At 35.3% G+C, this 247,361-nt stretch overlaps 1 protein-coding gene and 9 long non-coding RNA genes across 17 annotated transcripts; 5 read left to right on the top strand and 5 right to left on the bottom strand.

The window, feature by feature from the left end:
- Positions 1-7,834: 7,834 nt before the first annotated feature.
- LOC138141323 (uncharacterized) lies at positions 7,835-9,081 on the top strand. Its single transcript, XR_011163081.1, has 2 exons — positions 7,835-8,385; positions 8,451-9,081. It is a non-coding gene; the product is annotated as an uncharacterized lncRNA (long non-coding RNA).
- Positions 8,401-218,960, bottom strand: LOC138141307 (inositol polyphosphate-4-phosphatase type I A). Of its 8 annotated transcripts, none has more exons than XR_011163071.1 (15): positions 218,706-218,959; positions 218,379-218,510; positions 188,960-189,031; positions 157,300-157,473; positions 157,040-157,240; positions 151,128-151,282; positions 150,765-151,076; positions 116,099-116,301; positions 115,697-116,041; positions 115,549-115,639; positions 76,745-77,878; positions 62,543-63,188; positions 24,249-24,384; positions 8,671-10,622; positions 8,401-8,617 (listed from the first exon to the last, which is right to left on the bottom strand). XR_011163071.1 is itself a non-coding variant. In XM_069062025.1 (14 exons), exons 2-14 carry the CDS (start codon positions 218,494-218,496, stop codon positions 10,511-10,513), a joined length of 3,699 nt encoding a protein of 1,232 aa, XP_068918126.1. In that variant the 5' UTR covers positions 218,497-218,510; positions 218,706-218,959; the 3' UTR covers positions 8,635-10,510. The 8 variants fall into 8 exon arrangements, 6 of the variants coding, with proteins under 6 accessions (XP_068918126.1, XP_068918125.1, XP_068918128.1 ...); XR_011163070.1 differs by lacking the exon at positions 8,401-8,617 and having other exon boundaries at positions 8,635-9,025; positions 9,083-10,622; XM_069062025.1 differs by lacking the exon at positions 8,401-8,617 and having other exon boundaries at positions 8,635-10,622.
- On the top strand, positions 79,889-81,048 carry LOC138141324 (uncharacterized). The gene is made up of 3 exons (XR_011163082.1): positions 79,889-80,387; positions 80,445-80,793; positions 80,847-81,048. It is a non-coding gene; the product is annotated as an uncharacterized lncRNA (long non-coding RNA).
- Positions 80,389-95,554, bottom strand: LOC138141319 (uncharacterized). The gene is made up of 5 exons (XR_011163075.1): positions 91,144-95,554; positions 90,821-91,085; positions 81,082-90,760; positions 80,675-81,016; positions 80,389-80,599 (listed from the first exon to the last, which is right to left on the bottom strand). It is a non-coding gene; the product is annotated as an uncharacterized lncRNA (long non-coding RNA).
- LOC138141328 (uncharacterized) lies at positions 105,244-106,071 on the top strand. The gene is made up of 4 exons (XR_011163088.1): positions 105,244-105,357; positions 105,440-105,620; positions 105,681-106,004; positions 106,057-106,071. It is a non-coding gene; the product is annotated as an uncharacterized lncRNA (long non-coding RNA).
- On the bottom strand, positions 105,397-113,839 carry LOC138141337 (uncharacterized). The gene is made up of 2 exons (XR_011163098.1): positions 106,302-113,839; positions 105,397-105,572 (listed from the first exon to the last, which is right to left on the bottom strand). It is a non-coding gene; the product is annotated as an uncharacterized lncRNA (long non-coding RNA).
- On the top strand, positions 114,213-115,028 carry LOC138141334 (uncharacterized). The gene is made up of 2 exons (XR_011163094.1): positions 114,213-114,352; positions 114,430-115,028. It is a non-coding gene; the product is annotated as an uncharacterized lncRNA (long non-coding RNA).
- Positions 196,156-196,677, top strand: LOC138141336 (uncharacterized). The gene is made up of 2 exons (XR_011163096.1): positions 196,156-196,310; positions 196,494-196,677. It is a non-coding gene; the product is annotated as an uncharacterized lncRNA (long non-coding RNA).
- LOC138141327 (uncharacterized) lies at positions 196,669-217,694 on the bottom strand. The gene is made up of 2 exons (XR_011163087.1): positions 196,911-217,694; positions 196,669-196,846 (listed from the first exon to the last, which is right to left on the bottom strand). It is a non-coding gene; the product is annotated as an uncharacterized lncRNA (long non-coding RNA).
- Positions 218,961-242,717: 23,757 nt separating the features above from the next.
- Positions 242,718-243,686, bottom strand: LOC138141609 (uncharacterized). The gene is made up of 2 exons (XR_011163209.1): positions 242,995-243,686; positions 242,718-242,935 (listed from the first exon to the last, which is right to left on the bottom strand). It is a non-coding gene; the product is annotated as an uncharacterized lncRNA (long non-coding RNA).
- Between the last annotated feature and the right edge of the window lie 3,675 nt (positions 243,687-247,361).

Genomic DNA, 247,361 nt, shown 5'->3' with positions numbered 1-247,361 from the left:
ATTCGCACTTAGTTTTTCGTGATCCTACACAGTTGCGAGCGAAAAAACGTATTTAGAGGAAAGTTAGCGTCTTGGAACCTGGAATTCTGTAGTTCTTGCGTCGTTTTACTTCGAAATGTACAAGTTCCACGACGAAATTCCGATTCGCACTTAGTTTTTCGTGATCCTACACAGTTGCGAGCGAAAAAACGTATTTAGAGGAAAGTTAGCGTCTTGGAACCTGGAATTCTGTAGTTCTTGCGTCGTTTTACATCGAAAAGTACAAGTTCCACGACGAAATTCCGATTCGCACTTAGTTTTTCGTGATCCTACACAGTTGCGAGCGAAAAAACGTATTTAGAGGAAAGTTAGCGTCTTGGAACCTGGAATTCTGTAGTTCTTGCGTCGTTTTACTTCGAAATGTACAAGTTCCACGACGAAATTCCGATTCGCACTTAGTTTTCGTGATCCTACACAGTTGCGAGCGAAAAAACGTATTTAGAGGAAGGTTAGCGTCTTGGAACCTGGAATTCTGTAATTCTTGCGTCGTTTTACTTCGAAATGTACAATTTCCACGACGAAATTCCGATTCGCACTTAGTTTTTCGTGATCCTACAGAGTTGCGAGCGAAAAAACGTATTTAGAAGAAAGTTAGCGTCTTGGAACCTGGAATTCTGTAATTCTTGCGTCGTTTTACTTCGAAATGTACAAGTTCCACGACGAAATTCCGATTCGCACTTAGTTTTTCGTGATCCTACACAGTTGCGAGCGAAAAACGTATTTAGAGGAAAGTTAGCGTCTTGGAACCTGGAATTCTGTAGTTCTTGCGTCGTTTTACTTCGAAATGTACAAGTTCCACGACGAAATTCTGATTCGCACTTAGTTTTTCGTGATCCTACACAGTTGCGAGCGAAAAACGTATTTAGAAGAAAGTTAGCGTCTTGGAACCTGGAATTTTGTAGTTCTTGCGTCGTTTTACTTCGAAATGTACAAGTTCCACGACGAAATTTGGATTCGCACTTAGTTTTTCGTGAACCTACACAGTTGCGAGCGAAAAAACGTATTTAGAGGAAGGTTAGCGTCTTGGAACCTGGAATTCTGTAATTCTTGCGTCGTTTTACTTCGAAATGTTCAAGTTCCACGACGAAATTCCGATTCGCGCTTAGTTTTTCGTGATCCTTCACACTTGCGTGCGAAAAAACGTATTTAGAGGAAAGTTAGCGTCTTGTAACCTCGAATTCTGTAATTCTTGCGTCGTTTTACTTCGAAATGTACAAGTTCCACGACGAAATTCCGATTCGCACTTAGTTTTTTGTGATCCTTCACACTTGGGTGCGAAAAAACGTATTTAGAGGAAAGTTAGCGTCTTGGAACCTGGAATTCTGTAATTCTTGCGTCGTTTTACTTCGAAATGTACAAGTTCCACGACGAAATTCCGATTCGCTCTTAGTTTTTCGTGATCCTTCACACTTGCGTGCGAAAAAACCTATTTAGAGGAAAGTTAGCGTCTTGGAACCTCGAATTCTGTAATTCTTGCGTCATTTTACTTCGAAATGTACAAGTTCCACGACGAAATTCCGATTCGCACTTAGTTTTTTGTGATCCTTCACACTTGGGTGCGAAAAAACGTATTTAGAGGAAAGTTAGCGTCTTGGAACCTGGAATTCTGTAATTCTTGCGTCGTTTTACTTCGAAATGTACAAGTTCCACGACGAAATTCCGATTCGCTCTTAGTTTTTCGTGATCCTTCACACTTGCGTGCGAAAAAACCTATTTAGAGGAAAGTTAGCGTCTTGGAACCTCGAATTCTGTAATTCTTGCGTCATTTTACTTCGAAATGTACAAGTTCCACGACGAAATTCCGATTCGCACTTAGTTTTCGTGATCCTGCACACTTGCGTGCGAAAAAACGTATTTAGAGGAAAGTTAGCGTCTTGGAACCTCGAATTCTGTAATTCTTGCGTCGTTTTACTTCGAAATTCTTGCGTCGTTTTACTTCGAAATGTACAAGTTCCACGACGAAATTCCGATTCGCACTTAGTTTTTCGTGATCCTTCACACTTGCGTGCGAAAAAACCTATTTAGAGGAAAGTTAGCGTCTTGGAACCTCGAATTCTGTAATTCTTGCGTCATTTTACTTCGAAATGTACAAGTTCCACGACGAAATTCCGATTCGCACTTAGTTTTCGTGATCCTGCACACTTGCGTGCGAAAAAACGTATTTAGAGGAAAGTTAGCGTCTTGGAACCTCGAATTCTGTAATTCTTGCGTCGTTTTACTTCGAAATTCTTGCGTCGTTTTACTTCGAAATGTACAAGTTCGACGACGAAATTCCGATTCGCACTTAGTTTTTCGTGATCCTTCACACTTGCGTGCGAAAAAACGTATTTAGAGGAAAGTTAGCGTCTTGTAACCTCGAATTCTGTAATTCTTGCGTCGTTTTACTTCGAAATGTACAAGTTCCACGACGAAATTCCGATTCGCACTTAGTTTTTTGTGATCCTTCACCCTTGCGTGCGAAAAAACGTATTTAGAGGAAAGTTAGCGTCTTGGAATCTCGAATTCTGTAATTCTTGCGTCGTTTTACTTCGAAATGTTCAAGTTCCACGACGAAATTCCGATTCGCACTTAGTTTTTCGTGATCCTTCACACTTGCGTGCGAAAAAACGTATTTAGAGGAAAGTTAGCGTCTTGTAACCTCGAATTCTGTAATTCTTGCGTCGTTTTACTTCGAAATGTACAAGTTCCACGAAGAAATTCCGATTCGCACTTAGTTTTTTGTGATCCTTCACACTTGGGTGCGAAAAAACGTATTTAGAGGAAAGTTAGCGTCTTGGAACCTGGAATTCTGTAATTCTTGCGTCGTTTTACTTCGAAATGTACAAGTTCCACGACGAAATTCCGATTCGCACTTAGTTTTTTGTGATCCTTCACACTTGCGTGCGACAAAACGTATTTAGAGGAAAGTTGGCGTCTTGGAACCTCGAATTCTGTAATTCTTGCGTCGTTTTACTTCGAAATGTACAAGTTCCACGACGAAATTCCGATTCGCCCTTAGTTTTTCGTGATCCTTCACACTTGCGTGCGAAAAAACTTATTTAGAGGAAAGTTAGCGTCTTGGAACCTCGAATTCTGTAATTCTTGCGTCGTTTTACTTCGAAATTCTTGCGTCGTTTTGCTTCGAAATGTACAAGTTCCACGACGAAATTCCGATTCGCACTTAGTTTTTCATGATCCTTCACACTTGCGTGCGAAAAAACGTATTTAGAGGAAAGTTAGCGTCTTGGAACCTCGAATTCTGTAATTCTTGCGTCGTTTTACTTCGAAATGTATAAGTTCCACGACGAAATTCCGATTCGAACTTAGTTTTTCGTGATCATAAAAAACGATGTGCATTTTATGTTGTTATTTTTGCGGCAAGTCGCCGGAAAATGAAAAAGATTAAAAAAGCGGCATCACCGCTACAAAAGCCGGCGCACGCTTATCGACATATTCAAAGAAGCTTCCCAACATTTCTAAGAACACCTTCGGCTGGCAAAACTGCCTTTCCTGAAACCGGGTATAATTTATCGATTTTGCTGTGTAAATAATTAAATATGCAACGAAATTATTATTAAAATAAGTATCTAAATATGAGTGGAACAAAAAAAAAATGGCAAACCTCCCTTTCCTGAAACTGAGTTTAATTTATCGATTTTGCGTAAATGACTTAAAATCACCAAGGTGGCAAATTTGCTTTTCCAGCAAATAAATTACAAAAATTACCATTTTATTGCACAAGTGAACATTAGTAAATACTAAAATTTATTTGTTTTAACTGTACATCATACAATATACTTCAAAAGTAAATAATATTTAGGTAATATTATTTCAAGATATATGTATGGAAAGTCATTTCGAGAACGCGTCCCAAGGATCGATCCTTAGAAACATACACCAGGAATTCCCATAAAATAAACGATATTTAACAGTTTCCACTACTTATCAGCGGCCAATTTTATTTAACATCTAAGTTTTTTAACTATTATTCAAAAAATCTAATTAATTTAAATAGAAAGATGCTTAAATATTTTGTCCGACAAAGTATGCATCATTTCAGTGAACGCAGTTGTAACTAGCTGAAAAGAATTTATAATGAACACAGCCTTTAGGTGCTAGGCGCAGTTTGTGGTAGGAGATGATATTATAACCGGCCGTCATAAGTGTTTTTCGCCAAATTAATTATAATTAAGTGATAAGTACCTCTCAATTCACTATTTACAGAGCGTACATCAATAGGTCATCATTCCGGGAATGCGTTTATAAGTTTGGAATATTGAAAAAAATCCTTTTACGTCATTTCGTGAACGGTCATTTTGGGAACGTTCCCGGACATGATGGCATGTTCTCAAAATGATAATGATGTTCCCAGGATGACTGTTTCATTCCTGGAGTGATATCTGCTATTGCAAATTCTCAATAAATTTATTGTTTATGTTGTGTTTACACAATTTTCAGCAAGATATTATAATATTATACTTGTTGTTTTTATCATAGCAATATGGCACCACGAGGCTGAAAATACCAAAAAAAGGCCGAAAAAGTTACTAAAAAAAGATAGTTCGTCTTATTTGCGCTAATTTGCGCCGAAGAAAAAAAGCTAATGCTAGAAAAAGAAAGTTCTCGAAATGACGATTTTTTGCGATGGCTTTTTTGAAAAACAAATTAGAAAAAAATTAATGTGTTTTGTGCTTGCCCAATTTAAATATTATTTATACACAAGTTTAGTGACGATTTAAGCTAATTTTCATAATCATAGCTTCCAAGTTTTTTCATCATAAAACCAAACTTGTAATTTGCCACCTTGGTGATTTTTACCCAAATATGCAACAAAATTATTAAAATAAGCACATAAAAAGTACCAAAAAAATAATATGCATAAAAATGAAAAATAAGCAAATAGCACATTTATTACAAATTATACAGGGTGTCCCAGAACTCGCGGATCAAATTTACAGTGCGTTTTCCTTGGTGATAACTGAAAGCAATAGCGTTTAAAAAAAAGGACAGGGTATAATCGATTTTTTGTAATGAATAATTGACCAATCAGAAGGACGCTGTTAATTTGAATTTCACGTAAATTTAACCAAAGGTTTGAATTGCCTAGCAATATAATTCTAGTAAGAATGGTATGGAATTTCAAGTAAATGTTTGGGCAACTGTGAAGATTTTGAGACAATGTCAAGTTATAATTTGATTCGAAATTGTCAAACTTCGTATTGAAATCATGTATACAGCTGCAGAGTATGCCGAAATGCTCATAATTTATGGAGAGTACCGGCGCAATGCACGTGAGGATGCAAGTTTTGTCTTCTTTCTTTCAGAACTGCCACTATGCTTGATGTGTTGTTCAAAACCTACGTGTAACTCCAGCTTTTTTTGCAATTCCAAGAATGTCCCTAAAAGTCTTTTCTTTCATTTGGACGATGACGAGTCCCACTCGTGTAGCTGCGCTAATACGTTGCAGATGCAGAGTGTATGCACAGGAGTCAGGATAAATTTCTTGTGATTCCGATTCACTTCAAAGGCCCTGTATATTTCACTTTTTACTAAGATTTTTAAGGTAGTAATATTACTCACTTGACGCTACTTCGCCATTTTACCTTCCATCAACAAAGGTTCAATTCATCATATCCCTCTCGTCAATTTCCCATACCCCTCAAGGTTACAATTGCTCTGGAAATTTTCACTCATAACAAACCATTTTTCATTCATTGCCGGAAGAAGAAACTTCTTGCGTTCCCTGATTTAGATTCTATACATTTGTTCACCTGCTTTTGGCGAAATTATCCAATTTTTGGTCGTTTTTTGACGTCTGTTTCGACAAGTTGACCAGATAAATATTGAAAATAATTTTATTATTCATCGAATTATACGTTGCTTGGCAATTGAGGGAAGGTACTCAATTTTCTCATAAAGGGAAAATTAGATCGAGCTCTATTGGTCAATTTGATTAATTCATAACTAAAAAGCTGTTGCACCCTGAATATTTTTCTCAACGTTTTTTACCTTCATTACCATCAAGGAATATACAGTTTCAATTTGATCCGCGGATCAAACTTAGAGTGCGTTTTCCTTGGTGATAACTGAAAGCAATAACGTTTAAATAAAAGTACAGGGTATAATAGATTATTTGTAATGAATAATTAAAGTTATCCAATCAGAAGGACGCTGTTAATTTGAATTTCAGGTAAATTTAACCAACAGTTTGAATTGCCTAGCAACATAATTCTAGTAAGAATGGTATGGAATTTCCGGTAAATGTTTGGGTAACTGTGAAGATTTTGACAACGTCAAGTTATAATTTAATTCGAAATTGTCAAACTTTGTATTGAAATCATGTATATAGCTGCAGAGTGTGCCGAAATGCTCATACTTCATGGAGAGTGCGGGCGCAATGCACGTGAAGATAGAAGAGAATCTGCAATACGTTTTCCAGGACGTTTGCCATAACGTATTTCTACAGTTGGTGATCCCCCGCGAGGAGTTAGAACGTCAGAGACTGAAGATGCTGTTCTTCAGTCCTTTGATGACGACGGTAGAAGAAGAATATTTGAAGAACTGTATTTACCGCGAACCTATCAATATTTTAGAAGAAATGAATGACCAAATTCACCAAGCACTGGCTGCTGTTATTCCTAATATGCTTAGACTGGCAAGGGAAAATTTAATAAAACGAGCTCGCCTATTGCTTCAGATGAAAAGTGGTCAATTTGAACATTTTATTCTTTTTATTTTGCATGTTTCTTATTTCATTTATTGCATTCCACATCGTTTAAGTTATAAAATATGATCCTAAATTTTTACTAATAATGATGCTAAAATAAATAGGTTAGTTCAATCCAGTTTTATCTTCTTTCTTTCAGAACTGCCACTGTGCTTGATCTGTTGTTCAAAACCTACGTGTAATTCCAGCTTTTTGCAATGTCAAGAATGTTCCTAAAAGTCTTTTCTTTCATTTCGACGATGATGCGTCCCGCTCGTGTAGCTGCGCTAATACGTTGCTGATGCAGTGTACAGGGATTCCGATTCATTTCAGAGGCCCTGCATATTTCACTTTTTACTAAGATTTTTAAGGTTGTAATATTACTCACTTGATGCTACGTCGCCATTTTACCATCCATCAACAAAGGTTTAATTCATATTCCTTCCGTCAATTTCCCATACCCTTCAAGGTTACAATTGCTTTGGAAATTTTCGCTCATAACAAACCGTATTCCATTTATTGCCGGAAGAAGAAACTTCTTGTGTTCCCTGATGAAGATTCTATACATTTGTTCGCCTGCCTTTGGCGAAATTATCCCATTTTTGGTAATTTCAAAAGTAGCTGTCACTTTTGACGACGTCTGTTCCGATAAGTCGACCAGATAAATATTGAAAATAATTTTATTATTCATTCGAATTACACGTTGCTTAGCAATTGAGGGAAGGTATAATACTGAATTTTCTCGTAAAGGGAAAATTAGATCGAGTTCTATTGGTCAATTTGATTAATTCATAACTAAAAAGCTGTTGCACCCTGAATATTTTTCTAAACATTTTTTACCTTCATTACCATCAAGGAAAACGCACCCCAAGTTTGATCCGCGAGTTCTGTATATGAACTTAAAATTACCCTGCTATTAAAAATCATGTATGGCATAATAGCTTGAAATCCGCGCTCTATTAATGTGTACTTGTCGCAATTGCATGTGACTCTTTCGCTGGTTGCCCAGATGATAAATTAAAATACTTTATCAAAATCATTTAAATTCCTTCACTACGATTAAAACATTAAAAAATGTTGTAATTTAATAAGTAAAGTGTATTTAAACATTTTTCGGCCTCCCAATCTGGGAAATATAGCGTTACCTTACACTTTAGGTCAAGGGAGGTGCGATTTCCCGTACAATGTCAAAAATTTCTAGTGGAATGTGGGAAAAATCTAGTGGAGTACGGGAAAAATGTGCGGACACCGTTGATTTATTCTTTTCACAGTTAATTTAAAATTAAAGTGTCCATACGTTACTTTAATTTGGTGTAAAAAAACACATTTCCCTGTATAATTTTTCCGATAAATGTGTTTGTTTAATTTATATCGACCAATAAATAATAATCATAATCGTAACAGGGAAAATACAACCTATTGGGTTGGCAGCTGTATATGTCAAAAAGTTTGACAATTGTCAGGTATTTCATAAATATCTGCAAAATTGCACAATAAAACTAAACCACAGAAGTTGATATATGGTTTTGTGTACCTACTTTATCCAGTACTAGCTGTTAGTGCTAAAGTGCAACTGGAAAATAAAAATAAACAAAACATTCTAACCCCAAAATCTTGTATTCACCTGAAGAAAGATGATTCGTTTTCACCAGGAAGTAGTGGTTAAGTACAAGACATTTTAATACTTTGCAACATTATTAACATAATTTATTTTGTAAAATTACAGCTGTAAACATTATTGTTACAATTCTCCACTTTAGAGAACAATGCAGAAACAATTTGGTAACTGTCAGCTTTATTACTTCTGGGTTGAATGTCAATATGTTGTGGTGCTTCTCTTACGGTACTGATGATGGAATTCTCAATGTTGGATGGTTACATTGGAAGCAACTGCTAAAAATTCAAGTAGATTAAAGCACTGTATCGAAGTTTGTGACACAACTCACCATTGTTTGAGCTATAGCTGCAACACAGTACATTTTCTTTTTGATGTTGAAGGAAGGCCATCAGTCATCACGAATCATTTTAGGAACTTCAATCTTGTGTCCATAGGGCAATCAAGGTTCAAATATTTGTCAATTTTATTTGAAATTGTTTTAATTGTATTAATACCAATTTAACCTGAATTCCATATATTTCTTCACAGTTTCAACCCAGTTTGGATTGGTAATGGCAAACGATCTACAAATATTGGTTTTTGTGTCGGTTATCAATATAATATCTTGTCTTGACATTTTTCATTTTCAGAGTATATAACTCCTTTCAGAGACAGGCACCACAAACACCTATTAATAAAACTGCCTGTAATAAAATATGGTTTATTAAAAATTTGTGAATTAAAGAATAGTTACTACATACTTTCGTGAAAAAAAATTGTCCTATGTAACGTTGTTTCGATTTTTGTGGTAATATTCAGAATTTAGTCCTGCCACTAGGTATACTGCCTCTGGTGTCACATTTAACTCACTCTATATTATATACTAGACATTTTTTTCACTCGATTAATACACCAAAATCAAATTTTGAAGCGACCGTGAAAATTTAGCCGGCAAATAATTTGTTAGGAAAAAAACAAATGAGCGGTCACGGTCGTCAAGGAATTGATTCCACAGCATTCGATTCTTTATTGACGATGTCAAATTCTACAATAAAATTAGTCTTGATTTTTAAAAGATTTAATATTTTGGTCAGCCGAAAAGTCTAATACAAATGTCGTACGGGACGTATTTTCCGGCCCTCCAACTAATCAGGCACTCGGCTGCGCCATCGTGCCCGAAACCAGTTGTCGTGCCGGAAAATTCACATCCCGTACTCTAATGTAAATAACTATTACACAATAGTGCAGTCTTAAACAAGCGTTGTGAGGGAGCGGCGGGTTTAAAGAAGTTTTGGTTTTGATATTTTGACACTAGGGCAACAGCTAGCGGCTTGATTTCTATTGGAAACAGTTCATTGTTCGTCGTTCGAATTAAAAATTCTTGTACAAAGGATGTAGTCAACCAGTAAGACGTTTTAGATGGTGGAGACATCTTATGTACGAAAGCCAATATAAAATTATAACAACGGTCGACTGCTGGCTCTTAGTGGAATGGAAAACTGAATACAGGTATCTATGTCGACAGCTACCGATTTCCGCACACAAAACTGAGTTGCGAACTAAGAGCATAAGAGACACCGGGCCATGATGACTCCGGCAGCCCGCAGTTGGTCCATTTCAAGGCTAAAATTAAGTCTTTACGGCGCTAAAGAAGCCGCTATAATAATAATAATAATATTATCTGACAATTAAGACAATTGAATAGCACCAACTCAAAAATCGTCGAAAAGTTATTTAGAAGTTCCACTGGTCTGTAATTTTCAATTGCAGATCGAACTCATTTTTTGAATACAGGAATAATTATCGCAATTTTCCAGGAATTGGGAAACGTATCGGATTTCAGCGCCAAGTTGAAGATGTAGAACAGAGATAACAAAAACTCCTGGACAAAATCCTTTAAAAAGAAGGATGGGATTTTATCGGGCCCATTAGTACTTTTTAAGTCTAAGGCTTTAATAGCATCTAATATTTCCTCTTTTGTAATATCTGTGATATTTACATTTACAGTCTGACCCGGTGATGCCAGCGGAGTGTTATTATTATTACTCACAGGATCATTGTAAACGGATTGGAAGTAATCTGCAAAACAGTTAAGTATTTGTACGCTTCGCTATCTAATTCAAATACTTATTTTCTAGGGGGGCGGTGGAGAGTGTGTCTGCAGCCGTCTTCGATTTGGACTCCCGCATTCACGTAACGTAAGTCGTAGGGAAACTGCAGAAAACCTTCGCCGGAGTCGGGCAGGTGGCAAGGGGGCGATGTGAGTGGTCCGGGTCCTGGTTGTGGTCCTGGGTCGGTGTCCTGAAAAAGATGTTGGTGGGGAAATGGCATAGGGCGGCTCGTCCTTGGGGAGTTGGGGGTGTTAACCGCTTCATCTCATCGAGAGAGGAATCTCATCGACGAGTAATTTGAAATCGGGTGGTAGATCGGGGTAGTGTGAGGGAAGTATGGCCGTGGGGAGGTGTTTGAGTTTGTCTCTAGGTCTTTTTGGTACGAGGTTTAAGAGTCCGGTTTTTGTTGGAAGTTTATGTGATGTGTGTAGTGTCTGTGTCGCTATAGTGTTTTACTGTTAAGTGTGCGTTCTACGTAGCGTGCTTGGTATTGCGTGAGGCGCTTGGCAATCGGGGTTGTTTTAATGACGTCGTATAGTGTGTTGGATGGGTGTTGCCGATCGAGTCTGAACATATCGCGGAGTATGTGTCGTTAGAATGAAGAAATTTTGAATGCTGCTCGTTTTGAAAGTGTTGAGTAAAGGAGGGCTCTGCATTCGATTACCGGTCGAATTATATGTATGGATGAGTGTTTGGGGGGCGCAGCTGCGCAGTCGGCCTCGGATTTTGTAGAGTAAATTTGCTCGATTTCGCGCTTTTTTGTGTGTGGCCTTGAAATCCGCGGATGGTCGTGGTTTCTGCATCATATTTATAGGCAGACTAGTTGGTAGCGTACTACGACTGGGGCCAAATAATGTATTGGTATCATCTAGTTCAGCTCCGTATGACTGTATAGCCCTGTCGGAGACTTGGCTGTCTGAATCTGTTTTGGATGGTGAGATACTAGACTTGGATGCATATAATCTATTTAGATGTGATAGAAATTTTTCTGCCTGCGGTAATAGAAGGGGAGGTGGTGTTTTGCTGGCAGTGAGAAGAACCATTAGGGCTGTTTGCCTTCACATTAATGAACTTGATGACTCTAGGATGCCTAAACATGTTGATATCTTGCTGGTCAGAATTTTCCTAGATAGCTGCTCCGTCATTATTTGCCTAGTGTACATTCCTCCGGCTTGTAGAATCGACGACTATATAGTTCTCTTTGACTCCCTTATGGCAACTGATATGTTATTTGATAATAATCTATTAATCATAGGTGACTTTAATATGCCTGATTTCCTAACTTTATCACAATCGCGGGGTTATGCAACAACATCCTCCATATATACACATTTTTCTCGCTTTTTAGATTTCTTTAATATGAGGCAGTTTAACGAAATTGTGAATAGTATTGGCAGGTTGCTAGACTTAGTTATGTGCAATAAGTCCTGCCGTGTTGCTAAAGCAGACGATGTCCTTGTTCCGGAAGACAACTACCACCCGGCACTGGAGATAACTACGAGCTGGACGGAAGACACTCATAGCTTTCCGACTTTCTCTTCTTTGAACTATAACTTTAGAAAAGCAGACTTTTATAGTCTATATATTGAGTTGTCTAGTATAGATTGGTCGTTTCTAGAACAAGCATATGAAACTGAGAGTGCTGTCGATTTGCTTTATCAAAGGTTATACTCAGTTTTTGATAAACATATTCCGAGGAGGGGTGGGTCTCTTGGCACGTATCCTGCTTGGTTTGACAGGGAACTGATATACTTAATAAGGAGGAAGTATAAGGCATGGCAAAGATATAAGCGTTCAGAACGAATTCATGCCTACAATATTTTTAAACAACTCAGAGCCGAGGTTAAGGTGAAAGAAAGACACGCATACAATAATTACGTGAATAGGATGAGCGCCAGTATCAAAGCTAATCCTAAATACTTTTGGAGTTTTGTGAACTCGATAAAAAAATCCACCTCAATTCCAGACGTCATGAATTATGATGGGTCTATATTAAAAGATCCTAAAGATATCGTAGATAAGTTTGCTGGGTACTTCTCGAAATCATTTATGGTAAATAATAAAAATCAACAATCTAATCAACGTCCTACTGAACTTGTGAACAAAAACGTGTTATACTTAAACGATATATCTGATGATGATGTACAAAAAGCTATAAAAAAGCTGAAAAATAGTCAAACGGCTGGCCCTGACCAGATACCCTCTTTTTTACTTTGTGACTGTAAAACAATTTTCTCAAGTCCCCTAAAAATAATCTTTAATCTTATTATTAAAACTTCCGTGTTTCCAGCTAAGTGGAAGGAATCTCGACTCTGCCCAATATTCAAAAATGGTGATAAATCTGATATAACCAACTATCGGCCAATAGCAATAATCAACAACTTTGCTAAAATTTTTGAATTTATTCTGTTTGAAAGAATATATCACCACATATCGTCAAAAATCTCTGTTAACCAGCATGGCTTTATGGCTCGAAGATCTACCGTCACTAATTTGGTTTCCACCACGCAATTTTTGTGTGAAAGTTTGGATGCGCACGGGCAGGTTGATGTTATATATATGGACCTGTCCAAAGCATTTGATCGCGTGAATCACAGGTTACTGCTTTATAAATTAGATGATTTCGGTTTGTCCGATGGGTTGATTTTGCTCATTGAGTCATATCTTCAGGAAAGGGTTCAGTTTGTTCAATATAGAGGCTTCAGATCGGAATCTTTCTCTCAAACTTCAGGGGTTCCTCAGGGTTCTGTCCTTGGACCCCTGTTTTTTAATATATTTATCAATGATCTGACCTCTTTATTAAATGAAAATTTTCAAATGTATGCTGATGATTTGAAGATTTATCGTACAGTTTCGACACTTGATGATTGTTCTAGGTTACAGAAAGATCTTGACATCATTCAAAAATGGTGCAATGACAATGATCAGCTAATCAATACTAAGAAGTGCTATGTGTTGACTTTCTCAAGGAAGTTAAACAAGATTATATGTGACTACTGGATAGGTGGGGTAAAGATACTGCGTGCTACTGAATTCAGGGATCTTGGAGTTGTGTTCGATTGTGGTCTCACTTTTCGCAATCATATTGAATATGTGACATCTGCTGCCTACAAATCTCTGGGTTTTGTTCTTCGTAACAGGAGATTATTCCATAGTGCTGAGGCAATTGTATCGCTTTATAAGGCTTATGTGCGATGCAAATTGGAGTATGCTGGTATTGTTTGGTCACCAATATACAATAACCACACCTGGGCCTTGGAGAAGATTCAAAGACATTTTGCTAAATTTTTGGTATTTAATGAAACTGGTCAATACCCACCTAGGGGACTTCAGCACGAAACCCTTTTAGAATATGTTCAGCTTCATTCATTGGCGAGTAGACGGGATTTTGCTAAAATCAAATTTCTGTCGGATGTCCTCAGCTTTTCTGTTGAATGCCCCTACCTTTTGTCAAAGCTTCTTATTAAGGTTCCTGCTTTTAATTGTAGAAGATGTGAAGTTTTTCAACTAAGATCTGCGAGGACAAATATTCTACTAATGTCACCGTTATACCAGATGGTTAACAGCTGTTCAACCAAAGCTGACTCCAATAACATCGACATATTCTTTACAAGACCCTCTGAACTCAGGTCTGTCCTGACATATGCCTCTTAATATAGCAAGAATATATATAAGCTGGCAGTAAGTGTGATTCCTAATGGGAGAGTAGTATCATGCTGCTACTCATTCCACTTACTGCCTAACTAATGATAGCTTGCCTGTAATTAGGTCATTACCTGTTGGCAAGCTTAACTAAATAATAATAATAATAATAATAATAATAAGTTTATTGATGGGCAACTCACAAAATTGCACTCGACGTAGAATGCTTCTGGTTTTAACGCTTGGACAGACTACATATGATACTGTTTCCGTTTCTAAGCTGCGATCACTTTGTGAGGGGCCGATATCACTAGCGGAGTCAACAGCAGGTCATTAAATAAAACAGCAATCATTTTATTAGATCTATTTACTACCTTATCAATACTGTCATGATTATAAAGAAAAAATTAATACATTTTGAATGTAGCATGAATTTGTGTATGTCGTTATCAATTCCCTAAATAAGTACAAGCATTATTTAATTTCTATTGTCACCACTAAAAATTGGATTATAAGTAAACACTAAATACAATACTAAATAAGGTAAAAATATATTAAATATTCATCCATAAAATAAATTAGTAAGTTTAACAATATTATATTTTAACAACATTTCCGCAATATTTGACTATCATTTTATTGGCACCTTGAATTAATCTTTACACAAGTTTCGGTAATTTTATGTTTGTGCTGAGCCATAGGTTCCTGCTGGTGGTCTGTAGAGTTTGGGCAAGGCTAATAATTGCAACGAATTAAATGCATATTTCCGCACATTTGTATTTTTTAAAGTATTCTCTCTTCTACATCCCTCACTAAAAATAGAGGTGTTTATATTATATAAAACAACTGTTGAACATTATTTAAGTAAAAATAAATTAAGTATACAGTGCATTCACTTTTGTTTTAGACCAGAGTAGGCTATGGAAATTTGGCGAGTTGTATGGTAAGACTGTGGCTGAATGACAATATACATCATGTATAATAAATATTTGAGGTTACACTTTCTTGTCAAAATTCATGACCATGTAGCCAAGCATTATCATTTCCCAATTAACTACATAGTTTCGAGGACTCAATAATGTGTGTATTTAGTGATAAATGTAAATATTGCACAAATTTAAAACTAATTTACCTTAATACTTAATAATAATGTCAAATTTGACACTCGATTTTGATTTTGTTATTTTGACATAGCCCCGATACCAACATTTAAAAAAATTAAAATAGCCTACTCTGGTCTAAAAGAAAAATGAATGTATTATACGAATATAACCAATATACAGGGTGTTTCACGTAACTTTCCGACCCTGACGAACTACAGCCAGTAATGCTTCGTAACGATAATTAATGATAATGATATTAATATACAAAATATACAATTAAATTGTATATTTTGGTATCTTGGTATCTAGCATTTTGTGACCACTGACTATTGAGTTCCATAAATTCGGCGGTTCGTTTTGTTAAAACGGCTTAAGGATGGTCAAATTTGAAAACCTGAATGTTATAGAAAACTACAGCCCTCTATAAATGATTGTCGGGTCCAGCCAGCCATGGAAACTTGTCAAATTTTGAATGTGCCGCTTTTGAACGTCACATTTTCAGGTTAGGTTGTTGGCTTTTAACCAAAGACAAGTTTCAGCTGTGCTCTACTCCTGCTAACATTAATGTTAATGTTTTTTTTTGTGCGGCGGGGCTCCGGGGTACTTTCCCCGGCCACCCACACCCACCCTCTTTTCTCCTTCTTTCTTTCTGGACAACACAACATGAAATACAGCACAAACATCCATGGGAGCCCATCCGGCCTGGGATTTGAACCCTGCTGACCTCGCGGTGGTGTCGGGAGAGTGTCGCTCTTCCTTCCACCACCCTACCGTCAGCCCCTACTAGACATACACACACATCCATGGCCCGGCGGAGTTTCCTTCCTTCGAAAAAATCCTCTACCTTCGGTGGGATTCGAACCCACTAGCGCCGGGACCGCGACCTCGGAGCACTGTCTCCGACAGCCATGCGGCCACCGAGCTACCCTAACTAACATTAATGTGTTTATTATTTAATTATCAACACCAACAGGGGAACAATTATTGCCCCCATCGTACCGCCACCCAGTGTACATGAATTGGTATGAGAACAAATCCAAACAGATAAATATTGAGAACACCTTGTCCCCGTATGCCACTATACAATACTGCCTTTTTGTCTACTTTCACATTTCTTCTTTTGTGCTAGTGATAAATACGACCTAGACTGAATTGTCGAATACGGTATTGACTCCCATTTTTTCTTCCAATATAAATAACAGCGTTTTTCTAGATAAATAAGTCTTACTGGTTTTTCAATAAAATCAAAATCAATCAAAAACAACATAATTTACAACAGTAAATAACGATAACAAATTGGTATTTTTTATAAAATATAAATAAAAATATTTTGCAGCATTTCTTGGTTAAGGGTACAGCAACACTGCTATCCACAGTTCCACACACCAATTTACAAAACATGTAAAGGAGTCTCTACAAATTGGTGTGGATTCTCAGCACTCCAAATTTTGAAATTGAGGTGATTTTGAAACTGATTACAATATTAAACACAACTTTGATAATCTGAAGGTTGGAGTTCTTGTACAACACTTATTTTATAAGGATGCAGTTGTAGCCTATTTTTAATGATTTTGTGACAAGTGCTTCGTGATACACAAGATTGTTGAAATAAACGGGTTATGGATATCTGTAGTCTTTTCCACCATTTCTTTCAAATCCTCGACTATTTCATCAGATACTGGTGGTCGTCCTGATGATTTACCCTTGCTAATTGTTCCGATTGTTAAAAATCTGTTCACAATTCGCTCAATGTGAGTTAACAAATAATCATCTTGAATGTTGTCCGGATATTTTGCTGGAATTCATTTTTACAAACAGATAATTCCCCATTAATAAACCTTCCATTTCGAAAGTAAAAAACAACAACGAACGTGTTTTGTTCAACAGAATAAACCATTGTGAAGAAAATAAAGCTAACATAAAACATTGAAACATAACCTCACAAATTTTGCCAGTCTGTTTACCTCTAAAAGCGGACGTACTTGCAATTTTTATTGAAAAATACAGATTTTTGGTGTTTATTGACTGTGATTAACTGCGATAAAACGAATATAAGGAACGAAAATTCCACTGACAAGCGCAAACAAAACGTCATTAATGTCAGAAGTGACCGTGAAAACGAACTAGAATTTGGCATCGGTTTCAAAAAAGCGGAACAGTAACAATTTTTTCCAAGGCTGGCTTGACCAGACAATCATTTATAGAGATCCTGTACGAGTATAATCGATTCACGATGAATGTAGATAAGGGATGGCTATGACATCTGGTAACATGGTTGGTAGTAGCTGCAGAACAAATATAATTCCCTAATAGAAATTGATAGCTTTCGTGTTAAAGTTAATTTTTTCTTTAAAACAATTGTCAAAGGATTGTCATGTTGGTATGAGCCCCTTGTTATTTGATGGCTATTAGGTTGGCAAAGTTAAATGTCAATTGTATGTCAGCCATTTTGATGTAAAGGCGCTTGCGCTACTGACTGAATATATTCAGTTGTATTTTTCTGTGTCAGTATCGTCTTTATTTCTTGTTTTTTGGTATTAAATTTGCTTACACCTGAAACTTTTCTGACTTTTGAAAATTATTGAGAAAACTTCAAACCTGATCTAGGGAGATTTTACGATACAGATATTCCGAAATGATAGATTTTAGAGTGTTACAGCCTGGTCTTCAAAGGAATTTTGACATTGACAATTGTTTAAAAAATTGACCTCTAGGCTAGGTTGATTTCACTTAAGTGACCGAAACGGTAACATCGTTGCCAGCTTGAACGTATTTCGAGTTGAATCATAATTTGAGTATAAATGTTTGTGAAATTCGAACTTGAATATTTATAAAAACAAATGTGCAAGGTTTATTAATGGTATATGTATCATGCGTTCAAATGAAATCCTGGGCTAAGTAGGTGTTAAAAAAAGTAAATCGTTTAAAACAGTGTAAAGTTTGAATTTCTCGCCGTTAGACACGAATGACATTTGTTTATGTTTAATCGGCACATAATTGAACATGTTTGTTTTCAGCAAGGGTGTCCTTAGATATTTGCTTCGAGAATAGGAATCGTTACCTAATTATTCTGTTTTTAATGTAAAACATTGCAAAGAAAGAAAAAGAAGAACAATGTTTGGTGTCTAAATTTTAGGTTGGCTGTCAACATTAATTTACGCTTTAAAAAAGCACAACAATTGACCATTTCCAATGCGTTCCCAGCCCAGGATTTCATTTGGACGCGCGATATAACATACCTAGGTACAGTTAATTTCAAAATTATCGAGTACACCTCAAAAATCAAGAAGTCGATTTATTACAGTTTTTTCCACATGTAAAGATACCTTTTTGAAATTTGAGTGTCATATTTTTTATACAGGGTGGTCCCGATATAACCTGCCACAAGAAATCCTGTAATAGGTGACGATGAGTAGAACTCATACACAAAACATGTTTCTAATAAAAGTCTTTTCGTTTTCGAGATAAAAATAATTGAAAATTTGGTCAAAATTTGCTGTACGCTAATGAGTTAATCGGTTTTAAAAAGGTAATTCTGGTTACTTGGCTGCAATTTCTTTAGCAACGGTACCTGTAACACCTATGACATTTGTCAAGTTTAATTTTAAATTTGCGAATCCTTCAAAAAGTTATGAAATTCACAAAACAAGAATACGCCGATTTGCATTTACTCTATGGCGAAACACGTGGTAATTCAAGACCGGCAAGGCGACCATACGGCGAGCGTTATCCTGAAGGAGTCCTTCCGTCCCGTTGTACTTTTGTGGAGCTACATCTGCATTTATGTGAGGTTGGTTCTGACTGATTCCAATACGATGGCGTCCCCGATCCTCTATTTAACCCCTCTGGATTTTAATTTTTGGGGCCACACGAAAGATTTGGTATACGAAGTTGAAATAAATACAAAAGGCCAACTCCAGGAACGCGTAACAGACGCCGCGAACCAGATTCGTAAAAACCCAGAAATGCTGAATTCTGTTTATGAAAATTGGTACCAACGGAAGGTACACAGAACATTTATTATAAAATAATTTTGTTAGTCTAGTTTACCTTTCATTAGTTAGTAGATATTCTCAGTTAGAGTTGAAAGTACGAATATGTAAAGTGTAAATAAATTTATTCAATACATTATTTTGGCTATTTAACCACAATTAAGACGATATTCTTATTATACAGTTCTTCCACAATTTTGCACACACTACCTCTACATTTATTTACACGTTGAGGAACACCACTGTATTTATTACTTACTCATTCATCTCAGTCAACAAAATCAGCTTTTTAGTGGAGTAACGATAGACAAAAATACGGCGTTATTTCGGAACCGGTAGCAAGAGTTCCGATTGTAATAATTTTTTTTTTTTTAATAATACTAAATACTAAAACCTTTATAGGTTAAAAATTGACGCTCATAGTGGGAAATACACTCACCGGCACAAAAAGCGACTCATTATGATTTCTTTAATAAATAATCTTGAAATAAATAAAAATTTATTTTTATTATATTTGTGCTTATTTTTTTTAATAATAGTTAAATTGGGATATTTTCAAAGATCGGGAGTGCTATGGTCACCATGGCAACCGAATTGTTTTGTTTAAATAAGTTATTGAAAAGTTTGCGCTACTTCCATGTTGTGTTTTTGTCCGTTGTTTTACGTGTTAAAATTTTTAATTTGACAATACGAGATATTAATTCAAAATACTGTTCAAATTTTGACAATTTTTTATAACATAATTTTTTTTTCTAAAAAATAACTTTTATCATTTTTCATTAAAATCTTATTTCCTGTGTTTAATGTTTTGTTTGTCGAATATTCTTTGGCAAAGAATAACTTAAATAGCACCTACCAATACATGATACCAAAAAAAAAAATTCTAAGACAATGACACTTAAGTAGTGAGTAGAACTCTTCAAACGATCATTGTGACGGGTATTAGTAAAAAAATATACAAGAGATGCTGAAAGTAAAAATTTATTAAGAGTGTATTATAAAAATTAAATATTTTCCCCGGTTTCATCCTCTTCTATGTCATTTTGATCTAAAATTGTTGATGGTGGGCAATTACAGTGGCCTATTTTTGAACACGTTGTTTTTCAGGAATGGAAAAACAAAATAATCAAGGCAAGTTGTTGGTACAGTTGGGAGTAAAAAAACGGACATCAAAATTGTGACATTTTCAAAAATTCAATATTACCCATTCTTTATTGTCAATGTCAGTTTATGACAACTGGAACATTTGAAGAATTGATCGGACGTACCTACTTTTAGAGAAATAACGTTTTTCATGTTGTGTAACTAGAATTTTCAGAAGTAATTTTGAATACCTAAGGTTGGTTACTATGAATTGAGGGATTAAGTTCAATTAAATATGCCGACAGAAACCACTTAGCGAGGCATTAGTCATTAATTTGCAACTGTGACAAGGAATTAGCCACAGCCTTACATTTTTGAGATATCTTTTGTCTGTCACCAGAAACCACATAGCCCCCCCCAACCTAACCAAATTTATGGCAACCTAGTATCGAATATCCCTAAATCCTAGAGAGTAATTTATTTTTGACACGATTGTAGCACAGTTATTAACTAAACTGTCACAATCAGTCTAAATAAGTTTAAATGTAGGAAGGGCGGTTTCACACTTATGACTGTTATGTTAAAAATTATGTCTGGTTTTTTTTACTCTTCACTGTAAGTGCCTTGAAAGTCCGGAAACTTTTGTTGAAATTCCTCGAAAACTAGAGGTTTCTGAAGTAACACTGCACAATGAAAATGTTTTGCTCTGAAGTGAACATATTGCAATAGCAATTTTAATAGTCAATAATTAATAATGACAGTTCTCCATTGTAATGACATCTGATGACATTTGAATTACATTTTTACGTGTTGCCAACCGAAGCGTATTACTTACGGACCTCTGGATTTTTTTTATTTTCGATCGCATGGTATTACTAAACACTTTTTTGTCAAAAACCATTAAAAATAATTATATATTTTCTTCAAAAAATGCTAACTATGCGACTCTAGAAGACAAATTGAACGTGTTTCTATCTGAGCCGGTCAACAACGGGCTACCGAACATCTGCCTATTGTTCTTCTTTTTCCACATACAATTAATTCCAAACAAGTTTCAATATAACAATATACGCTTCCCAAAGTCATTCTATATTGTTCTCTAGTATTTTTCTTGAGAAAATAACGATTTCTAACTGGAAAATTTCAGTTCATATAAATAAACAATAAATTAATGAAACAAACAATGAGTGGCAATTTTTAACCTATAAAGGTTTTAATATATTTTATTTATAACACATTAAAAAATTTCGTTCAAATCCGAGCTCTTGCTACCGGTTCCGAAATAAAAACCTAACGTTACTCCACTATTTGTACCTAAATAAGCTGGTGAATTAACGCACACAGTGTACAGCGTTTTCAATAAATGTCATTAATTTGATTTAGTTTGTCAGATTTATCATAAACGATTCAGGTACCTATGTTGCTTAGATACTGTCATCCTCACAAACACTAACAATTAATTCCTGAGTAGGTACATATTTTTGTGGTCACCAGCGTCGAATGCGTGTGGATAGGGGTTAATTTATCCTCATTATTTTGGACCTAATGAAAAGGGGTTTTTTGGACTTGTTAGATCCTTCTAATGACCCAGATTTTTTTTGACAGGTTATATCGGGACCACCCTGTATAGGTTAGGTAAGTTTGACAACATAAAATGTCGTTGATTTAAGAACACCATAATAATGTCTGTTTTATCCTCTGCACGGTGCTCTTGGCGATGTTATAATAGTGGGCTATCCTTCGGATCGACCACCTTTCTTCTAATTTGGAAAGAATCAGAACTTTCGCGTTTTCGGTTAGATTAGATATTTTGTTTGTCAAAATTGACATTGATCATTGACAAGAAATGCAAGTGCTTTTTACACTGTAGAAAATTAGGTGTACTCTATAATTTTGAAATTAACTGTAACTAAACCCATTGCAAAAAAAAATTTACGTTAAAAATTAAATTAAATTTTTTGAAGTAAAATTTGTCGTTTTCTCAAAAAAAAATGTTATGTAAGGTATCAATTTTTTTCATTGATCGTTTAGCTAGTATGAAGGCGTACCAGAAAAATAAGAAAAAAATGGGAGTTGTCATTTAAAAAAAAAGATTGATGACGTCATTATTAGGAGATGACAAGCTGTAAACATAAGTAAAGTGCTGAACAATATGCACTTTTTAAAAACAAAGTTGACCTGTTCGGGGATTTTTCTCAGAAATTAATTGCTTAGCAATCAAAAACAACAATGCCTCATGTCAGGTTTTATCGAGTACCTACTGTCACAATGACGTTTCGGTTTTAAATATTTCCTTTGGATAATAGATCATCAAAAACTACCAGGACTGCATTTTTTATTGATAAAGTCAATAACTATATTCGAAATAATTATCTAGATTCACCACAACCTTGAAGTAAGTCCCCTTTTATTGCTGCAATGAACTGAAATTATTTGTGCAGCTTCATTTCTGATACCACATCTCGATCAGCAGTGACCCTAATAAGATTCGTTAATTTCTGTGTAACTTTATTTATTTGTATTTGTATTGAAAACATTCATAATAAATGCTTAAAATTACTCATTACATAAGCATACCTTCGGACAGCAGCGTTGGCATTTCCGCTATATTCCCCATACTCCTCGATAGAATATTCTGGTGTTGTAAACTACGTATTGTTATCATTGCAGGCGACGGATAAAAGATAGATCAAGTCAAAGTGTAGACTTTGACAGTAGTAAATTTCAAATCGTTACCACGCAATCATTTTTAAATCGAAACATGCAAGATTTTTTCGTGTACAAAGCAATATTTCAGCAGTCCCAAAACAACAAGGAACAATTTTATTTTCAGAAAACGGTTCAATTTATCCAAAAGCGGTATAAAGGTTTTCGACCACATTTTCCCTGATAAACTCACTCTGAAATTCTTGGGAGACCATTCCCTAACACCCTGTATAGGTGCAGGAAGTCAATAATTTTCTTTTTGCTTTCTTTTCTTTTTCCTCCCTATTAATTATCTAATAATTATATTTGATGTATTATGCTTAGTTGAATTTTCTTTCAGTTGAATTTATAACAGTTGTTGACGTGAGCAAATGTTCTGTATCTTCGCACGAATAAACTTATTATTATTATTATACTGAATAATAAATCATTTAAAAAAAATCCGTTTTTGTACCTATGTCTCCAAAAGATAGAGTTGCAAAAGCTGGAAGAAAGAGATCATGTATCTAAGCACTCTATGTGTGTACCTTCGAGTATGTGTAATCACACTATTTTAAATGAGCAGATGCACATAACTGACATGTTCCATTAAAAAAAACTGTTTTCCTTCTTTTACAAGACTTTCGAAACGCTCCTTTTATTTATTTATTTTGTTAATTTACATTTGCCAACATCGATTTACCTTACACTTTGCAATGGCAACATTTGATCAAGTTATAATACAAAAATTTAGATCTCCGTCAAATCACACAGACGCTTAAAAAACGTTTGATTACGATTTCGCGTTGATGTTGATATGGAAAATTGCTGTGTAACATTTTTTGGCAATAGTTTTGGAACACCTGTATAATACTTACATTATGTATTAGTCGTAGATAAACACTTTTCATGTCATTCAATAATTTTGTTTATAATTGCAATTGTTTATGTAACAAGGCAAAACTCAGCCTACATGATTTTCACGAAATGGGTTTGAAATCAAAATGAATTGCGATAATAGGTGACAAAACAAAACGATTTCCTAATAAATCTAGGTAAATTTCGAGCTGGCAGCGGGAAAACCATAATAAGATAACATGAAATGTATCGACTATAACATTTCTTGGTAGGCAACAAGCCGCGGCTAAACTTTGGCTTGTACATGCCCACCTCAAATGTCTTTACATTCCTTATTACTTAAATAGTTACATATAATACAAATCAGTAGAGTAACTTTAAATTACTGTATTAAATACATAGAACAAAAAAAGTCACTAGCTAACCCAATAATAAACAATTAATCAAATTTACCTTCTCATGCAGTCCAGTGCTTTTTGAAATTCATGTTCTGCCAAATGATATTCATCTAGTAAAATCTGGCACTGTTCAAGTGTCACAGACATTCCCGTTCTATCTTTAGCACTTTTGCAGCTTGTAAAACGAAAACCTGAAAATAATAATAATAATAATAATAATTTCAACAAAACAAAAATAGTATATTAAGTATCAAGAACGGTAAGGATAAAGTTTCGATCGAAGACAATTGTTTGAAGGAGGAGCGCAGCGACGGCTCCAGTTATTGACTGAGATCGGTACATTGTCCTTAACGTTCGTGATGCTTATGACATTCGTTTTTTTTTTTGCGCAATTGAATATTTATTACAAAGCATTCATAGAATAGGCAATGCGGTATGTGCCATAATGTCCACTTTTGTATTGCGTTTATATAGCAACTTACCGGACTAGAACTATAAAATACTTTCTGTCGAGTTTATCGTTAGCAACTATCGCGCGTTTAAATGAAATCCTGGGCTGAGTAGGCGTTGGAAAAAGTAAACCGTTTAGAACAGTGTAAAGTTTGAATTTCCCGCGGTTTGACACGAATGACATTTGTTTATGTTTAATCGGGACATAATTGAATGTTTGTTTTCAGCAAATGGTGCCCTTAGATATTTGCTTCGAGAATAGGAATCGTTAAGTTATTCTCTTTTTAATATAAAACATTGCAAATAAAGAAAAAAATCTCAGACTCTAAATTTTAGGTTAGCCAGCCCAAGATTTCATTTGAACGCGCGATAGTAAACACAACGTACTGTCTTGGAAACAGACGTGGTGAACAAGCAAATAGAGTTCAATCGGGCAAAAAAGATATTTAAGAACACACCAAGAGATACAAGTCTTATTTTTACCGAGAATTACCGTTTGTATGCCAACCCGCAGGCGACTGTACTAAATTATTCGAGGTAAAAAAATAGTAATTTATTATACAAGTCTTATAAGACCATTTTGTCGCACACGTTTTTTAGAGCACGACAAGCCAACGAGGAGTGCTATAAGGCAAACAAGTGCGACAAAATGGCTTATAAAACGAGTGTCATACAATATTTTTTCAATTTTGCCCCTATTTTAAATTTTAAATTAAAAAAAAGTTCAAAACATGATGGTAGGAAAATTATACAGTGTGTCCCCGGATAGGTGAAACGACTCTTGTAAAAGATAAAAAAATTTCGATTTAAATTTTAATTTTTTGGGATTCTGCCCTGCTTGGTTAAAGACTAATTTTTAACATAGTTTTAGTTTTGAAAAGTCAAGTATGCCTTGGAAATTTTCAAAAAATCTATTTTTTTGTAGAGTAAAGTGCCTTTTATGTGGTAAATACGAGAAAAACTTATTAAGAAAAGTTGTTTAGAATCAACATCTAGGCCCCTACCCCCTAGATAAAATTTCAAAATCATTGGGCAACTATGACTTTTCATTTTTTTCCGTTTAATCCGAGGTTTTAATTTACTTTTAGGTATTTAATTATAACTTATTAGTGTTAAGCCAGTAATTTGTAGTAATAAGCTAAGTGTGAATTTTTGTTACTCATAATAAGAGAACTGTTAAAAATAAAATTCTTTGATATACAGGTGACTGACGAAAAACCTTTGACGCTTTATGTTTCTTATTCTTTATCCGATTTGAATATTTGATACATCAAATGAAATAGTTTGAAAAACACTTCATTATTATCCTATTCGATATTTTTTTCGATATCTATTTTTTGACAAACGATGGCCAACTTTGTTTTTTCAAATTATACTGTATGTATTTTTTTGATTTGTTCTTATAGAGAATTTTCTTCTGAATCTCCGTACATTAAAAGAAAGAATAAAAAATTTATTTTTTCCACTACTACTCTCAGAAGGCTTCATTATTGACTCTCGAACCGACCCCAGAAGTAGAATTTCTCTTCCAAGGTTAATAATAATTTTCATTATTAACATAAGTTAAAAATGAACAGCCGTCACCTAGCAACGAACGATTTTCGTTGATTTCATAGGTTAACGTAGACGATTTTCATAACAACCGTTGAAAAATGAGAACTCGGATCGTCGCATCGGACAAAATAATTTTATTAATAAATATAATCGGAAAGGGTTTTAAGGTATCTAGTAGTGGAAAAAATAGTATATAAACCACGGTGAAGAAGTCCCTTATAGCCTTCGCGCCTTAGAACCCTCGGCACGCCTCGGGCTCTAATCTTGGCGCTCTGGCTATAATCATGAACTTCTTCACCTTGGTGTATAATATACTATTAATTGAAAATCAAAAGTCAAGTAATCAAATTTGTAAATAATACAAAATATATTCTATATAGTTGCTTAAAATTGCCTCAATGCTGTTGCAGACACTGTGGATACCTTCTAGAAATGCCCACTTTGCATAGCACTATCCTTTTTCTTAACTGTTCTTGAGTACCCGGTGGGGTCAAATAAACATTGTCTCAAAAGTTTCGAATGAAGGTAAAGAAATCCAATGGATTCAAGTCTGAGGATCTAGCGGGCTATGGAATAGGTTCGTGAGTACCCATTCATCGATCACCAAAATGATTTAAATGCTTTTTTTCACTACTACTCTCAGAAGGCGTCATTATTGACTCTCGAACCGACCCCAGAAGTAGAATTTCTCTCCCTAGGTTAATAATAATTTTCATTATTAACCAAGGTCATTAATGAACAGCCGTCACTTAGCAACGAAAGATTTTCGTTCATTTCATTGGTTAACGTAGACGATTTTCATAGCAACCGTTGAAAAATGAGAACTCGGATCGTCGCATCAGACAAAATAATTTGATTAATAACACTACCCAACATTTTTGATTTTTTTTTTATAACTGCAGTGAAAACACCTAATTTGGGGTAACTAGGGTCTGCTGATTCTATAAACGTCAACAGATCTAGCACGTCTAGATTCCGAGTTATGAACAACATGTAACAACCCATTTGTATTAACGTTATTTTTATTAAAACAGCAAAAAAACTTAAAAACCAATAATAATTCTATTGCAAAATGTTAACACACAGAGGACGATTGGGATACCATCTCCTCTGGTACATATGCCAAACACAACTTAAGGCTACTTAATTTTACACCTTCTAGTGTACTCTTCATGCTTGTAAGAGAAATGAATTTACACTGAATACATATATATATATATATACACGAGTACGTAAAAAATGTCCATAGGTAGCTAGTTCGCAAACGTGACGTGATGGAATATGGAAATTGGGTATCATATACTCGTAGTTCTAATAAATGAAAAGAATAAGACATTTTCATAGTTGGGTCAGTTAGAAAAATCATGTCGGGTAGTGTAATTATTATCAGAAAGGGTTTTAACGTATCTAGTAGTGAAAAAAATAGTATACAGGGTCTACCAGAACTGGCGGACCAAAATAATACGGTGAATTCACCATCTTTTGGGAATAATAGGAAAAATGTTCAAAAAAATCTATCTTAAATAGTAATTAGGAAAGAAGCAATTTAAACTGACCAATCCTGTTGTTGATGTTAAATTACCTATAAATAACAATAAGCAAAATTATTTATTAAAATTTAACATAAAATAACATTTTTAATTTACAATGCGAAAATTTCCGATAATAATGCGGAATCTGGAAAAGTGCCCCGAATGCTTGCAGCGTTTCCACGTTGAATGGCAAGGGAAATCCTCTCAAAAAGGAATTTCTTAGATTTTGAATCCCCTGATTCCGCGATAAGTCGGTCTCCGATGACATTAATGAAATCTATTGTTTCTTTGCACCAAGGGCCTAAGGTTTCAAAGGCTAAACCTTTAAATATGTAGTTTGACGAAATAATTGAACGATATTTGTTATGTTTGCGTTTGCAAGCCATTTCAGCGGCAAAACCTGAGACTTCAGATGTTTTCAATACGTAACTGTCTGCAAGTGTATCTACGACAGTAACGTCCCAAACCAAAGGTTGACCTTTATTCCACGGTACTAAAGTCATCCCATCAGGGCGTTTTCCGTCATCACGAGATAGTCCGTTTGGTTCTAAAGTTGAATTAACATGAATAGAAGTCAAAGACCGGTTGATAATAGAATTAATTTCAGTGTGTCTTGAAAATCTACCACTGCTTTTGGAACAACTTAGACCGTGAATACCAATTTCATCAACTTTCGCATTGCATTTGCAAATATGAGGTGTACAAAGATTACAACCCAATCTTAAACCAATACAAACTTGGAAGGAAGTGTTATCTAAAAGAGTACCAATATTAGGAGAAGGTATTGCATGTAACCAAGATCCTGATTCTCTGCATTGCAAAGCCTTAAAACGAGCCAAGTCCCTAGATGAATTAAAGATTAAGTCATTGTCAATTATTCTTTTGATATTGATATTATCCCAATTCTTCTGAAATTGTGGAATTGTTGGTCTTTCGTTCTCATTTTCTACATCCCAGACTGCTAAAGCTTCATCATAATGGTGAATAATAAGCTCATTATCCTTTGAATTTAGTTTTCCTGCTTTATTTGTAACTATGGATGCATTTCAAATGATGCATATGCATTGTTGGGTATCTGCATTGTTTGTGCAATGACGGACGTTTTTAGGTTATAGTATTTTTCAGGTTATAGTATTTCTGCTAGGATGTCCTCTATTGGGAAAACGAACTGCGTACTCCTGAGCAGCAACTGTGGCACTCTTATCACACTGTCCATATAAGACAAGCATGTCAAAATATTCTGAAGAAGTAAACATTAAGCGTTTTTAATGACTTTTGTAATTGTCAGAAATAATTTATTATGACATAATATTCAATTATTATGTCTTTGCAACAATCAAATTTGTTTCGATAGTTACTAACATAATTTTTTAAGGTAATTTTATATCTACACGCGATTGGTCAATTAAAAACGTTCTTATTTTAAAATCCAATGAGGATGGATTTTTTTATGATGATTTCACCGTATTATTTTGGTCCGCCAGTTCTGATAGACCCTGTATTAACCACGATGAAGAAGTCCCTTATAGCCTTCGCGCCTCGGCCTCTAATCTTGGCGCTCTGGCTATAATCATGAACTTCTTCACCTTTGTGGCGTTATTTCGAAGGACCAGTAATAATGCAACTATTTCAGATGCAGACGTTTATTTTGGACTTATTATAAGCGACTCAAGCGACTGCTTGCAAGTTACAAGTCGGGGGTGAGATGGGGGTGAGCGATGAGGGTGGTTACCCCCCTCTCTCAATAGGCGTCAACAACCTTGGTGTATAATATACTATAAAATACAACATTAATACGTGCATTATGTGGTATGGCGCCGTTCTGATGAAACACAAGTCTGTTCAACACTGCTAATGGCATCTCATCCAGAAGGTTGCTTATTTCGTTTGATAATAAATAATAATGTGACATTTTGTTTGATTAAGACTGCTATCAATAAAAAAGGAACCCACTTGTCCAATCTATCTCCAAAAATGCCACACCACACGTTAACACTACATCGTCTTTGGATTTTTTTTTCCACAACATAATTATTATTATTATTTTATATTTAGAACATTTAGAACAAACTTTTCTCTTGTTTATTTTGGTCACTTGATTTTTAAATTTTGTATATTTACTCTTTAATTTCTTGACTTTTGTTTAATGAATGGGTATAGTTCTTCGCATTTTTATATTCAGAAAATAAATCTCTGCAATACAGAATTAAAAAAACTAGAGGTCGCCCAGCGGTCGAAATTCGACCGTTTTCATTAGTTTTAAGTTTGAACGTTACTGAGATTTTTTTTTATCAAAGAGTATACCTCTATAATTATCGCATATAATTTTTTTGAATTTTGTTCTGTTACGTCAGCTGCGAGCGTTTACAAATACCTCATTTCATTATGCACTAATTTTCGAGTTATTTGAAAAATACGAACGATAGGAAAAATGAGGTATAGTTTGGCTATGCCATATTTAAAAACAATAAATAACATGTGTTTCGTATTTTTAATACCTATATTTTTTATTGAAACAAAAAAACCAGGCGGTTAAAAAAATAAAATGTCTTGTTGAACTTAAAATAAAATTTCATCGTTTGCTAACTGCCCTTGGCCGTTATATTCAGATGTATAAAATCTCAAATCATTGAATGATCGAACTCTACTTGCTGCGACGTACAGTTGAAAACTGGCTGCCTCAATAAAATTGCAATTTTTTCGAATGTTTGTTTTTGAGACTTATTTATTGTCATCGCAAATACAGCTATAATTGTAAATTGACTTCTTGAATATGTTAAATTTATACGTGGAATCAACATTCTCTTTTTTGTTCGACACTGTCAGAATTTGAGAATTTTCTCCCATGTGAACGGATTTTGATAAATGTGACAAGTTGTCAAAATGAAATGTCAAGTTAATTTTAAAGATTTTAAGCGATTTGGAGCCTTTAAGGGGGTCGTCGAACAAAAAAACGTTGTATTCAACTCATTCTTGTGTAAATTGAACTCTTTTTGGCACTCGTGGGCCTTTAAAACGCTCGTTTCACTCGCGTTTTAATCTGGCCCACTCATACCAAAAAAGCCCAATTTACACACGAACTCGTTAAATAAATAACTACACTCACCGGCAAAAAAAAAAGGAACACTAATTAGTCAACAACAAATTATTCCCATAATACCTATTTTGATGTATTTTGACCAGGAGGCGATGATAGCAAACATAACCTTGAACATTAGCATAGGCTATTTTATTAGCAATTTCGCTTAAAAACAAATTTTTGGCTTAAAAACCTTCTTTTCTTAAATTTACCATTTTTATAATAATCAAGCAACCTGGTTAGATTTTTATAACTTTTGTAATGTTTTATTGTTGTTAACTTCGAATTTAAGTGCAGAAAGTAAAAAAATGTCTCTAGGTGGTGTAAATATTGCCAGAGTAGTAGCTTTGGTTGAAGACTCTTGTTGTTTCCGTTATGCAGCTAATGCTATTGAGGCTCCTCTTGCTAGTCGTCACCGAGCTGTTAGAAGGTTTCAAAAGACTGATTGAAAAAGAGCAACCACATACCGCGACGATAGATTTTTAAATAATAATGGTGTTCCGCTTTTTCTGCCGGTGAGTGTATATTGCGTTCCGTTCCAGTTAAAACTTCGCAATCGATAGCATTGCGATGTATAAACTTGATGCGTATTCTTGTTCCATAGACTAATGCTTCCTTTGTATTTAAGTTTCTGATCAGTAAAACGTGCAATTAACTTTCAATACTAACTTATGTGGTGGCAAATCACTAATAGTCAAAGAATTTTGTATTTCACTCCGAAGAGTTTTTTTTATGAATAATCTAAATAAACTCCCTCTTGGAGTGGATTTCAGTACGGGGGGATTAAATCAATTACAAATCATCCACACCGCATTCGCTCCAAATTACCAAATTTACTCCGCACTTACTCCGCAAAATTTTTACAGTGTATGAATGTTTTGATATTTATAACAACCAATTTAAACATTTATGCACCAAATTAAATGGCTCTAAATAGGCTACAAAAAGCCCTAAAAAATTCACATATAGGTCCAAGGGCTTCAGGGCTAAACTGTCAAAATATTTTTTTTTCAAATGCGAACACATAATTTTTTTAACACTTCTGATAAGAGATTTTTATTCTAAAAAGAACAGTGTATCACAAATGTACACTTACCTACCCAAAATACAAAAAAAAATAAAATAAAAAATGCTACTATCGTCGATGCTTAAACTGCGCTCTGTACATGCAATCCCAAATGTTATTACATATTTGTCATTTGTTTTTCCAACTAACTTAATTTGGTTAATTTATTACATTGTAACGCAATGAATTTTGATAGCTTCTCGTGCTCATCATTTGTTTCAAAATGTAGTTATTTTAAAAAAAAATGTCTTATACCTATGAGGTTACACATGTCATACATTGTTGTTTTCAGAATAAAAATCTCTATCAGAATTACTAAAAAAAAGTGTGTGTCGGTATTTGAAAAAAATATTTTGACAGTTTAACCTTGAAGCACTTTGGGTTTTACGTGAATTTAGTACGCCATTTTGTACCTTATTGACAACCATTTAATTTGGTGTATAGGTAATTAAAATCCTCCGATAAATAAGGGAGCTATGGATTTGTCTCTTTTTTTGGGGACGCCCTGTATATTATATGTATTTGTCAATTAATTGTCTGGTGTAAATTTCTACCAATTTACACCAACTTTTTCAATGCCTCATTTCAGCGAAATATGTAGATAAAGGTAGAATAGTCTCCCACTTAGAAAATGGTAGGACAATTATTAAAGTTTGAATGCAATATCTCTCTAATAGAGAGATATTGCATTCAAACTTTATTTAAGTAATACGTTAATAAATGCATGCGCTATGATATAACGCTACGCTTTAACGGCTTATGGCCGGTTGCACCAACGTGAGTTAAATTTAACTACAGATTAAAATATACAAAAACATTGTTATAACAATAGGTAACTAAAGTAACGAAGCATTTTAACCTACAGTTAACTTTAACTGGCGTTGGTGCAACCGGCCCATAGTGATTTAAAGTTATTGCAATTTATCAAGGCGTTAACGTTATTAAAAGACATTGCAAAGTTGACAAGTGTGTCAAAAATGGACGAAATGTTAGAAGCTGCAATTTTAGGTGGTGCAAATGATCATGATATTGAAGAAGCAGTTCATCACTTTATTTCTAACTTATTTCGGTCAAATCGCACTCAAACTTTTTTGAATTGTCAAACTGTTGCCATATGAGAAATGTCAAAAATAACGTTAACGTCTTGCGGTATATGTTCGCAATTTACGTAAAGGGCAATCGTTATTACCGTCTACGTGCTAAAAATTGACACTTAGATGTCAAAATAACGTCTTTCTAAATACTGCTAACCGTTATATGACACTGCAATATCTCTCTACTCAGTAGTAATACAAAGTGTCTATAAAAGAACATATATCAAGAGTCCTGTGGAATTGTGCGGCTCTATATTTTTTTTTGGCCGAACTATGTCAAGCCGTTGAAGCCGGCAAATTAAATGTCAAATAACAAATGTGAAATTATTAATTAAATGTTAGCGTCAATTGTGAGTTCGGCATCTTAGTTGTTTTGTTTGTGATTTTCTTCAACAGTCTTTATCAAAACTAAAACGTTTTTTCGCATAAGTGTGAACTGTGAATACCAAAAACAAGTTACGAAGTAGGAAGGTACGACATTTATTTTCGTACGTTTACAGTAAGTAATAAGCAATCTTTTCAGTAAACCGCAGTGGCGGCTCCTCCGAGGAGGCAACGGAGGCAGTGCCTCCCCAAATAAAATTAAATAAAAAGAAAATAAAAAATATAATACTTAATTAAATATTATTAAATCATATTATTTATGAAGATATTTGCTTATAAATGATAATTATTCTCGTAAAAATGTATTACAAGAAGATTTTAGCGGTTAGCATTTGTTGCTTTTGTCGGCCGGAGGCAGAGTTTAATTTAGCGCAGCACTGTACGCCGCTAAGCGGACGAAAATGCATGGAAATGCGCCTAACTAGCATCGATTCGCTCGGAGTAAATCGTTCTTTGCCCGAGAAATAACCTCGGCCGGCGGCAAGGCTCGATTTCAGACGTCACGATTCGTATATATGACCATCGCGGGAACGAACGCTGTTGGGTCTCTTATATGCGTAAGTGGAAAGCAGAAACGGTAATTCAACACTACGTGGTTACGTGGAATCAGAAATGCAAATGACTCGTCGGAAGTGTGAACAAAAATTTGTTGTTTTGTTGGCCTTGCATGCTATTTGTTGCTGAAACAGAAAACACGGTTTAGTCGCGTTTAAGATTTAATGATCTTAAAAATATTGCCCTTTGTATCGAACGACACCAAAAATCAAAAGAGCACATCAAGTCGGCCGTAAAATTTCATTACATACTGGGAAAACAGAACATTAAAAACAGAACAATAATATACTGTTTGTCAAAAAGCAATGTTAACTGTAATAAAATTTATATAATAAAATTTACTCCAAATTTTAACAGAAAATGTTAATCTAAGAATACAGTATATCAATACTGAGATTTTAATAATAGAAATGGGGGTTTTAAATGAACCAAAAAAATGTCATTCTTCTGAAGTTTTTGCGTAAAATAAAAAATACGTTGTGGATAAAATGTTGTACTGCTTTTGTTGATTACCAGTAAATAAAATTCTTGAAAACTTAAACACTCGGCCGTGCAGCCTCGTATCTAAACTTTCCGCGAGTTTTATTTTTTTCTCTTTTAAACTCAATCCGGGGACAAACTGTATATACCGGTGCCCCAAAATTCGTGGAACAACTCAGTTGAGCAATATCAACTCATGTTAAGAAATTATTGGAAAAGTAATTTAAAAATCCTATATCTTTTAGATTTGAAGATATGGGGGCTCAATAGGTGCAGCTTTGATCTCGTTTATTTTAAATATTAAAAAAGATTTTGACTACTTGTTTTTGACTAGCCAATGTTAAAATAATTCTGAATGATTGTGATCAGATTTGCTTTACTTTATTATTTACAGCATTTCCAAGAAGTGACTTTTGTCTGTTTTACCTCAAATAACTTATGGCAACGTGGCTTTGATTTTTCTTTCTTATTTCCATGGATACAACAAAATTGAAATATTTATAGTGTAACAAATATGTAGGTTCATATCTTCTACAAAAAAGAAGATTGAACATTTTTACCTGATATTTTTACTTAACAACGTACTGGTAAGCTGTTCCGCGAATTTTGGGGCACCCGGTATAGTATATTTAAACAAATTATTATTATGGTGTATTTATTATTACTATGTCTGTTCAAGTTTGCCTCCTCAACAATAAAACCCACGAGCCGCCACTGGTAAACCGCAATGGTTTTATCGCTAGAGCAAAACACCTTCATTGTGATGTCGTATTACCGAAATGGTACCCTGTAGAATGGAGAGTGAGTTTATTCCAATAAACGCTTGCAAGGAAGAATTTTTCGAAAAATTTCCAAATGATAATATGCGGAAGCAAATTTAATTCCACATGTTAGAAGGATTGTGGATAGATTTGTGGCAACTAGAAGTATCGAAAAAGGTAAAACTGTAGGAAGACCTATTTGGTACCACAATATGCGACAAAGCGGCAAAAATCAAATATATTCGAATTCCACAGGACTCTTGATATATGTTCTTTTATAGACACTCTGTATAACGAGTGACATGGACATTGCCGATTATATTTCGACTGAATTTTGGAAATATAAGAGTGCGAAGCGAAGCGTAGCACGAGTTGTATTTCCAAATATCATAGCAACGAGTTAAAATTCAGGAGAAATATATTCAGCACATGTCAATGTCAAGAGTTGTATTTTACATGAGAATTTAACAAACCAGAACCACAGACATTTACGAAACGGTATTTATTAATTAATTATATCAACAATGCTAATTTCTGCCACTGTAGTAGACCCCCATCTATTTGCTTGCATAATGACAAATTTAAACTACTGTCAAAAGCGAATTTGTTGATTTGGTGACAATTGAAGAGTTAGATGCAGAATAATCGCCATTTATTTTGTACCTACAAAATAATCAAAAGCTCGCTCGTAATTGGCTGTTATTCAGTCCAATTCTTAACATTCATTGGTTCTTTGACACGTGCGTTGAATTCTCGCAAAAATGTGATTTTGCACCCCTATTCTCCAATATGGCGGGGCGAGCGGCAACCCCCCAAGGTCTCAAACTCGACAATATTAATAATATGCCTGATAGAAGATACCTGCCAAGTATAAACTTTTCTGTACCTTTTGCAAGGTAAAACTTCCTATTGATTGGACTAGGCGTCTTCGGTAAGTATTTAGATGGAGTTTGGAGAAACCTTGCTGGAATTTAGTAAGGGGACATTCTTCCACAATGTGTTGGATGGTTTCTTTTTCTGTACCGCATTCACACGAAGGGTTTTCACGAATGTTCCAGTGAAACAGCATATTATTGCATTTGCCATGGCCGGTTCAAAAACGATTTAATTTACATCAGATTTTCTTGGGTAGGTCAAATTCTGGAATTTGTTTTGTAGGATCCGCAATTAGATTTTTATTGACTATTCCATTCACATGTCATTTGTTAAAAATGGACCAATAAAAACACAATTTTACACATTTGTTACCATGGTTTCAAAAAATTAGACCGAATATTTCCACTCGTGGAAATTGTATCGGTAATACCACTAGTGATCCCAGCGATAATTTTTAACAAATGAATGCAGCCTTGAGAATTGCTTCCAAATGGATTCACGTGTCTTTTTTGTGTTGTTGGAAACATTTTCTTCGATTTCTGTGTTAATTTCTTCTTCCGATTTGCTGCCAAATTGCCACAGTTGGTTCATGGAATAGTCCTCCGAATACAACTCGTAGTCCAAATTATGTAGACTATTTTTCAAACTGCTCCCACTCATTCAATTATGCTTGGGAATCTCACTCGTGCTGACGCACTCGTGGATTCATTCCCAAGCACAATTTATAATTCGTGACCAGTTTGAAAAATAATCGACGTAATTTGGACTACTCGTGGTTTTATATATGACTATTTCCTTCGAAAAATTTAAGCCAATCAAAAAGCTCGAATATTTGAATTTTAGCCAATAGCGATCGAATTACAGCGATAATACTGCACTAGTGCAATTATCGATAATTTGCACTAGTGCCAAATTTTCGCGTAGTCCTAATTAAAAAATCATTTGGTATTAATTTTATATTTTAAAAAGAATTACGTTTATTTGAACTTACTTATCATGTAAATTTTTCTCAGGAAATAGTCTGCCAAAATATCCTCTCGTGTATGTCAAATTGTCGATAATTTGACATGAACTCGGGATATTACTAGTGACTATATCATTCATTACTTTATAAACCAATAAGAATCTTTGATTTTCTTTAGTTACCATGTATTACAGCGGTTATTGTAGTAACCAGGGCGATTTCGATATACGAACCTTTGTATATTCGAATATACCAACCTTTGTATTTTCGCTCGCCGCCTTAACTTACAAATTTTTTTGCGCTAGTCGTCAAATCAACGTCACATCAAATCGCTCTGCTACTGAATGCGCCCAGTCGGCTTCGGGAACCTGTTTATTTGTTTATTTTTTTTTTATTCATGATATAGTTACCCGTATACAACTCGAGGATGGAAAATTCTCGATTATACTCGACGTGTTACGGGCAACACGTCTCGTATAATCGAGAATTTTCAATCCTCTAGTTGTATAATATATGAAAATATCTACGTCTTGCCAGGCTGCTTTCCATTAGTCAGATTTAGAAAATGGTTGCATTAGAAATTCTTCATTCCAAAGTGGTTTACGCGATTTTAATTTAAAGGGTGGTAAATTTGCCATGTCTAGTGTTATGGAGTAGGTACCTACATGTTCGGTGAATTTTGAAATTTATCCCAAATTCGTTTTGAGACGTATTTTCTTCTAATATTGTACGGAATAATGTGCGCTAAGACATGTAGCCATGGTGTTGGAGTAGATTTTAAAGTACCCGTTATTAGGTATTCGAAGTGTGGTATTCAATTGAGCATCTATTTTGTTCACGTGTGCACAGTTCTTCGGGCAAGAGGCGACGGGGGAGACTGCGGTCTTCTGCCCCCAGGTGCGGTTCTGGGTAAATGACAGACTACACTAGTTTACCCGTACGTCATTCGGAGGCTACTCTATCCCAGGCAATGTGGGCAACGGCCGGCCGAAGTTTCACCACATGTGTGGTACGGGGGGTTCCCTCCTATCGGGAACGGACTCTCAGGGGTATGTGTATACGCTAACCAGTCGGTAGCATCTTTATGACCTAAACCTTAGGGCAGGCAGGTCGGGCCAGGGCCCAGGACATACACATGTTCTTCCAGACAGGGCAACAATATTCTGCCGTAGAATACGCTAGAGCTAGTCCTGTGACACGTAAAGTGTGTGCATTCGCTCCCCAACTTGTGCCTGCGAATTTATGTATAATGTTGTTTCTCGTTTTCAGTTTCTGTCGTAACTTTTCGATGTGTAGTTCATTCTTTGATTTGTGAAAAAAGATGAAAAATCATAGTTAGCCGATGATTTTGAAATTTGGTATAGGGGCCTAGATGTTGATTCTAAACAACTTTTCTTAATAACTTTTTGTCGAAATTGTCACATAACAGGCACTTTACAGGCAAATAAGTTTTTTTTTTAAATTTCCAAGGCATACTTGATTTTTCAAAACAAAAATTATGTCATACTAGAGGTATTTTCATATTTGGTGGCGGAAACAAAAGACTGAGAAATGTCACAAAAATGTATTGTCAGTGTCAAATTTCTCATAAACGCCGTAAAAAGGAATGTCAGTGGTTCAAAAGGAAAAGTTATTCTCATATAATCAAACGTATTACAAATTTTGTCTCTAGGTCGACGATGAATAACTTTCTTATTGCCAATTTGCTGCATTTCTGTGGAAATCACGAACGTCTTTGAAAAATTTGACACTGACAATACAAATTTGTCACATTTCTCAGTCTTTTGTTTCCGCCATCAAATATGAAAATATCTCTACTACTATATGCTTTATTTGCCCTACGGGTTTTCGAATTCCTGATTACAATACAGGCTGATTCACGTAGCCCGTTCATTAGAAACTTCTAGATTTCCCAAAATCATATTAATATGAAAATTGGTAGTTGACTATAATAGACTACTCCAAGTTCAAATGAAATATTTTCAAAATGGCGGCACTTCCGGAAATACCGGAAATCGATACCATCTTTGTTTTTTTAAATAGAAAGGCCCCATTTTGACTTCAAATTTCAATTCTACGTTAACTTTTGAGTTTAATACGTCTTTTGGTCAATACTTATCTGTCATCGTTTTTGACCTGTCATCTTTTTTGCAAAAATTGAGGTTGCAGGGTTTCATTAAAAAAATTGTAATTCCTGAACCATCAGAAATGAATAATTTATTTTTACTTTACTGACTTGCCAAAGATTTGGCCGCTTTTTTGCGCTATCAACGACGTTTTTTTTATGTTTCATACGCCTACTGCAATTTTTTAAAATTGATAATCAAAAAATGTCGAAAACTTCATTTTTTTAAATGGTAACTACCGTTTCTGATACTAGATATAAATGTAAAATTAAATTTTAAGGCCACTTTTATTAACATTATGTATGCCTATTTGCAGCCGTTTAGGCGTAATTTCAATTTTTTTAATAAAATATTCTTTTTTATAAGCAATTGTTTTATTTGAATTTTTATTAAAAAATTGCGTTGCAATAAATATTAGATAACAACAAAACAATAAAAAACAAGCAAATTAACAAAAAAATATTTTATCCACAATTACCTTATAATTGAAGTTTTATCCACACTTATGAACCGTATAAAGTAACACTTTATCCACTAGTGGAATAATGAAATCACTTTATTCCACTAGTGGAATAATGAAAAAATACAATCTTAAATCAATCGAACAGGATCACTTTCTTCCATTTTCACCAACTTGCACAGCGTTTTGTACAAATGGAGTCGATAAACAATCCAAAATAAATAGCGACTATTCAACACCTCCCATGTTTTTTAGTTAATTTCAATGATTTTTGAGGTGACATCCGCTGTCAGAGTGTAATGTCAAATCATTTTTTGATGACATGAGATGAAATTTTGGCGATTCTGATTTTAAATCGCTGTAATTGTGGATAAAACGTTATATTGCATTCGTGTTTTAGTCGCATTTTATCCACTTAAGAATATTAAACGCTCGTGCGTTCGCACTCGCGGTTAAAAATTCTTGCGTGGATAAAATGCTATCTAAAACACTTATACAATAAATAACTATTAATGTAAATGATTTCATTGAAAATATTTTTTTGTTAATTTGCTTATTTTTTATTATTTCGTTGTTATCTACAGTTTATTGCATGTGATTGTTGAATAAAAATACAAATAAAACAATTGTTTGATAAAAAAAAAGAATATTTTACACAAAAAATTGAAATTACGCCAAAACGGCTGGGAATAGGCATACACAATGTTAATAAAAGTAGGCTTAGAATTAAATTTTACATTTATATCTAGTGTCACAAATGGTGGTTGCCATTTAAAAAAATTTTGAAAAATTTCAGTAGGCATATGATACATAAAAATTTTTTCACTAATGGCGGAAAAGATCGGCCAGGTCTTTAGGAATTCAACTAAAAAAAAAATCAATTACTTATTTCCGATGGTTCAAGAGTTATAAATTTGTTAATGAAGCCCTGCAATCTCGCTTTTTTGCAAAAAAGATGACAGATAAGTGTTGACGAAAAGACGTTCTAAACTAAAAATTTAACGTAGAATCGAAATGTGAAGTCAAAATGAGGCCTTTCCATTTTAAAAAATAAAGATGGCGTCGATTTCCGGTATTTCCGGAAGTGCCACCATTTTGAAAATATTTCATTTGAACTTGGAGTAGTCCATTATAGTCAACTACCAATTTTCATATTAATATGATTTGGGGAAATCAGAAAGTTTCTAATGAACGGGCTACGTGAATCAGCCTGTATAATTACATTTACAATTACAATATCAACATAAAAATAATTCCAAAAAATACCATTATACTCAATTTCATATAAATGTGCATCTAAGCAAGCCACGAAAATCTGATTTTCTGTTGGTATTAAAGCTAAAGCTAGTGACTTTTACTTTCAAAGTTGCTTGCTCCGCGCGAACCCGATTTGACTAATTTTTCAGTTTTTGTCCATTTTAACATTGCTGATTTCAAAAGCAATGTTACGTCTTTTTACTGATTAAATTAAAGTAATCCTTATTTGTTTTTGTCTTTGTATTTTTGGCCAAGTAAAGATTTATTGGACATGACCTTCATAAATGTGATACTTGATGAACATTTATATGAAATCAATTATAACCTAACTTTTTTTTTATATTCCACACCCCTCCCTCGCTATCCTTTCCCTCCTCTTCCATACCTCTTTCATCCATCCTATCTCTCTTCCGTCTTCGCTCAGTATTTCTCGCCGCTCCTTTCCCTCCCTCTCTCTCATTTCGTCACATCCGCTCCACATGTGCTCTACCGTTTCACTCTCCTGGCGGCACATCCTGCACCTTCTCTCCTCTCCTTCCGTCCAATACCTGTTCTCTCGCTCCTCGTTCCCGCATTTAAATCTTGCCATCATTTTCCTCTCTTTCGCGCTCTCTCTCCCCAGGTGCACCGGAACATTCTCTGTCATGCATTTCTCATAATTCTCTCCCTTCTCTCTTGCTTATCTGTATCTCTGTCCCTTTCGCTCAGCTCCGCACACATCCATCTTCCTTCCGCTCTCAATCTTTCCACTTCCTCACTGGCATATCCGTTCCTCCTGCAGTAATTCTCTCTCTCTTTCACATCTGCGCTCTTTTTCTTTTCTCTATAGCACTCAGACAGTATCCTACACTCTTCCGCTTTCACTCTCAACTTGCTCCTTTTTCACTCTTCCCTCACTATGTACCTTGGTGTTTCTCTGTCCACTCCTAGCACCCATCTCAAATATTTCTCTTGCACTCTCTCCACCTCCTCCTGTTCCTTCCATCCCCAGATCTCTGCTCCGTACATCAACACGCTCTCTACCATGCTCACTTGCGCCTTGTCCGTGGCTCTCTCGTTGAAGACGTAGCCCAGGTACTTGAACTCGCTCACTCTTTCTATCTTGCTTTCTTCCCACTTCCACTCGCTCTCCTCATTCTTCCTCTTTCTCTTGTTGAACACCATCATTTTCGTCTTCTCAACATTCACTTCCAGATTTTTCTTCCTCACATACTTTTCCAGGTTCCTCATCATTTCTTTCATCTCTCTTTCACTCTTTGCCACAATCACCATGTCGTCCGCCAAACGCCAAGCTCCAAACTTTCTCCCTGCCCACCACGACCCCTCCCCCCCGCTTGCGCTTTCCTCAACATTTCGTCCACGTCCGCTACGTATATCCTGAAGAGCAGGGGGCTGAGCGGGGGCACCCCTGTCTCACTCCCTTTGTCGTCTCAAACCATTCCCCCTCTTTCTCTCCCACCTTCACCTTTTTTCTTGTTCTCGCATATATCTCCTCGATCTTCCGCACCAGCCATTCACTTATTCCTGTCTCTCTCATACATTCAAACATTTTCACTCTGTCAACCTTGTCGAACGCCGCCCTGAAGTCTACGAAGAATGCGCACATCCTCCCCCTTTTCTTCCTCAATTCGTTCCTTGTTAAATGGTCCAGGATGTACACATTGTCCACAGTACCCCTTCCCTTTCTGAACCCTGCCTGACTATCCGGCAACACTCCCTTTTTCCTCGATATCTCTCTTCATCCTTTCGCTCAAAACAGATGCATACAACTTATACCCCGTGTTCAGGAGAGTTATTCCTCGGTAGTTTTCCGCTGTTCTTCTCGCCTTTTTTAAAAATTGGGCAGATTAACCCTTCTCTCCAGTCCACCGGGAATCCCTCTCCTCTCCATACCCCATTCATCAGTTCAACCATTCTCTCTACCATTCTTTTGGTCCCATACATCCACGCTTCATTTTGTACCCCGTCCCTGCCCGGTGCCTTTCACTTTTTCAAGTTCCCTATCTGTCTTTCCACCTCTTCCGATGTGATTTCTGTTTCCTCCGGCGCCGTCTGCTTCTCTTTCATTTGTGTTCCCACCTCTCCTTCTTCCTTTCTCCCTTCCAGCAGTTTCATGAAGTACTCTTCCCATTCTTGGGTGATTCCTTTTTCTTTCTCTCTCGGTTTATGTATTTCCACACCTCCCTCTCTGTTCTTATTTCTTTTATCTCTTTCTCCTCCCTCTCCCTCCTCTGCTTCTTCTTCTCTCTACATCTCTCTCTGTATCTTCTTTTCGCTTCAAGGAATCTGCTTCTGTCGATTTCTTTCCTCCTCCATTCTCTCAAGCCTTTACCACTTCCTTCTTCGATTACTCACATTCTCTGTCCCACCATCCATTTTTCTTTCCTGCCCCTTTTGATCTCCTTACTATCACCTCCTTTTTCTTCGTCGCTTTCTCGATCACTTCCTTCAGCTCTGCCACCATCTTCTCTATTTCCTGCTCCTTAAATGTTGCTTCTTCCAGTCTCCTCCTGTACTCTTTCACTCCTTGTTCATCCCACACTTTTACTGTCACCTTCTTCTCCTCCTCTCTTGTTCTTCCCTTTTCCTTTTCTTCTTGGTTCGTTCCCTCTATGGTAATTTCTAGCGGGAGATGGTCGGTGTCTACTCTTTCTCCCACTTTGAATTCTTTCACTCTCTCCCGTGCTGACTCATTTACTATTGCATAATCTATGACTGTTTCCCCCCTGCTGCCTACGTATGTCAATTCCCCTTCCTCATCTCCTCGTTTATTCCCGTTTCTTTCCATGCACCCTTCTTCTACTACCTTTTCTTTTCGTTTTTCTTCCATCCCCAACTTGACCCCGGTTAATATTCCCCCTGCAGCTCTTCCTCTTTTTTTTCTCTTTTTGCCCATTGTCCTTCCCATTTGTACTCTTTGGGTAGCTTTTTTTCAATTTTTTCCCAGTTCTTTTCCTCCACCCATGTTTCCACCAGCCCTCGAATTTTCGTACGTATTCTAAGAATTGTTCCCCTCTTTTGCTTAGTCCTGTTGCGTTCCAACATAGTACTTTTGCTCCTCCTACTTTTACTTTTTGACATTCTTCTATTAGTTCGTTCTCCTTCCCGCTTAGTGCTCTTATATTCCATGTTGCCAATCTTCAATCGTTCCTTGAGTTTTCTTTATTTCGTGTTCCATTTCCGTGCCGTGTCTTTTCCATTTTCTGATTTCCTTGTACCTATGTGTTTATCTAGTTTTTTTAATCTTGAGTTCTTTTAGTTTGTTCTTTTTATTCTTCCGTTTGATGTGTCTTGCTGTTCCATGTCCATATTTTTTCGTTTATTGTTAATTTCTTGTAGCCGATCCTTACTTTATTCCATCCTTGTATATCTCGTTCTTTTTTGGTGAGGTCGTTTGTTATAAAGATCCTTTTATTCTCAGTTTCCCGTAAGCACGATTTTTTCTTCATTATTTCTATCTTTTTCTCATATTTACTCACTTCTCCCACGTACATTTTATTGTTGATTTTATACACACTTTCAATCTCGACGTCTATTTCCAGGTTATTTTTAATCCACTTCTCTAGTTTTTTCTCCGGCGTTTCATTTTTTTTTCTTCAATTCCATTCCATAAATTACTATGCTGTTCTTTTTCTGGTGTCTTTCCATTTGCTCTAGTTTATCTTCCATGTATTGCATTTTGTTCTTCATTTCATTGTTTTCTCTCTTTATCTCTTTGTTTTCTTCCGCGAGCTTGCCTAGAATCTCATGATATTTATGGTTTTCTTTTCGGATCTCCTTCACTTCTTCCGTGAGTTTTTGGATCATGTTTTTCAGGTCTTCCATTTCCGTGTCGCTTCTCTTTTCCTTTGACGGCGTTTTGGCTGTCTTTTTGCTTTTCTTCTTTATGTCGTTGTTCTCTTCCTCCTCTCTTTGTCTTTTCCGGCTATCGTCTGTCGAATACCCAAGGGGTTTTCTTCCGATTTCTTTCTTCGTACGTGAAAAACTTATCTTCTTTTTTTTTGTTTCTTGCCTATCACTTTGCGATGCGGTTCTGCTACACCGATTTTAACCGTATATTTTACTCCAACTCGCTTGGTTCTTTGTCCTTTCTTCTGTTTTTTTTTTCACTTACACAATATTATTTTCTCTATCACCACTAACTTTGGATTTTCTTCCTGCTCACAACGGCCAAAATTTTGGGTTGATTGCGGAGCGAAGAATCACCGTGTTCACTCAACTCAACTCAATTCAGGAATCCAAAAAATTTTATGTTATCAATTAGTCTTTAACCAAGCAGGGCTGAACCCCAGAAAATAAAAATTTAAATCGAGAGTTTTTATCTTTTACAAGAGTCGTTTCACCTATCCGGGGACACGCTGTATATACAGGTGTTTTCGAAGCTGAGGCGTTCCTTTTAACATGTGAAAGTATGCGTTGTTCTAGAGTTTTAGCCAAAATCACCTTAGTAAAATGTGTACGGCAATGAAGATAAAATAAGTTCATTTTTTTGAAATTTTTGAAACCGGTACTGTTCAAGTTTGCGCTGATTTGTTAGAAATTTGAATTGGCAAAAACTCAAATGAGCATGGACGTTAATCAAAAATACTGTCAGAGTTGTCGTCTAATTAGTCGGAATCATTACGAAAATAATGAGCTCACAGATATGTTGCTAATGTATGGACAATGTCATCAGCATCACGTTATCAGAATGCAGCTGCGGCGTCCAGAGAGTACGCAGAGCGATTTCCAGAAATACACCATCCTGGGCCACGTCAGTTATTAATCTAGTACAGTGGAAAAATAGACAGGACCGGACTCAAAATTTTAGAAAACAATAAAAATATATAATCAATTATCTCCGTTAATACAAACATTTTACTAAGAAGATTTAAACTAAAATTCCTAAGAATAATGTATAGTACCTCGTGTTACAAGGAACGCCTCAACTTCGAAAACACCCTGTATTTGGCAAATAAGTTGGTAACACTGGTAACTAGACGAACAATTCAAGTTTTGAATTTAAAGTGTGAAATAATCACGTAGCCACTACTGACTACCCCTATCAGTCACTGCCAACATTACAAATTTAAGTAAATGTTCCTGAAACCGGTATCGAAAAGAACTCCTTTTCGAAACCCGTTTGATTGTTATAACTTATAATGAGTTTGTTAAAGGGGCAAAATAGAAAAAAAAAACACTACGTTCCGAGGTATACTTGCTGCAGACTTGCCCCAGGCAATGTTTTCTTTTTCTTTTATTGAAATTCGAGCTGCGATGCACGCGCCCGACCAAGGTAAACGGCCAATTATTTTAATTATTTTTTCAGCGGGGACATTTATTCTATTTACCTGGTTAATTTGGCAGTTGGATTTAAAACTGATATTGTTTTTTTGTCACGTACCATTCTCGCAGAGTCGGGAATAGAACTAGGCATTATATTTTTATTTTTATTCATTTGTGGTGGTGGTGGTTTGTGTATACCTACAGAGCGACTTTGAAAGTTGTGCAGTTGTGCGAGGTATGTAGTACGTGTTAAAAGAAGGCAAAATAACCCAACTTTCCTTATACAAATGTTAATGGTTTACAAGAAAATCAAAGGAACCACTTTATTTGGGAAACGCTGAAAAATTTCAAATTTGGTGGGCAGTTTTGACGAACGACCAACCTAAAATGTCAAGTTTCTATGTCATTCGAGATTATGTTTGGTTTTTATTGTTAAAGTTTTTTGAGTTTCATCGTGAATTTTGGCTGAAATTTGCAAACTGATGATAAAATAGTGCCTGCAACTTATTCAGAGAACAACAAAGGTTTAAACAGTAAAGTAAAACTACTTACTGTAATTGTGAATAAAAGGATAAAATAAAACATCAAAGAAGTTGCTCAAAATGCCTGCCATCATTTACAATGCAAGCTTCAGTACATGTCCAAGAAAGCGAAGATGCTGTTCAAGGTTCGTGCATTGCGAAGTATCCTTTGAGGCAACTTTTCATCGTAGATTTGCCATGCTAGCTCTGAATGTTCGCCATAAATCAAAGACCATATCGGTTTTCTCTAGGTTGGTGAAAGATATTTGTGAATTAAATTCAGGTTAAGATTCTTGTCAAAATAACTTAATTTTGAATTATTGTCTAAATAATGTAAGAAGTCCCATGTCAAACGTGACAGTGGCGCTGATGCATGTGTAATTTCATTAAAAATAAAAATTTTGAGCTAATAAAAGTTTCGATTTGCACAGAAATGAAAAGTGGATGTCAAAGCGGGCACAGTCTTTTTCCGACAGCCGCTTTCCCGACACCCATTCTACCGGCAACCTTTTTACCGGCAACCTTTTTACCGACAGGCTGTTTGACCGACAGCCCTTTGACCGACAAAATAGTTATTTAGACAACGAGTGTTAGAAGTGCAACTTTTTTTCATAAGTGTGGAAGTTTATTAAACGAGTCGTAGACGAGTTAAATAATCCACACGCATGCAAAAAAAGCACGCTAACACAAGTTGTCTATAAAAAAATTTTAAATTTCATAAATCAAAACCTAAATTAACTGTAATTTGTGCTTCCATTTTGGTCAAGTGCGGTGGCCGGTTGTAGTAACTAAGGAAACATTATATGTTTATTGTTGTAAAATTAATTTGTCAGTCTCAATAAAAGTCAAAATAAGTGATTCAGATGAAGATCCTGAAATTACTAGTGAACTAAAGAAAGGTGGGTTTAATGTTACTAATTGTTCTAATCGTTATTTCAATTTTCATTTTGATAAATCACTTCTCTGTAGAATACGTAGGTATATCGTTCATTCATGCATTAAAACCAAGCAGTTAAAAAAAGTTGCTGACGTCATAACTTTTTTTCACTAAGTGAAAAAAAGTGATACTTCTAACACTAAAATCAATGAAAAATAGTCAACTTTTTTTAATGAAATTTTAAAAATTAAAATAGTCTGTATAAAATACCGGGTGATAGAGAATGAATAAATCTGCTGGTAACTATGAAAATTTTAATGATTTTCGTTCCAATGTTATCTAAACGCATTTCTGGTTGTCAACTTTGACATTTACCATCAAAGGTTCATTTTTGTAATAGCATAAACATAACCGACATAACCTATTTTTTTAAATGTCGTGTCAGGTTAAAACATTCGGTCAGTGCCAATTACGAGACAAAAAACACCAACATATTTCATTTTTCAACCGATAATTGAATAATACATTTTAATATACAGGGCTGTTTTTGAAATGCGTGCACAAATTGTGCCGAAATTTTACCTACGAGGTTGTAGGACAACGTAGAAAACTAAAAGCAATTTAAAAAAATTGTAGCTCAAAAAATAAATGTCATTTTATTTTTTGACATAGAATTTTTTAAATATTTTTTCCGAGTTCTACATGAAGCCAGTAGCTCGTGATTAAAATTTGTGCACGCAATTCAAAAACACCCTGTATTTCACATTATTTGTCAAATATGTATACAGGTGTCCCAGAACTGGCTCCCCAGAGAAAAAAGGGAGCCTTAGGGCGAATATATTAACGTGTATTTTGAAGAAAAAAAATCCTATCTCAAATGATAACCGAGAAAAGACATTCTGAAGTTGACCAATTAGAGTTGAGCATCATTAAGGTGGAATAATCGCAATTTTGCGTTGCCTAGGTTTCCTTTTTATCCGTAAACCTCTATAATTCTGTCCATTACATTTGGTCCACTACATTTATTAGAATGATTGTTTACGTCAGTTTGACATTTGTTATACAATTTCGCTGCGATATTTATTTCAAGTGTATCATTTAACATGTATTCTTCCTCTGAGTACGTAGATATGATTCTTACTTTTGCGCGATGTGGGAACAATACACGTGAAGCAGTAAGGTTGTACCATGAACAATTTCCACAAAGACAAAGTCATCCGGATCATAAAACAATCCTGAAATTAATCGCTCGGGGTCGAGAAACGGGTCAGATGCAGCCAGTTCGAAGAAGAAATTGGGGGTGCTCCAAGAAATGTAAGGAATGTCGAACACGAGGAAGCCGTATTGAATGTCTTTGAGAAAGACGGCACCCGGAGTATTCGAACAGTTTCTCGTGAAATGGGTTTATCCAAGAGTTCGGTGCAGAGAGTTCTAGCTGATAATAGGAGGCATCCATACCACTATACACGAGTACATCTTCTGCCAGAGGATTATCCAATTAGGCGAGAGTTTTAGCTATGGTTAATAAACCAAAACGATGCTTCACACTTCTTGTCACGGATACTGTTTTCTGATGAGTCGCTATTTCGCCGGTAAGGTTGTTCCAATTATCACAACCTTCATATCTGGGCAGAGGAAAATCCAAGAGAATAATTTCCCAGAGGTTTTCAACATAGGTTTTATTTGGGCGATCGTTTGGCAAGTATAAGCGTGGTGGATCCTTCCAATTGTTAAAATTCCGAATCCCCGGCTCTAGATTGGACCGTTTGAATTCCCCGCAAGATTAACGGGGGCAAGATATGCTCAGTTCATTGGAACGGAGCTACCTGATTTACTTGAAATTGTACCTCTTGCTTATCGCATAAATGACTGGTTCCAACATTTTAGCAGAAACGTTCGGGAAATTTTGGATAATCAATATCCACAGCGCTGGATTGGTCGAGGAGGACCGCATCATTGGCCTGCCAGGTCTCCAGATCTGAATCATTTATAAGAGGCTGATCTGAGAGTTCAAATTCAGGAGGCTTTGTTTCAGTTACTGAAGAAATGATAACTAACGCTACTACAAAAAGTTTGTTACGTAGAGCACACACGTAGTGCATACAAATGAATGGTGGTCATTTCGAACATCTGCTTTAACATTGTTACCTATTTAAATAAATGGTTCTTTTTAAAATCGCCATTTTTATTGTTTTATTTCGAATTTTGCAATTGTCAAGTCTTGATGTTGATGACAGATAAACGTCAACGAATTTTTATATCGGAAAACGTCAAAATTCCAGTTGCCCAAACATTTTATTGATCTGTGCGATATCAGAGATTTTTTGTTGTTGTTTAGCAACCGATCGGATTTTTTAGTAATACCCGAGGACGAGCTTCCGGGATTGGTGAAATTAAAAACTTTATAACCTGGTAATTTGAGCTAGCAGAAAATTTATTTTAGTCAATTTAGAGTCGCTGGGGAGCCAGTTCTGGGACACCCTGTATATTTTTTTATTTATAAATACCCTGCATATTCATTTGGAGTGTCTATGTGTTTCGTTAATTTGTTCTGTAGTTGGCTAATGGTTTTTTCTTATTTTTAAGAATTAATTTATATCGCTACCTACATTAGTGTGTTCTTTATATCAATTATCTTAATTTTTGTATTTTTGTCGGTCAAAAGGTTGTCGGTAAAATGGATTGTCGGTAAAAAGACAGTCGGTAAAACGACCCACACCCAAATAAAGTAGTTTTGAATGTTCCTACTTTAAATTTTTTAAGTCGTTACCATAAACCTCCATTAGTTCATATTTTTGCCGTGGGACGTCTTACATTATGCAGAGTATAAATGACAACAAAAAAAGTCTACTATGATTTTTTTTTACCCATTTTTCCATAAAATTCAGTGACTCCCAAACTTTTTTTGAAAAACTTTGAGCCCCTTTTCTCGAATTTGTATAAGGCATCATTGGCTTAATTGTTACCTATTGTAGGGGTCTATCACAGGTTAAAATATTTGCACAACCTCTAAAGTCATTCTGTATGCTACCGCTAATATGCGAAATCTGGTTTGATGCACAATACCCAGAGATTTTAGTTAATATGCATATTAATTAACTAATACATCTCGATAATGTGCATAAACCCCAGAGATTTCAGTGCTTATCTTTAATCTTTTAGTTATTATGCGTAAAACACTAAATTCTTCAGTTATTTATAATCTTGTCAAAAATAAATTACTCCCTATGATTTAAGGATATTCGTTACTAGGTTGCCATAAATTTGGTTAGGTTGTGGTTTCTGGTGACTAATAAAAGATATCGTAATCGTAAGGCGGCGAATTCCTCGTAAAAGTTGCATATGGCTCTATTTCTCGCTAAGTGATGGATGTTTTTTTGTTTCACAAACAATTTTGGTTTTTGGCGGCATATTTAGTTGAACTTAATCTCTCAATTCATAGCAACCAACCTTAAGCATTCAAAATTACTTTTGAAAATTCTACCGAGTGACTATCAATGATTGAAAATTATTTTTTGGCCTCCTGTGATGGAAACTTTGCAAACACGCACTGTTCGCGTCACATGAAACTTTGTTTTTACAGTGACTGTGCGACGGTGAATTTTTCCCACATACTATGCGGCAAAGTAAATAATCCTTGTTTTTAACCTTTAAGAAACGTAGAAGAAATACACAATTTTAACTTAATGAAGCTGAGTTTCAGGAGAACAATATGTATACATTTTGAATTCAATTAGTTTAGAAAATAAAATCTAAAAGAAATGAAAATAGTAGCGCCATCTGTCGGTTCTGCCTTACATTTGACAATTCTTGGGTGCGGCAATGTACTTCGTGACAACGTAACCTAAATAGAAATGATTGACAGATGATGCACGAGAAGATTTGCACTACCAACTGCATCAGTGTTGCCAATCCACTATTTTGCTTCAACCATTTATAGTCACTCGGTAGTTACGCACAACATGAAAAACGTTATTTCCCTAAGAGTTCGAATTCTAGAGAGTAATTTATTTTTGGCACGAGAGTATCTAAATAACCGAGTTCAAAATGTCACAACAGGTCATCTTGTTCAAACAAATACATTTTCTTTATTTCTTTGTAATGTACTAATGTTAGATAATCTGGGTAACAAAGTGCCTCAGTTTATTTCATGTTAGATACTGTATTTTTGTACAGTGTGCCCACGAAAGTGGTGACAACTATTATTTTTAATACATTTTTGAATGTTTAGGTGTTCATTATTTTTGACTTTTGGTTAACCTAATTTACAGTGATACGGACAATGTTTTGTAATGTTGCCATATATCAAAAATATTTTCTCTTAATAGTTCCATCTAGTGGAACTAATTAGAAAACTTGCCACCACTTTCCTGGGCACAGTGTATTATTTTTCCGTTGTTCTTGTTTAAGTGTTTCATCAAATACATTTTTAGGGATATACTCGTATTCTCTTTTGCATTTTTGCAGTCGTCCCAGAACCCAGAATATTATATATTTTATTGTTACAGGGTTAATAAATAATAAACCTCTTCCGTGAATTAAAATTATAGATAGGTACAGTTGCGGCCACGGAAGAGTTTACATTATTTTTCTATTGTAATTTTCTAAAACATAATTGGCGTAGTGTTATCAATGAATCGAAGGTTGCAAAACGTTATTAATAAACAAGGGGTGTCCTACACCAAATATTAATTTCGTCGGCGACACAAGAAAACCTCGTAACTCCCGCACGCTAATTTTTGCAGGATACAACTTTCAGTCATTGATATCTTTATTATTAATACTCGGATGAAAGTAACAACTATTAAACCCGTTTATTTTATCAAAGATAGCGTAAGTAATTGATAATAAACTGATTTTCAAGTTTTGCTTAATAGAGAAAAAAGAGTAAAAGTGTAAACGTGTCATGTTTGGATTTTTTGGGAGTTACGAGGTTTTCTTGTGTCGTCGACGATTTGCAAAAAGTTATTCTTGTACCAATTTGTTAAACAGGTAAATAAAAACGCCTGCTCGTTAAACGTAGATGTAAACTGTTCTGTGGCCGCAACTGTACTTAATATCTACATTTTTCAGTGGTTATGCATAACAGGCATATAAATTCGGTTATTTAGATAAATAACTGAAGAATTAGTTTTAAGCATAATAACTAAAATTGTAAAGATATTATTCATAAGCACTGAAATCTCTCGGGTTTATGCATATTATCGAAAGATATTAGTTAATATGCATATTAACTAAAATCTCTGGGTATTGTGGATAAAACCAGATTTCGGATATCAGCGATAACACATCGGGTGTTTTCTAAATTTTCACCTCATAGTAGGCGTTAGAGAGTCGATTGTGAACGCACTATACGGGTTACGGATCACGGATCACGGATCGGCTGTTTAAATCTTACGTTTTTACAGGAGTGGTGCGTTCACAATCGACTTTTCAGCGCCTACTACGAGATGAAATTAAAAAAAACACCCGATATATTATTATTGTAGTCAACAATGAAGAGAGCGACAGTGATGAAGAATACAACAGTGAATATAAAAGCTGTCCCAGAACTCGCGAATCAAACTTAAGAGTGTATTTCCCTTGGTTATATTATAATCAATTCAAATTTGTTTCTGATCCTAGCTCAAACATACGTAAAGTTACTAGATAATGACGTCATCGCAAAAGGGTAAAAATTAAACTTTATGGAATTTCCAGTAAATGTTTTGGGCAACTGTGAAGATTTTGACGTCAAGTTATAATTTGATTCGAAATTGTCAAACTTCGTATTGAAATTATGCATACACCTGTAGAATATGCCAAAATCAAAATGTTTATACTTTATGGGAGTGCAAGCGCAATGCACGCGAGGATGCAAGAGAATATACAATACGTTTTCCACATCCAAACTCTAACGTATTTCTACGGTTGTTGAATCGTACTCGAGACATTGTGTACTTGGTGCCTACAAGATAAGAAATTGGTGGTCCTCCGCGAGAAGCTAGAACGCCAGAGACTGAAGATGCTGTTTTTCAGTCCTTTGATGACGACGGTAGAAGAAGTATATTTGAAGAATTATATTTACCGCGAACCTATCAATACTTTAGAAGAACTGAATGACCGAATTCACGACGCACTGGCTACTGTTATTCCTAATATGCTCAGACTGACAAGGAAAAATTTAATAAAACGAGCTCGCCTATTCCTTCAGATGGAAGGTGGTCATTTTGAGTACTTGTTATTAATTATTCTTTTTATTTTACATGTTTCTTATTTCATTTCTTCCATTCTACGTTTAAGTTATAAAATTTGATCTTAAATTTTTACTAATAATGATGCTAAAATAAATAGGTTAGTTCAATCCAGTTTTGTCTTCTGTCTTTCAAAACTGCCACTGTGCTTGATCTGTTGTTCAAAACCTACGTGTAATTCCAGCTTTTTGCAATGTCAAGAATGTTCCTAAAAGTCTTTTCTTTCATTTCGAACGATGACGCGTCCCGCTCGTGTAGCTGCGCTAATACGTTACGTATGGAGACTGTATGCACAGGAGTCAGGACAAATTTCTTGTGATTCCGATTCACTTCACAGGTGCATACACTCTGCATCTGCAAAGTATTAGCGCACCTACAGGAGCGGGACGCGTCGTCGTCGAAATGAAAGAAAAAATTTTTAGGAACATTCTTGACATTGCAAAAAGCTGGAGTTACACGTAGTTTTTGAACAACAGATCAAGCATAGTGGCAGTTCTGAAAGAAAGAAGACAAAACTGGATTGAACTAACCTATTTATTTTAGCATCATTTAAGATCAAATTTTATAACTTAAACGATGTAGAATGCAACAAATGAAATAAAAAAACATGCAAAATAAAAAGAATTCTAAATGACCACCTTTCATCTGAAGGAATAGGCGAGCTCGTTTTATTAAATTTTCCCTTGCCAGTCTAAGCATATTAGGAATAACACTAGCCAGTGCGTCGTGAATTCGGTCATTCAGTTCTTGTAAAATATTGATAGGTTCGCGGTAAATATAGTTCTTCAAATATACTTCTTCTACCCTCGTCATCAAAGGACTGAAGAACAGCATCTTCAGTCTCTGGCGTTCTAATTTCTCGCGAGGGACCACCAATTTCTTGTCATGTAGGCACCAAGGGCCCAGTGTCTCCAGCACGATCCACCAACCGTAGAAATACGTTATGGCAAATGTCGTGGAAAACGTATTGCATATTCTCTTGCATCCTCACGTGCACTGCGCCCGCACTCTCCATGAAGTATGAGCATTTCGGCACACTCTGCAGCTATATACATGATTTCAATACAAAGTTTGACAATTTCGAATTAAATTATAACTTGACGTCAAAATCTCCACAGTTGCCCAAACATTTACTGGAAATTCCATACCATTCTTACTAGAATTATGTTGCTAGCCAATTCAAACTGTTGGTTAAATTTACCTGAAATTCAAATTAACAGCGTCCTTCTGATTGGTTAACTTTAATTATTGATTACAAAATAATCGATTATATCCTGTACTTTTTTTAAACGCTATTGCTTTCAGTTATCATCAAGGAAAACGCACTCTAAGTTTGATCCGCGAGTTCTGGGACACCACAATCAACTAAACCAATTCTCCTTTCAGGTCAGTGTTGCAGCTGTTATTTTAGCGTATTTTGGTAGGTCATTACTCTAAAGAGAAGGACTTCTGTGTTGTTCCACTACTCAAAGAGGTCTTGGAAAAATTAAAACAGTAAAGAAACTTATAATTCACCTGTAAAATTTGTTAATAAAGGAGATACATCTCTTTGAAATTAGCATATTTAAGAGCACGTTGTACAAAATCTATTGTTCCGATCAAACTTTTGTATTGAGATTTACATTACCAGACCTCTATTCTTTAAGACCCTTAGAAGATTGGGCGCCATTTTTGAGACACGCTGTATTTTAATTTTTGGCGAGATGTGCTCATACCTCCACGTGGTTCTTGCTGGAGTTAACAGTTTAAATACGTACATACAAAATAATGTTTAAATTGTTACCTATTAGCTAAAGTTAGTATTTTTTAAAATTTGTCATTATCTACATCAGTTTACGTAATTCTTTGGTTATATGTTTTTTAGGTTCATAAGCTAAGGCTAATCAGTTGTTATATACTCGTAGGGCCGATTTCAGCAACGCCAGTTAACGTTAACCTTAGGTTAAAATGCTTCCTTGCTTTAGTTACCTATTGTTATAATATAACAATGTTTTCGTGTATTTTAATCTGTAGTTAAATTTAACTCACGTTGGTGAAACCCGCCCGTAGACTTCAGTTCATTATTAGTAACCAACATAATAAAATTTTAAAAGCATTAATTTTAATATGACAATACTCATACAATAATAATTATTATTCTGAGCGGGCCCTCCTCGCGTAGTTACAGTTAGTCAGTGATGGAATGATGTGGAAATGCGAGTTGACGTCCAGAAAACTGAATCGGTCGTGCATTAATTTTAACCAGTGACAGACTTCGTCAAGAACAACAAAATTGTTATGTACTATGGTGGCCAAAATTTTTTTTTTATTTTTTTTTTATTGCCATTCCCGTTTTTAGCCATACGGATTTTTACGGTACCTTTCGGTCGGCCGCTTTTTCCATTACAATTTCCTTTTTTTTGCCTTGCTCAGGTGATGCGACGGGGCTCCGGGGCACTTTCCCCGGCCACCCACGCCCATTCCACCTCACATTCACAGACATACACAACAACATTTATACACCCATTGGCGCCTTTTCCCGACGGGACTCGAACCCGTGCTGATCTCGCGGTGGTGGCCGAAAGAGTGTTGATCTTCCTTCCACCACCCTACCGTCAGCCCCGAGGAGACATACACACACATCCATGGCCCGGCGGAGGTTCCTTCCTTTGAAAAAATCCTCCCCCTTCGGTGGGATTCGAACCCACTAGCATCGGGACCGCGACCTCGGAGTACTTTCTCCGACAGCCATGCGGCCACCGAGCCACCGGCCAAAAATTTTTAGCCGTCACTATCTTGACATTCAGGTAAAGTGTAAATAAATCTTTAGGAACCGTAATCCCACTTTCGATTCTTGTCATTTTGACATGCATATTGTTATTCTGACAATCAATTTAAACTGTTTAAAGCTCAGATATTCCAAAAATTCCGACATGAATGAACAAAATTAGAGCAGTCGTACATAGATAACCTAAGGTAAACGTCTGTGTAGTAGAAAATGACAAAATAATTTCGAGTTTTAAAATTCACCACCCAAAAGTACCAATCATAATCATTGACGGCTAAAATTTTTTAGCCGCCATACCTAGTACCATTTTTTCGAAATATAATTTTAATTTCAATATTTTACCACCCCCCATAAATTAACGAGCTGTCTATTTTCTAGTTATTTGACCCAATGAAAGTGACCGTAAGATAATAGTTTTTGTAAAATCAGCAGAAAACATTGTGTATTTAAAATAAAGTTTTTTCGTTCTGCGGCCGAGGTAGAGACAAGAGGATTTAATTTTTAGTTAGTTATCCGACTCCAAAAGACGGGTGTTTACGTGTTGATTCTGTGATTTAAGCTAAAGTTTTGTGAAAATGTCACGTTTATTTTCGAATATTGAATACATAGATACTGTGTTGGGGTATGGTGAAGTGTGCGGGAGTGTTCCTCCAGCCCAGAGATACAACTGATACAATTGAAGTTTTAAGAGAACGGGTGGAAAATGCTGCCACTGGAACATTTTGCAATAACAGAGGAATGCTAAAGAGAGTGGAAGAATCATTTCGTCGCCGCCTTCATTATTGTTTTGACATTAACGGTGGTCACTTTGAAAATTTCTTGTAATGATTACTAGTGATTGATTACTTTGATTACTTCATGAGAATTTTTACGGATTAATACACTAATTTTAGGAGACATTCTGTCATTATTTTAAGTATGAGTGATTCATTAGGGTCAGTTTAAAATATTGATTATTAAAATTATTTTCATTTAATATCTACCAAATGATTCTTTTTTTTCTCCTCCACCCTTATCAATTATCATTATACAGGGTGTCAACTGTCAACATCCAGCAATATTTATTGGAGACTTCAACTGTCATAATAATCTATGGGGTTATGCAGAAAACGATGAAAACGGGGAATTGTTACTTAGATGAGCAGAATCACATAACTTACACCTTATCTTTCATGCTAAAGACAGGAAAAGCTTTCATTCTGCACGGTGGCAAAGGGACTACAACCCCGATTTGTGTTTTGTGACCACAAATAACAATGACGAATCTTTACAAACATCACGTTGTGTACTAAATGGTTTTCCCCATAGCCAGCATAGGCCAGTGTTAATAACTGTCGGTATACAGATCCCGTTATCCCACACTATCCAAAAACCACGTTGGAATTTTCAAAAAGCTAACTGGAAAAAATTTCAAAATCAAGTAGAACAAACCGCTCGATGGATCCCACCAACCTGCAACAATTATCAAAGATTCGTAGGAGCGATTAAAAGTGCTGCTGCTAAAAAGTCCATTCCAAGAAGCTTTCGGAAAGAATATACCACATGTTGGTCAAGTACTACTAATAATCTGTATGAAAAATATCAAATAAGCCCAAATCCAGACACAGCGGATGAATTATTAAAATCACTGAATAGTTCAAGAAGAACTAGGAGCGGCTAACACTACTAGATCCAAATCTACCATTAGTCCAAATTCGGTTGCTTCTCGTCTGGTTAACGTTTCAAATCCTATTAAATTACACAAAAGGGAAATTAGGAATATGAAACGGAAATTGCATAAACAAAGAAACTCAGCCTTAACATCGGAAATACTATCTCGTCCATTTAGTGTAGAAGAGATACAAGAAGTAATTAAAACACCGAAGAACAGAAAAGTTGCGGGTTTTGACGGCATCTATCCTGAATTCATTAAACACCTGGGACCAATTGGTTTAAACTCGCTTAGGTCTTTTTTTAATGACATTCTTTTGAGAGGTAAAATACCACCTGAATTCAAGAAAGCGAAAGTTATTGCCATACTGAAACCAGGAAAACCATCTAGTGTGTCATAAATTCTTGGAAAAGCTTATCTACAATAAAATTTCACCCATAATAGAAGAAAAACTTCCAATAGAGCAAGCAAGTTTTAGACCAAACAGAAATTGCTGTGACCAGGTGCTGGCCCTCACATCTTACATCGAATCTGGCTTTCAAAAACGCCTAAAGACCGGATTTGTTTTTGCTGATCTCCCCGCAGCCTATGACACTGTCTGGAAAGGTGGTCTAATACGTAAATTGTATAACGTAATACCTTGTGGAAAAATGGTCTCACTCTTAGAAGAAATGCTGTCGAACCGTCAATTTAGGGTTTTCGTTGAAGACAAAAGCAGAAACTTTCTATTTCTCAACAATGGTTTACCTCAAAGCTCAGTATTATCACCGATCTTATTTAATTTATATACAAGTGACTTACCCACAACAAATTTCCGAAATTTCTTCCATGCTGACGACCTGGCAATGGCTTACCAACATCAGAATTTTGAAAATGTAGAGAACGGAGTGTCAGACGATTTGATACCTTTCATTAAATATTTCACAAAATGGAGACTTTGCCCAAACCCTCAAAAGACAGTTTCCATCTCGTGAACAACCAGAAAAATAGAAAACTGAAAGTAGTCTTCAACGAAACTATAATTAAACATAATTATTCCCCGACGTATCTAGGAGTAACTCTGGATTCATCTCTAACTTTCAAACAACACATCGAAAAGATGAGCTTTCAAACGAAGTGTCACTTGGCGTACCATTTGAAAAAAAAAGTTAGGAGTGGATGCTCACTTCCGAGAGGAGATATGTAAAAACCATATGCGCCAAAATGTGGGCAAGGAAAAACACAAATCGACCTGTTTCGGGATTTTTTACAAAAACCGCCATGTCCAAGTTATGAATTTTATTCCAGTTAAAGTTTCCACACTGTATAAAGGAAATGTATGTAGCATTCGGGATGAAGTTCGCGAAATTCGTAGACTTAACAATCGTAGAAGCTGACCGATTATATTTGTAAAGTGTAACTTATTTTATTAAACATTTATTAGAAGTTTGACTTTTACTATCCTGACAAGTGTAAAAGAAGTGAAAAGCTACAACACAAAAATAAAATTCTTGAACAGTTTTAATAAGAAGTGGAACAAAAATAAAATTACCACATAATAATAATTTTGAAATATTTTAGGTATTGACTAAATATAACATTTTTTTTTAAACTTCTCCTTTTCTTGTTTAATAAAAATGTTTTTTGTTCGACACTGTCAGAATTTGAGAATTTTCTCCTGTGTGAACGAATTTTGATAAATGTCACAACTTTTTAAGCGATTTGGAGCCTTTAAGGGGCTCGTCGAACAAAAAAACCTTATTCAACTCGTTAGTGTCTAAATTGGGCCTTTATTGGCACTCGTCAGCATTTAAAACACTCGTTTCCCCAATTTACACATGAACTCCTTAAGTAAACTACTACTTAGTCCAGTCAAATAAGGCGCAAAAAGGGGTAAACCTCGAAATGAAAGATAAGCTACAAACTTGTATAAATCTTTGTTTCGACATTTAATAAGTTGGCTCAAAAGTCTCATAGAATCTCGTGTACGCGAGTCAAGATATTGAAGGTCAAATGTCGCAAAAATCGTTTTTTTTTTGTAAATATCTTGTTTCCCTTGCTCTAAATGACATTTGGAGTTTTTTTTTTTAATGCCATTCCCGTTTTTTGCCATACGGCTTTTACGGTACCTTTTCGGCCGGCCGTTTTTCACTTCCAATTCCTTTGCCTATCATATCCTTCCTTCAGGTGGTGCGACGGGGCTCCGGGGCACTTTCCCCGGCCACCCACGCCCATTCCACCTCACATTCTCAGACATACACAACACTTATACACCCATGGGCGCCTTTTCCCGACGGGACTCGAACCCGTGCTGACCTCGCGGTGGTGGTCGAAAGAGTGTTGATTCTTCCTTCCACCACCCTACCGTCAGCCCCGAGGAGACATACACACACATCCATGGCCCGGCGGAGGTTTCTCCCTTGGAAAAAATCCTCCCCCTTCGGTGAGATTCGAACTCACTAGCATCGGGACCGTGACCTCGGAGTACTTTCTCCGACAGCCATGCGGCCACCGAGCCACCATGACATTTGGAGTTATTACAAAAGTTGTAGAGCATAGAATTCTCTACAAATTTTGTCTTAAGAAATATTTGATACATTTAACCGTTCTTGAGATAGAGCGCCAAGAGTAAGCCGTATGATGATAACGCTAGGTCAACTATGGACTCCAATACATAGTACGATTTATAAAGTTAATTACTTACTAAAAATATTATAATATGAAGAAACCTTAATTATTTACTAATTAATATAGGTAGGTATTAATAGATAACTATGTATTATTCATAAAAATCAGGGACGCGAGGGTCGCGGGTTCGATTCCGACCCAGGGCGAAATTTAAATAATAATAAAAAAAAAAGGCCATATTCTGTCTCGTGATTCGGAAGTCACGTTAAGCCATTGGTCCCGGTCTATTGAGTTGGTCATCATGCCCCTCATAGATTTGTAAACCAGTCCTAGACTGTGTAACAAATTTTTAAATTTTTTAATTTTAGGTACTTAATTTATATTAATATGATATAGTTTAAATAGGTACATTTTAATTATATTTTTATCTATCATACTTATATTTTAAGTAGCAAAGAATTTAAGTATTTTTTCTTTGAAATGTGTAAACTCTTGAATACCTAGGGATATTACTGTCAATCATTAAAATGTTTGAAAAACATTCCAATTTGGATCAATCAGCTCAAGTATTTCAACAAGAAAACTGTCCTCTAGAAACATTTTTGAAAATAGGGTACGTATCTTTTTAGCAATGTATAATGCTCCAAAATCTGAACACAATATTGACAATTTTCTATATACGCAATTCATCAAATCAACAAGACTCAACAAACCGATGCAGTTATCATCTCTTCCACCTACAAGTGCAGCAGCTCAATCGTGTCTAGTACCAAATCCAAACTTGGTTAGGGAATAATTTAGAAGCCCAGGAATGGGGGTGGATATTGCAAAATGACATCCTGGAACCGACAACAACATTATTACCACCAGCACCAGAAGAACTGCTTTATAGGATATTTTGCAATTGCAAGAAAGGCTGTGGTTCGAGTTGCGGATGTAGAAAATTAGGCTTGCAATGCTCATCAGTTTGTGGTGAGTGTAATGGACAAGCATGCCTCAATGCTTCATCATATCCAGATGATCTTAAAGAAGAAAGTGAATATGCCAGAATATAACAAACAACGAGGATGATGATGATAATGAATTGGAAATTTAAGTTGAGCGACCAGAAGAAGAAGACGGTGACGAACAAGAGGAATATTAAGCTGCATGCTTGCTATTAATAATAAAATAACAGAAAAAATTCCCCTCACATTTAAACTTGAATCGGAATAGATTTACGCTAATCTGTTGGTAAATAACAAAACATATAATTAAAAACTATTTCATTGTAATATCTTATTATTATTATAAATGAAGTCAATATTGCTAAGCAGATTTATGAATAATATCATTAATATCTCTAAGTATGATATATTAATTAGTAAATAACTAAGGTTTCTTCATAATTATAATATTTTTAGTAAATAATTAGCTTTACAAATCGTAGTATCTAATATGTAATGAAGCCTAGCGTTATCAGTTATCACACATACGGGTAAATGCTCCCCACTCTTCGCGCTCTATCTCAAGAACGGTTAAATGTATAAAATATTGCTTAAGACCAAATTTGTAGACACGACACGAGATTCTATGAGACTTTTGAGCCAACTTATAAAATGTCAAAACAAAGGTTAAATTTGCAGCTTATTATCTTTCATTCCGAGGTTGAATCCCTATTTGACTGGACTATGCTGTATTATATCACATCTATGATAAAATTTTTGCAAAAAAAAAATCTGTGGGAAAAATAATTTTGTTACCATTTTGACGTTACTGATAAACATTAAAACTATATTTTATTAAATTACCTTTCATTTGCCGACAAATCTGGGAAGCCAAATGTAAAATCCCCACATTCTTCGATTTTCCATTATGGACTGACAACTTCAATTCATCTATCAGTTCTGACAAAGACTTCAACTGAGAAGAACATGTTGGAAATCGATCATTGGACAAATCTGATGTTTCCGGAATATTTAACTTTCGATATCGGAGGTAGTATTCGTTTAATCTAACAAAATTATCTATATTTGAAGCCTCTTGGGCTCGAGTGGCTCCTAAACTTTCAGCTAACGTCGCCATCTCATTAATCCCAATGTTGAAAAATACAGGAGTAACGTGGAAGGATAAAATCTGTCTACTTGGAATCATACTGTATAAAGAATCTGGTACCGGAAGAGAAACTGTAAGGGAATTCCTACTTCCTGTTACTTTAGGCATTGGTTGTGGTTCCAAAGAAACTGGACTTGGACAGCGAACAAGTGTAAACGTCACAGTTCGGAGATCTTCAATTGCAATTGACATATCTCCCCACATATCAATTTCATTGCCATGGTAACTTAGTAAACTTTCAAATGATGCTAATGGGCCTAGTGTACTTAAGATTGTGACAAACGCAGGATGAGGTTTGTGACACCAAAGCCTCGTCATTAATCCAGCCACCAAAGATGTTAGCTAAAAAAAAAAGAAATGCAAACACAATTATTATATTGCTATAATTCGTCCAGCGAGAGATTGGGAGATTTTAAATTGTATTAAATTAGTCCAACACTACAAAATGCACTAGAATACATTAATTATATTTCAAATTTTACGTGCGCTAGGTACTGCTTTCTCTATGTAGAATTTAGTGATTTTTTATGTCAACCAATCTCTCGCTGGACAAACTATACACTGCCTATTTTTTAACGCTGGCCATAGGGATTTACATGCTAAAAATTTAGGGTCTGTTAATGAGCTTTTTAATAGGAATTTTTAAGTGAAATTTGGTAGGATATTAGATTAGTATTTTATAAATCAATTTCAGTTCGGCCCATCGTACAAAACAAAATAATCACGGAATTAGAGCAAAAATAGGTTTATTAAATTTACCACGTGGCTTGCCAAGTAGGCTGACGTAATGTAAATCCAACAAACGTCAAACAGTAATAATTTTCAATGGACACCTTTTCAAATAAAGAAATTATTGAATGGGATAGACTGAAAAATGTGCAGTTTTATTTCATAAACATAAAACATAGGAAATCATAATTACATCAAAATAAATAAAATTCTACTTCAACAATATTAAACTATTTTAATTATTTTTGAATTTTCATTTCATAAATTGTTCAAACTGTCTTCCACAGGCTGTAAGACATTAACCAAGACGATAATAAAAATCATAAAAAACTGTCTAACGATTATAAAACCTTCTGGGCAAAAAATAATGTAACAAATTAAAAGTACTATTTTTTAAATTAATTCCGTAATTATTTTATTCTGTAGTATAAAATAAACTTAAATTGATTTATAAAATACTAATCCAATATTCTGTCAAATTTCACTTAAAAATTCCTTCAAAAAAGCTTATTAACACGATCCAAAGTTTTTGTCATGTAAATCCCTATGGCCGGCGTTAAAAAAAAGGCACTTTATATGAGGTTATTCACTAATGCTAACATTAGAAATGCATTTAAGCACAGACGTCAATATTGCAGTGAGGCAAATAATTTACATTTTGAACCTTTAATAAAGTAACGTTACATAAACAGTTATACAGGGTGTTAGGGAATGGTTTCCCAAGTATGTCAGGGTAGGTTTGTGAGGAAAAATGTGGTCGAAAACCTCAATACCATTGTTTCCCAACATAATGATTTTCTCAAAAATAAAAATGTTAAATGGTCCCCATTGTTTGGGAGCTTTTGCATCATTTTATTGTTGTAATAATCAAATAAATATTATATTTAAAGTTCTGTAATTAAAGTTAATTGCTCAGCAAAAAAAAAGACAACAATGCCTTGACGTCAGATTTTATCGAGTACCTACTGCCGCAATAACGTTTCGGTTTTAAATATGTAGTTTTCTTGGATAATATCTCATCAAAAACTACCAGGATTGTATTTTTTAATGTAATACATAGTTTTATCCAACACCTTCTTCTGTAACAGTTCTTAAAACATAATCATTTAAAAGCTGGTAGCCTATGAACTGGTTGCCATGTTGCGAAAGATGTTGAAGAAGTCACATCGAGTTTGCTACCGAAGAAATCAGGAGATTTTGTCAATACTCTATAAACTGTTTAATAAAAACAGTTTAATTATGGGGTCCACTAGTGTTTTATAGACCTCATAATATATTCAGAATCGGCATTATTATGACTTCATAATAAACAGGTGTTGGATAAAATCAATAATTTATTAGAAATATTTATCTACATTCACCACAATCTTGAGGTAAGTCCCCTTTTATTGCTGTAATGAACTGAAATTATTTCTGCAGCTATGTTTGTGATACCACATCTCGATCAAGCTCTAAAGGGATTTGAAATCGAACAATGACCACCAACTAATAATATGTGCATTAACTTTATTTATTTGTACCGTAAGATCGAAAAAAAAATTAGAGTTGGCTGTGACCAAAAATTTCAGTAGACAAAACAATGAGATTTAAAACTCCCGGGCGGGCCTTTATTCAACGGTGAGCATGCAACTTGTTTATAAATCGAAACTAGCGAATTACCGATCCAACGATCAATTTTCAAATGACCCTCGCAAAATCAATTAAATTGCAGTTATATTAATTCGGGAATTGTGCCAGGCCTGTTTTTGAACACGTTGTTTTTCAGGTATGTAAAAACAAAATAATCAAGGCAAGTTGTGCTCTTATGTTTTATAAAACGAGTTTTTTAATGCTATTTTTTCTAATTTGCATATTACATACATGTTTTTTACAAATTAAATCAATTTTGGTAATTTAGGAAATTTTGTGACAATTGGTGACACATTTATTTCATGGTTAATATTTAAAGTAAAATTCTAAATTTGAATCTAGACTAAACATAATTGTCACTTTTCGCAAATGAAATTGCAAATAAAGATGAATTATCCAGAAATGCGCAAATAGCAGAGAATACCAGAGTCAATCTTGCCAGCAATGTGTGTTACCAACTGAAAAAAGTTCCTAGATTTCGGATGTGTTAATAGCTTATTAACGCATTCAAAACGAATGCTTTAACAGCTTTGTTAAAACAGCAAATTAGAAAAAGCTCTATAGCCAGCTTTAAAAAAGGCACTGTATACCACACTCTGTGAGACACCCTGTATATTCACATTCATCGTGAATCGATTATACAGTGGGCAGCAAATGTATGGAATAAATTCCTTAAAAATTAAACAAAATTTTTCTCAAAAAAATCTTTGGATATGTCAATTTTAGTTTATAAAAATACATGTTTTAGTACCAACGAAAATTCCAAGCAGTCATTTGTTTTCGAGTTTTGACGTCATCGATAGTTTTTTTAAATGGAAACTGTTAGAAATAGCGACTTAGCAGGTCAGTGGTCGACACAGTAGTAATAGTGCACGACGAGAAAACAAGTTGCTATTAATTTTATATTTTTGTATGTGTCAAGTTAATTTGTACTTCCGTTAATAAAGCAATTTATTAATAAAACATACCTACTTCGTTGACCATACTTTGCTAACAGGTTTTGGTGCCCAGAAATCCTAGAAACCCGTGAATACAAAAATCGCGAGTCGGAAGTCGTGTCATCTTGTGTCGGAATTTTAATTTTGACGAAAATGTGTGCCGCAAGTGTTTCACGCGGTATCACGTCATTTCGGCGCGGATAAATCGGCGCACGTCGTTTCGGCGCTACGTCAATTCGGCGCAAAGACAAATCGTCACAAAGACAAATCGGCGCACTAAGGTCACTAGATCAACACACTACGTGTTAAGGTAGCGCCATTACATTCCTGGCGTGAGTTTATTGTGGAACAAAGATAACAAATGCAAATGTCGTAAGTGCGACGAGGAAGACATCAGTTTCAGGGAATTTTGTTTATCAGAATGACAGCAGTCTTTTAACGTCAAAAAAGTTAGGTTATGCGTTATGATGACATTTTAAAAATTAATTAGACATCTTCGTAAGATGTACCGAAATATAGGAACGATTAGTAATGGACCTTTACAAATAAGGATGGTCTTTGCCGCACAGTGACGTCACTGCGTAAAGGAATTCTGCGTCCTGTGAGACAACAAAGATGTTGACCTTTAGGTAAAGTAACTTCGATGAGTTAAACCAATGGAAATAAGTGTAGCGGTATTCGTAACCTCACTTTCTACTATTACAAGACTTGTCATTTTGATGCTGACTGACTTGCAAGAAAACGCGCTTCCTCATTTTGTGCACTCTGCTGATATTCGATATTTTGATTATTCAACATTAGCGCCGATTTGTCGTTGCGCCGATTTGTCTTTGCGCCGAGTTGTCTTTGCGCCGATTTGTCGTTACGCCGAATCGTCATACGCTGAATTGTCGGGCGTTGATTTGGCAGGGCCGATTTGTCATGGAACCAATTGTCTTTGGACAGCAAATCCATGCGTGAAACGGTCCAAAGACAATTACGACACTTGGAAGATGCAAATGCAAAGAACGACGCATGGGACTACGCAAATGAAGAATGTGTAAAACCTACAGCCGCAGAGACAAGCCAAACGGAGATAGCAGCCTGGATTAAAGGGGACAATATGTATAGCCAGATCAGAAATAATTTTGAGTATTTGCCCATCGGAATTGAAACAAGTAAAGGGTTGCACCACAGCTCGAGAAGTCTGGGTTAAATTAGAGAGCATATACCAACCCAAGGGACCTGCTCGAAAGGCGACGCTGCTAAAACAGCGTATGGATGAAGGAGGCGACGTACGTGTACACTTTAATGGTTTTTTTGATGCCGTGGACAAACTTGGTGAAATGGACGTCGAAATTAATCCGGATTTGTTAGCCATCATGCTACTTTATAGCTTACCGTCCAAATTCGAAAATTTTTAAGGGAAAAAATAATCGAAGAAAACGACGCGCGAGAGAACTGTATGCGGTGTGTTCCAGAAAACGCTATGTTCTCGTCGAAAAAATCATGGTACAGGCAGAACAAACCGAATTGGAAACAGTCTGAAAAAGAACTCTCACGAACTTCTTCAAACGAAAATGGAAAGTTCAAATTTCGTTGTCACAAGTGCGGTAAATACGGTCACAAAGCAAATGAGTGTACGTATAAGAAGGAGAAGAATAAAGACAATAACAATTCAGGAAAACATGCGAAAAATGCAGAAAATGTATCACTTTGTGCACATGTCGAATCGTTTGTTAATGGGCGTGAACATAAATGGTGTTTAGGTAGCGGACCTACCTCACATTTAAGGAACGAACCACGAAACAACAAACAAGAAAAAGGTGTCGAATGTCAATTTGAATCTCGCGAACAATCAATCGACAAAAATTGTAGGTGCTAGGGTCGCATCTTTTACAGCCGATGTCTTCGGAGAAGTGAAGAACGTTACCTTGGATAACACGTTACATGTACCAGATTTACGCACGAATTTGTTGTCCGTAAGCAAAATAGCGGACAAAGGGTGTGAGATTTTATTTAAAAAGAACCATGCATTAGTATTCGGCGCGGATGGAAACGTGAAATTAATGGAGATCGAGTCGGGGACTTGTACTTCGCGCGTGTACCAAGAAACTCGGCGTTTACTTCAAGTAACGACAATTTTTCGTTGTTGGAAATTTGGCATCGCCGTTTAGGACACGTCAACTACAACGACCTAGTCAAAGCTATAGCAAACGGATCCATTAAAGGCGTAGAAGCACTCGATTCAACCAGTCGCAACACTACTTGTGAAGTGTGTTGCAAGGAAAAAATGACTCGTACTTCCTTTCCGAAGTCTTCAGACCGAAAAACGAATTCTTTGGACATAATTCATACGGATTTATGTGGACCATTTCGCACTGAATCGGATGGTAAGGCAAAATATTTTTCGAATTTATTGATGATCAGTCTCACTGGTGTGAAGTCAGATTCTTGAAATCCAAAACAGAAGTCGTCGAGAAAACATTTGAAGTCATTAATCTCATGGAAAATCAAAAAGAAAGAACGGTCAAGTGCATCCAGTCCGATAATGGTACCGAGTATACCGGGACATTTTTTTAAGATTGAACATAGCCCATACTTATTCCCTATGTTCAGTTTTAAAAAGCACAGGTCAATGCATGTATGTATGTAATCACGTAACCAAGGTAACGAAAATAAGTACTTGACAGTTTAACAAAGTGGTCAAGTTGTTTGAAGAAGAAATACACATAATGCAGTCATACTATGCCAATCAAAGCATTAGAAATGTGCGTGACATTTCCAATGCAACACATGATTCCATCAATCGGAACAATTTTTAACATTATTTCAAAATCTCTGGTGTTCGGTATAGTTGGTTGCATAGCAACTCACAATGCATTGATCTGTGTTTTTTAAAATTGAACATAGGAAATAAGTATGGACTATGTTCAGAGTTAAAAAAATGTCCCAGTATAAATAACGACTTTGAGAAGTTACTCAAAAAACGTGGGATCACCAGACGACTGACAGTTCCTTACAATCCGGAACAAAATGGCATCTCGGAACGTATAAATCAAACTCTTCTGGATATGGAACGATCTTTGTTAATTGAATCAGGTCTTCCATCATCTTTTTGGGCCGAAGCTGTAAATACAGCGAATTATCTGAGGAATCGATGTCCGTCCAAAAATTTAAATGGAAAAACCCCATATGAGATGTGGACCGGAAGAAGCCAAATCTGAAGCACTTGCGAATTTTTGGATCTAAGGTGTTTTGTCTGAACAGATCACCTGGCAAGGGAAAATTAACTTGTCGAAGCAAGGAAGGAATCGTAGTCGGTTATTCGGAAGAATCGAAAGCATATCGCATTTGGATACCGGAAGAAAGAAAAGTCGAGATCAGTCGAGATGTGAAATTTATAGAATTGAATGAAAGAATTGAAGAAAATGAAACAGATGTACTCCTGGAAGAAGAGCCAGAAATTACTGGACCCCAAACAATCGACGTCGACGTTCACCCAATGCTCCAACAGAACGTTTCACAGGAATTAGAAGTAGAACGAGATGATGAAGTAGCAGATGAAGAAGGGGAAGTCGTACGCGATGAAGAAAATGTTGTACAAGAACAACAAGGGTCAAGAAGAGGGCTAGGTAGACCTAAATTGGTTAGAACGGGAGCACCTGGAAGGCCAAAGAAAGTGTATAACGAAATACCTCAAGAAGAAGCAAACAATACAGACTTTGTTTTAACTTGCGAGGTACCCATGAAGCAAGCTTTGACGGGGCCGGACGCAGGTGACTGCCATGGTTGAAGAAATGAACTCTATCTTGAAAAATTATACTTGGAAATTAGTCAATCGACCTCGTGACACTCAAGTCATTGGAAGCCGAATGGTTCTCAGGAACAAATACCGAGCTGATGGAACTTTTGAGAGGAGAAAAGCTAGATTGGTGGCTCAAGGTTTTAGCCAAAAACCAGGCATTCATTTCTCAGAAACATTTGCACCTGTAGCCCGATTTAGTTCCATTCGTCTTGTGGCCTCTCTGGCAGCTCAGTATGGGATGAAAATTAAACAATTCGACGTGAAAACCGCGTATCTCAACGGAGAATTGGAAGAAGAAATTTTCATGAAAGCACCGAAGGACTCGAAAAATTCCTGGGGGAGATCAGCGAATCTGAAGGCAACAGCTCAACTGGACTGAAGGCTAAAAGAATGCTTCAAGAATTTCGTAAAGGAGACAAGGTTTGTCTACTGAAGAAATCTCTCTATGGACTGCGCCAAGCCGGTAGAAGTTGATATTGTAAGTTGAACAAAACACTGAAGAATTATGGAGCAATTCCAACGGCATCGGATCCTTGTTTGTTTCGCATCGGTTCAGGGGAAGGTGTGACATTAATAGCTGTTTACGTTGACGATATTTTAGTTGCTTCTCGAGACCTGAAAAGGATCAGCGAAATAAGAAGAATGTTGGCCGATCAGTTCGAGATTAAGAATCTCGGAGACGTAAAGCACTGCTTGGGAGTTAAATTCAGTCAGGTCGACGGCCAGGTTACGATGCATCAAAGAGGTTACGTAGCTGACGTACTTGAACGTTTTGGTATGTCTGAATGTAAACCCGTTGGAACCCCAGTGGATTTGAGCACGAAGTTGAAGAGAAACGGCGAACAGACCGTAGAGGATCTCAAACTTCCCTACCGCGAACTTGTAGGGGCGCTAACCTATTTAGCTACAACTACGAGGCCTGACATTTCTTTCGCTGTGAGCTGTTTAAAACAGTTCAATAACTATTACAAGGAGGAACATTGGAAGGCGGCGAAGAGAGTCCTGCGTTATTTAAAGGGTACCATGGGTATGGGTTTAACCTATGGATCCAATGCCGGCCCAATCAAGGGTTTCGTCGATGCCGATTGGGGAAGCTGTCCGGAAAACAGAAGATCCTACAGCGGATTCGTATTTTTATTAAATGGAAGACCTGTGTCTTGGGACTCAAAAAACAGAAAACTGTCGCCCTATCAACTACAGAGGCGGAATATACAGTGTAAAAACCACTTATGAAATTAATTCAGTAATTTCAAAACTAATGACATATGTCAAAAATGCTGAAACAGGTCGATTTTTATTTCTCATGGTGCTTATTTTAAGTTGCTTCACTTGTTCATGACGTCATCCATTTTTGAGCTATGACGTCATCACCATTTTTTTTTAATGACAACACTGACTTTTTTCTTCTTTTTCTGATAGACCTTACTACTACCTAAACGATTAATAAAAAAAATTGGTACCTTGGATAACAATTTCTTTGAGAAAATGACAAATTTTACTTTTGCCGCTCACTGTATAAGGTACTATGGCGGACAAAAAATTTCGTCCACAACTGTCATTCCACTCACGTATGCTCTAAAGCAGCCTTTAAGAACGAATAACCTCACTTCACAAGTTGACATATTGTATCAATGTTCTGATGGGTGACAGTACCTAATAAATTTCAAACTGTAATTTGCAAACGTCAATCATAATGACAATAGAGGTTAAACTACACCCAATTTTTGTGAAATGACAGGAAATGGGGTGGACGACATTTTTTGGCCGTAATAGTACCAATTTTTTTTTCATTCTTCCCTGTTAGTATGATTGAAGCTGCGCCACACGTGTTTAGAAGTTTTGTTTTCCATAGGCGCTCCCGATCTCTTTGTTGATTATATTGTATTCGAACCATAGAAATAAGTATTTTTGTTTAAAAGATGATATTTGTAAATACGGTGCGATCAACAATAATTACTTAGCACAAAAATGGTTTTTACTTCAGAACATAAAAGATTCATCGTTGAATCGTAATCGTGTTTTCTATAACGGAAAATGGACACACAGTATTAGGCATTCACGATCTTTTTAGGACCGAGCTGGCTATGATTTTTTCTTTTCATGTTGGACTAACTGATTCAGTGATGCAACTTTTTTTTGTCAGTGTCTGTTCGACATTTTGTTACCACCGCATTGCCAGATTTATTATTTTAATATTCATAAAAAAATAAATGATTTATTAAGTGTGTAAAAATAATTTTAATTTCCGTCAAAGGAAAAGTCAAAATTGCCAAAATAATTTTGTTACGACAAAAAATTTCCATTAAAGGATGCTATTTAAAAAGGACAGACCAGATTTAAGAGATCCAGCAACAATGTACCTATTCAGAAAATATAACCCTAAACTGAAAACAACGTAATCTACTCTCGTGTCAAAAATGGATTACTCCCTAGGATTTAGGGATATTCGTTACTAGGTTGCCATAAATTTGGTTAGGTTGGAGGCTATGTGATTTCTGGTGACAAACAAAAGATATCCCAAAAATGTAAGATAGCAAATTAATTGTAACAGTTGCAAATGACTAATTTCTCGCTAAGTGATGATTTTTCGTTTCACAATCAATTTTGGTTACTGGCGGCATATTTATTTGGATTTAATCTCTCAATTCAAAGTAACCAACCTTAGGCATTCAAAATAACTTTTGAAAATTCTAGTTACACACAACATGAAAAACGTTATTTCCCTAAAAGTTCGAATTCTAGGGAGTAATCCATTTTTGACACGAGAGTAACACACAAAGTGTCAATTTCCTTTAGGGAATTTAGTTATCACCGAAGTACTGCCAACAAAAACACTAGATGGTCATAGCTAACTCGGTCCCAACAAGATCGTGAATGCCTAATACTGTTACCTGTTTGGTCGAGTTTCGGTAAAAATTTCCAACTGTAAATTAAAACAGGTATATGCAACCAGAAATCCTTCCATACATTCCAGAGGATCAAAATTTTTTGCTCGCGGCAGTACATACTTCTAAATAATGCTTTATTTAAATTGTCACAAGTGTCAAATGACAAAATATTAAGTTTTTAATTTTTATTTATTTATTTGATTTTTTTTATTAATTAAAACCTCGTTGTTTTTCCATTTGTCTCGGGTTTATAATACCTCTCGTGGGTAATATCTTAAATAACCCACTTACGAGTAGACCATAAATAACTACAAAAATATTATGTACTTTATGCATTACCCAATAGATTTCAGAATTATACAAAAAATAATTGTCAAGTGATTGTCAATAACGCCAGGAGTGTCCAGATTTCAGAGTAAATAAAGGTATCAAGTTATAACTGAATAACGTATTACCTACTTAATTCGTTTGGGTCGGCAAGTTACGTGGATCAGTCTGTATAATACACCATTTGTCACCAATTAAGAAAATTTTTCATTTCCCAACGAATTGGGAAAAGAGTGGGGTTTCGAAACTTCAGTCAATTTTGAAAAGTCATTTAAGCTATTGAACATTAAACATCTCATTCAAATTTCGGTGCAACTAACCAGGAGAGGTCGCCAGATGGTCCACGGCTTTTTGAACGATTAATTCCCATATACATCAAACGTGCGTGTTCAGCCAATCAGAGCCGTTGCTTTCATCCAATCAAAAATGTTTATCGCGGTTAAACTCTGTCATCTGTCAAAAGTGATTAAAATTGCATGCTACTCTTGTCAGATTTTCAAATTGTTTTTAATAACTGTATGTACGTATTATAAATAAATTTCCCAATTTTCACTTAAACATTTTTGCTGTAGACAATTTTACGAGTTGAATTTGGGCATTTTTATTCTGGTTAGACCCGAGAGCTTTAGCTCGAGCAAAAAGTTTTCGTAAAATTAGGACTTGTTATTTTACCTTCGAAAAAAATCAGGGTAGTTGCCCCAACTGTCCATATCACCACCCTGAAAGGAAACGCCCGAACGCTCGTAAATTTACGAGAAACAAAATAGTGGGCTAAAGGCGTTTAAAATAAAAAATTTAAAACTTTATTTTATTTACATTTAATTAAAAACAACAAAATTATAAAGAAGGTTCTAGTAATGCGTTTTCTTTCTTTCAGCAAAAAAAACTCCGGAAAAAAGAGCGAGCGAGCCGCTTTAGCCCACCGACGCGAGAAACACGTCAAAATTGGCCATTTTTTTTCTCGTAAATTTATGAACGTTCGGGCGTTTCCATTCAGGGGTTTTGTTCAAAAACCCGTCGCACATCTGGCGACCTCTCCTTGTAAGACAAATGTACCTAAATTCTGCTATAGACACTTTTTTCCGTCTGACGTGAAAATCGTTGGACCCATAGTACACAGACGTTCAAAAAAACACTTCAATTTCGTCGTATCTCACACAAGACGTGTACTGCGGTGTTGGATAATAAATTAAGAATAAATTGTTGCTTCGAATGATCAATTTGATTATTTATGGCGCGAATCAAAATGAAACGTAAGTACAGTTGGTTGCAAAAAAAAACGGGAAGTGAAAATTTTCCTAATGTAAATTTAGTGTTGTCCATTTGTCAGTTAATTGTCTACTTGACAATACCTATCAAATAATTTCTAAAAATCTCATTGAATTTTGACCATAATTCTAACCTAGGTATCTCTTGTAAGAAGGTTTCACACTATGAAAAAATTGTAAAAATGTGTCAGTTTTGTTCTGACAGTTGCAAGCAACTATACGTTTATTACTATTATTATTTAGTTGAGCTTGCCAACAGGTAATGACCTAATTACAGGCAAGCTATCATCAGTTAAGGCAGTAAGTGGAATGAGTAGCAGCAGGACTACTTTCCCATTAGGAATCACACTTACTACCAGCTTATAAATACTCTTACTAAGAGGCATATGTCAGAACAGATCTAAGTTCGGCGGGGCTTGTAAAAAATATATCAATTTTATTGGAGTCAGCTTTGGTTGAACAGTTGTTAACCATCTGGTATAACAATGACATTAGTAGAACATTTGTCCTCGTAAAGGTCTCATAAATTCAAAAAATGGCCAACTAGTGCTCTGCTCCCGAATCCCTAAAAGTTACAAACTTTACATCGGTCCTGTTGTTTTCGTTCTTACAATTTTGAGGACAGATCTCTTTCCCTTTGGTCGACTGCACTAAATAAAGTTATCATAACAAATCGACTTTCAATACTTAAATTCAAGAGTGAATATCTTTACAGGGTTATCTCACAATACATTTTTTTATACCAACTTTATTATTATTTTCACTACATCTACCCAAATCCGAGAGTTGCGCACCATTTCTGTAAAACAGGATCACTAAATCGATAACTTACAAAATGGAAATTCAATTCATATCATTCTTAGATCTGCATAATCGAAATATAAAGACACTTACGCGTCCATCCAATTCTATAAAGGGTGTTTTTTTAAAATTGGCGTCGAAGTAGGCGTTAGAGAGTCAATTGAGATCGCACCACTCGTGTAAAAGGGTAAGATTTAAACAGCTGATCCGTGATTCGTAACCTGTATAGTGCGTTCACAATCGATAATTCAACGCCTACTTCGACGCCAAATTTAAAAAAACACCCGTTATATCGTATGATCAAAAAGTCTTTAGATCAAGGTTGCCGTGGAATTAACAAGTTATCTATGAAATTAGGAGTAGGTATTTCAATTATTTTTGACATTTACTTTCAAGTCAGCAGGTTATAATTCAAAATGTTTCAAAGAGAACATAATTTATTATTAAATCATACTGCAGTAATGGAAATCCTGGTGACAATGGTAATTGAGTTTATTATGTTTAAATGAGTTCCGTGAGAGATTAGCCCTACTTTGAAATACACATATAATTCGTTCACGATTGTTTTAAACACGCAGCAGGCCAAGATATTTTTTTGTTAGATTGGCGACAGGTCCTGTCATATGACGTTTCGTTTTTAAATATTCGCATTGTTGTCAATTTCGTCATTAATTTAGTTAATAATAATTTGCCCAGAACTGCCCTACAAATATGTATGTTTCATTTAAATTAAAATTTTACGATTATTGTTCCTAATGCGTCAATTGTTTAAAAAATGTAATAATGTAATAACCTCGGAGCAGTGTTCAGTTGAATTATAACCTAAAATACATTTATAATGACAAATCACAATACTGCCAACTAAAATGTCAGATTTTCATAGATAGTCCGAATTTGAAACAATCGTGAATGGTATACAACGTGTAACAGAAATAAGTACATTAATTTTAACTGGTAATAGAACTCGTCAAAAGGAACAACTTTTCTATATACCATTTTGCGGAAAAACGATGTTTAATTCCAAAAAAAATTGGAGAGATTTTTCACTAAAATAACCCTACGCCACTAAATACTGCAATGGCTAATTGAGATCAGCGCTAATATGAAAAAAACGTCCATTTTCATCCAGAAAACGTGTTTTAACGCAGAAATCGAAATTCAAAGAAATCTACCCGTATAGCAAAAAATCCACTTCGTAAGAATCTGGTTGTTTCACGTTTTTAGGTAGTTTAGTTTTGGAGATATGAACGGTTTTAGGAAAATCTTTCCTATTTTTTTAAGCCACTACGCAACGTTTTTCGCCAAAATGGCAGAGAGAAAAGTTGTTCCTTTTGATGAGTTCTATTACCAGTTAAAATTAATGTACTTATTTCAGAAACACCCTGTATAAAAACTACGGACAGTAGAAATAAATAATTCTATAGATGGTTTTTACATTTCATTGGTATAGCGATCCAAAGACTTTTTGATCATACGATAAGTACATTAAACACTAAATACCACTTCACTAAAAATAGACTAAAGTACTTACCGATTGTGAAAAACAGACGTCGCGTCTATATTGTACATTACAAACTCTTTGAGCCGCTTTAGGATCTTCTTGTACTCGAAATACAGAATGTGTAAGTCGTGCTGTTTTTAAGAGACCATCCATTGCCTGCCGCAATTTTCTCATACTAGGTCGCAATTCTGCGGCCCAATCAACAATTTTATTTAGATCTAATCCGTCGGTAAACTTATTTCCATTTTTTACAACCTTGGTGACACGATTGACAGCTTTAGAAATAGCATTCGTATCTTTGACATACTCATTGTTTATTTTATCTTTGTTCACATTACTTATTGGTTGATCTATAATTACAGTTCTCGGAAAAATACTTGAGTTTTGTCTTAATCGAACGGCCGGACTACCGCATCTTCCACATAAGAATTTTACTTTACTCACTAAACACATCACACTAGCTTCGATGTTCAGTTGAGTTATATCCCATGGTTCAGGTTCATCAGTTGGTTTATAATAATTTGCAGATGGTGAACTGCACATCACATTTGTGTCTAGAAATATTCGACTTGTATCTTGTTCCACAAATTTTGATTTGTTTCCATTGGAACTTTCTAATGATTTGCAACTTAAATTCTCTAAAGATGTTTCGTTTTGACTGTCTTCGCAATCAGGAAAAATAACAAAGTTGGTATCATCGGGACTGTGCATATCTGAGCACAGACTTTTAACACCTTCACTGGTATTTAATAAATTACTTTCTTTAGTATATGAGTCATTTGGCTCTAAGTTTTTCCAAACGTCATCAATATTATTAGGTGTACAAGGAGTACCGAAATCGTCAAAATCAGGACTTTTTAAATCAAGTGAAGTAAGTTGTTGTGTAATTCGTTTAAAAGGAGATAATACCAAGACAAATTTTTCATTATTATCCATATTAAAACCTTCACCAACGCCTGAGTCGTTTGTTATTACTAATTTATACTCTTCAATAAAATTAAGTGCTTCTTCAACAAGTCCAGGATCCCAAAGACTAAGAAGAATCCTGGTCTTACTAATCATATCTTCACATATTGGCAACATACCATTTGTTTGTTTATCTTTGGCAAGTTTCATTAAAATCTTCATTCCATCGACTACTTCTTTACGAAGTTGCTTAATGGCCTAAAAATAGAAACGTTAAAGCCAAAACGCTTATTACATAGTTATTTAAGTATCAAGAGTGGGTAAATGTCAAAAACATTTTTTTTTTAGATTCTATTTCCAAGGCGACAGCTTGGAAAAAAGCTTTCCAATTTTCTTACTTACCGCCTTCTGATCGGAAAATGAATGTATTACCTATCACTGATTTGTAAACATAGCCTACTCTTTTAATTATTTTAGCAAATATTAAAAATATTTAATATACAGGGTGGTTTATAATAGGTGTAAAAAACTTTGACATTGTGTTCGGGAAGTCATTTTAAGAAAAAAATGTTACATAAATATAGCTCTTATTTTGTTTATTTACAGTACATCAGATTTAAATTTTATTGAAATATACATATACACTATAAAACAAAAATACTGCCTATAACGAAAACTCTGTGAGAAGGTTGACGTCTACCAGTAAATCTCGGCGATACTCTTTAGACGCCTGAAGACCGTTACCATCACAATACCTATAGGTAGAGATAAACAATATCTGCATATTCAGCTACAGTAAACTAATTCATTTTGGCAACTATCAACTAGTTATAATTGTTTCATAAATTATGTTGATTATTTCCATGGCTACAAGATTTTAAAGTTGTACTTTAATCATTTATTTCAATAAATTTTAAATCTGATGTAGGACGAAGTATACGAGGATTGGCGCCAGAGTTTCACGTAGACGTAGACTATTGCACGGTACAAGGTATCCTGGCTGACAAACATTATCACCCTTATCACTATGTTAAAGTGCAAGCTCTTCGTCCAGGTGATTATCCCCTCAGAATAGAATTTTGTGAATGGCTACTTGGACGTCACAAAATCGATCCTAGGTTTATTCAAAACATTTTATGGACAGATGAATAATATTTTTCTCAAGATGGCATTTTTAATCAACACAATAATCATATCTGGGCACCTTGGCATCTGCACACCAGCATCGCTTCGGAATTAATTTGTGGGCTGGGGCATTGATAATAACCTCGTAGGACCTTTTGCGCTACCTGCCAGAGTGAATGCAGAAAATTTTCTACAATTTTTTCAAAATGACTCAAGTTTTGCTTGAAGATTTGCCCCTTGCAACATCGAGGCAAATGTGGCTACAAATGGATGGCGCTCCTCCACATTTTGGTAGGATAGTACGGGACTGGTGTAACGAGACATCCAAATAGATGGATTTGGTAGAGGTGGCGCGATTACTTGGCCCCCCCGGTCACCTGACCTTAATCCCTGTGATTTCTTCCTCTGGGGTCACCTCCAAAATTTTGTATATGCTACGCCGCTAGCTAACTTAGAGGAATTAACAGAAAGAATCAACGCAGCAATTAATACCATAAATGTCCCTATGCTTCAAAGGGTTCAAGAGACCATTGTTCGAAGAGCAGCAATGTGCATTGAAGTTGGTGGGAGAAATTTCGACCAGCTATTATAATTGAAACATTTACCTTTTTATTCAATTTATTCTAAATTAAAATTTTGATTCATATCCACATGACAGCTTTACTTTTATGCAGGTGACCGTACCTGTCATCAGTATTGGTTTCTTAGATACGGCCCAGTACCTACGTGAATATAATATTTTTTAGAAGAAAAAAGTGCAATATTGCAAATTTGTACTGTTAGGAAAGCTGTTTAACTTTTAAAAGAATGTTTTTAGACCATTTTTGTGTTGATTTTCACAATCCATCGACAGAAAAGAACATTTAAGTTTCAGTCGTGGGTACTTTTTTTTCATCACCCTGTGTTATCACATTGTCAGAATGACATTTCTGCCCAAGTGTCAAGATCAACATGTTAGGTTAAAGCAGATGTCATTCAAGATGTCACATTCACCATAGATCATATACAGGGTGGTGCCGATATAACCTGCCAGAAGAAATCCAGTAATAGGTGACGTAGAACTCATACACAAAAAATGTTTCTAATAAGTCTTTTCGTTTTCGAGATAAAAATAATTGAAAATTTGGTCAAAATTTGCTGTACGCTAATGAGTTAATCGGTTTTGAAATAGTTATTTACATTAGAGTACGGGATGTGAATTTTCCGGCACGACAACTGGTTTCGGGCACGATGGCGCAGCCGAGTGCCTGATTAGTTGGAGGGCCGGAAAATACGTCCCGTACGACATTTGTATTAGACTTTTCGGCTGACCAAAATATTAAATCTTTTAAAAATCAAGACTAATTTTATTGTAGAATTTGACATCGTCAATAAAGAATAGAATGTTGTGGAATCAATTCCTTGACGACCGTGACCGCTCATTTGTTTTTTTCCTAATAAATTATTTGCCGGCTAAATTTTCACGGTCGTGCTTCAAAATTTGATTTTGGTGTATTAATCGAGTGAAAAAAATGTCTAGTATATAATATAGAGCGAGTTAAATGTGACACCAGAGGCAGTACAACTAGTGGCAGGACTAAATTCTGATTTATTACCACAAAAATCGAAACAACGTTACATAGGACAATTTTTTCTCACGAAAGTATGTAATAACTATTCTTTAATTCACAAATTTTTAATAAACCATATTTTATTACAGACAGTTTTATTAATAGGTGTTTGTGGTGCCTGTCTCCGAAAGGAGTTATATACTCTGAAAATGGAAAATGTCAAGAGAAGATATTATATTGATAACTGACACAAAAACCAATATTTGTAGATCGTTTGCCATTACCAATCCAAACTGGGTTGAAACTGTGAAGAAATATATGGAAGTCAGGTTAAATTGATATTAATACAATTTCAAATAAAACTGACAAATATTTGAACCTTGATTGCCCTATGGACACAAGATTGAAGTTCCTAAAATGATTCGTGATGACTGATGGCCTTCCTTCAACATCAAAAACAAAATGTACTATGTTGCAGCTACAGCTCCTCAAACAATGGTGAGTTGTGTCACAAACTTCGATACAGTGCTTTAATCTACTTAAATTTTTAGCAGTTGCTTCCAATGTAACCATCCAACATTGAGAATTCCATCATCAGTACCGTAAGAGAAGCACCAGTACAACATATTGACATTCAACCCAGAAGTAATAAAGCTGACAGTTACCAAATTGTTTCTGCATTGTTCTCTAAAGTGGAGAATTGTAACAATAATGTTTACAACTGTAATTTTACAAAATAAATTATGTTAATAATGTTGCAAATTATTAAAATGTCTTGTACTTAACCACTACTTCCTGGTGAAAACGAATCATCTTTCTTCAGGTGAATACAAGATTTTGGGGTTAGAATGTTTTGTAGATTTTTATTTTCCAGTTGCACTTTAGCACTAACAGCTAGTACTGGATAAAGTAGGTACACAAAACCATATATCAACTTCTGTGGTTTTGTTTTATTGTGCTATTTTGCAGATATTTATGCAATACCTGACAATTGTCAAACTTTTTGACATATAAAGCTTCCAACCCAATAGGTTGTATTTTCCCTGTTACGATTATTTTCTTTTTCGATCGATATAAATTAAACAAACACATTTATCGGAAAAATTATACAGGGAAATGTCTTTTTTTTTACACTAAATTAAAGTAACGTATGGACACTTTAATTTTAAATTAACTGTGAAAAGAATAAATCAACGGTGTCCGCACATTTTTCCCGTACTCCACCAGATTTTTCCCACATTCCACTAGAAATTTTTGACATTGTACGGGAAATCGCACCTCCCTTGACCTAAAGTGTAAGGTAACGCTATATTTCCCAGATTGGGAGGCCGAAAAGGTAATTCTGGTTACTTGGCTGCAATTTCTTTAGCAACGGTACCTGTAACACCTATGACATTTGTTAAGTTTAATTATAAATTTACGAATCCTTCAAAAAGTTATGAAATTCACAAAACAAGAATACGCCCATTTGCATTTACTCTATGGCGAAACACGTGGTAATTCAAGACCGGCAAGGCGACCATACGGCGAACGTTTTCCTGGAGGAGTCCTTCCGTCCCGTTGTACTTTTGTGGAGCTACATCTGCACTTATGTGAGGTTGGTTCTGACTGATTCCAATACGATGGCGTCCCCTCTGAATTTTAATTTTTGGGGCTACACGAAAGATTTGGTCTACGAAGTTGAAATAAATACAAAAGGCCAACTCCAGAAACGCGTAACAGACCCCGCGAACCAGATTCGTAAAAACCCAGAAATGCTGAATTCTGTTTATGAAAATTGGTACCGGCGTACTCAAATGTGCTTAAATGCCAACGGAAGGCACACAGAACATTTATTATAAAATAATTTTTCTAATCTAGTTTACCTTTCATTAGTTAGTAGATATTCTCAGTTAGAGTTGAAGTACGAATATGTAAAGTGTAAATAAATTTATTCAATACATTATTTTGGCTATTTAACCACAATTAAGACGATACTCTTATTATACAGTTCTTCCACAATTTTGCACACACTATCTCTACATTTATTACACATTGAGGAACACCACTTTATTTATTACTCATTCATTTCAGTCTACAAAATCAGCTTTTGTACCTAAATAAGCTGGTGAATTAACACGCACACAGTGTACAGCGTTTTAAAATAAATGTCATTAATTTGATTTGGTTTGTCAGATTTGAGATTTGTCATAAACGATTCAGGTACCTATGTTGCTTAGACACTGTCATCCTTACAAACAGCAACAATTAATTCCTGAGTAGGTACGTATTTTTGTGGTCAGCAGCGTCGAATGGGTGTGGATAGGGGTTAATTTATCCGCCTTATTTTGGACCTAATGAAAAGGGGTTTTTTGGACTTGTTAAATCCTTCTAATGACCCAGAATTTTTTTGGCAGGTTATATCGGGACCACCTGTATAGTATACTGGGTGGCCCAAAATTCGCGGAACAACTCAATGAGGCAATGTCAACTCATGTTAGAAGATAACGAGAAAAATAATAAAAAAATTCTATACCTCTTAGATTTGAAGATATGGGGGCTCAAAATGTGCAGCTTTGATCTCATTTATTTTAAATATTAAAAAAGATTTGGACTATTTGTCTTTTACTACCCAGTGGCCTAATAATTCTGAACGATTGTGATCAGGTTTGCAATTATTTTCTTCATTATTTCCAGCATTTTCAAGTAGTAATTTTATATTCGTTTTACCTAAAATAACGTACGACAACATCGCTCTGATTTTTCCCTCTCATTTCCATGGATACAACAAAAATGAAATATTTGCAGACTATTGGGATGCATAGAATGTTTGTAAATGTTGCCACATTTAGTGTAACGAAAAGGTCTATATCTTCCACAAAAAAGAAGATTGATTTTTTTAAACATTTTTACCTGCTATATTAATGATTACTTAACAACGTACTACTACGTTGTTCCGCGAATTTTGGGGTACCCAGTATAACGGTATTAGGCCGATATGGATTATATAACAGACGAGGTTGAGATATTGTAAAATCGAGGCGGAGCCGAGATTTTATAATCAACCGAGTCTGTTATATCCATATCGGCCGTATGTCCTTGGATACGAAATACGTAAACATGTCCATAACAACCGGGGAATAATACAGGGCGTAATAAGAATAAGCGGGCGTAATTAAGGTACTATATCTTTAGAAGGTAGCGCCATTCCGCTCCACAATTTTTCGCCTCGAAATTAAAAGAGATGGCATTATCGATAAATCCTGTGAGTGTGACAAACATAGAATTATACACAATTTTAAGGGATGTTTGTATCGAGTCAAACAGATTCTATCTTTGTCACACTCACAGGATTTGTCGATAATGCCATCTCTTTTAATTTCGGGGCGAAAAATTGTGGAGCGGAATGGCGCTACCTTCTAAAGATATAGTACCTTAGGCGTAATGACTTCATAACGCCCTCATCAATTCAAAATTGCAAAGATGCCAATTTTTTTTTTTAAGAACACGTCTAGTGAAAAATAAAATCTTGTATGCACCACGGCGTCACCGAATGATTACATCGAACGATATCCATCTCTCGGGCTAAAGCCCTCGAGCTGGATTCATCGTTCTTCGGGCGTAATCATCGTTGTAACGCCCTTGGTGCATACATAGCTATTATCGTTTTCTTTATACCAATAAATATACTTAACATTTAAATCCTTCTAATGACCCAGAATTTTTTTGGCAGGTTATATCGGGACCACCTGTATAGTATACTGGGTGGCCCAAAATTCGCGGAACAACTCAATGAGGCAATGTCAACTCATGTTAGAAGATAACGAGAAAAATAATAAAAAAATCCTATACCTCTTAGATTTGAAGATATGGGGGCTCAAAATGTGCAGCTTTGATCTCATTTATTTTAAATATTAAAAAAGATTTGGTCTATTTGTCTTTTACTACCCAGTGGCCTAATAATTCTGAACGATTGTGATCAGGTTTGCAATTATTTTCTTCTTTATTTCCAGCATTTTCAAGTAGTAATTTTATATTCGTTTTACCTAAAATAACGTAGGACAACATCGCTCTGATTTTTCCCTCTCATTTCCATGGATACAACAAAAATGAAATATTTGCAGACTATTGGGATGCATAGAATGTTTGTAAATCTTGCCACATTTAGTGTAACGAAAAGGTCTATATCTTCCACAAAAAAGAAGATTGATTTTTTTAAACATTTTTACCTGCTATATTAATGATTACTTAACAACGTACTACTACGTTGTTCCGCGAATTTTGGGGTACCCAGTATAACGGTATTAGGCCGATATGGATTATATAACAGAGGAGGTTGAGATATTGTAAAATCGAGGCGGAGCCGAGATTTTATAATCAACCGAGTCTGTTATATCCATATCGGCCGTATGTCCTTGGATACGAAATACGTAAACATGTCCATAACAACCGGGGAATAATACAGGGCGTAATAAGAATAAGCGGGCGTAATGACTTCATAACGCCCTCATCAATTCAAAATTGCAAAGATGCCAATTTTTTTTTTTAAGAACACGTCTAGTGAAAAATAAAATCTTGTATGCACCACGGCGTCACCGAATGATTACATCGAACGATATCCATCTCTCGGGCTAAAGCCCTCGAGCTGGATTCATCGTTCTTCGGGCGTAATCATCGTTGTAACGCCCTTGCTGCATACATAGCTATTATCGTTTTCTTTATACCAATACATATACTTAACATTTAACGATGATTTATTTGTAAGACTGACATTTCTCTTTAGAAGATTGATTTTTTTAAACATTTTTACCTGCTATATTAATGATTCCTACTTAACAACGTACTACTACGTTGTTCCGCGAATTTTGGGGTACCCAGTATAACGGTATTAGGCCGATATGGATTATATAACAGACGAGGTTGAGATATTGTAAAATCGAGGCGGAGCCGAGATTTTATAATCAACCGAGTCTGTTATATCCATATCGGCCGTATGTCCTTGGATACGAAATACGTAAACATGTCCATAACAACCGGGGAATAATACAGGGCGTAATAAGAATAAGCGGGCGTAATGACTTCATAACGCCCTCATCAATTCAAAATTGCAAAGATGCCAATTTTTTTTTTTAAGAACACGTCTAGTGAAAAATAAAATCTTGTATGCACCACGGCGTCACCGAATGATTACATCGAACGATATCCATCTCTCGGGCTAAAGCCCTCGAGCTGGATTCATCGTTCTTCGGGCGTAATCATCGTTGTAACGCCCTTGCTGCATACATAGCTATTATCGTTTTCTTTATACCAATACATATACTTAACATTTAACGATGATTTATTTGTAAGACTGACATTTCTCTTTACTTCAAAAATTAAATTTAGTTGTCATTTGTGCCGTAACCGTAGCAACGGCAGCAAAAATAACGGCCTCGGTCTGATAATTTTGAATGACGACCTAGACTGTTATAGGTGTCATATCAATCAAGCATTGAGTACTGATAAATCCTAATAATTTTTTTTAATAAAACAACCAATGGCGGTTCTGAAAACAACCTTGTTTATTCTAATGCACCTAAGATTGTCCTGAAAAAACAGGACAAAAAGTTTAACATTCATTTGCAAGCATAATCGTGCCCGTCGCAAAAGAATCAGTTTAGAATTCGTAATCATTTCAGGAGTAACTGTGGCCAAAGCTCCCTGAACACGACGCTTGAGTTATTCTTATCCAAAATTTCTCGAAATTGTCGACTGAAGTGTGGTGGTGCGCCGTCGTGTTGAAACCAGCCGTTAGCACAAAAAAGAAGTGGAATGTCTTCAAACAAATTGGGAAGTTCTGTATTCAAAAATTCTGCGTAAATGTCTCCTGTTAATCGTACAGGAAATTCAAAATGTCCTACCTAAAGAGGGCAGTTAGGTGACATGTAAACTAATTTCTATTGAAGACATACCACACGATTCCCTAAAAGACCAGCCCACAAATTTATGTCGTATGATCAAAAAGTCTTTGGATCAGGGTTGATCAGATAGCAAGCTATCTATGAAATTATTTATTTCAATTGTTTTTGACATTTACTTTCAAGTTAGTAGGTTATAATTCAAAATGTTCCAAAGAGAACATAAAATTTTTATTATTAAATCATACTACTACAGTAATGGAAATCGTGGTGACAATGGTAATTGGATGTAGAGATTAGCGCAACTTTGAAGTACACATAAAAACTACGGGCAGTAGAAGTAAATAATTCTATAATTGGTTTTTACATTTCATAGCTATCGCGATCCAAAGACTTTTGATCATCTTATATATATAAAACAAAGTCGGGTTAGTTACGCTATTTATAACTCAAGAACGGCTGGACAGATTCTTAAGATCTTTATATTGTTGGATTTGTCTCCGCCCCGATTAGCAGAATAACTGTTAAAACATCGAATAACTAACGAAAAAAAAATTATGAAGAAAATTCATTTTGAAAGGTTATGTCATCTGTCACAATCTGTCATTGTGCGCACATCGACAATTTCAACTTAATTGAGATTTAACGTCAGCTGAGTTTTAACACCAAGTGTGATCAATGGTGATCAACAACACCTACTTTTGCATTGTACAGGGTGCGACAACATAACTTCCTTTTTCGAAATGCGCGCTATTCAGACTGTAGGGGTGGTAATGGAACGCGAATGGTCTCATTCGGAAGCCGTGGTTTTCAAGATTTGTTCCCTACCCCTGTCAGCTGCCATCATGCGTTGGAAGAGTGGAAAGCCTGCGTTTGCCATCGAGGTCTACTTTTCAAACTGATTTTCTGTGATCGCAACCCTTCCGAAATTGCTTCAATGTTGGGTCGTGTCCCGAACCAGAAATCAATTGTTACATGGGTCACTACGTTCAGACCATGATTTCAGACAAACCGGGAGTGTGACAAGACGAAGAACTGGAGTCTCACCTCAAAAAGGGGCAATTTGTAGTAGAGAGCCCGCTCTCCGGATTTGTCCGCTTGCAATTTTGTTTTTTTTTTTTTTTTAATCCGCGTTTATATCAACCATCAAAGGACCCTACAAGGCCAACATCCCTGCAAAAATTGCGAACATACCCGCTGCTATGTCATGGCTAACGCTAGAAATGGGTTTATTCACATATTCAGTGTATCGCACCTGTATATATGTGATTAACTCCGATGAATTTACGACAATTCATTGATAGAGTACTGAAAAATTTAGTTTTTTCGGTAAATTCATTTGCAAGAAGTGAGAGTATAATGAGTAGTAGAGCAAATTGCTGTGTCCCGAGTTGTAACTAACTATACAGTGAATTTTTTATCAATGAACCATAGGAACTGACATGGTGTAAACTTTATTTCATGTCCGAAAAATAATTTTGAAATTAGCAATTGACGCGAAATAAAGTTTATACTTTATTTATATATATATATCTCTATGGTTCATTGATAAAAAAATTCACTGTATAAAAATAATCCAGAATTAACAATCACCATAAACGGATTGAATATTTTAATGAGTTTGGTTGGGATGTAGTCAACATTTGACGGGAAGAAAATATGGAAAATTAAATTAAAAATTGGAAAGAGAGTTACTAAGCATATGCGTGTTTGTTGGAAACATTTTGTAGATGAAGATTTTGTTCCACTGGTTTGTTGGTTTGATGGTTTGGACGCACTGTTCACTTGTTTGATAGTTTCGAGGTTAGGTATGCCGCACAGCAATAAATGTTCAACCCTAAAACAGCTTCCCCCGTGACGTAGCATTACTTGGGGTAGCATTTAAATAATTACAGACAGTTGACGTACTTAAATGCATAATTAGTTTTGCACATCACGTGACGTGAATACCAATAATCTCCTTCATTTTGATTATTCATTTTATCTTAATAAAAAAACTTAATTCAATTCAGCTAATAAGTTAACACAACATTTATTGATTCTGAGGCGGTACGAAGTTCGCCGGGTCAGCTAGTTCTATATAAAATTGTTGCTATTGAAAATAGAGCATGTGAATTTTCTTCATTTCCACATTCTCCGTAAATTATTATCAACATTTCCACATTCTCCGTAAATTATTATCAACATTTCCACATAATCCGCTGTATGGCCAATACATGATGAAAGAGGACGGTTGACCACGACTGCGGTATAGTCCAATTTTTACCCTTTTGAGGTGACGTCACGATTTCCTTGCTCGCTTTCTCTTTATAGAAACGACAGAAACAGAAAAAAACAAAAAAAAAGGCACGTTTATTTATTGATGGTCACTTTGAGGTTATTTTATGCTTCTGTCCATTTGACAATTTTTTATTTCTTTCACTTATTACATTGATTACAAACATAACATTTCGAAGCAATTGTCAACAAATTTGACACATTTATACTTATTTGTGATCAATTCAAATTTGTTTCTGATCCTAGCTTAAACATACGTAAAGTTACTAGATAATGACGTCATCGCAAATGGGTAAAAATTGGACTATACTAATGCGATTTGAAGGGATTGGAATGAAATTTTGACACTGACGTTTCTCAAAAGTTTCATAGTTTATTGAAAACGTAATAAAATATGCAACCTAGGAACAATTACGGGAAATGGACCTGGATGGCTTAACACGCTTTGATTGGTGGGATTAAAATGTTCTTTTCTTGAATATTGTTCAAAATAGAAAAAATTTTCTTTGGGATTATTTCTTTGTCCTTTTATAAAGATTTTTCGTTTTTTCTCTGGGGAGCGAATTCTGGAACACCTTTATGTACTGTAAGATTTTTGGGGTCGCTGATTACGAATTTGATATCAGATTGATCAAATTCAAAATGGCAGACCAAAAGTGGCGGATGTATTTTGAAAAAAAAATAAGTTATTGTCCTGAAAGTACAGGGTTATCCTAAATGATTGTAGTCGAAGTAGGCCATGCCCATGTTATTACATTTTTGCCGCTTTCATGTGAACTGTCAGTTTTGTCGCTGTCACTGTCATTTTTTAGGTGACAAGTGCGGTGATGAGATTTTTACAGGGTGTCCCCCAAAAAAAAAAGATGAGTCCATAAGTCCATAAGTCCACAAGTATAACTTCACATAAAAAAATAACACTAACTTTAGAAACAAATGACGAGCACCAAGCGAAAAGATATCAAAATGCATTGTGTTACAATGTAATAACCAAATTAAGGTAGCTGGAATAACAAATGACAAATAATAACATGGGGGATTGCGCAGATATGCCACCAATGTTTAGCGCAAAAAGGAACATAGACGATAGTAGCGTTTAGTTTTTTTACTTTTTTTTTGTGAATTTCGGGTATTTAAGTGTATACTAAACTTTGTTTTTTCCTGCAAGGCCCAGTACAAGTTACACCGCTAAAATATTGAAAATTCGTAGGATATTGCAAGGGAAAAGTTAAGCAATCGGAAAAACACATTGTATAACTGGTTGTTGGTTTCAAGGGGTTAAAACAGTAATGTGAAAAATAATAAAAATGAAGAGTTTCAAGCATTAAAGCAACAAGAAATTCATTATTGATTTAAAAAAAACTTTTAAATTCAAACAAACGGACAACCGATTCAAACTAATTTATGTCACTATTATCAGATATGTTCATATCTGAACTATCATTAGAGGAATCTCGTAAATTTATAATTAATGGTTCCACAACAGTTTCCATTAAGCCATCCAAGTTCCACATTTTGTCTTCTTCTTTAATTACGTGTTGCACGCACTTTTCCCACCTCTCTGGTGTTACATTCTGGATACCTTTCTCTAGCAACAATCTAACGTCTTCCAACTTAAATGTTTTGTTGTTAGCAGCCACATAACCTTTTACTTGAACCCAAATCATTTCTATTGGATTGAGTTCGCAGTGGTAGGGAGGAGTTCTCAGAATTTTGACGTTATGCGCTGCTGCTAATTCCTCAACTGCATAAAGTGGCTGGACTGGCTTATGAAGAGATGCCAAATCTAACAGTTCACATTTGAGTAAATTATTTTCAAAAGGAATTTGTTTTATTTCCAAAAATTCTTTAATTTGTTCTTTTCGCCATGCTGAAGTTGGCCATTTTTCTAAAACTCTACTATGGTATGGAGCATTATCTAATACTACTACTGAGTTCTGAGGAATCAAACTTAAGATTTTAGTGAACCAAGCTTCGAATTTTTCAGAATTCATCTCGTCGTGATAATCTCCACATTTAATTCCTTCAAAAACTAACAACCCCTTGTTAACAAAACCTTTCTCGTTTCCAATGTGTACCACTATTTTTTTAACCCGGCTAACAAATCTTGGTTAAACAGCTCTCTTTTGCTCATTACGTTCGGATCTACCCATATTTTAGATCTGACATGACCCGAGTTCACCCATGTTTCGTCTAAATAATATATGTTTTTTTTTTGCTTTCGCAATTCTTTTATTTGACGTAAATATTTTCTTCTCCACATTACAATGTCCTCTCTATCTAATAATATACTTTTCCTACCTCTCTTGATAAATCTGTTAATTGTAAAGATTACGCTTTTAATTAATCAAAATCTAATTTTGTTGTCTACTCACGTGAAATTTAGAGATTTTAACATCTTATATAATTTGGATCTGCTCATTTTTGGAATTTCTTCATTTTGTTGTATCTTGGCATGAATCAAATTTAGTGTTGGGGGAAGATTATCGAAAAAGAACTGGTGTACAGTTCGTCGTATTAAATATTTTTGATGTTCCTCTAAAATTAAAAGATCTTCACGTTGAGGTACTTTCGGTGGTCTAAGGGTGCCAGTGTTTTTTTCCTCGGCCAAAACTCTTTTAACTGTTCGCACAGAACGACCTATTAGATAAGTATTTCTGTTAGTCTTCATTAATATAGAGAATAAAAGATATGTTACCTGTGTATTCGCAACACTTGCTTAATAAAACAGTTTTGTTAAACTGAGGATGATCGTGTTCTAGTCCTTTAAAGACATTAAGAATCATCAGTTTCTCATTAACGGTAAGTTTGCCTTTGATCTTTTCACTCATTTTTAAAAAGCAGAAATGACAACACATGTGACAGATACATCCCCTGCTAGCAGGATTAATTTATTGTTTTATTGTAAAATTACCGATTTTTAACTAATCCTATTGGCTTATTTCAAATTTCCCGCCACGGCTTGGGCCTTGCAGGAAAAAACAGACTATAGTGATACATTGTTGTTTTCAGAATAAAAATCTATCAGAATTACTAAAAAAAAAACATGTAATCCAATTCGAAAAAAAAATATTTTGACAGTTTACCCTTGAAGCCCATGGTTCTATGCTTGAATTTATTATGCCATTTTGCAGCCTATTAACAACCATTTAATTTGGTGTACAGATAATTAAAATCTTCCGATAAATAATGGAGTTATGGTCCATACACAATGGCGTTAACGTTACGTCGATGTTAAAACGTTAATGTTAACGTTAGATCTAGAAATTCTAAATTACATGTATTTCATTGTGGACCGTTCACAATGACGTTATGATGAAAATTAATGTTGCATGATATTGTTAGCGTTAACGTTAGTTCTAGAAATGTTCTGAATTCTCAACGTTACATTCTAACATTAGCCAACGGAAATAGTTTATAAAAAGTACTGAAATACATGTAATTAGATCTAACGTTAACATTAACGTTTTAACATCGACGTAACGTTAACGCCATTGTGAAAGGGCTGTAATGGACTCGTCTTCTTTTTTGGGGACACCCTGTATTTATTTTTATTAAATTAACGTTTGAATCCAGAAATATTGAGTTGTTTTGCAATCAATTTTAAAAATATTGAGTTGTTTTGCACCCAATTTAACTCCCGTGTGTGAACGGTGTGTACTCACTTATTCACATCATTTTGATCTTTTTTTATGTGGAGCGGCAACCATAAATTTTACATTCAGTTTTCACGCCTACTTCGACTACAACCATTTAGAATAACCCTGTATGTACTATAAGCTTTTCGGGGTCGCTGATTACAAATCTGATAGCAGATTTGTTAAATTCAAAATAGCGGACCGAAAATGGCGGACTTATTGTGGAAAAAATTAAGTTATTGTCCTGAAAGTTGTAGGTCGTTGACCAAAATAAATGGGACAAAGTAAATTTCGATTCTGTAATTCGATATTTTTGCAAAATCCACCTCTTAGAAAACAAAAGTGTCAAAAATTAAAAAAACAAATCCGATAAGCGTCATCATTCGACGATATTAATCAAATAATCACTTAACAGCCATTCCAACGAAATTGTAACCTAACTGAGAAAAAACTACTTTACTCGTTTAAATGAATGCAGCTGTTTTTTTAATGATCAATTCCTATATTTTGATGAACTAATAACATTTCTTTATTTACTTTGTTGTTTTATTCAAAAATTGTCTTAAAGTTCGATGCATAATCAGCCGCAAGTGCACAAAAATCAATTAGGTATTTGTCAGTGCTGTGAAGAGAATTTTCGAATTATTTGTTGCGAACATCTAAAGCAGCCTTTCGGTGAATTGTGTTATTATACCGGGTGATTCAGTTTGGTATTCGCGGCCCTACATCTTTTTTGTTTTAAGAAAAAAGTATAGCAAACCATATACAGGCTGTCCCAAAAATGGCGTACTAACTACTTACTACCGTATCCAGGATGTTTAAATGTACACGAAAAAAATATGTAAAAAATTTTTAAGACAAAAAAATAAATTATTATTATTTTTATTATTAACGGTAATACAATGTAAACAAAGATGTACTCGTATTTAAAATATTTTTTTCGATTTCCAAAGCTTCTAAATTCACTATTGTGCAGGATTAGCTATTGGTAGTGAGTAATCCTGTACTTTGTGATAATATGTACGACTAGACGTAGCTGTCATGACAATTTAATACATATATTTCAAAATCATTTTCCTGTTAAGTGCCACTTTCAAGGACCGCCAAATCAGCAAATAAGTCCAATAGAATTTTTTAAACATTTTTCTGACGTTTACGGTAGTCTCTTCTACACCGTAGTGCACCGTTAGTACGTCATTTTTGGGACACCCTGTATGTATTTGTAAATCGCTTGTGAAACTACAATAGATGATGTTGTCAAATCTTCTCTACAATGACATATGTCAAAGTTAAGACAGTCAACTTTTTTTTTAAATAGAGATAAGTAAATTCTTATCCCACTGAGTGCAGTAATGAAACTCATTTATTTCACTGGCGAAAATCAATAGATAAGATTTACCTTTTTTTAATTTGGGGCGTTAGCCCTCGTCATCCGCAATCTTCACACTCGAGTCCTGTAATATTGCTTTTATCCCACTAATTATGTAAATAACTATTACACAATTTGACTTTTCTAATAAGATGTTGACAGATTTTAAGGAATATACAAAATGTTGCTTGGCAACTTTTCATCAATTGTTTCAAAAAGTAATTGCTCAAATACCTTCAAAATTTAAATTAAATTTTTAACAACAAAATCTAATCTTTTCGTTGAATTAAACGAAAATTAGGTTTTATATTTTAATTTATTATTTATTTTAATCACAACGTCGAGGAGATCTCGCTATTTATTTTTTAAATGAAAGTGACAAAAGTCAAAAGTGGAGATGGTCAGGGCCCTATTCCACCAACGACTTTGCAACTTTATACTATGCACTTTACAACTTTGCGTTCCAACAACAACAATATATTTTGCAAAGGAAAAGTAAATTGGCTTTGCAAATACATAAAAATTTACACTTTTTTGCATAGTGGTTAAGAATATTGGTGGCACGTAAAAGGTTTGCACTTTTCAATATCGGCAAAGTGAAAAGCGCAAAGTGCAAAGTTTCAAAAAATGTTGGTGGAATGGGGCCCTGGTCTCAGGTGCTAGTTGAGCCGACAGGGACGCTATTCTGGCGGCCGCTCGACGTACTATTATTCCGGCGCGCTAGAAATATTTTTTCACAACTTTTTCGACAGTTTAGGATATTGAATTGTAATCTATCCGATAGTTTAAAAAATCTTCCAACTTTGTTCCAAAAATGGTTTGAATATTTTCACCAGAACAAAAGTTAACAGGGGGTACAAGTTTTACCATGCAATTCCCTATGGCAACAGTAAAAAAAAATGCACTGTATATTTGTAAATCGCTTGTGAAACTACAATATAGATGATATTGTTAAATCTTCTCTACGATGACATATGTCAAAGTTAAGACAGTCAACTTTACTGCGAATACATTTGGGCAAAAAGCAGTATGCCATGCCTATGTCAACATCATCTAATATTTCTCTTGACGAAAATGATAGTTTTTTTGAATTTAAATATCCTCAAGACTCAAGATTTCGTTTACGAACTACCCACTGGAAAATTAGTGATAAAGATTTAACCGACGCAGGTCCTTCGAACGTTAAAATAAATCTTGACGAAAAATTCGGAAATGTCAAGAAATGTCACAATACAATTTATGAAGATAAATTAGTTTTTCAATGTGAAGAGTGCAACAGGAACTTTAAAAATGAAAAGGGTCTTAAAATTCATAGAACAAGAATCCATGGACTAATGGGACAATCTTTTTTGTGTGAATCATTTTCCTCAAAAATTGATAAAACAAGAAGGAAAAATGAAACAATCCATCAAACTCCACCTACTTCCATGGATTATGAGAAACAATCAGGATCAGAAGATAGTCAACCTGATGGATCTCAACGATTACGTTGTACTCTATGTCCTGCAACATCATTTAAGGATAACAACAGATTGAAAATTCACGTAGATAAGTATCATGTCGATAATAATCTATCAACTTCTTCTACTTCTTCTTCAACCGAGTCAATAACAAAATTGCTAATTAATTTTAAACTTCAGTTACCAACTATTACAAGAATTCCAAAAGCTTGTAGACATTTAGCTGCAGATAAATTAAGTTCCATTATTAATAATTGTCTTTCGACCAAATCATTATCATCCTTTGAGAATCTTTTGCTTTTTTCGTATAGAGCTTTCAATGTAGCAGAGAAATCTGATAAGTCATTGAATAAGCATATAAAAGAAAATCTTTCTAATTTTGAAGAACCTCAAATACGAACTGGTTCTAAGAAACGTACAAATTTATCATTAGCTAAGAAAGTAGAAGCAAAAGTAGCCGATTTTGATATCAGAGGAGCTGTTAAATTATACTGGGCTTACTGGCTTGTGGGACTCGCTCCTTACGTCGCTCGTCCAACAAGTGCCAGCGCGCCCGTAAAGATTAATTTACTAAGCTTGTCACATAAATAACTATTAATATGTGTAATGTGCCTATGGCCAGGTTTGGTGGTTGATACTCGGTATAACTTACAATTTAAGATTAATGATTAGAGAGAAGAATAAGGCATACAAAAAATATCTACAGAAAAGGACGAATGAAAGTCGTAAATACTATGTTGAATTGAGAAATTATGTAAATGCTGCAATTAACCGTGAAAAAAGAGCTTACATGAAATATATTTTGGAGACCTGTAAAGGTGATACAAAAAAACTGTGGAAAAACTTATCAGACTGGGGTATAAATACTAAAAATAAGATTAAGAATCAATTACCAGATTCACTTTGCAAGCCTGAGGAATTAAATAACTACATTTTGAGCGTTGCAGGTTCATGTATAATAAATCAGGATACGGCAAATTTTTATAGCAACAATCCTTTAAGTAGCAGCGCCATGTTCTCATTTAAAGAAATAACGAACGATGACTTGCTAAAAAGTTTGAGAACAATAAAAACTAACGCATCAGGTGCAGATAATATTTCCATTGCAATGTTAAACTTGGTAATGCCGTATTGCATATACACAATCAGAAATTTATTTAATGAATCTATTCGAATTGGCGAATTCCCAAAAATATGGAAAACTGCAAATGTAATTCCCATTCCTAAAGTGACATCACCTACATCATTTAGCGATTTGCGCCCAATCAGTATTTTGCCCGCATTATCGAAACTTTTTGAAAAGCTTTTGGCTGTGCAAATAGTAAATTTTCTGGATCAAAATAATATACTACCTGACATACAGTCTGGTTTTAGAGGTAACTATAGCACTCGGACAGCTCTCTTGCGCGTAACTGATGATTTAGCTCATGCGATGGATAAGTCAAAGCCCTCAATTTTAATTTTGCTCGATCAAAGTAAAGCATTTGATCTTGTTCATTCTGATCTCTTACTGATCAAGCTAAAACATATTGGTTTCCAGGAAGGTGCTTTGAGATTTATGAAAAGTTATTTAAATGGAAGACGTCAAAAAATATTTTTAGATGATACGATGCAGTCGTTAAAAGCAACCACATCGGGTGTCCCTCAAGGCAGTGTCCTCGGACCCATTTTGTTCTCGATATACACTTATGATCTGCCAAAATACTTACAGTATTGCAAATTACACATGTATGCAGATGATATTCAATTGCAATATTCATTTCATATTGACCATGCATATGACGCTATAAATAATCTAAACTCTGATTTGGCTAACATTGCTGCTTATACAACGGACCATGGCTTGCGACTTAATTCGGGGAAGACTTTGGCTTTAACAGTAGGATCAGAGAGGCAACGCATAACCATTGAATCTAATTTTACCATTAAACTTAATAATGAAAATGTCAAGTGGGTTCAAAGTGTAAAAAGTTTAGGATTGGTTATTATTAACACTATCGTTTGAAGAACATATTAACAATATATATAGGAAGTCTATGCAAAAATTGAGAAGTGTATATGGTCTCAAATTTCAGCTTGATCAACAAACGAAGCTCCAGTTAGTCAAAACTATTATTTATCCACATTCCGATTATTGTTCTTTGGTGTACTATTATTTTTTGACAAAAGAAAACTGCCTTAAGTTGCAAAAAATACAGAATGCTTGCATACGGTTTGTGCGCTGTGTACCGCGTAGACATCATATCACATCACATCTTGTGCGACTCAATGAGTTGAATTTCAGATTGCGAACTTTATTCCAAGCAGCAGTCTTTTTGCATAAGCTCTTGTTAACCAAAGTTCCGAGTTATTTACATCAGCTGCTGCTTAGAAGGTCTGAGGAACATTGTAGGAATATAAGATTCGATACATTTACGATACCACACATTCTTCCAAAAAATTTGAAGGTAGTTTTTCTTATATGGCTCCTACAATATTAAATAAATTTCTTGAATATTTAAATCTGCCAGAGGGGCAATTTAGAACTAAAATAGAAAAACTATGTGTTGGTTACCTGATTGAGTCATAAAACGATTTTTGTGACCAGTTTTATAGATTTGCTTATGTATTGTTATTAGTTCTAAAGGCGCGTACAGACTACGCGAACCGAGCATGTAATGTAACATGTAATGTAATGCTCGTCGCAAAATTGGTGCCACGAACAGCCGACGAACAGAGCGTGCAACGAACAGCATCTATAGTCCGTTTACTGATAGATCGCACGCCTTTTCACAGACACAGAGACGACTGTCTGTGCTGCAAAAAGTCGAAAAGCGCAAATAACCTTTGTATATCATTAATACTCGAAGAATAAATAATTCAACTTCATTCAAATTCACAGGTGTAATTCTGTTAACAACATCATAGGCGTAGGAAAACTACTGGAGGGATGGAGAGTGCAATATTTTACAGTGCGTTATGTTTTGGAAGTGATTTTTTTTTTTAATCGTCTAAATTCAGTTCGATAGTTCCGAGGTTGCGTGTCATTACAGCTACATTATGTTTGATAACGAAAAACCGTGTGGTGATGCACTGATAATAATTAGGTATGTATGTATATGGAATCTTTTTCCTGTCGGCAAAATTCAATTTCTGGAAATGAGTCGTTTTCTTGGTATTTAATCTCTCACTTGGTGCTAAAAACAGGTATCCAACAACACGACCAGGTAGCCTAGTGCGGAAAAGACGCGCCTTTTCGATGTGCCATCTCAATTCGAAGCAGGTAAGTATTCATCCAAATATTGTTATTTCAGAAATTTGTTTAACAAATTAAAAGTACCTACAACAATGAAGATGCAATGTTTTAAATTTTAATTGAAACTCAGAATATCAAAACAGTCCATTACAAGAATAGACCGTTAAATTTGTGAGCACGTATCGAAGTATAAAAAAAAACATTAAGGTAGTACCTAATAAAGATAATTATTTATCCCATATTGTGTTACACAAAATTACAATTTCAGTAGCAAATATTTTTTTAATTTAAAGAACGTTTTTGCACTACCGGTCATTTTCACATGTTTACCGATTTCATGAACGACATGTTTACCAATCAAAAGACGGTAGACCTGAAAAGGTAGGAGGTTACAAGGAAGGGATTCGTCGCTAAAATGTGCTCTCAAAATAAAATTTTCATTCTCCCGCGAACCTACAACCAAGAATCTCGAATTCGTGCCGTTAAAACATGGAAAATATTTCGGATGAATGTGCAGTGCTCTTAGTAGAGAGTTATAAAAGTCTTAGTGTCTTGTGGGACCCCAAAGACAAAGACTATTTAAAAAAAAACGAAAACGAGTATGTTTTTTCGAGATTTTCGGTCCTATCATTGTTAATAATTTGTCAAAGTCTGTAGGAGACATTCTTGTGAAATTTTTATAATGTCCACTGACATGTTGAAACTTTAAATCTCGTATAAGTTCATTATCGACGCGTTTTCTGTAGAGTTCGGTTCGCCACCAACGTCGCCGCTTCTTCTCTTTCTTAATCATATTGCACATAACTATCATTGCGCCACTACAGAGAATTAAAGCTAACGCTTTTTCGTTATCGGACATTATGATACGCACTCTCGGAAATATTGAAGTGAACTGAGCTGACGATTATTAAAAAAAAAAAAAATAACAGCCTCATTGCTTGTATACGACAGAGGGGTGTAAACCCATCGTAAAATTAAAAAAAAAGGCAAAGCCATAACTGCACATCTTCGGAGAAAGTAGGTAGAATGTTGGTTGTTTTTTAGTTTTGGTACCGAAAATAGACTCCGTGCCCTCAAAAAAAAACAAAACAAATTATACACTCACCGGCACAAAAAGCGACTCATTATGATTTCTTTAATAAATAATCTTGAAATTATATTTGTGCTTATTCTTTTATGTTAAATTGGGATATTTTCAAAGATGGGGAGTGCTATGGTCACCATGGCAACTGAATTGTTTTGTTTAAATAAATTATTGAAAAGTTTGCGCTACTTCCATGTTGTGTTTTTGTCGGTTGTTTTACGTGTTAAAATTTTTAATCTGACAATACGAGATACTAATTCAAAATACTGTTCAAATTTTGACAATTTTTTATAACAAAATTTTTTTCTAAAAAATAACTTTTATCATTTTTCATTAAAATCTTATTTCCTGTGTTCAATGTTTTGTTTGTCGGATATTCTTTGGCAAAGAATAACTTAAATAGCACCTACCAATACAACATGATACCAAAAAAAAATCTAAGACAATGAATTACTTAAAATTCAAAGTGAGTCGCGAAGTGAGTCGTTTTTTGTGCCGGTCAGTATAGTTTTAAAAAATTAAATTATAATCGATTAAAGTAACAAGACCTAATTTTTTAATCAGATTTAAAAAATTAGGTCGCGTTATTTTTGACAAGATTATTCCAGAATACAAACTTTAACGTTAATTATTTATTTATAATACAGCGTGATCAACAAGGACTGAAGCTGTTGGCAGCAAATGACAGCAAAATATTCCCAAAATATGAAATTTTTTTGTGCGTCAGTGTTGGCACCCGCTGCAAGTTGTGAATGTCAAAAAATTTAGGTTATGTTACGAGTTGGTAGTTTTAAAACACGATACGTACAAAACGACCAAAAACAGTATAAAATGTAATTAGCGGTACTTAATAATGGTCCACTGTTTCGATATTCATAAAAGCGACAGGCCGTGCCCGCATGCCCCTCCTGAGAAACAGAAACATGTTTTATGCGTTATTATTTTCGAGTTGAAAGTCTGCGGGATGCAGGGATTAGATCCGGGAAAATTTGTAAGGTTGGAACTTTAATTTCTTCTTTAAAATGGTTAGGCAACTTCCATATGACAAGCCTGTAAAGTAAGGAAAAGGAATGACGTGATTTTTAATGGTAAGGATTATTAGGCCCTGCATTAAACGTGCCCAACAAAGAACTTTGGATGCGTGTGTTTTACATAAGAATCACGCCTGTTTGGAGTGAAAGCTTTCGCACTGACTTTCGAGGGTTTTGTTCCATTCTACCTCGAACATTCTCAACTACATCTTCTGCCAGTAGGTTTTGCCTTTTTCACATCACCTGTTTGTAGGTAACGTTGCACCAATCTCGTGCAGTGCTGCCTAAACGCGACTAAGCTACCGCGCCGCCCAAAGTACCAACTGGCTCGGGGAACATTTGTTGAAATTGGTGCAATGTATCGTCCGTGCACCGTGGAATACTGCCAACCGTTAGCAGCATCAAAATTTCCAGTCCGAAAGTACGCCATACCAATAAAAATGTCTTGCTCTAGTGTAAAAACCATTTTCATTAATAAATTGATACAAAAATGACACTTGATTTTGAAGTTTAAATTTGCCCGTCAAAATTGACAACTGAAAATGTAATGCTACCAACTTCACTGAAATTTTCATCATGTTGTCATTGTTGCCAACAGTTTCAGTCCTTGTTGATCACTCTGTACTTACAGTTATTAAAAACAATTTGAGAATCTGACAGGCGTAACATGCAATTTTATTCGCTTTTGACAGAAGACAGACTAGGAAGACGATTTATCCGCGATAAACATTTTTGATTGGATGAAAGCAAGCGCCCTGATTGGCTGAACACGCACGTTTGATGACTTTGATGTATGTGGGAATTAATCTGTAGTAATATAACAATAATTGACTTAAACATCGGATTGATTTGCGAAGCTGATGGCATGCTCCATGTCGATTTATGCATTTTTACAACAAATTGACACAATTCGCATTATTTTAGAAAATGAGAAACTCATTTATTAGTTACTGTAAAGAGTTGCTTTCAAAAATAATAACCTATTTATTTTGTTCAGCATAAATGAAATGCATAAAAAACTACAGTGTTTCATTTGTCAATCAAGACCGTTTAAATAAGGGACAAAAACTAATGGTAACTGAAATTGTTGGAGATTAGATTTATGAGTTTATGACTGTGGTCAGCTCCCTTTGTCGAGATGGGTTTGTGAATGGCTTTGTGTTCGTCAGAAAACCGACAGTCAGCGGAGCACTGCGAACCGTTCGCAGCGCGCATGCGTTCTTTCGAGGTTCACAGCTTCGCCGTCCAAATCAGACGAACGCTTCCTTGTAATTTATTTAAAGAGTGTAGTAAGTTATGGTATGTATTTAATAAAATGTATGGATCACCATATTTGTAAGACAGCCTAACAAATTAATGAGTAAATGTTATGATCAACAGCAACTCCGCTCCTACCTTTTCAGGTAAAATTAGAAATCGGCCCCAAAATGGGCATCCAGTTATTCTGACGGACAAGCACCCGTGATGCTTAATAATATTTTTTCACGATCGGGAGTAGAAATCAACTTTTCGGATGTCAACATCGTGACAGAAGTAGAGCATTTTCTCCCTAGGGAGCAAATATTTGCTCCCTAGGGAGTTTTCATTTTTTTGACAGTTGTGACAAAAATCTAATGGGAGTTTTCATTTTTTTTTACTGTTGTGACAAAAATCTAATTGTGTTGTCAAGGCAACTACTAATTCCATTAAATTCATCGAAAGATGACAACTCATTTGTCATCATTTTTTTTATTCTTAAAATTTGAGATTTTTGTGCTGTTTCTACTCCCTACCGTGAAAAAAATAGTATATATACTTCTGGAGAGAATGCTCATTTTTCCCTCGGTGCTTTGTAGCCCTCGGGCTTCGCCCTCTGGCTACAAACTGCACCTTAGGAAAAATCATGCATTTCTCTCCCTCAATATATAATATACTATTTTGCATCATCGGAACTATTAATAAATAGATACCATTTTCTTTTTAATTTATTAAATTGTTTGATTTTTCTAAAGAAGGCATTTTTTACATTTTTCATACTAGTTTATGGCACATTGCTCTGCACGCGATGCCGAATCTAAACAATAATTTCTTATTTGATTACTTACCGTCTTTTGATAAGTAAACATGTTCATGAAATCGGTAAACACGTGAAAATGACCGGTGGTGCAAAAACGTTTTCTACTGACAAATTGTCATTACAAAAGTTTACCTGTAAAATGGTAAAGGAAAAAATATTTCTTCATTGTTGTAGGTACTTTTAATTCGTTAAACAAATTTCTGAACTAACAATATTTGCGTTAATACTTACCTGCCTTAAATTGAGATTGCACATCGAAAACGCGTATTTTTTTTGGAGATTTTCGGGTCCTATTTTGGTTAGTAAATTCTCACCGTCTGTGGGAGACATTCTATTAAATATTTTATGCTGTCCGCTAATATGTTGGAACTTTAATCTTTATGAAGTTCGTCGAGCCTTTTTCTCTTTTTTCATCAGATTCCACATAATTCTTATTGCATCACTACACAGAATTAAAGCTAACGGTTTTTCGTTATCACTCTTATCACATACAGGTCGCTAAAAAGTATCGATACAGCTAAATATTTTCAAAACGGTTTAGCAGAGCTCGTTGAAGTTTGGCACACAGCTAGAAGTGTTTAAATTCTATAGGCTGATATTTTTTTCAATTTTATAACATCTTTTATTTTGAAGATACAATGCCAACTTGATTTTTTTTACATGGCACGAGAGGTCAAATTTAACATCGTTAAAAAGAATATTTTTTTGTGAATCCAGTGATGTAGCACATGCATATCTCAATTTACTCGAAACTTTATAAAAAAATTATCGAATTAATAAAATTTGAAAAAATTTGACCTTTGGAATGTTTTTTTAGCCATTGTTAATTCTTTGCCGCCTGCACTTTGGCCAAAAACTTAATAAAAGTATAAGTGTAGAAGTAAGACATTTAACTGAAACAGATACATTTTAATAAAAAAGATAAAAAGTTTAAACGCGAAATACATAATTTTTAAGCAAAAAAAAAATTCAAAATGGCAGCGATGTGGGCATGTGTTACTTCACTGAATTCACAAAAAATACTCTTTTCAAAAATATTACATTTAAATCCCCCGTGCCATTTAAAAAAAACCAAGTTAGTTTTGCATCTTCAAAATAAATGACGTTAGAAAATTGAAAAAACTATCAGATGATAAAATTTAAACACTTCTACCTGTGTGCAAAATTTCAATGCGTTCTGCTAAACCGTTCTGAAAATATTTAGCTGAATCCATACTTTTTAGCGACCCTGTATAATGTAGCTGTAATGACACGCAACCTCGGAACTATCGAACTGAACTGAGACGATTATAAAAAAAATCACTTAAAAACATAACGCACTGAAAAATACAAAACTCTCCATCCAGCCAGTAGTTATCCTATGCCTATGATGTTGTTTACAGAATTACAGCTGTGACTCTAAATGAAGTTTCAGTACAGGTATTTTCAATAATTGTTATAAACTGTTGTTGGAATTATTTATTCTTCGAGTATTAATGATATAGCAAATGTTATAAAGTGTAGACACTCGTCTCTGTGTCTGTAAAAAAGCGCGCAATCTATCATCAGTGGACAGAGTATAGCTGTTCGTTGTGTGCTCGGTTCGTCGGCTGTTCGTGGCACCAATTTTGCGACGAGCATTACATTACATGTTACATTACATGCTCGGTTCGCGTAGTCTGTACGCGCCTTAATGTGTGCGGTTTCTCGATACGAATGTTAAGTTCTTGCTTTGTAATTAGATTTAAGTTTGATTTTTCTTTTTTTTTCCTTTTTTTGTCATACTTTGTTATTTTCTTTTATTTTGTTTACTTACATACTTACTTACTTACTTACTTACTTACTTACTTACTTACTTACTTACTTACTTACTTACTTACTTACTTACTTACTTACTTACTTACTTACATCCAAGGTGTGTTTGCCGTAATTTTACGTTGCTAGGATTTCATTTAAGAAAAAACATCTTTAAAATATTTGGGCGATTGGAGTTGTTTTTGAAAGATGTCACTGTCAAATTAAATTTGTATGTAATAAAAAAAGCCAAAACCTTTGCTTATTTGGTTACAATCATGTATTCAGCCGCTGATTATTTAGAAATGATAATAATTTTTGGGGAATGTTAGCGTAACGCCAGGGAGGCAGCAAGAGTCTTCAAAGAACGTTTTCCGGGCAGAAATGACAATTATTTTTTCGTTTGCAACACATTTTTCTTATTTTTTGCTACAATACGTTTTAATAATAATTGAAATGACCTAGAATGCCATTTAGTTGCGATTATCAAGCATCAACCACTACCCCACGAGTCCGAGGCCCGCAGCCCGTCCAAGACAAAACTTGAGAGCGCGGCCGACCTGGTCATACCAGCCAAAAATCATCGGTTTTGTGCATCAGAGCCTCTGTAACCGATTTATTGTCAGATCCGACACTGGTGGCTCAGCTCTGGTCCGTGGAGGTGCTACACTCCAAGCATCTCCTAGAATCGCCCATTGGCTTAGCTTAAGCAGTAGACATCTGAACTTGCAATGTAATGACAGCTCTAACATTTCAGATTGCTAACCTAAATTTATTGAGAATGAAAAGTCAAATCTAATAGTGTCAAAATTACAGTAACCCAAACATTTTTTGTAGCTGATGGTATTATTTTTGAAACCTAGCAACTGGCTTTATTTGGTTGTAATAACATCACACCTCGAGATGCCCTTCTGGGATTGGTAGAATTACAAGTCTTGTAAAGGTAATATCATCAGTCTAGGCAGTTACGTCATCAGTTGGTGAACAGTTATTTCACCTTCACAAAATGAAAGAAACTAATATTTACTAATAAAGTAAATTCTCAAATCTTCAATTATGTTGGCACAATCAAAAGCGTTGCCGCGTTTATTTTTCATTTTCAAAGTGACAGATATTGTCATTTTATTTGGTGATTATTTGTGAATTGTGAAAATGCCAAAACCTTTACGGAAGCAAAGTAAAGAACTTGTGTCGGCCCTTATTTCTTATTTTGAAAGAGAACGTGACAATGGAGGACCTCTATTACCGTTATCTGCTGTAAGAGAGGTAAGTGTGAATTGTAGGATAATATTTAAGCTATAAACACACAACTTAATGTTTATATTAATTAATTACAATAAATGTTTAGCGGGTGGCAAATGCTTTACAGCTAAGTTTATCTAGCGTAAACCGAATTTCAACCATCAGAAGATGTGGATTCCCTCAGACAAGTCCGAAAAAAACGCGTCCACGAAGAAAACCTGTCACGGCAGTGGATGAAACTATACAAGCAGAGATTCGGAATCAGATATATGATATGTATAAAGAATGTAAGCTTGATGTAATTATTTTGTAAAATTAGTTACTCATAATTATTTATTTCATTACAGAAAAACACATTACTCTCGACACTTTATTAGTACGACTACAAGAAAAATATATTTTTGAAGGAAGTAGACAATCGCTTTGGAGAATATTAAACAACATAGGCTTCCAGTGGAAAAAAGACAATTTACGCCGTGGACTTATGGAAATGAGCCATATTGTTTTTAAAAGGATTAATTTTTTACGTTCATTTATCGATTTAAAAGAGGAGGGATTATTAATTTTGTTTTTATGGATGAAACGTGGATATTTCAGGATGAAACCATAAGTAAATCATGGCAAGATAACAACGTAAAAAGTGTACGAAAAACCAAAGTCGAAGGAAAAAGGTTTGTTATTTGAAATCCTTATAAAGAAAATATTAAAAGTTTATAATTTTAGATACATAATTGTTCATGCAGGTAACAGCGATGGTTTTATGGAAGGGGCGGAACTTATTTTTTCATCGTCAACCAAAAAAGAATGTCCCCTTACTAAATTCCAGCAAGGTTTCTCCAAACTTCATCTACTTACAACAAATTAAAAACATATAATTTACCATAATTATTTTGTGAATTTCGAATTTTAATTGTATTTTTCTTCATACGAATATATATATATATATATATTGACATCATAATTCTTACATTCCCATAAAGTGGGACATCTTGTTGCACCGAACTCGTAGATCGACGTAATTCACAATTCTCGAGTTCTGTTGTGCTTTGATAGAAATCGACAGTACCTAACCTAACCTTACTTTAACACGTCCAACCCTTGTTTGACAAGTACCGATTAAAGTTGGAAATTTTGCAACACTGTACTACTCCAGGGTGATGACGTAACTGCCTTGACTGATGATATTACCTTTAACTCAGTTATGAAAGCAGTAGTAAATTCTTTGTTTCTATTTTTTGACAACTTATTGTCGTCGGCAGGTGCCCTTTTTCTCTAGGGCGCGAGTTGTGAAAGGCCCTGTATGTGTAATTGAAATGATATTGATATTATGCAAATTAGTGTCAACAACTCTCTTCGTATATTCAGGATCGGAATTTAAAAAAAATCAAGTTGGCTTTAGTCGTTTTTTCGCGACAAATATTTCGGCATGAATTAGTTAGTTTTTAAAAGCATTTCATTTTCGTGTTGAATGTCACAGATAAAGATTTTTTAAAATTACTCGTTAACTTTTGAAACTACCAACAGGGGCATCTTTTAAAAACTTATTTGATGTTAATCGGAGGGGGGAGACAACAAGAACGGCATCCAAGCTGTGAAATCACTGAAATGTTAGGTTACTTAGGTTATGGTATATTACTGATAATTATAATAGTGTTGCGATGTGAGTCAAGGAGTGTAATTATGGATAATAGGGTTGCCAGAAATTGGTTTGTTGAAAATAGAAGAAGTCACTTATAGCTATTAAGAGTTGTCGAGTGTCGACATACTCTAAGTCAGTAAAACATAACATAACATATCTAATAAACCTAATGTAATTTTTCTTGTTACAAAATTAATATTATTCCCTATAAACATAAACCTGTTAAAAATAAAAAAGAATATACTTAATTATACTACCATAAAATTAGTAGTAGTAAAGCGTAACGAGCACTACAATTTTTTATTTTTAAATAAATTGTAACTGCATCTGATTTTTATCATCCGTCTCGAAAATGGAAATAAATTGTGTACGTACGCATATTCAAAATCTTCAAATATTTTATTTTTCACTTTAGTACAGTGTGGAATAAAATGATTTACATCTAGTTACCTTTGCATTACCCTTGTAAAAATACGAAATGCCGCTCTACAAAAAAAAGAATGCCTAACCTCAAAATATATATCCAAATTCCAAATGTGATTTATTGCGAAGGGATGATATAAATGTAAAGTTGAGATTGAAATTAAAAAGGAGTTAACAAAAGCAATGACTTGCTAGTGTTGGAAGTGGCCACCAACGTTTGTTAATTCAATTTAGTAAATTGTAACGATTGTCAATTCGATTGATGACATTTATTGACAGAACTAATAGTTCGGCACTTCGAAAAAAAAAGTAGAGCGGTACTGGAAAATTTACATGAGCAAAAATTCCAAAGGTAACTAGATGTAAATCATTTTATTCCACACTGTATAATTGCATGATAACTCCTAGGCTACGAAATACGTAAACATGTCCATAACAACCGGGGAATAAAACAGGGCGTAATAAGAATAAGCGGGCGTAATGAATTCATAACGCCCTCCTCAATTCATAATTGCAGATGCCATTTTTTTTTTTTTAGGAACACGTAGTGAAAAATAAAATCTTGTATGCACCACGGCGTCACCGAATGATTACGCCCATTGAACGATATCCATCTCTCGGGCTAAAACCCTCGAGCTGGATTCATCGTTCTCCGGGCGTAATCATCGTTGTAACGCCCTTGGTGCATAAATAGCTATTTCAAAAACTGAAACGAATAATATTCGTCGCGAAAAAACGACTTTTTTCTATAATTGATTCAAAAAATTGAAATTCACGCATAGTTATCTGTGCCTGAAGTGGGTCATTTTCTGACGTGTATTTTTTTTGCATTGTTAGTAAGATCGAAACCATAGAAACCATACAAAACAGTGTGTGAAATGCAATTTCACGCATACGACTATTTCTGTTTTTCATTTCACGCACTGTTTTTTATTAGTTACCTAGCAACATGGTCACTGCATTGAAACTTCAGAGTTCCTTCAAAAATTTGAATTTTTAATTTAAATTTTTTGAATCAATTATAGAAAAAATATTGTTTATATTTCGTGCGCGAAGATGTTTTTGTGCATTCAAAGGCTTATACTGCCTCGACCTTCGTCTCGGCGTAAAAGACCTTTTCATGCACAAAAAACACTCTCTTCGCGCACTTAATATAAAAATAACTATTGTATTTTGAAAACTTATGGATATTTTTCTTTGTTTTTAATTTGATAAGTAGCTTTTAATGAGTCCTAAGCGCATTTAAAATTTCAGGGTTCTAGCTTAAACCATTTTAGCAGGACGGTTCCATACATAATCGCAACCCTGTATAAAAAAAATACGAAGCACGTATTCTTTATTTCATTTTTCATTTTTTGTATTGCTTTTTTATTTAAATTTTATATAATGTGAAAAAGATAGGCAAATTAACTGTGTAGCCTTTGCGAAACCTGGCCAGTATAGCAATAAAAAAAAAAACAAGGAAATGTCAAAAAACGCGTTATTGCTTAGCCAAGCTATACCTCATTTTTCCAATTGTTCGTATTTTTCAATAACTCGAAAATTAATGCATAATGACGTATTTGTACTATCGCGGCCAAAATACTTTGGTCGTCAATGTGACATAAATGATATTCAGTTGTAAAGCAAGCTTTAGGATGTTTAACCTTATTTTTTACTGTTGTCAAAATTATTTTAATCTATCAGTGCCATACGGGTGAGGTAAATCCCAGCTGCGGAGGCAGGGTTCAAAAGCAAAATATCAACATGGTCGCGGTTTAGACAACCTTCAGAAGCAAGTAAAACGATTCTATACTTATCAAAAACTGAAGGTGCCATATTTTTGACAAGAATAATTTGAAATTGTCATGTATATTGACATTAATACTTGATTTACATGTGAAGTGTCAAAAAGTGACGACCAAAGTATTTTGGCCGCGATAGTACAATGAGGGACGTGGAATCCTGGGCAGTCTGTTATTGTCATTTCAAAAAGTGTCATTGTAAATGCACCTTTACCGTCATTATGATTAATGTTTAAAAAAAAACTGTCAAATTAACTTAAGCTTGGTTATGAGTAGCTAAGGTATGGTTTAGAAATGTTGACAACTGAATGACATCTGCCCAGTTTTTCGTGTCCCCAATAGTACACGCTCGCAGCTGACGTAATAGAACAAAATTCAAAAAAATTATACGCAATGATTATACAGGGTGTTTTCGAAGTTGAGGTGTTCCTTGTAACAGGAGGTACTATACATTATTCTTAAGAATTTCAGCCTAAATCGTCTTAGTAAAATGTTTGTATTAACGGAGATAATTGATTGCATATTTTTATAGTTTTCTAAAATTTTGAGTCCGGTCCTGTCTATTTCTCCGCTGTACTAGATTAATAAACTGACGTGGCCCAGGATGGAATCTTTCCGAAAATCGCTCTGCGTACTCTCTGGACGTCGGAACTATATTCTGATAGCATTGCCCATACTTTAGCAACATATTTGTGAGCTCGTTATTTTCGTAATGATAACCCATTCCGACTAATTAGATGACAATTCTGACAGTATTTTTGATTAACGTTCATGCTCATTTGATTTTTTTTTTGTCAATTTTAGTTGCTAACAAATCAGCGCAAAATTAAACAGAACCGGTTTCAAAAATTTCAAAAAATTCTTCATTGCCGTACACTTTTTACTAAGGTGATTTTGGCTAAAACTCTTTAGAACAACGCATACTATCACATGTTAAAAGAAACGCCTCAATTTCGAAAACACCCTGTAGAGCAGGGATGAGCAACCTTTTTTTACAACGGGCCAGCTTCAAATTTAAAAATGTTGTGCGGGCCGCATTTAAGAAACATGATAATGATGAACTCAAATTATATCTTTATTAACAAAATAAATCTAGTATAAAAATTACCGAAATAAAATACTCAATGAGAAATTTGGCATTGCTTCTTGGTCAACAATTGGTCTATATTTGCAGATATAGACGACACAGCAACTCGCACGCAGCTTTCTAACCGTACATCATTTAATCTCGATCGACGATCGCTTTTAATTATTTTTTGTTAGACACTGTCAAAATTTGAGAATTTTCTCCTGTGTGAACGGATTTTGATAAATTTGACAACTTGTCAAAACGAAACGTCAAGCTAATTTTAAAGATTTTTAGCGATTTGGAGCCTTTAAGGGGCTCGTCGAACAAAAAAACGTTGTATTCAACTCGTTTTTGTGTAATTTTGGCCAAAATTACACACGAACTCGTTAAATAAATAACTATTTCATTGCGGAAAACAATTGTTCGCAAACATAGGTACTTCCAAAAAGTGTCATTATTTGCTTTGCCTAATCGTGGGGATTTTTCTAAACTTATGTATTTTTGGTAGAAATTATGTGTCAACATTTTGAAATTTATTTCTTAAATCCGTGTCGTTTTGTAAATCTATTAATTCCATTTGTAACTCATCCGGAACTGTTTCCACGTCTATATTAAATGGGCAAGAAAAAAGTTAAAACTACGAACGGTTTTTTCTGATCTAAATATTTTAAAGCGCGATTCAAATTCCATTATTAATTTTTGTAAATGCTGGGCATATTTTCAGGTTTCTGAAGGGTTTTCTTTTTTTAGGTGTGCAAAATGTGACATATTGTTTGACAACAGATGTTTGTTCCAAATTTTAAGTTTGCTTTCAAAAACATTAATTTTATCAAACATGTTATGAATGAACTGGTCTCTTCCTTGAAGTTCCATGTTTAAGTCATTCAAATGCTGAGTTATACCGACGAGAAAGGCAAAATCACACATCCATTCTTTATCTTCGAAATGGGGAAATCGATATTCTTTCATTTCCACAAACAATTGAATATCATTTTTTAAGTTATATACTCTTTTTAACATAGCACCTCTACTCAACCAACGCACTTCTGTGTTGTAAATTACATCACCATATTCACTTCCCAAATCTTTTAAAAACTCATTAAATTGGCGGTGATTTAACGCTCGAGATTTGAGAAAATTAATACGTTTTATTACAGGCGTAGTGACATTAGGCATATTTAAAATTTTTGCGTAAAGATTCTGTTGGTGAATTATGCAATGGTTAACAAAAGTTTCAAAAGTCAAAATGTAAAATCTTTGAAGGGCCGCATGAGAAAGTGTGGCGGGCCGCGGGTTGCTCATCCCTGCTGTAGAGGTATACTCTGATAAAAAAAAACGCTGTGACTAGCCGCCCGGCTCCGGTATTCATACGAATCCCGGTTTTGTTACACATCATGCAAGTGACGTCATCGATGACCGGGATTGTTCAAATCCCGGTTGGGAACGTAATATTTGCATCTTTTACTTGGTAAAAATACAAAAAAACAAATATGAATTGCTTTAATTTAATCAGTAAAAAGACGTAACATTGCTTTTGAAATCAGCAATGTTAAAATGGACAAAAAATGAAAAATTAGTCAACTCGGGTTCGCGCAGAGCAAGCAACTTTGAAAGTCAAAGTCACTAGCTTTAGCTACAGAAAATCACATTTTCATGGCTTGCTTAGATGCACATTTATATTAAATTGAGTATAGTGAAGTTCAAATATGCAAGGTAGAAGTGATAGGTCTGTTTATTTACGGCCATTATGTGATTCTTTGTTAAGCAGTTTAACTTCATAACGAAATTGTCTATCATAAAACGTTAGAGTTCTGGGAGTACTTTACATATACTCACACTGCGTACTAATCAGAGTAGTCTACGTAACAAGAGATGATATTAAACTCCGTCCAGCGAGAGATTGGGAGAGTTTAAATTGTAGGCTTGTAACCCAACACTACAAAATGCACTAGAATACAATACAAAAAAATGTAATAAATAAATTATTGTGGTGGTACCTTTGAAATAATTTCGCGGGCAATGTAATCCTACGCCAATTTATGCTGTCACAGCAAATTGTCAAATTTCAGCTGTTGTCGTTGCCGCTGTCATTTTGAATCGTCAACACCGTGTGTAGTTTACACGGCCTCCTAGATTAATAAGAGACTCGTCTCTTATCCGGCCTGTCGCATTCGATAAATGTCTGTTTTTCAAAATTCCCCGTATAGTATGTTCATCTAGCGGCTTTAATGTGACCCATATATTAGTATATGCAACTAAAAATACGTATGAATAATGACATTTTACATAATAAATTGTCAATTTCAAAAACTAAGTACAGTCGAAACTTTAAAAAATGCCACAAACAAAGAAAAAATGTTGTATTAGTTCACAACATAAAGTCAACATTTCTTATCATAATCTACCCAATGATATCACTTTAAATGCGGCATGGAAGATAGGACTGAGAGATCATACTGGTAATATCATGAGTGCCGCAGAATAAGCAAGTAGTAAAATTTTACCAAGATTCCAAAATTTAAGGACCAATGTAAATGTTTCAGTCACCTTGCAAGATAGTTCTCTGGAAAAACTAGAAAAATTGTCTCCATTTACTTATTTGCCAAGTACTAATTTTCAAATTGAGACGGCGGCAACGGCTTTTTTATGTGGCTACTTAATTATGAAAATAACGGAGGCAATCCATGGATATGATTATTGCTTGTCACATTTACGAGATCCAAATTCGAAAAAGAAAATCCCTTTATTGGAATTAATGTATTACTAAGATAGAGGAAGGCTAAGTTACCCCAATAGTATAGTTTGGGAATGAGAAATTGGAATTTTAGCTTCTTCACTTGCAATGGGTTTTGGGTAGATTAAACATTTAGATAATAATGAAGATGTACGACTATGAGCAGTTCATTCCAGGGGGGACAAACAATCTGCATTTTACCGATATTCAGCATCCCTTTTTAGGAACTAGCAGGTAGATAAACTTACCACTATCGTAAATCTTCATTATTATAATCTTTATAATCTACCCTAAACCCATTGCAAGTGAAGAAGCTAAAATTCAAATTTCTCGTTCGCAAACTACAATTGACAGTAATTTCAATAGTAGAAATTCTACCAAGCATTCCAAAGGAAAATATAAATTTTGTTTTGAAGAATATCTTAGCCTCATATTTTTCGGGAAATCATTCATGGTCCTGTTCATTGTAAAATGTGAGTGAGACACTTATTTAAAAATTAGAACTTCCTGTCATTGTAAATTTTTGTAACTTGCACTCAAACAAATAAAAAAAATAATAAAAAAGAAAATTGTTGAAATTAAATTTACCGTTCAAAAAAAATGTTTTTGATTTGAGATTTTGAAAAAGTGTCAGATGTATTTGTGCGTTAAAACTGTTGAAAAATGTTGAAAACACGTCTATAAAACAATAATTTCCTGCAAGGCAGGCAACCAGTACAACACATAAGCCCCGTATTGTGGCGCACCCTATAAAACAAAAATAATGCTTATAACTACGAATGCGGCAGGCCGGATAAGAGACGAGTCTCTTATGAATCTAGGGGGCCGTGGTGGTTTATTTGCTCTTTCGTCTTCAAGTGAGGTATTTTGTTGTGTTTAAAACTTCTTAATTATCTGGGATAAGTTAGTTTGTTTGTTTGTTTGTATTGACTAAGTTCTATATTGTTAACCTCCGAGTAATGTGTATTTTGTTCGTTATTTCTTGCTTAACAATTTTTTTTGTGGTTTAAACTTTCCAAGTTTTTAAGATTAGTTAGTTTGTTGTTTTAGTTTGTTTCTGTTCTATAAGTTCTCTATTGTTTACCTTCGAGTTCCGAGTTTAAGTGACATTTCTATTTATAAACATGAATCCCTTTAGTGATATTTCGAACAATATCTAGACTGATGCAAAGGTATGAAGATAATATTTTTTATTTAATTATATTGCTTTAAAACTGTTTTGTAGGCAACCCGAAGCTATTTGACTGTAGCTGGCAACCCAGCAGCCCAGAGGATGATGCAAGTGCTTATTCATTTTTCATAAATGAAAAACTTACAACTGAAAGTCCATTGGAGGTTGCTTTTGATACCTTATCTTATAACACAAAATGGTATTATATCATAATTTTATTGACATCATCATTGATTAGGTCAGATTAGTCAAGGATTAAAAGTATTTTTCTTAAAGGTCACTGCGAGATGCTTAGGAGTTAACAAAAACACAGTGTCAAAGTGTAAAGATGGTCCAACTAAAACATCATCAAGAAAGTTGACGAGGCAGCATTCCAGAAGAGTTACAGCAGACTTGCATTGCAATATTAAGCAAGAAGTTCATCTTGTACTCAATGATATGGTGCAGAGCAGTAAGACAAGGGTTGTGTACTGTAAAGCTAGTTTTTTTTCAATGAAATATTTCTTTTTTAAATTTTCAGTCTTCTACCGCTACAGGCTCTTCTTATGTTTATTCAATAAGTAAAGTTAAATATTCTAGAATATATTTAAATAAGTCAAATTGAATTCGGACTGGCGCACGATAGTCGGTCATTCAGACAAACGTCTGCAGGAAATCTCAGGATTTAATTTAAATTAACCTTGACGATCTCGTTGTCCATTTTTGTTTTATGTTTATATTACGTATTATGTCTTAAGGATACTCGAGCAGCACTGTCCATAATTTTGTGTAAGTCAGAAATTTAATTTGAAATTAACCAGTTACTGCAGGTGAAAACAAGAACGTATTTGATTTTATTTATTTGAAAAATTAAATACAGGCGTCCTTCAACACAAGGAATTGTTTTATTTTAACTCCTAGCCCCCTGAGAAGTTCCCCATATTATTTTGCTTCACGAACTGATCTTCCGCTATTTTGAACACAACAATTTCGTAGACATTTCACAACCAGCAAAATAAAGTCGTTTGATTTCGCATTGATATAAAATTGATATATAAACGATCTTGTTGGTTGAGGTTTTACTTTTAAATATTCTTGACGCAAGTGGTTATCAAGAGTACACGTCTTCGTGTAAAATACTGCAACTGTAATATTTTCATTCATTTTATCTCTTATTCGTTAAGGTACTTCATTAATTAGAGCATAATTTCAGGGCACAAAATGTTACTGCTTGAAGGATATATTTCAAATTTTACGCGCGCTAGGTACTACTTTCTCTGCGTAGAATTTAGTGATTTTTATGTCAACCAATCTCTCGCTGGACAAACTTTAATAAATTTTACCAATATTAAACTAAAGACAAGGCGTACCTAATAAGTTCTTAAAATGTGTTATTTATTGGAACTTAAAACTTACTTGTATAGCATCATTAGCCATTGATATCTTCGTTGTGATTTGATAATTTGAATTCGAGCGAGTTGGCGATTCTTTAAGTTGTTGAACCAGTCTTAAAAAATATAGCCATTTTTAATGAGAAATAAGATGAACAATAATGACAACTTACTTAATCAGACCGCCATTTTTTGATTTATGTGAATGCGCTGTAAAAGCGCCAACTGTTATCCAATCATAAAATCCTGCTTTATTCAGTGTATCATTATGAACCCACACTCGTTGCAAATGTAAATTGACCGGTGCAAACTCCAAGCTGCGATCCGATTTTCTTGAACTAGGTTTAAAAAGTCTGCCCCTATGAGCGTGTAAATTTTCTCTTGCTTGAGAATACAAACGCAGTAAATGCAAATGCCTATCTAATAATTCAACTTGGCGAGAGTGCCAGGGTTCTCTTAATTCGCCCATACCAGCAACTTCTTGTAATAATTCTTTTTCTTGCTGAATCCACACAGCTCTGAGAGTAATAAGCACAGTTTTTAAACTAATAATAAAATATAAACATTACACTTACAATAACTGATGAGGAAATGTAAAACACAATCGACTTTCAGCCATAAATTCATGAACACAAATATCTCCACCAAGACCGGAATGAAATCTGTAGGTCTGCATAAATGGAGATGAATACAGTAATTTCAACTCCGACTGATTAGGTAATCGCATTTTAACACCCAGTCTCGGAGGAAGAGACTGCGACCTTCGATGCGACCAAACCTAGAAAAGATAATACATAATAGGTATTACTTAGTAAAAAAACAAGATATTTGAAAACACTGAATGGAGAGTTTCTCTATTTGTGGCGCCGCATACTAGTTGCGTGACGCGGTCAAACCGACCCCTAAAATCGTATACTAGTTGCGTCCCGGTTGACCATTTTTCTATCTGCGGATTAAAATAAATGATTCTCCATTTTGCCCACTCCTCCTACCTCCTACTCGTACAGTGTTGGTAGGATGTTTAATAATAAGGGTGATAGGTTTAAATTTAATCAGTTAAATTATTTCTGCCATCTCAGGATGATTTTGATATAGTTTTTGATTTACCTTTAGAAGGTTCAAATCATTTTACTTAAAATGCAGCCCGAATCAGTATCACCAGTAATAGAAATGTTGAGTGAAAAAGGAAAAGTTCTTTTAATTGTTTCGATGTCAATACATCTTTGTACTGTAGGCATCCAAATATATTTTCAAGTATTGAAAAATTTTCAGATAGATACATACAAATAAGAAGAGCATCAATTCCAAAAAAGCTTTACCGAAAAGCGTTTATTGATAAAAAGAAACTTATAGAAACCAAAATAAATAAATTAAAGACAAATGAAATTCGCCGATTCCAATTTGTTAAAACGGTTGCGTATAAGTGTTTGCCACATGCAAATTAAAAATTAGTAATTATGTGTAGGTATCAATAAACTTTTATAAACACAACAGACGTTTTATTAAGTGTATTTTATTAATTTCACGTTGTTGGTTATAATTAGTAAGCAACCTAGCTGATCCTGGAATGTCTTCGGGACGCAACTAGTATAAAAGTCACAATCAAAATGAATAGATAATACATCGTAATATCAAGGCTGATTTTATACGGGTGTCCCAGAATGAACGCCCTTCCCGTGAAGGAGTCCTATAAGCCGTTCACGATTGTTTTAAACACGCAGGAGGCCACGATATTTCTTTGTTAGATTGGCGTCAGGTCCTGTCATATGACGTTTCGTTATTAAATATTCGTCTTGTTGTCAATTCCCTAATTGATTTTGTGCAATTCAATTATAACCCAAAATAGATTTATTATGCCAAATCACAATATTGCCAACAAAAATGTCAGATTTTCATAGACAGTCCGAATTTGAAACAATCGTGAACGGATAATAGTGTATTAACAATTAAATCAGAATCTTCAAAAAAATTGACCAGTTTAGAAACTACACAGTAAAAGAATTCACCAATAAGAAGCCCGATTTAATAAAGAATGAGTGGGCCAAATTAAAACGCGAGTGAGACGAGCGTTTTAAAGGCCCACGAGTGCCAAAAAAAGTCCAATTTACACAAGAGCAAGTTGAATACAACAATTTTTTATTTGACGACCCCCTTAAAGGCTCCAAATCGCTTAAAATCTTTAAAATTAACTTGACGTTTCGTTTTGACAAGTTATGACATTTATCAAAATCCGTTCACAATTCACATAAAGTCCATTCAAAACTCAAAAACCACCAACGTGGCATTTTCCTCGACAATTACTATCGGCAACGCTGTTTAGTGTAAAATTTGGGCATGTTTAAGTAAAAATAATAAGAATCAATAAATAAATGAAACGTGCTGCTAATAAAACAATATGAACGGAATTCAGGGCAATTGAATTTTATTTTGAATCAAATAAATGTCATAATTTATAGTTACCAACATAGTATGAAAAAATATCTACCTACGGTTTTTTAAATTTTACCAACCTAAAGCAACAGGTGGTGTTTTTTTATTTTTGAATGGAATATATTATACTGTATTTTTTAATCAACACCGCAATTTACACCCAAAATAGAGCTGACAACATTGTACACTTTTGACATAGGGTGAAAAATCTCATCATAAAAAATTGAGGCTATTAGAGATATTAGTAGCGCAGCATATTAATAAAGTTCATAACAACTAATAACTCATTTGAATAGTTTAATAAATGTCTTACTTTGCGAGGCATTTTTAATAACACGTTCAAATTTTAGCTGCGAGTTTGCGTACTTTCAAGGACATTAAAAATGACAGACGTTGGCTGGTATCGCCAATAGAATATCATTAAATACCCTAAATTTAGTAAAATTTTATATTTACAAACCTAAATCAACAGGTCGTGGTTCTTTGATTAAAAAATAGACTATGGTCTATAGGAGAAAATTCTCAAATTCTGACAGTGTCGAACAATAGTAGTTTATTTGACGAGTTTGTGTGTAAATTGGGCCTTTTTTGGCACGCGTGGGCTATTTTAAAACGCGAGTGAAACGAGCGTTTTAAAGCCCCACGAGTGCAAAAAAGGCCCAATTTACACACGAACGAGTTGAATACGTTTTTTGTTCGACGAGCCCCTTAAAGGCTCCAAATCGCTTAAAACCTTTAAAATTAGCTTCACGTTTCGTTTTGACAAGTTGTGACATTTATCAAAATCCGTTCACATAGGAGAAAATTCTCAAATTCTGACAGTGTCGAACAAAAAAAAATTATTTTTAAGTAAAATTGTAACAATCTGTGGAATGAATTTTTTTGACACTGACGTTTGTCATTCAAGTCTCAAATCATGCCTTATTCTAATGAAGAATATCTTGATATGGTGAGTGTAATCAGAATGCTACAGCTGCAGCTGAAGAATACGCTGCTAGATTTCCAAATCGGCGTCCTCCCGATCCGTACGTCATTTTAAGATTGATAAGTAGAGCAAGACATAGGGTTCCTTGAATCTTACATTAAAAGAGGTTGCTGGGGCACCACGTACAGCAAGAGTCCGTCCAATGGAAGAAGCAGTACTGGAGGCTGTCGAACAAGACCCTAGAAGAAATGTGCGAGTCATATCAGAAATGTGTGGTTCCTCAAAATCCACAACCCATCGATTTATCAAAGGCGATCGTCCACATTCATACCATTATAGCCGAGTTCAACATCTACGAGAGGAAGACTATCCTTGAAAAGTACGCTTTTGTCGATGGTTATTGAATCTAAACATTTTGAACAACACTTTTTCTAAACAAATTTAGTTTACCGATGAATGCTCTTTTTCCCGTGAAGGAGTGAAGTAACTAGCATTTTTGGGCACACGAAAATCTATGTTATGTTATGTTTATGATTTTTGACTATGTTATGCTATATGTATACGGAACTATAAATGGTGCTTAAAGCACGATTTATAGTTCCGTAACGTGTACGTTTGGCATAACATATCAAAATTGAATCCTATTGAATCAAATGTATTCATTTATACAGTGAGCGGCAAAAGTATGGAATAAATTCATTAAAAATTAAACAAAATTGTTTTCAAAAAATTCTTTGGACCGGTCAATTTTAGTTTATAAAAATACATATTTTAATACAAAATAAAATTCCAAACAGTCATTTGTTTTCGAGTTATGACGTCATCGATAGTTTTTTTAAAATAGAAACCCCCAAATTTTTTTTCTTGATTCTGATAGCTCTTTTAATTATATAAATGTCAGTATGAAAATTTTGTTACCTTGCATCAGAAAATTTTTGAGAAAAAAAAAATAAATTTGGAAAAATTAAATTTTATAACGAACAAAAACAAGTCAAAAACTGTGTTAGTATGTATTTAAAATTACGGAATTAAATGTTCATGTTCGAATTGCCATCCCCCAGCTTGTGCTTAAGTTTATGAAGAAATTCCCCCTGTTTTAGTTTTATCCCAGCACCCAATCAAAATTAAAATTTCTATACGTTGTGTTTCTGTTAAATGAGTCATTTTCGAATGAAATTGACAGTAACATTTGACTATTTGATTTACCTACTTGATTTTTTGACTTATTTTTGTTCGTTATAAAATTTATTTTTTCCAACTTTTTTTTTTTTTCTCAAAAATTTCCTTATGTAAGATAACAAAATTTTTATACTGTCATTTATACAATTAAAGGGGCTATCAGAATCAAGAAAAAAATAGGGGGGTTTTAAAGAAACTATCGATGACGTCATAACTCGAAAACAAATGACTGCTTGGAATTTTCTTTGATACTAAAACATGTATTTTTATAAACTAAAATTGACCTGTGCAAAGATTTTTTGAAAAAAATTTTGTTTAATTTTTAAGGAATTTATTCCATACTTTTGCCGCTCACTGTAGATCCGTTAACATAACGTAAGTCCGTATCTGTTTACATATGAATTGGCCAATTTCAATTATTATGTTATGTACCATGAAAGTTACGGAATTTTAATATTTTTTCATAGAAACGGTTAAGCAAGATTTAAGGCCGATTTATAGTTCCGTAACATGCACGTATGGCATAACATATCAAAATTGAATCCTATTGAATCAAATGTATTCATTTATAGATCCGTTAACATAACATAAGTTCGTATCCGTTTACATATAAATTGGCCAATTTCAATTAAGCAGGATTTATAGTTCCGTATACATACAGCATAACATAGTCACAAATCATAAACATAACATAACTTTTAAAATTCAATTTATAGTTCACGACAAAACGTGATACGATTGTTGACTTTTTAAATGTCAAACTAATTACCAAATATGTTTTGTGAAGACGAGGTTGTAGAAGCTGCTGCCTGTGTTGTAGTCTTACACGAGATAGGTCGTAATAAAGAAAAAAGGAAGAAACCACGAAAGAAACGCGTTACAAAAACACAGATAAACAAGCTACTCCAAATCATTTCCTTTTTCACACTGTCCTCAAAGTCTTTGGAAGACTTATCCTACAGTGGCTTGAACCTTTTAACACACTGTACGATTAGAATTTCCTTCATATTTTCCACCTTCTCAATAATGTTTTTAAATTCAATTAATTGACAGCGTACCTACACCTAACCGTTTCTATGGAAAAAAAATTAAAATTCCGTAACTTTTATGATACATAACATAATAATTGAAATTGGCCAATTCATATGTAAACGGATACGGACTTATGTTACGTTAACGGATCTATAAATGAGTACATTTGATTCAATAGGATTCAATTTTCATATGTTATGCTATACGTACAAGTTACGGAACTATAAATCGGCCTTTATTATGTTATGTACCAAGAAAGTTACGGAATTTTAATATTTTTCCGTAGAAACGGTTACGTGTAGGTATGCTGTCAATAAATTCAATTTAAGAACATTATTGAAAAGGTGGAAAATATGATGGAAATTTTAATCGTACAGTGTGTTGAAAGGTTCAAAGCACTGTACGATAAGTCTTCCAAAGACTTTGAGGACGGTGTGAAGAAGGAAATGATTTGGAGGAGCTGATTTATCCGTGTTTTTCTAACTCGTTTTTTTTTCGTGGTTTCTTCCTTTTTTCTTTATTACGACTTATCTCGTGCAAGACCACAGCACAAGCAGCAGCTTCTAAAACCCCGTCTTCACAAAACATATTGGACAAGAAGGAAATGATTTGGAGGAGCTGACTTATCCGTGTTTTTGTAACCCGTTTTTTTCGTGGTTTGTTCCTTTTTTCTTTATTACGACCTATCTCGTGTAAGACCACAGCACAAGCAGCAAAACATATTGGACAATTGTTTGACAGTTAGGCTAGGGCCACACTACAGACTTTTCGTCGGCCGACAATTTAGTTGGTTGCTTAATAAGTATGAGGACTTATGTGAGTGCGCACACTAAAGCGATTGTAGTCGGCCGACAGATTGATCGAAAACAGTTTAGTTTACGTGGTGGGCGCGGAAGCTACCCAATAGGACTAAATTATCGGCCGATTATTTAGTCTGTAGTGTGGCCCTAGCCTTAAAAAATCAGCAATCATATCACGTTTTGTCATGAACTATAAATTGAATTTAAAAAGTTATGTTATGTTTAAGATTTTTGACTATGTTATGCTATATGTATGCGGAACTATAAATCTTGCTTTATAGTTCCGTATACGCATAGCATAACATAGTCAAAAAGCATAAACATAACATAACTTTTTAAATTCAATTCATGACAAAACGTGATAGGTGATTTTTTAAGTGTCAAACAATTGTCCAATATGTTTTGTGAAGACGGGGTTTTAGAAGCTGCTGCTCGTGCTGTGGTCTTACACGAGATAGGTCGTAATAAAGAAAAAAGGAAGAAACCACGAAAAAAAAGAGTTACAAAAACACGGATAAATCAGCTCCTCCAAATCATTTCCTTCTTCACACCGTCCTCAAAGTCTTTGGAAGACTTATCGTACGGTGCTTTGAACCTTTCAACACACTGTACGATTAAAATTTCCTTCATATTTTCCACCTACACGTAACCGTTTCTATGGAAAAATATTAAAATGCCGTAACTTTCATGGTACGGTTGGCTTCAAAAAAAAACGGGAACTGTCAGAAAAAGTTCTGTCAGATTTTATTAAATTTTTATAGTTGGAAACGGTCTTTTAGAACTTAGGTTAAAAAACTACACTTATGTGTCAGAAATGTCTGTTATACAAATACAAATACTACTGTCAAACAGACACAAATTGACAAATTAAATTTCCAATTCACATTAGGTCAAATTTCATTTCCCGTTTTTTTTTTAAGCCAACTGTACACAACATAATAATTGAAATTGGCCAATTCATATGTAAAAGGATACGGATTTATGTTATGATAAAGGACCTATAAATGAATACATTTGATTCAATAGGGTTCAATTTTGATATGTTATGTTATACGTACAAGTTACGGAACTATAAATCGGCCTTTAACGTGTAGGTAGGTTATCAATAAATTCAATTTAAAAACATTATTGAAAAGGTGGAAAAAATTAAGAAAATTCTAATCGTACAGTGTGTTGAAAGGTTCAAGGCGTACGATAAGTCTTTCAAAGACTTTGAGGACGGTGTGACGAAGGAAATGATTTGGAGTAGCTGATTTATCCATGTTTTTGTAACGGTTTTTTTTTTGTGGTTTCTTCCTTCTTTCTTTATTACGACCTATCTCGTGTAAGACCACAGCCCAGGTAACAGCTTCTAAAACCACGTTTTCACAAAACAGATTTGACAATTAGTTTGACACAAAAAGTCAACAATCATATCACGTTTTGTCATGAACTATAAATTGAATTTAAAAAGTTATGTTATGTTCATAATTTTTGACTATGTTATGCTATATGTATACGGAACTATAAATCGTACTTTAATCTTCTTAAGTAACGTTTTATGATAGGCAATACTAACAACGAGGGGATTAGTATTTGGCACCTCCTGGTGAAAAGAGGAGTATAGCTCATTCGGATAGAACTGCGATGTGGGATGCGCAGATGAGCCGTGAGTGGCGCTCTGATTAAAAAATGACCAGGGGTCAACGCTTCCAGGTCGTTGGGATCTTGGAATAGTGGAATCAAGGGACGCGAATTTAAACAAGCTTCTATTCGCGTAAGCAAGGTATACAATTCTTCGTAAGTGATTGAGGTGTCGCCGAGTATCCTACGCAAGTGATGTTTGACGCTTTGAACACATCGTTCCCAAAGTCCCCCAAAATGCGGAAATCTTGCCGGGGTAAAGCCAAACTTAGTACAGGTGTTGAGAAATTCGTTTGAATTTTTTTTTTTTTTTAAATTTCTCGGATCTCAAAAATTCACACTCGGCTCTAATAAAATTGGTACCGTTGTCAGAAAATATTTCGCTAACATGACCTCTGCGCGACGTAAACCGTTTAAATGCCGCTAAAAAGCTTTCACTGGTCAAGTCACCGCTCACCGACTAACTCTAGGTGGACCGCCTTTGTTGAGAAGCAGACAAAGAGCGCGATGTAGGACTTTACCTTTTTCGCGTTGCGCAATTTGCTTGACTTTATTAAATACGGTCCTGCATTATCTACCCCGGACGTGGAAAATGGCCGCAAGGGCTGCAGTCGCTCTTTCAGTAAATCACCCATTTTTTTGGGATATTGGCTTTGGATTTGCGCGATTACACCTTACGCATGAATGTATGATTTTGCGAACAATATTTCTACCCAATATTGGCCAGTATCTTTGACGCACGGGAGCTGGAGTGGCTTCGTTGCCAGCGTGTAGTTCATCTTCGTTGGTTTCTCGGATGATCCCACTTGGCTACATGATGTTTTTCCGGTAGCAAAATTGGAAACCTGCTCTCGTAAGCTAAGAGTGAGTGTTTTAATCGCCCACCTACCCTAAGTAGCCCATTTTCGTCAATGAATCGACAATATCGGCCGGGTTGTCATTCGATTTGACATGGTGCCACTCTGAAATATCGCTACACCTTTGAATTTGATTCACACCTATGTCCGACATACGTCGACCAATTTTCGCCGGGTTCAGCTAGCCAACACAAAACTATTGTTGAGTCAGTCCAATAAAGTTTGGCGTTTATTTTTAAATTTAGGCTCTCACTGATTTTGCTCATTAATGCACATAGCACCTCCGCGGCGTTACGTTCCAAACGTGGAAGAGTGACCTTTTTTATGGGCGCCACTCTGCTTTTCGCGCATAACAACGTAACGGAAGAATTTCCTGCTACATCGTTTGCTTTGACATAAACAGCAGCGCCACAAGCTTTTGACGACGCGTCCGCGAAACCATGCAGCTCGATAAAATCGATTGGCAAATTATAAATTATTAACTTGCGCGGAATACGGAATTTATTAAGTTTTGTTAGTTCGTCGACGAACAACTTCCAAGTGGTCGCGATTTCTTCGGACACGGATTTGTCCCAATCGAGTTTTAGCAGCCATATTTGCTGTAGGAGGATTTTGGCCTTTACAACAACTGGATTTATCAACCCTAAGGGGTCAAAAATTTTCGCTACTAAATATAGATAAAATGCTGCGTTTTGTAATCGTCTTACAACCAGATGGGAACTGGACTTTATATTTTAAGTGGTCATTACCACAGTTCCAAAAAAAAAACCAACACCTTGACGTCGCTATCTTTGGAGAAATTTACGGTTGAATCTACATTTTCTGAAATTGAAGGTAACAATCGCGAATCGCTAGCACTCCATTTATATCATTCAAAACCCGCTGAAGCAAGTATACTGGTGACTCCATTTTTTATTTGTAAAGATTCGTCAACTGAGTTGCTTCCCGTTAGCAAATCGTCCTTATAAAAATCGCGATTTATGATTTCACTCAAGATTGGATGATTTTCCTGTATATCTGATGCTAATTGCTTCAAACAACGTATAGCGAGAAACGGCGCACACGTGGGACCAAATGATAATGTTTTTATTAATTGATAAATTTTGATCGGTTCGCTACTATTGTTTCTCCAGAGAATTCTAAGATAATTGCTATCTTCGGGGTTCGATCATCCTGTACATTTTCGTAATATCAGCGGACATAGCAATTTTGTAGGTTCTAAATCTGCACAAGATGTCAAACAAGCCGCCTTGCAAATTACCCCCCGTAAGTAAATTGTCGTTTAGACTTAATCCGTTTGAAGATTTCGCCGAACACAGACCAGTGCCAGTTCATGTGTTGTCCTTTATAGGGCTTTCTCCGCAATGGTACTAAAGGGGTACAATTTATACAGGTTGTCCCAAAAATGGCGTACTAACGGTGCACTATGGTGTAGAAGATTACCGTAAACGTCAGAAAAATATTTAAAAAATTCTGTTGGACTTATTTGCTGATTTGGCTGTCTTTGAAAGTGGCACTTAACAGGTCAATTATTTCGAAATAAATGTATTAAATTGTCATGACAGCTACCTCTAATCGTACCTACATATTATCACAAAGTACAAGATCACTCACTACCAATATCTAATCCTGCATTATAGAGAATTTAGAAGCTTTAATTTTAATAATAATAACAAAAATTAATTTTTTTGTCTGAAAAATTTTTTTCATGTGCATTTAAATATCCTCGATAAGGTAGTAGGTAGTTAGTCTGCCAATTTTGGGACACCTGTATCTGTGGGCAGGGGACGATTGCGCCGATATGACCTGCTATAATCCGGGGTCTCCCAAACTACCTGTAAACCACAGGTAGGATTGCACCGGTACTAAATTTAATCCCTTAACGGGAAGGGTAATTAGAAAGGTACGTGTACCTGTTTGCAAATAAAGTAGGGGTAGTTGAGAATATTCGGACAGCGTTTTACTAAAATCATTAGTTTCGTCCAACAATATTCAAGTGATCGCTGGAATAAACGCTACAATGCAGAAGATGCTTAGTGAACGCGGCAAGATTCTTGTAATTTTCGAAAATTTTAAATTCCGAAATATACGTATGTAGTTTGTATATATTTTTTTGTAAATAAATGGTTTGTTGAGAATCTTTTATATTATTTGGTTTTCATAATTGCTTTTAAACATCGTTGGGGCCCACCATTACCTACTACCGGCGCAATCGTGCCTAGGTGTTAACAACCACTTGGGTCGCCTCGGCGCAATCGTACCATCGGCACAGATTACTCATATAAACAGATAGTGCACTCGGACCTCGAATTGTTTCCAGTTTCAGTGCGCAAGTCTCTGTTTTGGTTCGCACGAATTTAAAAACCTGTTTAGTTGGTTTTGTTAATAAATACGATAACGAAGAATTTTCCCTTAGATTATTCTCTAAAACTGTATGTCCACATGAGAATTTATTATGCATTAAAATATTACAACCGCAACATAAATTGCCCAACACTTAAAAACAGAAAGTTATTAAATGTATCGCATTTGTGACTTTGTGAAGCATTTATTTGAGGTAGTGTAAAAGATAAAACGGCCTAACCCAGAAAATATAGAAATATATACTTAATATAATACACTCACCGGCACAAAAAACGACTCATTATGATTTCTTTAATAAATGATCTAGAAATTATATTTGTGCTTATTTTTCTTTATTATAGTTAAATTGGGATATTTTCAATGATCGGGAGGGCTATGGTCACCATGGCAACCGAATTGTTTTGTTTAAATAAATAATTAGAAAATTTGCGTTTTTCCACGTTGTGTTTTTGTCGGTTAATTTACGTGTTAAAAGATTTAATGTGACAATACGAGATACTAATTCAAAATGCTGTTCAAATTTTGGCAATTTTTCATAAAATAAATTTTTTTCTGGAAAATTACTTTTTTTTTTCATTAAAATTTTATTTGCTGTGTTTAATGTTTTGTTTGTCGGATATTCTTTGACAAAGAATAACTTAAATAACACTTATCAATACATGACATCAAAAAAAATTTCTAAGACAATGAATTACTTAATTATATTAATAAATTTCAAAGTGAGTCGTTTTTTGTGTCAGTAACGGCCGTATTCACCAACGCTAGTTAACGTTAACTGTAGGTTAAAATGCTTCGTTACTTTAGTTACCTATTGTTGTAAGAATGTTTTCGTATATTTTAACCTACAGTTAACTTTAACTGGCGTTGGTGAATACGGGCCTTAGTGTAGTTATAATTGACTACAACATAATATCTTTAGAACCAAAGCCTAATAATAACTTACAATTAATTGGTATAAATAAAACTGTGGTTTAAATTCAATACAACAAAATTTAAACTTATTTCATGCCACAATTAAGTCTGTATGGGTTAGCCCGTTTCCAGTTTGATTGTTTTATTTAGAATAATTGATTTGTTTGAATTGTATTCCTTTTTTTTTAATTATTTTTTCTTTCTGAAAGATATATTACGTTAATATTTTATTCTGGTTTTATTTTCTCTATCATTTTTATGGACATAACATCAATAGAACTGATTAGAACTCATATATTGGTTTTATTTGCTTTATTTACAATTTTAGAATTCCGCGTCGATCGGGTCACATTTTAAATTCGCGCGAACCAAACGAAAGCTACAGCGGCAAGAATCTTGGACCGCTACAATCAATGCATTGCTGGTCAAGTGCACTATCTGCTTATATGAGTAATCTGTGCCATCGGCTTAAAACAACTGGTAATACCGGCGCAATTGTCCTATACCGGTGTATGTACCTGAACAGGTACTGGCTAAGGGAAAAGTTATTATAAAAGCTCTTCACGTCTAATATGAAAAGTGAAAAACATATTTATTTTGGTCTTAAATGCACTCAGATAGGTAGGTGTAAAATAAGTAGAAGTTTGTCATAAAGCCCTTATTAAAAAAAAATACAAGGCTAAGTGTACCTTATTCTATGCTAAATCTACCGGTGTCCCAGAACTCGCGCGTCAGCCGTAAACCACAAACTCTGTTCTTCCATCTAATATAGGATTTTCAAGATTTTTTTTCTTAAACCATTCAGTTTTTCAATTACAGCAATTTTAAGATGGCCAATCACAGAAGAATGATTAGTAAGGTGTATTAGGTGAATTGTTCCGTGTACTATTGTTACCAAGTAACAAAATTAATGTTAAAAAGTCAATATTTGTCTGGTCAACTGTGCAAACGTTTTATACAAACGTCAAAGTGACTATGATTAGTACTTGAAGTCTCGATTCTTGGACAGAAACACAGTAATAAATATTCACTTCCGAAGAAACACCGAAATGATGATACTCTACGAGGAAAGTGGGACGCAGGTAAACTGCGCACATGGTTAAAATTGTTCAGGGGTTTTGACCAGGTAGCTGCAACCAAGGGATTAGCATCGTTCAAGTGTTGTTCGCATTTCCAAGGTATTAGGCATTGACGATCTTTTTGGGACCGAGTTGGCTATGATTTTTTCTTTTCATGTTGGACTAACTGACTCAGTGATGCAACGGATGCAATTTTTTTTTCTGTCAGTGTCTGTTCGACATTTTCTTTCCACCCCATTGCCAGATTTATTATTTTAATATTCGTAAGAAACTAAATGATTTATTAAGTGTGTAAAAAAAAATTTAAATTTCCGTCAAAGGAACAGTCAAAATTACCAAAATAATTTTATTACAAAAAAAAATTTCTATTAAACGATTTAATTTAATTTAAAAAAGACAAACCAGATTTAAGAGATCCGGCAACAATGTACAATCGCGGCCATCCAAAAGTGAACGATAGCTTGCGAAAATTTCCGTATTTTTCGTTAGATTAAATCAGGCTGTATTCATTGGCGTTCGTGCAGCAGGCGTTAGTATTTTAATAATAAAAAGTTGTAATAAATAATTTTTAATAAAAATGAGACTGAGAAGTAATTAATACACTATTAAAATGAACGTAAACTTTAGTAAAGAAACCTTTCCAGCACCTATTCGTATTGACCTCTCAAGCCTGTTTTCTTGCCAACGCCTCTTTATATTGAAGATGCAAATCTTACTGCAATGTAATTCTCTTGGCACAGCAGCCAACGACCAATTTTCCTCTAGCTTTCCAATAGCCCTAGCTGTCTGAATCGGAGTGAGATGTAGCATTTAAAAAAAATAGTTTCAATAATTTTTTTAACGCTAATGTCAAACTTTGACATTTTAGGACGCCTATGATTTAAAGTAAATATCAAACTATAAAAAAAAAACGTTCACTTTTGGATGGCCGCGATAGTACCTATTCAGAAAATATAACCCTAAACTGAAAACAACCTAACCTAACACAAAAAGTGTCAATTTCCTTTAGGGAATTTAGTTATCACCGAGGTACTGCCAACAAAATCACTAGATGGTCATAGTCAACTCGGTCCCAAAAAGATCGTGAATGCCTTATACAGGCTGTTTGATGAAAAACGCCTCAACCCATAACTTTTTTATTTATTACCCGATTTCAATGAGCAAAAAAATAAAAGATATGGTTTTTCAAGCGCTACTAGACAGCCATAAAATGTATTTTTTGGCGTTATCTTCAATAGCTAACGATAGTCAACTTTTTTTTTTTAAATGGACACATGTAGTTTTTTAGGCTTGGTCTGGTAAGGTTTTTTTTTCTGAATCTAATGATGTATGTATTGAAAGTTATCATTTGGTGAAAAAAATAAAAAAATTTTTTGTGGTTCAGCTTATTATAAAATTTTTAAGAGTGCTGTGGAAAACAATCGGAATACAAAGTACGATAAATGTCAGCTAAACGTCAGCTTAGAAATTTTCATCTGCTTTTTTAAACTTTTTTTATTTAAGTATAAAATAACATTGTCAGTCATGCAGGATAGCAGTCATTTGACTATTACATATTTTATGTTCGAGTGTAATAAAAATCGTAATTCGTCAAAAACAAAAAGTTAATAGAAAAAAATAATAATAGTTATTCATGTTTTCTAAGAATGTAATAATAAAACTCGGTAATTGTTCACTTTAACTACTTCTGGAATTTTTGCGTTTTTTGTGGCTAGACAGCCTCAGGGCGTCCTCCTAGATCGTGTCGAACCATTCAAACTTTGTGCAAATGCCTTTTTTTTTCTCTTGTTGTGTTTCAAGGTCGCGTCAAGTCTTAGTATAACTAAAGGGTAAGGAAAATTTTCATTTGCACAAGGTTTGACTGGTGGGAAACGATGTAGGAGGACGTCCTGAGGCTGTCTAGCCAGAAAAAACGCGAAAATTCCAGAAGTAGTTAAAGTGAACAATTACCTAAAACTCTTCAAGATTGCACCTGAAAATGTTCAAACTCAATTGTTTTTCACGGCACACTTGAAAATTTCATAATAAGCTGAACCACAATTAAAAATTCTTTTTTTTTTTTCAGTCAGCTATGGACCAAACGATAACTTTTAATACATCATTAGATTCAGAAAAAAAAACTTTACCAGACTGAGCCTAAAAAACTACGTGTCCATTTAAAAAAAAAAAGTTGACTATCGTTAGCAACTGAAAATAACGCAAAAAAAAAATTATGACTGCATGAAAAACCATATCTTTGGTTTTTTTGTTCATTGAAATCGGATAATAAATAAAAAAGTTATGGGTTGAGGCGTTTTTTATCAAACAGCCTGTATGTGAGTCATTGTGTTCTATCACTTCAGGAAAAACTTTTACTCGGCGCATCCCAATATCTTTAATTTTGTAAATGTTCTTATTACATTTCAGACTACCCTCTAAATAAAAATTAGAAGCGCCAATGTTGAGAAAAAAACTACATGGCAAAATAATAAAGAGGCAGTTCTTCTTAGAGGAATCCATTATTTATATAAAAATAATTCTACTTCTGAATCACATAGATTCAATTATGTAAAAATTGTAAGTTACCGCAATTTACCGGGCGTAGCCCAGTTGGGCCAACGCTACGGGCCGTCCCTAATCTCAGAGTCGGAGTTGGGCCAAATATGCCCAGCCAGGGGATTAAGAACCCTGTCACCGACTTAGACAATTATTGGAAAAGATGAGTCCTCTTATAACGAAGGTTGTCGTAAAAGTGGTAAGTAACCGAACCCCAATGATCCGCAAGTACAAGTCTTGAATCGTCTTGAACTGAATCAAGAAACAGAGTCGTAATTCCAATTTTGCTTCCTTTTAAAATTAGTCATCGGTGAAGTTTTTTTCTTTGACAATTTCTTCATTTTTCAGTTATTTGTACGGTAACAGAAATGCAATGAAATAGTATATTGTATATCAAGAGTTAAAAATGAAAGATTTCACACGAGTTTGCAGAATTGAGCCACAAGCCGTAGGCGCGTGGCTTAAGCAAACGAATGTGAAATCGAATTTTCAACAGGTGGTACTATGGCGGCCAAAAAATTTTGGCCGTCACTTTCTTGACATTCAAGTAAAGTGTAAATAAACCTTAAGGAATCGTAACCCCACTTTCGATTCTTGTCATTTTGACAATCAATTTAAACTGTTTGAAGCTCAGATATTCCAAAAATCAGACATGAATAAACAAAATTAGAACAATCGTACATAAATAACCTGAGGTAAACGTTCTGTGTAGTAGAAATGACAAAATAATTTTGAGTTTTAAAATCTACCACCCAAAAAATAACGTTCACAATCAAGACGGTAAACATTATGACAATAAAGTACGGATTACAATTTTTTTTTTTTGAATTGACAGCCAATGACGGCCAAAATTTTTTGGCCGGCACAGTACACACGATATTTTTCCGACCACAAAAAAAAAACGCTAATCTAATATTCGGCATCCCTTCAAATATCATTCGGCAACTAATTACCTACAAGCTTGGCCCAACAGGCCCATGGGATTAAGTTGACCGTTTACTTGACATTACTCGACGCAGGTAGGTTGGTCCAACTGGCCGACTCAGAATTTACCTACAGAACCCTAAGATGAACCGAATAATGTCAACAAAGTCCGATGTATTTATTTCGGAGTGTTAAAGCCCAAGTGGTTAAAAGAAGATCATTATCTAGTCCTGAACGAGAATTATTATGACTGAACGTCGTCACCACTGGTGCGCAATTTGCCTCTATTTTAACGGACCCTTTGGGTTCCTGAATTTTAAATTTGACTGTGCGCAATTTACCACATCCCGGAAAGTGGCAGGAATTCTAAAGGGGTCGCAAGGTTGTACCGTGAACGCTTTCCACACAGACGGCATCCTAGTTCTTTACATTTAGTAAACAGAACAAGAACCACTGGTTCTTTGGTTTCCGATTGAAAACGAATTGGTGGTATTGACCGCACGGTTCGCACTCCTAATTCTGATACGGAAGGAGTCGTACTTCAATCATTTACGGAAGATGGAACGAGAAGTATGAGAAATGTGGCCGACATCCTAAATCAATGAGAAAGTACCGTAATTTTTTTTTAAAAGGTAACCACGTGCACCCGAATCATTACACCAAATTCAACACCTATTATCCGAAGATTATGCACCTCGCTTGGAACTCCAAGAACACGAACAGAATCCAGACTTTCTTACAAATGTGTTACTTGCGGATAAATCCTATTTTTGCCGCTAAGGGACTTTTAATAGTCACAATTTTCACATATGGTCGGCAGAAAATCCACAACTTAAACATTTACTTTAAAAATGTACTTTTCGTTTAATGTTGTTTTTAAAATTTCATTAAAAAAAGTTGACTATTTTTCATTGATTTTAGTGTTAGAAGTATCACTTTTTTTCACTCAGTGAAAAAAAGTTATGATATCAGCAACTTTTTTTAACTGCTTGGTTTTAATCCATGAATGAACGATATACCTACGTATTCTACAGAGAAGTGATTTATCAAAATGAAAATTGAAATAACGATTAGAACAATTAGTAACATTAAACCCACCTTTGTTTAGTCCACTAGTAATTTCAGGATCTTCATCTGAATCACTCATTTTGACTTTTATTGAGACTGACATCAAACTGACAAATTAATTTTACAACAATAAACATATAATGTTTCCTTAGTTACCACAACCGGCCACCGCACCTGACCAAAATGGAAGCACAAATTACAGTTAAAATAGGTTTTGTTTTATGAAATTTTAAAAAACTTTATAGACAACTTGTGTTAGCGTGCTTTTTTTTCATGCGTGTGGATTATTTAACTCGTCTACGACTCGTTTAATAAACTTCCACACTTATGAAAAAAAGTTGCACTTCTAACACTCGTTGTCTAAATAGTCCGAGAGCTGATGACGAATTTGGAGAAGGTATTTTAGGCAACCAGAAATTAAAAAAAATGTACTATTTGAATGTTAGTGAATCTGGAATCGACAGTCGCTAAGGGCGTTTGCGGTTATTTTACTACTGCGCAGCATATGAAACTTGCAAAAAATGTATCCCAAAAAACATACTTTAGGCAACTTGAAATTATACTGATTTTTTAGTTTAGCATTTATAGATTACAGAAATAAAAATGCCAGATTATTTGGACGGTTTTAAAGTACAACCCGACTGCCCCAAAGTCATTTTTTTAGTATACGCAAAAAATATACTTTAGGCAGTCTGAAATTTTTATGGCAGATTTATTAATTGATATTAAAAATATGTGCAAAAGAGCCAGACTAATACGAGGGTTTTAAATAATAACCCGACGCGAATAAACATTTTAAATAAGTGCGACAAAAAAGTCGGCTCCGATAAAACTGTAACTATTAATATCTGAGAAAAATCATCGAAGAGGTCAACTTTGTTTGTAAAAGTGCATATTGTTCAGTACTTTACTTATGTTGACAGCTTTTCATCTCCTAATAATGACGTCATCAATATTTTTTTTAAATGACAAGTCCCACTTTTTTCTCCTTTTTCTAATAGATCTTCTCACTACCTAAACACCTAAACTACAGTTCTATCCGAGGTTCTATCGAATTTATTCCGAACTTTACGAACTAAACTAATTTTAATATAAAAGCCGTAAATTTATTAATGAAAATTCGAAACATATTATTTCTAAACATAGCAATTTGTTTCTGTTAATCTGAAATTATTGATTTTTTTTCATATGTAACTTTAACTCAGACAATATTCATTCGCATATTTGAAGCAAATTTTTAATACATATTAGGTAATTAACATCACATTTATTTAGATAGAATATCTAAGCAGACATATGTATAAGCTCTATAGTAAAGAAAGGCGTTGCTGAAGAAAAGATTTGTTTAATCTATAATCTATTTTAAAAAAACGAGCCGGGGCCGCCCTTAGCTACTGCTGGCAGACATCGATAAACTATCTCTCTCGTACCTATGTATACGCATAAGACTTTTTTGTCGCACTTATTTAAAATGTTTATTCGCGTCGGGTTATTATTTAAAACCCTCGTATTAGTCTGGCTCTTTTGCACATATTTTTAATATCAATTAATAAATCTGCCATAAAAATTTCAGACTGCCTAAAGTATATTTTTTGCGTATACTAAAAAAATGACTTTGGGGCAGTCGGGTTGTACTTTAAAACCGTTCAAATAATCTGGCATTTTCATTTCTGTAATCTATAAATGCTAAACTAAAAAATCAGTATAATTTCAAGTTGCCTAAAGTATTTTTTTTGGGATAAATTTTTTGCAAGTTTCATATGCTGCGCAGTAGTAAAATAACCGCAAACGCCCTTAGCGACTGTCGATTCCAGATTCACTAACATTCAAATAGTACATTTTTTTTAATTTCTGATTGCCTAAAATACCTTCTCCAAATTCGTCATCAGCTCTCCCACTAAAATAACTATTCTGTTTTCTGTTAATGTCAAAGTGACAGAAGTTAATAAACGTTGTACAAATATTTCATCACAGTTTTTTAGCAGCAACATCTAAAGTCATTTCCTCGGAAACGCATACATTTGGTAGAGTTACCTTCAGGAAGGCGTGTGTGATTGGTTATCTTAAAATCGTTTTCATTTCAAAACTAACATGCTTTTGACGTTTTTTGTTGTAGAATCCTTGTCGGATTAAATATTAAAATTCGCAGTTAACGGCTGACGCGCGAGTTCTGGGAGAGCCCTGTATAGTCAAGTGAACGAAATCAATCCCAACTTGAAGAGTTTTGGATAACATTATTTGACAGCGAAACATAGTAAATACGAGGAATAAATACGAGTATGTAGGTAGGTATACCGGGACATTTTTTTAACATTGAACATAGCCCATACTTATTCCCTATGTTCAGTTTTAAAAAACACAGGTCAATGCATGTATGTAATGACGTAACCAAGGTAACGAAAATAAGTACTTGACAGTTTAACAAAATGGTCAAATTGTTTGAAGAAGAAATACACATAATGCAGTTATTCTATGCCAATCAGAGCATTAGAAATGTGCGTGACATTTCCAATGCAACACGTGATAGACCAATTCCATCAATCGGAACAATTTTTAACATACCGATAATTTCTCCGTGTCGCCAACAATACCCGGGATTTCCTCCAAATTCCAAAAATTTGGTACCTGTTTTTCTAAATTTGTTTTGGGGTTTACTCTTGCCGCCAGATTACAGGTGATTGTATTATTGAACTCGGGACAAAGTGGGTCTTTTGAAAAGTGAGGCCTCTCGGAGAAATTACTTATCCTACGCATAACAATTTCCAAAAGGAGCCAGCGCCTATCAATAAATCTATTTCACTACTTTGAAAGAATTTAGGATCGGCTAACGAAATGTTCTTTGGAATTTCCAAGAAGGATGGGCTGATGGTTTGCAACGGTAGATTTTTGGTTATTTTTGGAATAACCAAGCACTTTATGTCCATTGAATATTCGGGCGTATGGGAGTTAGACCACGTTACCTGAGTTTTCTAAGTATTCCGGAGGGTAGGGGATTAAGGGCGTACACGGGTTGGACCAGGCTACCTAACTTATTAAATCCTATTAAACAATTCAAAGACAAGTAGATCGACAACATTCGAAGATTTCAAATAGTCAAGACCCTTTGGATTATCTTTGATAATCTTAAAAATTTACCAATTTTTGATTCTCTACTCGTATTTCAGTATTCACTTACTAATCTTAAGGTTTAAATTTTTCTAAATCAGCATTCCGCAAGGTGAAACTTGCAACCTACAACAGTAACATTTGGCCAAACATTACCAACTGCTTTGTGTATCTCAACTTCAAAATCTATGACCACTCGTTTAGGTTTATAACATAATTTTGTTTAGCAACAAACAAAAAAAAATTAAAGATAGATACATAATTAAAAAAAAAAATTGCTGCAATATTGGAATGTGCCATCAGCGTAAATATTATCGACCTGACAAAAAAATGTGTGTAAAACAGCAAGACAACTGAATTAGTGCCGTTTCGTGCGTTCCCATTTCGTGCGTTACTGAAAATATTCCCGATTCGGGCGTCGTCCCAAGTCTTTACCTGGGCATTATATTGGGTGTTTTTTTAAATTTCACCTTGTAGTAGGCCTTGAACAGTCGATTGTGAACGCACCACTCGTGTAAAACGTAAGATTCAAACAGCTGATCCGTGATCCGTAACCAGTAGATACAGTGCGTTCACAATCGGCACTTCAACGCCTACTATGGGGTGAAAAAAAAAAACGCCGGATACATACATACCGGGACATTTTTTTAACTCTGAAAGTAGTCCATACTTATTCCCTATGTTCAATTTTAAAAAACACAGATCAATGCATTGTGAGTTGCTATGTAACCAACTATGCCGAACACCAGAGATTTTGAAAAGATCGCTTGCGAACGGCACTTTCAAGAAAACACCACCCGCGATACGGAAGGTCGTTTCATAATACGACCCCCTTTCAAAAACAATAACCTAACAATCGGTAATACGAAAAATTCATCATTAAAACGGTTCTACGGCATAGAATAGTAATTATACATCAAGGTAGAGAAGACATTTTTTTCACTACTAGTCTCAGAAGGCGTCATTATTGACTCTCGAACCGACCCCAGAAGTAGAATTTCTCTCCCAAGGTCAATAATGAACAGCCGTCACCTAGCAACGAAAGATTTTCTTTGATTTTATTGGTTAACGTAGACAGACGATTTTTAATTTTCATAGCAACCGTTGAAAAATGAGAACTCGGATCGTCGCATCGGACAAACAAATTTAATTAATAATTATTATTAGAAAGGGTTTTAACGGATCTAGTAGTGAAAAAAATAGTATATAAACCACGCTAGAGAAGACAATTTTAAGCCTCGCTTCTTTATTCCCCTCGAAGCTCGCTTCTCGGTGAATAAACTACCTCGGCTTAAAAATAGTATATTATACGCCAAGGTAGAGAAGACAGCGAAGGGAATAAAGAAGCGAGGCTTAAAATTGTCTTCTCTAGCGTGGTTTATATACTATTTTTTTCACTACTAGGACGCCGATTCTTGAAGTTTGTGAAAAATATCACCGATGAAATTTTGACCACGTGATCCGTGATTATCACGTATTTTCATATTTGAAATTCTTGAAAAATGTTATCATATCATATCATCTCATTTACGTCATTTTTTTTCACTTATATCTAAGGCGGTGATATGTATGTGATATTAAATAACAGTGACGTTTTGCGAATATAAAAAATTGTCGTCTGCGCTGATAAAAATTAAAATATGGCAAATATGGAAGAAATGTTTGCAGTTTTGGATGGTTTCCAAGAACTAAATCAAGGGCATCGACGGAGATTTTATGAACACAATAATCCTTTCGATATTTCTGACAAAAAATTTATAAAACTATTTAGACTCAATAAGAATTTGGCTGAAAATCTAATTAATTCCCTTGAAGAATTTATCGACCCTCCTAGCAGGTCTTCTGCACTGTCTACAACTGTGAAAGTGTTATCTACTCTCAGATTTTTGGCGTGTGGAGGCTACCAGACAGGAGTTGGGTATGATATTCACTTGGGGATAAGTCAGTCCTCTGTATGTAGAAGTTTAAAAGAAGTTACAGAAGCAATTAATACATACCTATTCAATGAATGGGTGCACCTTCCTAGAAACATGGCGGAAATAAATAGTGTAAAAAACGGGTTTTACCAAAGGTACAATATGCCTGGAGTCATGGGAGCAATTGACTGTACTCACGTGGCAATTGCATCACCATCAGGAATAAATCCCAATTATCCTGAATACGTTTATCTTAATAGAAAACATTATCATTCCATCAATGTTCAACTAGTCTGTGACGTAAATTTAAAGATTTTGAATGTTAATGCTCGTTATCCAGGAAGCACCAATGATGCATTTATTTGGAGAAATTCGAGGATTCGACAAGCTATGATAGCACATCAACTTGGCTTTTAGGAGATTCTGGATATTCGCAACTGCCATGGTTGTTTACTTCTATAAACGAGCACGCAATTTAGTTGAACGATGCAATGGTCTTTTAAAGAACAGATTTCATGCACTTCTGAAGCATCGAGTTCTTCATTATTCACCGGAAGCAGCATCAAGAATAATTAATGCAGCAGTAGTCTTACATAATATGTGCCTTTATCATCAAATACCCGAACCAGATAGGGATGAAGAAATTATAAATGCTGATTTTGGAATAATTGATGAAGATATTAATAACGCTGCCAATGTCAATCAAAATATTTTACTTCTCAGAGGAGGAAGAATGCTGCGCCAAAGGATTGTAAATGAATATTTTGCTTAAACGTTTTTATTTGTTGAAAATAACATTGGACTATAACTATAACAATATACCTATTGTAATAAAATAATTATGTTATTTACCTACTCAAAATATTTTTTAATACACTGCACTAACTCTTCTTGGGCCACAGTCTGCCTCTTCAACAATTCTAATTTCTTTCTATAGTATTCTTCTTTGATTTTCAGTTTTCTGTCGCTGTTTGCAGCAATTTTACTTGCTGGGGTATTTTCAAGTGCGTCTTTAATTTTTCTCTTATTGGTAGAAGCATTTTCCGATATAACATCTGGGTTAGGAACAACCTTCAGAATTTTTGCATTGCTGGAATTTCCTTCGTCATTGGTTGTTCCTGTAAATTTGGTGCCGGTGTCGTCATCATCGGTAAAATCACACGCTGACTCGTCCAGTGTTATAGCCATAAATCACAGCATTTCCCAAAAACCAAAAAACTTGCCACTTTTTCTTGTATGGGATTTAATGATGCTGAAGAGGGACCACCGCCTGTTCCTTCAGCATGGTTTTTCATTTCTGCTGCTTTAGATTTAGATTTAGTCCCTCTTCTTAAATCTTGGCAACTTTTTTTCCATCCTGCACCGTTCTTGTTTCCACCCCCGATAGAATTTAATTGGAGAGCTAGCTGTTCCCACTCTTCTTTCATCATCCGGTTAGTGTAATTGTTCAACTGCTTTCCACTATTTAGGCGCGGATTACTGCACATATAATCACTTAAACTTTTTTTTGTTCGTCTGTCATATAATGGTTTCTTTTTTTAATAATTATTCTTGAATTTTCCATTTTACTAACTTTTAATAACGGATTTTTGCCAAACAATCACCCTACAATCAATAATAATTTGGTTCCCTTGGCAACGAGCGGATGACTGCCGATTAAGGTATAGCGATTACTCTGTTTTTTTTATGGCGAATTATGATCCGGTATAAAAGGGTGATAATTTGGACTGGTGTCATATATCATATCACAATTTTTCAAGAATTGATGCAAACCATTCTTATGATATAACTGATGATATGAAAATTATATGATATGATATGGAAATTTTCACAATTTTCAAGAATTGACCTCCAGAATTTTTGAAACTTGATGAATGCATGTGGCCAAGGTCGCAAATGAGTTCCTCCACGCGGTCAAATTTTTGCAGGTCTCTACCTTTTTGATCCTTATCGGCAAACGAATTCCTCCAAGTACCTGTAATCGGATAAGAGACGGGCGGCGCGGCGGCGGTCCATCCCGGCGCAAACGAGTTCCTCCAAATGCAGGTACCAAGGTGGATGTCAGGTCAGGTAGCGAAATGTAGAAGATTATCAGGGACGGGCTAATTTCACGAAAATGACATGGCAAATCAGGTACACTTCAAAGTATTTATTCTTTCTCAAAACTTTTCTGTGCACCTCCAGCGTGTTTTTCCATCTTTCATCACACTAGCTTTAAAAAAATTTGCACCATTAATAACCAATAAAGGGTTTCCTTTTTCACTCTAAATAACTTTTTGAACATTCATTGTTCACAGAGATAGAATGTTAACTTGTCACAAGAAAAATTGATACTAAGTGTTATATACTTACCCTTAATTTTAAGTGGGGTGGGTAGGGGTACCTACGTTATTGAAAATATTGGAAAAAACTAAACATTTTACTAAATCTTAACTGGTGGCTAATGGATTGTTGGATTTGTCTCCGCCCCGATTAGCAGAATAACTATTAAAACGTCGAATAACTAACGAAAAAAAATTATGAAGAAAATCGCACGACACTTAAAAATAGCCAATAGAAAAACAGAATTCGGTGTCGTTTCTATAACAATATAGAGATTTCCTGGAAATTTTTTGCACCTAGCTAACCCAACATGAAATTAATAAGTGGAAATTTTTTCAGCCAATCAAAATCATTTATTTATTAAAAATCCAAGAAATTTTGTTGTTGTCATGGTTATGACTCGTGAAGTAATTTTTCTATTGGTCTTTAATGAGTGTCGTTCGATTTAAAAATTTATAAAGCATATTGTCCGTGTCGTTGCGATTTTCTTACCGAATATGCCCTCGTGCATTGATTAATATCCGGAAATTTTATTCTCACGCATTTCCAAAACGTAATTAGCCCTCGTGTTCCACTCGGGCTAATTAATACGTTTTGGAAATGCATTCGAAAAAATTTCCGGAAATAATCAATGCACTAGGGATATTATAAGTGAAAATCGCACGACACTTAAAAATAGCCAATAGAAAAACAGAATTCGGTGTCGTTTCTATAACAATATTGAGATTTCCTGGAAATTTTTTGCACCTAGCTAACCCAACATGAAATTAATAAGTGGAAATTTTTTCAGCCAATCAAAATCATTTATTTTGTTGTTGTCTTGGTTATGGCTCGTGAACTAATTTTTCTATTGGTCTTTAATGAGTGTCGTACGATTTAAAAATTTATAATTTAAGAAGCATAATGTCCGTGTCGTTGCGATTTTCTTACCGAATATGCCCTCGTGCATTGATTAGTATCCGGAAATTTTATTCTCATGCATTTCCAAAACGTAATTAGCCCTCGTGTTCCACTCGGGCTAATTAATACGTTTTACAAATGCATTCGAAAAAATTTCCGGAAATAATCAATGCACTAGGGATATTATAAGTGAAAATTCATTTTGAAGGGTTATGTCATCTGTCATTGTGCGCGCATCGACAATTTGAACTTAATTGAGATTTAACGTCAGCTGAGTTTTAACACCAAGTGTGATCAATGGTGATCAACAACACCTACTTTTGCATTGTACAGGGTGCGACAACATAACTTCCTTTTTTGAAATGCGCGCTATTCAGACTGTATGGGTCGTAATGGGACGGGAGTGGTCTCATTCGGAAGCCGCGGTTTTCAAGATTTGTTCCCTATCCTTGTCAGCTGCCATCATGCGTTGGAAGAGTGGAAAGCCTGCGTTTGCTGTCGATGTCTACTTTTCAAACTGATTTTCTGTGATCGCAACCCTTCCGAAATCGCTTCAATGTTGGGTCGTGTCCCGAACCAGAAATCAATTGTTACATGGGTCACTACTTTCAGACCATGATTTCAGACAAGCCGGGAGTGCGACAAGACGAAGAACTGGAGTCTCACCTCAATAAGGGGCAATTTGTAGTAGAGATCCCGCTCGCCGGATTTGTCCCCTTGCAATTTTGTTTGTGTTTTTTTTTTTTAAATCTCGCGTTTATATCAACCATCAAAGACCCTACAAGGCCAACATCCTTGCAGAAATTGCGAACATACCCGCTGCTATGTCATGGCTAACGCTAGAAATGGGCTTATTCAGTGTATCGCACCTGTATCTAACTAATTATGCATTTAAGTATAAACCATTCACGATTATTTCAAATTCGGACTATCTATGAAAATCTGACATTTTAGTTGGCAGTATTGTGATTTGTCTTAATAAATCTATTTTAGGTTATAATTCAACCGAACACTGCTCCCAAGTTGTTACATTTTTTAAATAATTGAACGCATTAGGAACAATAATCGTAAATTCTTATTAACCAAATTAATGACGGAATTGACAACAATGCGAATATTTAAAAACGAAACGTCATATGACAGGACCTGATGCCAATCTAACAAAAAAATATCGCGGCCTCCTGCGTGTTTAAAATAATCGTGAACGGCATATACGTCAACTGTCTGTAATTATTTAAATGCTACCCCAAGTAATGCTACGTCGCGGGGAAAGCTGTTTTAGGGTTTAACATTTATTGCTGTGCGGCATACCTAACCTCGAAACTATCAAACAAGTGAACAGTGCGTCCAAACCAACAAACCAGTGGAACAAAATCTTCATCTACAAAATGTTTCCAACAAACACGCATATGCTTAGTAGGTAATTCTCTTTCCAATTCTTAATTTAATTTTCCATATTTCCTTCCCGTCAGATGTTGACTGCATCCCAACCAAACTCATTAAAATATTCAATGCGTTTATGGTGATTGTTAATTCCGGATTATTTTTATACAGTGAATTTTTTTATCAATGAACCATAGAGATTTACATAGTATAAAGTATAAACTTTATTTCGCGTCAATGGTGTTTCTATTGCTAATTTCAAAATTATTTTTCGGACATGAAATAAAGTTTACACTATGTCAATCCCTATGGTTCATTGATAAAAAATTCACTGCATAGTTAGTTATAACTCGGGACACAGCAATTTGCTCTACTACTCATTATACTCTCACTTCTTGCAAATGAATTTACCGAAAAAACTTAATTTTTCAGTACTCTTATCAATGAATTGTCGTAAATTCATGGGAGTTAATCACATTTGCACATCACGTGACGTGAATACCAATAATCTCCGTCAGAGGGCGTAGTGCTTAGCATTAAATTTAAATAAGTATGTGTAAGCATTAAATTTGTGTATGCATTAAATCATTAAATTTCAATTCATTTTGATTATTCATTTTATCTTAATAAAAAAACTTCATTCAATTCAGCTAATAAGTTGACACAACATTTATTGATTCTGAGGCGGTACGAGGTTCGCCGGGTCAGCTAGTTTACTATTATTTATAGCCAAAAAATAAAATTATTTGACCTTGAAATATCATTTGAAAATCAGTACTTGCTTCCTCTAAAAGATTAGGACTTGACCGCCGCTGCAATTTGGCACAGGCCCCCTCGTCCCAGCGTCGTTTTTGGACTTTCGTTCCTCTTTCAAAACTGCAATCCGCAACTTCGCGTAATCCCACCTAAACAGTGCCGTTTAAAAAAAGTAACCCGTTTTTTACTTTTTTCCGTAATTTTTGATGATGATAGTTGTAAATAAAATGGTACTATTGCGGGCAAAAAAAGTGGGTCATCAACGTCATTGTCTTGACTTTACGAAGCTCTAATTTCCCGATTCGGCACCTCCCACTATGCACCACTTGTCAAAATGTAAGAGTAAATCATATTAAAAATTAAAACGCCGACTACACCTGACCTGACCTGACCTGACCTGAAAAATGATGTGACAGCGTCCTTATATTGAAAATAACTATTATTTTGCACATTTGAACCTGCTATCTGGGGCCGCCGCAATACCTGATCACAAAACCCGACCTGACACATGACGAAAAGAGGGGGGTGCCAAGTCGGGATATTAGAGGTTCATTTGACTTTTAATGTGAAATAACCCTTACTGCTCGTCAAATGTTAGATGGCCGCTGAGATTCGGATGCGCAATGGTAACGGTAGGAGTGGGGGACGTCACTTGTTCTGTGGTCGCAGCAATGGACACACTTGTACACTCCAAACCATGCTTTTAAAAGCAGAGTGAAACATGTTTTAAATTTAAACGATTAATATGACATTATGAGTTAGGTATATGGAATAATGTCTTTGATTTCGTAATACATAACAGTTTATTAAAATAATGAATAATTCTTTGTGCCTCATCTTACAGTATTTGAATTCTGGGAAATTGTTTACATTACGGCATTATGTAAAAGTGGCTGAAGCGCTGCGAATAACGAACATTTGTTTGTAATTGTAATTTAGGCGGACTCGTCCACCGACAAAATAGCAAGAACAGGTACTTCAATAAAATTTACAGTGCTTTATGATTTTAATTTAAGGAGACGTAATTATCAAAATGTACAACGTGTGTTAACAAGAAGAGCAACTTTATGGGTGTCATGTTCTAAAAAGGAGAAATGTAAAAATTACAACGCCGTTGGAAATTTAGTGGGAAAGGTACCTAGTTATTATTATTTAGGTAATAAAAATTGCAGATCACAAATCCGTTGAAGACTCGCAATACGTCAGTATAGATTACAGCTACAGGATTAAAATCTCGTCGACAACGCGGAGTTAGAACAAGTCGATTTCTGTATCTGAGTGTACTTTTCAGAATTATACCCCACTTTACCGCTTTACCTTGTCGCATCTCGGTTCCACATCTTGCATTGCACTCCCTCTTCTGCGCATCCTTAGCGGCCATCTAAGATTTGACTATAGTCTATTTTTTCCTGGTAGGCGCGTGCGTGCGCATTTACAAAATCCTGCAACGAAATGCGACTTTCCTATTGGTTACTTTATTTTTCTACTTACACTAGAGAAATGTGCAATATTACAGTGTTCTGTACTGTCAAGCTGCCATGTTTGTTTCATAGTGTCTTACTTTTCCGTTCGTGTTTTGTGTCTGTTTTGTTTCTGTTTCGTGTCTGTTTTCTGTTGTGTCCGTTTATTTATTAAAAAAACAGGTCATAGTTCTTAGAGGTTAAGAAGTTTTTATATGTCAACAAGATGTCTCAATTTCGATCACCAAACAAACGGCGTAAGTTGGATTTATGCTAACAGCAAGTAACAGTTTTTTATTAATGCATAAATTCATATTTATAGCAAATTTCTCACAAGCCGAGAAGATCTAGAAGAGAAGAGAAGAAAGATCGTTTAAGTATTTCGTGGGATCTGCAAGGATTTTGCCTAGTTAACCAAGACGGCTCAAATGGAAAAAACTGCAGATTATACTGGTATTGATTTCAGATTTGTTTTTGTTTTATCACAGCTTAATTACTTTGTGTTGAAGGTTGTGGATTTAGAACCATTCAACGATACTTGGCGGAAGAAAAGGCACCGAAGAAACCTGATAGCAAATGTATGATTCAATTGGATGAACATCAAAAATATCTCCTTTTCTCTTGCAAGATACATGGTTATTATAAATGATTGTAGTCGAAGCAGGCCATGTCCATGTTATGAAATTTTTGCCGCTTTCATGTGAACTGTCAATTTTTGTCGATGTCACTGTAATTTTTTGTATGTGACAATTTAATGCATACACTAAAAATCCCATAAGCAGCGGTGTTTTTGTCACTATGACAGCGAAAAAAGTTTGCCCTAACTTTTCCAGCGACAAAACGGAACCTAACTTTTGAAAGCGTTTGATTCTAGTAGGTCTGCATCATCGTACTTTTCCGTATTCATTAAATTGTCTTACCGAATTACACTCAAGTTTTTGTTTTTTTGGATCGAAGTAAACTTTACATTTATAAATTCGAGTTTTGTTGCCAGCAATTAAACTCAAAAAACTGCCAGAGGGAGTTTTTTTCGTTGAATTGCCAGGCAACAACATTCTCATTGAAATGTCAAGTTTACTTCGGCAAAAAAAAGCTCGTGTAATTATAAGTGAAAAGTGCGCTGATGATTATTTTCTTTTATTTTTGTTTTTTAAATTAACGATTGAATCCAAAAGTATCGAGTTATTTTGTACCCAATTAAACTCCTGTATGTATAAAATAAAAATAAAAAATGTTGTACATATAATATTTGTTATCAAATTTTCCACGAGTTTATTCATAAACTTTTTTGTTTACATTTTACAAATTATACAAAAATTAAATCATAAACATGAGTTTTATATGCAACCACAAATACTGATCCCCCTAGATAATATGCAACCAAAAATACTAATAATTCCTGCATCCTGCTAAAAATTTTAGCTATGTGATTCTACCTTTCGGAGATGCGCACGCACGCGCCTACCAGGAAAAAATAGACTTTAGCAGTACCTGATTCTAACCCTACTTTGAATTCATTGACGTTGTCATTAAGTATTGTAGGTTGTAGGGAATGATTGTAAGTAAGCACGTAGTGAATTAGACCATTTATTTAATGCAAAATTCCAATCAAAATCTACCTTTATCAAAAGAAGAGGGCATTTGGAAAAGGAAAATAGGAGTATAAAATAAATTTTTAAACTGTCAGCTGGAATAGTGTCAAAAAAATGACAAGAAAGCTTGAACTACATCGAATTTTTCAAAACCTACAGAAATTTGATGTCCCACTTTTTTTGCCCGCGATAGTACATACAGTCTATTTTTTAATCAAAGAACCACGACCTGTTGATTTAGGTTTGTAAATATAAAATTTTACTAAATTTAGGGAATTTAATGATATCTATTGGCTATACCAGCCAACGTCTGACATTTTTAATATCCTTGAAAGTACGCAAACTCGCAGCTAAAATTTGAACGTGTTATTAAAAATGCTTCGCAAAGTAAGACATTTATTAAACTCTCAAATTAGTTGTTATTCGTTGTTATTAACTTTATTAACATGCTGCGCTACTAATATCTCTAACAACCTCAATTTTTATATGATGAGATTTTTCACCCTACGTCAAAAGTGTACAATGTTGTCACCTCTATTTTGTGTGTAAATTGCGGTGTTGTGGTTCTTTGATTAGAAAATAAACTAAAGTCCATTCACGTTGGATTTTCCTAGTCAAGGTCAAATAATTCAATATTGTGGCGGTGTGATTTTTAGTTCAAAAATGCTTTAGCTGTGTATGTCACCAATACGGGCTGATAAAGTAACCAAGTCATTCGTAGACTGTAGAGGGTATGTTATTCGCTGTCAGCAAAGAAACAGTCATTTTTCAAATATTGTTATTAACATTTTTAGAGGATAACAATAGGTAATAATACATCCATTTTGTTATCATTTGCACTAAAAATAGTGTCAGTTGTTAATCGGTATGATAGGATTAGGAACATACAATAGGTATAAAAGAAAAATACCAAACTCCTACCTACTAGTGTTGTATTTTTCTGCTTGCGTTGTTGATTAAGTGAAAAAACCCATAATGACTACATTTACCTACTTAACCTTCTGCGACTAACATGATGAGTGATGAGGAGCAAGAATAAGTTATAGAAAATGAACCCAATAAGAAATTGTGTGAAGTTTCTTTCATTGGAAGCGATGGAAGTAAGGAATGCATCTAAATGATGGAACAAATTTGGCAATAAAATTTCAGTTATTCAGAGATTTGATTGTGGTTGTGACGTTTCAAGAATGTATTGTTACAATTGCATACCACAAAAGAAAGGTGTATTTTGATTCTTAATGATTTTTTTCTAATTTAAGTTTTTTTGGTGTAAGTACATATTACCTTTAAAATAACGTTGTATTGTTAAAACTGCTCAATAAAGGTCGTAAATATATTATAATCATGTTAATACATACAATACATTAAATATTAAAGGATTCTAACTAATTAATTTTCGAACTGAAGCTATTTTTTCTTGAGTCCGTATTAGCTTGCGGGTTTCGTCACATTACGTCAGTTGTGGAAGGTTAACGCAATTTTAAAATTAACCTTTTGTCTTTTCGCCATGGTAAAATCACCCAGGAATAGAATTTTATTAAAAAATCTGTGACTTTATTTCACACGTCAAACTAACATTCAAAATTAAAGACGTCAAATCGCTCTCAATCGCTCTATCACGAATAAAACACGATAATGTAAAAATTACTAGGAAAGGAGGCGCAGGCTTGCAACGTGACGACAATTTGGCAGCGAAAATCCAACGTGAATGGACTTTATATTTGGCGGAATGTTTTATTCTCTTGCGGTATGAAATATACACTTCGCAGCAAAATTAAGGGATATTAAAGAAAATATAATCACGTTTGAAAATTACATGAGAATCATGAATTATATTTACTGGCATTGTCACTAAACATCATTTTATGGAATTTGGAACTGTTTATTAAATTTACAACTATACTTATTTCAACATTTTAACAATTAGAAAAAGAAAGTAAGTAATAAATATTGAGTAACTCCAGTGTTAATAACGAGTGTGCCCACCTCTTGCTTTTATACAATCTGCAATTCTTGAAGGCATACTTTGAATTAGTGCAGCAACCTCCTCTTGATGAATTGCTGTCCAAACTTCTTGCAGCCTAATGGATAGCTCGTGCAACGTGCGAGGAGGATTTTCGAGAGCTCTGATCTTTCTGTCAAGGTTGTCCCAGAGATGCTCAATTGGATTAAGATCAGGACTCCGTGGTGGCCACTCCAAAACATTGATATTAGCCGCAACAAGTTCCTGTCGCACAACATTCGCAATGTGCGGCCGAGCATTATCATGCATAAAGACAAATCCCGGTCGATGTATGGCTCCAAATGGTTTAACAACAGGGGCTATTATGTCATCCCTATATCTTACTGCAGTCATTGAACCTCTGTTTACAACCACCAAGTTGGTACGATCCTCAAAAGTGATTCCACCCCAAACCATAACTGATCCACCACCAAACCGTTCCACTTCTTGTATGGCACATTGAACAAATCCTTCACCTGGCCTCCTCCAAACTCTTCTACGACGATCATTAGTGGAAAGGCAGAACCTTGACTCATCCGTGAACAAAACGTGTCTCCAATCGTCAATTTGCCACTCGGCATGTCTATGGGCAAACTGTAAGCGGGCTCTTCTGTGAGCTGCGGTTAAAACTGGCCCAGTAGCAGGTCGGTACGGTTTGAGTTCAGCTTGACTGAGTCTTCTCCTAATGGTATCTGTACTGACTGTGGTACCAGTGGCGAGCTGGAGGTCATTTTTTAATTCCCTTGCGGTGCAAAACCGCTTTCTTTTTGCACTAATTCTCAATAAACGGTCTTCTGCATACGTTGTCTTCCTTTTTCTACCCTGTCCTTGTCGTCTGTGATAGATACCAGTTTCCCTATACCTCCGCCAAGCTCTGCTTACTACAGACTGGCTCACACCTAATCTTCGGGCAACTTCTTGTTGGGAATGACCTTCTTGGAGAAGAGTCACTAATTTAACGACCCCGATTTCAGATAAATGACGATGTTCTCTGTTGTTGTTCATGACGTTTACTTTTAATGAGGTTTCTAAGTTTTTCACAGGTTTTCTTCGAAAACACAAGATTGATACTCGTTGAAATTTTAAGATTAATAATTTTTATAAAATTTGATTCTTTTTAAGTTAAATTTGGTCTGAAATAACAACAGTGTGCATAAAAAACGTATTTTAATTACACTTACATTTTCTAATTTCCGAAAAAAGCTGGCTACTGAAATTAAAATATCCAGCTTTTTTCGGAAATGGCTAAACACAAACAAAAGATTTTTTTAATGCATGAACAAAAATTACCTCTGAATCATTTTCGATGTTTGTAATGTCACTTAAAGTGTTCATTATGCTAGATTCTTGAGGCACGCACTCACTTCACAAATTCAAAAAAATCAACAAAAATCGCAACGGAACAGATCAAAACAGCAGCACGATCAAAACTAATAACTTTTAAAACCAGAGGAACGCCAAACATAGCTCTAAAGATGAAAAATCGCAAATCTAAATGCTTAAACCACTTGACAGCACTGACAGTTTCAAATTTGAAATGTCATATAATTTATTTTTCGCGTGGGTTTTATAAGAACCAATGAGAATCAGTGGCGCGAATGTTTCAAGGTATTACCAACACAATCTACGATACTTTGATAATATTTTAATGTTATGGTTTGGGGATTTTGTTATCTAAGGATATTTAAAAAAGTGCAATCTATCAGTGGACGGAGTCTATGAACGGATTTTGATAAATGTCACAACTTGTCAAATCGAAACGTCAAGCTAATTTTAAAGATTTTAAGCGATTTGAAGCCTTTAAGGAGTTCGTCGAACAAAAAAACGTTGTATTCAACTCATGGACCTTTAAAACGCTCGTTTCACTCGCATTTTAAAATGGCCCACTCGTGCCAAAAAAACCCAATTTACACAGGAACTGATTAAATAAGCTACTATTATAATCTGCATCATTTGTAAGTCAAGTTAAATCCTTTATCTGAAGAAGTGTACACTTCAATTTTTATCTTTAACGAAATGCTCGACTACGACAACGTCATACCTTTTGCTTCAAAGATTACTTTTGACAGATCCTTACCTGTCCATTATTATGAGGTGGTACTCTGCATGGCGTATGTTCGGTACTGCTACCCCTATCTTCTGCTTCTAATGCCCAAGCACTAACCGAGAGAAAGCCAACAGTGGATTGAGTTCTAGATATTAGAGGAATGCGCAAACGTGATGAATCTTGTATAACACTTAAGAGAACACATGCAGACCCCAATGGTATGGCAGTATGAGATACTCTTTCTCTTACATCGAAAACTGTAAATCTAACACGAGAATCACAGCTTAAACCATCACTTGCTCTGAAACTTATTGTGTTCAGAAAACCTGGATTACTACTTCGCTAAAAAGAAATAATATAATAAAAATAATGTAATGAAAAGACAGTTCCCACCTCTATGATTTCTGTACGTCCGTACTGTACCCATAATTTTGCTGTAGGCATATAAACGTCTACAACTAAAGAAGGATTTGGAGGACAACCATGTCCATCACACAATAAATTGTCGCAAGCTAAGGATATTTCACAAATAGGAACCTCCGCTATATCTATAAAATAAATTTGCACTTTAATTTTAAACGTCTCGTCTAAAAATAATATCTAAAATTCAAATAACTAAAAACCATAACTATTTCTTAAAACTCCCAATCGGGTACACTAGGAATTAAAAAACAAATTTAAGCCTAATAAGGTGTCGAAACATTTTACATACGACAATTTTTAAGTGTTTTTTTCTGGAATTCATTATTGTGTAATATTTCTTAATGAGTTGGTAAAATATACAGATATTTTATTGTAAATTGGAAAGGGCCAAATAAACTTTAGAAAATAACAATTAACAATATTAAGTACAGTCAAAAGTAAAAATTGCTAAATTTTAAAATGTTTAAATGAGATGTTAAGAACAATCTTTTCATTGATTGATATTCATACAATACTTTTTTATTTTTTACTAAAACAAAATTATTTTCACGTAATCAATGTGTGAAGCGCAGACAGTTGGAATTATCGTGATGTATATCTTAGGTTAGAACAATTTCAGAATTAATGTGAATAAAATACAACAAATCTTGAATACGTCTATTCTCTTGGAGAAAAATTGAGAGCCTTCAGTTCAATGTATTTATTTCATACTGTCCGGTAGATGCTCGATTGCATCATCAATTTGAGTCCGGTAGGTGAGTTATAACAGTATCAGAGCCGGAAAGTGTCACTTAGCAACACCTACCGGACTGTTTTCCTTTTATACATCAAATCTGACATTGAAAAGTGAAAAAGTCAAAAAATATTCGATCTAGAAAAACAATAGCAACGGCCGTTGCCACAGGAAAAAAGGTGAGGCTATTTTCACGATATAATGTGATTTTTTAATTTTTGAAATAAAATGATGATGCACAAGAGACTTCCAGTATGAAATAAAATACATTACGATATACACTATCGGACGAAAGTAAAGCAACTTCAAAAAAGAAAAGGAAAAAATTGAATATTTTATATTTAAATGGCAGAAATACAAACAAATTCTCATTACTTTTTTAATCCCAAATAGGCGGCTGTCGCCTGTGACAACTAATCGTTTATAATATTAACACAAAGCAATTTAAGAAATTTTATCGTCGAAAGTGCACGCCGTTTATGCGACAAAAGTAAAGCAACACTTTGAATTTTTCATAAAATAAAGTCTTTCCTTGAAGTAAGAACTAAAATATTCCAATTTATTATTGTTAGTTATTTCCACATAATTTTAGTCATGCCACGAGGCATCCCTATCTGCAAAGAATTAAAGCAGATGGTAATAAATGCCCATTTAGAAAGAAAGAAACAGTCTGCTATTTCGAAACAGTTTCTTTTGCCGAAATACAGCGTGTCAAAAATAATTTCTACGTACAACAGATGAGGACACTTAGACAAAATTCCAAAATCAGGAAGACCCAGAAAAACTACTATTTTAATGGATAGACGGATTAAAAGAATGTCTCAAAATGATCCATGGTTATCTGCACCACAAATTATTGCAGAAATTCCGGAAATTCTGGTTAGTCCAAGAACAATTCAACGAAGATTGGTACAAGCAAAATTGTTTAGTCGACGTCCAGCGAAAAAGCCCCTTGTTTCTAGAAGAAACAGAAACTTGCATTTGCACGAGAGCATATTAACTGGACACGATTGGAAAAAAGTCTTATTTAGCGATGAAACTCGCTATAAAATGTACAATTCTGATGGAATGAAACGTGTAAGACGACCAGTTAACACCAGATTCAATCCCAAGTACGTTACGCCTACAATTAAACATGGAGGAGGGAGTGTTTTCTTATGGGGCTGTTTTTCGTGGAATGGAGTAGGTCCCTTGCACCGTATTGAGGGAATCATGGACAGATTTGTTTATCGGGACATTCTGCAAAATGTAATGCTACCATATGCAGAATGGGAAATGCCTTTGCGTTTCGTGTTTCAACATGATAACGACCCTAAACACACGGCGCGACTTGTTCAGGAATGGTTTCAGAATAACAATGTTGAGATTTTGCAGTGGCCAGCACAGTCTCCAGATCTCAACCCGATCGAAAACTTATGGGACGAGGTAGAACGTCGAATTCGCACAACTCGGTTTCCTAATACACAGGCATTGCTTGAAAAAATTAATGAAGTTTGGGCAAACCTTCCAGACAATACCATTCAAAATTTGATTTCCTCAATGCCACGGCGCTGTAGAGCGATTATAAATAATAATGGATATTCCATTAATTATTAGAGTAGTACTATAGATAATTGTTATTTTTTAATGTTCTTGTTAATTGTTGTTTTCGATAAGTTAAATAAAATCGTTTTGTATAGAAGTGTTGCTCTACTTTTGTCGCAATGGTTTTTTCATTAATTTTTAATATTAACATTTTTGAAGCCAAACTATGCAGAAATTGTACCATTTTTGTCTGATGTATTACTCAACGTAAGAGGTGGTAATTCATTAAAATTAGTTAAAAAAATCTCCAAATTCTAAAACTTTTTTTAGTTACAATTCAAACAACAATTTTGTTGCTCTACTTTTGTCCGATAGTGTACATCCGGTAGTACTTGTAACAGGTACTCGTTTAGACATTCTAGACTCGGCTCCTAACGTCGCCTCGTCCATAATGTCTAACTCGTACTGTTACAAGTAACCTACCGGACTTATAACGTAAATTACTATAATAGTACAGGGTTATTATAAATGATTGTAGTCGAAGGCGTGAAAACTGAATGTAAATTTTTTGGGTGCCGCTCCACATAAAAAAACATCAAAATGATGTGAATAAGTGAGTACACACCGTTCACACACGGGAGTTAAATTGGGTGCAAAACAACTCAATATTTTAAAAATTGATTGCAAAACAACTCAATATTTCTGGATTCAATCGTTAATTTAACAAAAATAAATAAAAATCTCATCGACCGCACTTTTTACCTGAAAAATGACAGTGACAGGGACAAAATTGACAGTTCTCATAAAAGCGGCAAAAATGTAATAACATGGGCATGGCCTACTTCGACTACAATCATTTAGAATAACCCTGTAGATATATTAAAACATGAGTTTTATAAAAACACGAGTCAGATTTGCAGCACACTGCTGCAGGCAGGAGTGCCTGTAAATGACGAGTGCTCTTATGTTTTATAAAATGAGTTTTTTAATGCTATTTTTTCTAATTTGCATATTAAATACATGTTTTTCACAAATAAAATCAATTTGGGTAATTTAGGGAATTTTGTGACAGCTGGTGACACATTTACTTCATGGTAAAAGTGTAAAAGTAAAATTCTAAATGTGAATCTAGACTAAACATAATTGTCATTTTTCGCAAGTGAAATTGCAATTAAAGATGAATTAATTATCCAGAAATGCGGCCAATAGCAGAGAATACCAACGTCAATTTGCTGCCGGCAATGTGTGTTACCAACGTTAATAGCTTATTAACGCATTCAAAACGAATGCGGTAACCGCTTTGTTAAAACAGCAAATTAGAAAAACATAATTTGTAGAATTTGAGATGAGATAATTAATTCTTAGACTTTTAAAATTATTCGTTCTCTAGGTGCCTCGATTGTGTTTACTGATATTCTATTAACCATTCACGATCTTTTTGGGACCGAGTTGGCTATGATTTTTTCTTTTCATGTTGGACTAACTGACTCAGTGATGCAATAGAAGTAATTTTTTTTCTGTCAGTGTCTGTTCGACATTTTCTTGTCACCGGATTGCCAGATTTATTATTTTAATATTCGTAAGAAACTAAATGATTTATTAAGTACGTAAAAATAATTTAAATTTCCGTCAAAGGAACAGTCAAAATTGCCAAAATAATTTTATACGATAAAAAATTTCTATTAAACTATTTAATTTAATTTAAAAAGGGCAGATCAGATTTAAAAGATCCGGCAACAATTTACAGTTGCGGCCCCTACAAACTCAGACAATGTCTTTTGACACATTCTGCCAAATTCAAAAACATTGTAATGTGTAAATTTGACTGTTATCCGGTATGGCAATGTCAGTGTCAGTTTTTTGTAAGTCAGAAGCGTGCACAATTTTTAAAATGCCTCAATTAAATTCAAATATCTGTGGACGGTGTACAACGCACAGTTCTGTCAATGCCGAGGAGACTCCAAAATGCTAACGGTGATACAATAAAATATTAACTGTATTGTATTTGAATTTTTCCATTTTTCAAATTTCTTATTTTATACGCCACTGACTTTCTTTCAGTTGGGTGACATTTTATAAACTTCAATTTTAGGACCATCTTACACCGCCAACATTTTTTATTTGTCACACTGTCTGAGTTTGTACAAACTCAGGGGCCGCAACTGTAGAATCGCGGCCATCCAAAAATGAACGATACCTAGCTTGCGAAAATTTCCGTATTTTTCATTAGAGATTAATGGTGCTATTCTATAAGCAAAAGTCGCCCACTGTAACTCTATAAGCTACAGTCTGTAACACAAAATGGTATTCTCTAAGGGAAATTGTCTCTGTAACATACATTCTATAGCTTACAGTCGATGTAAATTTATGGTGAGACAAATCGTCACCATAAGCACTGTAAAGCCTCTGTAAGTCATCAATTCATCATAAATGTCAGTAGGTACATGTAATCTTGACGTTTGGTTTCATATTAATTCTGTCGGGTTCTACCGATTATACCGACTTACTATCACAAAGATAAACATGAACAAGGCCCATTCTTTTGGCGATAAAACGGGACCAGTACCAATTGCAATTGCAATTGCAATTTCTTGGACAACGTACAGAGGTATTTAGAGAATACGAATTTTATGTATCTCTGTAAGGACGTTTCTTACATTGCTCTGTTAGCTACATACTGTAACTTTTTACATTATGCAGTAAAATTTTAGAGAATAGCACTGTAGCTGTATTCATTGGCGTTCGTGCAGCAGACGTTGCTATTTTAATAATAAAAAGTTGTAATAAATAATGTTTAATAAAAATGAGGCTGAGAAGTAATTAATGCATTATTAAAATGAAAGTAAACTTTAGTAAAGAAACCTTTCCAACACCTATTCGTATTGGCCTCTCAAGCCTGTTTTCTTGCCAACAACTCTTTATATTGAAGATGCAAGTCTTACTGCAATGTAATTCTCTCGCCACAGCAGCCAACGACCAATTTTCTTCTAGCCTTGCAATAGCCCTAGGTATCTGAATCGGAGTAAGATGTAGCATTTAAAAAAATTGTTTCAATAATTTTTTTAACGCTAGTGTCAAACCACAGACAATTAATGGCAAACTTTGACATTTTAGAACGCCTATGATTTAAAGTAAAAATCAAACTTTTAAAAAAATCGTTCACTTTTGGATGGCCGCGATAGTACCTATTCAGAAAATATAACCCTAAACTGTAAACAACCTAACCTAACACAAAAAGTGTCAATTTCCTTTCGGGAATTTAGTTATTGCCGAGGTACTGCCAACAAAATCACTAAATGATCATAACCAACTCGGTCCCGAAAAGATGTGAATGCCTTATAAATACCTTATTTTTTAGATAAGGCCAAACAAAGAAGTTCAAATCCGTTTGAGTTAATCAAAGAGAGAACTAATATTTTCATGGAAAACTAGAGCTGACATTTATTTGATAACTTCAAATATCTGTAACTTACTGTTTGAATGATTTTCTACTGTTAAAAGAAAGAATTCTTTAGAACTTGATTTCATTAAAAGATAACATATTTTCCCGTTAGTCTAAGTTTAAACAATATACGTGGCGGTGTTTCATGTTCCAAATAAAAATGATTTTCGTGAGTAGCATTACCTAAAATATGTGCCTTTTGTAATCTCCATGTTTGTAAATCTATACTTGGTTTGTGATTGCGTTTGCGGTCCAAACACTGTCTAAGAGCATTTAATTCGGCTCTTATTCCTTCATAACTTGCTAATTTAATAGCATCCATCCAACTCAACCGTTCAATATCCGAGATGGACGCTAAAGCTTGACACAGACCTCCATCAAAAACTGAAAAAATACAAATAAAACCGTGCTATTTATGTTGATTTTCTTTGGGTACTTCATACCTAAGTAAAAAGGAAAATGACCATCAGCTGTCAGCGGTGGAGATGCCATTGGAGGGTCGATTCTTACTTGACATTGTTCTAACACTACCACACCAACTGGTTCTGACAACGGATCCTTATTTTTAAAATAAAATAGTAGGTTACCCCGTAATCTGCACCATCTTTCTAAACTTACTGCAACACAACATAGAGTCAACGGTAAATTTTACTATCACAAATTCCAAACATACAATGTATTAAACGTGTACAAGTCAAATACCAAATTTTTTTTGTACAAAGTTGTAAACTGCTGCTGTAAAAATTTACAAATTTTTGTCAACCAATTTGAACAACTTTCAAAGTGTAATTATAGTAAACAGATATTTATGCATTAGAGGAGATATAAACATGATTTCGGCTTTTGACCTGAGCTTTATAAGTCAACCGAGGGGAAAAACATGAAAATAATAAAACAATTTTCCAAGTTTCAAGATAGTTGAAGTAAATGTTTAAAGCTAGATGTGCCCAGCAACCAATGATTCTATTTCCGATGGAAAGGGGCTGTTGCGGCGTTGTACCGCAGGAAAAGAATTGTTGATTTTTAAATATTTAATAACTTCCAAACAATAACATTAACAAAGTATAAGTAAATGATTGTATAAAAATGGTTATGTCTGTTTGAATTTGTTTGACTGATCTGATGTATCTGTCGTATCTGTTCTATCCTGTGGGAATCGTCTCGCTTTTAAGAGAGGGTGGTGGGGTGCGGTCCTCCCTGGTCAGGTACCTAAACTAACGGTACAGGTCGGTCCTGTACATTCCTGCCCCCCTTTGAACGGTCCTGTTCAAAATCTTCGGTCGGAAAGGGACATATCCTGTTCGTGGCTCTCGTCACAATTCCTGTGGATGTTTTGATGGTTGCTGTTCGTATCAGTCCATCTTGCCCAGGGTGTACCTCGAGAATGACACCCATACGCCAGCACAGGGGATGAAGATTTTCTTCCTTTAGGAGGACGGGAGTTCCTGCTTGTAGAACTTCTTGTGATCGTTGACGCCACTTGTTTCGTTGTTGAAGTGTGTTCAGATGTTCCTTGCTCCACCGTTTCCAAAAATGTTGGGTCACCTGTTGAACTCTTTGCCATCGTGAGAGGAGATTTTCCTTAATTAATGTTAAATCTGGTTCACTGTTTGATGTGAGTCTGCGTCCTATTAGGAAGTGTCCAGGGGTTAACGGGGAAAAGTCGTTTGGGTCACTGGATAATGGGGTTATAGGTCTGGAGTTTATACACGCTTCGATTTGTACCAATACTGTTAGCATTTCTTCATATGTAAACAGTGCATTGCCTACAACCATTTTTAAATGAAATTTAATTGCCTTAATGCCGGCTTCCCAAAAACCTCCGCGGTGTGGAGAACGAGCAGGTATAAGGTACCATTGTATATTCTGTTGCTTTAAAGACTGGATGATTTCGTTTTGAAAGTTTGCTGATGTAAATAATTTTGTTAATTCCCGGTTTGCCGCGGTAAAATATGTTGCGTTATCTGAATGAATTGAGGAGACCTTTCCTCGTCTAGCCATGAAGCGTTTTAAAGCAGCTAAAAATGCCTCACATGTGGCATCTGTAACTATCTCAATATGAACGGCTTTTGTTGCAAAACATTTGAAAAGAGCAATATAAGATTTTGTTGTTTTTTTGCTTCTGCGGTTACCCTCTTTTATTAAAATGGGACCTGCATAGTCCACGCCGCTGAAAATGGCATCGACGGTGTTACCCGTATTGAAGGTAAATTTCCCATTAACTGATCTGTTGTTTGAGGGTTTACTTTAAAACAGGTATGGCACTTGTATATTAAGTTTCGCACAACTGACCTGGCTGATAATGGCCAATATTTTTCGCGAATTGCCGTAATTGTGGCTGATGGCCCTGCGTGTAGTTCTTTTTCATGTTGATCTAAAATTATTAATTTTGTTATATGATGTTTAGATGGTAAAACGATTGGGAATTTTTGCTCATAATTTATGTGTGCATTAATTAATCGACCACCAACACGAATTATGCCGTTATTGTCTAAAAATGGATTTAGATTTAACAGTTTGCTGGACCTTTTTACTGGCTGGTTTTTCGTTAATTCTTCCAGTTCTGATTCAAATTCTTGTTTTTGTACAAGTTTGATTATCATGTTAGCAGCATTATTTAATTCAGCGACGGTTAGTGTTTTATCAGTTTGTTTTAAGTCATTTTTGGATGAACAATTTTGTATAAATCTCAGGCAATATGCAAGAATTCTTTGTGTTTTTGCAAAAGAAGAGTATTTTGTTAGGAATGGAAGTTCTAATTTAACCGATACCGCTAGAACTTTGTTGTTGGTACGTTTCTCTGAATCATTTGTTTTCGTTTCATCAGGTAGTGAGTTTGGCCACTCGGTTTTGTGATTTGACAGAAAAGATGGGCCATGAAACCAAAAGTGATTGTCAATTAAATTTTCTGGAAGCACACCTCTCGAAACTAGGTCCGCGGGATTGTTTTTCGAACCAATATGATGCCAATTGTCGACTTCAGTTAGGCGTTGAATTTCCGCTACCCGATTTGCTACGAATATTTTCCAAGTATTTGGCGATGAGTTAAGCCATGATAAAACGATAGATGAATCGGTCCAAAGAAAAACTGATTTAAATTCTAGATTTAATGTTGACAAAATTTTGTTAACCATTCGCGCTAGGAGTACTGCCGCGCACAGTTCTAGCCGCGGTAAAGTTATGATTTTAAGCGGAGCCACTCGTGATCGAGAACATAAAAGTTCGGTATTGTATGTATTGTTTGTTTCATCGCATGTTCTTATGTATATGCATGCACCATAGGCGGCCATTGAAGAATCACAAAACCCATGCAATTCAACTTGATTTTGTGCATTTGATATTATTTTTCGGGGTATTTGCAATGTATTTAGCATGTGCAGCTGATCTGACAACTTCATCCATTTTTCACGTATATGAATTGGGAGAGAATCATCCCATTCAAGCTTAAGTGCCCACATTTCTTGAATGAGAATTTTTGCTTTTACAATGACAGGTGAAAGTAATCCTAAGATGTCATAAATTTGAGCAATAGTTGAAAGTACGGACCTTTTTGTCGGACATTCTTTGAAATTTGCATTTACCGTATATTTCAGAGTAACGTTTTTACAGTTCCAGACTAATCCTAAGGTTTTAACTTCATGTTTATGATCAGGCTTAACTGTAGAATTTGCACCTGTTTCATGAGCAGGTAAAATTTCTGAATAATTCGAGGCCCACTTTTGTAGTTGGAATCCTCCTTTACTTAATGCGCTGATTAGCTGATTTCGTAGTTCGATTGAATTTGAAATTGTGTTAGTTCCTGTCAACAAATCGTCTACGTAAAAATCTTTTAGAATTACTGGACTGGCTAACGGAAAATTGTGTTGTTCGTCTATGGCTAATTCTTGCAGACACTTAGTTGCTAGATACGGCGCTGATGCCGTTCCATAAGTAACAGTTTTCAGTTCATAAATGTTGACAGATTTCCTTACATCATCACGCCAAAAAATGCGTTGAAATGCGGTGTCGCGTGGATCAACCCAGATCTGGCGATACATCTTGACAATATCGCACGAAAAAGCAACTTGATGAGTTCGAAATCTGGTAATAATTGAAAACAGATCCTGTTGAACTGTGGGTCCAACCATCAACATATCATTAAGACTGATTCCGGTGGTAGTTTTGGCGGATCCGTCAAAAACTACTCTGACCCTTGTGGTGGAGCTTGATTCTTTAATTACCGCATGATGCGGAAGAAAATATTGATTGGCATGACTGTTGTCCTCTGGCACATATGGTGAAACTAACATCATGTGTTCTAAATGCAAATATTTATTCATGAAAGTTGTGTAATCGCGTTTTAACGTTGGATTTTGATGAAGCCGTTTTTCAACTGAATAAAACCGCTTGAGGGCCATTTTATTTGATGGTCCCATTAGTAACACGTCACCCTTGAATGGTAATCGAACAACAAAACGACCATCGCTACCTCTCCTGACCGTTTCTGCGAAGTGTTTTTCGCAGGCAAATTCGTCTGCTGATAACGGTGGTTGATTGTCGGTTTGCTCTTCGAGTTGCCAAAATTTTGTCAATTGATTAGAAAGTTCGACGTCTGGGTTTTTATTGGAGGTAAAGCCGACAAAGTGTTTGCCGCTGTTATTTTGACCATTTATGATTTTGCCTGTAACGACCCATCCTAAAAGGGTGCGTCGTAAATAAATCTGTTTGTTGAGAATGTCGATTGCTTGGGAAAAACCTATTATCCTCCAGAAAAATTCTGCACCAATTAACAAATCGATTTTATCGCATTCATTAAAATGAGGATCTGCGAGATCAATGTTATCGGGAATGTTCAAATTGGCTCGCGAGTATGTTTGATTTGGAAATTGTTCTGTAATTTTTGGTAATATTAGGCAGTGCATTTTTAACGCAAACGAGTTGTAACATGACTTCATGGAAACATTTGCTGAATATTTCACACGAGTTTCTATTTCACCTACACCTGATATAGGAAGATTGATATGTTTGGTTTTAAGCGAGAGTTTTTTACACATATTGCTCGTTAATATGTTACTTTGAGACCCGCAGTCTAAAACTGCTCTACAATTATGATAGTTACCGGCGGAATCTGCTATTTTAACAATTGCTGTGGCCAGCAAGACAGTTGTTTTGTTCGAAATTGATAAGGTTAAATTGTCGTTAGCTGACGTGGATTCTGAAAGATGAAGTAGAGTGTTGTGTTTTTGTTGACATTCTCGACAGGTATTGACTGACTTACAAGCAGATGCAGTGTGATTTAATTTGAAGCAATTTCTGCATGCTTTTAAATTGTTTATGGTTTTGATTCTGTCTGATGTGGGTAAATTGAGAAATTCTGGACATTTAAAGACCATATGTGACTCTGATTTGCAATGTATGCATGATTTATTGATGACTGTTTGAACAATTTGATGTTTTGACTGATTAGTTTGCTTGTTGTAGTTTGTTTTTTGTTTCTCATTGTGTTGACTTGATTTGTCGTTTTTGGACATACACTCTAAAAGTTCGCACCGTTTTCCCAAAAAATCAAGTAAATCCTTTAATTTTGGAATGTCTGTGTTTAATTTGGTTTGCCATTCTTTTCTCGAAGTGTAGTCTAATTTTTCGCAAATTAGAGGGACAATTAGGCAATCCCAATGATCTACCGCTTGTTTTTGTACCCTTAATGCTTCTATGTTAGTTGTGATGTCATTTAACAGTTTTCTAAGCGATACATGATTTGCTTTGGAAATAACTGGACTATTGATGATTGCTAGAACGTGCTCTTGCGCAATTAATCGTATGTTATTATACCGTTTTATTAATAACTCGTATGCTGCATTATAATTATCTGTCGAAATTGTGAGAGATTCAATTGTCGCTGAAGCTTCCCCTTTTAAACACGATTTTAAATAGTGAAACTTCTGGCAGTTATTTAAATTTGCATTGTTATTAATTAATGAATTAAACGTGTCATAAAACGGCAACCATTCAGTGTAAGACCCAGAAAATTGTGGTAAATTTAGGGCTGGTAATTTGACGGCTAATTCTGGTGACGATTGATTGTTACCACCGCTGCTATTATGAGAATTAGACGCACTGGGAGATTTAACTTTGCTGGTCAAGTTTTTAATTTTAGCTACTGTATTGTGATACTGAATCTCTACTTCTTCCCGAGTGTTATCGTCCTCCTCGAACTCGAACTGTTCAATTTCATCCTGATACTGTTCAAATTCCTTAAACGCGTTTTCTAAATGTGGTATTCGACTTTCTAATTGACATAAATCGTCACCGTCTTTAAAGGATTTGACAAAACTTTCAATTCTCGTAATTTTTGATTTAACAGTGGTTCGTTTCCTTTTCCAACCCGGGAGATCGATGGTCATTTTGAATTTGATTGATTAGGTACAAATTACGCGAAGAAATGCAACGTTGTAGTGATACAAATTTAGCATGCACGGAAAATGTAGGAAGGTTTGATGGAATTGACAGACTCACGTTTTGATGCTCTGTGATGCTGATGATTGACGACAGTGGTGCTTGGATTCTTGAATGTAATGTAATGTTTATTGTTGAAGTTGATGCTGAATGTTGATGCTTCTGAAGATGAATCACGGATTCGACTTCCTCGTTGGCTGATCACGGATCGCACTTTTTTGATTGTCTGGATCACGGATCCGACTTTCTTCAATTTGTTGACACTGGATCACGGATCCGGCTCGATTGGACCAAAATGTTGCGGCGTTGTACCGCAGGAAAAGAATTGTTGATTTTTAAATATTTAATAACTTCCAAACAATAACATTAACAAAGTATAAGTAAATGATTGTATAAAAATGGTTATGTCTGTTTGAATTTGTTTGACTGATCTGATGTATCTGTCGTATCTGTTCTATCCTGTGGGAATCGTCTCGCTTTTAAGAGAGGGTGGTGGGGTGCGGTCCTCCCTGGTCAGGTACCTAAACTAACGGTACAGGTCGGTCCTGTACAGGGGCCGCAACACTTTGGTTGTCGGAGTACCTACCTAAATTACAAATTTAATTTATCTTATCCATTTATTCGACATTTTTAGATTAAATTCTTTACTCCGTATTTGAGTGAAACCACCAGTCAGGGATTTTGAAACTTAACAATCAATCACCACTTTATAATCAAATCGTTCCTGGATTTTCGCAACTGTTGCTCTCAAATCAGATCGAAATTTCGAGTTATAAACTTTAGGGATATAGAATAATGTTGCATATTCAATATAAGATAGAGTAGGGCTATTTCTCTCTCGCGTCGTGTTTAGGCGATCAAAGCAAAAATATTGTTTTGCACCAATTGCACCTGAAATTATAGGCGCGTTTGTCGGCCACCAACGATGAGGAGAGTCGTGGTTCCCGGGGGCAATCTTCTCCAACTTTACTAGGTCAAAGACACTGTGACAGGTCATAGATCGTAGACAACTGAAGACAAAATTTCTTGAACAAATGCTTTAGGTAGACTTTCTCTAAGTAGGGGTTGCTAAATATACCTGATGCTTGCCCTTCCTTGAGTCGGCACTGCACGACAAAGGGGCAATAAAATTAGAAACTATTTATGGTTGTTATAAGACGCTTTGCTGTCCTATTGTGAAATGATTTACAATTTAAGTCAGAATTGATTATTTCTAGACGATGACTTTACTGTATTTTCAATTTGGTTGTAGGTCGTAAAATTTTATGGTACTTCAAGTTAAAGATCTTGCGGGGCTTATAAATCCTGGTTTACCACTAGCAGGTAATATTTTAAGCAGGGTTGTATTGTACATTTTGTATATTTGCATTGTACGGCAAACGGCACGCGCCGCTTCTCAACCTTTTCAAACCCAACCATTGTGCCCGTTAATCGCTCATAATATGCAATAAAATTTTACGACCTACAACCAAATTGAGAATACAATACCTTGAATTGGTCAGAGACGCTCAGTAGGGGGTAGGGTAGAGGATTACGAAAAGTCCTGTTCCGTACCTGAATACGGAAAAATATCTCCATAAAATTAAATTTTGTGTTGGAAAGACAAGTCCTACAAATCTGAATTGGCTGCACTGCAAACTGTTGTTTTATTCTTTGTTTATTATTTACTAGCTGTAGCTGACCCGACAGACGTTGTCTTGTCCATACCAAATTTCAATAAATTTGTTTGTGATGAATTATTTTAAAACAAATGTAATTTTAATTTAGGCTGGAATGCGTTTTTTCAGATTTTTCTCCAAATCTTCAAATCTTTTTTTTTTCAATTGAGTTATTTCCATCCCGGGAGTATATCGAACAAAACAAAAAACGAATTATACATATTATAATTTTTGAAGTTTGTCCGAATTTTCCGACGTCATTTAAACAAGTTGTACGTCACAGGATGGCATTTTTCAAAATAAAATCGACCTGTCCGAGCGATTTTCCAAAAAAAACATCACATAACCCTACTATGAATTTTGTTCCAAACTTTATGTTCACACTGTATACCGGATGATTCAGATTGGTATTCGCGCCCCTACATCTTTTTGTTTTATGAAAAAAGTATAGCAAACCATATATACTCAATTTCATATAAATGTGCATCTAAGCAAGCCATGAAAATCTGATTTTCTGTTGGTATTAAAGCTAAAGCTAGTGACTTTGACTTTCAAAGTTGCTTGCTCTGCGGGAACCCGATTTGACTAATTTTTCAGTTTTTGTCCATTTTAACATTCCTGATTTCAAAAGCAATGTTACGTCTTTTTACTGATTAAATTAAAGTAATTCTTATTTGTTTTTGTCTTTGTATTTTTACCAAGTAAAGATTTATTGGACATTACCTTCATAAATGTGACTTTTGTAATGTAACTAAATTTAAAGGTGCTTTTACAAATGCACAACTCACTTGATGAACATTTATATGAAATCAATTACATATTTGTAAATCGCTTGTGAAACTACAATAGATGATGTTGTCAAATCTTCTCTACGATGACATATGTCAAAGTTTAGGACAATCAACTTTTTTTTTAAATAGTACACTATACATTTCTTAGCCTATTCTTGTAAAGCTTTTTTTTCTACATTTGAATGTGTAAGAAAAGTTGAAAGCGTTATATTCTAAAAAGAGCTAGTTAGCCAAACATTTGTAAATTCCCATTATGTTGGTTCCTTGAATGTCATTATTTACAAGACTACCACGTAGCCAAAAAATAAAATTATTTGACCTTGTTTGTTTTCCAGCCTCGGGTGCGCCTCGGCCAGAAAACTGAGACTCGGACAAAATACCAAATCCATACTGAATTTACTATTCTAAATTCGCGTTATGTTGGTTCCCTGCATCTCACTATTTTAAGAATTACATAGCTAAAAAATAAAATTATTTGACCGTGAAATACCCAATCCATCCTCAATTTATTTTATTCTAATATTAGAATTTACACTTATTCGAATTTTAATAGTCAGCTATTGAAATATTCAAATAATTCGAATACGATTCCCAAGACTCATCATGTCATTCATGCACTATCAAAATTCAACTACATATTTTCATCGTGTATGCATTCAAAGCGGTATAGTCAGGAAGAAGTTAGGTTTCGAAGCCAGATGTTATCATCGTTATTTATTTAAATGTAGGTTATAACATAGCTATTTATTTAAATGTAGGTACACTTGCTTTCAAAACTTTCTCGTACATCTATTTTTCGCTGTATTAAATTAGGGTTGTAATTAATCAGGTCTGACATTTAAACTTTTGAAATGTCAAAATCCCTCGACTGACAGTGACAGAACAAGACAAAGTTTTGATGCTTTCCAAATTGAAAGAGGAGTGGTCCATAAGAAGAGTTGCTAGTCATAATGGGCTAAATAAAGTACAAATAATAAGTAAAGAAGAGGTGGGAACAAGAAGGGACCGTGAGTAGAAGACCGCTCATAATTTTTTTTAATTGCTGTCAACGTTATCTTTACCCAAGTTCAAAATTACCGGTTCACACTGCTTAAATTTAGCAAAATCGTTGTTACTTGATTTTGAATGTGTACGCGAAAGTTTTGAAAGCAAGTGTACTTTAATAATTGACGCTATTAATGTTAAAATTCAATTGTCTCCATGGCTAACTAGCTCTTTTTAGAAAATAACACTTTCGAATAAATTAAATCATATTTTTTTTTTCTCGATTTTTTTCTGATGTAAGTGTCAACTTTTTTTACACATTCAAATGTAGAAAAAAAAGCTTTATTTCCACCTTCTAAGTAAATGACACCTTATAGGTATTTGTGGTAACTAAGTAAATGGGTAATTACAGGCAGAGCCCTGTAATATTTAACAGGCACGCAGAAGAGACCTGTAAAGACTTTACAAGGCTCATCAAAAAATAAATAATCAAAACTAATTAAATTATTTTTTTTAAATGTTTATTACAAACACAAGCAAATTTAACTATCAATTGTTGCAATTACATACGTTAATAATGCATTTTGATCCGTTTCGCAAGTCATTTTCATATCGCTCCTGGGATCGAATCAGTAGAGAGCCGCACTTGCAGCGTTGGTAATTCCGTGGTTATTTTCTTGCATTTCAAGAAAATCGCCTTCAAAGTCTTCATCGGGCATTAAAGCCATTCTTTCTTTTCTTTCTTTTTGCAACAAATTTCACAAAACTTCTGACAGTATTTTTGTTGTTTATCTCAACACCATGACGACGTAGGTATAATTGCCTCACCGCCTTTCATTACAAAATTTTTATAAACATAAATAACAATTAAAAAACGAAATTTAAAGGCTGAAGGTGGAAATAAAAGTTTGTATGCAACTCGCTTAGCAATTAATCTTTACTGGGCTTACTGGCTTATGGAGACTCGTTCCTTACGTCACTCGTCCAACAAGTGCCAGCGCGCCCTTAAAGATTAATTTACTAAGCTCGTCACATAAATAACTATTACAAGAATAGGCTAAGAAATGTATAGTGTACTATTTAAAAAAAAAGTTGACTGTCTTAACTTTGACATATGTCATCGTAGAGAAGATTTGACAACGTCATCTATTGTAGTTTCATAAGCAATTTACAAATATATATGGTTTGCTATACTTTTTTCTTAAAATAAAAAAGATATAGGGGCGCGAATACCAATCTGAATCACCCGGTATATTTTTCTGCAGTGTCTTTTATGTGAATGTGGTAAATACGACAAAAAGTTATTAACAAACCTCATAACAGAAGAAAGTGGTCTTTATGTGGATACAGAGTTTCCTTATTTAGCTGCCTCACTCCAGATCAAATAGTTGTTGAAGAAGATGCTATTGTTGAAGTGAAATGCCCGTACAAAGGAAAATATTTGACACCTTATGAGGCTACCGAAGCCACATTAATAAAATAACAAATTAATGAAAATTACATGTATCAGGTTCAGTGGTAGTTGAACATCAGCAAAAAAGAATGGCGTTATTTTGTTGTATGGACAAAAGAGGTGTTTGGTACGAAAATAGCAATTTACGTTATAAGTCCGGTAGGTTACTTGTAACAGTGCGAGTTAGACATTATGGAGGAGGCGACGTTAGGAGTCGAGTCAAGAATGTCTAAACGAGTACCTGTTAGAGCTTATTTCATCGAGATGTACATGGGGGGGAGTTAGAAAACTGCGCGAAGAAAATAGAGGGGAGTAGCCCAGTGGCGTACCTTTTTAATATTAAATTAAAACAAAAAAAAACTGTCGACTTTACAATGCGCGAACACAATAATAGTAATTTACGTTATAAGTCCGATAGGTTACTTGTAACAGTACGAGTTAGACATTATGGACGAGGCGACGTTAGGAGCCGAGTCTAGAATGTCTAAACGAGTACCTGTTACAAGTACTACCGGATGTACACTATCGGACAAAAGTAGAGCACTAACGTCGCCTCATCCATAATGTCTAAACGAGTACCTGTTACAAGTACTACCGGATGTATATCGTAATGTATTTTATTTCATACTGGAAGTCTCTTGTGCATCATAATTTTATTTCAAAAATTAACAAATCACATTATATTGTGAAAATAGCATCACCTTTTTTCCTGTGGCAACGGCCGTTGCTATTGTTTTTTTAGATCGAATATTTTTTGACTTCTTCACTTTTCAATGTCAGATTTGATGTATAAAAGGAAAACAGTCCGGTAGGTGTTGCTAAGTGACACTTTCCGGCTCTGATACTGTTATAACTCGCCTACCGGACTCAAATTGATGATGCAATCGAGCATCTACCGGACAGTATGAAATAAATGTTTTTACAAAGCAAACTTGAAAGGTTTTCACTAATAGCACCAGAATAAACTTAAAAACCAAGAACAATTCAGAAGATACACAATGAAAATAACCAAAAACATACACTACGCCGCTGTTGAATGCGAAGATAATGCGGATGCGCCAGCTCAATTTGGTTTCTGGCGCAGTTTTAAGGTGTGTACATTTCGATGAAATAAGCTCTACAAGTAGTATCCTAATGTATTTTATTTCATACTGGAAGTCTGTTCTGTATCATATTTCAAAAAAACGCATCATCTTTTTTCCTGTGGCAACGGCTGTTGCTATTGTTTTTTACAAGGACTGTCACTGTGTCGCTCACGCGCGACAAAATGTACAAAACGCTCACTCTTCGAATTTTTTGTTAAAATCAGATGTCCAGTGGTTATTGTAACTAGTGACAACGAATAAACAGAAAGAATTGTTGTGTCAGTTTGTGTCGGTGTTCTTTGTGTTTTTACAAAAAATATTGCTCAAAAGCCTGTAGAAGGAACGGAAACTGTTGAGGAAGCGTTTTCGTGTACATATCCCGAAATTGTAAATGCAGCAAAAGAACCAGAATGCACACTTCCAGAGCATGGATTACTTTTCAAAAACTGTAATTATTGTACTTTTAATGTCAATATTGTGAATAATTGGTTTCTGATTTTAAGAAGCTATTACATTGATTAGGTCCAAATAAAATAATATGTAGTAGTGATAGTTGCGATTGTAGAAAACATCTTGTGTGTGTTGCCCAAAGCCCAAATTCGCGGTAAAAAGGTCTGTTCACAAAACAAAAGTTACTAAATTTAGTAACTTTAGTTCCTCATTACAAAAATGAATTTACTATAGGAATATATTTATATAGTTTGTCTCAATTCTAAATTTCCACCACTTGTTGAATTATACAGGATGTTTTCGAAGTTGAGGGGTTCCTTTTAACATGTGATAGTATGCGTTGTTCTAAAGAGTTTTAGCCAAAATCACCTTAGTAAAATGTGTACGGCAATGAAGATACAATATGTTAATTTTTTTAAAATTTTTTAAACCGGTCCTGCTCAAATTTGCGCTGATTTGTTAGAAATTAGAATTGACAAAAAAAATCAAATGAGCATGGACGTTAATCAAAAATACTGTCAGAGTTGTCATCTAATTAGTCGAAATGGCTTAATCATTACGAAAATAATGAGCTCACAGATATGTTGCTAATGTATATTGGCAATGTTATCACGTTATCAGAATGCAGCTGCGGCGTCCAGAGAGTACGCAGAGCGATTTCGAGAAGGACACCATCCTGGGCCACGTCAGTTATTAATCTAGTACAGCGGAGAAATAGACAGGACCGGACTCAAAATTTTAGAAAACAATAAAAATATACAATTAATTATCTCCGTTAATACAAACATTTTACTAAGAAGATTTAAGCTAAAATTTTTGAGAATAATGTATAGTACCTCGTGTTACAAGGAACGCCTCAACTTCGAAAACACCCTGTATTGACAAACTAAAAATATTTCTAAACTGGGGATTGTTATATTATAATCAATGTAGGCAAAATAATTATTTTATAAACATGATTTGAAAACAACGTAATTTACTCGACGTGTTGCCGGAAACACCACTCGATCTTCGATCTCGTGGTGTTTCCGGGCAACACGTCTCGTAAATCTCGTAATCTCGTAATCGAGAATTTTCAATCCTCTAGTTGTATAATATATGAAAATACATGCAAAACGCATAAGAAGCAAGTGTTTCAGAATAAACATTCCAATCACAAGGGTGAGAATTTTTACTTTCTATTATTAAAAATCATTTCGGAATTATTACATTCACTAACGGTCGTGGAGAAAGTTATTTCTCCACGACCGTTAGTGAATGTACAGTCGGTTGCAAAAAAATCGAGTACTATTGCGAGCAAAAAAAGTGGGACATCAAACTTCTGTCAGTTTTGAAAAATTCAATGTAGTTCAAGCTTTATTGTCATTTTGCCTTTGATTATTGTCATAGAAATTTGACACTATTCTAGCTGACAGTTTAAAATTTTATTTTATACTCCTATTTTCCTTTTCCAAATGCCCTCTTCTTCTGATAAAGGTAGATTTTGATTGGGACTTTGCATTAAATAAATATTCACTACGTGCTTACTTACACTTATTCCCTACAATCTCCAATACTTAATGACAATTCAAAGTAGGGTTAGAATCAGATAAGGGTTATTTCACATTAAAAGTCAAGACAATGACGTTGATGTCCCACTTTTTTTGCCCGCAGTAGTACATCATAAAAATCAAGAGCACGCGCAAGTCGAAGACGGCTCATCTGTACGGAGCCCCTATATGGGAACATGCCATGAAGGTAGAGAGGTACAGGAACTATCTCAGAAGAATCGTCAGCCAGACGCTGCGAGGGTGAGCAGCGCGTACAGGACGGCATCGACTGAGACACTGGAGGTCATAGCGGGGTTTCGACCTACTCGTGGCTGAACGAACCCGCGTATATGAAGAAGGCCCCAATTCAAGAGCATTTCATGTTTTCGTTGCGCAACGCATAATAATTAAATTTCTTGTGAACGAAGGTACTATTGCGGCCAAAAAATTTCGTCCGTCACTTTCAAGGCCCTGACATAAAGTGTAAAGTACCCTTAAGCACCAATAACCTCGCTTTTTTATCGTTATTGTCATTTTGACAATCTGTCATTCAGTCCATCAGTTCAAATTTTGTGAATACAAAGGACAAGTTCTACTCTTACACAATTACCACACGACCGCTAGTGGCACTAGAGGCAGACTTGCGGCTATTTTTGGATTAAAGCACCAAACAGAGAACCGTGGAAATTATACGAGTATGCCGTAGTTTTAAAAAAATCAAACGAAAAACATTAAGGCAAAGACAAGGAAATGAAACATTTATTTTTGTTTAAGTACTTAGCTAAATCAAAAGATAAAATGAATGAAGTTTAAAATCAATACTTGGTCATCGCTCCATTGGCATCAATAACTCGCCTTACACGACGCGACATGGAGAGGCATAAATCTCTGTAATAATTCTTAGGTAATGATTGCCATGCATTAGTAATCGCAGTCAAAAGTTCTGCCCTATTCCGAATCACTTGTCGTTGTTGCAAATTACGAACCAAAAGTCCCTACATGTTTTCTTTAGGGTTCAAATCAGGACTGCGACTCGGCCAATCAAGAACGTTTATGCTGTTATTCCTGAACCATTCTGCTACCCTATATGCTGTATGCACTGAACAATTGTCTTGTTGAAATATGAAGTTAAAATTCGGAAAAATTCTTGAAACTGAGGGCATCATCACGTCTTCAAGAATCCTAACATAAACACATCACTGTTGAGCTGATCTTCTAGATGCAACATTATCCCGGGGCTATCTACTGAAATCCATGCCTATATGTTTGCCGAAAATCGACCGCTCCTTTCCGTTGTATTTGCTTGTATTTACCGCTTCAACAGCCGTCATGAAAGGGCTATTGCGTAACCTATTGAGAAGGATATTATCTTCTTCTGCAGTAGATGTGCTAGGCCTCCCTGAGCCTTGGCGTCTCTCAATAGTTTCATTTTGCTTCCATTTCTGAAGAATGGACGAAATTGTACTTTTAGGTATACGAAGGTCCATCGAAATCTCAGCTTGGGACATTCCTCTTTGTGCAAGAGTTACTATTTTAATTTTATTAAAATTTGATACCGATGGCATTTTGCTTGACTTTCAAAAGTGACAAGTAAAAACATCAATCATAATGTTAATGACAATAAGGAATGGACTACACCGATTTTTTTGAAATGACGGAAAAATTTTGAACGATCAAATGTTGGCATATCAAAAAATGTCAATGTAAGCTGCCCTTTACTGTTATTATGACGTTTATAAATTAAGACGAAAAATTGACAGTTTGAAGTAAACGTCTCTCATAGATTTGTAAAGCAGTCCTAGACTGTGTAACAAATTTAGTGATACAATGCCAGCCGTATCTGAATTTATTAAAGTCAAAATAGTAACCCTTCACCAGAGGGGTATGTCGTATGGGCAAATTTCGACGAATTTAGGGTTATCGAAGGGCACTATCCATGCCATTATGCGGAAGTGGCAACACACTGGGACGGTGGTTCGGCGTCCAGGTTCTGGAAGAAGGCGGGTGTCTTCCGTGGAACAGAACGCGGCACCCCCGAACTATCATCGAAATCTGTGCCTGTCCATGAGGAATAGATTGCTCTTGGTTGTACAACAAAATGGGGCAATGATCAAATATTGACTTCTTCAGTTTTAGTTGTAAAGTTTTTTTATTTTACATTTTTAATTTTATGTTTAATAAATACATGTTATAATTTGTTAGTATTGTGGATTGATCTGTACTTTGAATTTTTTGATATTTGCGTACCAAAATACAACCTGTTGGGTCTTTCTGTCTTGACGTAAACAGAACTAAATTTGGTTTCATCTATGATGAAGACATTCCTGATTTTGTGTTGATGCTAAACCTCTAAGAACTAGATATTTAGGTACGTATCTACATTCTACACCACTCGATAGCCTAGGGGTTGCAGCGACTTTCGCAATTTCGACGGCAAAGACGAAATGATTAAGATTCATCCACGTTCACCATTCGTGAGCCGACATAGGCACACCAAAATTTTTGTGTTAATCTATGATTGACTAATCTGTCACTGGTGACATGACAAAAAAGGCAAAAATAAAAAATGAGGTTAGTTGACCATAAAGCCAGCTTTACATTTATATGTCAAAGGAATAACAAGTCGTTCAAAATTTTTTGTCCGCCATAGTACCAAGCCAAGTGATATTTTGCAAAGACTTCAAGCACACTATGGAGAATCCGCCTTAAAACTCAGGATTTTTTAATGGTGTAACAAGTTTAAGAAGTCTAGAGTGACGCCACTCAAACTCCCCAAAACCGAAAAAGCGAAGGTTAAGCGTTCAGCCGGTAAAATAATGGCCACCGTCTTTTGGGACGGTCACGGTGTTCTCTTGATCGATTTTTTTTAAAAACGACGTATCGTGAATGCCCCATATTATTTTGACTTGCTTACTGAAAAAGTTAACCCTGCATTTTGTTCAAAAATGAGAAATTGTTCAATCAGGAGTGTCATTCTGCTGCACGATAACGTCCGATCTCATACTGCCCAATTGACTACAAATGTCCTCGAAAAAATGCATTGAGAGGTTCTTCCACATCTACCTTATAGTCCCGATTTATCACTATGTGATTTTTATCTCTTTGAACCTCTGAAAGAGGCATTGGGTGACTCACAATTTCAAGACAATGATGGTGTTGCCGAGTTTGTGCATGAGTGGCTTCGCGCCCAACCAAAAACATTCTATAAACGTGGCATTATGAAACTCTCACAACGATGACAACAGTGCATAGACTTAGATAGGGTGAATATGTGAAGAAATAGTGTAAAAATAATATATTTATTGCAGTTAAATAAAAAATTACAGCCAAATTCCGGTTTATATTTGAACGCTCCTAGTATCTTGATGAAATGAAGAATTCCAAAGATATACAGCGTGTGTGTATAACTCTGTAACCGATCGATTAACGAAAAAATAGAGGATTTTTTATAGACGATTTATTCCACTTATTTTCGATTACGTGATATTTTGCTGCAAAATGAAGCCTTGCAAAGTTAGAAGTTAGAAAATTTTGTAATGAAGAAAATTTTTGATCGAGTAAACCTTGGAAATGCCTGGAACTGAACTGCACCGACAATTGTCAAATAAAACGAAAAAGCAACAAAAAAATTGGCGAAGATAATAACTTTCAATATAATGTTATTTTTTGTGTTATTAAAAATGTCAATTTAAAAAAAAATTGGAACAAATGTATTTTCTTTCAATTACCTATAGCAATATGTACTAGGTACATAAACGACACGAATACGAGAAAGTAGGACAAGCAAATTGTTTCTTGATATTTTACGTACACACTTGAGTAGCCGTACAACTAAATGTCTAACTAAAAATTTAAATTAACGTAAAAAATAAAGTGTTGAGGCTGCAGTTTCTATGTGTATGTTTAATATCAAATTCTTAAAAACTAATATTAATTATAATAATTACTAGAGGTCGCCCAGCGGTCGAAATTCGACCATTTTCATTAAATTTTTAAGTTTGAATGTTACTGAGGTTTTTTCTTATCAAAGAATATACCTCTATAATTATCGCTTATAATTTTTTTGAATTTTGTTCTATTACGTCAGCTGCGAGCGTTTACAAACACGTCATTTTGCACTAATTTCCGAGTTATTTGAAAAATACGAACGATGGGAAAAATGAGGTATAGTTTGGGTATGCCATATTTAAAAAACAATAACGCGTTTTTTGACATTTCGTTAGGTTTTTTATTGCTACACTGGCCAGGTTTCGCCAAGGTTACACAGTTAATTTGCCTATCTTTTACAAATTATACAGTATGAGTCAATTGTGGGGTATTTCTGAAATTTTCTTAGAAGCAACCAAAAATACTAATTCCACTTACCGCTTGATACTGTGTTTGATATAAATAATAAATTGAATCAAAATTGCGTTTTTCGCTACAAACGTCAAAATGACATTGTGGGAAATTTAATCAGCAAAATGACAACGTAAAAAGAAAACTAACGCAAAAATTGTTCAACATGCATTCCATTTTGGAGTAAACACGCGTCAACCCTGTTTAAAGAAGACCTTTGAATGTTGTTTAATGTCTCTGGCGTTATGGCCATGCACCCACCACGAATTCTTTAAGTTCATCAATAGTAAGCACAGGTCTTTGGTAGACTCTTTCCCGCAAGAAAAAAATCTAAAGGCGCTGCTAGAACCCCTTTACGTTGTTGTCTTGTTCATTTATTCACATCCAACTGTTCCAACAATAAGGGCTAACTCATTTTGTAAAAAATTTAAATAAACAAAAATGTGGCTGAAATTTAGATACTTCTGTAGATACAGATCTGCAGCGACCATGGCATTTTTACGACATAGGTACCCCGTACATCGTACATGAGAAACAATGTCCACTTTCTCATTGTTTGAGTCATAACAGTTCATAACCAAGTTTTAGCAAAACTGTCAAGACAAAGTTAACAATTCTCAAAGCAATGCAATCATGGATTAATGTTTTAATTTTTTTTTTAGAACACGTGTTTCGTATTTTTTATACCTATATTTTTTATTGAAACAAAAAAACCGGGCGGTTCAAAAAATAAAATGTTGTCCATTGAACTTAAAATAAAATTTCATCGTTTGCTAAAAGCCCTTGGCCGTTATATTCGGAAATATAAAATCTCAAACCATTGAATGATGATCGAACGCTACTTGCTGCGACGTACAATTGAAAACTGGCTGCCTCAATAAAATTGCAATTTTTTGGAATGTTTGTTTTTGAGACTTATTTATTATCATCGCAAATGCAGCTATAATTGGAAATTGACTTCTTTGAAAATTAAATGGTAAAATAGTACCTGAATACGAGTATGTTAAATTTATACGTGGAATCAAAATTCTCTTATTGCGTTCGGTTCCAGTTAAAACTTCGCAATCAATAACATTGCGATGCATAAACTTGATGCGTATCCTTGTTTCATAGACTAAGGCTAGGGCCACACTACAGACTTTTCGTCGGCCGACAATTTAGTTGGTTGCTTAATAAGTATGAGGACTTATGTGAGTGCGCACACTAAAGCGATTGTAGTCGGCCGACAGATTGATCGAAAACAGTTTAGTTTACGTGGTGGGCGCGGAAGCTACCCAATAGGACTAAATTATCGGCCGATTATTTAGTCTGTAGTGTGGCCCTAGCCTAATGCTTCCTTTGCATTTAAGTTTCTGATCGGTAAAAGGTGCAATTAACTTTCAATACTAACTTATGTGGTGGAAAACCACTAATAGTCAAAGAATTTTGTATTTCACTCCGAAGAGGTTTTTTTTTATGAATAATCTAAATAAACTCCCTCTTGGAGTGGATTTCATTGCGGGGGGATTAAATCAATTACAAATCACCCACTCCGCATTCGCTCCAAATTCACTCCGCATTTACTCCGCTCCCCGAAAAAGAATTTGAGTCCATAACTCCTTTATTTATCGGAGGATTTTAATTATTTTTGCACCAAATTAAATGGCTCTAAATAGGCTACAAAAAGCCGTAATAAATTCACATATAGATCCAAGGGCTTCAGGGCTAAACGGTCAAAATATTTTTTTTCAAACGCCAACACATAATTTTTTTAACACTTCTGATGGAGATTTTTATTCTAAAAAGAACACAAGTGTACACTTACCTACCCAAAATACAAAAAAAAGTTAAAAAAATGCTACTATCGTCGATGCTTAAACTGCGCTCTGTACGTGCAATCCTAAATGTTATTACATATTTGTCATTTGTTTTGCCAACTAACTTAATTTGGTTAATTTATTACATTGTAACGCAATGAATTTTGATAGCTTCTCGCTTGGTGCTCGTCATTTGTTTCAAAATGTAGTCTTATTTTTTTATTTTTTTTTTTCTTATATGAGGTTACAATGTCATACATTGTTCTTTTCAGAATAAGAATCTCTATCAGAATTACTAAAAAAAAGTATGTGTCTGGATTTGAAAAAAATATTTTGACAGTTTAACCTTGAAGTACTTTGGGTTTGGGTTTAATTTGGTGTACAGATAATTAAAATCCTTCGATAAATGAAGGAGCTATGAATTTGTCTCTTTTTTTGGAGACGCCCTTTATATTATTCATAAATTTAATCTTTCTGCACTTCTTCTCCACATAAACTTTAACTATGCCAAATCTCACACTCCTCCGTGCGCGCAATTTGCTTATAAAGGGGTACATATACAGGCTGTTTGATAAAAAATGCCTCAACCCATAATTTTTTTATTTGTTATCCGATTTCAATGAACAAAAAAACCAAAGATATGGTTTTTCATGCGCTACGAAGCAGCCATAAAATATATTTTTTTTTGGCGTTATTTTCAATAGCTAACGATAGTCAACTTTTTTTTTTAATGGACACATGTAGTTTTTTAGACTCAGTCTGGTAAAGTTTTTTTTTCTGAATCAAATGATGTATTAAAAGTTATCGTTTGGTCCATAGCTGACTGAAAAAAAAAAACAATTTTTAATTGTGGTTCAGCTTATTATGAAATTTTCAAGTGTGCCGTGAAAAACAATTGGAATACAAATAGCAACAAATGTCAAGTGTGAGTTTGAAAATTTTCAGGTGCAATCTTGAAGAGTTTTATTATTAGTTTCTTGGAAAACATGAATTTTTTTCTATTAACTGTTTGTTTTTGACTAATTACGATTATTATTACACTCGAACATAAAATAATAGTCAAATGCTATCCTCCATGACTGACAATGTTGTTATTTTATACTTAAATAACAAAAGTTTAAAAAAGCAGATGAAAATTTCTAAGCCGACGTTTAGATAACATTAAGGCTAGGGCCACACTACAGACTAAATAATCGGCCGATAATTTAGTCCTATTGGGTAGCTTCCGCGCCCACCAGGTAAACTAAACTGTTTTCGATCAATCTGTCGGCCGACTACAATCGCTTTAGTGTGCGCACTCACATAAGTCCTCATACTTATTAAGCAACCAACTAAACTGTCGGCCGATGAAAAGTCTGTAGTGTGGCCCTAGCCTTATAGTATTTGGATTCCGATTGTTTTTCACGGCACTCGTAAAAATTTTATAGTAAGCTGAACCACAAAAATTTTTTTTTTTTTTTCAGTTAGCTATGAACCAACTTTCAATACATCATGAGATTCATAAAAAAAAAAACCTTACCAGACCAAGCCTAAAAAACTACATGTCCATTTAAAAAAAAAAGTTGACTATCGTTAGTTATTGAAGATAACGCCAAAAAAAATAAATTTTATGGCTGTTTTGTAGCGCTTGAAAAACCATCTTTGATTTTTTTGTTCATTGAAATCGGGTAATAAATAAAAAAGTTATGGGTTGAGGCTTTTTTCATCAAACAGCCTGTATTTAAATAAATGAAGAAATCTATATTAATAACATAATTACATAAATATTTTTGTTTTATAATACAAAAATTTCCGATAATATTGCGGAATCTGGAAAAGTGCCCCGAATGCTTGGAGCGTTTCCACCTTGAATGGCAAGGGAAATCCTCTCGAAAAGGAATTTCTTTGATTTTGAATCGCCTGATTCCGCGATAAGTCGGTTTCCGATGACATTAATGAAATCGATGGCTTCTTTGCACCAAGGGCCCAAGGTTTCAAATGCTAAACCTTTAAACACGTTGTTTGACGAAATGATTGAACTATATTTGCTATGTTTGCGTTTGCAAGCCATTTCAGCGGCAAAACCTGAGACTTCAGATGATTTCAATACGTAACTGTCTGCAAGTGTATCTACAACAGTAACGTCCCAAACCAAAGGTTGACCTTTAATCCACGGTACTAAAGTCATCCCATCTGGGCGTTTTCCGTCATCCCGAGACAGTCCGTTTGGTTCTAAAGTTGAATTCACATGAATAGAAGTTAAAGACCGGTTGATAATGGAATTAATTTCAGTGTGTCTTGAAAATCTACCACTGCTTTTGCAACAACTTAGACCGTGGGTTCCAATTTCGTCAACTTTCGCATTGCATTTGCAAATATGAGGTGTACAAAGATTACAACCCAATCTTAAACCAATACAAACTTGGACGGAAGTGTTATCTAAAAGAGTACCAATATTAGGAGAAGGTATTGCATGTAACCAAGATCCTAATTCTCTGCATTGCAAAGCCTTAAAACGAGCTAAGTCTCTAGGTGAATTAAAGATTAAGTCATTGGCAATTATTCCTTTGATTTTAATATTATCCCAATTCTTCTGAAATTGTGGGATTTTTGGTATTTCGTTCTCATTTGCTACAACCCAGACTGCTAAAGCTTCATCATAATGGTGAATATTAAGCTCATTATCCTTTGAGTTTAGTAATAAATAAAATAATAAATAAATAAAATTACTAGGAATAAATAGAACTTTGTAGCCATGGAAACACAAATAACTAAAAATTTATTGTAAAAATAAACTTTATTTGTCGTAATTTTTGTTTAATTTTTTTTCTCCAATTTCGTGTTGTGAAATAAAATGAATAAGATCGAACTTATGGATATGTTACAAGCATATTTCGAAAATAATAAAATATAGTTGTAGTATAAATCACGGATGTAGTACCAGAGCGCCCCGTACTAACCCTTTCGGAGCGCTACCGTCGCCAGCGAGAATCTAATCGCTGGGCCCCTACCATCATCATCAGGTGCGCGCCGTCGGAGCGTGCCGCATCATCCCCAGCCAGGCTATAAAAGGGATGCACGGTCTTACTCTAAAAATTCCAAAGTCCACGACTCAACACAGAGTTTAAGCACTGACAGACACTGAAGACGGTCCACCCGGTCTTACTCTAAGAGTCTCCTTCGTCCAAAAAATTGAACGACATAGTTTAAGTACTGAACGGCACTGAAGACGATCCAACCGGTCTTACTCTAACATTTGCAAAGTACCCACGACTCAACACAGAGTTCAAGCACTGAACGGCACTGACAACGGTCCACCCGGTCTTACTCTAAGAGCCTCCAACTGCCAAACATTGAACGATAGAGTTTAAGCACTGAAAGGCACTGAAGACGGTCCACGCGGTCTTACTCTAAAACTCCAAAATCCACGGCTCAACACAGAGTTTAAGCACTGAACGGCACTGAAGACGGTCCACCCGGTCTTACTCTAAGAGTCTCCATCGTCCAAAATTGAACGACAGAGTTTAAGCACTGAAAGGCACTGACGACGGTCCAACCGGTCTTACTCTACCAATCCAAACATGATCGCCACCAAAAGCCCGTCCCTTTGCAACGTCGCAGCCCCCCGACTGAACGACGCCATGGCCATCCAAATGTTCCAGCAGTGGATGACTCGACTTGGACTGGGACTTGGACCGACGACGACGCCGGTCGCCGCTGGTGCAACACAGGTTTGCTGCTACGGATGCCAACGTCCTGGTATACACCGGAAAAATTGTCCTGACCTGACCTGACCCAACCTGAAATGTAACCGCCTCCGGAACCAGCGCTCTCAATGGGTTCTACGCCCTGAACGTGAAACCCATGGTACCACGACGAAGCCCCACAGTCTCGGTATCTATATCCGGTGTAGAAGAGTCCGCCATCGTAGATACCGTCGCCTGCTACAGTGTCGCCAGCGCCGGTCTCGAGAAACACTTGTTAGCAACCGGCCACCCAACGCAAAAGGTAATCGTGAAAGCCACCCTCGCCGACAACGACGCCAGAGAAAATGGACCTCTGCCTCCAACAAGCGTCATCACGCACCCAGCCGTACCTGACGGAAGAACTGTCTGGAGTGCATACCAAGCTCACGGCAGTAGTGACTACATTATGCAAGACGCAGCCGACGCTCTAATGGATTACGAAATGGAATCTAGTTCCGGGTACGACAGCCCGATAAGAATCCACCTAGCGACTTTGCACCTTCGCCCTGTGGAAGGGGCCTCACTCCCAGAGAACGAAAAGCAACGACTCAACGCCCTGCTGGATCAGTACGCCGAGTTATTCGCGAAAACTGAACCTCCAACCCCCTTCGCACAGTACCGAATCCATACTGGTGACAGCACCCTGATCGCTTCTCCCCCGTATCGACTCACTCCGGGTAAGAGACAGACTACCGACTACCACCCCTGTCCTCCGGACAGCTAATCCTATCCAGCCATTTATCTTACGTACTGTGATGAACGCGGTATTTATAAATTTTATTTTATTCCCATCGCGGAAAATATTCATCTTCAATTCAACAAATTCAAATTTGTCTTAACGACCTCCAAATTGTTTCTGTGCAATTTATGCATTCCATTTATTTCCATTTTTAAATACACACATGTCTTGTAAATGTCAGAATGTTGAGAAAAACAGAGTCGTTCCCACGAAGGGTTTCCTGGAATTTAAGACCGTTGCAAATCGCAAAATTAACTTCTTTTCTTTCAAAAGGCCATGTGGTATTTCTCTAAGTTATCAGGGTGGCGAGACGCCCACCATACTCGACCAGTCGACCAAGCAAAGCATTCATTTGCATACGAGAAGATAAATAATTTAATTGTTGTTTAAAATTGGATGAAAATAGAGATGTAACGATAAATAAAGTCATACATCCGTTTAGAAAGGAGTTACCGTGTATTTTGAGTGACAAAAACAAAATTTAACTAAAATTAACACCGTTGGAAATAATCCAATTGATCTGGGGTTGTCGTAAATAATGTTTCATTTAAATTTCTCATAAAATGTTACATTAAATAGGAAGTTTTGTTCGGGGTTGTTAAATTCATATAGTAAAATTTCGTAATTAGTTTAAATCCTTGTAAATCGGCCGATTTGTTTAAAATATTCACAAATGAATTGGTCCACTAGAATTTGGTGTCTGCAATTTAGATTTTAAACCCAGCATCGCCAGCCAAGGGTGGTCCGATGAGTTAAGGGGGCGACAGACGCCTTACAGATCGAGACTTTTAAATAAGATATCAGATTACACTTGCACGTGTGGTCAGTCGTGGGAAAATTGAGCGAAATAAATAAATTCTTGTTTAAACAAAGTCAAGTTACAAAACCACTATTTTAGAGAGACGCGCTGTATTTTTTTGAAAATTTTGATATCCGATTTAACCCTAATTTAAGCTGGAGTAATCGTAATTCTGATGTACAAACCAATTTTCTTTAGTTAATCATTGTAAGCAAATCTTGCACCGTACGATTACTGCCCATTTACTAACATAGTTTTACAAGGGAAGTAGGTAGAAATTTCAGTAAGAAAAACGTAGAAAATCGTGAAAATGTAAAAATAGTACCGCTGTAGTACTGGGGGCGACATCTAACAAGGGGTAGTACTACGAAATTTGCAGTTTTCTTACGTCTTTCTTCCGTATGCTTTCCGTAAAATTTTAACAAACAAAATTTGTTGTTACATTCATTAACCATCTTCAGTTCAACAATTAATTTCAGACAGAACAACAACCAATTTTGGAGTTTAATTTCTCTTTCAGCGTAATTGGGGTGATTCGCTATCGTTACTGTGTTATATTTTATTGTCCAATGGATTAACAAATTGTATGTTTAATAATGTTGATATTGCGAATCGAAAAAACACCCTAACTAGGAAATAATAATATTTTTAAGCGAGTTAAACGAGGTTTGATCGAATGCCAATGCGTCGTAAGAGTCAAATTTGCATAATTCCACACATGTGGAAAATGAGTAACAAGGGAAGGGGGGTAGGCGAGTTAGCGTCCCCTATTTAAAGTTTTGGCACATTTGTTTTGAGGAAATTCGGTTTTTGACTGTCTTTATAGCTAGTCGATATCCGTGTGTCTGCCTTTGCGATTTTGTTTAAATTTTCCAAATTTAAACTATTTTTTTTATTAAACCACTTTAGCTTCGTTAAGAGTGCCGAGTGCGAATAAATAAGTTAGTGCCAGTTCCAACAACAGGTGCCGACGATCAACCAGGGTGTTAAACTTTCTAGGTAAGCCCGAAAAAGGGTTATATTATTTTGATTAATTAACTTTATGTCAAAATTTACTTGTTTTTCGTTGGACTTATTTTATCAGTCATTCACCATGGAATTTTCAATTTCAATTTATTCAACAATTTGGAATAACCAAAATTCAAATTTTAAATAATTTTCCAAGTTTCGAGGTATTTGAAGGAAATGCTTAAAGCTTGAGGTAGCCAGCAACAAATGATTCTATTTCCGATTGAAAGGGGCCGCAACGCTTTAGTTGTCGGATTACCTAAATTACAAATTTAACTTATCTGATCCTTTTATTCCACATTTTTTTTTTTTTTAATATTAAATTCTTTACTCCAAATTTGAGTGTAACCACCAGTCAGGGATTTTGAAACTTAACAGTCAATTACTAATTTATAACTAAATCGTTCCTGAATTTTCTCAACTGGTGCCCTCAAATCAGATCGAAATTTCTAGTTATAAACTTTAGGGAGATAGAATAATTGGTTGCATATTCAATATAGGTTAGAGTAGGGCTATTTCTCTCCCGCGTCGTGTTTAGGCGATCAAAGCAAAATTATTGTTTTGCACCAATTGCACCTGAAATTATAGGCGCGTTTGTCGGCCACCAACGATGAGGAGAGTCGTGGTTCCCGGGAACCCTCTTCTCCAACTTTACTAGGTCTAAGACACGGTGTCAGGTCGTAGTTTCCAACCGTGGACAGAATGGGCGTCGTAATTCCCGCTCCAACGACATGTACTATGTATGTGTGGGCTACCACGAGGACAAACGCGACAAAATAACCATCCCGGTTACCTGTAATAAACTGGTGTCGCGTACGACAAAGTTCTGTACAAGTCTTTGTCGAAGCTCGTGGACGAAATTTGTGAGAGAAATGACGCCTACAGTAATTCAGATTGATTTGCGAGGACTTGTATATCCGGGTTTTGTTCGGAAGTTGTGATTGGTGTTTAAGCACCGGACTTTTCCCGGAAGCGGTATTTCGGCAGTAGGGCGTAATAGTTAAATGCGATGCACTTATCAAATGCCGCGAGCATGTTACCTTCCGACTCTGGTACAAGTCTAACTTAGTAAACGCGATATTAAATGTTGCTTGGGTGATATAAGTTCGAACAAGTTACCTGAAGGTTAGGTTAGATTTGCCGTACGTAAATAGGGTTGCATAAAAAAATTGGGGTTACAGCAAAATCAAACTTTTTCAAATCTAAATTGGATAACATAAAATATCTTCAGGTGAAGACTGACACCTCAATCATTGGTTTAAATTCATGATCACAATTACAAAGAAAGTCTTACGAATTTGATTACAAACATAACCGCAACAATAATTTTAACACAGGGCAAAATTTGATCAAACCCGCAGAACTCATCCATTTTGTAAACAAGGCTTCGAGATATTTTGTAATAAAATAATTGTGGGGAAACTTGTGTTTAAATCTCTTCCTCCATGCGTTTTGACACTACTTTGTCTCCGAATTTGTGTTACGACTACTGAGTATTGCCTAATAGGCCTTAAGATAAAACATCATCATCACTATAAGGGTGACTAGCGACGAAAAATAAACACAACGTAGGTAAGTGAAAATAATAAGTGTAAAGGGTTACTAGACGAGCCAAATAGATTAGTATATCAAATTGAGAGTTTAAAAGATAGATTAACAGTTAAAAATGCAAAAATTTACGACATCATCACGATCAAAATGGACGGTCTCACTACAGTACCGATGGCAGCGCCTACGCTCTGGGCACAGCCTTACTCCAGGGGGAGGCGCCCGAGGAATGCCCCATCGAGTACGCTAGCCGCCTTCTCACCAAGACGGAAAGAAACTGCTCAACCAGAGAAACTATTACCTTGGTTCATCGCCCTGAAGCCACCCCCCGACTTCTACAACTCCACGAAAGCTGGAAGGAAGCTCGAGAGACCCATGAAAAGGAACAAGATCGCCGTAAGCAGTACGCCGACTCCAAACGCCGGCTTACAGCCCCGTTCCAGCCCGGTGTTCTGGCGTACGCCAACCTCCATCCCTCAGCAACGCAGCACATGGATTTAAACGATCCCACAAGCCATGTCCTAGCCGCCCGAGACAGACCAGCAGAGCCCCTTGGTACCTACCACGTCTCGCAAATCACCCCGTATCCAGAATCTGTGGACGCCGCGCCCAAACCGATCCACCCCATCAAAAAGCGCGGCAGACCCCGAAAGAATCAGGTCCAATAATCAGGCCGATTCTATTAGACCTGAGGGGGAGGATGTAGCATAAATCACGGATGTAGTACCACAGCGCCCCGTACTAACCCTTTCGGAGCGCTACCGTCGCCACGAGAATCTAATCTCTGGGCCCCTACCATCATCATCAGCTGCGCGCCGTCGGAGCGTGCCGCATCATCCCCAGCCAGGCTATAAAAGGGATGCACGCATGGACAAATCAACTATTATTCATATGATCATTCGAACTCCCTCAAGAGTCTCACAACAAACCTTTATTAACTTTGTTTACCTTTATGTAAATAAACAATTTACACCACAAACACTGTTAAAAGTGGCTCCACAACGTGGGGCATACTGTTAAATAGTATCTTTTTCAATGCCACCTGAAATCCTTCTGAATGCAATGCGAAGTGTGATACGTAGATGTCAACAATGTCTCGAACAAAATGGTGCTCAATTTGAACAATTCCGTCGAAAAAATTATATTGTTATTTTTATTGTTCGTATTAATGAATAAATATTGTTTCCATGGCTACAAGAATGTCTTCATAGGTAATCCATGGCCTGTTACGAATAAAGTTTTACTTATTCCTAATGGTTTTATTTATTTCTTATTTTAGAATAACATTTAAATATACAAAGTGTGCTATATTTTTAAACTCAGGAAAACAGTGAAACTGTATCAAAAAAATTATACGTTGCCATTTAAAAAAATAAAGTTGACCCTTCACCCTTGCAAAATAGGGTTGCTAAGGACAACATGTTATATCCAGTTTGTAGTACTTTTTGAACCCTTTAATTTGATGTATCGCTCGTTGACATCGGATATCAAATAGGAAAAATATAAGCTGTTTTTTTGTGATCAGTCTGTATGAAGATTTTCCAAAATTAACAAAAACAATTAATTATGAATAGGATTTTTTTTTAATTATACATATAAGAATGATATAGAATTAATATACAATGAGGGGCAAAAGTAACGCAACAATTCGATAAATCATAAACTGTTGAGTTTTGAAAAAAGAACAAAAATAGGTCTATTTTTAATTTCAATTTCACGTTTATTGAAATAACATTTTTTTATACAAGGTGTTCCTTGTCAAAGTAATGACGTCATCATCAATTTTTTTAAATAGCAACCCATATTTATTCGTCATTATTTTGATAGCTCCTTTAACTGTCAACATGACAGTATAAAAATTTTAACCCCTTACATTTAAAAAAAACTTGAGAAAAAAATTTTTGAAAATTTAAAAAATATTTTTATTATTTTAGTTAATACCGAAAGGCATTGCTAATAGGTCAGTATCATTTGGAGGTTTTCAAGAATAATCAAACACAAACAAAAAATTATTTTAGAAAAATTCTGTTTGTCTTATTTCATTCCCTTTTAATTAATAATTTCTTCAAGTCCAAAAATTATAGAGCCTCATAAGTCCACAGGACTCTTGATATACGTTCTTTGATAGGCACTTGGTACTATATAATATTAACATGCAAGCAGTGATAATCAGTAGGTTAATCCACACACACACAAAAAAAAACACACACAAATAGCACCTACATATTATGTCATGACAAAACCATGGCATTTTTATTAGCAAATTAACGATAATACTAGTGTTAGCAATGTGTTAAGTTTTTTTTAAATAAAATTCAGTCTTGTATGCTGAATGTTTATCAAGGTATGTATCGGGTGTTTTTTTAAATTTCACTATAATAGCCGTTGAAGAGTCCATTGTGAATGGACTATATAGGTTACGGATCACGGAACAGCTGTTTATAGTATTTCACATTACTACCATGGTAAAAAGGGTTTTTACTGGCGACACAAGGATATGACTGGAGAGCCGAAGGCGAGTCACCTTCTGAAGCCAGTAAAACCTGTTACCATGTGTGTATTGTTGAATATTTTATTGGTTCCTCACTTGTAAATAGTCATACAAACTATTAAAAATCCCGGTATTTGAAAAAAAAAATCGTATGAGCTTTACACGTATTGCTTTGGAAACGCACATCACTCATATGAGCACGGGTGTAAAATTTTACATGTTTGCTATAGTATCATTTTACATGCTAGCCAGTTAAGAGACATTTTCAAGGTGAATACAGTGACTTAATAAACAGATGTTTACAAGTAGGGAACAAATAAAATCTTATATTTTACACGAGTGCAGAATCGACTCTTCAACGCCTACGACGAGGTGAAATTTTAAAAAACACCCGATACATTATACACATTCTCACGAAGATACAGCGAGTCTCAACTTCCAAACCTGGCCATAAGGATTTAACATGAACAACAGTTTTTGCAAGATTTCTGATACCTATTTCATTAAGAAGTGAATTAAATTTAACATTTGTAAAATGGTCAAGTTATTACAAACATTTTCATTCACTATTCACAATAACAAAATTTAAAAAAAAAAACTAAATGTAAAGTTATAAAATAAACAAAATTCTACTAGATTATCACAAATATTCGAATAATTCTCCATTTTTGGTTTAAACCATAACTCAACTGATGATAAAATGCAGTTGTCGCATTCTTAAGTTGTCTCCCTCAGAGAATCAATCATTGGATGTCGTGTTTTATAAATTTTCTTTTTAAGATAGGCACACACAAAGAAGTCACATGCTGCAAGATCAGGAGATATGGCGGGCCAGTTTATACCACCACGACTATTCCAGCGATTTGGAAAGGTTTGGTTCTCACATTTACACCAAAATGCGCTGGACAGCCGTTTTGCTCTTTATGTGCAACTTCTTCAATTGCTTGGCCAACCTCATTTAACAAAATATCTGTTGTAAGATTGTAATATCTTAACGATCATCCTCTATTTAATTTTTATATCAAAATTAACCGCAAATTTTTGAATATAGATGTAAAATAATATTTGCTTATCATGGTTGAGAACCAATTTTGCGCAGTGCAAGAGGCTTATCTTCTCTCACATGCCATTGCAATGAAATATCGACTCTGTAAACTAAAAAAGAAATGCAAATTGTATAAAAAATTAATAGTAAGATTGTAATGTGAAAATGGATAACATATTCAACAAACAAGACAGAATTAAGTTAAAAGTTTTGTGCAACGTGGTAGTACCTTTACTTACTCCCCCTACACAGCTCAGACTGCGGTGACTCTTTTCATGTTTTTGATATTTCTTTTCCTTTCCTGTAATGTATGATTATTAAGGAATACTCTATGTAAATAGTTATTTGCGTTATTATAAGTTCGGTAGGTTACCTGTAAGAGTACGAATTAGACATTATGGACGAGGAGGCGACGTTAGGAGCCGAGTCAAGAATGTCTAAACGAGTACCTGTTACAAGTACTACCGGAAGTGTATCGTAATGTATTTTTTTCACTACTAGTCTCAGAAGGCGTCATTATTGACTCTCGAACCGACCCCAGAAGTAGAATTTCTCTCCCAAGGTTAATAATAATTTTCATTATTAACCAAGGTCAATAATGAACAGCCGTCACCTAGCAACGAAAGATTTTCTTTGATTTTATTGGTTATAAACTACCTCGGCTTAAAAAAATGTCTTCTCTACCTTGGCGTATAATATACTATTTTTCACTACTAGCCTCAGAAGGCGTCATTATTGACTCTCGAATCGACCCCAGAAGTAGAATTTCTCTCCCTAGGTTAATAATAATTTTCATTATTAACCAAGGTCAATAATGAACAGCCGTCACTCAGCAACGAAAGATTTTCGTTGATTTCATTGGTTATCATAGACGATTTTCATAGCAACCGTTGAAAAATGAGAACTCGGATCGTCGCATCAGACAAAATAATTTGATTAATAATTATTATCAGAAAGGGTTTTAACGTATCTAGTAGTGAAAACAATAGTATATAAACCACGGTGAAGAAGTCCCTTATAGCCTTCGCGCCTTAGAACCCTCGGCACGCCTCGGGCTCTAATCTTGGCGCTCTGGCTATAATCATGAACTTCTTCACCTTGGTGTATAATATACTATTTTTCACTACTAGTCTTAGAAGGCGTCATTATTGACTCTCGAACTGAACCCAGAAGTAGAATTTCACTCCTCCTGGTTAATAAATTTTCATTATTAACCAGTGGTTAATCATGAACAGCCGTCACCTAGCAACGAAAGTTTTTGATTGATTTCATCGGTTAACGTATACAGACGATTTTCAATTTTCATAGCAACCGTTGAAAAATGAGAACTCGGATCGTCGCATCGGACAAAATAATTTAATTAATAATTATTATTAGAAAGGGTTTTAACGTATCTAATAGTGAAAAATAGTATGTTATACGCCAAGGTAGAGAAGACATTTTTTTAAGCCGAGGTAGTTTATTCCCCGAGAAGCGAAGCTTCGAGGGGAATAAAGAACCCATTTGACGTCAGGCGTAAAGGTAAGTGAAGCTATGAAGTAAATTTAGTAAATATAACCTTAACATTTTTGTAAAAAATGTCTGTTACCAACCCACGCGAAAGTCCCTGATCTAATATGAAAACTTGAGCAGCTGAAATTTCAGGAATTAGTAAAGCAAAGTAGATAAGGTATAGTCGAAATGTTTTGGATATGGATTGTCAAACTCAAGGTCGCTTAAAACTTATGATCGAACTGTACATTAGTGAGATCTGTCATAAATTCCAATAACCTTATTGGCGCGCCTAGTTACTTTTGCTGGTAGTGCCAACTTAAGGACAAGTCCCCAATCCACATCCATAACGTTCCGACTTTAGTATATTATACTATTATTTCATACTGAAAGTCTGTTCTCTATCACAATTTTATTTCAAAAATTAAAAAATTACATTATATTCTGAAAATCGCACCACCCTTTTTTCCCGTGGCAACGGCCGTTGCTGTTGTTTTTTACATTGAATATTTTTTACTTTTTCAATGTCAGATTTTATTTATAAAAATAAAACAGTCCGGTAGGCGTTGCTTAGCGACACTTTCCGGCTCTGATACTGTTATAACTCACCTACCGGACTCAAATTGATAATGTAATCGAACATCTACCGGACAGTGAAATAAATATGTACATTTAAAATACTAATAGATAACATTGTACAGTTAATTTCAAAATTATAAAGTACACCTAATTTTTGACAGTGTGAAATGCACTTACATTTTTTGTCAATGTCACTTTTAACAAACAAAGGCGAAAGTGCTCATTCTTTACAAATTAGAAGGGTGGTCGATCCGGCGGGTAGCCCAACATTATAACATCGCGAAGAGCACGCTGCAGAGGATAAAACAGACAAAATTATAGTGTTCTAAAATGTCAGCGACATTTTATGTTGTCAAACTTACCTAACCAATATGAAAAATATGACGTTCAAATTTCAAAAAGGCATCTTCACATGGGAAAAAAATTGTAATAAATCGTGTTCTTGATTTTTGAAGTGTACTCTATAATTTTGAAATTAACAGTATCTTTCAAAACGTGGACGTTCGTAAATGATAAAATTAATAATCATGATTAATTAAAAATAATTACTATGACGGCTTGACAATATTTTAGAAAAACATTAGGAAAACAAACATAATTGTTTGGTATTTTCGATCATGTCGACAGAAACGGCCAATGACAAACGGAAGTTATAATGCGTTTAAACTTTTGGAGCGGTGATTTTCTAATGCAGAGAGCAAAAACACTTACTGCAACAATATAATTACAAACGAGAGAGGTGGTAAACGACTACACACTAGTGATTTATGTGACACGCTTAGTAAATTAATATTTTTTGTACTCAGCCTTGAAAGCAACGCTTCCAACATCCAACGCTCGCTCCGAAACGAGTGCTTCCCGGTAGACTCGAATGTAAAAATTGCGAAAAACACTGCCCCTTTGAGGCATTCAAAAAAAAATCTGTATTGATAATAATAAAATTTAGTTCATAAAATACAACTTCCCTGAGTTTTCCTCCATTAAAAAATTACGGAAAGATTTATAATGGTTGAAAATTGTTCCTACAAAATTCACAAATTATTGCAAAAATTGAAATATCAAGTGAAGCAATTGTTTCCAATAACCAAAGATCACTGCCTACTTGGTTTTATGTTCTTTATGTTTAATGTATTAAAACAAAAAATTTTAATTTAATTTTCGTACAAAAAATATTGTACGAACCACTTGCGTGAAGATATCTTCCGTTCATTCGCGCATTAATTAAAGGCACTCGCTCCTTCGTCCCTTGTGCTTTAAAAAATGCGCTCATGCGGGAACATCGTCTTTCCGCACTTGGTTCGTAAATAACTATTTTAGTATACTGTGCTGGTAATAGGTGTCTACTGCCTTGACGGTAGACACATGTTTATGGTCTAGTCCGTTTTACTTTACACGAAGGCCGGTAGGAAATGTCAATAATAGGAAATAATTTGTCAGATGTATTGGTTTTTATTTATACAGAGTATTTGAAAATTGCTAGCACTGTAGTGACCCAGTTTAAAATTTAAAATTTTTAATTCCCGGTACCGCCACGAGAGCGCGCCAAATGTGAAGGAAGGTACTAGCGGCTAGACTAGGAACTATGGGATGGGGTTGGTAATCTTGGGGAGTTGGCAACGCTGAGAGCGGAAATATAGCGGGGGTGAAGCGGTCTCAAGCGCGCGTGGTTGAAGGGGGGTAGGTCACTTTTGTTTGGTTTTTCGAAACGAACACACCGTGCGAAGAGCGATCCATATTTCCAAATTTGTAAGTTAAATCTGAATCAATTACGCTACCGTCCTGAGTAGACGTTTTGTGTCCCCGTGGGGAATCCGACGTTTTTTTTAATCCACCCCGGTAATTTATCCCACGTTCGTTGTCTTTCTGTTTTTTTTTTGGGGGTACCAGGACCACGTGGGTAAGGGTATGTTGTAGATATAATTTTGTTGCATGGTGTTTCTTTCGAGAAGCGCCTATTTGTTAATTTTAAGCGTTATCTCTAATTTTTTTTTCCGGGAGGTTCAATTTTTAGGCAATCCGTCAATTTCGAAAATTAGTAGCCGTCGTCCGAATCACGTGCGTCCATTTTGTTTTGTTTTTCGCTAACATGTTCTAACGGCACTCGACCCGCCATTTTTTTTTGTTTAGTATTGCCAGCGATAATTGTATTCGTCATTAATGTTGCTTACCGATATTTGTGCCATTTAAAGCGTTTTTAGTTTATCGTTGTTTCACTTTGCGCTTTGTTCTCTTTTATTTGATCATTGTTTAACTTCGCGCTTGGTTCTCTTTTATTTGATCATTGTTTAATGTTGCGCTTTGTTCTCTTTTTTTATCATTTCTTTATGTTGCATTTTGTTTTGTTGATTTTATCATTGTCTAATGTTGCGCTTTGTTCTATTAAATTAAACTCGGGTTTTCCTATTTGTTGTTGTTAAGCACCGTTAGATCAGTTAAAGTTAAAATGTTGTAAGTGCGATCCTATGGGGGCTAGGTGACGTTCAGGAGGTCGGGGGTTGTTTAGTCAAATTTCTGTGGGGGCGACGGTTATGTAGAGCCGTTAGCGGAGGCGGACCTAAGTCTTCGCTTATGCGGCTCCGGAATGTTGACGTGAAGCCCCCGTCGAAGTTATAGGGACTTCGGGGTTTTGTCGGGAAACGGTTGGTTGGGGATGGTGGATCTAAATATTTGCTTATGCGGTTTAGTGATGCTAATCGTACGACCCCGAGACGCTCTGTCACTCTTGCTTGGTCGGCGAAATAGTCTGACGTTCATTAATACCCCGAATATCTATAAACATCGCTTGATTCAGATTATTCTTCTGAGTCCCCTCGCGGCCGAAAGTTTGTTACCTCGAGCTCTAAGCTCCCGTTGGCGTACCGTGACCGCGTAATGCCGAATTAAACATTGTTTTGTCATTAATCGAATTGAAAATATGAGTAATACCTGGGATACGGTTTTTGAAGAGGGTTTTTCATCCGTCCCTGTCTGTAATAACTGCCTTATAATTTGTTAACTTGTTTTGCAATCTTTAACCTGTCATTTTGTCCGTCATGTACCCGTTTTCTGTTATTTTAAATATTGCTGCATTCTTGTCGTTTATCTTTGTAATGTACTTAACTAGTTCATTTCTTGTACTCCGTTAAACTTAATTTCTGTCCTTTTGTATTCGTTTCATTTTTTTTTTAATCGAAGTTTACAGGCATTTTAATAAAAGGTATTTTGCGTCCCTCACATGTGTGTTTTATTTGCGGTACTCTTCCAACTGGAACCCTCATCGTTTGCATTCCGAACCTTTTTCCGCCAAAAGAAAAACACAACCTAGGGCTCCTCCGCTTCGATGACGATCACGACCACATTTGTTACCGTTTTGCGCAGGTTCGAATATTTGGCGGAACAAGTAATGTATTCAGATCATTACAGTACAAAAAAAAACTGTAGCATCTGGAAACCCTAAGAAACCGAAGAAACCCACTTTTAATTTTTTAAAGCAAAAGGGATAAAGTAACCCTATCCCTGCATATTCTACGCCTCAGACGGGGCAATATTTTTTAAACCTTGGTAACCAAGCGTGATAATTGGTGCGATTCTGTTTTAAAATTTACCAATATTGCTATATAACAATGTTGCAGTTGCTATGATATGAAGCTGTTGATTGGTTGGATCTATGCAAAATCAATATTGTTCAATAACAATCTCGCTAAATTTTGAAACAGAATCGCACTAATTGAAGGACTATACAACAATATGAAAAATAAATATTTTTTTGCAAGATCTTGGCAACCACAGATTGACAAAAGACATATGGTCATGTTAAGATTGACAAAACAAAGATGAAAGCTCAGATGTATCCCCGAAATTATACCCGAACATACTTTAGGTAGGTGTACTATTGCGGCCAAAAAATTTCGTCCGTCACTTTCAAGGCCCTGACATAAAGTGTAAACTACCCTTAAGCATCAATAACCTCGCTTTTTATCGTTATTGTCATTTTGACAATCTGTCATTCAGTCCATCAGTTCAAATTTTGTGAATACAAAGGACAAGTTCCACTCTTACACAATTACCACACGACCGCTAGTGACACTAGACTAGAGGCAGACTTGCGTTGCGGCTATTTTTGGATTAAAGTACCAAAGAGAGAACCGTGGAAATTATACGAGTATGCCGTAGTTTAAAAAAAATCAAACGAAAAACATTAAGGCAAAGACAAGGAAATGAAACATTTATTTTTGTTTAAGTACTTAGCTAAATCAAAAGATAAAATGAATGAAGTTTAAAATCAATACTTGGTAATCGCTCCATTGGCGTCAATAATTCGCCTTACACGACGCGACATGGAGAGACATAAATCTCTGTGATAATTCCTAGGTAATGATTGCCATGCATTAGTAATCGCAGTTAAAAGTTCTGCCCTATTCCGAATCACTTGTCGTTGTTGCAAATTACGAACCAAAAGTCCCTACATGTTTTCTATAGGGTTCGAATCTGGACTGCGACTCGGCCAATCAAGAACGTTTATGCTATTATTCCTGAACCATTCTGCTACCTTATGTGCTGTATGCACTGAACAATTGTCTTGTTGAAATATGAAGTTAAAATTCGGAGAAATCCTTGAAACTGAAGGCATCATCACGTCTTCAAGAATCCTAACATAAACATCACTGTTGAGCCGATCTTCTAGATGCAATATTAACCTGGGGCTATCTACTGAAATCCATGCCCATATGTTTGCCGAAAATCGACCGCTCCTTTCTGTTGTATTTGCTTGTATTTACCGCTTCAACAGCCGTCATAAAATGACTATTGCGTAATATATTGAAATGCATATTATCTTCTTCTGCAGTAGATGTGCTAGGCCTCCCTGAGCCTTGGCGTCTTTCAATAGTTTCATTTTGTCTCCATTTCTGAAGAATGGACGAAATTATACTTTTAGGTATACGAAGGTCCATCAAAATTTGAGCTTGGGACATTTCTCTTTGTGCAAGAGTGACTGTTTTAATTTTATTAAAATTTGATACCGATGGCATTTTGCTTGACTTTCAAAAATGACAAGTAAAAACATCAATCATAATGACAATAAGGAATGGACTACACCGATTTTTTTGAAATGACGGAAAAATGACGGACGAAATTTTTTGGCCGCCATAGTACATAAAAACTAGAGCGGTGCATGAAGAAATATCGACAGAGAATGCGTCTACTGATGGCTCATCCGAGCTTACGTTTGCACTGGCTCAAATTGGTCTGGTGAATTCGTTGTTCTAAATCACTTAAAGAAAAGTAGATATTTATAATATTACGGAAGGCTTCTTTGTATGTATTTAAACTTACAGTCAAACTAAAACTAAAATCCAAAAATATTTGTTGAGAAAGGCAATTCGCGATTTCGACTACTGCGAGGGCGCTGCTGTTCTGACAATCAGCTGATCGAAAATCCTCCTTTTGAGATTTTCCATTTGTTTACGTGTTAATTTTTGTGTCCAAAACTCTTTTATTTGTTAATTGTGTGCAGTGTGTTTTTCAGTAAGGTAAGTGTATTCCTTAAAGTAACATTTTTTAATGTAAGCATCAAAGATTATGATGTAATTTCGTAAAACAGGCGTAAAATAAACAGAGGCGTAAAAATAGGTTATGGTGCATTAAATATTTTGTTTTCAAAACATTGAAAGTCTTTTAAAAAGTGGAAAACATACTATATGCTGATATTTCAGTTACAGGAAGGGTTTTCTTCGGTTAGCTACAATTTTTAAATACTTGGAGGCTTCTGCTGACAGTCGATGTGTGGTACAGTGTGATGGGATGCAGTACAGGTAATTTTAGACTTTTTTCGTTAAATTTCAATTAAATTTTACTTACAGCAACAAGTTTTCAATAAAAATACATCAATAAACTAAATGTCTTTTTATTTAATACAATTACCTTCTCACTTATTATGTCAAGTGCACTACAGTCTACTTTGCCTGTAATTTTTGATGCAAACTTTCTCTGTGTCTGTGTCGTGTGTCCTTTGGATAACTTTTGAGAAGGAACAGCAAATTCCTTCAATCGCAATTTTTGGGAAATGCTGCGTGGAATTGAAAAAAGTAGAATAAACTACAAACTTTTAACCTCAAATTCGTGGAACTTACGATTTATAAAATCTTCACGTAAAAAATGTTTTCCGCATACTCGCATATGCCGTCTTGCAGGTTTTCTCAATAACAAAACCTTGTCCCAAGCTTTTCTTCTGTCTATACTTTCCTTGCCGCCAAAAAGGTTTATGATTTGCACTTTACAACTATTTTAGCGTGGAAAGTAATGAAAGCTGGTCTCTCTGTCTTTCGCTCTGCGTGTGTGACAACCATGGACACAACACTTGGTTTTATCTACTTTCTTTTTGCCCATTGTAACATCACTTTATGTCACTAACCCCCGTACCTGTGACCCCTACACCGTTCATCATGTTATTTTTGCCATTAGCTACGTATTAAGCGATAATTTTCGGTGATTCGACTTTCCACCGCCAGAGGTCATGTTGCTTATCCGAAATGGCGAATTAAAGTAGGTTTATATTGTGTTTTGTTTTAGTCTCTAAGGTTTCTATGTACAACAAAAATAACAATTAATAAAATAAAACCTTTTCAAAAGTTCACACTCACAATAAGTTATGGGCCCAGTGAGCGCAGTTCGCGACGCGTAATAACAGTCATAAGTAAATTTTTCTACTTTGCGTTCGTACTGATGCTATTACGATACTGTTTTGCGTATCGTAATAGGAAAAGGCGTGATATAATAATACTAAAAACAGTGAAATTTAATTTTTTAATGTTGACGGATACTGTGGTGTCGCGGCAGACCGCAGACGTGACCTTGGGTGGAATCCTTCAACTTTAACGGTTTTAAATTTTAATTATTTTTTTTCATTGAAAAAGTGGCAAAGTAGAAAAAATACTGGATGACATCTCGTTTATAAGGCATTTTATCGCACTTACTCCTTTAGGGCACTCCTCGCTACGCTCGTCGTGCTCTAAACCCGTGCGTGCGATAAAATGCTTCTTATAAGACTCGTATCATAATATACTATAACGAACTTAAAAACACGCGTAATTTGTTCTAACAACGTTCGATGGCCGACGACAAGAATAAGGTCCCTCTCTTCGACGGATCGAATTTTTCGAATTGGAAATTCCGCATGAAGACTCTGCTTGATGAACTAGACCTCCTGGACATCCTGGAAACACCGATGAATGCATCAGTGGAGGCGGTTGATGCCTCAGATATCACGGCACAAGATAAAGTAAAAAAGAAGGCGCAACTAAAGAAAGGGATAAGAAGTGCAAGTCCCAGATTGTCCAACGAGTGGCCGACAGTCACTTGGAATATGTAAAGGACAAGGAAACTGCATTTGAAATTTGGACGGAACTGACAAATACATTTGAACGTCAAGGTTTGGCAGGTCAGTTACTACTACGAAAAGAGCTTCTGTTGATGAAATATAGCCCCGCGAAGGAAACGTTGGAGGCTCATTTTCTCAAATTTGATCGAGTCATGCGTGATCTACGATCGACTGGTGCCAAGATGGAGGAACAAGACATCGTGTGCCATTTACTCTTGACGATGCCTGGTGAATACGACTCCGTCGTCACGGCCCTGGAGACGCTCAATTCGGAAAAACTCACCTTAAGCTTTGTGAGGACTCGTCTGCGCGACGAGGACATGAAACGGGAAGGCAAGCAGCGGAAAAGCAGGACTGAAACGCAGCCACCTCTGGCTTTTGCCACACCGGAAGGAACGAAACAGAAATGGAAAAATGAACGTAGATGTCACAATTGTGGAAAATACGGTCATTATCGTTCAGAATGTAGACTAAATAAATCAAGAAGTGAACATCAACAAAAACAATTCAAAAATAGGAATGCTAACGTAGCTACAAACAGTGAGTCAGATGAAGGCGAAAGTGAATTCTCAAATGAACAGTTTCTCGGCTTACCTGAGTGGAAATGTGAAAAGCACGGTTTGGTGTCTTGACTCGGGAGCGTCCGAACATCTGGTAAAAAGTGGCAACCATGTCAGTAATATACAAAAACTGGAGCATTCTGTGTGTATTAAAATTGCCAAATCAGGTGTCACACTCAAAACGGAAACATTTGGAGAATTTCGAGGCAAATCTGTTGTTGGAAATAAAGTCTACAATACAGGGTGTTTCAAAAATGGCGCCCAATCTCCTAAGGGTCTTAAAGAATAGAAGTCTAGGAAGGTAAATCTCAATACAAAATTTGATCGGACCAACAGATTTTGTATAAGTTGCTCTTAAATATGGTAATTTCAAAGAGATGTATCTCCTTTATTACCAAATTTTACAGCTGAATTATAAATTACTTTACAATGTTACTTTTTCCAAGACCCCTTTAGGTAGTGGAACAACACCGAAGTAATTCTTTTTAGAGTAATGAACTACCAAAATACGCTAAAATAACTGTGGCAACATTGACCTCAAAGGAGAATTGGTTTAGTTGATTGTGCATACCAACCGATGTTGCCAAATTTGCTTATTTTAAAATGTGTATAACTTAGAAAATAGTCAAAGGAAAAATCACAACGAAATTGAACTCAACTCTTCAAATAGTTTAACACCTCAAGAGTTTGGGCGCCATTTTTGAGACACCCTGTATTTATATTTCAAAAGTCCTTATCGTTCCAGGATTAGAAATCAATCTGTTATCAGTGCGGAAACTTGAGATGCAAGGACTTGCTGTTGTCTTTAAGCAAGGTTGCGGACGAATTCTCAAGGGAGACAAAATTATTAGTGTCGCACAATGCAGGAACAAGCTGTACGAGCTCAAACTTCAGGAAAATGTTGAGGTTGCAAATCTCAGCAAGACTGACGGAAGTGGGAAACTTTGGCACCACAGGCTCGGGCATATAGGAAACAGCAAACTTCAAAAACTGTCACAGATTGTGGACGGGGTGACGATCTTTCCGAAGAATACTGAAATTTCACCGTATGACGTATGTGTAGGTGGAAAGCAAACGAAACTCCCGCACAAGGAAAAACGACCACGAACAAATCGACCACTGGAACTTGTACACAGTGATCTACTTGGACCTGTCACTCCAGAATCCCACGACAAAAAGAAATACACCTTAACTTTCATTGATGACTTTACACATTTTACTGTCGCCTATCCCATAAGTTCAAAAACTGAAATCCCTCGTTTTTTTAGAAAATATAAAGCCATGGCCACTGCTCATTTCAACCTAAAAATATCACGCTTCAAGTCTGATAATGGTCGTGAATACATCACGAACGCACTCATGGAGCACTTCGAAAAACAGGGTATCCAGATGGAATGCACGGTTCCTTACACACCGGAACAAAATGGGGTCGCAGAAAGGCTAAACAGGACTATTGTGGAGAAGGCGAGATGTATGCTGCTGTCCAGCAACCTGCCAAAATCGTTTTGGACGGAAGCAGTCACCACAGCGGCTTTTCTGATAAATCGCTCTCCACCTGTAGCACTCGAGAACTGCACTCCGGCGGAAAAATGGTTTGGCTTTAAACCTAACCTTAAAAAGGTACGAATTTTCGGCTGCTTGGTATACCAACAAATTCCAAAACAGTTAAACCCGAGGAAATTTGACACTCGAACAAGGCTACGCACCAAACGGCTACAGGCTCTGGCTGTTGGAAGAACGAAAAGTCGTAGTTGGGCGTGACGTCATCTTCGATGAGGCTACGTTTCCATCACCCTATGGTAACGCTAATACGGCGGATCGGGAGGCGGACACGGAAAAAGAAGATGCGGAAGAAGAGGACACCGAAGAAAAGAAACTCGAAAAACAAGCACCCGATGAAGATGAAGAGGACAATTGGAATGATGCGACGGAAACTCCGGGAGCCAAGACTCAAAAAGACGCTCTAGTCGAACTAAAACGAAGCCCGAGTACTTCGACGAGTACACTGTCATAGCCTTGAACGCCGAGGCCTATGTGGACGAAGCACCCCTGGACTACGAGGATATCAAGAATCTAGAAGACAGTAAAAATTGGTACCAAGCTGTGTTGGAGAAATTGCGCGCATTGGAAATCAATGAAACGTAGACTACACGAAACTGCCCCCTGGAAAAAGGGCTATCACCAACGAGTGGGTATTTCGACTGAAAAAAAAATTCTAGCAAAGGGTAAACTGACCGCGGCGCGCTACTGACCAACACGCGAATCTTCCTACTGTGAACAAATTTGTTGGCAAATTTTAAATTTTCTTGAAGTTTGGACGTATTTATCTGTATACTTTAGTGGTTGAATCTCTTACTTGCAGAAAATTCTTTTGAAGAAAATAACTGACAATGATTAATACAGGGTCGGGCACCGCATACGCGCACGCGAGAACTCGCGACTCTAATTAAATAAAATTATCGAAATTTTTCACTTACCTGGTATCGGTAACGTACATTTCATAATTTTTTGATAATTGTTCACTTAAAAGCAAAGCCAAATTCACTTCCTATAATTATTTACGAAATCAGCGGAAAGAAACACCAATTAGATTTTAAATTAAACGCAATTTTACATTTTAACTTTGAAAATCATTTTTATTTATGACCTGCTACTTGTGCTGTTGTAAATTTAGGTAACATACGCATGGCTTGCTTCGACTACAATCATTTATAATAATTAATAACCTGTAGTTATTTATGATCAATGCAAATTTGTTTCTGATCCTAGCTCAAACATACGTGAAGTTACTAGATAATGACGTCATCGCAAATGGGTAAAAATTGGACTCTAGGATCAGAAAAAAATGTGGATTGATCAAAAATAACTATCAAGTTTCAAATTTGTTGATAATTGCTTCGAAAGTTTACGTTTGTAATCAATGTAATAAGTGAAAAATTAAAAATTGTCAAATTGACAGGAGCATAAAATAACCACAAAGTAATCAATAATAAATAAACGCATCGCATTTTTTTTGTTTGTTTCTGTCATTTCAATAGAGAGAAAGCGAGAAAAGAAATTGTGACGTCATCCCAAAAGGGTAAAAATTGGACCATATTTCAGAGTTCAGATATGGAATCTTACTTTCGTAATCGTACGGATTATTTAGCGTAATTCGACTATACATCCAGGTAAGAAAGGTAGGATTATAATCAGTGTCCGGACGAAATAGTACCGGATAAGTCGACTAGTACAACTTTGCGTAATCCCTCGCTCGCACATAAACACGATTTCGCTGGTTCCCTGTTATTGAAAGCGAACCAGCTGAATCGTGTTTATATGTTGATTGGGGTATTACGCAAAGTTGTACTGGTCGACTTGTGCGGTACTATTTCTGTGGCGGTCGTGAAAAAGTAGGTAAGTCAAATAATTTCAAAAATGAGTTAACGATGTTTACACCTTAATAATAAATCATGGAGTTAAATAATTCAGATTTTCACAGTTTAAAAATTACTTATATTGAAAGCAAGTACAGGTAGAAAGAAGTTTCTATTTAATTACTGGATTTTAGGAATGATGTGGAATTTTGAATCGTTGCCCTGAAAAATTAACATTTTCGACTTACCTACTTTTTCACGACCGCCACAGATTTTGTCCGGACACTGATTATAATAGAGCGCGTTTTCATTACCTAAGTAAGACATTTATTGGAAAAAAATATAGTTTCTGTATAAATTAGTAGGGGTGGTAATATTCAATACTGAATCTTTACTGAGAACAACTAATTACCTGCAGCTTGGCCGTTTAGTCGACATTTTAAAGTGTGGTCGCTAAACAGATGAAGTAATAAAACCGCCCCCTAGTGCCCGCGTATTTTAAACAGGAGCTTCCGATTGGCTTAGTCAAAACGTGCGCATATTTTTGAAAGCCTGATGTACATCCACAAAAATTACTTGGCAGCATCTCATTAATTTTTAACCTCGCTTCGGCAGTTGGACTACGTGTTCATGTTTGGAGAAGATGTGCACGTCAATGAATGCAACATTTTTCTCAGTCTATCAAGTATATCATATTCTTATGAGAACGATAAATGGCAAAGAACCTGCCTCATTGTGAAACAGGCTTCGGCGTATATCGTTCTGCGCAACTAACGCCACATCCCTTTTTTTTATTACTCCATCTGTTCAGCGACCACACTTTAGGTAGGTACTGGATGCAGATAGTTTGACATACCGGGTTCGATATTGAAAAGAATGGGAACAGAAAAGTTTATGATTGCATAACTGGGATAAATATTTTCCATTTTGTGATTGCATTTTGAGTGTTACATTCGTGCTGATCACCGGGCTGACTGCTGATTACCTACTGTGTTGATTCTGAGATTATCTAGTTGTTAGGTTAATAATTAGATGATATTTATTTTAACTTAGGTTTCTTAATTTAATTGTTTTCAATACATTACGACAGTAGTAAAAAATAAGGTTAACCGTCCTAATGCTTGCTTTACAACTTTATGTCAGTCAACTGACTTTGACGACCAAAGTAATTTGTCCCCAATAGTACTGCAGAATACAGAGTGGCTACAAAAATTGGATTCACTTTTCCACATTTGCCCAAAAGATGGAACTATAAGCAAAAATTAAATGAAATTGCTGGCAACATTGTTTTTTTTTACGTAGCTAAATATTGGTTGTAGCCAATGATCCTGCACTCTTAGAACTGCTGCTCTACCAGAACGACCTTCTTTAGAAGGATAATACCATTATAATGTTTATTCGTTGCTAAATATTGAAATTCATGACAGTGACATTGACAATTATTGTTTAAAAATAGTGACAATTACACAAAATTGTTGCCATTTATTTTTTTCAAGCTTACATTTTTTGTGAAAACAGCGACATCTTTTGGCAAAATGAAGAAAAGTGACTCCACTCTGTATGTGAAAATTTTAATTACTCTCTATTATTGGAATTAGTGGTTGGTTTAACTTTGTTTAAAAGATAAAAAGATCATGATACCGCACCGTCGCAATCCGGTCACCACCTTTCCAGGTATATACACTGCGCCGCAAAATTAGCGCATACTGTGTAAAAACTTTTAAAAAGCCTGTAAATTTAAATTTTAAATGATGCATTATAAAAAGTGGTTTTCTAATGAGTATCGGATTTAAACTTTAAGATAATGCGAATCAACATTTTTTGTTTCCAAATGGCAGTGAAAAATTTTCTAAAAAGGAATACGATTAATTTTCTAAATTATGCGTTAATTTTGCGGCGCAGTGTAATTTTTAGAAGTGAGATTCATAATTTGCCGATCGCGGCACGTCGCCCTGCCCTGACGATGACCATTTTGTTAGCGGGAGCCGAGTGTAAGTGTAAGCAGTGATTATTATAGTCCGAGAGCTGATGACGAAGTTGGAGAAGGTATTTTAGGCAATCAGAAATTTAAAAAAATGTACTATTTGAATGTTAGTGAATCTGGAATCGACAGTCGCTAAGGGCGTTTGCGGTTATTTTACTACTGCGCAGCATTTGTAACTTGCAAAAAATGTATCCCAAAAAACATACTTTAGGCAACTTGAAATTATACTGATTTTTTAGTTTAGCATTTATAGATTACAGAAATAAAAATGCCAGATTATTTGGACGGTTTTAAAGTACAACCCGACTGCCCCAAAGTCATTTTTTTAGTATACGCAAAAAATATACTTTAGGCAGTCTGAAATTTTTATGGCAGATTTATTAATTGATATTAAAAATATGTGCAAAAGAGCCAGACTAATACGAGGGTTTTAAATAATAACCCGACGCGAATAAACATTTTAACTAAGTACGACAAAAAAGTCTTATGCGTATACATAGGTACGAGAGAGATAGTTTATCGATGTCTGCCAGCAGTAGCTAAGGAACCCCTCGGCTCCGATAAAACTGTAACTATTAATATCTGAGAAAAATCATCGAAGAGGTAAACTTTGTTTGTAAAAAGTGCATATTGTTCAGTACTTTACTTATGTTGACAGCTTTTCATCTCCTAATAATGACGTCATCAATATTTTTTTTCAATGACAATTCCCACTTTTTTCTCTTTTTTCTAATAGATCTTCTCACTACCTAAACACCTAAACTACATTTCTATCGAATTTATTCCGAACTTTACGAACTAAACTAATTTTAATATAAAATCCGTAAATTTATTAATGAAAATTCGAAAAATATTATTTCTAAACATAGCAATTTGTTTCTGTTAATCTAAAATTATTGATTTTTTTTCATATGTAACTTTAATTCAGACAATATTCATTCGCATATTTGAAGCAAATTTTTAATATTAGGTAATTAACATCACATTTATTTAGATAGAATATCTAAGCAGATATATGTATAAGCTCTATAGTAAAGAAAGGCGTTGCTGAAGAAAAGATTTGTTTAACAATCTATTTTAAAAAAACGAGCCGGGGCCGCCCTTAACCGGTGCACACGAGTTCCCGTCAGCATAATATTTTATACCTGGGCTTGGACATAGACCTTTTAATCCTGCACACGAATTCCCGTCAAGGCAAAAATGCACCACAAATTCTAGACTCGAATTCCCGTCAGAAAAAAATCTTGGTTATTGAAAGCACTGTTACGAAAGTAAGATTCAATGATGAATCTTCTATGTTCTGAAGTAAAAACCATTTTTGCGTTAAAATTTGGTTAATAGTGACAGTTGTTTGATGTTATTAGCACAGATACGAAAAATCTGACACTGTCAAAGTCACAGCCGCCCCTTATCTAAGTATATCATTGTTGATCATAGGGTATTTGTAACTTTTTAAAATAAAAAAAATTTGTTTTTTTTGGTCCACGTAATGGTAAACAACAATGGTACCTGGCAACGGCTAGAGAGGTAAGTAAGTAAGGGATTGAAGCCCTCTTTTACCCTTGACGGGAACTCGAGTTAAGGATTATATCAGTTGATAATTACCTGACGGGAATTCTTGCATTACTTTATGACAAGAAATGTCAGACGGGAATTCGAGTGCGCCCCCCTTAGCTACTGCTGGCAGACATCGATAAACTATCTCTCTCGTACCTATGTATACGCATAAGACTTTTTTGTCGCACTTATTTAAAATGTTTATTCGCGTCGGGTTATTATTTAAAACCCTCGTATTGGTCTGGCTCTATTGCACATATTTTTAATATCAATTAATAAATCTGCCATAAAAATTTCAGACTGCCTAAGTATATTTTTTGCGTATACTAAAAAAATGACTTTGGGGCAGTCGGGTTGTACTTTAAAACCGTCCAAATAATCTGGCATTTTCATTTCTATAATCTATAAATGCTAAACTAAAAAATCAGTATAATTTCAAGTTGCCTAAAGTATGTTTTTTGGGATAAATTTTTTGCAAGTTTCATATGCTGCGCAGTAGTAAAATAACCGCAAACGCCCTTAGCGACTCTCGAATCCAGATTCACTAACATTCAAATAGTATAATTTTTTAAATTTCTGATTGCCTAAAATACGTTCTCCAAATTCGTCATCAGCTCTCCGACTATTACTGACTATGACAACCCGGGTTTACGACCCCCAGGTAGTTCAGAGGCATAGTGCGCTGCTGCCTGATAACGGAATTGGTAATTGTTCACTTCAACTACTTCTGGAATTTTCGCGTTTTTTCTGGCTAGACAGCCTCAGGACGTCCTCCTACATCGGTTCCCACCAGTCAAACCTTGTGCAAATGAAAATTTTCCTTACCTTTTAGTTATACTAAGACTTGGGGCGACCTTGACGCGACCTTGAAACACAACAAGAGAGAAAAAAAAGGCATTTGCACAAGGTTTGAATGGTGGGACACGTTCTAGGAGGACGCCCTGAGGCTGTCTAGCCAGAAAAAACGCGAAAATTCCAGAAGTAGTTAAAGTGAACAATTACCACTGAATTTTACCCGTTTTGTTGAAACTTTTGTTTATTTTTTTTCTTCCAGTCTAATTTGTTTTTCCAAAAACTGAGACAGTCGCCCCACGAGATACGTTCTTCTGAATCCAATGCACTTTTTAAATCACCTCAAAATGAAAACTTGAGCAAAAATTACGGAAATTAGTGAAAATAGTAGTTTATTTGACGAGTTTGTATGTAAATTGGGCCTCTTTTGGCACGCGTGGGCCATTTTAAAACGCGAGTGAAACAAGTTGAATACAACGTTTTTTTGTTCGACGAGCCCCTTAAAGGCTCCAAATCGCTTAAAACCTTTAAAATTAGCTTGACTTTTCATTTTGACAAGTTGTGACATTTATCAAAATCCGTTCACATAGGAGAAAATTCTCAAATTCTGACAGTGTCGAACAAAAACGTTATTAATTTTTTTAAAAAGAATGAAGCGAATTTTCAAAAAACTGAGACAGTCGCCCCATGAGATACGTTAATGTTTAACAAAAAATATAGTCACTATAACTTCAAACATAAAAATGTGGAAAAATAACGGAAATCCGTTTAACGAACTTTATCAGTGCTTGGCCAACCACTAGGAAATAGCCTTAATTTGCGTAGCAAAAAATTACCCTTGTACCTATTTGTTAAATTGTAAGTTTCAGTTTGTTAAATTTTGGATTTTTATTTATTGTGTATAATAAAACAATTGTTTCTTTTACAAAGCAGTTTTAATTACTGACACGCTGATACGACACTGTTAATAAACGTCATAGGTCATATTAACACAAAAAGTCCATTTACACTGCGTAAAAATTTAAAAAAACGCCTGCTATACAGGGTGTTTTTGAAAGTTGTGCAGAAATGTTAACCACGAGCTACTGGCTTCATGCAGAACTCGGAAAAAATATTTAAAAAATTCTATGTCAAAAAATAAAATGACATTTATTTTTTGAGCTACAATTTTTTTTAATTGCTTTTAGTTTTCTATGTTGTCATACAACCTCGCAGGTAAAATTTCGACACATTTTAAAAATACACCCTTGTATATCATGTTTTGTAAAATGTCTACTCAGCTGTTCAAAATACTGAGGAAAAAATGTAAACAAGACAAAGACCAGGCCTGTGAAGCCCGGTAGGGTCACATATTTGAACTAGCGCTATGCCACTCGGCCAACTTGTTGACAAGTTCCATGAGCTTGTAGAGTGATCAGTTTTTGTGTATAGTTTAATCGAGAGTTTTTGTAACATTATTTTACCAGTATGAGAATAGACGTTATTGTGGGCGGTTGTGTTTCTCTTCAATGCTTCCACCACCCACGGCCTGTATTAGCAGTTAGCAAGAGAGTAAAATATCCTACAGAGCTACATTCATTAAATGATTGTTTGTTTGACAATAAAGATAAATAGACTGGCACTTCATTTTTGCATGACTATAGTTTATTTCATATTTTAGATAACTACCGTGCCTTCAAATAAATTCGGAATTAAAGTTGGCTGTGACTTTATCATGAAGTTGGTAACATGCAATTTTTAAAGGCACAGCAGTAACCTTGGACAGCACAGTACACATGTTAATCGTCTATTACCCCATCGTTACTAGATAAAACATACCTAACATAGCCTACTCTAATTCCGAATTTATTTGAAGGCACGGTATTATGAAACCAATAATAACCATAAACATGACATTAAACCTTGCACTATCTCTGCAGCCATTTGAATAATCTCCGTGCCTTCTTTATTATTTATTATACAGGGTTATTCACATAAGATGACGAACCTGACCAGGTAAAAATGCAACCTAAAATACACTTTGCAAAGCATTCATTGTGCTTTGGTATTTAAAAATTAAATCAGGAATCCAAGTAGGTATTCTGTTAATTTGAAAGGTATATCTGTGATTGCATTTCTCGTTCACATTTAGTATTTGAAAAGGTTTTCGAACGATGACAGGACCGATATGATTCTACTTACCCATTACTTTCGTGATTTTAATCGTTTATTATTGTTATTAAGGCCCGGTTTATTCACCTTCATGTAAATTTATCTGGCCAGTAGTTGCTATGATTTAGAATCTGCTATTGATAAACCCATGGTATAGTCCATGTAATACCCCAAGTCAGTAAAATGAAAGCTTATATTTTTAATTATAAAATTCATGTGCATGATATTATGTTATGCATGATATTCTATAAAAGAACAAGATTCAATTAATCAACAGAGATACGTTTTTTTGCTGTAGTTGTCCGTTTTATCCATAATTTTTATGTTAGAAAAGGATATTTTACTGACTTGGGGTATTACAAGGACTATAATTACCGTTCAAATAAAGTTACTTGAAGGTGAATAAATCGGGCCTAAGTCATACTTTGTTGAGAAAGGTATTTTTCTGCCCGAACTTGACATTCATTAGGCTGACGTTAAAAAGCTGTCTATGTTTTATATGGATTATGATAATGCAGGATAATGTAATAGGGATCGAGATTGCTTTGTGAATTGCCTTTTGGGTTGCATTTTTACCTGGTCAGGCTCGTCATCTTACATTTACAGGATTATTCACCTAAGATGACGAGTCTGACCTATCTCGATCCCCATTACATTATCATAATGCACAGAAAAGAAAATATAGCTTTTAACGTCTGCTCAATGAATGTCAAGTTCTGACGGGTGCTGTGAACTACTGGCAAAATCGAGGAAAAGTGGTGCAAACAGGGATCGTATTTCAGCCCACACTTTTAATATGTGTGTCTACATATTGGTAATATCTGTATCAGTAAGGTGACAATGAAATATTTTTTTAAATATTTGTATATTTGAAAAAAAACCTATTAATGCTAAAAACGGGAATCGTCATAGCTCCCTCGAAAATAAGATTTTTATACTGAAATTACAGTCAATGTGTGGCTGTTAATGTTACCTATTCAGCTACAGTCGTAGATTTTTGTTTAAGGTGATATTTTGTAAGCAAAGTTAGAATTTATAGATAACGAATTTTAAAATAAAATAAGAAATAGGCAACACAACTTACGATAAAAGGGTAGATTTATGATGGTCTCAACAGGTAATAAGTGAAACGACTCTTCCAAATGTTTGCGGTAAGTAAAGTGGGTAAACAAGAAGGTACAGAATCAGAATATCGACGTAGTTATTAGGTAGGTACTTACTACAATTTGGCCGACTACTAACAGCACGCAGTAGAAGGAATTATTTTAATAAAAATCTGTTTTTAATTCCTTTTGTAAATGAATAAAAATTCGAATTGAATTAAATTTACAATTTAAAAGATTAAACAATGCAAAATTATAGCTTTTCTTTTAGTATTTTTCTAATCGGCTGTCCTCTTTGATGTCTAGGATCCACTAATTCCGGAAGTAAAGCCCCAAAATTAAAATTTTCTATGTGGTTTACCATAATTTCACACCAAAATCAATCGTCTTTTTTAATTATGCAATATTTTAAATTTGATTTGGTTTTCTCTTTCGTTGGACGGGCGTAGACCAGTTGGGCCAACGCTATGGGCCGTCCGTAATTTCAGAGTCGGAGTTGGGCCAAATACTGTAGTTTCAATTTGGTTGTAGGTCGTAAAATTTTATGGTACTTTAAGTTAAAGATCTTGCGGGGCTGATAAATCCTAGTTTACCACTAGCAGGTAATATTTTAAGCAGGGTTGTATTGTACATTTGGTATATTTGCATTGTACGGCAAAACGGCACGCGCCGCTTTCCAACCTTTTCAAACCCAACCATTGTGCCCGTTAATCGCTCATAATATCCAATAAAATTTTACGACCTACAACCAAATTGAAACTACAATATGCCCAGCCAGGGGATTAAGGCCGGTATTTATAGTCGGCAACTCAAGTCCAACTTGGGTAAGTTGTACTCAAGGCCTGAGTTTTGCTCAAGTCTAGATCCGTATTATAGTCATTATTTGGGCTAAACTCGTAAAAGTTAGACTTGAGTCCTACTCCAGTTTCGTTTGAGACGAGTTGCCATGGTTATACCATACACCTTCTGACAGCTTGTTTTGAATTCTTTTGCAAAATGAAAATCCCGTACAGTTTAAAGGAGAAAATTCTGTTGGCTTCTCTCATACACGATATGGAAGAGATAATAGAAAATAAAAAAACAGATACAGTTTCGGTAGAACGAAAAAATAGTGTTTAGGAAAGGATTAACACCCAGTACAATAGCTAACCAGAGAGTACTACAGTACGCACGGCCCAGCAATTGAAAAAACTGTGAACAAATATACAATACAGGGTATTTCACGAGTGATAATAATCCGAATGGAATAAAAATGAGACCTTCACTACATTTCCGAAAAAAGCTGGCTACTGAAATTAAAATGTCCGGCTTTTTTTGAAAATATATTGTGGGGTGGATTTTTTATTGTGAATGGCCTGTATATGTATTTGGAACTTCTCCTTCGTAAATAAAGTCATAACAATCTTCCATCCTGCGATAAATAAGCATTTAATGCTTACATCTAAAATTCAAATCTGAACATTAGTGCCTACCCATATAATTGAAACGAAACGAAAAACAGGAAAACAGCAACTGTCAGACAGTACAGAGACAATTTTGGACCTCTAAACTCATGTAAGCAAGACTTAAGTCTGCCTAACCCCTAACTTGGGCTTGAGTCAAACTTGAGTGCTCATCAATGCTCAAGTATTGTTTATAAGACACAAATCGGAACTCAAGTCTGTCTCAAGATTGAGTCTAACTCAAGTTCGGACTATAAATACCGGCCTAAGAACCCTGTCACCGACTTAGACAATTATTGGAAAAGAGTAACCGAACCCCAATGATCCGCAGGTACAAGTCTTGAATCGTCTTGAACTGAATCTAGTGAGACAGCATCGTTAAGCAGAACCACAAATGCTTGCGAATCGTTTCATTCGCATTTTAGTACCAACTTTTACAAGGCTCATCCAAATATTTACCACTTTACGGAAATATTACTAAATTTTCAAGCTGAGACTTACGTAAAAATTAATACGGCTAATAAGTTTGTTAAAAAGTTACGGCCGCAAGTGAAACAAAGACAAAATTTTGTTTTAGAAAAAATAAAAGGGCGAAATGAAAATCGCAGGAGTAGATTAGATTTTGTAAAATATACCGAGACATTTTTTTAACTCTGAACATAGTCCATACTTATTCCCTATGTTCAATTTTAAAAAACACAGATCAATGCATTGTGAGTTGCTATGCAGCCAACTATACCGAACACCAGAGATTTTGAAATAATGTTAAAAATTGTTCCGATTCATGGAATTGGTCTATCATGTGTTGCATTGGAAATGTCACGCACATTTCTAATGCTCTGATTGGCATAGAATAACTGCATTATGTGTATTTCTTCTTCAAACCATTTTGTTAAACTGTCAAGTACTTATTTTCGTTACCTTGGTTACGTGATTACATACCTACATGCATTGACCTGTGTTTTTTAAAACTGAACATAGGGAATAAGTACGGGCTATGTTCAATGTTATTATCGATGATATTATGAGTGAAATTGAGCTGGAGATTTCACGAGTCCGAGGGACGAGTGAAATGTCCTGCTTCAATTCCACGAATTTAATATCATCGATGATTAATCATACCACGTGTTATATTCGATGAGACAATATAATGAATGAAATACAAAATCATTCATTTATTTGTCAAACTGACAAATTTATTTCAATCAAAAATCGTCAGGTCGAGACTTCAAACTCATTCGAATGCGCCAACAAAACAATCATCTTGCGCACGAAATACAAACACTATTTTTTCTACAACCGCTTTTTAAACCTTTGCTAATAAAATTCATACTTACTACAAAACGATCAGACATTCAAGTTGCCCGCTTGCGCTGGTTACTTGGTTACGAATTTTTATAAAATTTTCCTTGGGTGTTTTAATTTTTTTTGTGTGCAAAAGTACGCGAAATGAGCACTTCGCGTGCGTACAACAGGCCGCGAAATTGAATTTCGCAGCCGTTGCCTTGACGACGGCCGTAAAAGTAAAAGTCATTTTTATATTTATTTATTATCACAATTACAACATATCTATCTGCAGATTTCCGGTGTAATCTTACAAAATCTGAATTGGTTACAGTTAAAGTTTGATTTTGTGTCAGGAGCGGCCACTATTAGTACAGAATTTTCATCCGGTTTGAAATTTCCGCCAATTTCAAATAAGACAGCCGCATGAGAAGAAGATATATAAAACATACACATGTGAATTAAGTTAATTTTGGTTAATTTTTCACCGATTAAAAAGAGAAATATCTCGTAACATTTCCTGAATGTCATTAACAAACATTTTGGTTTATTTGTGTCTTTGCACGGCTCCTGATATTTCCACGATTAAAATAACCTAAAAAGTAGCAGGTGATACAACCTAGCATAACAGAACTTAACATTTACCTTCCACAATAAATAAATTCTAATAAATAGGTAAGCCAGTACGACATTATCGGACACGGTTTTCACATTCTTCTTGTTACATCAGTCTCAAAGTCACTGTAACATTTTTCATATTGCCGTTTCGATTTTTCAGGTTTCAAATGCGACACTGCAAAATTTATAATATTTTTTTTAACTCTGGATGAGTACACGGAACTGATACATCGTAATTTTCTTCGGACATTTTTGCAATTTTTCTCAAAGTGAATTGTTTTATTTATGACGTTTCCATAGCGACATGGCGACATGTAAGCCGACTTTATTTTTATTGACAGTGAAGGAAATTTTACTTGTTCATTTTATCATTACAAATTTTCGGGTTGCACACAAAATGGCTACGAAATCCTTTGACGATCTCGAGATTGTTTGCCTCTGCCGCAAAGCGGCCTTGGTGACAATTTTTCTCTCGGTTCGTCAAAGTACGATTTCGCATCCTTGATATACAAATAACTATTTTCACCGTAAAAACAGTGAAAAAAAATATTAAAACATCCAAGGAAACTTTTTGACAACTGTTTTTGATCTATCAAAAATGAGATACTTTGCGACTTGATAATAATGCATAAATGTTGCGTTTTTTTTTGACGGTTGTAGAAAAAAATGTTTATTATTTTCTTTATTAATGATTAATTTATTAACTCGTTAGTACCGAAAGGCGTTCGGCAGCCAATCTACCAGCCGCAGCACATAAAACTTCATTTTTGCTCCTCATAACATAATATACTATTATGTACAAAAAGGTGGTGGATAATAAAATGAGACTAAAAAACAGGATGAATTACGACCTAAACGACTGTCAACAGTTTTCTTTCATAACCCCACTTTTTTCTGACACTTGCAAACGCACTAAAAGCAAAAATTGGCGACGTTGTCGGTTGTATTTTCGAGATAAAATGCAGTGTTGGTGGATTTTTTATTCTGAAACAATTATATTTAAAAAAAATATATGATAACGTCATTACTTTGACAAGGAACACGCTGTATAAAAAAATGTTATGTCAGTAAAAGTGAAATTGAAATAGGTACTATCGCGGCCAAAATACTTTGGTCGTCAATGTGACATAAATGACATTCAATTGTAAAGCAAGCTTTAGGATGTTTAACCTTATTTTTTACTGTTGTCAAAATTATTTTAATCCATCAGTGTCATACGGGTGGGGTAAATCCCAGCTGCGGAGGCAGGGTTCAAAAGCAAAAGATCAACATGGTCACCGTTTAGACAACCTTCAGAAGCAAGTAAGACGATTCTATATTTATCAAAAACTGAATATGCCATATTTTTGACAAGAATAATTTGAAATTTTCATGTATATTGACATTAATACTTTATTTACATTTGAAGTGTCAAAAAGTGACGACCAAAGTATTTTGGCCGCGATAGTAGGTAGGTGTTCAAATTAGCATAAACTGCATTCTATTCTAACGTTACTGCCATTACAGTCCTACGTAGAGCAAAATTCAGGCATTACACAGGAAGGCCTAGAGATGTAAAAGTACGAAGTGCCGCTGTATTTATTAGGTGAATTTTGTGACAATAACTCTCGCTGAGAAGGATCCCGGCAAACCCATTATTGGCAGACGTCACGATAGATTCAACGTTTGCAGAGTATGCAACCCACATTGCACGAAACCAGAATTTTATTTTACTTCACAGCACCCTTAATAAAGTATGATTTAATAATAATAATAAGCATTATTTAAAATCACAAAAGTAACGGGTAAGTATTAGGCATTCACGATCTTTTTGGGACCGAATTGGCTATGATTTTTTTCTTTTCATGTTGGACTAACTGACTCAGTGATGCAACGGATGCAATTTTTTTTCCCTGTCAGTGTCTGTTGGACATTTTCTTGCCACCGCATTGCCAGATTTATTATTTTAATATTCGGAAGAATCTAAATGATTTTTTCTACAACCGTCAAAAAAACGCAACATTTATGCATCATTATCAAGTCGCAAAGTATGTCATTTTTTGATAGATCAAAAATAGTTGTCAAAAAGTTTCCTTGGATGTTTTAATTTTTTTTTTCACTGTTTTTACGGTGAAAATAGTATTTTACAGTAGAAGTCCGTTAGGATAGCCTTTACTGCTGAGCCAGAGATTTTGTGAGACGAGCTCGCAGAGCGAGTCGAATAATACTGGCGAGGCTGTAAAGGCCCTAACGGACGTGTATTGTACAATAGTTTTTGTAATATCGCTACGATTCGTTCACAATTATCTTTTTGAAATACATTTTTTTCAACGCCATCGAAAAAACCGAATGATTAATAAGTGTGCGGAGGACGTCGTCATGTCAACCGTTGTTTGTGAAAAAAAATTGTTTCAATGTTGTATGTCAGCTTTGTTCAACGCTTAACTTTCCGTTGAAAATAAATGAATGAAATCAATAAAAAATCGCAATCAACATATGCCCGATGTCCGGAAGTGAGGTATCGTTATTGCCTGCAAAATCGTGCTTGTGTTAGTCTTAAAATTGTGAAGCATCATCTTCGATCTTGTCTACATTTGCTGCTGTTTGTCAGATTTGTTCAACACTTAACTTTCCATTGAAAATAAACGACTGAAATCAATAAAAAATCGCGATCAAGATATTCCCGATGTCCGGAGAGCAAGTGAGGTCAAAGTTATTCCCTGCAAAATCGCGCTTGTGTTGTAGTGTTAAAAGTCTGAAGCATCATCTTCGATCTCGTCTACATCTGCTAGTGGCATACGGATTTCGATTAATTCTAGGTGTGTCCCATAACATTAAACATTAATAATTATTGTACCAATTGTAAAAAAGTTGAAAAATAAAGTTTAGATCTACGTTGCTATAGTTATTTAGTCATTCATAACGGCCGCTCCCGCTCGTAACGGACACTCTTAACGGACTCCGGCCGTTATGAGGTTGTTTACATGGTGACAAACTAGATATTACAAAAAAAAATTAAAACACCCAAGGAAAATTTTACAAAAATTCGTAACCAAGTAACCAGCGCAAGCGGGCAACTTGAATGTCTGATCGTTTTGTAGTAAGTATGAATTTTATTCGCAAAAGTTTAAAAAGCGGTTGTAGAAAAAATAGTGTTTGTATTTCGTGCGCAAGATGATTGTTTTGTTGGCGCATTCGAATGAGTTTGAAGTCTTGAAGTTTGACGGTCTTGACCAAAAACTCATTCTCATGCGCCAACAAAAAACAATCATTTTGCGCACTTAATACAAAAATAACTATATTAAGTGTGTAAAAATAATTTAAATTTCCGTCTAAGGAACAGTCAAAATTGCCAAAATAATTTTATTACGATAAAAAATTTCTATTACTCTCGTGTCAAAAATGGATTACTCCCTAGAATTCGAACTTGAGGGAAATAACGTTTTTCATGTTGTGTGTAACTAGAATTTTCAAAAGTTATTTTGAATGCCTAAGGTTGGTTACTTTGAATTGAGAGATTAAATCCATATAAATATGCCGCCATTAACCAAAATTGATTCTGAAACGAAAAATCATCTATGACTTAGCGAGAAATTAGTCATTTGCAACTGTTACAATTAATTTGCTGTGATATCTTTTGTTTGTCACCAAAAACCACATAGCCTCCAACCTAACCAAATTTATGGCAACCTAGTAATGAATATCCCTAAATCCTAGGGAGTAATCCATTTTTGACACGAGAGTACACGATTTAATTTAATTTAAAAAAGACAAACCAGATTTAAGAGATCCGGCAACAATGTACCTAACACAAAACGTGTCAATTTCCTTTAGGGAAGTTAGTCATCACTGAGGTACTGCCAACAAAATCACTAAAGCCCATTCAAAAAACATCTGGACTGTCAAAATCAAAATTGCAGTTGTTAGGTTAGTTAAATATCACTAGTTATTTTCATATTGCCTAGTTGTCATCTATGATTTTTTAATTTTTCAAACTATTCATTTGTTTAAATTGACATTGTCAAATAAATTGCAAAATTATTTAAGTGTATTTTGTAGAAAGGTTAAAATGGAAAGTTCAAAACGAACTAGGGTGGTTCTATTGGCGCGAGAGAAGAGGGCCATAAGAAATTATTATGAGGAACAAACAAAAAAAGTGATAATAACGGGACGAAATTACAAATTTGTTCCAAAGCCACTCCAGTATTGTTAATAATTGGTGTTCGTTCTTGTGATTCACAAATCAAAATTTTGCAGATAAGTGTAATCAAATGTTAAATAATTTTCTTCCGATTCTGAATAAATGAAACAGATTAGTTTATTTTGGAGGATTTTGGTTGTTGTTTAATTTTTACCTGTTTTCAGTTTGTTGTGTGTTTCTTATAAACTATATTAAATTGCTCCAATTCATTTAGTTCGAAGCAATGAATGATTCAAAACATTTTTAATTCAATAATTAAAAATGAAAACATAACCTAAACATATTCTGTAACTAGATTTTGATGTCGGTACACTCGAGCGAAAACTTTTTATACCTAAGTACAGTCAAAACAAGCATTTTATTTAAAATTTAATTTTGACAGTCCAGGAGTTTTTTGAATTTACTATAGATGGTCATAGCCAACTCGGTCCCAAAAAGATAGTGAATACCTTATAGGATCATGTCGGTTCTGTCATCATTCAAAAACATTTTCAAATAAAATTAAAATAAATAATCATATACCTTCTGACTAAGGCCAAGTGCTAGAAGTTTCCAGGTCGCGCAAGTGCCTCTAACATGACCTAATGACCACTACTAAGTAAGTAGCTGGGACTGACTGACAGCCTTACATCTCCTCCAAAAGATGGTAGTGATTTGAAAAACTGATGATTTAACTAGGAATCGAAGCCGGGCAGTATGAGTGATAACTGATAAGCCAGTATCTAGGCCCTGAGTCATGACCACTACTATTTTCAAATACTAAATATGAACAAAAAGTGCAATAACAGATATACTTTTCAAACTAATAAAATACCTTCTTGGATTCCTGATTTAAAATTTAAGTACCAAAACACAATGCGCTGTGTAAAATGTATTTTGAGTTGCCTTTTACCTGGTCAGGCTCATCATCTTACGTGATAATTAATTATGACATGGTGGTAATTTATCTTGTATGTAGAAATACACTGAAAATAACACTAACTGTATAATCAATTGAAATGTTGTATACCAATGAAAAACAATAACTGGAACATCAGCCCACTTGTTATTAAACAAGGAAATAGGGACAAAATGAAATGAACAAGAAAATGGTTGTTGTTTCTTTACTTGCACAACATATTTTAGAATAGTTATTCATATTTAAAATGGATTCATCAAAAAAATATAAAATGACTGAATTAAAAACATACTTACTCTCTGATTTTCTAAAAAATCCATCTTGTCTCTCTCGAACATACAAAATACCTTCTTTTTCAAATCTCGTAGATGATTGAGTAGCAAGTGTAATCAATTCTTGTTTATTAAATCGCATAGTCAGGAATTAAGCTACCTAAAAATATTAGCCTATTAAATATTGTAATAAAATCAGAAATAGCAAAACAAGTAAGTATCATGTTTCACTATTTGTTATCTATTCCGAGCAAATAGGGATAAAATTGTGTGGAAAAACAAAAATGAATAAGTAAGTGGAAAACGTTTCCTAACAGCCTACCACTACCTGACAACCACAATTAGAACAACTTGCCTGTTAAAACAATTTTACGCAAATGATGTATTCACCATTCGTAGCATGAACTGTAACCTCACAAAATAGATCGCGACTTCCACAACTGTCAACTCACTTGGCATTTTCGAGGGTTATACTCGTTATACTCCTTCTTCGATTGACAGTTGGTTTTGGTTAAAAGTCAATGGGAATGGATTGTTAAGATCGTCGTCCGCGCCGATAATAACAATTCGATGTGAAATGGCCACCAGAGGCACTTGGATCAGTTGGATCGCGAATGAGTGGAAACTGTAATAACTACGGAAGGTTTACAACTAGAATAAATGTCAACCATTAATTCGTCATTGATTATCAAAATAACATAAATAATAAATACAATAAGAACTTCAATCCCAATAATGCAAATCATTTTGTAATATCAATTTGTATTCGCTAGAAACAGCTAGACATTTAAATTTTGACAATTCGAATAAATTTTTCCTTCTGTAATTTTTGTAATACTACGGGGTGATCAAGAAGGACTGTTTAAGTTGGTAACACTGGATCGTATTTTAAATCGTATAACAAGAGTAACTTCCGGTTGTTGGTGACTTATCGGCTCCAGTGGAGTAAAATAAAATTCCAGTTTCGGGGAATGTGGGTTGTATACTCTGTAAATTGTGACGGGTGTCAATCAATTTGCCGGGGGTCCTTCGAGCAGAAGTTATGGTCATAAAATGCATGCATTTCTGTCAGGTAGAAATGCCGACACTGACGACGGCCAACAAACCCGTTCCCGTTATCCCATAAACCATTATTTGGTAATATTCGCACTACAAATACCGTAAAAGAAATTTTGTATTCAGAAAAATCATTCATTCGAACTTCTGTGACAAAACAAAGCGACAGAAAAATTGGAGCATATTATCGGGTTGAATGTTAAAAGTTGTGCCATGTTTATTGATAAATATAAATCATTTTTAGCAAAGAGATGGATTAATAAATTCGGATGCAATTCTTGTAATAAAGTGACCATATTCCACACGTGAATTAACAATTGATTTATTTAACGATGGATAATGAAAACCATATAAAATTAAAAACATCGCATCCTTATTATAATTAGGTTACCAATCGTGATATTTGTTACTTCGTTGTTTATATACTGCTACGAAAGAAAAAATCAATTCTCATTTAAAATATTGCATAATTAAAAGGGACGATAGATTCTGGCATGAAATTGATAAATTGGAAATTGAAAATCACTTAGAAACATTTTATTTTGGAACTTTCTTCCAGAATTAGTGGATCCTAGACATCAAAGAGGTCAACCAAATACTAAAAAAATAGTTATAATTTTGCATTGTTAATATTGTAAAATTAACTCAATACGAATTTTTATTCATTTAGAGAAGGCGTTAAAAATCTATCTTTTTATTTTTATTAAAATATGTAATAAAAAGAAATTAATTACTGAAAGTTGATAAGTTGGTTATCTGAAAAAATTGTAGTAAGTAATAACACTATGTGGATGTCGACATTCTCTACCTTCTTGTTTACCTGCAACATTTTTGGTAAACATTTGGAAGGGTCGTTTCACTTATTATACGCATTTATATTATATATAATTGAGTATAGCTAATAAACGTCAAACAACTGACACTATTAATCAAATTTTAACGCAAAAATAGTCCAATTTTTAGCCATTTTAGCCATGACGTCACTATAAAATAACTTCACGTATACTCAATTTCATATAAATGTGCATCTAAGCAAGCCATGAAAATCTAATTTTCTGTTGGTATTAAAGCTAAAGCTAGTGACTTTTACTTTCAAAGTTGCTTGCTCTGCGCGAACCCGATTTGACTAATTTTTCAGTTTTAGTTCAGATTAAATTAAAGTAATTCTTATTTGTTTTTGTCTTTGTATTTTTACCAAGTAAAGATTTATTGGACATGACCTTGATAAATGTGACTTTTGTAATGTAACTAAATTAAAGGTGCTTTTACAAATGCACAGCTCACTTGATGAACATTTATATGAAATCAATTATATGTTTGAACTATAGTCCAATTTTTACCCTTTTGATTTCCTTCCTCGCTTTCTCTCTATTGAAACGACAGAAAGAGTAAAAAACAAAATAGCGGTGCAATGGCGGACAAAAAATTTCGTCCACTGTCATTCCACTCACATATGCTATAAAGCGACCTTTAGGAACGAATAACCTCGCTTCACATGTTGACACGTGTCAATCAAATTATGTCTATAATTTATGTTTTTATGGGTGACAGTAATAAATTTCAAATTTTAATTTGCAAACGTCAATCATAATGACAATAAAGCTTAAACTACACCAAATTTTTGTGAAATGATAGGAAAAAGGTGGACAACATTTCTTGTCCGGAATATGTAGTATATGCCGTTCACGATTATTTTAAACACGCAGGAGGCCGCGATATTTTTTTGTTAGATTGGCGTCAGGTCCTGTCATATGACGTTTCGTTTTTAAATATTCGCATTGTTGTCAATTCCGTCATTAATTTAGATAATAAGAATTTACCCAGAACTGCCCTACAAATATGTATGTTTCATTTTAATTACAATTTTACGATTATTGTTCCTAATGCCTTCAATTATTTAAAAAATGTAACAACTTGGGAGCAGTGTTCGGTTGAATTATAACCTAAAATAGATTTATTAAGACAAATCACAATACTGCCAACTAAAATGTCAGATTTTCATAGATAGTCCGAATTTGAAATAATCCTGAATGGTTTATATGTTTATTTATTGCTGGTTACTTTGTGGTTATTTTATGTTTCTGTCAATTTGACAATTTTTAATTTCTTTCACTTATTACATTGATTACAAACATAACCTTTCGAAGCAATTGTCAGAAAATTTCATAACATGGGTATGGCTTGCTTCGACTACAATCGTTTTAATACCTAACCTTATAGTTATTTATGATCAATTCAAATTAGTTTTCGGCCTCCCAATCTGGGAAATATAGCATTACCTTACACTTTAGGTCAAGGGAGGTGCGATTTCCCGTACAATGTCAAAAATTTCTAGTGGAATGTGGGAAAAATCTAGTGGAGTACGGGAAAAATGTGCGGACACCGTTGATTTATTCTTTTCACAGTTAATTTAAAATTAAAGTGTCCATACGTTACTTTAATTTGGTGTAAAAAAACACATTTCCCTGTATAATTTTTCCGATAAATGTGTTTGTTTAATTTATATCGACCAATAAATAATAATCATAATCGTAACAGGGAAAATACAACCTGTTGGGTTGGCAGCTGTATATGTCAAAAAGTTTGACAATTGTCAGGTATTTCATAAATATCTGCAAAATTGCACAATAAAACTAAACCACAGAAGTTGATATATGGTTTTGTGTACCTACTTTATCCAGTACTAGCTGTTAGTGCTGAAGTGCAACTGGAAAATAAAAGTAAACAAAACATTCTAACCCCAAAATAGTGAAGTAGAAGTAGTGGTTAAGTAGAGGTTGTTTTTGTAAGAGGTATATAGGCGGAGCTAACAACCTGCGCGAAGCTGACGTTATAGTTATGAGCAGTGGCGTAACCAAATTATTTAAATTTGTTTTATATTTTTTATTAATTAGAACCTCGTTCTATTCCAATTGTCTTACAGAGAACAATGTTCTAGAGTGCAGGTTTCTATTAAGAAATACAGTTTTTATCATTTATTACAACACAAATTAAACTTGGCTGCCACAGCTGAAAAACAGGACGCCACTGAATGTACGAACAGCTGATTGATTTAGCAGAGTGGGGCACGAGCAAACCAACCTTGGTTTACTGCGCAACTATATGGTGTGTACCTCTTACAAAAACAACCTCTACAAGACATTTTAATACTTTGCAACATTATTAACATAATTTATTTTGTAAAATTACAGTTGTAAACATTATTGTTACAATTCTCCACTTTAGAGAACAATGCAGAAACAATTTGGTAACTGTCAGCTTTATTACTTCTGGGTGAATGTCAATATATTGTGGTGCTTCTCTTACGGTACTGATGATGGAATTCTCAATGTTGGATGGTTACATTGGAAGCAACTGCTAAAAATTCAAGTAGATTAAAGCACTGTATCGAAGTTTGTGACACAACTCAGCATTGTTTGAGCTGTAGCTGCAGCACAGTACATTTTGTTTTTGATGTTGAAGGAAGGCCATGAGTCATCACGAATCATTTTAGGAACTTCAATCTTGTGTCCATAGGGCAATCAAGGTTCAAATATTTGTCAATTTTATTTGAAATTGTTTTAATTGTATTAATACCAATTTAACCTGAATTCCATATATTCCTTCACAGTTTCAACCCAGTTTGGATTGGTAATGGCAAACGATCTACAAATATTGGTTTTTGTGTCAGTTATCAATATAATATCTTGTCTTGACATTTTCCATTTTCCGGAGTATATAACTCCTTTCGGAGACAGACACCACAAACACCTATTAATAAAACTGCCTGTAATAAAATACGGTTTATTAAAAATTTGTGAATTAAAGAATAGTTATTACATACTTTCGTGAAAAAAAATTGTCCTATGTAACGTTTCGTTTTTTGTGGTAATAATTCAGAATTTAGTCCTGCCACTAGTTGTACTGCCTCTGGTGTCACATTTAACTCACTCTATATTATATACTAGACATTTTTTTCACTCGATTAATACACCAAAATCAAATTTTGAAGCACCACCGTGAAAATTTAGCCGGCAAATAATTTGTTAGGAAAAAAACAAATGAGCGGTCACGGTCGTCAAGGAATTGATTCCACAGCATTCGATTCTTTATTGACGATGTCAAATTCTACAATAAAATTAGTCTTGATTTTTAAAAGATTTAATATTTTGGTCAGCCGAAAAGTGTAATACAAATGTCGTACGGGACGTATTTTCCGGCCCTCCAACTAATCAGGCACTCGGCTGCGCCATCGTGCCCGAAACCAGTTGTCGTGCCGGAAAATTCACATCCCGTACTCTAATGTAAATAACTATTCTGATCCTAGCTCAAACATACGTGAAGTTACTAAATAATGACGTCATCGCAAATGGGTAATAATTGGACTCTAGGATCAGAAATAAATTTGGATTTATCAAAAATAACTATTAAATTTCAATTTTGTTGACAATTGCTTCGAAAGTTTACGATTGTAATCAATGTAGCTAATAACATAACTAATAAATGAAAAATAAAAAAATGTCAAATTGACAAGAGCATAAAATAACCACAAGTAATCAATAATAAATAAACGCATCGCATTTTTTTGTTTGTTCCTGTTGGTTCAATCGTCTTTTCCCATTTCGTGCGTTCCCGTTTCGTGCGTTTTTGGGTGCCTACCTGTTTTAGTGCCGTTTCGGGCGCCAAGAAATTGGGTAGTGCCAGTTCGTGCGTCGCCCTTTATAGGGCTTTCTCCGCAATGCTACTAAAGGGGTCCAATTTATATCTGCACCTGAAGAGCTACTGGCTGAGGAAAAAGTTATTATAAAATCTCTTCACGTCTAATGTGTAAAGTGAAAAACACATTTATTTTGGACTAAAATGCACTCAGATAGGTAGGTATAAAATAAGTAGAAATTTGTCATAAAGCCTTTACAATGCTAAGTGTACCTTATTCTATGCTAAATCTATAGTCAAGTGAACGAAATCAATCCCAACTTGAAGAGTTTTGGATAACATTATTTGACAGCGAAACATAGTAAATACGAGGAATAAATACGAGTATGTCGGTAGGTATATGTATCCGGCGTTTTTTTTTTTCACCCCATAGTAGGCGTTGAAGTGCCAATTGTGAACACACTGTACCTACTGGTTACGAATCACGGATCAGCTGTTTGAATCTTACGTTTTACACGAGTGGTGCGTTCACAATCGACTGTTCAAGGCCTACTACAAGGTGAAATTTAAAAAAAAACACCCAATATAATGATTAAAAATATTGGGTGGGTATTCCGTACATGACCGTATCCCGCATTGTCAGCGGACCAACGCACGAAACGGCACTCGCCGCAGGTAAAGACTTGGGACGACGCCCGAATCGGAAATATTTTCAGTAACCCACGGAATGGGAACGCACGAAACGGCACTAATTCGTTTCAATAAAGAGAAAGCGAGAAAGGAAATCGTGACGTCATCCCAAAAGGGTAAAAATTGGACCATAACTTCAGAGTTCAGAGATTGAATCTTATTTTCGTAATCCTAGGGATTATTTAGCGTAAGAAAGGTAGGATTACAATAGCGCCCGTTTTCATTACCTGTATGTACAAATCATTTCCATTAAAAAAAAACCTGTTATCGGATAATACTTACAACTTTTCTCCAATTGCAGAAAAATACTATACTTAGAACTCTGTCAGAATCATTTAGACATTTATTGGAAAAAATTATAGTTTCTGTATAAATTAGTAGGGGTTTTAATATTCTATATTCAATCGTTACTGAGAACAACTAATTACCTACAGCTTGGCCGTTTACTCGACGTTACTAGACGCAGGTAGTTTGGCCCAAACGACCGATACCGGGTTCGATATTGGAATGGATGGGAACAGAAAAGTTTGAGTGTCACATTCTGAGATCATTTAGTTTTTAGGTTAATAATAATTAGATGATATACCTATTAGAACTTAGGTTTCTTAATTTAATTTTTTTCAATCCATTTTCATAAAGTAAAACGCCCCAAATTAAATAAACCAAATATCTTTACATCAAAACATTTTCATTAAATTCTAATCACGGATTTTATTTCTCTATGTATTATGGTTTCATAACGTGTACCAGATTTGAACTGCATCGAACAAAATTTAATTTTTAAAGTGATAGTTTTTTGACTGCTGTACCTAGGTAATTAATTTTAACAAAAAAGTAATACCCAATTTTTGTGGCGGTGAACAGTATTTATGCATCTATAATACTTTCATATAAATATAATTTAGTTTTAAAGTCATTTTCGTGCTTGTCATAAGTGATGGGACACCCGGTACATAGTTTAAATTTTTATTTCATACTATCCGGTAGATGTTCAATTGCATCATCAATTTGAGTCCGGTAAGTAAATTATAATAATAACAATATCAGAGCCGGAAAGTGTCACTAAGCAACACCTAACAGGCTGTTTTATTTTTATACATCAAATCTGATATTGAAAAGTGAGAAAGACAAAAAATATTTGACAGTTTAACCTTGAAGTCGTTAGGGCTTTACGTGAATTTAGTAGGCCATTTTGTAACCTACTCACAACAAATTAATTTGGTGTATAGATAATTAAAATCGTCCGATAAATAAGGGAGCTATGGACTCGTCTTTTTTTTTGGGACACCTGTATAATTGGTGCTCGATCAAAAAAAGGGTTATATGTAGGTATTAGGTATTTTAATTACTCGCTATTATTAGAATTTGTGATTGGTTTACTTTGTTAAAAAGATAAAAAGGTTATGATACCGCACCGCGGCAATCCGGCCATCTCCTTTCAGGTATATTTTTAAAATGGGATTCATAAGTTGACCATCGCGGCGGGCGGACGCCAACTCGGCACTTTATTATACCTAGGTAAAATTTGCAATAAAGTACAACAGGCCATCTCGGCACCGGTAGCCCATGGATAACCGGCCAACTCGGCACCGCGGTCAAGCCAACTCGGCACTGTCTACCTGGGACGGTCTCTTTAATATCGCAACCAGTGGCTAGAGTTCTTGCGGGAATATATCAGGGATTATAAAATGAGATGAGGAAATACTTTTTTTTATAATATACAATTATAATGTTATTTTTATAGGACATTTACAATTAAATATTAACTACAAGACTACTAATTAATTATTAATCTTATATCTATTTATCTATATGAAATAGATTTTACATAATCATATTCTGATATTTGACAATTATCATATTCAAATATTTTCTGAGATACAAATTTCTCCGCTTCTTTTACTTTTTTGGTTTTTGCAATTATTTGCGTTCTAATACTCTGAATTTTTATGTATATAAAACACTGATACTCAAGAAGAGTTTTTACAAAAATACTAATACATATTTAGGTGCGTAAGGTAGAACGATTTAAAATAAAATAGTGCGTAGCAAACAAAAATTATGAAGTGTCTATAACGCACCCCTTAAGAACTTAAGTGCAATTTCTCGAACTCCTAGCAGTACACCAAAATTGTACCTGCGGTTATGGGGGTGTTATAAGCAATGGTTGATGCGGAAAAGACGTCTGCCCTTCAGGAAATACCCTGTACTGGGGGCATCATATAGATAGGTAGTGAGTGGGCGCTTAGTGTCGAGTTGGCCTATCTCTTGGGGTGTCTTTGAAAACTACCTGCTTTTTTTGGTGTCGAGTTGGCCGGTCAATGTTTATTGCTTCTAAGGTTTGGTGTCGAGTTGGCCTAGACCCATCGCGGCACGCCGGGCCTGCCCCGAGGGTGTTCCCGTGAGCTCAGTGCAAGTATCTTCCCAACAAAAGTTGCATTGCGGGCGTTAAGTAGTGATTATGTCAACCCGAGTTTACGACCTCCAGGGGCTGCAGGTAGTTGAGAAGTATAGTGGACTGCCTAATAACCGAATTTTACGCGTTTTGTTGAGGCTTTTGTTTATTTTTTTGCTTCCAATCTAATTTGTTTTTCCAAAAACTGAGACAGTATCCCCATGAGATACGTTCTTCTGAATCCAATGCACTTTTTAAATAGTCTCTAAATAAAAAATTGAGCAAAAATAATTAAAATTACTGAAAAACGTTATTAATTTTTTTTAAAAGAATGAAGCGATTTTTCAAAAAACTGAGACAGTAGCCCCGTGAGATACGTTAATGTTTAACAAAAAATATAGTCACCATAGCTTCAAACATGAAACTGTGGAAAAATAGTTAGAATCCGTTTAGCGCGCTTTACCATTGCTTGGCCAACCACTAGGCAACAGCGTTGACTAGAGTGTATTTCATTAATTGCAAAGAACTCAGTTAATACGCAATCATTCGTCAAGTATCATACATCAAATTAAAGGTTTTTTAATTCTCCAGACCGCGGCGTTATACTTTTTTTTATAAGAGAAAAAGATTGTCTGATGATATGATAAAAACCTAAAGTGCGCCGCTTTAATTCGATTTTTTATTACCTAAATTTCAATATTATGCTTCCAGATTTTGTAGAATGAATCTAAATAAGTTTACTGAGTCCGCTGCGTTGTGAAATTGTGGATGAAACATTTGTTTTTTTTTATATTGAGCTTAATGTAAAAGTTAAATTTTTCGTCTTCCAGGCGAACATTTCGTTAGAATATTTTGTAATTCTATACAATATATCTACCTTTACCTACTACATTAAATAATAATTAAAAAAAACAGAAGTTGTGGAAGTTATTCATTTATAAATTTGCGAATAAAAACGGTTTTAGTTCATCGCTTTTGCCACCAGAGGCAGTAGAGGCACGTCTTTTCTCCGATTTCAAAACTACCTACCTGTTTAGGAACGGGACAAATCCGGGGGTTAGTTTGGACCGCCGATCAGTTTTCAACCAGGAAATTTTATGACTTTACAGATAATAGCCTGTCCCGGTATTATTCGAATTTCTTCAGAAATTCTAATATAAACTATGACCGTACAGAGCTAATTAATTTTTGCTTTTTTTTATGAAAACTAATTTTTGGAATTAAATATTAGGTTTTTTTGAAAATATGTACGTATAAAAATAATGAATAAATTGTTGTCTAATTTAGTCCGCACATTATTACGTCAGCGTCATTAACATTATACAGGGTGTGTGTCGTAAGTCGCGGACAGCCTTTTAAACACGGGTTCAGTGATGCCTACCCAGTGATATAAGCATGTTTCCAAATGGTTTTCGGACATTTTTCCTCAAACTTTAACATCAAAGAAGAAGACTAATTTTAACATACTTATCGCTATAACCACTAGGAGCTGTTCTTAACTTATTTTTGATTCGTTTCGAACACCTATTTTGTTTATAACACAGATAACTTCAGTTATGATAGGTTCTTATTCTAACATTTGAAAGCTCACTGTGTCTCAACGAATTTAGATAAAATAAAACTAACAACCGTAGTGGATACTCGAAAGTGAATACTTCCAAGTTCCAAGAACGTATCCGCGACTTTTGACACACCCTGTATAATACAGGGTGATCCAAACTTTTTTTAAAATGCTCTAGCAACTTTATTTCTTGTCCGATTTCAATAAGCGGTATATCAAATGAAAAGGCGTTTAAGGGACTATGAACTGCCATATAATATTTATTTTTTAAAGTAGCAGTTTAAGTGGGGTGATATTTAACTTTCTTATTTTAAATGGTGACATATGTTTTTCATTACTTATTTTTGAAGTCACTATTTTTCTAAACATTGCTGCCTAAAAATATTATTTGTTTTTTGAAAAGTTTTGAAGAAAATAATTGAGACATTTTAATGAAAAAGCGAATTAAATCAAGTTGCTGTCAGCTAGAGCATCTGTTACGCAAAGAATTTGATAAGGACACGCTATTTCCGTACCTCAAATGGAGTTTAGATCTGACATGTAGCATGTCGGTCATTTCTTCAAAGGTATTCATTTTTAGTGACGATTAGCTCTAGCTGACAGGTCTCACAAAGCAACTTGATTTTAGAAAAAGAGACAGACCGAGATCACAGTGGATACGAATGGTGGAAGGAGACCTGAAGGAAGTGGGAATGGTGGACTGGAGAGGACAAACAGGAAATAGAGCAGAGTGGAGAAGAAAATGCAACCAAACCATGAGCCTACTTGGCTCGCAGAGCTAAATATATATACAGTGAGCGGCAAAAGTATGGAATAAATTCCTTAAAAATTAAACAAAATTTTTTTCAAAAAAATCTTTGGACAGGTCAATTTTAGTTTATAAAAATACATGTTTTAGTACCAAAGAAAATTCCACGCAGTCATTTGTTTTCGAGTGATGACGTCATCGATACTTTTTTCAAATGGCAACCCCCTATTTTTTTTCTTGATTCTGATAGCCCTTTTAATTGTCTACATGACAGTGTAAAAATTTTGTTATCTTACATAAGGAAATTTTTGAGAAAAAAAAAAAATTGGACAAAATAAATTTTATAACGAACAAAAACAAGTCAAAAACTGTGTTGGTAAGTACTTAAAATTATGGAATTAAATGTTTGAATTGCCATCCCTCCGCTTGTTGACAATAAGCAAATTTATGAAGAAATTCCCCCTGTTTTAGTTTTATCCCAGCACCTAATCAAAATTAAAATTTCTATACGTTGTGATTCTGTTAAATGAGTCATTTTCGAAAACGTTTTGTAACACAAATAACACATACGAATGAAATTGACAGTAACATTTGACTATTTGATTTACCTACTTGATTTTTTGACTTGTTTTTGTTCGTTATAAAATTTATTTTTTAAATTAATTATTTTTTTTCTCAAAAAATTCCTTATGTAAGATAACAAAATTTTATACCGTCATTTAGACAATTAAAAGGGCAATCAGAATCAAGAAAAAAAATAGGGGGTTTTTATTTAAAAAAAGTATCGATGACGTCATCACTCGAAAACAAATGACTGCTAGGAATTTTCTTTGGTACTAAAACATGTATTTTTATAAACTAAAATTGACCAGTTCAAAGATTTTTTTGAAAAAAATTTTGTTTAATTTTTAAGGAATTTATTCCATACTTTTGCCGCTCACTGTATATGTATATGTTACGGACAAAGACGATAAATGGACATTGACGATAATGGCCGGACAATGACGTGAATGTCCATTTTTCCTGGCGATTATTGATAATGACCGGACATTAACGTTATGGCCCGTGGTGAGTGGGCAATGTTATTAAAAATGTCATTTTTATTCTATTTCTAACGCTAACAGCATCGCCCGGTCATTAATGATAATGGTCAAAAACGGCTGGGTAATGCTGATATACTCGTAGGTTACATGATTATTATTGAAACTAGACAATACATATATTGTTTTCTTTTAGTATTTTTATTTATCAAATGTGTTGAAGTAGGTACTATGTGAAAAAATATTATTCACACTTATCAAATTTTACTTGGTAACGTAAGTAAATAAAAAAAACTAATTTTTTTTTTTATTTTTCACTTTACTATAATTGCATGATAACTCCTAGGATACGAAATACGTAAACATATTCATAACAACCGGGGAATAATAACAGGGTGTAATAAGAATAAGCGGGCGTAATGAAATTTTTTAAAGAACACGTATAGTGAAAAATAAAATCTGGTATGCACCACGGCGTCACCGAATGATTAGGCCCATCGAACGATATCCATCTCTCGGGCTAAAGCCCTCGAGCTGGATTCATCGTTCTCCGGGCATAATCATCGTTGTAACGCCCTTGGTGCATAAATAGCTAATTAGAACAAAGTGAAAAATACAAATTTTTCAAATAATATTGAGAGTACTCAAAATTATTCATTTTTGTTGTGGCATGAGAGTGATCCATGGTACTTCGAATTGCAAATTTTTTTATGCAGCGCGCTGGTGTTATTTTATGTTATGAATGAATTATTAACATTGCCCAAATTACATGGACATTAACGTTACTGGCCGGTCATTATGGTTAATGTCCAACTTGACTGGCCATTATCGTCATTGACCGGACAATAACGTTATTGGCCGAATTATCGTCTTTGTCCGTAACATATACATGTGACAGAGCCCTCCCTCGTCAAGGAGTCACGAGCCGCCACTGGGTATCTTTACCACTTAATATGAGAGCGTTTTTAAATTCATCGATAGATCAATCGGTGGAATCAGTTTTCTACCAAAACGTTGTTATATTACTGTTAGATTTATGTTGAGCTTAAGAAAACACGTTTCTTTATTCACCAAAAATTTCATGTTGGGCTCAACCAAAATTCACCTTTCCCATCTACAATGGGAGTTGGTTGTTTGGTGGACGAATAGTGGGGGAAATGTCAAAATAGTTTGTCGAAGTCAAACTGTCAATGTCAAAGCAAAGTGAGGAAAAACTGGAAAAGTGCAACATTATTCACGTATCCTCTAATTTTTTCATGAGTCTTTCTTCTGTTTAAAATAATTTCTTCATCAGAGGAAGTTGATAAATCATCATCTGATGAATCTTCCAAAGGCATTGTTATCCGTTTTACCAATATTATGGTCCCAAGAAGACTAATGTCGCACATATTTATTCATATAATAATAATAGTCGCCGAAAATGAAAAAATGTTTAGGTTATGTTTACACTTCAGGTGTCATGACATCAGCACCAGTCAGCACAGTCATCAGTTTTCCACCAAATCCGTTTCCCTATTCATCACATTTTTGCACAACATAAATGTTCAACACAAAAAAAACTTATGATTGACAGTCCACCAATGTTGAAATTCACCGCAAAAAGTTGATGAATTTAAAAACGCTACCTATTTTATATGTATACATTTTGAATTCAATTAGTTTAGAAAATAAAATCCAAAAGAAATGAAAATAGCAGCGCCATCTGTCGGCTCTGCCTTACATTTCAATTCAATTCTTGGGTGCGTTCCATTAAAATTCGAAAAGTAGTAATTGTTTTTAACATTTTAATTTAAAAAACGTCGGCCAAAAAGCATTATACATACCTGGTGTGTGAAACATTTTGCAGCGCTTAGTTTATGAAACACTCCGCTGCGCGTCGTGCTTCAAATTAAAGTTTGCGCTGCAAAATGTAACTTCCCACACTCGATTGTAAATAGCTATTAATAAATTGTATGTTGCAATATTTTAGTTTTCTGTAGTGACAGTCATATTCTCTCTCATTAATTAATTTGCAACTATTTTCGGTAGGTGAAAAGTCTGTAAAAATATGAGATTTGCAAAGATCACAATTAATATTTTTTAAAGTTTTGGCAACCCATCCAGAAACATACCCAGTTATACTTTTATGAATATTTTTCTCAAGCTCAAAATTTTTCAGTTTCGAAATATATTTACATATATTAAAGGTCTCTGGTGAAATCTCATTCTCGTCTCGAGCAATATTTTGCATTTTGTTGATGAGGCCTCTAACATTAAATAAGTCGGGAATGTTCGTACTCTCGCAGTTAGCGCCTATTGATTTCGATCCAAAAAAATCACGTATCAATAAAGATTTGAAACTGTCTCGGAAGTGGAGTGCTGTTGGATTTACTGCACGACATCGCTGGCTTCGAATTTTTGCAAAATAATTTTCAACTGCGTCTTGATTAAATGATCTAGGTAAAAAGAATTTATAAGGCATTCACGATCTTTTTGGGCCGAGTTGGCTATGGCCATCTAGTGATTTTGTTGGCAGTACCTCGGTGATAACTAAATTCCCTTAAGGAACTTGACACTTTTTGTGTTAGGTTAGGTTGTTTTTAGTTTAGGGTTATATTTTCTGAATAGGTACATTGTTGCCGGATCTCTTGAATCTGATCTGTTATTTTTCAATTAAATTAAATCGTTTAATAGAAATTTTTTATCGTATCAAATTATTTTAGCAATTGTGACTGTTCCTTTGTCGGAAATTTAAATTATTTTTACATGCTTAATAAATCATTTAGTTTCTTACGAATATTAAAATAATAAATCTGGCAATCCGGTGGCAAGAAAATGTCGAACAGACACTGACAGAAAAAAAAAATTGGATCCGTTGCATCACTGAGTCAGTTAGTCCAACATGGAAAGAAAAAATCATAGCCAACTCGGTCCCAAAAAGATCGTGAATGCATAATACATGTTCCACTTTCTATTAATTTCTCATTCAAATCCAAAAATCCTTCTAGTGTAACAATCCAGTTCTTTAAACTTGGTGGTATCGTTTTTTTTCCGCCTTTGTCAACAAAATACATATTTTTTAACGTTTTTATAGCTTCTTTCCAAAAATTCAAATGGTCGGAATTTTTCCACACACCACCACGTAGGGGTTTTCCACAAGATGGGCGAAGTGTTCCGCCGTTCACGCTGTCAAAAACTTTATCGAAGAACTTGACTATCTTCGCAGTGCCCAAAGCGTCTTCCTTTAAATTATTATCAGCTACAACAAAGTTAACTAGAGCGTTTGCTCGAGTACATATAAATATGTACTTGCAACCTACCACTTTTAACCATCAGTGAGATAGCTACAGTCATGCTATGACTGAAAACCTGAGTGGCGTAACATACCTAAATATAACAACTGACATTAAAAATTAAACAAAATTTTTTTCAAAAAAATCTTTGAACAGGTCAATTTTAGTTTATAAAAATATATATTTTAATACAAAATAAATATTTTAATACAAAATAAAATTCCAAGCAGTCATTTGTTTTCGAGTTATGACGTCATCGATAGTTTTTTTAAATAGAAACCCCCTATTTTTTTTCTTGATTCTGATAGCCCTTTTAATTGTCTAAACGACAGTATAAAAATTTTGTTACCTTACATAAGGAAACAAAAACAAGTCAAAAACTGTGTTAGTAAGTACTTAAAATTATGGAATTAAATGTTCGAATTGCCATCCCCCCAGCTTGTTGACAATAAGCAAGTTTATGAAAAAATTCCGCCTGTTTTAGTTTTATCTAGTTTTATCCCCGCACCCAATCAAAATTAAAATTTCTATACGTTGTGTTTCTGTTAAATGTTTGTAAAACAAATAACACATACGAATGAAATTGACAGTAACATTTGACTGTTTGATTTACCTACTTGATTTTTTGACTTGTTTTTGTTCATTATAAAATTTATTTTCTCCAACTTTTTTTTTTCTCAAAAATTTCCTTATGTAAGGTAACAAAATTTTTATACTGTCATTTAGACAATTAAAAGGGCTATCAGAGTCAAGAAAAAAAATAGGGGGTTTCCATTAAAAAAAAAAGTATCGATGACGTCATCACTCGAAAACAAATGACTACTTGGAATTTTCTTTGGTACTAAAACATGTATTTTTATAAATTAAAATTGACCCGTCCAAAGATTTTTTTGAAAAAAATTTTGTTTAATTTTTAAGGAATTTATTCCATACTTTTGCCGCTCACTGTATATATATACAGGGTGTCCCAGAACTCGCGGATCAAATTGAAACTGTATATTACTTGATGGTAATGAAGGTAAAAAACGTTTAGAAAAATATTCAGGGTGCAACAGCTTTTTAGTTATGAATTAATCAAATTGACCAATAGAGCTCGATCTCATTTTCCCTTTATGAGAAAATTGAATACCTCGCCAAAGGCAGGTGAACAAATGTATAGAATCTAAATCAGGGAACGCAAGAAGTTTCTTCTTCCGGTAATGAATGAAATATGCAAATATGGTTTGTTATGAGTGAAAATTTCCAGAGCAATTGTAACCTTGAGGGGTATGGGAAATTCACGGGAAGGATATAATGAATTGAACCTTTGTTGATGGAAGGTAAAATGGCGACGTAGCATCAAGTGAGTAATACATATTACTACCTTAAAAATCTTAGTAAAAAGTGAAATATACAGGGCCTGTGAAGTGAATCGGAATCACAAGAAATTTATCCTGACTCCTGTGCATACACTCTGCATCTGCAACGTATTAGCGCAGCTACACGAGCGGGACTCGTCATGGTCGAAATGAAAGAAAAGACTTTTAGGAACATTCTTGACATTGCAAAAAAAGCTGGAGTTACACGTAGGTTTTGAATGACAGATCAAGCATAGTGGCAGTTCTGAAAGAAAGAAGACAAAACTGGATTGAACTAACCTATTTATTTTAGCATCATTATTAGTAAAAATTTAAGATCAAATTTTATAACTAAACGATATAGAATGCAACAAATGAAATAAGAAACATGCAAAATAAAAAGAATAATTAATAACAAGTGTTCAAAATGACCACCTTTCATCTGAAGGAATAGGCGAGCTCGTTTTATTAAATTTTCCTTTGCCAGTCTAAGCACATTAGGAATAACAGTAGCCAGTGTTTCATGAATTTGGTCATTTCTCAATTAGTTCTTCTAAAATATTGATAGGTTCGCGGTAAATATAGTTCTTCAAATATACTTCTTCTACCGTCGTCATCAAAGAACTGAAGAACAGCATCTTCAGTCTCTGGCGTTCTAACGGGGGACCACCAATTTCTTGTCAGGTAGGCACCAAGGACCCAGTGTCTCGAGCACGGTACACCAACCGTAGAAATACGTTATAATTTGGATATGGCAAACGTCATGGAAAACGTATTGCATATTCTCTTGCATCCTCACGTGCATTGCGCCCGTACTCTCCATAAATTATGAGCATTTCAACATACTCTGCAGCTGTATACATGATTTCAATACGCAGTTTGACAATTTCGAATCAAATTATAACTTGACGTTGTCAAAATCTTCACAGTTGCCCAAACATTTACTTGAAATTCCATACTATTCTTACTAGAATTATGTTGCTAGGCAATTCAAACCTTTGGTTAAATTTACGTGAAATTTAAATTAACAGCGTCCTTCTGATTGGTCAACTTTAATTATTCATTACAAAAAATCCATTATACCCTGTCCTTTTTTTTAAACGCTATTGCTTTCAGTTATCACCAAGGGAAACGCACTGTAAATTTGATCCGCGAGTTCTGGGACACCCTGTATATATTTAGCTCTGCGAGCCAAGTAGGCTCATGGCTTGGTTGCATTTTCTTCTCCACTCTGCTCTATTTCCTGTTTGTCCTCTCCAGTCCACCATTTCCACTTCCTTCAGGTCTCCTTCCACCATTCGTATCCACTGTGATCTCGGTCTGTCTCTTTTTCTCCTTCCAGTAATTCCCCTCATCAGAGCTTGTTTGGTCGGTACGTCGTCGTTTGGTCTTGCAACATGTCCTAACCACCTCATCCTTTGCACCCTTGCTACACTACTTATTGACGGTTCGCCATTGTTTTAATACATCGACTATAACAAAAGATTTTGTGCTAGATGAAGAAAACGAAAAATTTATCGGTTGCTGCCATTTCTTAAAAATACCACAAATATAAAAGACAAGGACGTGGTCAGCAATTTTTATGTCTGGAGTATCAGTTGCAAACCCATAAAATTCATCAGAATATTTATCGTAATTGATGTGCGGCATAATAGACATCTCATCGAAAATAAGGGCACACATTTTGTTACGACTGTGGCGACCTCTATCGACGCACCACAACACGTACGTGTCGACACCAGGGGGAGCCAAACCGAAGGGATAAAAGACGTCGCATCCCTTAGACTCGCTCTCTCGCCGATCAACTTCAACCACGGCACCACCAACCACGCCGTTCACCATTTTGTTATTCACCCATTCATTGTTATCGTTATTTGTTATTGTTATTGTTACAATAAATCAAATCTCGCATCAAGCCGCCTCATTCATTCCGGACCAACAAAGTACTCCACAATTGGTGACCCCGACGATCCGGAAGACCACGAGGCAACAACTTCCACCCCCGACGTTCCGGAAGATCACGAGGCAGCAACTCCAGAAACTTGTGACCCCCGACGATCCGGAGCAAACAATCAGCACCACGTGCATCCCACAAGTTGGTGAGTACAACATCAGACAATGGCACCGGTCGGCGAAGAGCAAACCAACACGTGCGACCGCTGGAAACGGTTTCCACTCGACCACGAGCCCTCATCGTGGCAGTGAACCCCACGTTTCGGTGAGTCGGAAGTGGAGTACCCGAGTCACCGAATCTCAACAAGCAGGATGCAAGCCTCCACCACCGCTACGGCCACCACAGCGACGGGAACGACATCGTCGACCTCACCGACCACCGTACCCACCGCTCATCACAAACGGCAGAGTACGCGCTCGCCACCACAATCAGCACGAGCCACGCGCTCGCCATCACAAACGGCTCGAGCAACGCGCTCGCCAACACATTCAGCACGAGCAACGCGCTCGCCAGCACATTCAGCACGAGCAACGCGCTCGCCAACACATTCAGCACGAGCAACGCGCTCGCCAACACATGCAGCACGAGCAACGCACTCGCCATCACAAACGGCACGAGCAACACGCTCGCCAACAGATTCGGCACGAGCCACGTGCTAGCCAAACCAAGCAACCATCGCCTCGGCACAACAACTGCAACCCACATGGACGCCGACATCAAGCTGTGTCTACGACCGCAAGCACCACGCTGTGTACACCGCGACCAGACACCTTCATCTTCCCCACATGCTGGAATCCAGTCCATCGCAGACGCAAGGTACAAACGCACCAAACTCTGAGAACGCTCCCGCCGACGCCGTGTCATGCTCCGGAAGCATCTCCTTGGCCATCGACTTTCGCACCCGCAACATCGAGCAAGAAGCCGACGACCGAGTCATCGCCAACGACAACACAACTTCATCATGCATTCGTGCCATTACTAAGTTTGTTTCAGATCGCTTCGTATGGCCGAATCACAGCAACATCGACGCAACCTCCGTCGCATCAACCTTGGCAGCACGGTGCATCTCCAGGTTCGGCACGTCCCTTCGTCTCGCCAACAAGCAGGGGCCCGAATCACTTCGCACACGCGGGTTCGGCACGTCCCTCCGCTTCGTCAACGACCAGGGCCTGAACCACTTCGCACACGCCTGCCAAAGAAATCGTCAATCTGCTTTCGTGACTGCGTCTCTTCACGATGCAGCCGTCGCGACGCTCAACTCCAAATTTTCGAGAGAACGCAGCCACTGAGGGGGGAGTACTGTGGCGACCTCTATCGACGCACCACAACACGTACGTGTCGATACCTGGGGGAGCCAAACAGAAGGGATAAATAAGGTACTGGGATAAAAGACATCGCATCCCTTAGACTCGCTCTCTCGCCGATCAACTTCAACCACGGCACCACCAACCACGCCGTTCACCATTTTGTTATTCACCCATTCATTGTTATCTTTTGTTATCGTTATTTGTTATTGTTACATTAAATCAAATCACGCATCAAGCCGCCTCATTCATTCCGGACCAACAAAGTACTCCACACGACTATTCAATTTTAAAGCAGCATCTTTTAGATTGTCAAATATGACTTGATTAAAACCGGCATTAATTGGAACTTTATTAAGCATAGCCATCATAGTTTGTCGAGTGGGAAGTGCAAACATTTTCCTTAATTTTGAGTACGCTCTTCCAGATTGTTTAAATAGTGCTAGGGCCAAAACTTTCTCATCGGTGGTGTATCTGCATTCTTTTGGTTGGATATTTCGCTTTTTCAATTCAAAAACTGAGCTTTTCAATTTAATGTCAAATTGTTTAGCCAACCGTAACTGTTTTCGATAAGAAGTTGCCCTAATTTTATTGATACGTGCCACTTTTTTAAATTTTAACAAGGACTGATACAATTTGTTGGCAGTAGGTGACAGTACTTTTTTCCAGATTTGAAAGACTCGAACTTCCTGCTTTGTAACCGGCGATGTCAAATGGCAGCGAGGATCGAAGGTTTTAAAATCCTAAGTACTAAATTGCAGCGCGCGGTTAGTTTGAGTCTTAATAACCTGATGTAAACTGCAGCGCTTATAATCTTAATAAGGGGTCGGCTTATCATTTAGAAAGTTTCAGGTAGCACTGCACTTCTTAGTTCATTACGCAGATGTATCAAAGGTGTACATGATGCTCTTGAATCGATTCAAATTAAAACTAATCGAAATCAGGATTTTCTTCAGGTGAATGACAAAAGAAAAACATTATAATTTTTTCTTGCCACAAAAATTTGAAATTTTTGTCAACATCGTCAAAAATGTACGCGGACGGTACGTTTTCACACTGTACAATGTACAATTTTTTTTAAACAATTATTTACTGTTCACGGATATAAAATAGTATATTATATATTGAGGGAGAGAAATGCATGATTTTTCCTAAGGTGCAGTTTGTAGCCAGAAGGCGAATCCCGAGGGCTACAAAGCACCGAGGGAAAAATGAGCATTCTCTCCAGAAGTATATATACTAATTTTTTCACGGTAAGGAGTAGAAACAGCACAAAAATCTCAAATTTTAAGAATAAAAAAATGATGACAAATGAGTTGTCATCTTTCGATGAATTTAATGGAATTAGTAGTTGCCTTGACAACACAATTGGATTTTTGTCACAACAGTAAAAAAAAATGAAAACTCCCATTAGATTTTTGTCACAACTGTCAAACCTAGGGAGCAAATATTTGCAAATATTTGCTCCCTAGGGAGAAAATGCTTTACTTCTGTCACGATGTTGACATCCGAAAAGTTGATTTCTACTCCCGATCGTGAAAAAATGTACATTATGTGCCTCCTTCGTCTCGATTTTTCAAACTCTTTCTCGCTTCTGTTAACTTCCTAACCTTATATCCCAATATACCGGGTGATCAAGAAGGACTGTTTAAGTTGGTAGTACAATTAAGAAATTTTTTTAATTCGGTTATTTATAACACTGCAACTGGATATATTTTGTTGGTTTATTTGACAAATATCTAATATAGGTACAGCATTAACAACGACAAGCCACCAACAACCGGAAGTTACTCCTGTTATACGATTTAAAATACGATCCAGTGTTACCAACTTAAACAGTCCTTCTTGATCACCCCGTACTACTGAAAAATGAGGGGTTTTGAGATGTGTCACTTTTCTTGTAGGCCAACGATACTTCTGTATTTCAATTTACGTATAAATAAATATAATTTACCTTCCAATGATTTCGAAGAAAATTTAGTTTGCCGTTACTATTCTCTTTTCCGAAAATTTAGTTACCTCCTTAAAAGTCCAAGGTAAGGGATAGTTATTATTTATAATCGTCTACCTGCCCACTCCTTGGGGGGTACAATGACAAGCCCTGCTATTTACTTATTTGGAAATCAGTACCTGCTTCCCCTAAAAGATTAAGACTTGACCGCCGCTGCAATTTGATACTGCCCTTTGTAACAAGGTGGGAGTTTCAGGAGTTTGTAAGCTGACGGAAGGTATTACTTCATCTTGCAGATGAAATAGTTGGTTTTTTGATGTTGGCTCTAAAAAAACAAAATAATACACGACATTTTATGTAAATATCATTAAACTTACTGTATGGAATTCTTAAAGTGGGTACAGCTGTATTTTTCAATTTATTATTTGCAGCAAAATAATGATTCTCGAAGTGCAGACCGCATACAGTGTGGTGATTGTTGTATACTTTCCAACTATCTAATGTTATTAATTGAGTATTATCTATCCGCTTCAACCAATCACTAAAACGCTCCGGATATTTTCCCGGATTAGGAAATCTGTCCTGGTTGCAACTAGACGATAACATGTAGGAACACTGCACAATCTCATCATGATTTTTTACAATGTTAGACTTATGCCAAATTATTGGTATGACACACCGTGACATGATTTGAATTCCAATATTTTTGTCATATCCCCCTCTTTTTTTATGGCCAACTGTATCAAAACGCTAGGCGCTTATTAGGCCGTCCCACTTGGTTTGAAAAAGTGTTCCCGTCGAGTTGACCGTGGAGCGTACGTACAGTCCCGCCCCATAAATTAACATTAGGAACTGATTTGAAAACGAATTTGTCACAATGACATTAATCAAAACTTAAAATAGAAATAGTGGGAAAAAAGGTTAGGAATGGTCAATATGATTTTTTAACGTTCCGCTGCAAAGATTTTTAAATTAAGCTGCATTTGATGCATGATTGTCAGTAACAACCAAAATCGGTAAAAATTGTGCCGTTGAATGGAAAAAGTACCCTGCAGGAATTGTGTATCTAGTTGATAACCCGTGGATAACATAGCAGACCATTTTGTTGGCTGTGCAAGGTCTTTCACCAATGGTTTCAGATTGAAGGAATAATAGTACCTCCTAGTTCACAGTCTATTTCTACGATAAATCTTTAACAGTAGGGAGAAGTATATATTCAAAACTGGAGTCAAAACTCCTCCATGAATGTGATTTTTTACTACTTTTTACTCTAAAACAATTCGCCTCAGACTCAACCGCCAGTGTTCTTCGAAACATAAAATATCAAATTTATTGATTTCTAAGATAACCTCAAGTTCCTGAATTTTATTTCTTAAACACTGGATGTTCAAAAAAAGGATACTTGTTTTCACAACACTACAACACTTTGATTGCTATACAGAGTAGGTACCGCGTTTTGCTTTTACTAATAAACGTACTGATACATTTTTTTTTCTAACACTAATATCTTAAACTGTTTTTTTTGTTCGACACTGTCAGAATTTGAGAATTTTCTCCTATGTGAACGGATTTTGATAAATGTCACAACTTGTCAAAACGAAACGTCAAGCTAATTTTAAAGGTTTTAAGCGATTTGGAGCCTTTAAGGGGCTCGTCGAACAAAAAAACGTTGTATTCAACTAGTTCGTGTGTAAATTGGGCCTTTTTTGGCACTCGTGGGCCTTTAAAACGCTCGTTTCACTCACGTTTTAAAATGGCCCACGCGTGCTAAAAAAGGCCCAATTTACACACAAACTCGTTAAATAAACTACTATTATAGTGCATTTGAGCTCACACGTTATGTTACCTATAAAATACGTTTTCTTTATAAAACACGTCGTCAATATGCTTGGGCCAACCAACAGATATAGTAATAAAACCGCCGCCTAGTGCCCGCGTATTTTAAATAGCAGCTTCCAATTGGCTTATTCAAAACGTGCGCAGATTTTCGAAAGCCTGATGTACATCCACAAAAATTACTTAACGGCATCCGGCATCTCATTCGTTTTAACCTCGCTTCGGGAGTTTGACCACGTGTTTATGTTTGTTTGTTTTCCTGTGAATTTTTCGATTTGTATTACAAAATATTTTTGTTTTGTTTCTCGATTTGTTAGAAAGTGGTACGTGGTACGCTTCATTGTGAAACAGGCTTCAGCGTATATCGTTCGACGCAACTAGGCCACATCCCCTTTTTTTATTACTATATCTGTTGGTTGGGTCAGGTCAGGTCAGGTCAGGTCAGGTCAGGCCACATCCCCTTTTTTTATTACTATATCTGTTGGTTGGCCCAAGTATAGTAACGTTTTTTATGAAATTATAAAACACGCCGTCAATAGCAACTTATTTTATAATTATAAGATTGTAAAATAGGCAGATGCACATTATTCAAGTAACATTTTATTCATCATTTTTACAGTAATTATTTCAAAATGAAAAGCACAATCATTGGATTGAAAACTCAGGCCTGTACTTGAGCTAGAACTGCCACATTCCTCCCTATTGCTTAACTTGGTGCTCTTGTTTATAACATCTACTTCTGCTGTTTCATCCAAAGCAAGTGTCCCACCAAAGAAGACTTTTCTGGCAATCTTTACTTTCTCTTCAAAGGATTCTTGTCGTAATGTAAATTAACTTTTCAATAAAGTTCTGCACACTTACCTTCATATCAAGAAAAACCAAAATGACATCTTCGGTTACCTCCTTGATGCCTTTTTATTCTTCCAGCCTTTTGTACGAAATTCTTTTCCCTTATTCTTATTTCTTCTGGAACGTTTTAGCACATTTCAACGATGAAAATTGTTTTTTTCAAAATTTGTTGATATTATTACCATAGTGCCCACGGCAATCTTCGCATTTTGTGTATTGTGACGCGCCTCGAATGATTTATGACATTTTAGAATAATTTCTGAATTTATTAAAATTTGTGATAAGATGTTAGTGTTAGAAAAAAATGTTGTAGATAACACGTGTTTTATAGTTTAAAAATTTCGGTCTATTAAATCCTCGCTCCCTGCGGTCGCTCTGATTTAAACTACGACCTCGATTTTTAAATCGTCTATAAAACACTAGTCATCTTAATAACTATAAAGCCTTTATTACAAATTTAGGATCTCATCCTGTGTTAGTTCCTCCCTTATGCATTTTCCTTTAAACTTAATGTTTCTTTTTGGTAAATGACTTGTTGGCCCCTGGTAACTTGTTTGCTAGCTGGGTCAGCGAATCTTTGTATTTACATATTAAGTCCATTTGGGTTATCCTCTGCAACTATGAAAATTTTATTCCATTCTAGGAAATTTACCATTTTCTTGTTGAACTTTTTCACAGATGACAATCTTTTTGATGTGCTCACTTATTCTAATGCTGACATGTGTCACATTATCCAACAACACAATGCATTCAGAAAATACTAAATTCGAATTAAAACAATTTGAGGTTATGTCTGAAATTTTGAAGCAATTGAAGTTCGTTTTTTTTTGGTTTTTAAAGCTATTGACAGAACACCTTACCTATTATATGTATGTTTCTTATTTTACACTTTTATTATTTTTATTATTTTGCTACTGCATGCAGTTAACACTTGCAGTTAATTTATTTACTTATAAATATTTGACATGGACATAACCAATAACAGAAAAAAAGACGTTTGTAATAACCCAGGTATTGCCAGTCTTCCGCCAATATTTAAATATTTGAAAATTCAAATTAAAACCCCGACATTGAACAAATTGGCCATGTCGTGATCGTCGTCGAAGCAGTAGGACCCCTAGGTTGTGCATTTGGAACAAAATGGCGGCAGACTAGCTCGGGATGCAAATGGCGGACCTGCAGGATGGACAAACTTCGAAATAAAAATGCATAAATCGGTGGGAGGACGCCTGTATTTATTCTCGTTTTCATCTACAGTGCTGATTGATATCACACCCGATCACATGATACATAAAATATTCAGCGGTGCGACTTTACATGACATAACAAGACAAATACATAATAACACAATAAATTTGTCTATCTACCTCTGCAGGAGTGTAGAAAAAGTAAGTTACTTTTCTTTTTGTTTGTTTTGTCGGAACGAAACTATACAACAAATAAAATAACAACAGTTTCTTCGAACCTGAACTCGAAATACAAGAACAAAGCGGCACCGTGAAGCAAGTGATAGTTACATTATTACGAATAGACACTGTAAATGGGATGAGTAAAACCCCCAAAAATCATCCACAAACGATGGCACACCATAATCTTTTCAATGTTACACAACATGTTACATAAGATTGCTCAACAAGACTAGATTACAATGACAAACACTCTAATTCCCTAATTGAATGTTACGCAACTCGGACTCTCAGCTCTTCCAGATACCACGCGGACTACGATCGCGAAGTTAATCAAGTTCTCGCCCCCCAGTCTCCTAATTTCTACCCTATTAGTCGGGTCGTCCAAGTCCCTGCGACACCTAACTCATTCGATTTGGGTACAGTGCCCTCGACTTGTGTCCTCCGAATCATCCTTGCAGAACCCCACACCACATGAAACAGAGGCCTTCCACCGAGGGCGGTCGAGAAGTTACACGGCCAGGTCACACGTCATGAAAAAGCCTCGCAGAGCCCCACGCCGGCAATCTCACGTCGGCCCCTTGGTGTTCTCTCGTTTTTCATTGCAACGTGGATAAACTGACCCCGCGTCTACACTTCTAATTTCGGCCAAACACGTACCACGTTTTTCCTTGTGGTATCTGAAGGCCGTTCCCGAAATGGACTCCCATTTCCCTATTTAAATTGCTGACGCAATATGTTTGGTTAACCATTTCTACCCCTACCCAGAAAATGGACTCGCCTAAAGTATTTCTAACTGTTCGCCCCTAAATAACTCCGATTTTAAAGCCTGGACGCGAACAACTGATTTCCACGGTTCACCCCTTACTCTCTTATGACCCAAAATGGGCCAGTGACAGCACCGGGCTCTCAGAGGGTTTTCGGGGCAAAGTGTGGGTTCAAAATGGGCGCCAGGCAACTTACTTTTCTGAGCTGGTGTTGTCTTGCCCAGTTGCCGGGGCAAGTGCTCAATACTTATTCGTCGGAGGATAAAAGCAAATTCGTTTTGAGCGTTAATAAAAATCAATTTATTCGGTGGTCACTCCAAGATTTTTCACAGAGCAGGTTTAAGTGATTTTGTACTGGTTCGCACGAATGCGACAATGGTTCGTTTGTAACTATTAAGTAAAAAAATGGAAAATGTGGAACCAGTACTTTCAGATGGCCTTAATAATTAACTTTGGTCGTAACCAGAAAAGCTTTTCCTTCACATGTGACCGAATCTTAATCTAAACAATGGATTCTTCGACGAAAAACTTTCCGAACTTAAGATTCCTTTTGATCGAGTTAACAAATGAATGAAAATTTAATGAAACCCAAGGTCAAGATCGGGGTATATTACCTTGACGAAAAATAAAAATTGATCGAAACCTTTACGATATCTTCCTTTATTAATATCGTTATCTTTGAAAATGCACATAAATCCAAACGGTATTTTCCAACATAAAGTACATAAATTTCGAAATTTTTCATATCTCATGTCTGTACCGATATGATCGTTATAAATGTGTTTTAAATTAAGTTCATCTTGTTTAAATATTACAAAAGTATTTGCATTATCTCTTATTAAATGTTTGGGTATTTTTGCATACGTTTGACATAGGTAAAAACAATCGATTTTATTGTGTCTTCCCATACTGAAGTATTCTCGTATAAAATCTTGTTTATCACAAGCAACATCGTCAAAAATAAAAATCGAATCTGCTCGTGCATCCGAAGGACTTACAATATTTTCACTATTATTAAAAGCGTACTTGTAGTAACCAATACCTTTTATAGGTTTCAATAAATTTTCCAAATAGACATATTTGGATTGATACAGACTTTTCGAATAAACATAGACGTTTTTAAATTTTAACCCATTTGGATGTTCAATTAAACTTATGATGACATTGGTTTTACCACAGTTCGATGGACCAATAACTAAACATCTCATTGTTGATGGAAATAACAAACTATGCTTTACAAAATCTTCTCGCACTAAATCATTGTTTTCAATATTTAATGAAGTTTTTTGTTTTATAATTCGCATCTTATTTTTTTGTTCTTTACACAGTTATGTGCAAACTAGAAATGAAAAAAAAAATACATTCCTTGTTATAAATAAAAGACTATTTTATTGTTTCTTATATAAACAGATTTTTTTTTCAAATGTAAGACAGACAATTGACCAACACACACATTCTGATGAATTACTTAATTTATTTGAATTTAACACCAACACCCATCGACTTAAACTGAAAATTCAAAAATTTAAGGCAAGTGTCAGAAGCCATTTCCTTCCAAATGGGGTCTTTAGCGAGTGGAATGGTTTGAGTGAGGAAATTGTAAACACATCTAACCCCAACATCTTCAAAAACAAACTTGATGCACACTTTGATGATGAAGCAGATAGATTTCCGTCTCGGCTCCAATTCTACATAATAATAATTATTATTATTATTATCTAAATTGATGGTTTTTATACTTAAATTGACTGGTGAGCTGTATTATTCATTGTCTTCTAACGTTTCATAACAAAATAAATCAAGACTTTGTTTTCTTTTTCTTTGTCTTGAAGGGGGGTTATATAATTTCAAATTTTCTGCACAGAAGCAAAAATATTTGCTACAAATGTGACAAAACCTTGTTCCACCAGACGCTTTATAATGAAATTTATGAATGTCGCTCAAGTCTCTGTTATCATTGATCAGTGCATTGTAACTATCCCGAAATGTGATCCACTCGGTTAAAACACCACTAAACGTGGGCAAATAAATATTTGAAAGTTTAACTGCAGGGTTTTCGCGCCCGATCGTGGGAGATTGACCCGAACCGGATGGGCCATCAGCCGGCTGTGGACCTGATGTATTTTCAATTGATTTTACAATCGCGTCGGCTGAGGAGATTGTATCAAAAAATTCGTCCTCAAATTTGAACAATTCTTCCTCCTTT

Source organism: Tenebrio molitor, chromosome 1 (genome assembly GCF_963966145.1).
Source record: "Tenebrio molitor chromosome 1, icTenMoli1.1, whole genome shotgun sequence".
NCBI classification, from domain to species: Eukaryota; Metazoa; Arthropoda; class Insecta; order Coleoptera; family Tenebrionidae; genus Tenebrio; species Tenebrio molitor.
Note: the sequence above shows the minus strand (reverse complement) of the source record. Positions and strands in the feature narration are given on the sequence as shown.

Excerpts from the sequence above, each read along its gene's own strand:
- LOC138141307 (XM_069062024.1), bottom strand. The coding sequence starts at position 218,496 with ATGCGATTTAATAAACAAGAATTGATTACACTTGCTACTCAATCATCT. Across the intron at positions 116,302-150,764 it reads CACCTCATAATAATGGACAG|GTTTGGTCGCATCGAAGGTC; the intron begins GTAAGGATCTGT and ends TATCTTTTCTAG. Across the intron at positions 115,640-115,696 it reads AAAAATGGCGGTCTGATTAA|ACTGGTTCAACAACTTAAAG; the intron begins GTAAGTTGTCAT and ends ATATTTTTTAAG.